This window comes from Equus caballus, chromosome 3, assembly GCF_041296265.1.
Source record: "Equus caballus isolate H_3958 breed thoroughbred chromosome 3, TB-T2T, whole genome shotgun sequence".
Classification (NCBI taxonomy): domain Eukaryota; kingdom Metazoa; phylum Chordata; class Mammalia; order Perissodactyla; family Equidae; genus Equus; species Equus caballus.
Window position 1 is genome coordinate 17,900,269 of NC_091686.1, and position 220,165 is coordinate 18,120,433.

The 220,165-nt window shown below is 49.3% G+C and overlaps 11 protein-coding genes and 1 long non-coding RNA gene across 66 annotated transcripts; 6 read left to right on the forward strand and 6 right to left on the reverse strand.

Moving 5' to 3' along the window:
* The first annotated feature begins 502 nt into the window (after nucleotides 1-502).
* HSD11B2 (hydroxysteroid 11-beta dehydrogenase 2) lies at nucleotides 503-6,301 on the forward strand. Its single transcript, NM_001081926.2, is given in 5 exon segments — nucleotides 503-767; nucleotides 4,401-4,613; nucleotides 4,734-4,919; nucleotides 5,029-5,166; nucleotides 5,351-6,301. Coding segments are annotated over 5 exon segments (1,218 nt in total). The 3' UTR covers nucleotides 5,767-6,301.
* A 499-nt stretch (nucleotides 6,302-6,800) lies between these two features.
* Nucleotides 6,801-43,190, reverse strand: ATP6V0D1 (ATPase H+ transporting V0 subunit d1). 2 transcript variants are annotated; one of them, XM_001497669.5, is made up of 8 exons: nucleotides 42,824-43,190; nucleotides 21,400-21,571; nucleotides 12,882-13,060; nucleotides 11,427-11,506; nucleotides 8,018-8,095; nucleotides 7,716-7,892; nucleotides 7,529-7,606; nucleotides 6,801-7,434 (listed from the first exon to the last, which is right to left on the reverse strand). In XM_001497669.5, exons 1-8 carry the CDS (start codon nucleotides 42,951-42,953, stop codon nucleotides 7,273-7,275), a joined length of 1,056 nt encoding a protein of 351 aa, XP_001497719.1. In that variant the 5' UTR covers nucleotides 42,954-43,190; the 3' UTR covers nucleotides 6,801-7,272. The 2 variants fall into 2 exon arrangements, with proteins under 2 accessions (XP_001497719.1, XP_070118071.1); XM_070261970.1 differs by lacking the exon at nucleotides 8,018-8,095.
* On the forward strand, nucleotides 43,071-96,689 carry RIPOR1 (RHO family interacting cell polarization regulator 1). Of its 37 annotated transcripts, none has more exons than XM_070261932.1 (29): nucleotides 43,071-43,648; nucleotides 48,950-49,213; nucleotides 51,700-51,791; nucleotides 53,289-53,499; nucleotides 55,052-55,166; nucleotides 55,295-55,733; nucleotides 77,521-77,647; nucleotides 77,766-77,918; nucleotides 78,092-78,170; nucleotides 79,096-79,119; nucleotides 79,215-79,268; nucleotides 79,411-79,563; nucleotides 79,651-79,714; nucleotides 79,809-79,852; nucleotides 79,935-80,060; nucleotides 80,461-80,609; nucleotides 80,684-80,813; nucleotides 80,897-82,459; nucleotides 82,544-82,665; nucleotides 83,538-83,670; nucleotides 83,938-84,073; nucleotides 84,197-84,358; nucleotides 84,584-84,742; nucleotides 84,888-85,084; nucleotides 85,175-85,258; nucleotides 85,373-85,463; nucleotides 85,607-85,690; nucleotides 86,675-86,756; nucleotides 88,696-89,020. In XM_070261932.1, exons 6-29 carry the CDS (start codon nucleotides 55,694-55,696, stop codon nucleotides 88,916-88,918), a joined length of 4,179 nt encoding a protein of 1,392 aa, XP_070118033.1. In that variant the 5' UTR covers nucleotides 43,071-43,648; nucleotides 48,950-49,213; nucleotides 51,700-51,791; nucleotides 53,289-53,499; nucleotides 55,052-55,166; nucleotides 55,295-55,693; the 3' UTR covers nucleotides 88,919-89,020. The 37 variants fall into 37 exon arrangements, with proteins under 37 accessions (XP_070118033.1, XP_070118042.1, XP_070118043.1 ...); XM_070261941.1 differs by having other exon boundaries at nucleotides 55,551-55,733; XM_070261942.1 differs by having other exon boundaries at nucleotides 55,578-55,733.
* Nucleotides 43,793-44,896, reverse strand: AGRP (agouti related neuropeptide). Its single transcript, XM_070261971.1, has 4 exons — nucleotides 44,751-44,896; nucleotides 44,499-44,628; nucleotides 44,253-44,338; nucleotides 43,793-44,044 (listed from the first exon to the last, which is right to left on the reverse strand). Exons 1-4 carry the CDS (start codon nucleotides 44,793-44,795, stop codon nucleotides 43,862-43,864), a joined length of 444 nt encoding a protein of 147 aa, XP_070118072.1. The 5' UTR covers nucleotides 44,796-44,896; the 3' UTR covers nucleotides 43,793-43,861.
* LOC111773013 (uncharacterized) lies at nucleotides 95,156-98,871 on the reverse strand. Its single transcript, XR_002807221.2, has 3 exons — nucleotides 98,483-98,871; nucleotides 95,492-96,886; nucleotides 95,156-95,372 (listed from the first exon to the last, which is right to left on the reverse strand). It is a non-coding gene; the product is annotated as an uncharacterized lncRNA (long non-coding RNA).
* CTCF (CCCTC-binding factor) lies at nucleotides 97,541-147,189 on the forward strand. 4 transcript variants are annotated; one of them, XR_011436893.1, is made up of 12 exons: nucleotides 97,541-97,922; nucleotides 102,254-102,370; nucleotides 127,001-127,790; nucleotides 128,138-128,308; nucleotides 131,184-131,317; nucleotides 134,237-134,357; nucleotides 134,946-135,095; nucleotides 139,583-139,743; nucleotides 140,255-140,437; nucleotides 141,012-141,147; nucleotides 141,490-144,543; nucleotides 145,695-147,189. XR_011436893.1 is itself a non-coding variant. In XM_023638657.2 (12 exons), the coding sequence occupies exons 3-12, from the start codon at nucleotides 127,010-127,012 to the stop codon at nucleotides 145,877-145,879; spliced, it is 2,184 nt and encodes a 727-aa protein (XP_023494425.2). In that variant the 5' UTR covers nucleotides 97,541-97,922; nucleotides 102,254-102,370; nucleotides 127,001-127,009; the 3' UTR covers nucleotides 145,880-147,189. The 4 variants fall into 4 exon arrangements, 3 of the variants coding, with proteins under 3 accessions (XP_023494425.2, XP_023494426.2, XP_023494427.2); XM_023638657.2 differs by having other exon boundaries at nucleotides 144,382-144,543; XM_023638658.2 differs by having other exon boundaries at nucleotides 144,382-144,543; nucleotides 145,701-147,189.
* A 3,561-nt stretch (nucleotides 147,190-150,750) lies between these two features.
* Nucleotides 150,751-163,303, forward strand: CARMIL2 (capping protein regulator and myosin 1 linker 2). Of its 2 annotated transcripts, XM_023637152.2 has the most exons (39): nucleotides 150,759-151,182; nucleotides 151,440-151,534; nucleotides 151,629-151,679; nucleotides 151,925-151,987; nucleotides 152,090-152,214; nucleotides 152,350-152,441; nucleotides 152,648-152,718; nucleotides 152,836-152,909; nucleotides 153,053-153,128; nucleotides 153,207-153,295; nucleotides 153,418-153,512; nucleotides 153,590-153,676; nucleotides 153,763-153,875; nucleotides 153,982-154,059; nucleotides 154,197-154,273; nucleotides 154,359-154,463; nucleotides 154,660-154,729; nucleotides 154,878-154,959; nucleotides 155,059-155,155; nucleotides 155,239-155,296; nucleotides 155,435-155,607; nucleotides 155,801-155,963; nucleotides 156,048-156,149; nucleotides 157,190-157,318; nucleotides 157,402-157,515; nucleotides 157,683-157,843; nucleotides 157,924-158,011; nucleotides 158,218-158,373; nucleotides 158,491-158,557; nucleotides 159,021-159,256; nucleotides 160,120-160,220; nucleotides 160,302-160,665; nucleotides 160,748-160,870; nucleotides 161,798-161,834; nucleotides 161,999-162,070; nucleotides 162,185-162,406; nucleotides 162,565-162,645; nucleotides 162,974-163,051; nucleotides 163,139-163,303. In XM_023637152.2, the coding sequence occupies exons 1-39, from the start codon at nucleotides 151,143-151,145 to the stop codon at nucleotides 163,249-163,251; spliced, it is 4,218 nt and encodes a 1,405-aa protein (XP_023492920.1). In that variant the 5' UTR covers nucleotides 150,759-151,142; the 3' UTR covers nucleotides 163,252-163,303. The 2 variants fall into 2 exon arrangements, with proteins under 2 accessions (XP_005608389.1, XP_023492920.1); XM_005608332.4 differs by lacking the exon at nucleotides 162,565-162,645 and having other exon boundaries at nucleotides 150,751-151,182.
* Nucleotides 163,260-166,297, reverse strand: ACD (ACD shelterin complex subunit and telomerase recruitment factor). Its single transcript, XM_014738384.3, has 12 exons — nucleotides 165,899-166,297; nucleotides 165,680-165,816; nucleotides 165,464-165,557; nucleotides 165,301-165,377; nucleotides 165,126-165,170; nucleotides 164,980-165,014; nucleotides 164,677-164,828; nucleotides 164,502-164,598; nucleotides 164,336-164,422; nucleotides 163,768-164,141; nucleotides 163,541-163,632; nucleotides 163,260-163,460 (listed from the first exon to the last, which is right to left on the reverse strand). The coding sequence occupies exons 1-12, from the start codon at nucleotides 165,995-165,997 to the stop codon at nucleotides 163,382-163,384; spliced, it is 1,368 nt and encodes a 455-aa protein (XP_014593870.1). The 5' UTR covers nucleotides 165,998-166,297; the 3' UTR covers nucleotides 163,260-163,381.
* A 225-nt stretch (nucleotides 166,298-166,522) lies between these two features.
* Nucleotides 166,523-168,574, forward strand: PARD6A (par-6 family cell polarity regulator alpha). 2 transcript variants are annotated; one of them, XM_005608335.4, is made up of 3 exons: nucleotides 166,523-166,846; nucleotides 167,231-167,453; nucleotides 167,694-168,574. In XM_005608335.4, the coding sequence occupies exons 1-3, from the start codon at nucleotides 166,784-166,786 to the stop codon at nucleotides 168,443-168,445; spliced, it is 1,038 nt and encodes a 345-aa protein (XP_005608392.1). In that variant the 5' UTR covers nucleotides 166,523-166,783; the 3' UTR covers nucleotides 168,446-168,574. The 2 variants fall into 2 exon arrangements, with proteins under 2 accessions (XP_005608392.1, XP_001498063.1); XM_001498013.5 differs by having other exon boundaries at nucleotides 166,632-166,846; nucleotides 167,691-168,574.
* A 180-nt stretch (nucleotides 168,575-168,754) lies between these two features.
* ENKD1 (enkurin domain containing 1) lies at nucleotides 168,755-172,581 on the reverse strand. 6 transcript variants are annotated; one of them, XM_005608334.4, is made up of 8 exons: nucleotides 172,392-172,581; nucleotides 172,124-172,223; nucleotides 171,832-172,026; nucleotides 171,065-171,237; nucleotides 169,719-169,844; nucleotides 169,454-169,617; nucleotides 169,217-169,353; nucleotides 168,755-168,989 (listed from the first exon to the last, which is right to left on the reverse strand). In XM_005608334.4, exons 2-8 carry the CDS (start codon nucleotides 172,206-172,208, stop codon nucleotides 168,772-168,774), a joined length of 1,098 nt encoding a protein of 365 aa, XP_005608391.1. In that variant the 5' UTR covers nucleotides 172,209-172,223; nucleotides 172,392-172,581; the 3' UTR covers nucleotides 168,755-168,771. The 6 variants fall into 6 exon arrangements, with proteins under 6 accessions (XP_005608391.1, XP_070119144.1, XP_005608390.1 ...); XM_070263043.1 differs by having other exon boundaries at nucleotides 168,755-169,126; nucleotides 172,392-172,528; XM_005608333.4 differs by having other exon boundaries at nucleotides 172,384-172,520.
* Nucleotides 172,564-174,549, forward strand: C3H16orf86 (chromosome 3 C16orf86 homolog). 2 transcript variants are annotated; one of them, XM_005608337.4, is made up of 5 exons: nucleotides 172,564-172,848; nucleotides 173,066-173,295; nucleotides 173,667-173,884; nucleotides 173,988-174,164; nucleotides 174,389-174,549. In XM_005608337.4, exons 1-5 carry the CDS (start codon nucleotides 172,744-172,746, stop codon nucleotides 174,436-174,438), a joined length of 780 nt encoding a protein of 259 aa, XP_005608394.1. In that variant the 5' UTR covers nucleotides 172,564-172,743; the 3' UTR covers nucleotides 174,439-174,549. The 2 variants fall into 2 exon arrangements, with proteins under 2 accessions (XP_005608394.1, XP_005608393.1); XM_005608336.4 differs by having other exon boundaries at nucleotides 172,575-172,848; nucleotides 173,988-174,549.
* Nucleotides 174,550-179,212: 4,663 nt separating this feature from the next.
* On the reverse strand, nucleotides 179,213-219,933 carry GFOD2 (Gfo/Idh/MocA-like oxidoreductase domain containing 2). Of its 7 annotated transcripts, none has more exons than XM_001915947.6 (3): nucleotides 219,660-219,933; nucleotides 190,822-191,167; nucleotides 179,213-180,794 (listed from the first exon to the last, which is right to left on the reverse strand). In XM_001915947.6, exons 2-3 carry the CDS (start codon nucleotides 191,078-191,080, stop codon nucleotides 179,896-179,898), a joined length of 1,158 nt encoding a protein of 385 aa, XP_001915982.2. In that variant the 5' UTR covers nucleotides 191,081-191,167; nucleotides 219,660-219,933; the 3' UTR covers nucleotides 179,213-179,895. The 7 variants fall into 7 exon arrangements, with proteins under 7 accessions (XP_001915982.2, XP_070119140.1, XP_005608396.2 ...); XM_070263039.1 differs by having other exon boundaries at nucleotides 190,877-191,167; nucleotides 219,660-219,896; XM_005608339.4 differs by having other exon boundaries at nucleotides 219,047-219,847.
* Between the last annotated feature and the right edge of the window lie 232 nt (nucleotides 219,934-220,165).

The window sequence follows — 220,165 nt, forward strand, 5'->3', positions numbered from 1 at the left end:
TGTCCCGAGCTAGTGTGAGCTGGATGTGCTCACCTGGGAGCGGCGGCTCAGCGGCCCTGGGCACGTTTGTGGGGCGTAGGGGTGAGCGGACGCAGGGCACAAGGACTAGACCGACCGGCCCTCTCCCGGCGCGGCCCGCGGCGAGGCGGCTCCTCCTTGAGCAGCAACTTTAGGACTTTGTTCCGGCTTCTTCGAAAGCGGATCTGGTAGCTGGGGTGGGGCGGAGGGGGGGGGGGCACCTGCCCTGCGCGGGGTGCACGGAGAGAAGTGGAGGAAAGCCCCGCCCCAACCCCCTCCTCCGCTCCGCCCTCTCCCCGCCCTCGGGGCTCTTTATAAGCTCGGCCCGAGGGCGAACAGAGAAAGCCAGTATCTCTCCCGCCCCTGGCCGGTGTTCTGCTGCACCCCGCGCCTGCCCACCCCTGCCCCGAGTCCTTGTCCTTCTCCCCGCTCCTCAGCCCGGTCCCCGCCCCGCCCCGGTCCAGCCCGGCCCAGCCCGGCCGCCATGGAGCGCTGGCCTTGGCCGTCGGGCGGCGCCTGGCTGCTCGTAGCGGCCCGTGCGCTGCTGCAGCTGCTGCGCGCAGACCTGCGTCTGGGCCGCCCGCTGCTGGCGACACTGGCGCTGCTGGCCGCGCTCGACTGGCTGTGCCAGCGCCTGCTGCCCCCGCCGGCCGCACTCGCCGTGCTGGCCGCCGCCGGCTGGATCGCGTTGTCCCGCCTGGCGCGCTCGCCGCGCCTGCCGGTGGCCACTCGCGCGGTGCTCATCACCGGTGAGTGAGCGGGGCGCCGAAAGCGGGGACTCCAGGCTCGAGGGCGGAGCCAGACACGCAGAGGGCTCCCCATGGGCACGCTAGGGCAAGGTGGGCCCCCCCATCGCAGTGGAGGGAGAGTTCTGTCCCTCCTCTGGGTGCAGAGAGCGAGCCAAGTAGGAAACGCAGGGTACCTTCCCAAGTCCGGGTTAACTACCTGCCGCGGTGAGGAGTGTTGGAGGGAAAATGAGGCACGGAGTGGGCAGGTGCGCAGGGGAAACTAGTGGCTGAGAAAGACGGAGCCTCCTGGAGTTTGGGGTTTATGCTTTTTCCCTCCCCAACAAAGCAGTCTTCCGAAAGGAGAGAGTGTTCAGAGGGACTTTAGAGGATGGTCACCCCTTGAACTCTGCCTAACATTGCCACGTGGGAGGCCCCATCTCCTCTTCTCTGGGGCCAGAAGAAGCCACTTGGGTGGAGAATTGGGACCCCCCCACCCCACCCTCCAATTGGCTGGGAACCTTGGAGTCGAGAAAAGCTTGAGGTCACCATGAAAGGCAGCTGGGCATTCAGCTGCCTCTCAGATCCTGTTACCCACCCCCAAACTGCTGAGGTAGCAACCTAGAGTCTGCACCCAGCACCCCACCCCACATTCCTCCTGGCCCTCCATGCCCAGGAAGGAGGTCTTGGAGAGCTGCTGAGGTGCGTCTGGCCGCCTGCCTGAGCTCCCTTTGTCTGGAGCAGGGAATAAATCTGTCACCAGAATGAGGGAAGGGGAAGGGGGGGCTAAGGCCAAACAGGAAGTGGGGAGGGGGAGAAAGGCCAAGGGGCACTGGCTCCATTGTATGGGGGAAGGGACAGCCTAGACTCTCCCACAACTCCCATAGCTTTGGACAGGTGCTCAGGGCTCTGCCCTTGCATTGGGGCTGGGCTGGGCGCAGCCACCAGACTAGCTTCTTTTTTTTTTTTTTTTTTAATTTTTTTAAAGATTTTATTTTTTCCTTTTTCTCCCCAAAGCCCCCCAGTACATAGTTGTGTATTCTTCGTTGTGGGTTCCTCTAGTTGTGGCATGTGGGACGCTGCCTCAGCGTGCTCTGACGAGCAGTGCCATGTCCGCGCCCAGGATTCGAACCGACGAAACACTGGGCCGCCTGCAGCGGAGCGCGCGAACTTAACCACTCGGCCACGGGGCCAGCCCCCAGACTAGCTTCTTAGAGACCTCGTTCCAGTAGGGGGCCCTGCATGATCAGATGGAGCTGGGAGAAGTTCCCAGAGCAGGCCATCCTTGAGCTGGGCATCAGAGGATGAGTGGAGATAGGTGGGGTGTGGAAGGTGTTTTGGATCAGACAGAGTGTGGGACAAAGGCTTGAGGGAGAATGAACATGGCATGAGTAGGAGACAATGGGTAACCAGTCTGGTTGCTGGGATGTGAGGTTGTTTCCTCAGAAGGGGCCTCGAATGCTAGGCAAGAAGCCAGACTGTGCTGAGGTGGAATAGGAGTCAGGGCGCCATGAGAGCCTTGGGCTTCAGCAAAGAGGAGAGAGATAGGGCAGGGCTCAGGCTGCAGGGAGAAACCTGAGTTCAGAGTGCAGTGCAAAGCCTCAGGGGACCCCAGTTTCAGGGGTTTGAGGAAGGAAAGATGACAGACCCTCCTGGAATGAAGTAGGGACTAGGTTGTGAGCTCTGCTCCCAGGGACAAGGCAGCTCCCCTCTTGCCTTCTAATTTGTGAGCTGCCTCAACAGGACCCAGGCTATCTGCGTGTACTAGTGACCCAGTAGGCGGTCTTTCCTGAAATCTCGCCTCACACATTTTTCTGCTGCTGTTACTTCTCCTAGCTTTGAGCCTGAGAGTGAGGTGAGTGGAAGGACACCTTCTGTAACTTGGGCTCCCCCATCTCTGGTTGCAAAGCCCTGTGATGGGGGAGCTCACCTCATGTAAGCATCAGAAGTGGGTCTTCAAGCTTCCCACTGCCCGAAACTCGGATTTCCTCTCTCACCACCTGACTGCAAGACAAGTAGGTGACCAGGCCCTGCCCCACCTGCCAGGAACATGGTGTCTTGAGCCTGCCAGGGCTGCTACCCACCCCTCCCTGAGAATGCCCTGAAAACCACTGGCCAAGGCTTGTCCTGGAGCTCAGCCCAGGGGTCAGAGTTTGGGCTGAGTGACTGGGTGCCTTGTGTGCACATCTGTGCACTGATGGGTGGCAGCAGTCTCATGAGAGTGAGCCTGTGTGTGAATATGCTGGCAGGTCGGAGGTATGTAGATGAACAAGAGGGTGTAGAAGGTGGGTGAGTGTTGGGACTGCAGAGCTGAGGCTCTGGAGGCCTCAGTTTCCCTGTGAAGGGCCTGTCTGCACTTGGGGGGAGCTTAGGCAAGTGGACACACACTTGTGCTCACTCCCCTCCTGCAGCCAGACTTGCCCAGGAACGACCCCTCAGCCCTGGCTGGCTGGCCACACAATGCCCAGCTCGCAGCCCCCAGCCCAGCTTTGTTCTCTGCCTCAGCAGAGGGGGCGGGGCTGTGATGGGGATGGGGGCAGAGCCTCCTGGAGTGGGGAAGCAGAGTGACTTGCAGCTTCTGCTCAGCAGGACCACCAGAAGGGCAGGCTTCAAAGAGCCTCCTCCCTCACTGGCCTTCCCCATCCCCTCGCTGGCCACCCACAGAGCCAGGATCAGAATGGGAACAATCAAGGAAGCAGGGGCTTATCTGACCCCTACTCTGGCTCTGCCTGGTGGTTCCTCTCTCTACATACCAAAGTCAGGAAATTAAGCCTCCAAGAGTGGTAATTGACCTCAGGTCACACTTGTTGGGTGTGGGAAGGGATTGAAACGCAGGTCTGTTCTCTACTCCATCCATCATCATCCCTGTCCTGAGGGCAAGTGATCTGGGGCTCAGAGAATGCCCTACTGTTGCCACTGATGAAATTCCATGGGTGAGGGTCAGGGGTGACATGCGGATGGGCCTCCAGCTTGCCTAGAGCCTGGAACAACAGTAGGGGGTGTTGAGGTTGGGAAGGGAGGGGGGCGGCTCAGGTTGTGCAGGGCCTAGATAAGCAGAGGGCTTGGGCTTCATCCTAAGGGTTGTGGGAGCTTTGGAAAGGTTTTCAGCAGCAGAGTGATAGTGTCATTTTTGGAGAGATCTCTCTGGCAGCTTAGAGAGAGAATGGATTCAAAGGGGCAAAATGGGACAGGACTAAAAAGCAGGCTGCTTCCAGGTAAGAGGAAGAAGCCTGGGCAAGGGCAGCGAGAAAGGAAGGGAGAGGTTGCTGCTATCTCCCTGATACCGAGCAGGCATAAGGACATCAGAGCTGGGACTGGGTCTCAGGCTGCCCTATGGTAGAGTCCTGACCTTACTTTTTCCTGGCTGAGTGCCTTTGGGAAGCAACAGCATTACTAGGTCTGTTTCCTCATCTCTAAAGTGGGAATCATAAGCTCTGTTTGATCGAGTAGCTATGGGGAGTCAGGGAGGTGACAGCTGTGAAAGAGCTGGTGCTCAGGTGCTCAGCTAGAGGGGCAAAGCCTGCCAGAGACTGGCCTAGGAAAAGAGGGAGGACTGCTGACTGCTGGTAGATTGGGTGTCCAGGGGCCTGGATCCTAGGGTGTCTCAGGCTGGACTAGGCCACAGTGGAAGTTCACTGGCTGTTCTGCCCTGGCCAGGCTGTGACTCTGGTTTTGGCAAGGAGACGGCCAAGAAGCTAGACGCCATGGGCTTCACCGTGCTGGCTACCGTGTTGGAATTGGATAGCCCTGGTGCCCTGGAGTTGCGTGCCTGCTGTTCTCCTCGCCTAAGGCTACTGCAGATGGACCTGACCAAGCCGGCGGACATTAGCCGTGCACTGGAGTTCACAAAGACCCACACCACCAGCACAGGTCAGTGGGTGTGGCTCTACCAGGAGAGGGCATGGCTGCATGGGTGGGTGTGAAGGGGCAGGGATTGGAGGTTTGCTGCTGAGCTGACCTGCAGCTTTTCTCCCCGCTCCATGCCCTCAGGTCTGTGGGGCTTGGTCAACAATGCGGGCCACAACGATGTAGTGGCTGATGTGGAGCTGTCTCCAGTGGCCACATTCCGCAGCTGCATGGAGGTGAACTTCTTTGGCGCGCTTGAGCTCACCAAAGGCCTCTTGCCATTGCTGCGCCGTTCCAAGGGTCGCATTGTGACTGTGGGCAGCCCGGCAGGTGAGTGCCCTCCCCCACTTGAGCAGAAAAGATGCTGCTGAGGTGCAGGGGAAGGGATTCTGGAGCCCCGGGCCCAGGCTGAGCTGCCCGACTCCCAATCCATCCCCAGGAGACATGCCATATCCATGCTTGGCGGCCTATGGGACCTCCAAAGCCGCCATGGCACTGCTCATGGATACATTCAGCTGTGAACTTCTGCCCTGGGGAGTCAAGGTCAGCGTCATCCAGCCTGGCTGCTTCAAGACAGGTAGGGGTTGGGGTTTGGGGCTGGGAAAAGAGGGATGGGTGTGGTCTTATCTGGGGTGGGGTCAGGTTTGAGGATGGGTGTGGCTTTGGCTGGAGGCAGGTCTTGGGTTGTGGGTTAGACAGACCTGGATCTGGCTTTGACTTCCCTAACTGATCCCACTCTCACCTTGCCACTCCTTCCCCAGAGTCAGTGCTAAACGTGGGCAATTGGGAGCGGCGCAAGCAGCTGCTGCTGGCCAACCTGCCCCGAGAGCTGCTGCAGGCCTACGGTGAGGACTATATTGAGCACTTCCATGGGCAGTTCCTGCATTCCCTGCGCTTGGCGCTGCCAGACCTCAGCCCAGTTGTAGATGCCATCACTGATGCACTGCTGGCAGCTCAGCCACAACGCCGCTATTACCCGGGCCATGGCATGGGACTCATGTACTTCATCCACTACTACCTGCCTGAGGGTCTGCGGCGCCGCTTCCTACAGACCTTCTTCATTAGTCCCTGTCTGCCAAGAGCCCTGCGGCCTGGCCAGCCCAGCCCTACCCCCTCCCAAGATGCAGCCCAGGACCCAGACTCAAGCCCAGGCACTTCCCCCATGGCGGCCCGATGAGCAATATGCACATATGGCCTAGCTGCTCCAGCAGAGGAGCTCCCATGAGCTCTTGACTCTCCTCTAGACATTGTGACCCCCAGGTCTGCCCTGGGGCCTGGCCTAAAGGACTCCAGCCCCACCCACTGCTGATGCCCCAGGTCAAGCCTGTTGAGGCTGAGGCTTCCCAGTGAACAGCTAGCCTCTCTCTGCTGCTTCATGAGCCCGATAGACCCTCCTAGGCACAAGGCTCCACCCTGCAGCTTGAAGAACCCAGCTGGATGGGGAGTTTAGTGCAAGACTTAGCTGTAGTTTGACAGGATCCTGCCATAGTTTGCCTCTGCAAACTAAGGAGTGACTGGGTGGGTTGGGGACTCCCTGAGGATTATTTCTCGGTACCAGTGCCTCACTGCTGCAATGCAAAGGGTGAATCCCAGCTGTTTCTTGACTGGCTCAAGAATTGGAGCCCCACCCACCCCAAGCCCCCCAAGCCACACAGAAGCTGAATACCCTACTTGCTTGTCACTTTTTAAATAAAGATAAATTTTATTTCTCCTAGAATGGGGGAGATGCTGTATTTGGAGGGGGTGACGGCTGGGTGACAGGCTGTGGCTGTGTGACAGACTGGGAACCCTGGGGGCTCTGCATGGGCTCTGGGCACAGACTCTTGTTCATATCTACCCTCCTTCATTCACCTTGAGCAGATCATTTATCCATAGGTTTGGGTTTCCTCATTGTGAAATGGGGTTAATGCCCCCGGCCCAGGGAGTTGTGGGACTCAATGATGCAAACAGGGAGGCCTGGGGGCCCTCCAGGGCCAGGACTTGGCTCCACAGGCCTGTCTGAGCCTCCAGCAGAGGAAAGGGCCATCCCTCCAGTGACTTCCCCCACCCTGAAAAATCTAGCTGCATGGGGAGAGGACCAGCCTAGGGCTGCCGACTGGAGAGAGAGAGAGAAGGCTTAGGTGGTGGTGGACTCAGCAAGGGGGGACCCTAGGGAAGTTGGGGGTCTGGGAGAGGTACTAGGGCCCAGAAGAGATAGCAGACAGCCGGGAGTAGAGAGAACAGTTTATTGTCTCAGAGGCAGAGCTGAGGGAGGGGGCTACAGAGCTACTTCCTCCCCGCTCCAAGGACACACACACTTTATCCCCCACCCCAGACCGTGGCTCTGGGGCTGACCCACAGACGGAAGGGGAGGTTCGCCGCTGCCCCCAGGGGTTCTCAGGTCAGGGAGGAACATAAAAGTGACCACATGCTTCTCAGACATGTCAGTGGCTGTAAACATAGGGCTGAGGGAGCCTCCGTGCTCTGGAGTGGGAGGGTGCTGGGGAGGGCTGGTCCATCCTTGCCTGGGGAGGGGAGCAGGTGCCTAGCCCCTTTTCAGGCCCAAGAGTAGTCTCAGAGAGGGTCAGGGAAGCTGGGCGGCTGGGAGGACAATGTGCTACCCCCCAGGGCAGGTAGGTGAGCCGTGGGCTTTGTCACAGCACGCACAGACACACACACTTGTGGGGAGCCCTGGGCCAGGGCACTAGAAGATGGGGATGTAGTTATCGATCTTGGCGCGGTGGCGCTGGGCGATGCACTCAGCAATCCACACAATGTTGCGACACTCCTGTTCCTTGAGCTTCACAAAGGCATAGAAGACACCAAAGTGGAACTGGTTCAGGAAGGCCAACTTGTTCAGTTTCACCTGTGGAAACAGGCGTGGTGTGCAGGTGGCCATGACCGCAGAGTCAGGCCTGAGCCACCAACCCCTCCCTATGACAGGAAGGCCCAGCACTCACCTCGTGCTCAAAGAATCGGTCCTCCAGGGTCTTGTCTCCAGGGTTGCTGCCTGCACCCTCGAAGAGCAGCTTATACTCCTGGTGCAGGGCAGTGGTGTGAAGCATGAGCATGGGGGCACTGTTGGGTGTGGGCTGGGTATGCGGGCACCAATATGCCCACCCACCGTCCCATAGCCAGGACACTCACCGGGTAGTAGTCAGCCACATTCTTGACCTGCTCATAGTCGTCAGCTCGAGCCAGCTGGGCCAGGCCCTCAGGGTAGAGCCGCCCACAGTGCGGAAACAGCTTGGCACGGTCCTCCTTGGTCAGCTCTGTGCCGAAGGAGTTGATGGTGATGATGAAGGCGCGGCGGTCTGCTTCAAACTGGGGCCAGTGCACAGGCAAGGAGAGAGGGAGGGGAAGGGAGGAAGTGGCCAGTCAATTGGCATGGCTCCCCCAAGGCCAGGGCTACCAGGGACCAGGAGGCAGGAGAGTCGGTAGGCACTTACCTCCAGGATGGGGCACATGGCGTCAGCCGTGGTCCCTCCTAGTAAGGTGCAGAACTTGTAGAAGGACTCCAGGTAGGCCTGTGCAGAGCATGGAGCTTGCTCAGCGCAGGTGGGGAGACTCTAGGGGGCTTGCCAGGCCTCCTACTCACAGTTCTCTCCTTCCCTCCTGAGCCCTTTTCATGGTGAGTCCAAACATCACCCCCATGGATTGGCCAGGGCAGCCCCCAAGTCAGACCCCTGAAAACATCCACAAATTCCAACTGCTAATCAGTCAAGCAGTAGTAGCCTGCTGCCTCCCCCACCCCAGGAGTGACAGAGCAATTTCTGGCCAACTGTCTGCTCCATGGTACAGTACTCCCCTGGCCCCCATCCCACAGAGGGCCAGGCTCAGAGAGGGGCTTTGTCTTCCCCTGAGATCTCCCCTCCTCAGCCTTAGAAACCCACGTGTCGATGGACTAGTGAGGGAAGGTTACTCCTGAGAGTCCAGAGACATGGCCTGGACTGGGTGCCCTGGTCCCTCTCAGCACTCCACCTTACAGAACACCTCCTCCTCCTCCTGTCCCCCAGGTAGCTCCTAGCCATCACAAAGCAGGAACCAAACTGTCAGCCCAGTTCCTGCTGAGGGATGGTTATTGCCTGCATGGACATCAGCCCTGCAGTGCAATGGCGGGACACGAGCGCTGCTGGCAGAGAGAGCACTTCCTGCCCAGGCAAATTGGATCTGCTGGGCATGAGGAGAAGACAGGTCAGGCCAGGCCCAGTTCCCTTCCAGCACTCACATAAAACCAGCCAGGCACAAGTTTCTTCCTCATACCACCCTATTCAAGGAAGGGGGCATGGTCTTGCAGCCCCCTGGGGAGTTCCCTTCACTCATATCCTCCTGGGTCCCATTCTGGCATGGTCACAGGGACTCTGGCTCTACAGGCTAGAGACTATTCTTCTAAGTTGGGGATGTGGACTGGGAGGTATAGAAAGCTTTCCGTGCCGAGGTCTTCCCTTCAAGTTGCAGAGACCTTTCTACCCACCACCAGCTGACTTGGGCCACAGGCTCTGCTGCTCCAAGGGAAGGGGTGAGATGAAACCCAGGAGCTCATGAGCCCAGGCCTAGCCTAGCCAGCAGCACTGGGCAAGCTGGACTCAGGGGAAGGCCTGAGATGACCACTGGGGTCACAGGAAACAAAAGTCTAGGGACAGGTCAGGGAGTAAGAAGCCTAAAAGAGAAGAGTGGACCCCAGCCCAATAGCTCCCCAAGAATCAGAGAGCTTGGGTGGCAGAAACAACTGCCAACCCTACCATGGCTTGGTGGTACTGTTTAATCCCTCTAGGACCGTCCTCAGCCACCTCTTCCCTATGGCGGGCCAAGCTGGTTGTGCCCAAATCTCCAGGCCTGCCCTAGTGGGGCCTGCAGATCTTACCTGTAGGGGATGCCACAAGCCTTCACTGAGCTGTACTGATTCCTGGAGAGGCTGACCCCAGGGTCAGGGAGTCTGGTGGGATAGGCCCAGACTCTTTTGCGAGGCTAGGGCAGCAGAAGAAACTGGCAAGACCCCAAAGGATCAGGTACCAAGGTCACCTCCTCATCCTCATTCTGTCCTCTAGAGTCTATTAGCACATGGCTGCTGCACCAGCTGCCTACAGTAACCAACCGCCAGGGAGCTGAGGGGCTGCCTAATCTCCCATCTGTGGCCACTGGGCTGGGACATCGCCTGACGGGCGGGCGGTCCTGGCACAGCGCCCACAGCATTGGATCGGTGTTTACAAGCTGGTGCCAGGGCAGTCCTCGCCAGTGACTCCAGCTAGAACCAGTCAGGCCCAGTGAGGGTGTGGGTGAGGCTGGGGGGACAGTCACACCCCTCACCCTGTCTCAGGGCAGGGAACCTGGCAATGGGCCAGCTGGGCGGGCAGGAGCACTCAACGAGTGCACACACTCTCTCTCTGGCTGGCAGGCCTGCCTCCCTATAAGCGGGGTGAATGAGAGCACTTGCTTTGCAAACAGGCTGAGCCAGGTGTGATCCCCAGTGCTGCCAGTGTCTAGTAAGTGGCTTCAGGCAACCCACCCTAGTTCTCTGAGCCCTCAGTTTCCTCATCTTACAAATGCAGATACTGATGCCTACCTAGCTCCTAGGGCAGACCTGAGGATTAAAGAAGTTGGTAATCTTCCTAGTTCTAGTCTTGTCCCCTCTAATCCATCCTCCACATTGTGGCCAGAGAGGACTTTCTGATGATACTTGCCCTGTTGGAAACCTTCATTGGCAGACTCTGCCCACAGGACAAAGTTCAAACTTCTGGCCTGGCATTCAAGGCCCTGGGTGACTCAAACCTGTGCCTGCCTCTTTTTCCAGATCTCTCTCTTGCTGCCCACCTGGAATCTGCACTTTCGCAACAAACTGCATGCCACTTGGCCCATGCTCCAAGCTTGTTGCTGCACGTGCTATTCCCCTGCCTACACCACTGCTACTTCCAAGCAGGCCCTTCACCTCCACCGGACCCTCCCTGCACTCTGGCCCAGATTCCTGCAGGGAAACTGGAAGGCCTAGGCTCAGGCTGTAGCCCAGTGTTGGCCACCTAGCTCCAACCAGGGCAGGAGAAGACTCAGTGTAAACATCCAACAGAAAGATGTTCTTAGGGTTAGGTCGAGTCCATGGCAAGTGCTATCCTCAGCTCCCCCTCAGGGCCTGCCCACTGCTGACCCATGTTCCTGGCTGCAGCCCTTCAGGGGTCCTGGCATCATAGCTCAGTACCTCACCATGGCCGGAGACCAGTCTGTTCCAAATGTCCCTCACTGGACCCTGGTCAGCCCCCTTCCTTGGCTCCCAGCCCTGCTCCTATCCTCTTTGGGACAGGGCAGTGCTGACCCAGGAATCTCAAGCCCACTCTATCTGCAGGGGTCACCAGCCTGTGCCACAGCCTGGTGGGAAGCAGGCGGTACATGGGAGATGAGGATGGTCAGACGTGGCACTGGCTGTAGGCCTAGGAATCTGAGAGGGACACGGGGACCTGGCTATGCCTGGCTGGGTCCTTTTTCCACCTATAACTGAGCACAGTTACCTCTGCTCAAGTGCCTGTCCTTGCTGGCAACAGTTCAGGTGGGGTGAGCCTGAGAGCTATGGCCTGAGTGGTGGCCCGTGACCCTCCTGGAAGCAGTCATCCAGGAGCCAGCTCTGACAGGCAATGCAATGGAGCACCATCCACTCCTGCCGATCTTATCTGGGCCTGCCTCGGGCACCTAGGGATGGAGAACCTGTTTCATGCAGCCTTGCGCCCATCACGGGAGCCAGAAAGTGAGCAGATAAGCCCCTGGGATAGGAGCCCAGTGCAGCTGTGTCATGTCCCACCACCCCACCACGCCCATGGCCCTCTTCTGCCTACAGGCTAATCGGCCACTGCTCTGGGGGGAGGGGAGTACTACCTTGTAGAGCGTGTTGCGGATGATCTCAATGTTCATCTCGTCGAGGTCCTGCTCTGAGATGCAGTCCTGGAAAAAAGCCGCTGGGGAGGAAAAACATGGGTGTGAGGGGTGGGCAAGTAGACTTAGGCTAGACAAGAATCCTGTTGGAGTTCAACCACACCTGCAGGACACAGAGGGCCCCCGCCACAAGGACCATCTGGCTGGGTATTGGGGGACCCCCCCAAACCTGCCCTGGGCTATTGCTTTGGAAGTGGCAGAAGCAATACTCCAGGCCATGTGTACTGACCTGAGCTTCTCCAGCCTTCTCTCTCCTAAAATTGATTTATAAAAGAGGCGGCCAGCCACAACATGATCTAATCGCCTCTGGGGCAGACCCAAGCTCAGACCATGCCAAAGACAGGCTTGCATAAGAGCCTGTGACATCCTCCCTTCTTGAGGGGCAGCTGTGGATTTGGGGCCTGACGCCCACTTCCCTGTATCCCCCAGGAGGGCCTGGGGCCTACATGTGGAAAGCCAACTTCCTTCTCCTTAGGTTCAGAAGTGAGTCTAACAGCTGGATGGGCATGGACCAGTGACCCAAGGGGCCACTGTCAGGCTGGAAGTAGAGGCCAAAGCAGCATAGAGCTCCCTTACCCCCAGGGGGGCCCACAGACTCTCTGGTCTGTCTTTTCTATACAGATGGAGAAACTGAAAAAGCCACAAACAGCCCAGAACTAGCTCAGGGTTACTGGGTGAGTCTATGTCAGATAAGGCCAGCAGGTAGGGCTCAGGCCTCTTAATGCAGGACCAAGTGCAGCTCAGAGCCCAGCGATTCAACCATGGTGGCCTCCTGGAAGTGGTGTCCTGGGAACTAGAACTCTGGCTGTGAGGGCCCTAGCTGGTGACAGCCTTAGTGCTTTCTCCCCAGCTTCCAAGGAAGGCAGGAGCCAGAGCCGCCTAGGCGGGGTCCTGTGGGAAGCTCTCTGTTCCCCTTCCTTCCTTGGCCTCTGACATGGACCCTGCATCCTGCTGGACAGTGCCTGACCTGGCCCCTGGGACCTGCTCAGTGGAGGCAAGTGAAACTATTTGCTTCCCTCTTCTGCCTCACAGGCAGCCAGCCACTCCGGCCCAGCTTGGGGCCACAGTCTGTCAGAGCTCCCAAAACTCCAAGGGATCAGGCCTGTCTCTCCATTCTCCATGAGCTCAGCCCTCCTCTGCGTTCTGAGAAATCAGCCAGTTTCACAAAGTTAGATGGTCCGAGTCAGGCCCTGTGGGTAGCCTGCCTGGCCCAGCAAAAGCAACAGAAAAGGAGCTGAAGGTAGGGTAAGGAGGAGAGAAAGGGAAGGCAAGATAAAGGGAAGCAGCAGGCCTTGCTTTCTGGCTCAGGGTTGCCCCCAAGAGTCCACAAACCCCACCATGAGGCACTGACATTGATGCCACTGCCCACCTCCTCCCTCATTCACCACAGCAGCTCACCCAGAGGTGTGTCTACCAGAATGGCGTTGTAGAGTTCGGCAGGGGTCTGTGCGATGTTCACAGCCTCCATCTGCTCAAAGCTGCCTAGTGGGTGGCACTTGGGCACAAGCTCAGCAATAGAGCGCTGGTGCAGTGTGCCCGTGATGAGCAGGATGACGTTGTCAATCATGTAGCTGTAACTGTGGGAGGCACACAACAGCAGGGCAGCCCGTCAGGGAGGGTTTGAAAGCCCTGGCACAACACCACACCCTTGCCCCCACCCTCTAGAGGCCACCAACCCCTCAACGAGTGCTGCCTCAAGGGTGCTGCAGACAAACGCCATTGGCATGTCTCCCTGCCCAAGTGTGCCCCCTACTCCAGCACCAGGAGCACAGGACAGACAGGGCCCCTCCCTTGGTGGGAGAGGACAGCGGAATCCATGTCCCATGAGTGACTGGAAAACAGGTAACTGTCCCACAGGGTGAACAGTGTTCTGGCAGGACATGGGAACCAGGGGCGCATGGAGGTGAGGCACACAGGCCAGCCTAGGGGATGAAAGAACTAGGAGATGAAAGTGTTCTGAGAAGAGGGAACAGTGTGTGCAGAGGCCCAGAGGCATTCAGTGAGTGACAGATGCATTCGAGGAACTAAGCACAGTCAGTGTTTCCAAAGGGAAAGGAACCAGGGCAGTGCTGCCTGGAGGCTGGTCCTGCAGGCCAAGCTGAGAGTCCTGCCTTCATTTTGAGCACTAAGGATCTATGAGCAGGATGTAAGCAGGGAGTACTACAGTCCAGTTAGGGTCACTCTGGCTGCTGGGTGGGGAGAGAGAGGGAGGGGGAGACAGCAAGGGGAGGAAGGGCTCAGGAATGGGATGGAGAGAAGCTTCTCTAAGAAAGGCTAGAGAGGAGCCAGTGGGAGGGCCCCTCTGGAGTCATGCCCCAGGTCAGGCAGAGACAGAGCAGGCAGACAGCTGCCCTGTGCAGCCCCACTCCAAAGCCAGAGCACTGCCTCCTCCTTGAGGGCCTGAGGCCAGGGTCAGACATCTACCTAGGATTGCCTGGAGGAGACCCAGAGACCTGGACAGGAGGCTGAGCTCAGGTCAGTCCCAGGCTGAGGCTGCCCCCGCCAGGCTCTCTGCTCCAGATAGTACATGGGCAGCAGAGGGGCTATGGAGATGAGGAGGGGTGAGGCTGCCCAGTTCAGACTTGGCAAGAGGCAAGCTCTGACCCCAACCATGAAGACAATGCTACAAAGGGGCTGGGACAGAGAGCTCTGTATATTCACCTATGTGGGGATGGGATGAAGAGGCAGAAGGGCCCCAGGCCACGGTCAGGCTGCAAGAGCCACAGCAGTCCTCCACCCTGTCACCAGTGATGAACCCAGGGTACAAGGGAGCGAGATAAGCCTTTGGGGGAGGGCATCCTACATGGCCAGAGTGGGGCTCCCATTGAAGGGTGAAAGCTGGGATGGAAGCTGCTGCCCTGAATTGGGCACTAAGCACAAGCTCTGCCCTAGCTTTTGGCTGGGCCACGGCTAGGCCCCTGTCCTGTGACAATATCTTGAGCACCCAATGCTAAGGCCGTCCAAGGAAGATCCCTGGTGGGAAGTGGCCCTCAATAGCAAGAGAAGAGAGGGAAGGAGGTAAGGGCCCAGGCTTTAGCACAGGGGGCTGGCAGTGAGGGAGCTTCCACAGGGCCCTCCAGGAAGGCGGCAGGAGAAAGAAGCCATAGCTCCTGTCCTGGCCTGACCCCCACACCCCCTGCTTGCTCCATACTTCCCCACCTCCCAACCGGCCCAGCGCCCTGCCATGACCTCTGCTCTCCTGGGCTTGGGGCCAGGCAGCTGCCCTCTCTCCGCCCCCAGTCCAGCTGGGTCAGCTACAGGATGTGTGCTGAGAAGAGACAGGCCCCCCTTCTCAAACTGAGGGCTTCAGGCAGGGCCCATTTGCAGCTGCAAGCCAAGAAGCCCAAATGGTCATCCTTCTACCCCTGACCTGAAAGAACTGGCAGAGTGGAGGGACCTCAGAGAGAGCCCATCAGAACTTTGTGCCTTGGTCTCCAGCCCCAGCCTGCATCTTCTCTACCCTGGACAGCACATCCCTCCTGCTCCTGACGCCTCCAGAATCTCATGTACCCCAGGACCCAGGCTATACTTCACCTCTCACAACACTCAACCTGCACACTATCCAGCCCCACTCAAGCCATCATGTTCCCTGAGACAGTCACAGAGACCCCCACTCCTGAACCTAAGGATGTTCTTTTATGCTCTCACAACCCTTTGGACAGGGAAGGGGAGAACAGTTTACCTCTTAGACCTGTACTATCTAATTGATCCCACAACCACCAGCGTCACCAGCCCCACTGTCAGAGGAAATAAGGCACAGAGAGTAAAGGCTCCAGGCCTTGTCACACTATAAGTTAGAGGAGCTCTATGACCCTACAGCCAGTGTCCACGCACCTCTACCCATGCCCTGGGGCTCTACACTCCCCATCTAGCCTTGTCTTCTCAGAGGCCAGTTTCCTTTTTCTAAACCTCCCCACTCCTTGCGCCCACAACTCAGGGTATCTGTTTATGATAGGGGTGGGGCTGGGGTTAGGGCCCAAGGGAGGTAAGACTCTACTGCCTGGCTTTGCTGCTATCCCTCCAGTGAAGTGGAACAGGCCAGCTATGATTCACTTTTCAGCCCTGACAGCAGATTTAGGGGCTGGTGGTAGCCCCCTGGCTACCCCCAGCTTCTCCTGCTAGAAGTTCTACCTAGGCACCAAGAAAAATGCTGAATCAAGTAAGGGTCATTTAGAATCATACACCCCAGCCCCTTCCAAGGCCCCCTAACCTAGGCGAGGCCAGCCTTGGATGATTCTGCGCCAGGCCCAGCAGTTCCCTTCCCCTGAGTCAACTACAAGGTCACTGCAACAGCAGCCCCTGCTTTTCTCCCCTGCCCAGTGAGAGCCAGAATCCTCTTTCCTGGGAGAAAGGAGGCAGGGCAGACCTGGCAGAGATGACACTGGTCCAGCTGTCTGCTTCTCCAAGGCCAACACCTCCAGCAGGCAGGGAAATCCTCCTCCTCCTTGCCTGGCTTCAGCAGCTGTCTCCCTGCCCCCAGAAAGCCACTCCGCCAGTCCTCCCCTCATTTGGCCTCAATAGGAGAGAATGAGGTTCCAGCTGGTCAGCATCTCCCTCCAGAGGAAGACAGCTGGGGAGTGGACAGGCGGCTGCCCGCCAGGCCAAAGAGGCCTTCATAGGGTGGGAGTCGGGCAGTACGTATTCTTCTGCCCAGAGGCCGTCCCTCACCCTGTGCCTTGGAGATTCAGCTTGGGCCCACAGAAGTCTCTGGTTGGAGTTTAGGAAGACACTTCCTCCAAGAAGTCTTCAGAGCCCCTAGCCAAGCCATGTCCTTCTGCTGTGCCCTTTGGCGCCACCTGCTGGAGCAACATGACTTGCTTCCACATTCTCACCATCTTGGCCCTAGGGGCCACCTGGTGCTGCTGAGGCGGCCATAAGGACTAGGTAACCCTGCCAGCCTGTCCATCCACAGCTCCCAGCAGGGATTGCTAATAACAGTATCTGTGCTCAATCACATCTGAGTCCTGCAGAGCCCTGCCCAGGGTAGAAAGTGGACACAGATAAGCTATGGTCTCAGCACACTACCTGTCAAGCCTCAGTTTCCCCCCATACAATCAGAATGACTGAAATGTGGTCCACAGCAGGGCTTATAAGGCCCGGACTTTCTCCTCATTAAAATCCTGCCCCTCTCCAGAGGCCCAGCTGGGTCTATTGACCCAATGACTTGACCTGAGCTTTCTGGGCCTTGAAGAGCTCCTATGTGCTCTCCCTCAGGCTCAGGGGAACAGTACTGGTGCTGGCTCTCCCTCAAGGCAGAAGCCAGGTCTAGCCCAGATACCAGAAACCACAGCAGGCCTAGAGCCCCAGCCGATAGAAACAGTAGTTGTGGATAGAGGGTGCTGGAGGGCCAGGATAGGGAGGCCAAAAGAAACTTGATGCCCTCTGTGACCCAGCAGGGCCCCAGGTTGAAGCAATGTGTCCTAGGGAGAATGGCAGGTATGCTAATAGGCCCACTGGGCACTTGAGGCCACTGTCCTGGGACAAAGCCTCCTTGCAGCTGCCCACTCCAGGCTGGTAGCACTGAAGCCTATGGTACAGGAGAAAGATGGGACCTTACCTTCCCCAGATGATACAGGTTACTCTGCTCCAGCTCTGCCAGTGGGTACCAGGGCCACAGGCAGATGCTGCACATTGGGGATGGCCCCCTCCAGGGAGGCTCGCTCATCTAACGACAAAGGACTTTGTGACCCACCTGCAAATCCCCAGAGACCAGACTCACTTCTCCCACAAGCAACTCTCCTAGCTCCCCTTTGGGGCCTACTCTCCTACGGGAAGCCATCATGGAATGGCCCAGGTCAAGATCCTCTCCAAAGCCAAAAAACCCTAATAGAGGCTCTATCTCAAGTCACACAGCAAGCTGGGCCTGGAAGGAGCCCTTGGTATAGGGGCATATTACATATTATTGCTGTGAAATTGAGCTGAATCATTTCAAGACCACATGACTGGTAACCGTCTACTTCAGGGGGAACTCTCTCACTCAGGGCCTGTCTGCCCCATGCCAGGCAGCTGCCTCCACTCTGACCACGTACTCTCCCGAGTGACCTCTCTAACCCTACCTGATCCTGGAGTCCTGTCAATGCCAGCAAGCCTCATGTGACCCAGGGCTCCACTTGTAGCAGCTGCCCACAGGCCTTTCCTGGAGCTGTTGACACCACCACTGGCACTCATCCCATTACATCCATACATCTCCCTCCCTCCTAGCATTGGGCCTGGCCCAGAGCTGACACTGGTCATGTGTGTTGGCTGAAGGCTGGCTAGGATCTACAAAACCATTGGACACTGTCTCTCACCACGGGAAGGCCTTGACTAGCTTCCGTTTGCACACCTTCAGTGACAAGGAACTCATCACCTCCTGCAGAAGCCTGTTCCAGCCATCCTGGGGCAGCTCTGAAGGTAACTAAGAGACTCTGAGGGATGGAGCTAAGGTGACCTCTGTAGTGGTCCCAACCTCTGCCCAGCTGGGCCAGTTTTCTCTGTGGGTAGCAATGGCATTGTTTCAAGTCTTCACACCCAGATGGAGCCTCTAACTAATGCTTTCACCAACTTGGGGGACCACATTCTCTTCTCTGGCTACATTCCTCTGGACATCTCTAAGATATGAGGCTCCATGCTCTAGCTGCTCAGGACATGTATGGTTCCCTCAGTCTAGAACATCCCTCCCCCAATTCTTCCTTTAAATACCCTTCCTCTCAGCCAAACAGTCACTTCCTCAGGGAAGCCAGTTGTGAGTTCCCAGCCTGGGGGAGATCTCCTGGACTGGTCCCTACAGAAGGGTTCACCTCTTTCTGCAACACTCCTCACTCCTGGAATGACCCAGAGTGGAGGAAGTGGAGGAGGAGATAGGGAAAGAACAGTCAGGGAGGCAGGAGTTAAATCAGAGAAACACCACAAGAGGCAGGAGACTGCTGGGAGGAGGTGAGTGGAGGGTGGCTTCTGATCAGGCCTGGAGACCTTGACCACACGAAGGTCAGCAGTGACCTTAGCCAGAGCCTCGCGGTGGAGTGATGGGACTGCACAGACTGGAGGCTTGAAGGATGAGGGATGGTGAGAGAACAGAGAGTGAATGTAAAAGTTTAGTCCCCATGAGACAAGATTTTAATGATGTGAGAGATCTGAGCTTGTTTAGATGCTAATGGGATTAATGCGGAAGGGAAGGTGGCTGTAGATGAGTGGCCACTCAGGGTCCGGGAGTGGGGACTCAGGACATTAGGGGAAGGAGGACCCAAGAGAAAAGGAGAGCACCTCTGACATTGGAACAGGGTTGTGTTGGTGGGGGGGGGCAGGTACAGATGCAGAGATGAGAGGCAAATTGGCTTTTATCGCCTCTGTGGAGGAAGAGGTAGGCCATCTGCACAGAGAAGGTTGGGGGCAGGAGAGGGACGGTATTAAAGATGAGGAAGTGGTCCTCCCATCCTTGGTGGGGGGCTGCAAGGTGCTGTGGGGAGAGGAAGCAGGCGGCTGGGTAGAGACAAGCTGAAGCCAGCTGAGCTGGTGAGCGTGCATTTCTGGCAGCAGGGATCATCCGCCCAATGTCAGCTTCCCCAGCTTTGCTCCCGGCAGCAGAGGCAGGGGAGAGCGCCTCCAGGCTGGAGGCTGCTGGGACTCCTCCAGGGCTGGGGGGCTGCCAGCCGGGCGGGACCATGAGACAGGCAGCCAAAAGAGCTGCGGATGTTGGCAGAAGAGTGCGTGAATGATAGACCAGGGAACTTCAGCTGGGGAGGGAGGAAAATCAAGACAGAAGGGGCAGCAGGGGAGGAAGCTAGGCCCAGAGTCCTGCTGTGTCCGGAACCCACGTCCCACAAGGGACTGAGACTGGGCTGGAAGAACTGAGGGTTGTGGGTAGAGAGGGGGTGCCTGACTCAGCAATTTCATGGGTGGAGCAGTTCCAAGTGGTGACATTGCCTTGGGCAGTTATCGATGGAGGTGGCTGAAGTGAAGAGCAGAGGAGTGGGTCACTGGAGATGACAAGGTCATGAAATGAGCAGCCACAGGCTCAGATGGGCTAACACCTGGCTGGTGAGCTCTTCCTGAGTGAGGGCAGGAGTGAGGGGATGGAAGCCTCTAAGCCACAATCACCTATGAATGGAAGGGGCGGAGAAGTGACAGCCTGCCACAGGACAGCGCTTGGCTGCTTTAAGCACGCTTGGTGCTTACAGCCAACCTCCAGCAAAGAGCTGGCGGCTGTGCAGCCTCAGTCACGCTCAGAGCCCTCTCCAGTTTCATGGCCTGGCAGGCTGAGACTAAGCCTCTGAGGGCACTAACACAGGCCAGGGCCTAGCTGCACAGGCAGGTGGCCAAGTGGGCAGCAGGATGGATGACATCTGCCCTCCGGCCACTGGCATGGGGCCAGGCCTCCTCTGGCCAACCTAGCTGGCAAGGCCAGAACATTCACCAGGAAGCCAAAGGAGCCTTGTGCAAACAAGGTGAAGGCCAGGCTCTGCTTCCTGGTACATCCTTGACTCTGGCCTTGGGGCAAGGGACACACAGGCCCAGGCCAGGGGATGACTGACAGATGGGGTGCTGTGGTGTGACCCCCAATGCAGCAGCACAAGACACACCCTATCTCTGGCCTCCTGGCCCAGTAGGACCACGTTGGTTGTACCTTGACCGGGGCCAGGGCAGTGTGATTATGGGCAAAGCAAGCACAGCAGGAAGGCCCCTGGGGAAGGAGGCCCCCAGGGAAGGAGGCCCCCAGGAGAGAGCCTGCTTCCCAGCCTGGGCAGGTTCCCTGAGCCCTTCAGGTATTCCAGCCTGCGGTCCTCACTCGAGAATGGAGCCGTTCTGGCTGCAGCACCCACTTGAGCAAGTGGATCTTGAGAAAGTGGCTGCTCCTTGCTGGGGGTGGGAATCAGGTCAGGCAGCAGGCATCCAGCATGTCCCTGCAGGGACAAGCAGAGCAGGTGTGCCAGGTCTCAAGAAGGAGGGTGGGGGCACCGTCATCAGGGAATGGCAGAAGCTAGACATTACCTGGAAGAGTGCCTGGAAATACTTCCCCGTAACACATACTCACACTCCACCAGCACAGAGCACACTCACATAAACCAGTCACCGATCATGCCTCTGCTCACCACCTGTGTGGGGCAGCTACTTGGATAGGGGCTGTCTCTTCATCCACTGGGCCCTGGCTCATGGCTCCCGGGCATCCCTGCAGAGGGGGCCTCTCTACCTCCCTGTTTCCACAAGCACACCTGGCAGGTAGAGGCTGCCTCATCCAGGAGCCCTCCCCGCCACCTGCAGGTCCTAGGGTCCTTTCCTCTGCTCAGCACCTCCAGGAGCTTAGTGGAGGCAGGGCTGCACCCAAGGGTTATATGATAGGGAAGCTGGGCAGCCAAGGGTCTTAAGCGTGGGGGCCTGGGCAACATAGACTAGGAAAGACAGCCAGGTGTTCCACTCCCCCACCCCCAACCCCTTCTCCCCGAGACCCAGGGCCATGGTCAGACAAGATAGAGAATGGGCCTCAGTCCAGACAGGGCCAAAGAACCTGAATGGTCCACCCCAAGAACCTGACTCTTCAGAGCTCTGTCATCCCCTGACGCCTGACCCTGGCACAGGGGGTGGGTGCCCAGTGAGTGTTCAGTATGAGTGCTGTAGAGGGAGTGAAGAAAAGGGCTCCCATCATGCCTGGTCTCCCCATCCCAATCTCTGTAACACCAGGCATGCAGGGAAAGGGGCTTCATCTGGCACTACAGCATGGGATACTCTTGCCTGCCCACCAGATTCCCGGCCAGCAGTGAAGGAGCTGATGACCCCACTTTATGGGTGGTGGCCTGTAGGTCCAGGGTTGTTGATTAACCAGCCCAGCCATACAGTCCGGGAGGACTCTGCAGGCAGCAGGCCTGAGCCTATGCTGAGCCAACTCTGGCAGGTGTAGCTGTCCAGCCCAGTGGGAGGGGAGGGCACCAAAAGGCACACTCACGTAATGAAGTCCAGGAAACTGGCGAGTGGCTCATAGGCATGGTTCCTCATGTGGCGGAACTCCACCACCATCTTCTCCTTGAGCCGGTCATCGATGACTGACACTGTCAGTGGTGATGCCTCGTTGGCCAGGAAGTTGCCATAGTCAGTGCTCTGCAGGTGCAGCTTCAGGTCTAAAACCCAAAGGTGGGAGGTGAGGGCTGGCCCTCCCCAGTGCCCCAAGTCTCCATCCCCAATCTTACGCTGAGCCCCAGTCTCTCCCCGGCAGTTGTGTCCTGCTGCTACCCTGCACTCCTGTCCCTGTTCCACTTCCCTGCTGGCTCAGGGCCTACTCCAGGGCAGTCAGGCCAAGGCCCTGGAGATGCTCCCAGACCCTTGGGCCACAAGCCAACATACTGGGCCCCAGAGTCCAAGCACAAGTAGAACCATTGTTCCCCCAGATGGCAAGGAGGCCTGGGAAACCTCAACCCAAGGTGCCATTCACAACTCACAGCCTTTGAGGCCCTTCTGCATGGTGGACTCTAGGATGGCCCTAACCTAGAGCAGAATAAAACATGGGCCTGCCCTCAAGGGTCACAGGGTTAGGGGAGCAAGCCAACATACCTCCAGGCAGAAATAATGTAGATGAAATAAAGGAGATACCACAAGCCCTGGGAATAAAGTGGAGAGGACACAGAGACAGGACTGAGAGGATGAGAGGGTATGCCGGCCTGGCTCAGAGCAGAGGACAGGGACAGGAAAATACAAAGGAAATAGCTAACAGGATGGTGTGAGTGACAAGTGGCCTGGAGAGCGAATGAGTGGTATGAGGGAGGGATGAGGCTGGGAGGAAAGGTTGGCCTTGCCCTAGGAGTGGCTGGAGGCAGCCTGGCCAATCCTATGGGCTCTCCTGAGCTCTTAAGAACAGGGGTAAGGGAAAAGGGAGAGGACAGAGCAGAAGGGCCCTGGGGAGGCAGGACAGGTGAGACCCAGAGGGATTGTGGCAACAACCTGACAGTCTCCCAGCTTTTGCCCTTGCCTCTCACCCCTCAGTCTGTCCTCCACACAGCAGCCACAGCAATCTTCTCAAGACACAAAGCAGACCACGTCACTCATCTGCACCTTGTCACCTCAAGGCCTTTCCCTGTCCCCTTGCCTGGAAAGTGACAATCTCTCCTCAAACATCCCCTCTTCAGAGGCCTCTCCCGAGTAGCCCCATCACTCTGTCCTTTCACTTGTGCTACTTTTCTTTGTAACACTTATCCCACCTGGCATAGGACACATAAGCTCCACAATGGCAGGGACTTTGGGTCACCACAGTATCCTAGAGCCTAGGATAGAGCATGTTCTTGTGTGTTTTCATGCTCAGTAAATAAGTGTGGAATGAATGAAACACTGGGAAGAGAGCTGGTGAAGACAGCAGGAGGGTTTACTCCTGAATTTTGAAACGGGGGACACTGTGGTAGTGATGTCAACACCAAGGAGAGCTGTTGAGAAGGGACCTGTGCGTGTGTGCGTGCGTGTGTGCATGTGTGTGTGTGTGTGTATGAATGCCCAACAGCCGAGGTTGGCCTCTACTGACTGGGGACTGTATGCTTTCCGTCCCCTGGGGAGGCTACCGAGAGGATGACAGAAAGGGTCACACTTGCAAACATTTCCGCAAGCTCCCAATTAAGGCCTCCTTGTGTATCCATGGGCCTAGAAGGACATGCTATCCTGAGCTGTTGAGACAGGAAGGGAGCGTGAGGCACATGATCCCTCCACAGGCTTAGGAGATTCCTGTGATGCCCCTCCTCCCATGCCCCATCAAGAGAAGACTGATCTCAGCATGGAGTCAGATGTGTAAAGGAGAGATGGAAGAGTATGTGGGAGGGAGGGGTATGCACACCGCTGGAGTGGATGCCTTCCACTTGCATCTCTGGGTGGCAGCCTGATGGCAGGAAGCACTTAAGTCCTCTGTGGCTCCTGGCACTCACAGAGTGGACTTTAACCTCATGAGGCTTGCAGGAGGCCTTCACCATCTGCTGCCTTCACCATCACTCTACCCTTCACACCTACTTTTCTCCCATGGCCACCCTAAAGGAGGACAGAACAGAGGGCAAGGTGGGGCAAGGAGAAGCCACCAGGGCCCTGTTCTGTGCCATGAACGCTGCTGTCTTTTCGCCCAGGAAGTGTGTACACTTCAATGTCCTCACCCCAAGCTGTCTGCCATGAGCCCTGGCCCTGGGCTCTATTCCTCTCCATCCTCACCACAGTCTGGCCAAGGCCCACCTATGTCTGGAACAAGGCATGGATGAGAAAAGGTGCTGTGCTCAGTAATACTTGAGTTGCTGCATTATCTGATTATCCATTTGGTTGTTAACTGTAATTGATGGCTGTTGCCGTAACAGTATATCACCTGCATTTCTACCTTTAGTAATGGACTTTATGCCTAGGTTTTAATATCCTTGACTCTGGACAAGTGCACAACTCTTTTTAAAAGAAACATGGTTTACATGTACAAAACCGATCAGTTTTGAGAGATCGTTAATGACCTTGGAGTGGTTGTTGTGGGTGTGAAATAAATGGTGAGAATATGAACTGGCCCCTCTGATTACAGCATTGAAAGTAAGTCTAAGTAATTTTTCGAGTCATACTCATGCCCTGACTTTATATACTTGTATCTCTCAATGAACATTGTGATACTTGAAAAAAAAAAAAGGGGGCAGGGGGTTCTGGTCCGGGCACAGCAGGTGCTCCGATCTCCACTAGGGGAAGCTGCGGAGCAGACAGCAGCTGAAAGCCCGGCCCAGAATGTGGTGTTCTGGGTCAGACTGTGTGGTGCAGCAGCTGCCAGCCCAAACCTGTCCGTTTATCCACTCAGCCACCGCAGCCAATCGAGAGCCCTTCTCAGGCGATGAGACGCCTTCCTCTCCAGCTCACAGCTGGGCCTGAGGGCTAGGCCAGATGCACAGAGAGGGCCCCAGGGCAAAACCCAGTCCTCTTGTCAGGGCCCCTCATGCCAGGGGCCCCACTATTCTCTGGGACAGCAAGTCCAGGCCCTGGACCCCAACCCAGCCTCCTGATTCCCACCCTCCAAAGCATCCAAGGGCCAGGCCTCCCCCAGGCATCCATGTTGCTGGAAAGCTTCCCTGGGTGCTGTCACCTCCCACTTTAGCCTCTCAAGCGCTCTAGCAGTGTGCAACTTCCTCTGCCCTAGCCTCTGCCTTTGCTCCATATGGCTTCTCTCCCTGGGAAGGCTCACTCCCCACCACCAAGTACCCTCTCCTCCTCCAGCCCCTACTGACTCCATCCAACACCTGGCACTCATCAAGTGGGAGTCAGCACCCCAACACAAGGGGGCAAACAAGACCCACTCTAACTAGAAACAGATGGGGCCCTGCTGAGTACTCAGCCCCATGCCAGAAGCACCCTGTGTGCTAGACTTCCCAGCCATGCCCATTTCACAGACTCAAAGAGAAATGAGAGGGAACATGAAACTTGTCCAGAGTCCCATAGTCAGGCATAGAGTGGCTGAGATGTGGATCACGCCTGATAGATTCTGTCCATTTCCAGCTCTGGTCTCCTCTCCTCCTCCACCCTTGACATCCCTGATCACACTCTCCCACAGCCCTTGGCCCAGGATGGGCCTTTCAGATATGGACCCAGCTGCCTACCCAGACTTTAGTCCCAGAAAAGGCAGGTGGCAGAGGGGTGAGAGAGGCCAGAGCATGCCCCCTCCACAACCTTGGGAGTAGCCTGGACACTCATTGCCACCTGACAATGGCCCTGGACTGCCATGACTCATGGACAAGTCCCTCTGGCATCACTTGTGGAGTCAGCCATTCCTAGAGAAGCTAGAAGGGTGTGCATGTGAATGAAAGGGGCACAGCTGAGGGCTAGGCTCTCCTTTGCATGCCTCTCCACCCTGGGGGTTTAGCACGGGCCCTAAAGCAAACACCCCGTGCCTTGGTTGCTGCGTTCTGCTGACGCTGCATCTGGGGAAGCCATGGCTCCCAGCACTGCTGGAACGCAGAAGGCCGGGTGGTTTCTGCTGGCGTGTGTCGGATCAGAGCAAACTCGGGAGACTCTACTGAGAATCCTGCCCAAGGTCTGAAGAGTCTTCCTTACCAGGAAACTCATTTTTAAAACCCCCAGGGACGATGTCAAGGGGCCATTCCAGACCACTTTCGCTAGCCAAGCTCTGAGTTTCCCTGTGACCCAGGGAGAGGGGACAGCCTGCCAGCTAAGAAGGCAAGCTGGAGGCAGGCAGGCGACCTGATCCCTCAGCTTGGACCACACAGGCTTCTGAACCAGCTGTGACCCTGTCTGAGAAATCCTGCACTCAGGCCCAGGGGCTGGCAGCCCCAGGCACTTCAGACAGTCCTCAGGGCTGAAGAGGCCATTAGAAATCTCCCCCCACCAGCTTCCTGCTCTGACGGATGTGGATGCAGAGGAGGGGGTGTTACTGGGGGTGGGATCTGAGCACAGGAGGAGAGGCCTGGAACTTGTTGAGAGCTTCGTGGGAGACCGAGCCACCCAGCCCTGGCCCACCCCGAAGGGCAGCCGAGGACGCCAGGGGCTCTGGGAAGGCAGGGGCTAGTTCTGCTCTGTGCCCTGGGCTTAGCAGCCTGACAGCTTCGGTGACAGCCCCTAAGAGGCCGAGACGTGCCTGGGCTGAGGCATGAGCAGTGTTCTGCTTAGCACAGACTCGGGGGACCACTCTGGTCTACCCACAAGCCCAGCTGTCTACCCCAAATCCTCCCCTCCGTGGCCCAGCACCAGGAATGTCTGGCCAGTCTGGGATCTCTCATAGCAAAAGACTTCCTCAGAGGCTGATTTCTCATGTCCAAGAAGATGCTGCTGCTATCAGGAAGTTCCCTGTGAAGTCTGACCTAAACCCCTCTTCAGAGGAAGCTGTCCAACTGTTTCCCAGTGCCTCCAGCCTTCCCTGAGGGCCTTGGGCCTACTTCTCAGCACCCCTCACCCCACCCAAGACGTTCTCACAGCTCTTCTGCTTCCTAGTATCACCTGTCCCCAGTGTTCTGGTACATCTCTCCCCAACTCCATCTCCAGGCCTCCTCACGGCCACAGTGCCCTTTTGCTGGCCTCCTGCCCCATATCTTGGCTCCCTGCTCCCAAGTCCACTCTTGACACTGTCAGGAGAGTGAAGTCCTCCAATGCCAATGTGTCATTGTCACCTTTACCCAGTGGCCCCTGTGGCCTAAGAGCTAGTGCCCTGCCTCTTCCCCACAGCCTGGGAGGCCCTACACTTTCAGCCCTAGCACTGCCTTAGCCTCAACCCTTGACTCTGCTCTACCAGTGCTATTTTCCAGCTAGAGTGACCCCTGCTATGATCTCTGCCCCAAGAAAGACCTCCAGGGAAGTCTACAGGATGCACTAGAGAAAAGCCCTTGAAGTATAGAAGACAGGGCTGCTTCCCCAGGCCCAGCCAGAGAAGCTGGGTTGGGAGGGCACTCCTCCAGCCTAGAAAGTGAGAGGTCCTGCCCACCCTCCTCCACAGGGCACCACTCACCACCTTGAGGTTGCCTGTGTCAAAGGCCACTGCCCCAGCTCCAGCAGTGTCCAGCTGAGCTCTCTGAAGGCTCCTGGGCAGGCTGCAGCCCAACACCCACCTGGTGCGGCTGTTCCTCACATAGCTCCTAGGGTCGCACCAGACTCAAGCTGGCCCCATAGCTTCCACCTGTCCCTTCACCTCCCGGTTTCCCTCAACCCAGGTCTCCTGGCCCAGGACCCTTCAGCAGCAGAGCTCTGACCCTAGCTGGCACCCCTGATTACCACCCCAGCCCAGCTGGCAGGGCATGAGGACTCCTAGTCTGACCAGCACTTTCTCCTCTCTGTGGGACAAAGTGTGGGCTTGGCAGCCAGCCCCAACCAGACCTTGAGAGGTGGCAGCTGGGTAGCCCTGCCCCCAGCCACTTCCTGAAACGTTTCCCATGTCCTGCCAGCCCTGACAGTGATATTTCAGCCCCTCCAGAGCTCCCAAGGGCAGGCAGCATGTGGCCTCTCCAGTCCTCCTCAAGGGCCCTGGGGAGGCAGGAAGGGAATGTCTTGGACCATGCCACACTGCCCCTGGAGCCAGCAGGCATAGAGGCAGCCCCTGGCACAGTACACTATACAGGGCAGCCCCCTGCTCTAGACTCACCCATGGCTGCATGGCCCATAGAGGGGCCCTGCTGGCCAGCTGGCCATGGCAAAGTGTGAGAGGACAGTGTGTTCCCAGACTTCACTTCTGCTTTTCCAGAGGTCACTCAACGATGCTCTCCTGGGGAGCTCAGGGGTTTTCAGGAATTGCGGCCTGCTGAGTGAAACCAGATGTGCAAATATGCTCCCTAGAGCCTAGTGTACCTACTCCCCACGAGGGCAGCAGGGCCTTGGAGCCTGTTCCACCATTCCCCACTGGGCCTAGGTAAGGGTCCGCTTTCAAGGGACCAGACCTGGGCTCCACTTGCAGAGCTCGTTCTGCCCCAGAGGCTCTCCAATGTTGTAACTTCCAGGGGCTCAAAGCAGAGAAACTCAGATGGATGGACAGATGTGGACAGACAGTCCAGCTGGTGGTCCAACAAAGCCATAGCCCCTCATTGGCAAATGTGCTATGCCTGTCTCCTCTCTAGGCTTTGCAGGTGAGTGAGACCTCTTCTTCGTATCAGTTCCAAGGCAGGTGTGTGCACTGGCTGGCTGGCTCTGCAGGGTCAGAGCACCACATCTGCAACTCCCAGTGTAAGAGCCATAGCATGGAAACCATTAACCCTGGGGTTACACAGGACATGCAGCACAGACTAAGCATCTTCTTTGCCCTCAGGCCTCTGCCAGGGCTTATCACAGGTCCCCTGCAAACCTCACATAATACCAACTGACTAACCCTGAGTTCCAACTCTTCCTATCAAATGCTAGTTCTTCTTCCCCTCCCTGAGGTCCCACCTGCCATTCCCCAGCCAGAGCCTTGACACTGCCCTCCCCTCAACTGTAGTGTCCAGGACCCCTTGCCATGGCAAGTGCAGGACCACTCATCATCCATCAGCTGGTCCATGCCACAGCCCCAGCTCACCTCTGCAGCCCCATTTTGTCAGATCATTGGTTTCAGGACACTCCTTAGGTGGCCGAGTGGCTCTCAGGGGAGAGAGAACCTGGGTTTTGGAGCCACAGAGACCTGAGTTCGAATCCTGTTCCACAGCTTGGCCCCAAGCAGCTTGAGGAATCTATCTGGACCCAGGTTCCTGGCCAGTCACCTGGTGAAAGGCCGTGCAAGGCCAGCATCTCAGGGCACCCGCCACAGACACTGAACAGAGGCAGTGGTATACAGAGAAAACTGAGCACAGCACACCACAATCCATTTCTTCTGGCAGAGAGAATCCTACCCAGAGCTTCCCAACTAAGACCCTCAGCCCCAGTCATGTAGTCTGTGTTCTCGACTCTAGGTTGTTGCTGAGGCTGTCCTACTCAGTGCTCCATAGAAGGCTCCTGCCCTTCCTTCCCATGGCCTGTCCCGATCCTTCCTCTGGGGCTCTGGCACATCCTTCTCCCCTTCATAAAGGCTGTAGGGGCCCTTGTACAGCACAGGCATGCAAACACACAGGCCCCACTTTGCTATCTCCTGGAGAAGGAGAGCTGGCTCAAAATCTGAGACTCCTATCCCCAAGCCCATGTCTCACCTCACCTACCAGCAAGATCATATAAAGCTCTGGGCAGCCCCAGGGACCTGGACAGAGGCTAGGACCCAACTCTGCACCACCCACCACACCCTGAGCTGCTGCCCTGGGGGCCTTAGGACGAGGAAGGAGATGGTGCAGCCAAGGGCAGCTCTTGCTCTATGGGAAGCCCCTGGGCTGGCGGGCCAGCAGCCTTGGGAAGAACCTGGAGTCTACTGCTGGCACAGCCACATGCAAGCTACTGGGTTTCAGTTGGCATAAGGCAGAGCTCCTACAGGGAAAGGACTGTGAGTTCTCCTTCCTTAGTCCCTAGACCGGCACCCCTGCTGCGGGCCTTTTAGTGAGGTGAGCATTCGCAGGAGGGGGATGGGACTGATCTGCAGAGGTAGCCCAGCTGACACCACAGGCCAGTGGCACCACCCACCAGCAATATCAGATACAAGGATCAAAAGGGAGTGTCACTCCCCAGGTCAAGGAGGCAGCAGGATGTTTGACCCAGGTTCGCCACCCTTCTCCCGGCTCCGAGACAGGTGGTAGGTGGTGGTGGCAGAGCCACATTTAATTACCCTCATGCTCTCAGGAACACCTCGTCCCTGCAGCTGGGAGAATAAAGTATCTCTCACATCCTATGAGGAAGTCAATCCATTCGACAGTCAGGAGGGTGCCAGGCAGGCGACAGTCCCATGTGCCAAAGGGAGGGGCAGAACCGGTTACTGCTGCACCCAGGGCAAGTTCCAAGAAGCTCTCCTCTGACTGAGTAGAGATCCACATGGACAACCCCTCATCAGGACACCCCCACCCAGGTCCTAGGGCTCCACGGGACTGGCATGTCCCGAGAGACACAGGGCTTGGAGGGCAGCTTCCTTATGTTCCCCTGCCATAGCCCAGCCTAAGAATCTAGCAACCCTGGCCATTGAGACAGGGGCCATACCCGCCTCTGCTGCTTCCCTGCACTTTGACCTTGAGCAAGCTCTTCCTTCTCCAGGCTTGCCACTGCAGTTATAAAACCTGAAGGTTGGAGTGGATCTGGGGCTGCGAGAAAGAGCTTCTTTTCATTTTCCCAAAGATGTAAGTCTGCCGGAGTGTGAGTGAGAGAGATAAAGTGATCCGGTCTGGCCAGGTGTCAGGCAGCCCAGGGAAGGTCAGCTGTGGCAGTGAGCTTGTTGAGAAGCTGGCCCAAGCCCATGTCTGGCTCCCAGGTGCACTGGCCACACTGCCTGAGCGATCCTGTCAGCTCGTGATGGTGGACTTCTGTTCTACATGCAAAGACTCTGGAGGAAGGACACTAAGGAAAGCTAGAACTCACGTGGTTGGGGGAAGACGGTTCTAGGGCCTCCAGACTGCTGTTCACAGTAGATTAAGCCAGGTCAGGCTGGATCCTGCCAGCTCCACAGTGCCTAGAGTCAAAGCTATGGAAATACTCACTTTGCTTAGACTTAGGCCTTATAGATGGGCTCACAGAATCAAGCCTCTTTTGGGGCTGTAAGCCATGCTACTCTCAGCATGAAGTGTCATTCCCTGCAGCTCATAGAAACTGGACAGAGCAGCCTGGGCCAGGAACAGAGTTAATCCATTCCATACCCATGCCCAGCAGAGCCAAGAGGCTTGGGCCAGGCAGGAAGTGGCAGGAGCAGTAACCACGCAGGCTGGTCCTGTATAGCACTCCCAGGCCCCCTTACTCACTCTCAAGGGCCTGGCAGGACATGTGCAGGAAGAGCAGTAACATGCCAGACTGAGCATGATCAGCATGTGGACCTGGGCTGGCCCCTGGGAGGCAAGTTGTCCCTTGCTCAGGGAGCCTCAGAGCAGAAGCTAGGTCCAAACTACGGAAGCCAGTGGAGAGATGGGGGTGATAGGAAGGCATGGAGCCTGGGCCAGGCCTGAAGGATCGATAACACTCCAGGACCCTCATTTCCCCCAGGCCCTGACATATGGTATCTGGCTTGTAGCTTAAAAGGCTGAAGATGGGGGGAAATGGGTGAGCTACAACCCATGACCTGGCAGCCTCAAGCCCTGTGTGCTGGGTCATGGTTGTAGTTCACCCATACTCCTTGATCTCCAACCCTTTAACCTCCAAGATAGATAGCACGTGGCAAGGCCTGGTGGAACAGTGAGGGCTCCAGAAGCAGGGCTTCTTTCACCTGACCACCCTTTCCTAAGTTGGGGGCCGGGCACACAGAGCCACAGTCCAGGCATCCTTGAGTGAACAAATGAAAGAACAAATGAAGGAAAGAATCAAAGAAGGTAGAGTGATTGAACAGGAGGAGCCAAGACGGATGTCAGGAGACCAAAAGTAAGCCCTTGGGCCTCATCTGGGAGTAACTTTCCCAGTAAAATAAAAGGGTTGGATAAGATTACCTCCAGAAGCCTGGTCAACTCTGACACTCTTTACCCTAGTCAGGCCCGACTGCACTGACTCTCTGCAACCCCAGCCCCTGAGGGCCACTCGATCTCAGGGTAAGCCCAGAGGCCTGAATACCCATAGAGCAGCCTTGGCAGAACTGACAGCAGGTGCAGGGGAGGCCCAGGGCTGTGGAGCCTCTGAGCAGCTATCAGAGCAGGGGCAGGGGCAGGCAGGAAAGGCCAAGTTGCAGCATCAAGGACACCACAGATGACTCCTCAGAGGGGAAAGCCCCATCCGCCAGCCAAATATGAAGCCTCAGCTGAGGTCAAGGCCTGAAAACCATTGCCTGAGTGGCTGGGGGGGACAAGGTCTGGGCAAGTATCCAGGACTAGGCCAGAGTTGGCCAGGAAAGTAGTGCCCAGCAACCAGTCAGGGCTGTTCCTCCACACATCCCTTCCTACCCCACCCCCCAACCCCCCACCTCTCCCCGCCACAAGTCTGCCTGCTGCTCCTCAGGACCACCCACATACATGCAGGGGGCTGCCCCAGCCCAGCCCCTTGAGCTGCAGGGCAGTGGATACAGACAGGCAGAGCAGGCATCAATCAGGTTACGTGACAGCAGCCTAGCTGACTAACTGGCCCTTCAAAGCCTTGATTTTCCTGCCTCTACAAGAAGAGAAAGGCCAATATTCCAGGACAGATTTTTTAAAAGTTAGCCAAGGAGTAAGTGTTGAATGAGACAGAAGCCAGGGAGGCCAATGGAAAGGCCCCTTAAACTGGGGTGTAGGGTAAGGGAAGAGAGTTGTCAATCACCTGATAATAACCCCACTCCTAGCATGACTGAGCGTACCTACAGTGCCTACAGAAAGTTTGGGGTGCCTGGTTTGGGTCTCTCCCAGAGTCACTCTATACATATGTACCTTTATGTGCCACATGTACTCCTATGTGTCTTCCAAAATGCTGAAGGAGGTTAGGAGGAGAAGAGTCGGTCCTCCTGGAGGGAACAGGGTCGCAGGACAAGAATGGAGGCTACTTGAGGAAAGGCAATGCTTCTGGGAGCCTGGGAAGTGTGGCCCTGACCCCTGGTCAGCCTCAACCTCCTACTTGGAGCCCCCAAGACCCCTGGTCCATGGCCGTCACACTGTGCGGTAGCTGCTGCTCCAACTCTGAGAGCTGCCAGCATGACCTGGGGTAAATGAAGACAGCATGGTAGTCAAGACTGGAGCAGCCTGCACTGGGCACCAAGGCGGAGAGCATCAGGGCATGTCCCCTGGCCTTTCCCTTCCTAAACCAGGAAGCTGGGGCACAGGCTGGTGAGGGAAAGAAGAGATGGATAGACAGAAGACACTGAGACACAAGCCCTACTTAATCTGAGAAGGCCAACCGGGACTTGGTTGAGGGAAGTAGGGCCCAAGGCAGAGTCCCAAGAGACAGCCACCAGAGCAAGTGCTATGCAAAGGAGAGGAGACACAGCTTGGCTGACTCACTGGTCCAGCCACACCCCCTTCCCCAGGCTCTCTGGCAGCCAAACGGTCCTGGTGTACCCCCTTGTGGCGAAAGGGAGGATGGCACTGTCAACAGCGAGGGGTTGCGCTCCAGCTCCCTTTCAACACACTCCTCCAATTTAATCACAGCCTCATACTCCTGGTCCATATCTCCCCCAGCCAGCCATCCCTGGGGGAGTAGGCTGCAGGCACCCGCAGAGCCATGCAGGAATGTGTCATAAAGAACAGGGAATACACTGGAGGTGGACATGAGTCTGGGAAAGCCAGAATGGAGACAAGGTAGGCTTGAACCTGGTCATTAAGGACTGGTCTGTCTTGCATCTGTGAAGACAGAGCCTTCTGAGGGGCAAGACTGAAGAGGACATAGAGGAAGCTTGGGCATCCTTAGCCCTCTACATTCATTCTCAAGCTTGGGCAAAGCTCCTCCCTCCTGACTCCAGTCTCCAGATCCCTTTATTCAGGTCCCTATCCCCTGTCTCTACTGCCTAATGCTGTATCTAAAAAAAAACAAGTGCTCAATAACTCAGAAACAAAACAATCTATGATACGGTGCACCCTTTCAGGATAGGGGCCTTAGCTTCTCCTCCCCTATATCCCAAAGCCTAGTACCCTTCCAGTAGCAATAAAGAGCTGCCACTCATCTAATCATACTAACATCTATTGAGCATCCACTCTCGCTAGGCACTGTGCTGTTGAATCCTAACAACCTGCCAGTGATTTGTTTCATTTTACAAGTGGGTAGATAAGCTTCGAGGCATTAAATCACAAGCTCAGCACCACACAGCTGGCCAAAAAGGCAGCGATGGTCTGCCCGATGCCTGGCCTCACAAAGAACTCAAGAAAGGTCCTGGTGACCCAGTGAGGCCCTAAGGTCCTGACCCTGAGCAGGTGCAGAGGATTTATAAGAAAGACTGTTACATCATGTCCTTGCACCTGTTCATTCTTGATGCAGACCTTCCTAACAAGAAGGAGTGTGTCTGACAGCTGAGCCCAAAGCACAAGAATAGCTACAAGTTAGAAATGGGGTCTGGGGTGCTGTAGCAGGCACTCTGATCACAGTGGGAAGGGTGAGTGGGTAGCCTGACAGCAGCCCAAGGACAAAACTTGGAGGCAGACCTGGGCCCTCACGGACGGCAGTTCTGTTCCATCTTATTTCCAAGTCTCACAGCCCTAACACAGGAGAAGCTCTGCTATGTTCAGTGTGTACTGCTAAGAAAGTGGGAAAGTGAGACTGATACATTCCAGAAGGGTTTTATGCAAAATGTTTAAACTGCCATCCAGAAACTCTGGTCACCTAGAAAGCCTATCTTCACGGGCCCTAGATGGCTGACGCCTACCTATGCTGAGGCTACCTCAAAAGGCCCTTGGCATGGTTTCAGCACTGACTCCACCTCAGAAACCAGGCCCTTATGGAACTTCATGCTTTTGAGTACTTGTATATTATTCCATTGAAAGGATAGATCATGGTTACTTAACTATACCCCTGTCAGTGAATGTCCTGTTGGTTCTAACAGATTTCTGTTACCAACAAGGCTGGTGTGAACACCTCTATACGCCATCCTGTGCTAATCTAGGGATACAATCCTATAAGTGGGGCTACAGGGTGACACAGTATCTATAGACAATCAATGTTTTAACAAGGTGGTGAAAACTTGTCCCTCAAAAGGTCCATGCTGAGTCACTCTTCCACCAACTTTACTTTTGGAATTAAAAAAAAAAATTATGTTTAGTTAAAAAGAAAATAAAAAACTACCGTGCCCAGTCATGCAGGAGGAGGCACGGCAGGGATGCGAAGAGGAATCCCTGGCTGTTGCTCTCCCTGCACTGCCTGCCAAATTAGGCTCCATGCCAGACGTCCTCGTCAGACCACTCTTGTGTCCACTTGGCCTGCCATTAAGGCTGCTCTCCAGCCTCCTGGCAGGACTCAGGGCAGAACTCGGCTTTCAAGAGAGGCTTGCCCTGGCTGCAAGCCAACAGATGGCCAAGTGTGGGCTGAACTGCTGCCAGCCAGTGTACTGATGACTTCCAGATTGGTATCTTTAGTGCTACTTCCCCTGAGCTCCAGATCCACACAGCCATCTCCCTCAGACACTCGGACCCAGCACATCTGAGACAGAATACCTCCTCTTCCACCACCCCATCCATGCCCATCCATCTCTTCCTCTGGTGGTCCCCATCTCAGAAGCAGCTCCAACGCCCACCTAAGTCACTTATGAAGTCAGAAGTCTGACTTCTAACTCCTCTCACTCCTATACCTAATGAAAACTGGCCCAACCTTGTGGGTCTCATCCTCTAAGCTGGTCTCTGACCCAGTCCTTCATCTTTCCTCATGCCACTCCTGCCCTAGTTCAGCCCATGCTCTCTCATGTGGAGAGCTGGAATAGCTGCCTGCCTCCAGCCTGGCTCCTCCTAAATCCACGCTTCAGAGCCCCAGATCAAGTTTCTAATTGTATCATACCACCAATCCCCACCCCCTTCACAATTTCCCCCTTCTTCATCTACTGAGGGATCAAATCTGAGCTGGGGGGGGCCGGTCCCATGGCCGAGTGGTTGGGTTCACATGCTGTGCTGTGGCGGCCCAGGGTTTCGCCGGTTCAAATCCTGGGTGCGGACAGGGCACTGCTCATCAGGCCACGCTGAGGTAGCGTCCCACATGCCACAACCAGAAGGACCCACAACTAAAAATACATAACTATGTACCGGGGGGCTTTGGGAGAAAAAGGAAAAATAAAATCTTTATTAAAAAAAAAAAATCTGAGCTGGCTCATGACAGCAAGACCTCCCTTCTGCCTATCCTTAGCCTCTACCCTAACTCTGGGGCCAGCATCCTCTTGGGCAGCAGCAGCAGGCTGCCATGGTCACCACCAATGATCCATGCCAGCTCATTAATCTCTGGGTATCTGGGCTCTCTTCATGCAGTGATGCCACTCCCCAGGGCAGTCGGGACAGCATGGATCTTCAAGTACTTAGGGAAAAACTTTACATGTGTGTGGGACCCAGGCTCGCAGAGGTCAGAAGTTCAAAGTGCTTGGTCCAAGCACTCCAAGGTGCAAACTCTCCCAGGTTATCTTCTGCACACCCTTCTTCCAATGCCCGCTCAGCTCCTCTCTCTTGCTTGTGGTCAGTGGATTGTCAGGATTGTGTTATTTCCCCTTTGGATCACACCTGACTCTGAGGAATTTGGGATTGAGCTAAGCCCATCCTCCTGTTCAAGCCACAGCCATCATCTAATTTCACCAATTCAATATAGTCTCCTTTAACAAACAAAATGGAACATACAAAGTCTTTCCAGGCAAGAATATAAACAGAAATTCTTAGACATTTCCCACACATTGACCTTGACCTAACCTAAGAATCTCTCCCGTCACTTTTATTTATTTATTTGTTTTACCATAACCCTCATCCCTCCTGAGCTGCACGTACTTCCAAAGCACCCAAGGCCTTTCATGAGCCAGCCCAATGCAGCTATCCTCACTCAGCCCCTGCACATCCCTGACACGTGTTCTACTCTCTTTTCCCCAATTCCCGAAGCTCCCCTGACACTCCATGCAGTTTCATGTTTCTGAGATTGCTAATACCATTCCTTCTTCCTACCTGCTTGGTCCAGCTAATTTTTTTTTCTAACATCTTTACTGAGATATACTTCATACACCATACAATTTGCCCATTTTAAGTGTACAATTCAATAGTTTTTAGTATGTTCACAGAGTTGTGCAACCATCACCACAACCAATTTTAGAACACTTTCACCACCCCAAAAAGAAACCCTGTACCCTTTAACTGCCACTCCCACCATGATCCCACCCTCCAAAATGCACCCTGTGCCTACTGTACATTCAATGCTGTTTTGATGTCTACCAGTCTGTCCATTAGATAGAAACACTTGCCCCCATGAAGGCCTTGTGTGACATGTTTTCATTACTCACTCGAGGCCCAACATAGCACCTGCCTCCTAGCAGTGACAGGAGGGAATAATCATAACCATGGTGGGAACAGCTGGCTTCTGAGTGCTCACTTGGTGCCAGACTCTGTGCTTACACTTCACAGACATCTTGGAGAGATGCTATTAATATTCCCATCGTACAGCTGAGGATAAACGACTTTCCCAAGTTAACAAAGCCAGTAAATGGCTGAGATGGGATAAGTTAATCAGTAAGCTCTGCTCTGTCTACACGTTGTCTCTGCCCAACCACTCCATGCACTGCCACAAACTTCTAGTCCCAGTCTCCTCTGTTCTCATTACGGTAATGACCTCTGAATGGCAAAACCAAATGGAAGACTGTCTGACTTTGTTTCAGTCTCTTGGCCACGTTTGGAATTCACCACCTTGTTGTTTTTCAGGTTCTCCATTGGGGCTACCTCCATCTCAGGGGATGCCCTTGGCCTTTTTGACAGGATCATCTCCCCCACCTCTCCTGATCTTGCTTAATTGAAGCCTTTCCTAGGGGAGACTCTCATCTTGGGCCTCTACTCTTCTGACTCTATACTCTCTCATTCATTGGCCAAACTTTTATCTCAATTCCCCAAACTGTATCCTAAGCTCAGACCTTACACCTGAGCACCAAAAAGAGCCTCTACATCTCCACTCAAATGGCTCACAGATCCCTCGATCTCATCTTCTCACTCTTTCTCCAACCTGTTCCTTCTAAATTCCACCATCATTTCACTCTGCCACCTACACAGTTGCCTAAGTCAGAGATGAGGACATCATCCTTGACTCTTCATTCTTCCTCAGCCTCCTTATCTAACCCTCAAGTCCTATCAATTCCTCTTCCTAAAATTCCCCCACAATGGGTGCTCGCCAATGCCTGAATACAAGCTGTCATCATCTCTGCCCTGGATTACTTATAAGAGTCTGCAAACTGTTCTTCCAACCTCTGGTGTTGCCCCCACCTCCAATTTACTTTTCAAACTGCAGGTACATTCAAACACACAAGTCCAGCATGTGTGCGTGTGTGTGTGTGTGTGAGGAAGAGTGGCCCTGAGCTAACATTTGTTGCCAATCTTCCTCTTATTGCTTAAGGAAGACTGTCACTGAGCTAACACCTGTGCCAATCTTCCTCTATTTTATATGGGATGCCGCCACAGCATGGCTTGATGAGCAGTGCTAGGCCCACACCTGGGATCCGAACCTGCAAACCCGGGGCTGGCTCCTTAAGTCCAGTAGTTTTACCCTCCCATCCTCTGCACTCAGGACAAAGCACTTCCCATGGCTTTTGCAATCCTCCAAAAGCTGATCTCTGTCTAATTTTCCAGCCATATGCTTGGCCACACGACAGTCAGTGCTGAATGACTTGCCACTCCTGGAAGACACCATCTACATTTGCATCTGTAGTTTCATGTGATGGGTAAATGGCCAAGCCCAGCCTGGAGTCTTTTTTTTTCTTCCCGTATGAGACTGTCTCTTGTGAAATAATGTTGAAATGCAGAAGATGATGTTGTAATGAATAGAAGACAAGCAACTCAGGACAGAGAGAAATAAAGTGTTCTGGAAGACAACCAGCATATCATATATGTGAGCTCTTTGACCATGTTCCCTGAGCATCTAACTCACTGGCTCTCCTCCTCCTGAATGTTAATTATATTTCTTTACAACAGGAAGGTGATGCCCTGACTGGCTCAAGTGTCAGGTAGAGCCTCCACTCTAAATCAGGAAACTGGCATCTGGTACCCATGAGCAGAGTTGCAGCTGCATAATCCAGCAAGCCATATGCTTTTGTATATTTTCCAAGTTTCTGAGTAAGAATTCATAGGAAAATCCTAGAAACACTGAGCAACCCAGTAGCAATGAGAACCCCCTGAACTCACATTATGGTCTCTAAATATCATTTTCCAATTAAAAAAATCAGGTCTCCTAAGAGAAATGAAGACTCTAGGTCTGGGTCAGGAAACGCACAAGATAAGATTAGAACATATTGTTATCTCAGAAATAAGGAAGCTCTCAAAGGCTACAGGATTATGTCAAAAAGACTTCACAGCCTATTGAATAAGCTCCCACTAGCCAAGGGAAAATTTGAGTATCAATAAAGTTAAAAGATTGAAGCACAATAAACATATTAAAATCCATAAGTCCAATATGATAATAAACAAAAAGAAGAACAAACAAACCTCATTAGTCATCTTTGGAGGATGTTGGAGAACCAACTCATTATTTTGAGAGCTGATAAGTAAATATGGGAAAGAATCAAGCATTTATCCTGCCTCTCCTATACAAACTGTATTTCAGGGTAACCAGGTAGTTGATTACTGGAAGTTTTCATGCATAGAAGTATTAAAAACTAGCAACTGTAGAAGGAAACATGGAATTAGAATATCACCATTTTTCAACCCCTAATGAAATAACAGTTCTAGGCAATAAATGTCAATGATTCCTTATGTTACAAAAAGAGAAACAACTAGATATCACGTGCCTCCCAATGGAAGCACAAACACTACCTATTAAATATTCTTTAAAAAAAAAAAATCAGGGGCTGGCCCCGTTAAGTTCACGTGCTCCGCTGCAGGCGGCCCAGTGTTTCGTTGGTTCGAATCCTGGGCGCGGACATGGCACTGCTCATCAAACCACGCTGAGGCAGCATCCCACATGCCACAACTAGAAGGACCCACAACGAAGAATATACAACTATGTACCGGGGGGCTTTGGGGAGAAAAAGGAAAAAAAAAATCTGAAAAAAAGTAAAATAAAATAGATTGGCAACAGTTGTTAGCTCAGGTGCCAATCTTTAAAAAAAAAAAAATGAAACCAGAATCTAATTAGGCCTCTAGTTCTAACTAGCAAGTTACAGGAAAAACAAGGGACAGAGGAACACATGAAACTATATATAATAGGAATGTAATCAGCAAAACTGAAATGGAGGGAAAATGCATAAATGAAATAACCCAGCTTCTCCAATAAATAAAAGGAAAAATAACAGGGACAGAGAACCTAAAAATTGAAAAGACTTGAGATAGCATCAACCAATTGAAACGTATGGATCATATTTGGATCCTAATTAAAGCAAACCATATCAAAAAAACATTTGAGACAATCAGAGAAATCTGAACACTAAATGGATATTTGATGAAATTAACAAATTACTGTTGTTTCTTCTTCTTTTTTTTTTTTTTTTTAGGAAGATTAGCCCTAAGCTAACATCCACTGCCAATCCTCCTCTTTTTGCTGAGGAAAACTGGCCCTGAGCTCACATCCATGCCCATCTTCCTCTGCTTAATTCATGGGACACCTGCCATAGCACGGCTTGTCAAGCAGTGCCATGTCCGCACCCAGGATCTGAACCAGTGAACCCCAGGCCAGCGAAGCAGAAAGTGCAGCGCACTTAACTGCTGCACCACTGGGCCGGCCCCTAAGAGGCTGAGTTCTAAGAGAAGAGTCAGTAGCAGATGCCCTGCTGGAGTGGAATCCAGGGAGGAAGGCTAGGGTGTGGTCAAGGGTCTATACTTGTCCTATCTTGCAGAACAAATAAACACCCTCTGCCCAATGTCCTGAGCCTTCTGGGAACTTTCCAACACCTGAAACATGTTATCTGAAAACCTCATCACTTCAGGACACACCTACAGATCTCATTAGGGAACACAGGCTTCCTTGGTCTCCCCTTCCCACCTCTCTCTCCCGGTTCCCTCTTCTCTCTTCCCCTAGAGATGGGGAGGTAAAAACAACCAGCAACAAAGGCCTGGAGGCCAGGCCTCTGGTATCACCTTGAGAAGAAAAGAAGGCCTTTCTGTAGAGGACAACTGGGGTTTCTGGTCATTCCTTCCTGCTTCTTCCTGGTTATCCCCAGCCCCTAAAAGTCCTGAGCATCTCCAGCATACGGGGTCCCAAGAATCCCAAATTCGATGTCAAGAAACTTCTAGGAAAGAAACACAAACATCACAGGAGCTGTAATTGGACGGAGGGAACAACATTCTAGCCTAGCACGGCCACAAAGAGGTTCTAAGATGGGGTGGGGGGGGCGGGGCTGGGCCTTGAAGGGTGGGAATCATTGAGCTTTATGGGGATGAGAAGGAAGCAGAGGGAACAGCAGGTGCAAATAATATTGAAAACAAGAGCTAACACTTACCTAGCACTTACTCTGTGCTTTGTACTGGGCTAAGTGTTTTACACATAATAAACTTGTTGACATCTCACAACTTTATGAGATGGTGCTGTTAATATACCAGATGAAGAACACAAGGCTTAGAGGTGTTAAATAACTTGTCTCCGGTAGTCCAGTAATTGACAGGGTTGGGAGTCAAACTCAGATTTGTCTAACTCCAAAGCCCGCAGCACTATGTATATCAAGAGCTGGGGCGATGGCTTGTGTCAGGGAAAAGAGTATGTGTGAAAGAGCAACGGAATCCCTGAATGCCACACTAAAGGTCTGGATAATGATCCACAAGGGGGGCATGTGCTCAGCAACGCTGTAGGAAGAATGGCCTAACATGTTTATGGAGGAGGATGGAAGGTCTGTCGGGAAGATGGAAACCCTGTGCCCCCAGAAGCTCTACAGGAGGAGGGGGTGGGGGGTAGACAGCAGCAGGCGTGAAGAAAGCCTAGAATAAAAACAAATTTACCAAATGCCAGTTGGTAATCAAGAGTTCACCTTCAGATTTAAGCAAATTAAGATCTTCCACCAGTCCCAGTCAGTCCACAAAACACATTAAGTGCCAACTGTGTGTGAAGTCCTGCCCCAGGCAGCCTCCCTGTTTTTCCTCCTTTTCCCACAATGAGGACAATCAGGTTGCTGGCAGGCTCCTACAACTCAGCATCCTCAAGTGCTCTCCTCTCCTTCCCCACCTCCACTCTCATAAGGGAGGTGAACAACTTTCTTTCCACGCTTATGTCAAAATCATAAAGTCCACAAGCGTATTTTAACTTCAGTAAGTTTTAAAATTTAAAGGCATTTATTTTCACTTTACTAGTCTAGTTTGCAAGGTAAACAATAACTGATTTTTACATTGAGCTCATTTTTAACCTCAGTAAGTTTCTGATGAGGAAAATTTTCTCCACGGGGTGAATCATCTGGCCATCTTCCCCCTCCAGCTACCAACGATGAGGCTAGCTCAAGGGTATCACTTGGGGGTCAGGGAAGCAAACTCATTCTAGCCACTGTGCCCTTCGATACCACCTGGGAGAGGGGGAGGAGGCAAAGACTGGAATCAGGGACATCTCTAATTCAGTAAATCTGATGCAGTTGTGTCTCAGAAAGTCAATCCCACTTTGAAGTTGTGTGTGCTGAGAAGAAAGGGGAACTCAGCTTCTCACCATTCTTGCGCTAAGAAGCTCTGTCCCAACAGGCATCCTTCTCGCTGAGGGGGTGGAACTTACTGGCCAAATACGTGTGTATGAACTTCCAGACTTTTAGGGCTACCCCTTACTCTCCCAAACACTGCCTCTGCTCAGCCACGGGTCAGGCGATGGGAGGAAACTCTCACTAAGCTGGCTCAGCAATTTCCCAGGAAGGCTCACTCCGCCGCCCAGCGCGAAGACACAATGATCCCAAAGGCCCTGATGTACGTGTTAGGGGGAAGTGGACACTTTTCCGCTTAGCTTCCCTCTTCCCCTAAGCGCTGCCATAGGACAGCTCTCTAGCTGCGTTAGGGTAAAGAGACTTATACGGGCACATCTCACACCGACTAACCACTCCCGAGGAACTCTCCCTTCCAAACTACACGGCGGGCATAACGGGGGAAAAGGCGGCCCCAGCAGAGGCGAACCACCGCGGTTCTTACAGCCTTATTTGCGTCTGGGCCCCGCTCCGAGCTGCAGCTGGAGGTAGATCCCCTTCCAGCGCGCCCTCCATCAGCCCCTGATTCCCAGCGAGGCCTTGAGCTCAGGCCCGGCTCCTCGAATTCTTAGGTCCTTCGAGAACCCCCGCCTCCGGCTTCCACGCCCAGACCTCGGAACCCTTAGGCCCGGGCCAGCCTTCGAGCCGGCCTTTCAAGGCCTGGCGGCCCGGTCCCGCGGCTCACCCTCGAGCGTCTCGCACTGCACCAGGTTGAGGTAGTCCGCCTGGCTGAGCACCCCGGCCTTCAGGCCGCGCACCAGTCCCTCCAGGTAGCCATTGTCCACGTTGAAGTAAAGCTCCGGGAAGAACGACATGGCTACGGCGGGACCAGAGAACCCCGACCGGCCGGCACGCAGTACGGCTCCCAGATCAGCTGACGCGGCGCCCGCAGCGGGTTGTCAAGCACGTCAGGTGACGCTCAAGCGCCTCACGTGACCACAACGGGGCGGGGCTCTGAGCAGCTCCGGGTTTCCGGGTGGTTCCTTGCGGAAGCGCAGGTGCGGCCTGAGGGCAGCCGTCTGGCGCCTGCGCGCTGAGGGGAGGAGCGCCCCCGGCGTCCTAGCTTGAGCGGCTTGGAGTGTCGTAGGCCAGCCGCGTGGTGGCGCCCGTGGCAGCTGGGGCTCCATTGGGCCCTCTCTCTAGTTTTCCCGGTCCTGGTGCACCTGGCACTGTGGGGACCGAGGGAGTAAAGATGGGAGTGGGCCGTGCTGCTCCTGCTTGGAAATATTCCAGACTGTTGAGTCAGCCTTCTCCCGAGGGGAACTGAGAACCAGTGAGGGGCGGGCTTTTACGGGGCGCGGCGGGGGGGGGTGGGGGGGGCTGTCACACGTCGAGTTAGCTGCAAGCAGGTCCTGGAGCCTAATGCTTGATCGCCAGCCAGGAGTTACAGCCCCTGTGCCGCGCTGCGCCCTCCACTTGCCCGCGTTAATTGGACAAGATTCTCGACGGCTGGAGTGCCGCGCGTTCCTCTGCTTCCCCCAATGGCGCCTGGCGCCCTAAGAGCATGCATGTAAGTAACTCAGATGATGGGGTAGCCCAGGCCCTGGGATAGGGGTGTTTGTGTGTTTTCTTGGGTTGGTGGCACCCCTACCCCTGCTGTGACCTCCCCCCAACCCCGCCCTCCGACGGCCACGTTCAAAATAACGCCACAGCCTTGAGGTTGGTCCCATCCTTTATTCGCGCCCCCTGTCCCTGTCCCAGCCCCGACCCCGACGTCGGCCAGCTAGGTGCGGCTGCAAGGGTTCATGGCAGTACCCAGCTTGCGGCAGTAGCAGAAGGCGTTGAAGAAACGGCAGTAGCACGTGGCGCATGGGTCACAGCACGGTACCTGGTGTCCCAGACAGGACTCATGCAGACGTACACAGCGACGCGGGGAGCGCTGCTCGCGGCCTTCCAAGTCTAGTACCTACAGGAGTGGGGGAGCAGGAACGTAGGCATGGGCCTCGGAAGGCAGGACCTCACCTGCCTGAGTGCAGGCAGGATGGTAGTAGAGCATGAGGAGAGATGGTCTGCAGTGTTGCAGTAGGTGAGGGGGTCATGAAGTGGAGAGAGAGGATGATGCCTAATGCCCCCTCCCAAGGCCTGTGGCCTGGCTCCTTTCCCTGAGCAGTTACCTCTGCCAAGGCCTTGGCCTCCTGCTTCAGAGCCTCTTCTGCCTGTTCAGCAGTTGTCTTCTTCAGTAGGGGCCGGATGCCCAGGCCTGGGACAGATGATGTGAGGGCAGAACCCCCCCCATGCACAAAACACCCACCTCGCGGGCCTGGGATTGGGAAGGGGGAAGGAGGACTCGTACCAGGCAGTATAGTTTGTGGCCAGAGGGTGTCTGAACCCCACCCAGCCCCACCCATGCCCACACTGACCTGGCAGCTCTGGGATCAGGGCCTGGTCAGTCCTGATGCCCTCCAGGGGGACCAAGCCCATCTGGGCACCCTGCATGGCAGGCAGTGTCAGCAGCAGGGCACAGCTCAGCAGCACTGCGGTCAGCATGGCCTGGCTCAGCAGTAAGACCCACCATTTAGTCCCTCCTCATCCTTGGAGCAGCCTTTAGGTGCCCTACCCCAGTGAGAGGCCCCCCCAGAGAGTAAGAGTCTCTGCCCAACCTGAGGACTTACCTCTGCTTGCTGGATCCTTGCCTCGAGAGTTCTTGGCCACCCCATGCCCTTGGCTTATATGGCAGGGTCTAATAAAGGGCACACACGTGACTGCTCCCTGCAGCCAGAGCATGAGGGGCCCCAGAGGGTGGGGTACAGTTTAGGCCTCTCTCCATGTAACTTGGGCTTTTGGGTGCTGTACAAGAGGGTGCCCATCTCCAATTTTGGGTGAGGTCTCCAGGAGCCAATCAAAATTTGGGAACAAGATGGGGTCCCCAGAGTCCCCAAATTTCTTCAGGGTGGGGAGTTTCTGGGAGGTGGGCAAGCTGGAGCTATTAGCAATAACAAGGCTGGCGGCCCTGAGAGCTTAATTTAATTTGTGGCCCCGGAGATGCTCACTCAGACCCCACGTGGCATGTTGTTTGCTTTGCTTCCAGGAACTTGGGTCAGGGGCATTGAAGGGGGTGATGGGCCAATAGCCAGAGTGGGGTGGGGGTGGCATGCAGACCTAGACCCTGGGATTTTGGGGGAGAAAAGGGAAGGGGAGAAGCCCACCTAGCCAAAACTAGGCCCTCCTGCCTCCATCCTCAGCCCTGCCTCCCCTCCCCCTCCTCCATCCAGGCTTCTCCAAGACCCTCACCCCTCCTCCTGCCCCTAAACCCCTCTCTGCCTGGGGTTCCTGGAAGCCAAGGAGGCAGAACAGACTGTTCTCTGGGTGGGCGAGCAGCTTCAAAGTAAAAAGCTTTCAGGCCGCCTGCCTCATTAGTGCTAATGGCTGCTCCCTTCCGCCCTGTGTTGTTAGGCCTCTGCCCACGCCTAGTCTCATCAGCACGAGGCCAGGGTAAGGACTACCCTTCTGTGGAGATGGTAGGACACACAGGATCCCACCTGTCCCTGCCTTCCCTCACCCCTCAGGAGGGCTATTTATCACACACTTGCCCACTGGGGAAAGAGATGTAGGCTGAATCAGCTTCAAGGCCTCAATGTACAAACTGGGCTGTCCCAAGGTGGTGGGAAGAAGATGAAGAGGCTGATGGGTTTGTGGCCCAAGTTCACAGAGGCTATTCTGACTATGAGGAGGCCTGAAGAAGTCCTCCCAGCAGCAAATGGAAACCATGGGTTGTCACCTGGCAGCCTTTGGCCTGGTGTCAGCACCAACAATTGTGTGGGGAGGAGGTGCTCTGCACAAGGTGGGCCTGTGGCAGCTTCTTCCACAGATAGGCACTCATGTCTGTTCTTGGATCAGGCTGGCCTTGGGCTCACTAGTAGTTGGCTCAGTAACAATCCTAAGAGCTCGTAGGGTTACATCCTACTGCCCGGGGAAGAGGGGATGGGAGGAGTCAGGGGAGTCAGGGAAAGCCTCTTTGAAGAGGTGGTCCCTGAATAATCCAGCAAGGAGCCAGTCCTCATTTCTCCCCCAAGAATGGTACTGGCTGTTTTGGTGACTCTGTCACAAAGCAGACCTAGTATCAAGGCCTTTCTGGCAGTTGACATTGACCTTTCTCTCCCAGAGGCTATAGCTGGGCCCAATGGTCTACCGCACGGCTTTCTCTTCTCAGAGTGGTGCAGGGTGATGGTGTCAGGCACTGAGGTGTTCCCCCATCATGGCTGGGCCACTTGGGGCTCAGGAAGGGCAATATATCAAATGTTCCCCAAATCATCGTGCCCTGGCCCCATCCTTGGAGATTCTGGCTGAAGAGATGGTGGTGTGGAGCAGGAACTGCATGTAGATTTTGGGAAAGTGCCCTAGGTGAGTTAAAGTGGGGGCTCTGGGCACCTGAGTGGGCCTGGTCAGCACCCATGCTAAGGACAGCTCTTCATATTCTGTTGATGGGGGCTTCCTCCCACCCAGGCACTCAGTGTCTTTGCTCACCTTTAGAGCAGTGGCTGTCTTCACCTGGGTGTTTGCACAAAGGTGTATGAGCCGCATGAACAGTGATAAACAAAGGCTGAGGCACTCACAGTCCCTGGTCAGGTGCAGTGGGGGAGACAGTCAAGAAAACCAACCATCAAAACACAGTTGGATGGGGCTGACTTGGTCACGTAATGGTTAAGTTCATGAGTTCCGCTTCTGTGGTGTGCGGTTCGCAGGTTCAGATCCCGGGCGCAGACCTACACACCTCTCACCAAGCCATGCTGTGGTGGTCCCACATACAAAGTAGAGCAAGATTGGCACAGATGTTAGCTCTGGGCCAATATTCCTCACCAAAAAAACCAAAAAACCACACACGCACAACAGGATGATCAGAGAAATATAAGCATTGGGTATTTGATGGCATTAAGGAATGCTTGTTAACTTTTTTAGTTGTGGTAATGGTATTGTGGCTATGCTTTTTTTAAAAAACAAAGAGCACTCATCTTTTAGAGAAACATAATGAAATATTTACTGATAAAATGATATGAAGTCTGGTATTTGCTTCAAAATAATCCGAGATAGGGGGAATAGCAGGAGGTGATATAGATGAAACAAAATTGTTCATGAGTTGGTAATTGTTGAAACTAGGTGATGAGTACATGAGCTTCATTATGCTATTCCAGCTACTTCTGTATATGTTCTAAATTTTACATAATAAAAATTAAAAACAAAATAAAATTTTTAAAATGCAGTGGGATAAGTATTTTGATAGAAGAATGCCCCGGGAGCATGTAGGACCAGGATGGGCACCTACCCCAGCTGAGGGAGGGGACAGGAAGTTGGCTAGGGAAGGCTTCCCGGGGGAGGAAACATTTACTCAGTCATGAAGCTTGAATCGGAGTTAGGCAGATGCCAGGCAGGGGACAGTGTAAGTTCCCTGGACCCATAAGTGTCACACGGTTTCCCAAGCTGCCTAGTTATACAGCTTAACCCTGGCACAGGCTCTGCTCCAACCCTAGTTCCTGCCTGAAGGACCCCAGCCTGGTAAACAGTCAGTAGACTCTTTTCGCTCACCTGGGATCCAGGAGTCAGCTGTCCCTAGAGTTGATTCAGTCAGTGAGTCGGTCAGCAAATATCTGTAGCCACCTTCACGTTGTACAACTGTGAGTGTGCACTGGCTCAGACCATAGCCACAGGAGCCCAGCAGCACTCATGCCACCCATAAACCCAAGTGGAGTCCAGAGGAAGAAATCAACATTTGTTTATGCCCTTTCCCACCCCTTCCTCCTTCTGCCCTCCAGTGCCGTGTCCCTCAGCCCCCCTCCCACCACTACTGAATTGGCCTGGAACATGGCCTGTGGGTTTCCTGTTACACCTCCCTCTCTATATACCTATATCTAAAGAGAACTTTCCATTGGTTTATCAAATTTTATAAGTTTTTGCAAATAACCAATCTTTGGCTTGATTTATCAAATTTTGTTACAATTAAGTTCCTGTCATCCTATCATTTTCCATTTTCCTTGGGTTTGTCGATCCTTATGTTTCTCCTTCCTCCAGATGAACACAGTTGCCTACATCTAGTAGACTATAAAGCCCCCTCAGGAGCCTGTGTAATCTGCTGAGGAGTACAGATGTTGTATGGATGATTTTACTGGTCAGAAGCTGGCATGATGTTCCCAGGACAATGCTTGTTGGCAACAGTGGAAATGCGTGTCCTCACCCCCAAGGGTGCTGTTCCTGATTTTTCCAGCAGGGGGCAGCAGAGCCACAAGCACTAACTGGCTCTTCCAGTCCAGCTTCATTCTGAAACCCAAATCCCCACCTAGGGCAGTGTCCCTGCCCCTATGGCTCATGGGTAGGACTTCCAAAAGGCAGAAAGTGCCCTGGTTGCCTGGAGAGGTGTGGTCCCTCTCAGTCATCTGAGGAGGGGAGCAGGATGGATCGGGGTTATTTCAGGCTGGTGTCTTGAGCCCTCAGCTGTAGGGGTCTCATTGTGATCAGGAGCTTCTAGATGGGAGAGTCATATTTGTTGCATGAATGCCAGTGCTTGCCATTCTCCCATTCATTCAGGAACTATTTATTGAGTGCATGCTACATGACCAGCACTATGCCAAGGCATCTAGACTATAAGGCTAGGTCAGAGGCCATGGTGACATGAAACTCCTGATTCTGGGGTCAGCCAAGCTTCGTGGGCTTGCCTATTGCCAATGAGAGGGTAGCATAGAGTCAAGCCAGGGTGTGGGGTGAAGTGCAGGGCCAGCTGGTGGATGGAACACCTCTTCCCCAGACTGTAAGGGGGCTCAGGCCCAGAGACACCCCTTCCACTCAGGCCTTGCTGTAGCTCTCTCTTCCCCTCCCTCCACAGACCTCCCCTTCAATGCTGGAAGTGTGCCCTTTATTGAGGTCCCCAGAACAGCTGAGCTGTGGCTGAAGAGCTCAGATGAAGCTTCACTAAAGGCCCAGGGATGACAAAGACAAAAAGGCCCAGCCAATCTGACTCATGAGATGTGCTTGCAGTCTGGACACATGGGCCCCTCCAAGGTGGCAAAGGCCATCCTACACTCCTCTCCCAGCCGCTTCTGAAGACATCCACAACCCAGAATATCCAAATCCCCAGACACCTGGAGAGGTAACCAGTCTTTCCTCCCACCTGCCAGATCCCACTTTTCTGTGTGAAATCTTCTGTTTCTGGGGGTGTTGCAGCACCCCAACTTCTGCCTTAGGGTGAGCCCTCACCTTCAACATGTTCAAAACAGGGCATCAGCCCCCATACTCACAGGAATCCCACACACAAAGTGGTGAGGAGTTTGTCCCATTCTAGGTGATGAGAGGACCCCTGAATATAACAGGCTTTCTGGGGAAGTACAATTTGTGTCCCCAGCAACCCTCCACAGAGGCTTGGCACTGTTGGGCTAGGGAGGGAGCACCCGGGTGTCCTCTGCACTGTCCCTAATCCATCTCCATAGAAGGAGAAACCCTATTCCCTGAGGATGTTCAGCGGCTCAGCTAGAACCCCAGGAACACAGATGTTTCCCAGCAGGAATCACTGGACTACCTGGAAATGAGTCTTTTTTTTTTTAAAGATTGGCGCTGAGCTAACATCTGTTGCCAATCTTTTTTTTTTTCTTCTTCTCCCTAAAGCCCCCCAGTACATAGTTGTATATTCTAGTTGTAGGTCCTTCTAGTTCAGCATGGCTTGATGAGCGGTGCTAGGTCCACACCCAGGATCCGAACCCACAAAACCCTGGGCTGCCAAAGTGGAGCACGTGAACTTAACCACTCGGCCACGGGGCCGGCCCCTGGAAATGAGTCTTAACCTAGAAATTGCTCTTTCTGGTAGAGACCCGGGAGCTCTCCAACCTGTTCACCCCTGCTACTCAAGTTCTGTGTGGGTAAAAACAGAGGCTGCAGGAACTCTGGACATAAGCAGGAAAATGCTGCCTGGGGTGCTTGGCACGGGAGTGAGATGGTGCCTAACTCGACAGGTTCAAGTGAGCCCAGGGTTAGCTCAAGAAAGCGGAGAGAGCTACAGTGGCTCCCGCTGGACTCACTCCTTTCTGCTTTTACTCCTTCCCACCCTCTGTGCCTCCAGCAGCAAAGAAGGCCTTATGGGGTGGAGGTATGGGAACTGGGAAGAGGTTGAGTCCTGTGGGGGAGTGGTCTTCTGGGAGAATTGGGTAGAAAGGATAACCTTTCTACTTAAACCAGTCCCTCTGGGGCACAGCTGTCACCCAGGCACCAAGCCCCAGCCCAGAATGGGAGGAGGAGTTCACAGTGTGCTCGTTCCCCAGAGGCCCCACTGGCCACTTCCCAATTTTGCCCCTGTAGGCCCTGCATAAACTGTCTCCATGAAGACCCCTGGGATTTGCAGATTTTGCATTGTGGTGCTACTTCTTTTTTTTTGTTTGTAGGTTATTTCACCAGGGGAAAAGGCAATAATTTCCTAAAATCCATACAAATGTGAAGAAAAGCAGAATAGTACTGGTTGTTGTTTTTTAAAAGTGCAAAGTAAAAATAGTAAGGGGAAAAAAAACCCAGACAGTACCAGTGAGATGACATCTGTTGTAATTAACAGAAAGCTTGATGCAAACTGTCTTAAATTATAAAAATAATTTATTGGCTATATAACTGAAAAATCCAGAGGTAGGGCTGGTTTCAGATGAGGTTTGATACAATGCCTCTTGATTTTATAAGGACTTGGTATGGCAGACACAGCTGGTTGCCTTCCTCATACCCATTCCTCCTTCCTCCAAAAGGAAGCCCACTTTTGTTTGGGGCAGGGCCTAGTTAAACAGACTAACTTCCTCAGATTCCCTAAGAGTTTGTGGTATCCCTGGGATACATTGTGACCCATGAGACTTATGCTAATGGCTTCTGGGAAAGTTGCTTCCCTGGCAGAGGTACCTCCTTTTCTTCTTTTCCCTTCAACTTCCTGCCTGGAATGTGAATATAATGCTTAGAGCTGTAGTAGCCAACTTATGACCATGAGGCAGCAGCCTTGAGGATGGACTAACTTGCTAAAGATGGCAGACAAGAAATGTAGACAGTGCCTTCAAGGTGTTGTAAAGCAGGAGCACCAACCACAGTCTGCCAACCTCCTGACAGCTTATTGCATGAGACAAACATGAAACACGGGGCTGGCCCTGTGGCCAAGTGGTTAAGTTTGTGCGCTTCACTTCTGCGGCTTGGGGTTCACCAGTTCGGATCCTGGGCGCGGACCTACACACTGCTCATCAGGCCATGGTGTGTGCTGTGGCGGCATCCCACGTAAAAGAACTAGAATGACTTATAAATAGGATATACAACTATGTACTGGGGCTTTGGGGTGGAAAAAAAAAAGGAAGACTGGGAACAGATGTTAGCTCAGGGCCAAACTTCCTCAAAAAAAAAAAAAAAAACCCCAAAGAACATGAAACAAATATTTTTTTAAGCTACTGTTAGATTTTCTCTTTCTTGCAGCTAAACGCATTTCCAGCTGATATCTTTAGTTTCCTTACATCTCATGTCCACACTTTTTGTGGTAAATGTTTCATTCTGAAGCTTGTTTCCTTTGTAAACCCAAACTGTCTTCCTGTAGCCTCTGAGGCCTCCTGCTTCTTTGTTCCCATCCTACAGGAGAGAGTCACCTTTGTCCTAGAATTCTCTGGTTTTCATTTTGGAAATCCTGCTAGCATCTACTGCTGAAGGCTGTGGCTGGAGAACTCATGGTAAGTTTCTCTGATCTGGGCAGGGCCTAATGGTCCTCCCTTGACCTTAGCTGAGCCCTTACAGGCCCTGAGCATCCCCAAGGTCAGCCTGTGACTTTCACAAAAGTCCTGACCTCCAGACGCCTTGCCCCTGCCGTGGCCTTGGGGGTAGCATGGGTAACATGGGCCAGCACCCTCTGCCAACGTCAGGGCCAAAAATCTGCCTTGGGAGCCAGGTTTGGGTTTTGGCTTGGGCAGGTGTTGAATTTGGGAAAATTTCCAGCCCAGAAAAAATGATTTTGAGTGTGGGGTCTTATTCTTCCTCAGCAGACCCTTGAAAGTCATGGGTTCAAGGTGTTTTGTTGCTAGGATAGCAGTAGGGCTGTATTTGAGGAGCTGAAAGAGGGTTTAAACTGCAGAGACATCTGGGTATTGTCACAGTCTTGTCTCAGGTCACATAGCTTGTAAGTGGTGGAGCCAAGAGTCAAACCGAGGAGTCTGTCACTCCACCAACTCCCCCAACCACAATGCTAAGACCCAATGACACTTGTGACCATATATTTTTTTTAACACAGACCCCTTTGATCACATTAGAAGAACACAGGAATGTTCTTCAGTTCCACAAAGAAATATGCTTTCTCCTATTTTCCCTAAAGCACATGGCCCTTTGACCTCTGTTTTATTGTCACACTTTTTTTGGAGACACAGGTACAGAAAATTAGTTCTCCATTTCACCATTGGCAGTGGTGCAGGAGCAAGACTAAAAGCCATACTTGGACTCAGTACTGGGGAGATGTGGAATGCATGCGTGGTCTGAAAGGGGAGGCCATCACACCAAGCAGAGATGTAGGCCCACTGTTGGCAGAGCTTCAGATTTTTCAAGAAAAACCGGAAAACTGAGTTGTCGGGGTTTTTTTAAGATCTTATTTTTCCTTTTTCTCCCCAAAGTCCCCCGGTATATAGTTGTATATTTTTAGTTGTGGGTCCTTCTAGCTGTGGCATGTGGGACGCTGCCTCAGCATGGCTTGACAAGCAGTGCCATGTCCACGCCCAGGATCCAAACAGGTGAAACCCTAGGCTGCTGAAGTGGAATGCACAAACTTAACCACTTGGCCACAGGGCCAGCCCTGAAAACTGAATTTTTATATGCTGTTTCAATGTTGGCTCAAAAAAGCATTATGCAGGTTGTCAGGTTCCCACTTCCAACATAATGGGATAGAATTTCTGTCCTCGCCTAAAGTAATGTGAGAACAGGCAGGAAGATGTCCTTTTTCCTGCAATACTGGTAGGTTTCCTGGAGGGGGTGGTACTTAAAGGAGGTTCCTAAAGGTGGAGGGAGCTTCCTGAAAAGAGGAGGGTAGGGAGTGACCTCCAGTACAGCTTTTGCACAGTAGTTCATGACAGGAATGCTCATGGGCCCTGCGGTTTCCTAGCCCCCGCTGGCCCACACCTGCAGCTTCCTGGTTCCAGGATTGAGGGACTCGGCCCACTTCTATCCTCCAGTTTTCTTCTTCCTAGGAACAAAGCAATAGCTGAAGAAGTCCCAGAAGTCCTCCCAGCCAACCTGGGCTAGAGCCTACTCCCTGAAGTTGCCAAAGGGAACCCTCAGCTCTTGGGGCCTTCCCCTTGACCCTGGAAGGTGGGGCAGCAAAGAGAAGGGAGGAGAGCTGGAGGATTCCCCATTGGGTGAGAGTCATCCTCCCCAGGCTACCCCTACTTTTCAGAAAGGGTAAGCCATCTGGGGCAGCTACCTAGACACCACCCTTGGGTGGGTAGAGCATGGGAGGCTGTACCTTACTTCTGTCTTCTGAACTACATTATCATTCCATTTCAACATCATAAATAGCACAGCAACCTCATATTATGGGCCTCCCAATGTGATGCAGTTATCACCAATGTAGGATTCTTGACAAAAATGTTTAACATAAATCTAATCTTGGGGCTGGCCCCGTGGCCGAGTGGTTAAGTTTGTGCGCTCTGCTTTGGCAGCCCAGGGTTTCGCCAGTTGGGATCCTGGGCGCGGACATAGCACCGCTCATCAGGCCATGCTGAGGTGGCATCCCATGTGCCACAACTAGAAGGACCCACAACTAAAATATGCAACTATGTACCAGGAGGCTTTGGAGAGAAGAAGGAAAAATTTTATAAAAAAATTAAAATGAAAAAGTTGGTATTACTGTATTAAAAAAAACTAATTTTGAGGAAGCAATTAGATAAATCCAGAATATGGTGCTATAAAATTGGCCTGAGCTAGTAAAAAAAAACCAGTGACACAAAAAACAAACAAAAAGGCTGAATGTGGAGCAGAGAATACTCTTCTATATTAAAAGAAACTAAAAAGACCTAACAAGCAAATGCAAGATGTGAATCTTGCCTCCTGAGCTAAAATAAAAATGCTAAAAAGACATTCTTAAGACAAGTGAGGACGATACTGCTGAATTACTGTTGATTTCATTAGATGGGATGATGGTGCTGTAATTGTGTAGAGCTGAGTATTAATACTGTTGACATTGGGGGTGGGGAGCAGGGCCAGATAATTCTCCTGGGATTTTTGCCGCATTTCTCGCCTCTGCCACTAGATGTCAGGAGCACCATACCCCTTCACTTGCAACAAGCAACAATGTCTGAAAAAATGCTTCAGGATTAAATAATAATGATGGTTGCATCACATCATAAATATACTAAACACACTGGACAGATGCAAATATGGCAAAATGTTAACCATTGGTGAAACTAGGTGACAGATGTGTGGGTTGTTCATTTTACTATTCCGTCAGCTTAGATTTAAAAATTTTCAAAACTGGCGCCTGAAGTTTCACCGGTTTGGATCCTGGGCACGGACATGGCACCACTCATTGGGCCATGCTGAGGTGGTGTTCCACATGCCACGACTAGAAGAACCCACAACTGAAAGTACACAACTATGTACCGGGGGGCTTTGGGGAGAAAAGGGAAAAATAAAATCTTAAAAAAAAAATTTCAAAACCAAAGGAAAATAATTCAATTTCAGAATTTCTGTTTACAGCATCCCAAAGGACCTATGACAGGTGCCAGTTGTGCAGCCTCCTTTCAGATGGGATTGTCATAAGTGCCTACATTGGTTGAGTTGCTTGGGTGCTTCATCCTTCAAGGAAAGACTCATATCTCCTCCTCACACCTCTCTCTTTGTTTCTCTCTCTCCCTCTCTCTCTCTCTCTCTGTGTCTCTCCTTCTGTGTCTGTCTGTCTGTTTCTCCTTCCCCCCCCCTTCCCCCACCCTCTCCTGCCTTATCCACTCCAAAGCTGCCATGAACATACTGGTCCCGTGCTACCCACTGACCTGTGGAGAGAAAGGCATCCTATGGACTGTCATCCAACAGTCTGGGTACAGATGATGGACTGTGTCAGTTTCTTTGTGGTGAGTATATTCCCCTGTGGTGGCTTTAAAACATAATCAGAAAATTCTTTAGCGCTTGTCCCGTTAAGAGATGGGGTCATGGGGCCGGCCTGGTGGCGCAGCCGTTAAGTGTGCATGTTTGGCTTCAGCGGCCGGGGGTTCACCAGTTCGGATCCTGGGTGAAGACATGGCACCGCTTGGCAAGCCATGCTGTGGTAGGCGTCCAACATATAAAGTAGAGGAAGATGCGCACGGATGTTAGCTCAGGGCCAGTCTTCCTCAGCAAAAAGAAGAGGATTGGCAGCAGATGTTAACTCAGGGCTAATCTTCCTCAAAAAAAAAAAAAGTGATGGAGTCTATGTCCTGTCTCCTTGAATATGGACTCTGCAACTGCTTAACCAATAGAATATTGTGGAAGTGACACTGTACCAGTTTCCAGATCCAGGCCTTAAAAGACTAGCATCTGCCATGTCCTCTTTTGAGATACTTGCTCTTGGAACCCAGCTGCCATGCTCTGAGGAAGCCCAAGCCACCCTGTGGAGAGGCACATGTGGAGAGAAGCAGCATCCAACACCAACTTGAAAGCATGTGAGTGAGTCATCCTGGAAGTGGATCCTCCAATCCAAGCTGATGCTGTGTGGGGCAGAGACAAGCTGTCCTTGCTGAGCTTTGCCCATTTTGCAGATTTGTGAGCAAACTACATGATTACTCTTGTTTTAAGTTAGTAACTTTTGCAGTAGTTTGTTTGCAGTGATGATAACTGATGCATCCCCTGTCCCCCAAAGTGGGGGCCCCAGGCTTACAAGGCAGGAAGTGGGCCAGCTCTTTATCCCTGAGTGAGGACCTAGGTTAGCACTCATTCCTTCAACAAGTATTTATTGAGTGGCCACCAAGTGCTAGACACTATACCAGGGGCTGAGGAGTTAGCAGTGAATGAGATAGACCCAGCCTGTCTGGTGGTCACAACTCTGGCACACTAATGAGAGGGCTGTAGCCTCAGTGTGAGGAAGGGGGAGGGAGAACGCCTAGGGGAGATTATTTCTAAGCTGAGACCTGACTCCGGAAAAGGAGTTAGCCATGCAAAAAAGCAGGGAAAGGGCAGATGGAACACCATGTGCTAGTTCTGGGGAAGACTGCCAGATTTGGCAAATAAAAAATAAAAATTTAACACCTGGGGCCGGCCCCGTGGCCAAGTGATTAAGTTCACGCGTTCTGCTGCGGCGGCCCAGAGTTTCACCGGTTCAAATCCTGGGTGTGGACATGGCACCGCTCATCAGGCCACGCTGAGGAAGCATCCCTCTTGCCACAACTAGAAAGACCCACAACTAAAAATACACAACTGTGTACCGAGGGGCTTTGGGAGAAAAAGGAAAAATAAAATCTTTAGAAAAAAAAATTTAACACCAGTTAAATTTGAACTTCAGATAAACAGTGAATACTCTTTTAGTATATACGTATGTCCCATGCAATGTTGAGGACATACTTATACTAAAAAGTTGTTCATTATTTATCTGAAATTCAAGTTTAACTGGGAGTCCTGCATTTTATCTGGTAACCCTAGTTCTAGGGCAAAAAAGAGAGAAAAACTCATGATTTCAAGGGGACAGTTCAGGAAGCTGGATGAAGCACAGTGGCAAACAGGGCGTAGTAGTATGAGAGATAAACGTGAGCGGGAGCAACCTTGCCGAGGTCCATTTTGAATTTCACCTTGAAGCAATGGGGAGCCATGGGAGGGTCTAGAGCAGAGAAGGGACACAATCAGATTTGTGTTTTATAAGATATTTGGCCTACCACATGGAAGGGGGAGTAGAGAGCCTGTAGACAGGGAAACCAGGAGGAGTCCCCTGGCCTGCAATGCTCATACTCTGCACTGTAACCACAAGGCCATGAGAATGTTGAATGTAATCCCCACTGTACGTTTTTCTTTTCTACAATATGTGTTTTAAGCTATAAATCTTCCTCTAACCACTGCTTTCGTATATCCCACAAGTTTTGATATATTTAGTTTTTATTATCATTCCATTCAGAACGTTCTCTAATTTCCCTTGCAATATGTCTTTGACCTCTGGATTCTTTACACATGTGTTGTATCATTTCCAAATATTTGAGATTTTTCTATCTCAGTGTTGTTTATTTCAATTTCTTTCCATTGTGGTCAGAGAACATACTCTGTACCTTCTTTAAGTTTTATTAACGTTGTTTGAAGGGTGAGCATATGGTCTATCGTGGTGAACGTACCACGCTTGCTGGAAATGAATGTGAGTGCTGCAGCTGTTGCATTTAGTGTCTATAAATGTTAGTTACCGTCAGGGCAGTTGATAATGCTCTTCGGATCTTCTATATATTTCTTTACCATTTAGTCCAGCTATACCATCCACTGGTGGGCATGGGGTGTAAAAATCTTCAGTGATTGTTATGGATTAGTTTAGTTCTTTCCTTTTTGTCGGTTTTTTCCTTCAACTCTTTTGAAGCTCTGTTATTAGATACATACACATGTGTGATTATTATGACTTCCCAATGAACGGGTCCTCTTATCCGCTTGGATTTCGCTCTTTAGCTTGGGTAACACCCTTTCTCTTGAAGTCTACCTTATCTGATATTAATGTAGCCAATGCAGCTTTATTATGCCCCTTGTTAGCTTGGTATATGTTTATCTATCCATTTACTTTCATCTTATTTATGTCTTTATACTTAAAGTGAGTGTTAGTGTAAACAGCATATAGTTGACTCTTGCTTTTTTATTCACTTGAGACTCTCTGCCCTTTCCTTGGCATTTTAGTACATTTACATCTAATTATTGTACAGATTATTGATATGGTTGATTTAGTTCTATGATTTTACTATTTGCTTTCTGTTTTCCCATTTTTTGCCTTTGTTCTTGTTTTGGTTTTGGAGGAGGAATACGACATTTTGGCTGTTCTTATCAATTTATCAGGTGACATGGAAGATTTCTACTTTTGTTATTTCTAGCACAAGAATGAACTTTCCTGCAGGTCCAGGCTGCAGTATGAGCAGTCCTGGCACTTGAGCCAAATGATCAGGCAGATGCCATCATAGAGAAAGATGTGGGATCCTTGGGCAAGTCCCAACAGGAATGTAACAGGGAAGACCTTCAGGTCTGGTTAAGGCCAGGCCATCTATATTAAAAAACTATACAACGTTAGAAGAGTAATTCCTGACCTTGGCATTGACTGAGTTCATGATCTTGGGTTATCAAGTGACCATGTGGCTAGAACTGCCCATCATGACCTGGGTACTGGCAAATCCACAAAATCATTAGGTTGGCCAGGCCAAACAGCAAATCCATCCTTATTTAGATGTGGTATATCCCAGATCAAGCTTGGGCAGGTCCAAATAGTACAAGTAATCTATATAAACAGGTGGTTCAAACACCAATGTCACCTAACACCATTTCACTGATGCTTCTCACTCAGCTCACACCCATGCATTATGTGGGGTGCCTAGCAAACTAACAGAGTGAGGGGAAAGCCCAAATTTGGTATAAGGATGTGTTGTCTTGGTGTGAAGGAGACAAACTGAAAATGACCTGCTCTTGCACTACACCCCCAGCTGTGGGGGGAGGTCTTCTCAATGGACAAAAGTCTGAGCAAGGCACCTAGTGGTTTAGAGGTGAAAGCAGGGCCTGCTTCACAGGCCTGAGAGCTATGTAGTCACACAGGGCTCCCGTTCAAAAGTGTCCCGTGGTTGTTTATTGCTCTGCTGTTGCCGTCTTGAAATTCATAATAGTTTGAACAAGGAGGTTGCATTTTTATTTTGCACTGAATCCCACAGAATATGTCCTGGGTAAAAGGTTCCAAGACCAGGGCAGAGTAGAGGAGCCACAGGATATAGACTGCCTTGACTTGCTTGTGCCATAATACTCAAGTGTGTGTGTGTGTGTGTGTGTACAGTTGTGTCTGGTACATATTAAGTCCTCAAGTATTATGGCTATTGCCACTGTATGTTATTGATGATGGTGACGGTGATAAGAATTATTGGACTCTTCCAGAATTGTTTTTCAAATCACTTAAGCCTGGTTAATTCACTATCTACAAGCCATCCTTCTCCTTTGTTTCGCTGACCCATTTGCAAAGAATTTTTAATTCAAGCAGTGCCTGTGGCATCCCTCAGGAACTTAACACAATACACACCTAGCTTTTTATTTATTTTTATTTTTATTGTTTTTTTTTAAAAATTGACATCTGAGCTAACAACTGTTGCCAATCTTTTTTTTTTTCTTCTCCCCAGATCCTCCAGTATATAGTTGTATATTCTAGTTGTGAGTGCCTCTGGTTGTGCTATGTGGGACGCCGCCTCCACATGGCCTGATGAGCAGTGCCGTGTCCGCACCCAGGATCCAATCCAGCAAAACCTCGGGCTGCCAAAGTGGAGCACACAAACTTAACCACTCGGCCACGGGGCCAACCCCCACACGTAGCCTTTTAAATACCCACTAAAATGTTGCACACCTTCATTCAGATATTACCCCCATTTGTCCAGTTGTATCAGCAGTCCCTAAAAGCTGTGCCCCCCACCAGCTGCCACAGATTCTCTCAGAGTTCACCCAGCCACACATGCTCACACACTCAGGTCATCTGGCTGAGTATGGGTGATGTCTACACAATTCCCTTCCCATTTGATGTGAAAAATTCATACCAAGGACAGCTACTATAAAGGCTGCATATCTGCAGGCTGCAGACTCTATAACTTGCATTTGAAAGTTTTAAAAATTATTGCAAATTAGAAAGTATGTGCGTCATTCCACTTCGGTGGCCCAGGGTTCACTTGGTCAGATCCCGGGTACGGACCGATGCACTGCTTGGCAAGCCATGCTGTGGCAGGCATCCCACATATAAAGTAGAGGAAGATGGGCATGGATGTTAGCTCAGGGCCAGTCTTCCTTAGCAAAAAGAGGAGGATTGGCAGTGGATGTTAGCTCAGGGCTAGTCTTCCTCAAAAAAAAGAAAAAAGAAAGTATGTATGTGTGTAATTTCTCATGGCTAGGAAGAATGAGAAGGCTTGAGATATTGAAAGTGCGTTAGAAATATTCCTATAGTTTTCTGGATTTCCAGGGAGAGCTGGAGGTTGTCATTATATGGAAGCTTAGCCAGGAAAAAAAGAAGATTTTGTGTCCTTGTGGAGTCTGGAGGTTGGGGATCTTCGAAGTGTTGCAGACACCCTGGGGTGAGCCCCTGGTGGTCCAAGGGTCCTGGTTTAATGAGGGCTGCCTATGTCAGAGGGAAAACCAGCAATTTCACTGCCTCTCATGATACAACAAATCTGGGGTTTTAGGTAAGAAAAGCCAGGGCTGAGAGAAGATAGGGGTGAGACATGATGTCACCTGCTCCTGTCACGTTTCCTGCAAGAAAACCCTGTGGAGAAGAGACTCCTGGCTCAGTAAATGAGTCACTGGCTTTATAAGCCAAGAGAGATGGAAAGCAGATTCCAGGAAATAAGCAAGGAGGAATCTTGGGGAAAGTGTTCATCTTTAGTGTGAAATTGTCAAGCCTCTAGGCTCTTGTGGGAACTCGAGGAGAAAAACAACAGTGAGACAGACTAGAGAAATAGCAAGGAACCAGACAGAGCTCCAGTGAGAGCCTGTGCCTTTGGACAATTTGGAATAACCGACTGAGATGGCACCGACTCAGCAAATTATCCTGCCAGCTTCAGACAGCAAGAAAATTTCCCAGTGTTCCAAGGTCAGCAGTTGTTCAAAATCCAACAGATATTTACTGAGCACCCATCGAGTTCCTGTGGTGGGCACTGGGCATGGAATAGTGTAGGCATATGGTCCCTGGCCTACAGAGCTCACAGCCATTGAGCAAGTCATCACACTTGTGCTAAGTGACAAGGAAGAAGGTTTGTGGGTGTGAGGCCACTGTGTGAATCCAAGAAGGCTTCTTGACACCTAGGTTAGGATTGTCCAGACACAAATAAGGACAGGCTAAATTTCAGGCAGAGGCCTGGAACAGAGAGAGCAGGGCTATTTGGAAGAAGGGAAAGGAGAGCAATTTTGGGAACAGAGGTCCAAGAAAAAGACTGGATGGGTCCTTTCTCTTCTCCCATTTTGGGTTATTTGTTTGCTTAGAAAATTTGAGGAGGTGCATCTCCTAAGTGCCAGGCAGCCTGTTTGGCACTTTTTGTTTATTTACAGATCAATTCAACTCACCAGTGTTTACTGAGCTCCCTGAGAAAATGAGCTGGGCCCAGCCATGGAGCAGGCAGAGGGCATAGTAAGAGCAAAGGCCCAGAGGTGGGACCCTACAAAGCAGTCTCAGGAAAGTGCCAGGAGTCCCTCGGGGCTGGAATAGGGTGAGGGAGCTGAGGCCTAAAGGAATACCCAGCTAGCTGATCTTCGGACTTCATCTGGTGAGGAACAGGAGGAGTCCTGGAGAGGTCTGTGCCCTGAGAAGCTGAGGTTGGATGGGGGAGGTCCCACCTCAGCACATTCTCTTCTGTGTGACGTTGGAGATAATTAACCCTGGGACCCTGACAGCTGCCACTGCTACCCTTCAGGAATTTGGACCCTCCCTGCATGATATCTAGGCCATACTCCCGCTGCACAGCTCTGTGGGAGAAAGGAATCTCATTAAATCCTTTCATCAGATGTGCTGGCCTGGGGTCAACTGCACACCAATCCCTTTTCTGGGACAGCCTCTACCAGCACCCTGGGCTCTCAAGAGCCCGGGCTGATGGCTGCCTTCCCCCAAGGCCAGGAGCCTACCAACTCTCTGCCGGTCAAGGTCCTACAGGCCCTTAAGGATCCTGGCTCAGCTCACAATGGCATCTAGGGGAGCAGGGGAGCCCTGGAGGGGAAGGTAAGAGTCTTGGGTCCCATCCCAGCCTGGCTACTAGTTCACTGTGGTGACCCTTGGGCATGGCCCTCCCCTCTCTGCACTGAATAACTTTTGCGATCTAGGACCTCTGAGTCTGAGTGATCAGGCACAGGGTGACTAAGCCTTGGTGTGTGGGGCCCTGGACAGGAGCAGGTGGCCCTTTCGGAAGGGGAAGCAGACAAAGGGTGTGATGGCAAAAGCATAGGGCATTGTAAGAGTGAAAAAAGTTTCCTTACTAGCCTGGGGTCCAGGGAAGGTATCCCAGAGGAAGTGGTGTCTGAGCTGAGACCTAAAGGGTGTACAGGAGTTAGCCAGGTGAAGGAAAGAGGAAAAAGATGCATAAACAGCCTGTGCAAAAACGTGGAAGTGTAGGAAAGCAGGGTATATTCAGGGAGGGAACAAAGAAGTTCACTCTTCATGGAGTGAAGACCTCCTGGGGAAGAACTGGCCAGAGATGAAGGGGAAGTAGGGAAGTGAGAAGGGACAGGGTCCAATATGCAGAGGCCATCCAGCTGCCCTGTGGAGACTGGACCAGGCCAGGTGAAACTGAGTATGCTACGAAGCCAGAAAGGAGGTGCAGGTGTACCCTGGTCAAGGGTGGGGCAGCAGGGGTAGGGAGTATGAGGCAGACTTGATGGCTGATGGGGTGTCAAGGGAAAGATCACCCAGGCTAACATGAGCACTCAAGAGGGGGAACACTTCTGAGGAGAGGACATGGGGTCGGTTTTACACAATGAGTTTGGGGTGCCGAAGGGTCATCCTAAGGGGGGAAATGAAGTGAGAGATGAGGGGCTGAGACTCAAAGCATCACTGTGGGGATGGAAACAAGGCCCTGGAAGTTGTCAGGATGGCCTGGAGAAAAGTATCGAGGATGAAGGAAGGGGGCCCAGCACCCTGGGGAGCCCACCGAAGGACATGAAAAGAGATAGCCAGAGAAGCAGCTAGAAATCCAAAAGGAGCAGTCACAGAAGCCAGAGGGAGTTTCAGAAGAGGGGGAGGATCATCTGTGTCCAACACAACTGGAACAGGTCAAAGGAGGAGAGGACTGAGAAGTGGAGGGTCAGGGAGCACTTACCAAGAGACTTCAGAAGGTAGAGCAGGTTTTAATGGTGGTGGTGGGGTTCCCAGTGACCATGATCTACAACCAGGTCTGAATGTGAGCAGGGCCACTGCATAGGGCTGAACAGGTTGTGCACTGCACACTCCGTGACTATCCATTCACAGAAACACGATTTGGGATAAGGGAGCACCCCCTGGAGTTGGGTGATATTTTGTGAAGCCTATAACTGCAGTGTGGACACTTCCCACACGGTGGCACCAAAGACCAATGCTGTACTTCTTGGGCTTGGCTGGGGAAGGACAGGGGTCAGTTTGGAGATCCTCAGCCCCAAGATCATCGTCTGATGGCTGGAGGGTATTGCCGGATGCCTGCTGGCTAGGACTCTCCCCACCACGAGGCCCTCCAAATCTTTATCAGAACAGTTCTCCCAGAGGTAGGAACTCAAATAAACCACACATTGCAGTTTGTCACGGGGCCAGGCCTGAAAGAGTCCCCGGGGGAGCAGCTCATTCCCATGATCTGGGAAAGGCACAGACGTCCCTCCCACTTGCCCCTTAGGAGAAGGGAGTCAGGAAGGAAGGAAGGACTCCTGGCCCAGCCTGTGGGACAGTCACCCCACCCCAGCACGGTCCTGCTCACAGGTGCCCCTGGAGGCCAAAGCTGAATCAGCGGGGACAATGGTAGAGACAGCTCTACCTGGGGCAGAGTCCCCAGGGAAGTCCCCTGTGGAGCCTGGTGACCCTGTACTAGAAACTTACAGACACCGGGTACAGGGGCTGGCCTGGAAATTCCTCAATAAGTAATGGCCATGTGGTCTTTGAAAACGATGATATGTGCATTGCAAACCATTCTTTGTATAAGTAAATACGAAGAGGAAAATAAAACCAGGTGAAATTACAATGCCCTGAGATGATGACCACTGCTGGTGCAGGGATGAGCCTCCTATCAGCTCTCATGGCCAGTGGATGCAGGTTTGACCTGAGGAGACTCCTGCTACAGGAGATCAGGTGGCTGTTCTGGTGCTTTCCCCACTCCTCCGTGACTTTTGTGTTGAGCACCTTTCCCTATGCACAGACATAAAACTCTCACCCCCTACCCTACCCGACCTGACCCTCCTGCCTCTCGGACTTCCTTTCCCTGGAGGCCTAAGCCCATGTGACTCAAATACAGCAAGCTCATTCCCACCTCCGAGCCATTGCCCCTGCTGTTCCCTCTGCCTGGAACACTTTCTCTGGATCATTCCTTAACTGTTTCCTTCTTGTCATTCAAGTCTCGTCTCCAATGTCACTGTCTCAAAGTGTCCTTCCCTGACCACAGTGGCCCCTTAGCCCCATCACTCCAAATCACATCACCCTACTTTGTTTTCTCCATAGCTCTTCCCTCTCTCTGAAGTCATCTTATTTATGTGTTAACTAGATTATTCTCTGTCTCCTTTGGCTGGAGAGTAAACTCCTTGAGAGCAGAGACCTTTCCCGTCTGGTCTGCCACTGTGTCCCCAGCATTCACAATGATGCCAGGCACATGGTAGGGGTTCAGTCTATGCCCAACACCATTTTCAGTGGCCACACAATATTTCAGCATACATGAACCTCCCTGTGGACTGTGTCATCCCTTTATCCCTGACTAAGCAAGCCAGTAATCAACATCCGCAGGCACAAGTCTTTTCTTGCCTGTACAACTCTTTCTTTGGGATAAGTTTCTTGCAGGGTGAAAGGGGGGGTTAAACCTGACATTGTGAAAAAACTACTCGTAAACACTCAAACCAATTCCCATTTTCTTGAGAGTGTCCACTCACACATCATGTCTATCACCGCCAATCTCACAGGCAAAAAAAGTCTCTTGTTGTTTACATTTGCATTGTCTTGGTTATTAAAGAGATGAGCACCTCTTCAAATTGCAATTTTAATGAGTGAATGGATGGATGCAGTTAAAGCATGAGAAAAGAGAAGTGGCTCCAGGAACTACAAGGTGAGAGTGGTATAGCCAGGATGTGGGGCAGCATCCCTGGCCCTTGCCCTTTGACACTTAACAGTGGAAAGCAGAGTCCAGGCTTGGGCAGGAGGGGGTGTGGAGGTTGGTGGGAGGTACATACATACCCACAAGCCCCATACTTACCCCCTCTCCAGCCTGTGTCTGCCCCACTACTCACTCAAGTGTTCTAGCAGGGTGTGGCACCTTTCATCCTCTCTCACTTGACTTCTTGGTGAGCCAGTTGACCACTGTCCCCTCCAAAAGCTGTCTCCAGCCTAGACTCCATTTTCCTCTAGCCACATGTCCCACTGCCTTCTGGATACCTCCTCCTGGATGAATGGTCCCCAGCATCCTCAGATGCCACCTGCCCAAACTGACCATGTCACCTTCCCCTAACTAGATCCTCCATGACTCCCCACATCATTGAAAACACCACCATCCACCCAATGCCCAGGCCCCAAACCCCAGTATTATCTAGGCTGCCTCCCTTTCCAGACCCCGCATCCCATCAATCACCCAGCCCTCCATTCTGCTTCCTGAACATCTCTTGAATGTCTCCTTCTCTCTATCCCCACTGCCCCGACCCTGGCCCAGGCCACCATGACCTTGGCTGGAAAATAGCATCAGCCGCTTGCTGCCACCACCTCCCCACTCCATGTATTGCTTGAGTGACCTTTGCAAAGCATAGATATGACCACAAAATTCCCCAGCTTAAAGCCCAGTCTCCCCGTCACCCAAGGGTGAAATCCATGCTCTTCAGCCAGTCTCTTAGGCCCCTCGTAACTGGCCCCATCCCCAACACATACACAATTCTCCAGCCACATTAAGCTTTTGCTCCCCACCAGCAAAGGAGGCTGCTCCTCTCTCCTGTGCTTTGAACTCTGCTATGCTCTCTGCCACAGATGTTCCTTCATGGACCTATCCTCTGCCTGCCTAGGGAGCCCCAACAACTTGCCATGATAACGCCCCTTCCCTGCAAAGCCCTTCCTAACGAGCACACACACATTCTCTCTCACATACACGGAAACGTGCACACAGATGTGGTCACACTCATGCACACACACTCTCACATTGGTGACACAGGAGGTGCAGAAACTCAAGGATGTACATGCCCTGATTGACAGTGAGCCCTTATGAGCAGGGACTGGGTGGCCTCACCTCTGGTCCCCCTAATTCTGGTCCCTCCAGGGCCAAGCACACAGCAGGGTCCATGAACACTTGTTGAATATCTGGTGAATGAATGAATGCTGCACACACTGCCTAGGGCCTGTGACCCAGGCACAGTAAAGGACAGGCTTCCATTCTGTCACCTCACAGGAAACTGGGGAGAGCTGTGACCATGGGGGTTATGCAGTGGCCTGAAGGAAGCTTCTATTTTTCTGTGTTTGGAGACTTGAACTGTAATACTTCCAAAAGTGGAACTAGCTGCACCGTATGTGAGGACCCTGGGTTCACTATGGTTCTCACCACTCTGCCGTGTATTAGAGGGATTTTTCTCAGGCCAGAGCCCATCCTTTTAGGAATGTGAACTGCTCGAGGTTAGAAATGGTGATGCTTCCGTGCTCTGTCCCAGCTCCCAGCCCAGCGCCAGGCACAGCATGTGCTCAGGGAATGATGCCTCACTCAGACAGTGCTGAACTGATTAGGACCCAGTGAGTTGAGTGGGAGCTCAGACTCCACCTCTTCCTGACACATGACCATGGAAAGGCTCTGTTTTCCCTGAGCCTCAGGTGGCGCCTCTGTGAAATAGGTTTTAGCTGTGTCCTTCCTTCCCTGACTCACTGGTTGTGGGGAGAGGCCTCCATCACCTCGTGGCCCTCAGATGCTGTCTCTCCCTCAAGGTCCCTGGGCAGGAGGAGAGGGCCAGGTGAAGCCTCAGGTGTCCCATCTGCTCACTACAGCCCCATCCATGCCTGGCCCTGGTGGTCACAGGATGGGGAGCCAGGCCTGGTCACAGACAAGGACAGTCGGCAGTAATGGGTGCTCAGAAGAAGTGAGTGGGAAGCCAGAGGACACAAGTTTCTTGGAGGAGGTGACATTTGAGCTGTTTTCCAAGTGGATACTGGGGAGGAGAATCCCAGGCAGAAGGGAGACTGGGAGAAGAGGCAGCGGCTAGAGAGTGCAGACCATGTCCACAGGCACAGGTAGGTTGGTGTAGTGGAACCAGAACAGCAAAGGCTGGCAGGACAGATGGGAGATTAGGAGGTGAGGTCATCTCAGGCCAGATCTCCTGGGTCTCAGAGGTCCTGCTACAGTCTGGACTTATTCTGAGGGCAATGGGGAACCCATATGAGCTGATTTATGATTTAAAAGACAACTCACGCTGTTGAGTGGAGAACAACTGTAGGGGTCAAAGGTGGAGGCAGGAAGGCCAGAAAAGATGGTGGCACCAGGCTGGGTACCAACTGAGATAATGCAGAGATGTGGCCAGACACAGGACAGAATGACTGATTAGAAAGGGCAAGGGAATCATCCATTAAAAGTTGGAATTTTCTGGAAGTGGAATTCTAGAATTCCATAATGAGACTGAGTTCCTCAGATAGTGGCCCTGGGGAGGCCCTACAATCAGTGCTACCTCATCAGAGCCCTGAGCAATGGCACAAGGACAGCTTTATGCCACTGCCACCCCAGGGGCCAGCATGCTCTCCAGCCCCGAGTGTTCAGTGGGTGTTTGTTGAATGAATTACTAAACGACAGAGTACTGGTAGTGGGAGATGAGGTGTGGGTAGGGAATGAATTTGAAACGTTGAGGAGGTAGAGTCAACAGGACTGGGAGGTTGAATGAAGGTAGGGATAGAGAGGGGGACGTCAGGGTTCATGTGTTTACTCATTCATTCACTGGCTCATTCAACAAATATTTCTTGAACTCCCACTATGAGCGAGGGACAGTGGTGACGAGGACTTCCTTGGCCCTGACCCCACAGAACTTAGAGACCCACAGTGAGGCAAGGTTAGGCATGTGAGCACACATGGGCATACATGCTGCCTGGTGGTGATGAGTGACATGAAGGCAGGAGTCCACAGGACGTGGGGACAGAGAGTAACAAGGAGAGGCTGTCTTCAGAGAAGGTGGTCAGAGGATGCCTTGCTGAGGAGGTTACTTTAGAGGTGGGCAGGGACCAATTGGTGCCAGTTTTGAAAGCTCCAAAGAGGCCCAGCCCCTGGCTTATGTGTGAGCCTGTCTAGACAGTGGTGCTTTGCAGAGATAGGGACAAAGGAAGAAGCGTCCATCCCTGGAAGGTCATGCCATCTGGTGGGTCATCCAGGGGCTCTGGAACAGGAGAGGCACAGAGGAAGGCTTGGGATAGTCAACAGTGGATGGATGGAAGCCCTGAGACTGGATGATATTTTAGGGTGGGGGAAATAAAGAGAAGAACCTAGTCCCTGGAAGTAATCCCCGGGTTTAAGGTCTATAGAGAAAGGGGTGCTGCAAAGGAAGGCAACGAGGAGGGGCTGCAGAGGTGGGAAAACTTGGGGAGGGGGAAGTGTGTCTCTGGTAAGAGCTGGTGAGAGAGATAATGGCAGTGCCCCTGAGGGCCTCCCCACCTAGGCTTTGGGTTGTCAAGGCCTACCCTCAGGAGAAGGGGGCAGATATTCAGGAACCTCTTAAAGTCCCTCAAACTACTCCTGAGTATGTCTGTGTTACCTCTAAAGGTGAAGGACCACAGGAGTGAGGCCTGAAGGGTGAGGGCCCAGAATGTTCAGGGTTGGAGAGTGGTGTCTTTTGGGGGTTCAAGGTTCAGTGGTGTCTTATTGCCGGGAGGGGAGGGGGAGTGGAGCTGGCCCTTTGACCCCATTGTGGGATCAGCTCTCAGCTCCCTTACCCACTTTAGGTGAGAGTCAGTATTCCAACCCCCTCATTGGAAAAGACTGGGCTCTGGCCCTCTTAGCCAACATGTGCCTGCAAGCCCATGTACCCAGACCCTGCCAGGGTCCTCACTCACGCGCGAAGAGCAAGGCCTGGGACGCCCCAGAAGCCATTACCCAGTGAGTGGTGAAGCACGGCCTAGCTAAGAGCCCAGACTTACCGGCCAGACGGTAGCAGAAAGGGCAGCTTGCCCCCACGGCAGGGAAACTGAGGCTGGCCAAGAAGGCAGTGTTGAGGGGCAGCAGTTGGACCCCGAAGGGGTCCGGTGGCTAGGACTCGGGCTTCTCCGTTCTCCTCCCAGAAAATGCCCCTGATCCTTTCCTGCAGCCAATCCAACCCAGCAGTGGCCGCTCCAGGACCTGTTTCAGGCGGTCACAGAGAGAGGAGCCTGAAAGGTCTCTGGAACCCACGGAATCTGAGAAGAGAGCAGGCAAGCGGAGGTCTCCGGCGCACCCGGTTTTGGGGTCTGCAAGGGAAGCAATGGGACTGCCTTTGCGAGCGGTTCCCGGAAAGCCGTCCTATTCCCATGGATCCCCAGCATTGAGAACTCCTACCGCCCTGGCGTCCTCTGGGGTCCCGCCTCCCCGCAAGCTGGTGAACTCCAAGGGCCACCGGCCTGCCCCGTTACCCGAGAGGGCGGAGCGAGCCGTGGGCGCCTCCCGGGGCACCCGAGCTGAGCCGCGGGAGCGCAGGGGGTGGGGCCCAGCGGGCAGGGGGAGGAGCCGAGGAGCTGGGCGGCGGGGCGGCCGGCCGGCGGGGCGGCGGGGAGGAGGGAGGGGCAGGCGCCTGCAGCGGCGACAGCGGCAGCTGCGGCGCGAACAGGCCCGCAGCGACAAGCGCACGGAGAGCGCGAGGTCCGCGCAGCCCAGCCCAGCCATGTGAGTGTCCCCTCCGTTTCCGGGGGCCGCGGGCCCGGCGGGGGGCTGGCGAGGTAGTTCCAGTGCCTCCTCCTCCAGCGCCGCCCGGTCGGTCCCGTATCTGCTTGTGGCCCTGTCTCACATCGCCCCATCCCCGGACCCAGGCCGCGCGCTGTCCTTCCTTCCCTTCCCCCCAGGCGCGGAGGACTCGGCTTCGCCGGACAAAAGCCGCCTCCCCCGGGCCTGCTGCGCCCGGCGCTGCCTCCTTCCTTCCCACAGCAAGGCCTAGGCGGCCGGTGCCCCGGGGTGGGCCAGGCCTCGGGGCGGCACTTGGCGCCAGCCTGGACCCTGGCACGGACGCTCTCCGGGAGCCCCTGTTGCCCTCGCCGCGGGGGAGGCTGAGCCGGGAATGGGGAGGGGGGAACGAGGAGTGTAGGTCGGCCTCCGAGATGAGCTAATCTTCCTGGCCCCACCGGCTGGCCTAAGCCGCTTTGGGGCCCGGCCCGAGGTGGCCGAACCTGGCCTGGAGCCAGGCTCTTAGCCCAAACCTGGCGCGGCAGGGAACAGACCCTATTCCTGGAAATAGAAGGCAAGTGTGGGGTCTCTGCAAGCAGCCAGGCCTGGGCACCCTACAGAACTGGTTTGGGGAAGGGGCTGCTCACCATGGCTAGGTGTCGGCTAAGTCTGGCTTCAGCACCTTCTGTCCTCCTCTCCCCGGTGAGGCCTGAGTCCAGCCTCTGGTACCGACCCTTCCCATCCAGTTCTACTGGATTGCTCCTAATGCGTGTCGAGGCTGGCTAGCTGAGCACCTACTGTGTGCAGTCTAATGTAACAATAACAGTGCCCTGGCCACCCCATCTGTGGGGCCTGCAGCATTCGGTGCTGGCACAGCTTTTGAGGAGGGTTATGACAATCTGGCAGATGCAGAAGCAGGCCCAGAGAGGTTAAGTAATATTCTCAAGGTCACACAGCTGGTTTAGAGAGAGGTGGGAATTAGACCCAGATCTGAATTCTTGCCATTGCAGTATCCACCTCCATGGCATGGAGGGGAGGGGCAGAGGAACATAAGAATTGGAGAGTAAGCTACAAAATACTCCAGTGAGACAAGGAGACCCGGCTTAGCTCCCACGTCAACTCTCCCTGCCCTGGGTCCTGTGGGGCAGCAGCTGGAGAGAGGAGCCTGGGCTTGGGTGTGGGTGAGGGGAGCATGCCGGGCGCCAGGCTAGGTCCTCCCCGGGTGGAAAAGCAGGCGGGGAGTGTGTGGCTGAGTCACCCCGGCCCCCCATTACGGCTTGGCTTGGCCTCGCGCCCCTGCCAGGCCTGGCCCCGGGGAGGCCACTAGGCTTCCAGCGCGAGGCTGGCCGGGGAATGTGACCAGCTGACCAGGGAGGGGGCCGGCAGGAAGTGAGGCCACCGGGCCGCCTCCGCCCGGTTCCGGGGTGGGGGGTCCCAGGCCGCACCGTGCCCCCCTCCCTCCGAGCTCCCACAGCTGCGGCATGACGTCAGCAGCCGGGTTTGGGGTAGTTGCCATGGAGACAGGGGCAGGCTCAGGAGGGACCCTGTTCTCCTGTGCAGCCGCCCCTGGCCCGGGTTATTTTTAGCTTGTGTTTACCTCCTCCCAGCGGCCCTGCGGCGGGGCGGGGCTGGGCGAGGGACTCCCAGCGAGGCGGCTGGCCTGGCATACCACTGAGCTGGGCAGCACAGGTGGCGGGACCTCCTGCCCCACACCAGTGCACCAGTTTTGGCATGTAGAAGTTATTGGGGATTGTGAGATCTGGGGCCTGCAGGTGGCCAGAATTCCATTGCCAGCTGCCCAGAGCTGCGTGTGCTGCAGGCCCCATTCACCTTTCGGGCCTGAGTTCTTTCCCATGTCCAGAACAGACTTCAGGGCTGGCATGAGTCCAGACAGTCCCCTGGCTCTTATCAGCCAGCCCTCACCAGTTGACGTGGACTCTCTCCCTTAGCTCAAGGGGTTCAGCTCTTTCCTTGTCTCCCCCAGCAGGGGAAATGCTGCCTATTAACCTCCTGAAATGATCGCTCAGATGGATATTCTGATGGTCATTTGGGGAGAGTCTGGACCAACAGTTAGACATCCTGGTCCCTATGGGACTAGGGGGTTTGTGGCAGGAGAGCCCCAGTCAGAGAAAGAAAATTGATGGAACAGTCAGCCTACTCTGAGTTTAGCCCATCCATTCAGTTCCAGAATCCCGTGGGACCCCATCCTACCCCATCCCCAGGGAGCAGAACTCCACTTGCTGATATAATCAGAAAGTGGGGAAGGGAAAGGGAAAATTTTATGTGGGGTAGGGGAGTTGGGGTGGACACAGACTTGAAATCTACCCCCCTCCCAGCAGCAGGATCTGCTGTTCCTGTGTCTAGGCAGCCCAGATCAGTCAGCCCTCCTTCATTGCCCTCATGGAGGCCCAGAGGGTACAGCAGTGAGCCAAGCAGACAGGCCCCAGCCTCCAGAGTTCACAGTCTGGTTGGAAGACAGACCCCAAAGAAGAACTGACAACTGAGTTATGTGGCTTCAGGGAGGAAGCTATGTGGTGCCTAAAAGAGGGAACCAACCCAGGGCAGGCTTCCTGGAGGAAGAAGTTGTAGTGTCTGACTTGAAAAAGGAGAGGGAACTGGTCGGGCTGAGAGTAGTGGTAAGGGGGTGTAGGAGCAATGGGGGCTGCTGCTTAAATGCTGAAGAGCCTTGCAGTTATTGAGAAAGGGTTGAAGTAACTAGAACAGAAAGACTATGGGTGGGGGGAGGGGAGCAGGGGACTGTGAGGGGAGGAGTGGTTGAAGGTATATGAGGAAAGGGACAGAGCCTGAAGGGTCTTGTGGGTCATGTTAGAAAGTCTGGACTTTATCCTTGGGGCAGGGGGGTACCCATGGATGTTTCACAAGAGTCGGAATAGAGGGATAGTAAACGTTTAGAGTCCTAGGGTCGGATCACCTGGGTTTGAATCCCGGCCCTGCCCCTTACCAGCTCTGTAATTTTGGGGAGATTAGTAATTGTTAATAACAGCAGTTGCTATTTGTTGTGTGCTTTCAGTGAAGCAGTGTGTCCATCCCAACTTTCCTACCCTACATACAATTCTCCCTTCCCTGAACACTCCCTACAGAGCAAAGTATTTCATTTCATCCTCCCAACAGCCCAGTGAGAGATAGTTGTTTTTATTATTATTGCTATCTTCATTTAAGAGTTGTGTATCTGAAGCCCAAAAAGGTTTAGAAACGTCTTGCCCAAAGTCACACAGCCAGTTAACCTTAGGTTTCTCATCTGTGAAGTGGGACTAGTAGAACTCACCCCATAGGGTTGTTGCCAAAATTAAATGAGATGCTGTTTGTTAATTAAGCACAGTGACTGGCATATAAAAAGCACTTGATAAGGGACAGTTTTTGGCATTGTCAGGTAACTGGAATTTTAGGAAGAGCAGCGTTGTTATTGAATAAAGAATGGATCATTGCAGGTTAGAGTGGAGACAGGGAACTCATGAGGAAGTTGCTGTAGGGTTCTAGGTGAGAGTTGGTGACACCTTGGACCTGAATTCTAGCTATAGAGGTGGAGGTGAGGGGGCAGATTCCAGAGATGGCAGGAGTGGGTGGCTGAGTGGATGTTGGGGGCACCCAAGATGACTCCTAGTTTCTGTCTTGAACAACTGAGTAAATAGATGGTGGGGCTGTCGTGAAGAAGTTAACACTGGCGAGAGTCAGGTTTGAGGAGTAAAGTGGTGAATTCAGTTTGGAGACTTCAAACTCAGCACACCCCTAATAGCCCACTCGAATTGTCACTCAGCTTCCAGGAGGCATCAAGCAGGCAGTTAGATATACAGGCCTGATGCTCAGAAGAGTGGTTTGGGCGAGGAAGAGATAAGGATGCTGGCAACATTTAGATGGCATTAAGCTGTGGGAGATGTACATAGGGCAGGGAGGATGAGGCTCATTTGGGGATAGGGAGAAAGATAGATCCTCTGTGGGAAAATAAGATGGGCAGCCAGAGAGACGTAGAAAACCAGGAGCCTGTTTCCTCTTAAAATTCAGGAAAAGGAAAGCCTCAAGGAAGAGGAAGAGAACTATACAGTGAAAAGCCTCACTGAGATGAAGCAGGATAAGGACTAAACAGTGGACACTGGATTTAGCGACAGGGAGGTCATGGGTGACCTTGTCCAGACCAGTCAGGGGAGTTGTGGACCAGGATGGGAAGAGGAGTGGGTGGGTGTGGAGAGGAAGTGGAGGTAGACATCTCTTCAAGAAACTCAGCTCTGAAAGGGCCAAATAGGGTGAGGGGTGGGGTAGCTAGAAAGAGACTCCGAGTCCACAGAGGAGTTGTTTCTTTTTGGAGTTATTTATTTAAAGTCACCTTTATATTGAAATGTACATACAGAAAGGGCACACGTCCTAAGTGTACAGCTCGATACATTTTCACAAGGGCATACACCCATATGGGATTAGGAAATAGAACCCAAATTAGAAAATATCGTAACCAGCACCTGGAAGCCCCCTTGTGCCTCTTTCCAGTCACTATTCCCCAAGGTAACTACTATTCCGACTTCTATCACCATAGATCAGTTTTGCTTGTTTTTGAACTTCATATCAAGGGAATCATACCTATATCCTCTTTTGTGGTCTTGCTTCTTTCACTCAACATTATGTCTGTAGGATTCATCCATATTTTTGCACGTAGTTGTATATTGTTCATTTTTTTTGTTGTATAGCAGTCCATTATCTACTAATGGGCATTTGGATAGTTCCCAGGGTTGTTTTCATTTTTTATGTGGGAGTGACTTGAGCTTGTTTGAGGCTTGTGGAGAAAGTCTGAAACACTCATCTTCTATGAGAAGGGAGAGACATGACCAGGGCCACACATGAGGATTTCCTGGTTGGGAAATGAGAGCCTGGCTGAGGTTGAGAATTGCTCTGTAGTTCCAACCCAGCTGCTGTGCCAAGACCTCTGGCAGCTCCCGCCAGCCTGTGTGCAGGTGCATAGAAGGCAGGAGTTGGGTTGTCCAGGGTTGGTTTCTGCCAGGTAAGAGAGAAGCCCACAGTGCTGGGGATATTAACAGCAAGCATGATGGAGTGGTGGCTACGGATCCAGGCTGGGGAGAAGGGTGTGCAGGGAAAGGAGGGAAGAGAAGGTAGGAGGGAGCTAGCAGAGGCAGATTCTGAGCTCTGTGTAGGGTGGTGTCTGTGCAATTCCAGGCTGTATCTCCAGTAACTGGCACATGCTTGGCACATGGTTTTCACTCAGTGGATAGCTGAATAAATGAGCTGGAGCTGCAAGAGGTCTCAGGTCGAAGGCAGGTGAGGTGGAGGTGATGGAGAGAGCCTGAAGGTTGGTCAATGCGGTTATAATTTAGGAAAGGGGCATTCTAGACAGGTGATAAGGCTGGGGTATTCTTTTTTTTTTTAAGATTTTATTTTTCCTTTTATTTCCTCCCCAAAGCCCCCCCACCCCCACCCCCGCACCCCGTACACAGTTGTATATTTTTAGCTGTGGGTCCCCCTAGTTGTGGCATGTGGAACGCCACTTCAGCATGGCCCAAGGAGCAGTGCCATGTTTGTGCCCAGGATCAGAACTGGCGAAACCCTGGGCTGCCGAAGTGGAGCGCACGAACTTAACCACTCGGCCATGGGGCTGGCCCCAGGCTGGGGTATTCTTGTGAGGGGTGGCTGCAGGGAGCAGAGAGGCCAGTATTGGGTGGGCAGTCTGTCAGAATGCATAGTTGCCAGTGTAGGATGCACAGTCTTCAAGGAGGAAGGGAAGGATAGCATTTCTCAAACTGGGGTCCTTGGACATCTTGCGTCTGAATCTGTAGCAGGGTGGTGGGCTTGTTGGAACTGCAGACCCCCTGGACCCACCCCAGCCTCATGGGGAGAAAGTAAGCCCAGTGTGGCAGAATTGAACATCAAAGAGCAAGAGTGTTTATGGGGTGGGGGAGCACCCAGCCCCTCCAAGGGGATGGAATGCCCAGTGGACCCTAGGCATGGTGGCCTCTATCTTGGCTGGAGGTGAACAAGGGATATTCAAGGGGGAAATAGTGGGGATGAGAAAGGGCTGACACCAGGGGGATTCAGCCCATGTGAGCTGGGAGCCAGAAGAATGGGGCCTCCACCCTAGGATGCAGCTTCTGATAGAGAGGAGGCCCTGGCTGAGCAGTGGGACCTGATCCTCTTACCTGGGGCCTGGAAGGGAGAGGTAGTGCCCAGACCAAGCACCCCCTCTGTGGGTGTAGGGGTGGGGATGGTACATGGGGCTGTGAGACACCCTGCACCCAGTTCTTCCTCTGCTTCCTTCTCGGGGCAGTGACACATAATATTGGGTTGATCCAGTCCCACACTTTTAGCCCCTCTCTTCTCAGCCTCCCACACCCCTCATGCTCTGCCCTCAATTGGCACAGTCTCTCCACTCAGCACCCCTAGCCCTTCCTTCCACTCTCTCAGCCTCGTTTCTCTAGCCTTCACACACTCAGAACCCCAAATCTCAGCTCTCTGTGTGTTCACCCCTCTCTCAGCACCCCTCAACAGTCACTATGTGAGCCCCCTATGCCAACGGCACCCAATCCAGCCCCCACTCAGAGTCCTCATTCTGTTTATCCCTCCATATTCACCGCCGAGCTCAACTCCCTTTACCCACACTTCTGACCCCAGCCGAGAAGACCTCCGTCAGTCCCCTCCCCGAGGGGAAACCCCAGTCACCCCTCCCAGAAACCGGGCGGGCCAAGGGCTCGGTGCCCCCCTGGTCCGGCCAGTCCCGCCCCATCCCGGCGGGCTGAGTCAGGCGGCAGGAACTGGGCGGGGGGCGGCGCCGGGAGGAGCTGCAGCCCGAGCCAGAGTCGCTGGGAGCGAGCGCGGAGCCCAGCTGGGCCAGCACCGAGTGGCCCTGGACTGGCGGAGACACTGGGAGGGGCAAGCTCACGGGGTAGGGGACAGTTCAGGACCTACCATGAGCGCCAAGAAGAGAGGTAGGACCCCGCCTGGGGCTGCGAAGGCTACGGGGCTGACCCCACAGAGTCCGGGCCGCATTCTGGGGGCCACGGGCGCGCGTTTCGCCGGAGCGCGGTGGGGGTCTGCGGAGGATCCTTCCCACTAAGGGCACGGGCGGAGGCGTCCGTCTGTGACTCAGTTTCCAGGTCGGGACCGCAGGAAAGTGAAGGGGGCGGAGCACTTCTCGGCACTGCCCCCCACTCTGGGAATCCCCCGGCTCTGGGCGCAGGGAGGGCTCTGGCGTCTGGGCACCTAGGAGCCGGTGGGGGCTGGAGGGGAGCAATTTACGCGGGGTGGGCGGGCCGCGGGAGCTAAACCCGCACCGGCCGGGCCAGTGGGGCAGCTCGGCTGGGCTGAGCGCGCGCACCCCGCCCCGCCCCGCGACCTCCTGCGGCCTCGCGGGCCGCCGGCGCGAGAGCTCCTGGTCCACTTGGGGGAGGAGGTCAGGGGCTGGGCTGGAGAGCCCGCCCCGCCCCCGGGTAAACAGGCGCTTCCGCACATTCTTCGCGTGCCCCGCCCCTTTCCTGCCCCTTCCCAGCCCAGAGAGGGTCCCCGCGCGACCCCCCTTCCTGCCCCGCGGCAGGCGGAGCCTGCACCTCTGCAGGAAGTGGGGCAGAGCTGAGGCCACGCTGAGTCCGAGGCCGAGTCGCCCGTGGCCGCCCTGTCATTAGCGCCAGGGCCGGCGGGGCTGTCGGAATCCCGGCGTCAGGCCGTGTCCGGCAGGACTAAGATACAGAGGCTGGGCCGCGGGGTGGAGGCTTCAAGGGCCCTACTGGCGCTGGAAACCCGCCCTCGCCACCCGCAGGGAGCCCCGCACGGACTCGTTCCATGATGTCCCTGTCGGTGCGGCCGCAGCGCCGCCTGCTCAGCGCCCGGGTCAATAGGAGCCAGTCCTTCGCAGGCGTCCTCAGCAGCCACGAGCGGGGGCCCAGGTATGCAGCCGAAGGGGGCTAATGGGGTGCAGAGAGTCTGACGGGGTTGGGACTGGGAGTGCAGTAAGGGTTTGGGGGACTCCTTCTGTCCCCTTTCTGAGTGTAGCTTCTTCTTTAGGAGCTTCCCGGCCTTCAGTCCCCCAGGGCCCCCACGGAAGCCCCCAGCGCTCTCCCGTGTTTCCAGGATGTTTTCCGTGGCGCACCCAGCCACCAAGGTCCCGCAGCCTGAGCGGCTGGATTTGGTGTACGCTGCACTCAAGCGGGGCCTGACGTAAGCAACTCCCTCCTAACATCTTGTCCCAGGATCCCTCCCCAAGCCCCCATCCCTGTTCCCCTAGTAGGAACCTTCCGCAGCCCCACCCACACCCTCTCCCCACTGCTGGTACCCTGGATATCTAAAGGTTGGAAAGATAAGCTAATTCTGGTTGTTACCCCTTTCCCCAGTGCCTACTTGGAAGTGCACCAACAGGAGCAGGAGAAACTCCAGGGGCAGATACGGGAGTCCAAGAGGAATTCTCGCCTGGTGAGTGAAGGGTTGGCAAGGATGCCCTGGACTAATGCCCTTTGCCCTGTGACGGTGGTGGTGGTGGTGGGGGTGCTGGATAGGGCCAGTCCTGGGTGACATCAGGGCTGTTTTCTGGAGTGATTTAGTCCAGGTATGATTAGAAAAGGGTATATCGGGCCGGCCCGGTGGCGCCCATTAAGTTCGCACGTTCCACTCTCTGGCAGCCCGGGGTTCCCCGGTTCGGATCCCGGGTGCGGACATGGCACTGCTTGGCAAAAGCCATGCTGTGCTAGGCACCCCACATATAAAGTAGAGGAAGATTGGCAGTAGTTAGCTCAGGGCTGGTCTTCCTCAAAAAAAGAAAAGGGGATATCAGAAAATACTGGGGAGGTTTCTATGCTCAGCTTCCCCAAGCTGTGCATGCTTTCTGCCTGGGACCCAGTGCGTGTCCATGGGTGCTTCCAGTGGAGTGGCTTGAACCCCTATAGACATGCACAACAGGAGATTATATTGTAGTGGTACTGAGAGACTGGGGAAGTTCTTCCTGGGGAAGAGGTCAGGGCTCCCCAGAGGAGAAAAAACTTCTGCTGAGTCTTGAAGGATAGATAGGAGTTTCCTGGTAGAGAGAACCATGCATGAAGAGGCACAGAGCTCTCTTGCTAGGGGTTTCAGGAAAGAGTGGGCCAGGGGCCAGGGGAGGGATCCCAGGGAAGATGTGGGGGGAGGGGTCTTGGGGACCAGATCTGTGTTACTAGCACCCACCAAAGGCCAGGCATGTGAGAAGGCGGGGTCAGTCCTTGCTTTGATTGGAGTGGCCATGGACTGTGATGTGAGGGGGAGGAGGGCTGTGAACGAGAGGAGCTAGATGGGTCTAGGTGGGCAAGTGCCCCTGCTGGAATACTTCCCATACCTCCTAAGTGCCCCCTCTCATGTCCTTCTGCAGGGCTTCCTGTATGACTTGGACAAGGTGAGTAAATAGAGAATGGTGTTGGAAGAGGTTGGCTCATGGGGAGGGTAAAGGGCCCTGGGCCTCATGCCCCTCCTGATGCACCTCTCCCCCAGCAAGTCAAGTCCATTGAACGCTTCCTGCGACGGCTGGAGTTCCATGCTAGCAAGGTACATGTGCAACACGCATGTGTGCATGCAGAGTGGGGTGGGGGATGAGGTATCATCCGGAAATGGGTGGGGCTAGGCCTTGGGGGAGCAACCCCAGTAGTGGGTCTCAATTCCCTCACTGCCACCCCACTCACCTGCCCAGATTGATGAGCTATATGAAGCATACTGTGTCCAGCGACGTCTCCGGGATGGTGCCTACAACATGGTCCGTGCCTACAGTACTGGGTCCCCAGGGAGCCGCGAGGCCCGAGACAGCCTGGCCGAGGCCACTCGGGGGCATCGAGAGTACACAGAGGTGAGGGCTGGATGGCATAGGGTATGGCAGAGTTGGTGAGAAAGAACTGGTTCTTGATCCCTTCCTGTCCCTGCCCATCCCTGCCAGAGCATGTGTCTGCTGGAGAGTGAGCTGGAGGCACAGCTGGGCGAATTCCATCTCCGCATGAAAGGTACTGAGTTGTGGGGGCAGTCTGGTGGCAGGGAGAGGGAAGTGTGTGCCTGAGACCCCTTAACATGGTTCATCTCCTTCTCCCGCACTCCCAGGGTTGGCCGGCTTCGCCAGGCTGTGTGTGGGCGATCAGTATGAGGTATGAGGATGTGCAGGGAAGGGCTGGGATGGCAGAGTGGCACGGGACACCAAGGACTGCCTCATTGTGTCTGTTCCCCTAGATCTGCATGAAATATGGGCGTCAGCGCTGGAAACTCCGGGGCCGCATTGAGGGTAGTGGAAAGCAGGTGTGGGACAGTGAGGAAACCGTCTTTCTTCCTCTGCTCACGGAATTCCTGTCCATCAAGGTGATGTCTCTGCCCAGAACCAACGGACACCATGATCCTGTGACTCCATGATCCTCTGAACCCCTTATGACCCTGAGAACCTTACCCCTGTAACCCCTGCTTGGCTCCATGGCCCTGTGAATGTGTGACCCCATGACCTTCATGACCCTGTGATTTCCTCATGACCAGACCTTGTAAAATATTTGACCCCCTGAACTCCCCTGAGGTTATGACCCCTAAGACCTCAATGACTTTATAAACTCATACCTTTGTGACCCTCATGCTCCCAGGCTGCTTCAAATCTCCATGGCCCCGTGATCTTGTGACCATCACATAACGTTTATGCAAATTCAGATCTCTGATCTCCCATGATCTCATGACCCCATGCTCTTGTGACCTCATGATGCATTCTTTGCTACAGGTGACAGAGCTGAAGGGCCTGGCCAACCACGTAGTTGTAGGCAGCGTCTCTTGCGAGACCAAGGACCTGTTCGCTGCCCTGCCCCAGGTTGTGGCAGTGGACATCAATGACCTTGGCACCATCAAGCTCAGCCTGGAAGTCACATGGAGGTTGGTGGGACTGAGGGGCTTGGGGACAGGGCCAGGGGCCTATGGCACCTGCTAATAGCCTCTTCTCTCCCCAGCCCCTTCGACAAGGATGACCAGCCCTCGGCTGCTTCTACTGTCAACAAAGCCTCCACAGTCACCAAGCGCTTCTCCACCTATAGCCAGAGCCCACCAGACACGCCCTCACTTCGGGAGCAGGCCTTCTATGTGAGTCACAGCCTCAGCTCAGGCCTCACTATCCCTCAGGAGTTCCCTGGGGTGGTCTTGAAATACCCTTTCCTCTCTCCCAGAATATGCTGAGGCGACAGGAGGAGCTGGAGAATGGGACAGCATGGTCCCTGTCATCTGAATCTTCAGACGACTCATCCAGCCCACAGCTCTCAGGCGCTACCCGCCACTCATCAGCCCCCAGGCCCCTGGTACAGCAGCCTGAGCCTCTGCCCATCCAAGTTGCCTTCCGTAGGCCTGAGACCCCCACCTCTGGACCTGTGGATGAGGAGGGGGCCGTGGCCCCAGTCCTGGCCAATGGGCATGCCCCCTACAGCCGGACTCTGAGCCATATCAGTGAGGCCAGTGTGGATGCTGCCTTGGCTGAGGCTTCAGTGGAGGCTGTGGGTCTAGAAAGCATAGCCCGGGGACCTAGCCTGCCAGCACACCCAGATCCCACCCATGGGGAACACCCTGGTCCTGTCTCTCCTGCCCTGGACCCTGGCAATTCTGCCACAAGTCCCACTCTTAGTACAACAGGCCCTGCCTATATATCTACAGACCCTGCCCCATCTGCACACCTAGACTTGGTTCACAAGACCCCAGACTCTAGCTCTCCTGAACTGCCAGGCCCCACACACACCACTACAAGCTCCACCTATAGTGCCATAAGCCCTACCCACAGTGCTGCAAGCCTTACTCACACTACCACAGGTTCCACCCACAAGCCCATGCTCTCGACGCTCACTATTACAGACCCTACCCCCAGTGCTACAGGCCCAGCCCAGACCACCACAAGTCTTACCCACACTGTCACAAACCTGACACATACTGTCACAAGCCCAACAGACAAGCCCATGCTCTCTACCCTCACTACTACAGGCTCTACCCCCTGTGCCACAGGTCAGGCCCATACTACCACAAGCCCCACCCACAAGCCCATGTTTTCTATCCTCATGACTGCGGGTCCTACCCCCAATACTACAGGCTCAGCCCAGCCCACCACAAGCCCCACCCACAGCACTGCAAGCCCCACCCACACTGCTGCAGGCCCCACCTACACTACTGCAAGCCCTACTGACAAATCCAGGATGTCAACTCACACCTCTACAAGTCCTACCCCTAATGCTAAGGACCCAGTCCAGACTACCAGAAGCCCCACCCATCCTGTCACAAGCCCCACCCTTATAACTGTAAGCCCTTCTACTTCTTTAGACCTCACCACACTCCCCAGCCCCTCTGCCCACACAGACCCCACTCTCCCAGGCACCGACCCCCTGTCCTGTAGCCACCCAGCCTCCACTCCCTGTACTCAGGCAGACCCTATAGCCCCCAGCACCTCCTACCCAGGTCCTACCTGTTCCAGTTGGGAACCCCTCACAAGCCCTTCCCCAGACCCCCAAGAGCCTATCCTTCAGAGCCCAAGCCCTGCTCCCTCATCCCTAGACCCTGTGCCCCAGCATTCAGACTTTAGCCTGACTATGGCTGCCCAGGCCCCAGTTCCAGGGGCAGCTGGAGAGGCTGGGGACAGGAGGCTGGAGGAGGCACTGGGGGCCCTAATGGCTGCCCTTGATGACTATCGTGGCCAGTTCCCTGAGCTGCAGGGCCTGGAGCAGGAGGTGACCCGGCTGGAGAGTCTGCTCATGGTGAGGAGGGCCTGGTTGGGCTGTAGCAGCGCAGGGAGGGCAGCCAGGCAGTGGCAGCAGCTCTGACTCCCTTTACAACCCCAGCAGAGACAGGGCCTGACTCGCAGCCGGGCTTCCAGTCTTAGCATCACTGTGGAGCATGCCCTGGAGAGCTTCAGCTTCCTCAACGAGGATGAAGATGAAGACCATGATGGTCCTAGGGACAGGTGAGGGGGCTAGATGAGATGGGACTACGTGAGGGGGAAGAGGTGAGGTGAGTGCCAGGTGGCGAAAGGTGAGAAAGGGGAACAGGTGAGGTGGGGCCAGGTGGAGCACATGAGAACAGCAAGACTGGAGGTGGGCAGGAGGGGATGGACTTGCTGGTAGGTACATTTGTGTTCACCCCTTCCAAGTACTCCTCATGTCCCCTGATGCCCATGTTTCCAACCCCATCTGTATCCCCAGTGCTTCTGACCACCCTCCTTCTCATCCCTGCAATGTCTGCCTCCCCCACCGGTCCCCATCAGCTCATGAGCCTCCAGTTCCTTCTCTCTCCCTTGGCCTCACCTTGCACCTACTCTATGAACAAAACCTTTCAGTGCCTCCCCATCAACCCTGGGTGCCCCAGTATCAACCCCCTCTATCTCGTCGACCCTGGCTGCCCCAGAGAGCCTGGCCCCTCAGCTCTCTGTCCCAGAGCAGCCTTTGCCCATTCCCTCTTGAGGGTTGTGCCCAGCCCCTCCCCTCTCTGCTGCTGTCCAGGTTACAGCCCTGTGCCCTGCACCCTTTGGGCTACAACCCCTTGCAGTCCACATGGTGTAGACCATCCCGCCTGCAACCCTACTCCCGCCCACCCCAGCCCCGAAGGTCCCGGTGGTCCTAGATGGAGGCAGCACTGGCAGACAGGCTCTGGAGACCCCTGCTACATCTGCTGGTCCCAACCCCTTCCTCCTTGAAGTCCTCTGTGAACCCACCCATTGTCTGTTATCTCAGCATTGTCTGTTCTTCCATTCTGAGATGGGGGGAGCTTAATAAAAATGCACTGGTGACCAGATGGTGATGCATGTTCCTGGGTTGCTTGACCCCATTTTTTTCTCAGGCCCCCAAGCAGCCTGGAGCCTGGGGCTGAGGACAGCCTCGACTCGCTCAGTGCCCGCCCCCTCAGCACGGAGTGTCCAGCTCTGGACACTGCCTTGGTCCAGCACCTGTACCACTGCAGCCGCCTCCTGCTGGTGAGGCTAGTGGTATTCCCCCCACCCTCCTGTTGTAGCCTCTTACCCCAGAGTGCCCTGCACTTCAATCCTGGCCCTCCATGCCTCCCCTACTTCCACTCCCAATGTCCCAGGCCCTGGCATCTGAATCTTACTGAATAGAATACTACCTGCACTCTGGCTACCCCCAACCTGTCCCGATGCATGCTGGGACTTGTAGTGCCCATGTCCCACCCTCCCCAAGCCATACCCTGAGCTCTGAGCTACTTAGCCACCCCTATTCTCCAGAAACTGGGCACATTTGGGCCCCTGCGCTGCCAGGAGGCATGGGCCCTGGAACGGCTGCTGCAGGAGGCTCGAGTAATTGAGGCAGTATGCGAGCTTAGCAGGCGATGGGAAATCCCTGCCACCTCCGCCCAGGAAGGTAAAGGCCCCGTGGGCTCTAGCTCAGTGTCTACCCTGAAGCTCTTCCCTTGCCCTACCCCATCTACACCTGTCTGCCCATCTGTCTGCTCTGTTGCCAATGGTTTCCTACGTTTCCTCACAGTGGTGCAGTTCTCAGCCTCTCGGCCCGGCTTCCTGACCTTCTGGGACCAGTGTACGGAGGGACTTAGCCCCTTCATCTGCTCCGTGGAGCGGGTGCTCCTCACCTTCTGCAATCAGTACAGTGCCCGTCTCTCCCTGCGCCAGCCAGGCTTAGCAGAGGCTGGTGAGTGGGCTGCCTACCTGCCCCCTCTGCCTTCCTTTCTCGGATCCCCACACAGACATGCTGAGCTGAGAAGAAATAGCAAAGGCTCATGCCTTGGTGCAAAAGGACCTGGATGGGTAGGGTTTAGACAGGGGGCCCCTGGACCCGAGCCTGGAGTGGGAGCACTCTTCCCTCTAAGGGCCTGGGTCTATCTAACCCTGAGGCCTGTGGCACTGCCTTCTACAGTATGTGTCAAGTTCCTAGAAGATGCCTTGGGGCGGAAGCTGCCCAGGAGGCCCCAGCCAGGCCCTGGAGAGCAGCTCACCATCTTCCAGTTCTGGAGTTACATTGAAGCCTTGGACAGCCCCTCCATGGAGGCCTATGTGACAGAGACCGCCGAGGAGGGTGAGGCAGTAGCCCTGATCACAAAGTGGCCTGATCCTATGGGTGGGTCTGAAGGTGTGGATGAGGACATGAGTATACAAAAGATCCCACCCCAGGAGGCTCCTTGCCCTGCCCCCTTGTCCCAAGCTCCACTTCCTTCTTTCAGTGTTACTGGTGCGGAATCTGAACTCAGATGACCAGGCTGTTGTGCTGAAGGCCCTTAGGTTGGCGCCTGAGGGGCGGCTACAAAGGGATGGGCTCCGGGCCCTCAGCTCCCTGCTTGTCCATGGCAACAACAAGGTCATGGCTGCTGTCAGCACCCAGCTCCGGAGCCTGTCACTGGGCCCTGCCTTCCGGGAAAGGGTGAGAGTTGGGCAGGGATACCTTGAGGGCAAAGGCTGGGGTCCCAGGCTCCCGGTGTCTGGCTAAGTCTGCGCTCCTACCCTTACCCAGGCCCTACTGTGCTTCCTGGACCAGCTCGAAGATGAGGATGTACAGATGAGAGTAGCTGGCTGCCTCGCCCTGGGCTGCATTAAGGTGACCCACCACGCAACCCACCCACCCTTTCTCTCCCCTCATGGCCTCCTCATCCCTGAGCCCTGGTTCCCACCTGCTCCACTGGGCCTACCTCAATACTCCCTCCCCTGGTAGGCTCCAGAGGGCATTGAGCCCCTTGTGTACCTGTGCCAAACGGACACAGAAGCCGTGAGGGAAGCTGCCCGGCAGAGCCTGCAACAGTGTGGTGAGGCTGGGGGGTGGGAGATATGGGTTAAGTAGAGTTTGGGGACATTTTGGCTGATGGGAGTAGGGGTGAGATGGGGTCAAGGGGTAGAAAGGCCAGGATGGGACTAGAGCCACTCCTTACCCCATTCTCACCCATTACAGGGGAAGAGGGACAATCTGCCCATCGACGGCTGGAGGAGTCACTGGACGCCCTACCCCGCATCTTTGGACCCGGCAGCATGGCCAGTACGGCATTCTAAACTCCCTACTCACCGGCTCCCAGTGCCCCTTCCTCCAACTTTCAGGGCTCACCAGGCACTGGCAGGGAGGGTGAGGGCTGGCTCCAGACACCCCTCCTCCACAGATTCCTATCAATGAAAATCTAATATATTCTTCTGTTGCCCCTGGGGTTGATAGAGTCAGTGCCTGCAGTCAAGTGCCTCCCAGCCTCGGCTCAGCACACTTACCACAAGTCAGTGTCCCGGGCCTGGCCATCCTGCCTCTGCCCCAACACATCCCTTGGTTTTGTATTTTATTTACAGAGTTTTACAGAAAATAAAAAAGCAAGATGCCTTTCCTACATGGCCTGGCCTGGTGCACTCCTGACCCTCTATTCCAGTTGTGGCCCTTCCTGACACTAGTATGTCCACTCTCCAATGGCATGTGCTTCTTGCCCTGGAAATCCAGGTGGAAGAAATCCCAGAGATTGAAACTAGGCTTGGAGAGGAGGGGCAGAGGAAGAGGGTGGTGGGATGTTGCTAAGGAGGCTCAGCCTGCAGCCTGGGCATGCCCTGGGCCTAGAAGCTACAGGCCCAGGCTGGAGCCAAACTGTGGAGTTGGCCTAGAGGAGACCCAAAGCGTGCCAGTCCTGAGAACAGCTCCCCAGCAGCTAGCTCCTGGTGACCGCCCAGAGGCAAAAGGAAGCAGGCAAGAAAAGAAAGTGCAGTGGTGGCTAGAGCTTCTGGCCACCAGGGGGCAGCAGAACCCTGCCAGGGCCAGGCTTCTTGGTGTTCCTTTGCCCAGACAGCTTCCTATAGAGGGGGCTGAGCACGAGGACCTCCTTGAGGGCTGAGTAGTAAGAGGAGATCCTCACAGAGGGGAAGAGCTGGGGCCTGGGAGGCAGGAGACCCGGATGGCTGCCCTGTGACCCTAAACAGCAAGTCTCTCCTCTCCCTGAGCTGCCTCCTCTCTGTAATAACAAACCTGACTGAACCCAGTGGCCTCCCACAGCCAGCCGACCAGCCCGTGCTCTGCTGCTTCAGGAAGCAGGGCTCCAGGGAGAGGGCTCACCTCCCCAAGAGCTGCCTGACACGTGAGTGTGTAAACCCCAGAAGGCTATGAGTTCTATGGGAGGAACTTGAGGGTGGGGTGGGACTTCAGGATAGCAGGCTATTCTAAGGAGGGCCTGAGGGAGGCCCACACCCAAGGCTGGAGAAACAGGTCCTCCACCCTTCCCCTCTCCCTCCAGAGCTTTCATCATCCAGGGGCAAGGGAGCCAGTGCACGGGCAAGGCCTTCCCCACTGCCTGAGCCCACTCTGGTGGCCCAGTGCCTGTGGCGGTAGCACAGCAGCATGACACACTGGGGAGAGTATGTGCGCCTGCACTGAGGAAGAGCCAATGAGGTGCCAACAGTCTCCCCTGGAGGTGGAGGGGGTGCCCTAGATCCCCAGGGAGCCCTGCCCCCCAGTGTTTTAGGGCTGTGTATCAAGAGGTTTGGCTGGGCCCTTAACCACCTGCTGGGGAAGCCAAGCTGAGCAGAAAAAACGGCAACAGGAAGGAGCACAGGAAACACCTGTGTGTGGATGCAGGTGGCTCATTCCAGACTGGTGGGGGTGGGGGCGGGCAGATAGCTCTCAGCACATTGGCACAGCTCTGTCCTCCCTCTGTGACTATGAAGGGTGGCATGGTACGGATGGTGTGCAGGCCAGCCTTTTGGCTGGTCGGGTGGGGTAGCAGGGGGTGGAGAAGGTAAACAAGTGATAGGAAACCAAGCCAGCACCTAAAGCTGGCCACAGCTTGGGCCTGCCCCAAGAGCCCCTTCAGGAGGGTTATAGTCCCAGAACCACCCCTAGGAGCCCTTCTGGCCTGAGGCACCACAAGAGGCCCACTGTAGGCCAAGACTGTCTACTTGCATCCAAAGCATAGCCTGTGTGGCGGGGAAAGAGGAAGTGAACACTGGCTGACCAGGTACTGGGAAAGTGCAAACAGGGGTGACTGGGCCAGCACGAGCTCACAGCTGAAACCACAGGAGAGGACAGTCTGGGCAAGAAATGTAGGATGGAAAAAATATCATCCCAGCTAGAGGTCAACTGGGACTGTCACTGAAGATCTGAGTGGCCCTACATCCCAGCTCTCTAATGCTGGGAAGGGGTGGGGCTCCTAACTTTCTGTTCTCTACAAGGAGGGTCCTGAGGGCAGAGCCTGTTATTCAGCTCTAGCTGAGGGTGAGTGTGAGGGTCAGGGTTGGCACTGTGAGCACAGCCAGGTACAGGTGAAGGACTGTCAAGGCCAAGACAGAAAGAGTCTCAGGCCTTTGCCCTGTCAAGCCTACCTAGCTCAGAGCAGTGTGGATCAACCACAGAATAGCCACTCCACCCGTCTCTCTCAGTGACTTGCAGTCAGGCTCTATGGCCTCCCTACACCCAGGCCCAGGTCCATGTCTTTGAGGTGGTGGAGGGCAGGGAGAGAGCCCTTGTCCTCCCTCCTGTACGCCCTCCCCTCCTCTAACACACATACAGCCTCACAGGTACCTCCCACAGGCCAAAGCTGCTCCCAGCACTACCCCCACCTCCCACCCTACTGTCAGGCAGGTTCAGGGAGGCATTCACTCTTGCTGCCCCAGACCCCAGACAGTCGGGAGCTTGCTGTCCCAGGAGGTTGATGACACCATCAACAGTCAAAGGCAGCGGGGCAGCGAAAGCCTGTGCCCAGCTGTCCTGCAGAGCCTGTGCCAGCTTCTGTGATGGAACCAAGGGAAGTGAGCCTCCAAGGCCTATGACACACTGAGAAGTGCCCCATCAGTCAAGTCCATTGATACCACAGCCATGCCTTGGCCATCATCGTTGGGGCTCTTCCCAGAGGGAACTAATAAGCATGCAATGAAAAGAAGGGACCAGGCTGAGACAGTCCAGGATATGATTTATTGTGTTGGTGGTCACTGGTGGCTCCCCCACTCCCTTCCTTTCCTCTTGCGCTCTTCCAACCTTACCTTTCCTCCTGTCTCCCACTCTTCTTCCTCATGTATTCAAAGCTTCAGAGAACAAAAAAAAAGAAGAAAGAAAAAAGGCATGTTTGTGAAGGCAAAGAAGCAGATGGGTTGGCACGTGGGAAGAGGATTGCTTCTTTGCTTCGCCCACAGAGTGGAGCGGGGGTGCCTTTCTTGTGTGTTTCTATGCATGGTGTGTGGGTACAATTTGCTGAACCCTAGACATATGATATGCTCCCTCCTTTCCCTCCACCGTCCCCCACCCTGAAAGCCTTGGAGTGTCCTATTCATGCCATCCATCCTGTGTGGACAGAAGGCTCTTGGCTTGGCTGCAGAATCCAGCTCATTTAGGCCTGGGTAGTACAAGAGGGTGAGCTTGGGAAGGACTCCAGGTCCCATACAAACTGCTAAGGAAGAACAATCCTATCTTTTAGGAAGTAAGACTGTCATTGGCCTGTAAGAAAGGGGCCTCTTTTTTCAGAAGGTTGCAGTGGAGTGATGGCCACGATTTCAGTTTGATGTCCATGGTCAAGTCTTACTTGTCTCTGAATATATCCAGGGCATATGGACCCTCAATAAATGCTGACATAGAGCAGCTGAATAAACAGATGAATTGCTATGGCAAACACCTACGTTTCTAGCTATTTCCTCTGAATCTCCTTACAACCATCTTCACCTCCTCCTCAAGCATCCTCTTACAAATATCACTCCACAGGATTTCATTCTAGACCCTTTTCTCCTCTCTTGAAACACACTCCCCGAATCACCTCATCTGTTCCTCTGGCTTCCATCTACATGCTGAGGCTATATGCCAATGATTCACATGACTCACTCCTCACCTCCAGACCCCCATATCCAACTGCTGACTAGACACCTCCTTTTGAACAGCATGCTTAAAATTAAACTCAACATCTCAAAACCTGTTTCTCCTCTAGGGCTCTTGGGGTTACCAACTACCCAGGTACCCAAGCCACACAAGTGGGCCTCATCTTTGACTCTCAGAGCTCTGTCTCCTCATCCCAGCCATGAGAATCCTCTCAATTAAGTGCCCTAAATATTTCTAAATTCTCTCCACTTCTCTTTATCCTTATTGGCACCACTCCAGTTCAGGACACATTGACCTCTCACCTAGACACTAAAACTGCCCCCTCACAGGCTTCCTGCCCCTGGTCTTGCCCCTCTTCCATTCATTCTCCATGGTGCAGTCAGAGTGATTTCTCAAACATAAATCTACCACTACAGGCTCTCTTTCTTTTAGGGAAAATTCCAGCCCCCAAACCCTGGCTCACAAAGCCCTTTGAGTCTGTTCCCCTCTTCAGCCTCACTTCTGCCATCTAACTTCTCACTCTGCATTGGAGCCTCACTAAATTGCTTGCAGGGCTTGCTTGCCCCTCCATGGTACACTCTTCCCACTCCTAATCTTGCCTTGCTAATGCCTGTTCACCTGACAGGCTTCAACTAGACATCACAAATTTCTTCAGGAAGCTGCCCCTCCACTACACTCCTGTCACAGGAGCCTGCACTTCAACTAGTATAATACTAATGACACCCCATTGCAATTGCTCATTTACTTTGTAGCCTCCAATATATACATCCATAAGTATTTGCTGACTATTCTACTGGGTAACAGGCACCACCCAAGTCTTGGGAAGACAATTGTTGCCTTCCCTTATAGAGTTTGGTTCAAGTTTTTTGTTTTATTTCTTTTTAAACAGCTTTATTGCGAATTAGTCTACGTATCATGCAATTCACCCATTTAAAGTGTACGGTTCAACGGCTCTTAGTATATTTACAGAGTTGTGCAGTCATCACCAAAATCAGTTTTAGAGCATTTTCATCAACTCCAAAATCTATCATCCCCAGGCCTCCATATCCACCCCAACACTAAAGCAACCACTAATCTACTTTGTCCCTGTATATTTGCCTACTCCAGATATTTCTTATAAAGGAAATCAATTAGGTCTTTCCAACTTACCCAGTTCTAAGATTCACCTAAGAATTTCCCTAGCAATTCAAATTCAGAGGAGTGGGGCCAGGGAATCTGCATTTTTAACATATGCGCCAGGCAATTCTCTATTTAATCATGCTGCATCTGCCTTTACTATCCCCAGCAAACAAGGCCAAATAAACAGTAAGTGATCAAAATTAGATTTAAATGAATATCTCTAAAACTTGTCTCTAGCTCTCGGTTCCCTATATCCAACTCCCTAACTGATGTCTTGGTCTTAAACACAACCTGAAAACATTTTCAGTATGAAAGTACCAAATTTTTAACGTGGAAAAAGCCTGGACACTCGAAACACTCCCCAGAGTCCCCCATGAAGCACAGCTCTTTAGAATGCACTTTCAATTAAGGAACAGAATAGAACCCTGAGCAGGGGACAGTATAGCAAGGGAGAGCTGAGGTCAGACTGGTGGAGGAGGCAAGCAAGCTGAATCCACAGGGGCTAGCTAGAGGGGGTAGCTAGAAACGAGGCTGAAGAGGTGAGCAGGGGCTTGATCATGGGGGATTCCATGGACCACATGGAGTGGTGAGGAGTTTGGAATTTACCCCCAAAGCACTGAGGAGCCATCCATGGGCTTGCGGCAGGGGAATTTTAGGATCACAGCTGTGCTTTAGAAAGGTCAGATGTTGGAGGGCATTTGTGTGGAGGGAAAAGGCAGGAAGCAGTGAGGAGTCTGAAGCTGTGGTCAGGAGAAGTGATAGTGGCCTGGGCCAGGGTGGAGGCAGTGTGGATGGAAAGGAGGTTAGAGTGAATAGATTTTCCAAAGGCAGAATGGACAGGATTTGGTGATTGATGGGATGTGGGAGATGAGAGAATGAAGCCTTGGTTTCTGGCCTGGGTGATGGATGGATGGTGGTATCTTTCACTAAAAAGGGGGAGTCCTAGAGAAGCAGGTTGGGAGGAGAGAGACAAGGCTCATAAGGGTGGCCTGGGAGCCATCCAGGAGGAGATGTCCAGAAAGAAGCCGGATATGTAGATCTGGGGCAAGAAGAGAAGTGTGGAGGCTGCAGGCAGAAGCTTGAGAGTCATCCTTGCTTTACTGTGAAGTCTCTTATGACTACTGCAATATCCAGTGACCAGTCTGTTCCTCCCATACCTGCAGCCCTTACCTTTTACTTGCCTCTCCATCCTTGATTTTTATGTACCAATGCTTATGAGGTTTAGCTTGACCTCTCCAGACTAATGTAAGACAAAGTATAAGACACTCGAGCGCTAGGGACATCATCTATCTCCAGTATTACCTAGCCTCGAGCATAGACCTGGATCTTGAGCAATTATTCAGGACATACTTATAGATTAATAATTCATCACTCCAAATACCTCCTCTATCTGCCTTCCAAGTGCCTGACACTTCCACCATTAAAGCCCTTCCTTTGGGTTAAGGCAGTAATGTCCAACTTTTTTTAGAAAACCTTTTCCCCCCTAAACCACATAAAATTTGGAGAAGTGGGAGAGGATGGGGAAGCAGAGAGGCCCAGAGCCTGCCTGATAGACCTCCCTTCCTGTTCCTCTTCCAAAGCAGCCCCTGAGTTAAAGCATCATCTCCAGAGGATCCCTATAAAGTTGGAAATGTTATCTGACAGAGTGAGGAGCTCTGAGTAGCTAGTGAAAGAACAGAAAGAGAGAAGGTAGGGCTGGAAGATCTGAGTACTCATTCTGGTTTTGCCAGCAAGTTTCTGGATGCATCTGAGCAGGTCACTTCATTTCTTGAGTTTAGGACAAAACTGTCTGTCTTCACATAGAGCTGTGAACCTCAATTGAAAGGTCAGTTATGAAGGTATTTTGCAAAATGAAAAATGTACAGATGGGATGGATTATTAAAGGGCGATCAATGCATGTCTGAAAAATGCAGGTAAGAGCAAAGAGAACGAAAGTAACCTACTTCCCAAATGTGGGATGTGGGTCTAGGTAAAGTCCTTTAGACTTTAGAGAGCAGTAATTTAATCTAAGAGGTAAAAAGTAAATATGGCTTTTACAGGGGTCTGAAGAAAGCAGACATCAATAAGGAAAAAAATTCCTGTGGTCTGGGTAGGAGATGATGTAGAAGGGCAGGTCTTTAAAATGTTAGGAGAAAGTGGCTGGCCTTGGCAGTTGACCTTGAAAGCTTTCCCAAGTATTATAAGGTTTAGCATCACTACTCTACACCCTAGTCCAATGGTGTGGGATGACTTGCTGTCCCCCCTAACTCTTGTGTTTTATGCCTTTGACCATGGCTCTTCACCTTACATTCCTTTGCTTTGCTTGTTAATGCCTTCTGATTCTTTAACACCAAGGTGAAATGAGATAAAGGAGGAAATCATTCTCCAGAAGTATCTATGAGTCCACTTCTTCCCATTATAACAATTATTGCATTAATTGTTTTTTGGTTTTGTTTTGTCTTGTTTTCTAACCAGTCTGACCAGTTAAACTTTGAGTTCTACGGCAAGACACACATCTTGGGGCATCTTTGTATCCCCAGTCCCTAGAACAGGGAGCTGAATACAGCAGGTATTCAATAAATGTTTGCTAAATTGGATTATATCTCACACGTCCTCAAGATATACAGAGGCAACAGTAATATTCAAGTGTAACTACAGGTCTTACCCCCAAAATGGGCAGGAAGATTCTTGCCCATTGTTACTTAGAAAATCAACACATCTCTCTTTCATTTATTGATTCTCTTGCTTAAAGAGTTCCCCAAAACACATAAATGATCATGATCATTGCAAGCTCGACATGGAGCAACAGTGGGAGCCAAGGAAGATCTTAGAAATAGAGTTGTCCTCCTAAGAATTACCAAAAACTGTTTGGGGTGGACGACTGAAGAAAATGCAAAATGCAAAGTACACCTTTCCCAGAAAGGATGACTCCCAGGCCAAGGAAAGCCTAGTCAGTAACTGATTCTATTAATGAATCTAGAAAAAGCATGTCCATCAGAAGTTGGATTTGGAAGTGAGAGTGGGTAACAAGAAGCATAAAAAGAAGAAATAACAATAGTTTACATTTACGGTATGATTACTGGTGCCTAGAACTGTGCCAAAAGCTTTACTTGCATTTTCTCGTTTAATCCTTACCACTGTGTGAAGTACAATTATCATCCTATCTTATAGAGAAGAAACCTACAATTGAGTTGTTAATAATTTACCCAAGATCACATAGCTAATAAGGAGCTAAGACAAGACTTGAATGCTGGACAATCTGAATCCAGCATCCAGAGAGGGTCACATTAAACATTTAAGCTATATAACATCTCTTACACTAATTAACCGCTCACCAGAGCTTTCTAGTAATTTGGCTTCCCAAGACACTCTCCTGTAGGGAGAGAACATGCCTTTTACCAGCACGATAACACTGGTCCACTTGCCAGTTAGTAAAACAGCACTCTGCTTGTCCATCAAGTTCCTGTGAACCTGACGAATCCCCAAGGAAGGAATCCACTCTCGGAATACAGACTACATTTCTGGTCCTGCCTTTGATGCTGAGGGCCAGATCCTAGAATGTGGTGACTTCACCAGTGCCATGTGGTAAGCTGAGAACCTTCTGCTGATAATGCCCTGAACTCCTGTGGACTACAAACCTAAGAGACAGTCCATGGGAAGAACACTTCTTTAAATTACTGAGTACTTTTAAATCACTGCAGTTCTCATTGGTGAGGTAGTCGGGGGTAGTACTGCAGGAAACAAATTCATCTTTATTTTTATCATCCCAACTGTTTCACAGGCTCTCATCATATTACTTTTTCCTCTCAGCTTGTTTCTCTCCAGCCTGGAGCTCCTATCCTTTTGGTTTGGCTTTTCGTTCCTTGGTGTTTGGAGCTGATTCCATGAAGGACACATGATGATTTCCTATAAGGAGAAGAAAACATTTCTTTTTCTTCCTTCCTAGTGGTCCTCAGTATTTTCTCGGGCTGTGTAAGAACAGCACGTGGGATCTTTGTATTCAGAAAGGCTCCAACGCCACTTGGACCCCATTCCTGGCTTCTAACTGATGCCTCAGAGGTCATATACTTGTAAATATAGTTGATATAATATAAATATAGTTGTTGTCTTAGTCCATTCAGGCTTCTATAACAAAATACCACTGACTGGGAGGCTTATAAACAGCAGAAATTTATTGCTCAGTTCTGGAGGCTGGAAAGTCCAAGATCAAGGCACCAACATGGTTGCATTCTGATGAAGGCCCTCTTCCTAGTTGACAGCCTTTGCCTTTTTGCTTTGTCCTCACATGATGGAAGGGGCTAGAGATCTCTATGAAGCCTCTTTTATAAGGCACTTATCCCATTTGAGGGTTTCACTCTCACGACTTAAGCACCTCCCAAAGGCCCCACCTACTAATACCATCACATCTGGCATTAGGACTTCAACATATAAATTTGGAGGGGACACAAATATTCAGACTATAGCAGTTGTAACTATAGTTGTTTTTTTCCATCTAAATACATTGCCTTATATTTGCCCACATTAAAGCCATAGAAGACATTCTTATAGCTTATTCTTAAAGATAAGGAAGATGGTTTGAGGTAAAGTCTTACAGAAAGTGATTTAATCAGTTTATTAAAGGTACTAGGAAGACAAAGAAGCTAAGCACCAGTCAGCTTTATTGTTTCTAGTACATAGTTCCCAAGTATACCAGAAGATGTTTAGGGTAGAGGACTGAAGAAAATGCAAAATGCAAATATTCCAGAGGTATCTGCTTGGTAATTTTCCTCTAAGTTTGCCTCTTCTTTATGCCTGAGTCCTAAGGTGTACATAAAGCACAAATGAGATCATTTGGTTTCTAGAAAAAGGGGTCACATATAAATTTTCCAAATACTTCACACATTTGTAGAATAGTAGCTAATAACATAAGGAAAGTACCTGAGGTTAGGCATCAGAAAACTTGGGTCCTAGTGTTGAGAAACCAAATTATCCTTTTTCTTCATGTGTAGAATAGTAGCTAATCACATAAGGAAAGTACCTGAGATTGGGCATCAGAAAACTTGGGTCCTAGTGTTCAGAAACCAAATTATCCTTTTTCTTCATGTGTGTACTCAAGGAGCTGAACGTTACTGTAGAAAAACCACATACTGGGCCAACTGCTTTAACTTTAGACTCATAATCACAAACTTCAAGTGGGTACCCAGTGCTGCCAAAGCAGTCCTAACTAGCAAAGCTGTAAGCTTGCTTTCCCTCTCCCATGCATCCATTTTCACTTTTGTTACCCTAATCACGGTAGAAGCATCCTATTCCTATCAAAGGTCAATCCTCCACATTTCCTTAAATCCATCCATAGATTTCACTCCTATATGTCAAGCAAGACTTCTTCCTCATGTATCACTCCCAATGGCACATAAACATGCTCTAGAACCCACCATTTTTTAAAACATCTCCTCCCTTGACCCCATATCCTTCTATAGTTATCCCTAAAATTCTTTTCTCCCTCACAGCAAAACTTCTCTCATGTTGCCTATATGTGCTGTCTCTATTTCCTAACCTTCTTATTCACTCTTCAACAGGTTATAGTCCGGTCCACATCTCTGATCTACCAACATGAATCAAGCCAAGGTCACCCATGATATTCTGTAGTGACCTCCAAGGTGACCAACCAAATAGCCATATCTCTGGCCCAAGTTAACCTCTCGCAAGCACCAGAAACAGCTGAGGACTCCCCTTCTACATGAAACTTTCTCTGCCCTTGGATTCCATAACTCAACACTTTGTGGATGAGCCTGCCTTCTGCCTTCCTGGCTGCTCCCTTTCAGTCTCCTTCCCCATTACTCTCTCTCTCTCTAAATGCTGGAGTGCCTAGGATTCGCCCTTGGAACTTCTCTTCACTCTTTCCTCCTAGTCAGAGGTCATTAACTGACAGCCCACACTTGTGGTTTAATCAGCTCATGCAGTTAAAAAATATCTGATTTAGTTGCCAATATCCAAATATCTGGAGATTTTACATTAAAAAACAGATTTCTGATTCCCTTTAAAGCAAAACAAAACAAAACAGAAGATCTGTCACTATCGGGGCAGCATTCTCCTAATGGGAGCAATCAGCTGAATAAAGCAGAAGCTGTCCCCCTGACGCTGGGTCCGTTTGTTGTGCGTGATACCGTCCTGAGTCAGATTCCCAACTCCCGGAGCCACCAGAACATCTTCCAGTCAGTTGTGGATCAACTTTATCGTTGGTTGGGTAGAGTCCGCAGGTGCATCCTGGGGAGGAGGAAGGGCGACCGCACTGTGAGGGGCTGAAGGACTCCGCCTATAGAGAACTTAACAGCTCTCAGGGCCAAGACAAGAAATGCACGTTTTAAAATACAAAATTACACCGCGCCGAAAACAGAAAGTCCTTTTGGCAAAAGACAACTACTCTGGTTGTGTAAAAGCATCGTCTGGTCTTCCAAAGGCCTCTCCGCGCCGAGGTGGCCTGGGGATACCAAGAAGAGGCCTTCGCCCTCTAGTCTCGCACCCGGTTTTAGGAGGCCCTCTTCTAAGGCGGAGAGATGCCCAGAAGCCGCTGGGCAAAGACAGCCCTTTTCGCCGTCGCTCTTGGGCGCTGGATTGTTTCTGAGGAGCTGGGACTGCGCGGGGACCGGCCCAGCCTTACTCGGTGGCAGGCTGCTGTGCGGCGCTCGGTGGGCGGGTCCGGCCGGCTAGGGCGGAGAGTGGGGCGGGGCCCGGCCTAAGAGCCGCCTTAGCCCCACGGCCTAGCCCCGCGCGCGTTTCCTCCAAACACCCTCCTGTCCCCTCTTTACGGGTTCAGGGCGGGAGACTGTGGCTAGGGAACCAGGTCAAGCGGACCCGGGATCTGGACCGCCCAGAAGGCGGAGGCCTCCCCCCAAGGAGCCCCACCCAGCTAGAACCCGGACGTCGCGACGCTCGCAGAGCCCACGCGCGACCCGGCGAGGGCGCGGGAGGGCGCGTGCGGCATGACGAGACTCGCGGCGCGTTCCGTGACGCCATCGCGCCCGCTTTTGAAAGTTGGCGCCCGGGGCCGCCTCCCATGCTGCCCTGCGCCAACCCCTCCCCTCACCTTTCCTCCCCCGCCCTCCACTCGTCGCCCGGCCGGCCCCCCCACCCGTCCCTTCCCTTATCAGCACCCGCGGCCCCGGCAGCGCCGACGCAGGCGCACTGCACCGCGCCGCCGCCATTTTGTGTCCGAGCCTGTGGAGCGATTAAACCGTGCGCGGAGCTGCTTCTTTGGCGGCAGCGACGACGGCGGTAGCCGGAGCGGGTGCGCAGAGCTGGCCGGGGACGCCGGGTGGCCGGAGCGGTGGAGCGGCGGCGGAGCGGGCGCTGCGGGGGGTGTGGCGCGGAGGTAAGGGGGCCCGGGGTGGAGGAGGTTTCGCGGGCCGCCTCTAGGTGTCACGATGGGGCCGCTCCGGTCGGCGCTGGCTGCAGCCCGGCGCCAGCGCCGCCGCCGGGGGGTGTTTGTCTCCCTCTACCGTCCCTGCTGCGGCGCGGCCGCCGCCATTGCCCGTCGCCGCCGCGGCCCGGCCGGCCCCCCCCACCCCACTCCCTACACCCGCCCGCTAGGCCTCCCTCCTGGCGGCACGCTAGGCCTTCGGCGGCGGCGGCGACACAGGCCCGCGCGCCGGCGACTCCATTTTCCTTCCTTTGTCTCTGCCCTCGAGGCCGGCTCTTGGCCCGGCCGATCGCCCGGCCGCGGCCCGCCCTCTGCCCTCCGCCCCTCCCGCAGCGGGTGGCCTCAGCGGAGAGCCTGTCTCCGCGCCCCGGCTTCCGCGTCTGCTTCGCTCAAGGGTTCCGACCCACTGCCGCCGCGCGCGCAGTCGGGTCTGCGTTCAGTATGGGTGTCGGGCCGTGGCCGACGCCTCTCTGGCTGCCCATCCTCCAGCCCGCCCGGTCCCCGGAACCTACCCGGCCGCCCTGCGAGCGTCCCCCGCAGCTTGGCTGCTCGGCGGTCGCTCCCAGTCCGCGCGTCGCCGCCGCTGGTCTCCGTCTCCGCCGAGTGGCGCAGGCGGCGCTGCTGCGGCTGCGAGCAGAGGGACCCCAGAGCTGCCGAGAGCTCCCTCTGCAAGGCTGGCTGAGCTGCTCGCGCCTCAACGCCGCCTGAGCGGGCGGGGGGAAGCGCGCTCGCCACCCCCGCCGGGCCCCGCTGCGCCCCCAAACTTGCACCGGGTCTCCTCGCCCAACCCGACCGGTGCGGCCCCTCACTGGGGGCGGAAAGGACAAGAGTTCAGCACCAAGTAGTTTTTCTCGAGCCAGGGTGGGACTCCCCTTGCAGTGATATCCTGACTTTGTGCGCTAAGAGATCTCAAAGGGATCAAAACTTAATTTACTCTGGTCTCAAGTGACGTGACAAATTCCTGAATTCGGGATTATGGGCTGGCTTAATTGGCTCAGGTGATCCTTGAGTTTCCCTCCCTCTTTAAAATGTCCTGACGCCAACTTAGTACAGTACTTAGTACCTGATGCTAGGCAAAGGCAGTTCTGCCCCAGGATTGTGCAACCCAATCTAAAGCGCCAGTAGGGTAGAATGAATTTATTCTTGACTCCACTGGTAATTTGCCCATACGCTGAAATATGAGGGTTGATGTTGTAATTGAATCCTGGGTTACTAGCTGCAGTTGGTTTATAAATATCTGTGCCTAATGTAACTACTCTTTAGTAGTTGACTTCCTGTAGCCCTGAGTTCAGCATCAAGTAAACATTTTAGCCGTAGTCTTCATGCTTTCTTTGAGTTTATATCGACTAGGAAAGTTAAAATTTCACGTCCCCTATAGGCGGCAAAAGAAGTTAAACGGGGTGTCTATATTAAGTTTACTCTGCCCTTAACTCTTCTTGCATCATTAAAAAGCTTCCTGTTAAGCTGCCAGAGTTTACTCTTTTTGCTTTTTCCTGAAATATTCTAGTACCTTAATTTGGTATCGTGCAGCATTTTAAATAGCAACTTGGGTTGCTTTGGAGAGAAGGTGGTCTTGATTAACTTTTTTTTTCTTTTGGAGAGCTATGTTAAGCTTATGAAGAAATTAAAACAGTCTGGTACTAAGCAGAGTTGTCTGGTCCACTGTGTGTAATCTCAATCTATAGGATTTTGCAGCAGTCTGCCTCTATAGGAGAGTCTTTCAACATCCCTTTTTTGAACCCTACAAAATGTTCTTTCTTCCCCCTCCTCCACAATAAAATTGCACGAAGTAACTAAATGCAGTAGTATTGATGGGAGTGTCAGGTTTGGGAATAAAACCATGTTTAATTGTTAGTCCATTTTGCAATTTTTTGCATTCTTTTGATCTTCAGTTTTATTTTACTTTTGAAATGGTGGGTGGTGGTTGTCACATTTTATTTATTGAAATAAGGTCCACACAGGTTAAAAATTAAAATCCAGCAGATCTGCAACTGAGCCAGGAGTAAAGCTTGTTTTCCCAGGTTATCATTGTGCTTCACAGACCGTATTTTGCTTCTTGATTCAGTTGTGCCGGATGCAGTCATCAGCTTCTTGGTCTCATATATCATTTATGCTGTTTTAATGGTATAGACCATGTCCACATAGTTGTTATCCTTTGAGATTTTCTGTATGCCAGGATTCATACTTTGTTCTTGTTGGAAAACAAAATCTACAGAGAGAATAAATTGAGGATGTAAGGTTACCCAAAGGAACTTATTACTTAAATCAGTAGTATGAGGAAGATTACAACAGGAATGTTTGCCCACACAGGAAAATACTGCTTATTTAAGAGTAGTTGTAAACGTTATCCTTAGGGATCTATTGAACCAACATAGGAAAATTTAGGAGCTATAAAGGTTATCCTTAAGATGCATTAAAATTCTAGGAGCTTCAGGATTTTACTTTAAAGAACACACAACAAAAAAGACACCCACCTAAGACTTTGGGTAGCTTGGGGAGTTCCTTGGGAGTGGCTGAAGCCACCTGTGGCAGACTAGGGCCCTGAGGAGGAGTCCTGTGGCGGGGCCTTGCACACTGGTGCCTGGTGGCAGAAAGTGACCTCTAGAGACTGTTTTTTTGCTTCAGGGATGCTGTTGGCATCTGGTTCACTCCACATCATCTACTTTGTAGGCTCCATTTCATATTTTTAAATCATAAACCTAGTTGACCATCTGTCTACCTTATTTACCTATCTTGGTTCCAGATGACTTTGGGCTCATTTGCTAAAAATTACGTCCCTCTTCAAACAACTAAGATTTATCATAATTTAATACTTTGAGAAAGACCATACAGATTTAGAAAGGACAATAATGGCAAGTAATGTATAACTTTGAAGACCATGGTTCTCAATTAGATGTGTAGATTTGGCATATGATATTTGTTTTGTTTTTTAAAGGTTGGCACCTGAGCTAACAACTGTTGCCAATCTTTTTTTTTCCTTCCTGCTTTTTCTCCCCAAATCCCTCAAGTACCTAGTTGTATATTTTAGTTGTAGGTCCCTCTAGTTGTGGTATGTGGGACACCGCCTCAGCGTGGCCTGATGAGCGGTGCCATGTCCGCGCCGAGGCTCCAAACTGGCAAAACCCTGGGCCTCCAAAGCAGAGCACACGAACTTATCCACTCAGCCACGGGGCTGGCCTCCATATTTGTTTTTTTAAACGTCCCTAAACTTTCTCTAGTCACTATCTTCAGATCTTCCCTGACAGTATCTTTGTGCATTTTCTCCATGTTTAGTATTTGAGTGTAAAGTTGTAGCATTACATCTAGACGCTAACATATACCCCAAGAACAGTGATTTTTTTCACACTTAATCCTCATTTTTAGTCACCCTTAGAATTTTCAAGGGCGTAAAATTTCATTCCATTTGAGGCATGCTAGTGAAAATATATGGACTCCAGTACAAAAGTGTTTTTTGGACTAAATACACTAATCCTCTATTTATGTTGTTATAAATTGCCTCTCAACAGAGAAGACAGCTTCATCTAAAACAGTATTACATCAGCTGAGTTTTGTGGGCTTTAGTTAACTATGGGGTAGATTCCCTCTTAGTTGTACGACATGTGCCAGATTCTTTGGAAACTCTTAATTCAAATTTAGCTCTTCTCACTTGGGAGTTGGTTTTTCCCCGCCTCCTTTGGAGGTAAGTTCCATTCTACCACTGACTGAAGCTTGACAGCTCATTTATTTGTATTTGGGGAGAAAATTGTCAGCTAACAATTTGACTTTAAAAAAGTATTTCATTATTTGACTAAAAAGAGTATTTCATTACTGTACTGCTAGGATTTTCAAAGGCCAGTGAAAGCTCCCCACATAGTTATCTTATTAAACTGAAAAATACGGTCTTGTGGTATAAACTAACTTAAGCAGTAAAACCACAGCTTGCTGAAGATAAGGAAATAAACTGTTAAAGGACTATTACTGCGTCTATAAGAATTAATTTTTGGTGGTTTGAATATACATACATGTGCCATTATTGGTTGTAAGATCACAAAAGGGTGCTATTTTGATAATCACAAATCTTTAGTCCTTTATATATTTATTTAGCAAATGTCTAAAAAATGAGTGTTTGATTACTGGTTTGATAGACATTTATGGAATGGCTCCATTAGTAGGATGACATGTTAACAGGTATATTGTTTTTTTCCCAATTTTATCAGTCTTCATCTTGCCCCCGTTTTGCTTTTCATGCTGTTTATGCACTTGTGTGTTTAGTGTTCATAAAATGATTTGTGCTTCTATTTTAGAATGATCACGGACCTGGGGCCAAGGAACAAGATGCACTAGTGGACAGATTGCTGATCTGGGGCTTGAAAGCTGGGTTCTGTTTTCCCTCCTCAAACTGACTTTGCAGCCACGGAGAGGTAAATGCTATTTCCATTTCTTGGTCTTAAAAATAGAAGTAATAAAACCCTCCTGGAGTTGGAGGATTTGCTGGATCATTCTTGAGTATAGGAGATACAGGATGGTGGGTGATTGAAGGCATACATGCTTTCTAATCAGAGTCCTCAGTTTGAAACTCTGCACTGCCATCTACTAGCTGGGTGACACTGAGCAAGTTACTTAACCTTTCTATTCCTACAGTCCTCATTTGTGAGAGAACACCACCAATTATAGAGGCTATTTTGGGAGTTGATGAGAATGTGTATAAAACATTAGGTATCATTCTGAGCATGTATGTAGAAAGACCTCAGGAAATGGTGGCTGCTTTTCTGTAGAAACCTTTAGAATGTATATTTTGATTCTTGGCAAATGACCTCAAAAGTCCATGGCCTCTGGCAGTTTGTAATTTTGATGAGGAACAGATGGAATCCTGTTCTTGGGGAAGCTGGTATCCTGGATAAAAATTGTCTTAATTAATTTGAGTTTGCCTAGCTGATGATCCGCGTTTGCGTCAGGGTGTTATAGTCATTATCAAATTTTTTTTTTTTAAGCATTTGAGTCACTTAAAATTTACTTTAGTCTACAATTTCTGCTATAAAATATAATGGAAATCATAGGGAACTTGAAACAGGACTCTCATAAATGTTGGGGTCTGCTAAGCTTTGGCATCTCATAAACAACAAAGTAGAGTTGTGGGTCTGAAAGTTATCTCTTTTCAGACGACCAGAAAGCACATTTTTCTTATCCCCTAGAAAATGTGAGAATAGTTTAATTGCGTTTGTGTAACAGCAAAGAGGATTGTAGAGGTTGGAGTTACAAATGCTGAGATTAGATAAATTTATATAAATGAATCATCTAAGTGACTACTAAGATTTTTCTTGCATGCTTTGCCTGGAGCAGATAGAGAAGAAGGGAACAGGAGTAAAAGTTCTGCTATTCTTCAGATCTCTGTTTTCCAAATCAGCAGCTTGATAGTTGATAGATGGGAAGGTCTAGGGGTTAGTGTTCTGTCCCGATCCAGAAATAACTTGTGCCTTGCAGGTTCTTTTGGGAGTGTTGACACAGATTGCATACTAATAAGCCGCTAAAAAGAGAAACAATACTGTTTTGAAAAGCTATTGAGAAAACTAGCCTTAAGAGTTTGGGGAATGGGGTTGTAGGAACACTTAAGTCTTATGGCTAGTTTAATTGCTTAGATCCCTGTTTCTCAAACTAGGATATCAATACCCTTAGGGTACAAAATGGTATGATTCCAGGGTACTTGAAGCCACAAGATAAACATGACCCATCTTTTTGGAGCTTCAGTTGTGCTCATTGAGGGGGCAGTGAGTTAAGTTACTTAACTGTAAATAATTTTAAGTTTTTTCCACTAAAACGTATATTTTAGGGGCAGAATGTGTATTCTCTATGACTGTCTAAGATAGTACAAATCTTCAACAAAATGGGGCGTGAGCGCCTGGGAGTGGGAAACGTTCTTCGTGTAGGCACTACAGTGGAAACATTTGAGAAGCAATACTTTTGAACTATAGAACAGCTCCTTCCTTTGTCCCCTGTAGTATCCTACTGTGGAATATAGAAGTTAAATTGTATTAAATGTGCTTGTTTGGTTGCATGCGTGTTCCTACACATGCTCAACATGCACAAGAGCTCTGCACAGATAGGTAGGTAGTTCTAGGTGGCTGGACCAAGTCAGAAGTATTGTCATCAAGACCATTCCAATGATATAAAAACTATAATTTAAAAGAGGAAGCAGTAAGCAAAATCAGATCCCAAACTGTAAATTTGTAAAACAGAATTTTGAAAACAAATGTCACATTAACTCAAGCATAATTAACAATTTATACTGATTTTTGTTAACCCCTCTGCCCCAATTCAAGTTAAGTAGTCAGCGCTAATAAAATGGCTAAATCCTAAGCTATGGACCTTGTGACTCCTAAGATAATTATTCAGAAGTATCTATTCTTAACTATTTTGTGTGTTTTACAGTTACTAAATATTGTTACTAGTGTATTGCTTTAATGTAAGTGGTGCTTAAGAATTACGTTTTCTATTGATAATGCCTGCTCTTTGAATACAGGTTTTACATTTGAAGCTAATTGGTTCTAGGTATACTGAAGTGTGACTTTCTCTGAAATGATGTGAATTGGATCAATTGGATATTTAGATGTGCTCTAAATATCTGCAGTACTTACTGAACACTTGTAATGTGTTTGTTCTATGCTCTGAACACTTGCCTTTCTACTTTGTGCTAGGCACTGCATTAGGTACTTGGGGATTCAAAGACCAATAAGAAAAGGATCCTTTTCCTAAGGGTCTAAAGTAGAGTATGGGGCAAGAGGTCTGTAAATAAGTCTTGGTGATGCTTTGATAAAAGTGTGTTCAGGGTACAGGTTACAGGAGTTGGTCAAAGATGTTGGGAAGGGCTTTCTGGAGGAGAGCCCCTGATACAGGTATATCAGGAAATAGAAAAGAAGCATAAAATTTGATTTCAGTCCTGTTAGGGCACCAAGGCTTAGCCATGCAGCTTGATGCTATATGGCTTTGGGAAAGTCCATTAGGGGTGACTTCCTTGTGCCTTCCTTTTCTCATTTGTAAAATGATGCATCTACCTTGTTCTAGGCTTATGGCACTTAAATGAAGTATTGTTAGGGGAAAATGTATGTATTTGTAACTGTAACTATAATGTGCTGTCTAGAGGTGAAGCGATGCTCTTTAGACTTTAGCGGCAGTTGGTAATTGTATGTATTTTGCATTAAACTGAACAGTTATGACCACCAGAAAATACAAAAGTTAGTGAACTAAACTGAGATTTATGAATGAAGAAATTAATCAGAAAATCTGTTGACCATTAGAGAAATGGATAAGTAAACAGGGTCACATCCCATGTTGGGAGTGATCTTCAGCAACCACTAAGAAAAGCTGATTGGGAAGATTATTAACCAGCAAAATGCTTATGAGAAGGTATTCTTAAAAATATAGTACAAAAAAATTAATTGTTATGGCATCAAAGTAAAGAAAAACCCAAACCAAGACCCGGCACATAGCAAGAGCTCAGTAAGTAATTGTTTGAATGCCTAGGGAAAAAAGGCTAAACAGACAGACATCAAAACACCAGTCAAAACAAAATAAAAAACTAGTAGCGTGAGGGTGGTTACGTTTGGGGTGACTTCTTGATTTTCTGTAGTTTGTATGACATGGTTTTTTATAATGCAAATAGATTTTTTTCTTTCTTTTTTTTTTTTTAATTAGGTAAAGCAAAATTACCAAAACTAAGAATAACGGTATTCAACAATAGGGGTCTGATTAAATTAGGATACATCTATATAATAGACTGTCATGAAACCATTACCATATGTATAGAAATATACTGAAATGGAGAGATATTTGAGACATACTACATAAAGCAGATTATCAAGTAGTATATACATTATGATCTCTTGTATGAAAGTAAATATGTGGGTATATGGGGAGGGGAGTATGGATATAAACCAAATATAGATATTCTTGCTTATCTGAGTTTTCTCCTATATAATTTGGTTTTCTTGTTTTGGGGAGGGCAAGTTATAGCTGAGAACCAAGAAATACATTATTACCTGAATTAATCTATAAACTTTTAGCTGAATCAATATTATTATTATTATTATTATTATTTTAAAGATTTTATTTTTCCTTTTTCTCCCAAAGCCCGCTGGTACATAGTTGTGTATTTTTAGTTGTGGGTCCTTCTAGTTGTGGCATATGGGATGCTGCCTCAGTATGGCCTGGTGAGCGGTGCCATGTCTTCACCCAGGATTCGAACCTGCGAAACCCTGAGCTGCCAAAGCAGAGTGCATGAACTTAACCACTTGGCCATGGGGCCGGCCCCTGAAGCAATATTATTGAAAGCCTGGATTTCCATCACAGGAGCCACACTTTTTGGGAGAGATTAGGTTTCGTTTTTTCTTTCTTTCTTTCTGTTTTTTGGAGGAGTACAAATTAATTTAGTTGATTAAATAGGGAATACTACATGCAGGGAGGGAAGATCAAATACAAAAGTATACAGAATGTGACCATATAGAAAGAGCTAGACCTTGTTTTCTCTTTTTTCTTTGGCACAGCACAAAGGAAGGGCTTGAGGTATACTTACTTTTCTTTTTGTAAATTTTTATCTCTTTTTTTCACCACTATTCATCATCTTTTTGCCTATTTGCTCAATCCCGTATACATGTATAGTGGTATCAGAATTGTTAACCTGTACTCCCAACTTTATTAAGTACAATACAGTGCTTATGTATAGTTCCTTTAGTCCTTAGTCTTATAGTCTCTACTTATTTCCTAAGTTACTTAGGTAAATTTCACACATACCACCCCCTCCTTCAGTGAAGTTATGTCATACATCTGTAACACAGTTAGATTCTGTGGTGTTTTTTTTTTTTAATAAATTTGTACCTGTTTCTCTCACCCTCCATCCCCTGCCTCTAGCAACCCCCAATCTGTTCTCTTTTTTTTTATTTTTTTTATTTTTTTATTAATGTTATGATAGATTACAAGCTTGTGAGATTTCAGTTGTACATTTTTGTTAGTCATGTTGTGGGTACACCACTTCCCCCTCCGTACCCTCCCCCCACCCCCCCTTTTCCCTGGTAACCACCGATCAGATCTCCTTCTCAATATACTAATTTCCACCTATGAGTGGAGTCATATAGAGATCGTCTTTCTCTGACTGACTTATTTCGCTTAACATAATACCCTCGAGGTCCATCCACGTTGTTGTGAATGGGCCAATTTCGTCTTTTTTTATGGCTGAGTAGTATTCCATTGTGTATATATACCACATCTTCTTTATCCAATCATCAGTTTCTGGGCATGTAGGCTGGTTCCACGTCTTGGCTATTGTAAATAATGCTGCGATGAACATAGGGGTGCAACGGACTCTTGAGATATCTGTTATCAGGTTCTTAGGATAGATACCCAGTAATGGGATGGCTGGGTCATAGGGTATTTCTATTTTTAACTTTTTGAGAAATCTCCATACTGTTTTCCATAGTGGCTGTACCAGTTTGCATTCCCACCAGCAGTGTATGAGGGTTCCTCTTTCTCCACAACCTCTCCAACATTTGTCGTTCTTGGTTTTGGATGTTTTTGCCAATCTAACGGGGGTAAGGTGATATCTTAGTGTAGTTTTGATTTGCATTTCCCTGATGATTAGCGATGATGAACATCTTTTCATGTGTCTATTGGCCATATTCATATCTTCTTTTGAGAAATGTCTGTTCATGTCCTCTGCCCATTTTTTGATCGGGTTGTTTGTTTTTTTGTTGTTAAGCAGTGTGAGTTCTTTGTGTATTATGGAGATTAACCCTTTGTCGGATAAGTGGCTTGTAAATATTTTTTCCCAATTAGTGAGCTGTTTTTTTGTTTCAATTCTGTTTTCCCTTGCCTTGAAGAAGCTCTTTAGTCTGATGAAGTCCCATTTGTTTATTCTTTCTATTGTTTCCCTCAACTGAGGAGTTACAGTGTCTGAAAAGATTCTTTTGAAACTGATGTCAAAGAGTGTACTGCCTATATTCTCTTCCAAAAGACTTATTGTCTCAGGCCTAATCTTTAGGTCTTTGATCCATTTTGAGTTTATTTTGGTGTGTGGTGAAAAAGAATGGTCAATTTTCAATCTTTTGCATGTGGCTGTCCAGTTTTCCCAGCACCATTTGTTGAAGAGACTTTCTTTTCTCCATTGTAGGCCCTCTGCTCCTTTGTCGAAGATTAGCTGTCCATAGATGTGTGGTTTTATCTCTGGGCTTTCAATTCTGTTCCATTGATCTGTGGACCTGTTTTTGTACCAGTACCATGCTGTTTTGATCACTGTAGCTTTGTAGTATGTTTTGAAATCGGGGATTGTGATTCTGCCGGCTTTGTTTTTCTTGCTCAGGATTGCTTTAGCAATTCGCGGTCTTTTGTTCCCCCATATGAATCCAATCTGTTCTCTTATACAGTCTATACTGTGTAATTTTTAAAGGGAAAAAGGAAATCTATACAGTAGGAAGTACTGAAGCTGTCTGAAATATAATGAAATAATAGGAGTTTTTTCCTAGTTTACTCTGGCAGTAAAGTCTATCTAGACTTCTTGAGTGAATTCGAGAGCTGTGCCAGAACTCTGTTGCAGAAGTGCAGGCAGGAGGAGAGGGTACTGGAAGTTATCTATCTGCCCAAGTGTTAGAAGGAGTTGAGGTTGCAGAGGCAATTCTTATAACTTTCCTCATTTGGTCTTAAACTTTTTTGTATGATCTGAATAATGTTTAGTTTCATTCTTTGGAAGCCTACTAATTGTAGAATTATACTAGAACCTAGGAACCCTTTTGCTTTCTTTCCCCAGAGGTAAACACTATTAATAGTTTGATGTGTTCCTTTTTTGTTTTTTTTTTCCTGTGCTTTTATAAATAGGCATGTACATCTAACACAGTTTTAAAAACAAAATGTGACCTCCTTTTCTGAGGAAGATTCACCCTGAGCTAACATCTGTGCCAATCTTCCTGTGTTTTTTTTTTTTTTCAATGTGGGCTCCCATCACAGCATGGCTGCTAACAGAGCAGTGTAGGTCTGCACCCAGGAACTGGACCTGGGCCGCCAAAGTGGAGCGTGCTGAACTTAACCACTAGGCCACCAGGGCTGGCCCAAAATACGATCTTTTTTAAAAACACAAATGGTAGTGTACTGTACACATTTTTCTGGACAGCTGAGTTGTTTTCAATCTTTTGCTGTTAGAAAGATGTTCTAGTAGTTATCCTCCTTGCATACAGCTCTTTGGCCACATGTACTAGTGCATCTGTAGGGTAAATTTATAGAAGTTGAATTGCTTGTGTATTCTAGAAGAGGGAATGGCATGTACAAAGGACCAGAGGCAGGAGAAGAGAAACCTAGAATGTTCTGGCTATTGAAAGCAGTTCATTATGGTTAGAGCAGAGTGTATGAGGCTGAATACAGATCTGCCGATAGGGCCCTGAAGGACCCTGTAGGCCAGGTGAAAGAGTTTAGACTTCAGCCTGAGAATTTTCCTATGGGAGGTTTCAGAAGGGAAGTCTCCTTGCTGATAATGAATTTGCATTTTAAAACTTTGTGGCCACTGTGGAAAAGGGTGGTAAAGGAGGAAGAGGGGGAGGCAGGGAAGCTGGTTAGGAGGCCATTGCACTGGTCCAGGCAAGATGTAATGCCTGCCTGACTTAAGGTAGGGGAATCTCACCAGAATTGCTGTTTGTCTAGTTTTGTTAAACTAAGGTGAAGTCCTATTCTACATCCTCTTTTGTAACTTTTCTTCATGTTCTATGTTATGAACATTTTCCCTGTTAGATCCCCTATAGTTTATTCAGGCTACTAGGAATGTACTTCCTTACTGCTGGATGTTAAGTTTCCTAACCTGTTCCTTTGGGAAGAGCAGTCCCCTTTTGGCCCTAGCTTTTTGCCTCTAATACTTCATCTCTTCTATTCCCCACTGTTTGAATTATCTCTAAAATAGGAGTAAACTGACTTTGAGGGAGAGCCAAGTTAAGTGTAAGTTTGAGTGCATAGATTTTGAGCTGTTTTATCTATTCAGAACTCTTTTTTTCCCCCTGCTTTTTCTCTCTAAACCCCCTGAGTACATAGTTGCATATTTTAATTGTGGGTCCTTCTAGTTTTGGCATGTGGAATGCCACCTCACCATGGCCTGATGAGCGGTGCCATGTCTGCATCCAGAATCCGAACCAGCAAAACCCTGGGCTGCCGAAGTGGAGTGCGCAAACTTAACCACTTGGCCACAGGGCTGGCCCCCAGAATTCTTTTTGATCTTGTTCTTGACTGTTTTCAGTCATGCGCCTCATAATGATTCAGTCGACAGCGGACCGCATATACGACAGTGGTCCCGTAAGGTTAGTACCATATCGGGCTGGCACTGCTCATCGAGCCATGCTGAGGTTGCGTCCCACATAGCACAGCCAGAAGCACAACTAGGATATACAGCTATGTTCTGGGGGGGCTTTGGGGAGAAGAAGAAAAAAAGATTGGCAACAGATGTTAGCTCAGGTGCCAATCTTAAAAAAAAAAATAGAAAAGAAAAGATTAGTACAATATAGCCTACGGGTGTAGTAGGCTATACCATCTAGGTTTGTGTAAGTATACTCCATGATGTTCGAACAACAATGAAATCACCTAATGACACATTTCTCGAAACGTGTCCTGGTTAAGCGATGCATGACTGTATATAGCTATAGCTCTAATCATTTTTCACATTGAAATTAAATCCTCTATTTCTTATTTTGAAAGAGATAGATGATATACTAGCTTTCCCAGCAAGGAAGGAGGAAATAAAGTCCTAATGTCCTAGATGGGTGAGAGTTGTTTGAAGAAAAGAGCAGATATCTTGATCCCCTCTGTGTGTGGTCGGGAGGGAGGGGGGTTATACAAACAGTGATTATACCCTGACTTTGAGCAGCTCTCTAGTTTAAAACATATCCTAATGGAGGGAGGAAAGAGCCAGTCTGGTAGATTGTTTCTTATGTTTGTGGCATTTTTGCCTACCACAGGGATTCCTCTTTAAGTTTCTTAGACCTCAGATGTAAATTCCACTCGGTAAAGTGGTGTGCATTAGCCATCTGCAACTGAATAGGTTTCAGAGACTTCTGCCTGATTTCTGGGTTACAGACAAGGGGCCTGTGAAGCTAGAGAACCACCTTTTGTTCTATCCTTTTGTACAACTTCACTAGATGCAGTTGTTAAAATTTCCTTTCTGATTTTTTTAGCTGGAGAGTGGTGGTACTTGTTCCCCTCTTACTTACTTATAAGGATGAATCTGATTGATAACCCAAAAGAACTGTAGGATGTTAAAGGCAAACGGAATTTTAAGTCATCTGGCAATCCCCTCATTTTGCTGATAAAAAAGCTAAGAGGCAAAACGATTTACCCAAGGCTATAAAGCGCTTCTGTGTTGTTTTATTCTTCCCCAGACAGGCTCTGAATAGTCTCTGGGTTTCATAGAATATCCTTCTGCATTTGGTTCTTCAGCTAATTATTTGATATATATTTGGTTTTTTAGATCTCTATTGACAGAGAAACATACATCAGTGTATATCTTTAGAAAAACAATGTGGAGACTGTACATTACTACTCTAGAGTATAGTATATCTTTGCACTGGTGCACGTTAGATTTTCAGTAGTAATTTGTGAGAATGCTTGTTAGTATTGTCACCAGCTTAAAATTTGTCCATGTGTACAATGCATTACTAGGCTCTGGCAGTCTCTAATACTAAAGCTTGGTCTCTAATATCAGGGCTGTTAGGATTTTGGGCTTATTCATCTCTTTGTATATAACAGGACTTTTTCAGAATCCTTCGATAATTTCTCTGTGATAAGAACACACCATCCTTGGAAGCCAGTGTTGGTTAGCACCTCTATTTTTAGTATAGTCCTGTTGGATTACTGAAAGTTCTAAATTATTTCAGCCCACTACTTTGTATTTATTTAGATAAACTCTGGTATAATGAAATTCTGGTATAGCCTAGTCACTGCCACGTATCATAAAGCAGGTACAAGGTATTTTACATTCACAGAAGTATGATACAGAACTATTACATAATAATAAAGGATACCCTAATTGTTTTTAGTATTTCTTGTGTTTCTGTTTTATTTGTATCTTACAGCTTTCTATTCCTATTTAAAATTTTTTGTTGTCAGTGTATGTTGAACCTATAAAATAATAGTGACTTGGTTTTCTCTTGGGAATCAGTTTATTTCATTGTTTTCTTTCTGGTCCCTTGTCAGATAAGGTCTTTGTTTGCTGCTTCTCCTCTCCTTGTGCCTTTTAGGTATTTATAAATATATAATTCTCCCTCCAATTTCTTGGTTAATCTATTGCTTGTATTTCCTTCTTTCCTATATTTGTTTCCGTATTTCTAAAGAGTAACCAAATTGACAGATTACTTGTTTTCATAATCTAATTTTAGTTCAAAGTAACATTTTGTTTCTTTCATTGTTTAAACTTTTGTATGTCTGTGTCCTTATACGTGTAATATCCTTTTCCTGTTTTTCTTTTTTTTTGAGGAAGATCAGCTCTGAGCTAACATCTGCTGCCAATCCTCCTCTTTTTGCTGAGGAAGACTGGCCCTGAGCTGACGTCCATGCCCATCTTTCTCTACTTTATATGTGGGACGCCTACCACAGCATGGCCTGCCAGGCGGTGCCATGTCCACACCTGGGATCTGAACAGGCGAACCCCAGGCCACCAAAGCGGAACGTGCGCACTTAACCACTGCGCCACCGGGTGGCCCCCCCCTTTTCTGTCTTTCAAGTTTCTTTTGTTCTTTCTATTGAATAACACTTTAACTATTATCCATGTTTTGTGCTATTACGCTATTTACTAAAGATGTCTTACTCTTTTTTTGAATAGAACTATTTCTTGTCTTTGTTCAAAGACATTCTATTGCCATTTTTTACCATTTTTATGCCTTTGGTACAAGTGTGCGTTGTTTAATTTAAGCTGTTAGCTTCTGATTTAACATTGAACTTTTAGGAGATCTTATTACCAAATAAAATTGGTCTTGGTTCTACCAAGTAGCCCTTATGAGTGAGTACTGGGTTACAGAGACCCTAGAGCACTGGCTGTGTGGTCACTGAGACACATTGCAAAACCATGAGCTCACTCTGTTATTTATGTCCATTTCTCTTTTTTTCTCCTTTTTTCTTTTGGTTGTGTGTTGAGCTTGTCCACACCATCTAGAGAAATCTTTTGACATTGATGGTACCCATGATAGAGGTGAAACTTTAAGACTTCCTTCTTGAGTCATACATTCCATTATTGGCTTATATGGGAATCATATTAGTTTTGAGGTAGGCTTTGTAGATATTTATTTAAATAAATAACCAACCAACCAATTCTTTGTGCTAAAGAATGAATAAATTCCTAAACTAGAAAACGATGGGTGTTTGAGTAGCTTGAATTTATGTAGACTTGTATTTAGGGTGAATTTACTGTTGTATTTTAGGTCAGTCATTTCCAAGCCATAGTCAGCAGAGGTTCTATATCAAAATCACTTGGGGACCTTTCGAAAGAAGGTCTTTCCCGCCCCAGACCTACTGAAGCAGAATCTCTGGGATCTATGTATTTTAAAGCTCACCAGGTGATTCTGATACCTGCCTGGAGCAGGGCAAGGAGAGATCTGGTGATCCCTGACAGTCATTCTTGAGAGAACAAGGAGAAGTGAAGCTTTAGGTTGCTGTATGCTAGCAAGAGTGACATTTAGGCTGTAGAAAGCAGAGGGACAGTATGTGCTTGGGAGGCAGTGTACAGTCGCTACTGTGGCACTCGCGTGTTGACTCCCAGATAAGCTTTGTCTTCTGTTTCATGTATAAATGTTTGGTAAGTGAAATAAACAGGCTACCTAATGAGGGGCTAGAACATGGCCTCTGAAACCAGGTCTCAGTAATAAATTTGAGATGGTTTAGTACAGTTTCACTTGGTTATGTTGAATATTTTTGTACAAAATTTGTCTAATTAGATACATATTTAAGTTTTCCCATATGTTTCCTCTGCTAGAATGCTGCTCTGTACTTTAGTTTGCCTAGCAAGGTCCATCTCATCTTTTAAGATCCAGCTTAGCAGTTCCTCTTCTTGAAGCCCTCCTTTACCCACTTAAGCCATCCTTTGAGCAGGGGTTGTGGGAAGCATGTTAACCCTTGTTACAGCGCTCATCACTCTATATAGCTACTGTTTGTTGTTCTGTCTCCCTCCCTGCCAGATGAGGAGCTCCCTGAGAACTCAGCCCTATGCAGTTAGGACTTTGTCTTCAGGTAATTAAAAGGGAAATTCGTCTGTGTGTACCCAGCATCGGGCATCTTTTGATGAAAGAATTATTAGTTTAGCCTTTCTTATTCTTTGTAGCAAAAGAACTCTTTCACCTCCTTCTGTAGTAGTTTCACTGTTGCCATTACAAATATTTTATTAGTTTGTATTTCCTAGTTCAAAGGTCCTTAAATAGATTTTTTTTTCAAGTAGCTGTTAGAATAATTGTTTTGTTTTAACTGGACCTTTTTTTTTTTTAAGATTTTATTTATTTTTCCTTTTTCTCCCCAAAGTCCCCAAGTACGTAGTTGTACATTCTTAGTTGTGGGTCCTTCCAGTTGTGACATGTGGGACACAGCCTCAGCATGGCTTGATGAGCGGTGCCATTTCTGTGCCCAGGATTCGAACCGGAGAAACCCTGGGCGGCTGCAGCGGAGCGCCCAAACTTAGCCACTCAGCCATGGGGCCGGCCCCCTTGACTGTACCTTTTAATATTAACAAATGAGAGGGATTGTTAACAAAAACTGCAGTGCTTTTTGGAATACTACTCAGCCGTAAAAAAGAACAAAATTGTCCCATTTGCAACAACATGGATGGACCTTGAGGGAATTATGTTAAGTGAAATAAGCCAGATACAAAAGGACAATCTCTGTATGAATCCACTCATATGAGGAATTTAAACCTGTAGACAAAGAGAACAGATTAGTGGCTACCAGGGGAAAGGGGAGTTCGGGGGTGGGCACAAAGGGTGAAGGGTTGCACCTACAACACGACTGACAGACAATAATATACAACTGAAATTTCACAAGATTGTAACCTATCATTAACTCAATAAAAAATTTAAAAAAAAAAAACTGCAATGCTTTTAACTTTTTTCTTTTCCTTTTTCTCCCCAAAGCCCCCTGGTACATAGTTGCATATTCTTAGTTGTGGGTCCTTCTAGTTGTGGCATGTGGGTCGCCGCCTCAGCATGGCCTGGTGAGCAGTGCCATGTCCGCCCCCAGGATTCGAACCTGCGAAACCCTGGGCCACCGCAGCAGAGTACACAAACTTAACCACTCAGCCACGGGGCTTGCCCCTGCTTTTAACTTTTTTTTTAACTTAAAGAGATACAATTGTATTTCCCTTTTAATAGTAATAAAATAAAATAAAAGCCTCAACTGCTCTTTTTAAAGTTAGTACCACGGAAAAGGGAAGAGAGGTGTGTACATGTGACTGAGTAGGTGAGTGCTACTTCAGATAAAGGCTGCTTCTGTTTCCTATCACCCTGAAATAAATGGTCACTAATATTTTTCTGCTTCTTAGACTGAGTAATCCTCTCCACCCAGCTCCTCCCCATTCTTTATTATAGTCTGCAACTTGCCTGGTACTGGTTCACAGCTGTTAATGGTCATGATACTTTGCTTTGATGTATCTTAAGCTCTCAGATAAGATGATGGTATATATATTCTCAGGAATAACAGAGTAAAATGGTTATTTTATTTGACTTTTTAAACCTAACTTTTGTTCCAGAAGGGTGAATAATTTTTAATCTTTTGGGCTAATGTCCTGCATCTAATAAAAGTCACTCAGCTTTTCCTTTCATTCTAAGGAGAAACTGACTACTTATTTTTAATTTCTTTCTTTCCCTTGTCACAAGGGCATGTAGTGTTCCCTACAGTCAGAATACTGGACTAGGTTTTTTAGTCTCCTGGGTAAAAACATTCTTCTCATTTAAATATCTGGAAAAGAGAAAGATACGAGGTATCTTCTCTCTTCTCTACCTTCTAATGATATCTGACTGTTTGTTTTGAGGAGTCTGAAGATAAGTTGTTAGGTGACCTTCATGTTAGACTGTTTCGAAATTGCCGTGGCTTATGGAAGTTCATGGGGACTTGGGACTGCTCTTTCTTGCTAACAGTGCAGACGGTGTTCTGATCTGCTCCAGGAAGTGAACTGGGGCTTTTAGTAGTCAGTTGTCCCTTGTAAAGGACGGTAGTATATTAAACAAAAGGTTGTGGTGGTTTTATTTATAAAAGTCTCCTGGAAATTGTCCTTCTCTGCTGTCTTATTCTCGGTACACATGTATTATTCTTAGTATGTGTATGTTTTATAATAACCAATCTTCCCAAATGACTAAACTCTGCAATGGTGAGTATAAAAGGTTATTTTGGTTATTTTCCTTTGGGAAATACCTGGCACATTTGCTATACAGCCATATAATCAGGTGATAAACTATTAAGTCTTAATGTCTTCAGAAATTAGTGTATTCACAGCTAGCTTTTATATTTACGTGGCAGGGTTTTTTTAATCTAACCTGTAATGGTGTTAGGACTTTTTATTTTTCTCTGTTTAAGAAATGACACAAACATAGCAATAAAGGAAATAAATTCATATAGTTAAAGCTTCCACTTAGCATACAAACAGTGTTTTGTTTTTCCATGTTTGCTTTCTGCTCTTGTCATGTGTGGGAACCATTTATACATGTTTCATATAACAATGATGCCAATATTGAGTGTCTACTGTTTTATGTTCATTGGATACATGAATTCATTAGAGAATACTAAAGTGAAAGGCATGATTCTTGCCCTTAACAAGCTAATAGTCTGTTTGGGGAAAAGACAGATATAGAATAGTATACTACAGTGAAAACAAAACAGACAAACTTGAAGTCAGTCTGCACTGGTCAAGATTGAGAAGACTTTGATGTAGGGGATGATTTAAGCCGAGAGGGGACAAGACAGTAGGCACTTGTGTGGAAGATGCCCCAGAGGTGAGGTTGGGGGTAGAAAGGATGGGAACAAATTGTACAGAGCTCTGAGAGTGAAGCTGAGGAGTTTGGAATTGATTCCATAAGCCTCAACCATCATGAGTTTTTGTGCTTCATTTCAGCAAGATTCAGTCTGGCAGCAATATGTTGGTCAGACTAGTAAGAGAATAGCTTGGGAGGCTGTTCTGTTCCTTTTTGGCTCTTTTTCTCTTTCATCGTGGATTTGGTCAGGCACCAGGTTCTGTCAACTGATTGCTACCTTCATCCTACAGAAATTCAGTAGTTTATCAGAGTAGTCATTTTTGGGAGGGAAATTTAAGGCTTGTGAACAGAATTCTAGGAAATTGAAAGGTCATATATTTGTTCAGCTATCATGTGTTCGTTGCCTGCTGGGGTGCCTATAAGGATACAGAGGAGCACAGTAGCTAGGCTCTTTGCATGCATTGCTTTTATTTAATCTTTATGGTAGCCTGTGAAGTGGATGCTGTTATTATCCCTGGTTTGTAGAAAAGGAAACTGAGTCACAGAAGGGTAGCCTGTCTCACTCCAGGTCACATAGCTAGTAAGTAGAAGAACCAGAGTTGGCATGCTCATCTCAAGCTGGAGAGCCTTAGCTCTTAATGACTATTCCATTCTGCTTCTCCTGCTTTTTTTCTTTTTAATATGGAATGAGCATTTTCCTCAAATTATCACTTTTTTTTTTTTTTTTTTTGGCTGAGGAAGATTAGCCCTGGGTTAACATCTGTTGCCAGTCTTCCTCTGCTTTATAGTTGGTCGCCACCACAACATGGCTGACGAATGGTGTAGGTCCATGCCCAGGATCTAAACCCGTGAGCCCAGGTCACTTAAGCAGAATGCGCCAAACTTAACCACTACACCACAGGGCTGGCCCCAAAATATGAGTTTTAATGTCTGCTTAATAATTCTGTTTTGTGTGTATATCGTTATTTGCAAGGTTTAACTATTCCTCTGTGGTTGTACTTTAGGTTGCTTTAATTACTCACTTTGATTAGTAATGTCCTTATAATCTTGGTATTCATCTCTGATTATTTCTGGGCATAAAGTCTGAAATAATTGGATCACAATTTGAATATTTAAAAAATTCTCAATTCATATCACCCGTTACCTTGCTGATTTTATTGCACCATGACAAACATTGGGGATTTTCCTTTTAAATAGCCTTAGCAGTTTGATAGAGGTAAAATGCTATCACGTAATTTTAATTTGCATTTCTTTTGGTGTTAAGGAGATTCGATTTCTTTTCTTTTCTTTTAAAAGATTTTATTTTTCCTTGTTCTCCCAAAGCTCCCCCCCCCGCCCCCGTACATAGTTGTGTATTTTTAGTTGTGGGTCCTTCTAGTTGTGGCATGTGGGATGCCCCCTCAGCATGGCTTGACAAGCAGTGCCATGTCCGTGCCCAGAATTCAAACCAGCAAAACCCTGGGTCACCAAAGCAGAGCGCGCAACTTAACCACTCAACCACTTGGCCACGGGGCCGGCCTCCGCGATATTTTTTCTTATCTGCCATTTGTATTTCTTTGAGTTATCTATTTGTACCCTTTGCCCAGCTTTGTCTTTGGTGTTTATCTTTTTCTTATAAATTTTACAATTACTTATATAATAAGGATGTTAATCCTTTGTGATATATGCTGCAAATACTTTTTTCTTGTTGACCATTTTCTTTTTAATTTTGTTCAAGTTTTTGTTATATGTAAGAATTATTTATTTTTTACTTTAAGGTGGTCAAAATTTTAATAATTTCCTCTGATTTCCCCTGTTATTTATGCATCTAAACACAAAGCCTTCCTCATTCTGAGATCAGATGGCTATTCACATATCTTTTTTCAAGGTTTTTTTTGTTTCGTTTGGTTTGGTGGTTAATGTCTCTTTATCTCACATGACAACAGAGTATATTCCAGGTAGATTAAAGATATAACTCAGTGTTTTCCAAATAGTTACAGTTTTTGGCACCTTTTATGAAATAATCCTCTTTTCCCCACTAATCTAAAATGACAGGTTTTTTATATGCTAAAGGTTGTTTCTGGATTTTCTCTTGTGTTTTAAATTGACTGTGATAGTGACAGTACTACACTACATTTTATAATATGTTAATATTTGGAAACAGGCGGTTACCTTCATTTTTCAGAAATTTTATTGCTGTCCTCAATATCTTGCTTATTTTTCAGACAGATTTTGAAAATTACTTTATATAAAGTAGAAAGATTTAACATCTTTACAATGTGTGGCCTTTGATCATGGGTGTAGATGGTGGTGTCCCTATTTAGTGAGGTCTTTTATGCCTGCTGGAAGAGTTTTGTAATCTTCAGATCTGTACATTTTGAGCTGAGGTTATTTTTATTTTGATATGCTTGTTAAGAAAGATGTAACTTGGGGGCCAGCCTGGTGGCACAGCGGTTAAGTTTGCACGTTCCTCTTCTTGGCGGCCCGGGTTTTGCCAGTTCGGATCCCGGGTGTGGACGTGGGACCATTTGGCAAAAGCCATGCTGTGGTAGGTGTCCCACGTATAAAGTAGAGAAAGATGGGCACAGGTGTTAGCTCAGGGCCAGTCTTCCTCAGCAAAAAGAGGAGAATTGGAAGTAGTTAGCTCAGGGCTAATCTTCCTCAAAAAAAAAGTGTAACTTTCTATATTTCTATATATTTTTTTGTATTTTCTGTTTATTGAATGTATATGTATCTACAATTTCAAGTTTATTTATAGCTCATTTTGTTCTACAAAGAATTTGAAGAACAAAAAAAATCTAATAATAAATAATAGAAAGTTAAAACCTCAGAAGATACAAATTAGAATAGAAAGTTATTACTTAGTTTAAAAGGAAAATAATTGCTCAAGGTGTGGCCAACTAAAAAAGTGGTAACATGACCCTGTTACGTAAGTCTCACAATGAGAAAGATTCTTAGTTGAAGAAAAGCTTTTCTAGTCATGTAACTCCAAATGAAATTTCTCCCACGTAGCCTTTAGTGTAAGCCAAGGGCATAATGCCAAAACAAAACTTGGTGAAAGCAGTTCTGTAGGGGATAAAGCCATGTGACCCAAGTATACCCAGCTTTCTGATGGTCTGGCATAATTCTGGGATAAAGCCTAGAATAGAATGCTGAATTCCACAGAGAGGTCAAGTCAGATAAGGACAGAAAAGTCTGCTTTGGATTTACCAATTAAGGGCCATTGCTGGTCTCAGAGCAGTTCAATAGAATATTGGGGAACAGAAACCAGACTGTTGAACCGAGACATGAAAGAAAGAAAGGAGTAGAGACAGCTAGTTTGGGGTTGAGCATGGAGGAAATACAGAGATGGCAGATGCTAAATTGTTAAGGGGAATTTTAAGATGGAAAAGATTTGAGCAACATAGAGCTGGCAGAGAAGGGGCTGAGGCGAGAGCAGGAGGGCTGAGGCAAGAGCAGGAGGGCTGATCCAGCAGGCTCCCCAAGGAAGCAGACCAGGCTGTTGGTGTAGGACCATGGGCCGGCCTCAGGGGCCTTTGTGTTAGAGGCTAGGCCTCTGCATCCTCCCAGTCAACTAGTCAGCAGGGGCAGGGAGATGCTAAGGTACCAGTTTTCCTCTCTTCCAGCTTCCTCACCCCCATGTGCCAGGATCACCTTGTCTCAGTCTGAGGGAAGCTTCTCCAGGCCTCTCTCTACCCAGAAGTTGGTTGGATGATTTTTTTTTTTTTTTATTAAGATTATCATAGTTAACAACCTTGTGAAATTACAATTATACATCATTATTAGTCATGTTCTAGGTACACCACTTCACCCCTAGTGCCCTCCCCTCACCCCCGCTTGCCCCTGATAACCACCGATCTGTTCTCTTTATCTGTATGTTAACTACCACCTATGAGTGGAGTCATACAGAGTTCGTCTTTCTCTGTCTGGCTTATTTCACTCAACGTAATACCCTCAAGGTCGATCCATGTTGTTGTGAATGGGACGACTTTGTCCTTTTTTATGGCTGAGTAGTATTCCATTGTATATATATACGATATCTTATTTATCCAGTCATCAGTTGCTGGGCACTTAGGTTGGTTCCATGACTTGGCTATTGTGAAGAATGCTGCGATGAACATAGGGGTGCATGGGACTTTGGAATTGCTGATTTCAGGTTCTTAGGATAGATACCCAGCAGGGGGATGGCTGGGTCATAAGGTATTTCTATTTTTAACTTTTTGAAAAATCTCCATACTGCTTTCCGTAGTGGCTGCACCAGTTTGCATTCCCACCAACAGTGTATGAGGGTTCCTTTTTCTGGTTGGATGGTTTTTTTAAAAAAATTCCTAAGCTTCGTTTTCTCACCAAGATTATAGAGAATACAGGAAGGATGCACTTCAGAATTCCATTTTATGTGTGATACTGCAGCTCAGAGGACTAATGCGCTTTGCCAAGCTCATTTGGTTGGTTAGTGATAAATTAGGGGCTCGAGTTCAGGTTTCTTTATTCTTTATCCAGTGCCATTGAGTTGAAGGTGATAGCCAAACATCTACGTAGATATCCTTTAGGCAGTGAAACTGGGAGGTTACGGATGTGGATTTGAGAGACCTCTGTGTAGAGCTGGCTAAAGTGAAAAGGCTAGTGAAAGGAGTGGCTACAGAGAAAAGAACAGGGCCTTGATGTGCTCAGAGGGGCTGGGGAAGGGGCTCTCAGAGACAAGGGAAGAGAGCTGGGAAAGGCAGGAGCCAAGGGAGAAAGAAGCTAATGAAGGAGAAATATGGGTTTCATACTGTCAGAAACTGAAGTTGAGGATGAGGGGAATGCCTTTGGGTTGCCTGGTGTAGTTTGTGGTGAGTGGTGCTTCTGGAAGGAGGGAGTGGAATCTTTTTTAGCAAGGACAGGTTCTTAAGATAGAGCATAGCCATCTACAAGTGTATGCCAATTATATGTGTGATGTGATATCATCCTTATAAAAAATGCATGTCCATCATGTCCATAAGGGGGAAAAACAGAAAACAACAAAGTGCTAGGTGCTTATCTTAGGTATAGGAATTGCAGACAACTTTTAAAAAATCTTTGTGTGCTTCATTTTTCAGATTTCTATAAATAAGCTAATATACTTTGATAATCTGAAAAACAATGGGTCCTGGAAGTAAATGTAAACCCCTTTTTAGTGGTGTTGGGCCACAAAAAGATTTGACAAAACTAGAAAGTGTGGCTGACTCAAGCAAGGAGATAGGCAGAGAAAATGAGAGAGAGTGGGAGGGAGGGAGAGAGTGAGTGTGTGTGTGTGTGGGTGTGGGTGTGTGGGTGTGTCAAATTAAGAAAAAACTGAGTGGAAGCAGGAGGCCAAGCTGAGTCCATAGAGGAACAGAGGAGACAGTGTGACACACCTAGGAGAGCACAGTCCCCAGGGAGTGGGGAGAGAGACCTGGTCCGGCCTTTTATCTTAATTACTGATTCAGAGAAGAGACTCCCTTCTCCTGGAGGAAGTTAGGTAGAAGGATCCACTGCTTGAGGGGATGTACTGAGCTTTCTAAGCAGTATATGGGAGAGGCTGGTGACTTGCTACTTTGTGTCTGATGTTTTTCTGTAAAAATAGAAGCTACTGCTTTTAAGAGTGTGAGTCTGTGCTGATGTTCATGGACCTTACACCATGTGTTTTTTCACAGTGAGAGAATACTCAGTCCTCTCAACTCCCTGGCAACGCAGTTGGTTTCAGTTTGTACTCCTTTGTACTGATTCTTTTTCTACCTGTTTTATAATTCCATGACCTCTTTTAGGTTGGACTTGGTTACTTACAAGCAATTTCTAGCATTTTAATTTCTCAAATTCATGGCAGAGACAAGATGGATTTTTCTGTGTTCTTCAAATTGTGTGCTACCAACCCCCATAGAGCTCAGAGATTAAATGTTTTTCTTCTACCAGTTTTGTTATTGAGGATACCTAAATAGCCTGGGATTATGTAGTGATTCTCTGGCAGGGCCAGCATTAGAGTTTACAGCTTGTGAATTTTTGTTCTTTGTTCTTGGATACTTTTCCCAAGAATGTCATCAAGGTGCATGGGCTTTTTCTCTGTTCCCTAACTCCACCATTTGGAACTGTCATCATCTTTGCTGGGGTACTAATTTGGGGGGGGAGGTGGATCTTCATGTCCTGGAAAACTTTCTTTTAAAAAAAATGTATGAAGATTAGTGGTATAAAGTAGTACTTCTCAAATTTTAATATATGAAACCACATGGGCATCTATTAAGTTGCAAATTCTGATTCTCTGGGTCAAGGGTGGAGCTTGAAGTTCTGTGTTTGTAACAAGTTCCAAGGTTATGCCAATTCTGCTGGTCCTGGGACCATACTTTGAATAAACAAGGTATAAAGCAGTGCTGACAAATACAGTAGCTTCTAGCCACATGTGGCTGTTGAAAATTTACAGTGTGACTAGTTCAAATTTAGGTATACTGCAAGTGTAAAATATATACCAGACTTCAAAGCCTTATGAAAATATAAAATACCTCAGTTTTTTATATTGGGTTGCATCTTGAAATGTTAATCTTTTGGACATATTGGGTTAAATAAAACAGATTACTAAAATTAATTTCACCTGTTTCTTTGTACTTCTAAAATATGGCTACTAGAAAATTTAAAATTATATGTATGTGGCTCACATTTGTTGCTTCCATTATATTTCTGTTGGATAGTGCTAGTATAGAACATTCCTATCCCAAGAATAATCCATCTGAACAATATTGATTATATAAAAGTAATTATAGTTAGGATCATGCTTAAAGTAGTCTTTTACTATCAGAAATATAAATGAGATCTTGTAATAAAAATGCTCGCACAGGGGCCGGCCAGGTGGTGCAGTGGTTAAGTTTGCACGTTCCACTTCACCGGCCCGAGGTTCACCAGTTCGGATCCCAGGTGTGGACATGGCACCGCTCCGCAAGCCATGCTGTGGTAGGCATCCCACATAAAAAAATGGAGGAAGATGGGCACAGATGTTAGCTCAGGGCCAGTCTTCCTCAGCAAAAAGAGGAGGATTGGCAGCAGTTAGCTCAGGGCTAATCTTTCTCAAAAAAAAAAATCGCACATTGATGCTGAGACATTTTTTATTTATAGGCAAATTATAAAGCACTCTACAGATGTCCCTTGACCCTCTCCTTCTGCAATAACATTTTGTTATGTTTGTCCCCACTGTTAATGGAAGAGCTAGTAAGAGGCCTTTGCACTGAGCAGTGTAGTACATTTCTCTTGGTTGTTGAGAACAAGGGACTAATGAAAGTAGATAATAGCAGAACAAATCAGACTGATAGCCCAGCAACCCACAAGATTTTTCATCAGCTTTGGTTTTGTTCCATGCAGATAATAGGGTTTGCTGAATCGGTCCAAAAACATAGGTTGCTTCAGGCCTAGCTTTTGCTCTTAAAGAGCTTTCGTAAGCCAGCTCGGGAAATGGATCATTTTGTGAAAAGCTTAAGTGCAAAATAGTGTGGTTATTTTATCAGCAGACACATTCAGAGAAAAGCGATGTCTAAAGAGCAACAAGTCATAAATCTGAATAGGTTATCTGGGGTCAGATACTGAGGGGCCTTGAAAGCCAGAGGGAGGGGTGTTATATGTATCGTGCATCTCTCCCTTTTGCAAAAATAGACACACACTTTGTTGAGGAAATTAAGCACTATTTTTTGTGAAATGATTAAATCTTAACTTCCCCCACCCAGAAATCATGTCGTTTTCCATTGCCAACCATATGAGTATGGTCTTCATATATTGTCATTCAAGACCATCCAAACTATGGCCACAACCAACACATCTTTCTCCTATCTCTTTCTACCCTTTCCTCTGTCCTTTGCTTTAAGCCAACTTTTTTATTCTTTCTCATAACCAGTTCCCTCATGTATTTGTTCTACAAAAGGATCCAACCCCCTTCCCCTTCAGAATATACACACATATCACTCTGCCTTTGAATGTCCTGCCTATGTTTCAGGGTTCCATTCAGATTCCACATTTATGAAGAATCTTGATTTCACATGTAGTTAGGTAGGGTTCTCCAAACCTACCTACTTTTGCCTTTAACTCTTGTACCTATTCTGTCCCTTATGTTAGACGGTAACTCCTAGAATGCAAGACCAGGCCTGGCCCATCTCCGTATAGTCTTTGTACTGCCTTGCAGGTGGTCCTGGCTTAAGGAGGTTTATCTAAAGCTGCTAAAATGGATACAGTGTTAAGGTGCCTAGACAGAGAATTGGAGAAACGTGCCTCTAATAGAAATAGTAAAAACTTTGTTTGAGACTAGGGCAAGAATACAAAACACCTTAAAATTTAATTTTGAATTAACCTTGTATATGTTTATGGGTTTTGTTAGGTCAGATTATTGCTATGAACTAGATAATTGTTCAGACCCATTTTACTCTTAGATATCCAGATACTCTCAGTACTCACAAGACTTAAGAGCCAGAAATATGAATTGACTGATTTTTTTTTCCTTTTTTTTTTTTTTTTTTTGAGGAAGATTAGCCCTGAGCTAACATCTGCTGCCAATCTTCCTCTCTTTGCTGAGGAAGACTGGCCCTGAACTAACATCCATACCCATCTTCCCCTACTTTTCTTTTCTTTTTTTTTTTTTTGAGGAAGATTACCCCTGAGCTAACATCTGCCACCAATCCTCTTTTTGCTGAGGAAAGCTGGCCCTGAGCTAACATTCGTGCCTTTCTTTCTCTGCTTTGTATGTGGGATGCCTACCATAGCATGGCTTGTCAAGCAGTGCCATGTCTGCACCCGGGATCCAAACCAGCGAACCCCGGGCTGCCGAAGCAGAACGTGTGCACTTAACCGCTGCACCACCGGGCCAGCCCCCTTCCTCTACTTTTTGAATGTGGGATGCCTGCCACAGCATGGCTTGACACGTGGTGCGTAGGTCTGCACCCAGGATCTGAACTGGTGAACCCCGGGCCGCCGAAGAGGAATGTGCGAGCTTAACCACTGCACTACCAGGCTGGCCCCTCTGTTTTCTATTATATATTCAGTTAGCATTTATTGAGTCCTTACCAACCTGGGCAATGTGCTAAAGTGTAAAAACTGCTTGTTAAACATGGTCCCAATCCTCAAGGAACTCAGGGTCTCATAGAGGAGAGAGAGATACATGAATGTCAAGTAGAATGACACAGGAGGTGGTGGTGTGTGGTAGTTACAAGCAGGGCCTTTGGAGTCTGGATTCAAGTTCTTATTCTGAATCCAAAAAACAGAGTGAAAAAACATGACGGTGCATGTTTTCTAAAGTAGAATTTAGCTAAAAACAGCAAGGCCTTCTGCCAGTGTTTTTATAAAGAGGTATAGGAAATGTATAAGCTTTAAACTAGTTTTGTTAATAATTCTTTAATGTTAAATATCAGTCAAAGTTGAGTCTAATTGTTTCGTATCCTATTTTTTTTTAACCATTTATTGGTTTGAATCAGGATCCAAAGATCCATATAGTGTGATCAATTGCTGCATCTCTTAAGTCTTTTATCTATATCAGAGATTCTCAACCTCAGTACTGTTGACATTTGGGGCCCAATAACTTTTTGTGGTGGAGGACTGATCTGTGCATAGCAAGATGTTTAGTAACATCTCTGGCCTCTATCCACTAGATGCTGGTAGCACACCCACCCCGGTAGTGACAACCAAAAAATGTCTCCAGGCCTTGCCAGATGTCCCCTGGAGGCAAAGTCACACCAGGTTGAGAACTGCTGATCTGTAGGTTCTCCCTCTATCTTTCCCATATTTTCTCCTGGTGATTTTTTTGCAGAAGAAACTGGGTAGTTAATCCTGCAGAGATTCCTTCAGTCTGGATTTCACTGATTTCATCCCTATAGTGTAATTTAACATCCTCTGTCACCATTTCCTATTAATTGGTAGTTGGATCTAAAGACTTGATTAGTTTCCAATTTTTTTGTTTTGTTTGACAAGACTGCTTCATAGGTGGCGTTTTGTTCTTCTGTCAGGAGGCACATAGTATCTGTTTTGTCTTTTTATAATATTAACAACTGTTGATACCTTATTTATTCATCAGGAATCTTTTTTATTTTAAAATGTATTTTATATATTTTCATTTAGACAAACTTTATTTAAAATAACAATCTGTGTTCTCCCTTAATAAAGGAAGGGGAAATGGAAGGTGAGGCGGTTGAAGCCATTGTGGAGGAGTCTGAAACTTTCATTAAAGGAAAGGAGAGAAAGACTTACCAGAGACGCCGGGAAGGGGGCCAGGAAGAGGACGCATGCCACCTACCCCAGAACCAGAGTGATGGGGGTGAGGTGGTCCAGGATGTCAATAGCAGTGTACAGATGGTAATGATGGAACAGCTGGATCCTACCCTTCTTCAGATGAAGACTGAAGTAATGGAGGGTACAGTCGCTCCAGAAGCAGAGGCTGCTGTGGACGATACCCAGATCATAACCTTGCAGGTTGTAAATATGGAGGAACAGCCCATAAACATAGGAGAGCTTCAGCTTGTTCAAGTACCCGTTCCTGTGACTGTACCTGTTGCTACCACATCGGTAGAAGAACTTCAGGGGGCTTATGAGAATGAAGTATCTAAAGAGGGCCTTGCAGAAAGCGAACCCATGATATGTCACACCTTACCTTTGCCTGAAGGGTTTCAGGTGGTGAAAGTGGGGGCCAATGGAGAGGTGGAGACACTAGAACAAGGGGAACTTCCGCCTCAGGAAGATCCTAGTTGGCAAAAAGACCCAGACTATCAGCCACCAGCCAAAAAAACAAAGAAAACCAAAAAAAGCAAACTGCGTTACACAGAGGAGGGCAAAGATGTGGATGTGTCTGTCTATGATTTTGAGGAAGAGCAGCAGGAGGGTCTGCTGTCAGAGGTTAATGCAGAGAAAGTGGTTGGTAACATGAAGCCTCCAAAACCAACAAAAATTAAAAAGAAAGGTAAAATGAGTTTATTCATTATAATCTCATAAAACCTCTCTGGGATAAAGTATATAACAGTGCATATGCAGGTTATTTTATATTAAATGGATTTTTTAAAAAGATCAGGATGTGGGTTCCAGTCTTTTTAGCCAGTCTGAAAGAGGTTTTTCCAGATTGAGTACTTTTTAAGCCCTGAAGAGAAAGAAGTAAATCTATAAGTGGCATGAGATAATTATGACTTAATATGACTTAGGTTAAGTTTAGTTATAAAAGGCTAATGAAATATATTTGTACAAATTTAAGATTAAGATTAATCTTAACACTTTAAAACCCTGCAACAAGTAAGTGTTTTATTTTGCATATAGGTGTAAAGAAGACATTCCAGTGTGAGCTTTGCAGTTACACGTGTCCACGGCGTTCAAATTTGGATCGTCACATGAAAAGTCACACTGATGAGAGACCACACAAGTGCCATCTTTGTGGCAGGGCATTCAGAACAGTCACCCTCCTGAGGAATCACCTTAACACACACACAGGTGCTGGATAAGAATGTTGGGGGCTACAGCATAGCAAAGATTGTAGCTTGGGTTTTAAGTATCATCCAAGCTGGTTCCAGTGGGAAGTTAAAGAAGGAAGATTTTTATTCTTTTTTATCGTGCCCTTTTTGTAATCTTGATTTATCGTAAACACATGGACTTAGTTATAAGCAAATGTAAAGAAAATTTTATGGAAAATGATTATGTAAGGATGATGATCCAGAAAAAGATTATCTATGGCAGTTAATCTATAATACTTCCTGAAGACATCACCATTGTGGTGCTGAGATTTTAGCAACGACGAAAAATGACCCACAAAATTCCCAGGCAACAATTGCTAGGCACTATGAGAAAGAACATTAGAAGCAGAAGTGAAGGGTCAGCCCTGGTGGCCTAATGGTTAAGTTCGGCGCACTCTGCTTTAGTGGTCCAGGTTCAGTTCCTGGACGCGGACCTACACTGCTCTGTTAGTGGCCATGCTGTGCTCGCGGCCCACATACTAAAAAATAGAGGAAGATTGGCACAAATGTTAGTTCAGGGCGAATCTTCCTCAGCAAAAAGAAATAAAGAAATAGAAGTGAAATGCTACCTTTGTAAAAACCATGGTTTCTGGTTGTTTCGCCTCAAGGAAAATAAGTAATTTGTAATCTCAGAATGGAAAGTTTAAGGTACCATTTTAGCAGTTTTCAAACATTTAATTATTCACACTCCATACATACTTTAATATTCTAATATTAGCTTCATCTTGACTGTGGTCAGGTCCAAGGGGTCACTGAAGTAGAGAGACTGTGCACTGGAGCTTTCTTTAGGCTCTCTCCTGGGCTCTTTGCACTCTCAGTGTTGGCACTTGACTGCAAGTGCTAATAGAAGCTTCTCTCACCCAGTTCCTCATGCAGAATAGCTTTCCTCTATCCAGATTCTCCAACTCATTTTATAAGATGACTTTCGTTTTTGATTTGATATGCTGGTTGTCCAATGAGCATGATCAAGCGGGGGTTGACCTTTAAGCAGTATGCTGTGCTTTAGTATATTCTTACTAATGCGCCTTAGTCACTTTTCACCATCTCCCTAGTCTCTACTCAGACACTTGATGATATATTTTATTTAGTTGTTTGAAGGTACTATGAAAGGGGCATATGACTAGATAAAAGCAGTTAGCCCTATCAAAGGACTTCCCAAGATGGGAGTGCCTTGACGTGGGCAGTGTATGTCATGGTCTAGTTCTCAGCTTTGAAAATAAGTTCAGTCTGTTCAGTTACTTAGAGCTGATTTGGCAGGTATAAGTCATGCTGACCACACCCTCAAGGGTCAGGTGCGTATCAGAAAATCAGTTTATGGTGAGGAAAACACCTTTTTATTTTCTAGATCCAGTTGTATTGCATTCTAGGGGGCACCCTTGCCTATGTTGAAATGCTGTAGCAATTGAAAGGTGACTTGTTCAGCATGAACCTTGAGCAGAGGGACATAGGCGGTCATGTGGTGCAATCCTGTCCCACAGCAGTGTCTACTTCTTTCTTAATTGCCATGAGTATGTCTACCAGAGGCAGGCCTCTTTCTCTCCCCTAGATAGTACTAGGTAAACATTGGAAATTCTTGGTTTTCAGCTTACCTTGTCCTAACAGAAATGGATGCTGCTTTCCTTCTCTTGTTCATTGTTTTACTTACCTATCTCTACCACCAGACTATGCCTTTTTCACAGATAAGAACTCTCCTTCACTCCTCCATCCTCGGTGGTACTAAAGAAGCAAACTGAGCAAATGAACATTCCTTGGAATTTCTTAGTTGCTGTCATACTCCAATCATATTTCCCTCTCCAAGGTTCTCTCAGTCTCTGGGGGAATCATCTCTGCAGGTGGCTGGTCCCATTGATTATATTGTGACTCTTCCTAATTCCCTTCTCAGAGGTAGCATTCCTTTGGTTTTGGTGTTTGGGATTACCTTGCTGTCACCCTTTCCCTGAGGCCACAATTACAGACAGTCCCTAGTTTCTGAGTAATAGTGTATGAAAACAGCACTGTGTTCTGCTGTCAGCTTTATTTCCTTATTGTCGTTATTACCTGGGGATGATATTTTCAATGTAGTATTCAGACTATAAAGTGACTGGAGAAGCTCCACTAAAGTAGTCAGTTCTGTTATGGGGCTACTATGTGAAGACATATTAAAAACAGTAAGATTCTTTCAGTGAAAGAAAAACAACAAGAAATGTGGAGAATATATTATTAGTTCATAAAAATGTTTATGCCATGAATTGACATTCAGATCAGAGCATAGTAGACATGGATGTTTGAAAGTGTTGTTTAAGTCAGTAAAAAGCTTTACTTTGTAACCTTGTACTTGTTTCTGTACTTTGAAAACAAGCTATCATATTTGTATTTTTAAAAAAAGACAAAGTGTCAGAATCTGGATGGGCCAATGGCCCCATATATATAGTTGTAATACAGTAAGATTTGATGTGCAAAAGGATCTCAAGTCAAATGACTATTAATTCTGTGACCTGTACTTGATAAAACATTAAGGTTTAAAAGATGTTCTTCATTTTTTATCAAGAGTTGAAACAGAATGATGTTTCTACTAACTGTTAATCCATAGCAACCAGAATATTCACAAAATAGGGATAAAAAGAATTTTGTATTCAAAGGCAGCAGACTCAAATAAGTAATTAAGAGAAACTAAGTGTTTGGCCCATTTTTCTGATATTCTGATGTTAGTGTTGTAAAGTCAGCTGGGCCCTCTCATAGCTTTTGGAGTTACTCAGACTAATGCAGGGTTGATGAGATGACTAGGGTCCAGCCTCATGCAGCAGTTCTCTGTCACACATTGAACTCATTGACTGTGCCCTTGATCTTGTCTTCCTGTTGTACCCTCTTTTCTCTAGGTACTCGTCCTCACAAGTGCCCAGACTGCGACATGGCCTTTGTGACTAGTGGAGAGTTGGTGCGGCATCGTCGTTACAAACACACCCATGAGAAGCCATTTAAGTGTTCCATGTGCGATTATGCCAGCGTAGAAGTAAGTGTTCAGCTCCTTGTTGGTTTCTCTCTTAAGAAGACCATGATTCCAGTATGAGGATATAAACTACCAAGGCTAATAACTTAAGATGAGATAGAAAATCTTACTAGAGTAACACTCCTAGTCCTCCCCACCACCAAAAATATTGAGTGTGAAAGATTTACTCATTAAAAAAAGGGAACCATTTCTACATGTTGTTATAGGGAGGTTCTACCAAACTTGAAAGAAAGAAATAGCTGTACCCAGAGCATTTTAAAATGGGAGATTTATCACCTTTGTTATTTGAGGCTACCCTGTTACCAAAACGGGATAAGGATACTATCAAAAAGAAAACTATGTTATTCTCATAGAGAAGCAAAAATTCTAAATAAAGTTACTAAACTATATTTAGTAAAATATTTTAAAAGATAAGCGATTACTAAATAGAGTATCTAAAATGCAAGGATAGTTCAACATTAGGAAATTATTGGTGTGTACTGCATTGAGAGATTAAAGAAAAACTTTATGATCATTCTTAGATTACTGAAAAACTATAAAATTCAGTATCATTACTGCTTAAAGTCCTAGCAAGAGTGAAAGAGGGGCCGGCCCGCTGGCACAGTGGTTAAGTGCGCACGTTCTGCTTCTCGGCGGCCCAGGGTTCACCGGTTCGGATCCCAGGTGTGGACATGGCACCACTTGGCAAAAGCCATGCTGTGGTAGGCATCCCATGTATAAAGTAGAGGAAGATGGGCATGAATGTTAGCTCAGGGCCAGTCTTCCTCAGCAAAAAGAGGAGGATTAGCAGTAGTTAGCTCAGGGCTAATCTTCCTCAAAAAAAAGAGTAAAAGAAAATGTCTTTACTAGAACGAGAATATACTAGAAACCTCTAGTAAACCTATCCTAATTAACTCTGAAACATTGCAAGTATTCCCATTAAAATTTGGTACAAGGGGGCCAGCCCCATGGCCGAGTGGTTAAGTTCGAGCACTCCGCTTTGGTGGCCCAGGGTTTTGCCAGTTCGGGTCCTGGGCACAGACCTAGCACTGCTCGTCAGGCCATGCTGAGGCAGCATTCCACATAGCTCAACTAGAAGGACCTACACCTAGAATACACAACTATGTATGGGGCGCTTTGGGGAGAAGAACAAAAAGAAAAGGAAAAAAAATTAGGGGGAGCAAAACAAGATTCCATTCTTACTGTTTTCAACGTTGTCTTGGAAATCCTAGCTAATAAAATAAAGTAAGAAATGAATTTTAATTGGAAAAAGGAAACTTGTTTCTTGCTGACTTATTTGTTTACATGGAAAATCCAAGAGAATCAGCTAAAGAACTTTGAGCTGTAAGCTAAGTTTAGTTGGGTGATTAGATAAAATAGGTACACAGAAATCAGTAACTTACTTAACACTATCAATGGTAGGAAACAGATTCAAATTCTAATAGCAATAAAATGACTTAGGGATAAACTGAACAACAACAAACATTTGATGGTGTGAAGAAAACTTGACAAACTTTTCCAAAGGACATGAATAAATGAAGAGACATTACACGTTGATTGTAAATTTCAACTGGAAGAGTAAACATGAATGACTAAGAAAAATTTGAGACAAGAATGAGGGGTTTGTGCAGTTGATGTGGTGAAACTCCTTAGTAAATGAAGACAGCGTGATATCGGAGCAAGAATAAGTAGCTCATTGGAACAGAATTTCATATATAAGTGCATATAGGAATTTAATGTATGATAAGTAGGCGAATCTTGCAAAGAGAATTAGTAATGCTGCTGACACCATTGTTTAACCATTACAGTGTGTGAAAACTTGCTGTGTAGCACTCATAAGTACAGGAGGGTTTTCTTATTGTTAAAATTGGAACTTTAAAAGAAATTTTCAGGGGCTGGCCCCATGGCCAAGTGGTTAAGTTCGCGCGCTCTGCTGCAGGCAGCCCAGTGTTTCGTTGGTTCGAATCCTGGGCGTGGACATGGCACTGCTCATCAAACCACGCTGAGGCAGCGTCCCACATGCCACAACTAGAAGGACCCACAGCGAAGAATATTACAACTACGTACCAGGGGGCTTTGGGGAGAAAAAGGAAAAAATAAAATCTTTAAAAAAAAAAAAAAAATTTTCAGGGCCGGCCCTGTGGTGCAGTGGTTAAGTGTGCACATTCCACTTCTTGGCGGCCCGGGGTTCACAGGTTTGGATCCCAGGTGCAGACATGGCACCGCTTGGCAAAAGCCATGCTGTGGCAGGCGTCCCACGTATACAGTAGAGGAAGATAGGCATGGATGTTAGCTCAGGGCCAGTCTTCCTCAGCAAAAAGAGGAGGATTGGCAGTAGTTAGCTCAGGGCTAATCTTCCTCAAAAAAAAAAATAAATAATTTTTCAAATCAAACAGTAGTGCGTATTCAAAGCATTTCTTAACATCGAGTTAGAAAGTCACCATTTTGTTGGAAAGGTACGCAGCAGGATACAAAAAACATAGTCATTAGTGAGGAAGGTAAATGAGAGGCCCTTGTGAAGCCTGGCCAGTCTGGGAAGTGCTAATGATAGGAAGATGAATTAAAATAGGTGCTTATTAACTCAGATTCAAAATTTGGAATAAAATTGACCTATAAGTAAGCATAGATTATTTAAAAACTGTTATGGAAAACTTTAAACATTTATAGGAGTAGAGGGAATAGTATTAACCAACTTAGACAGTTATTAATAATGACCAATATTGACTTATCTATTCTCCTATTCATTTACCCTCTTCCTTTGGATTATGTTATGGATTTAAGAAACAAAGATTATAAATAACAAAGAGGAGAAATATTATCTTTCGGACTTTTTCTGTATTCTGAACTTCAGTGCCCAAAAACAAGCTTTTGTGCTTAACCCACAGCACTCACGTTACATTCTGTGTCAACAAAGTATGCTATTGGGTTGCTTTCGTGTTTCAGGTCAGCAAATTAAAACGTCACATTCGCTCTCATACTGGAGAGCGTCCGTTCCAGTGCAGCTTGTGCAGTTATGCCAGCAGGGACACATACAAGCTGAAAAGGCACATGAGAACCCATTCAGGTAGGACTTCTCGCCTCCTTCTTGTATTAATGAGCTCCTTTTCAGTGGATCCCATGGGACCCTGTGAACCACCACGAGCCCTATTGCTTACCTGAATGGAAACTAGAATGAAAGTAGTATATAATTGACAAATGCTTCTCTGGCATATCTTCTGAATTCATTGTTCTGAATATACGTTGGAGAATAGACAGTTTGTACTGTTAGAAGAAGTCTGAGTAGATTAACCCAACTTGTTCAGTTTTCCTAAGTACTGTCTTGTCCTAAAAAGAAAAACTGGTAGGTCCTCCTGTCATCCCATCTACTCTCCCCCGGAAGTAAGCATTGCTGTAGGAACTGCTTTTTCCAATGTGAAAGGACTCCATGGCGAAGCTGGGCAGGGCAGAGCAGAGGTGGTGGCATCAGATCAGGGCTTGTTTGCCATCTCTGAAGATTGGCATGAGCCAAGCAGTGGGCTTGAGCCTCAGCCTTCCTAAGTAATACCTGTAAATTCTCTGCAGCATAGCATACCTGCCACCTGAATACCCCTCCAATTAAATGATAGTATTTAGTCATTTCATCTAATTTGTTCATTCTGTATTTCCTTTTAAGGAGAAAAACCTTATGAATGTTATATTTGTCACGCTCGGTTCACCCAAAGTGGTACCATGAAGATGCACATTTTACAGAAGCACACAGAAAATGTGGCCAAATTTCACTGTCCCCACTGTGACACTGTCATAGCCCGAAAAAGTGATTTGGGTAAGTAAATAAGTGGCAAATGAAAAAAATATCTTCAAGGATTTTTGAAAAAATGAAGATGATGAATAACTTCCTTTTCTAACCCATTTTGTGTATGTGAATGGCCTGCCACTTAATAAAAGCCATTGATTAGCTGCTATTTTTTTCTGTCTCTTCTTTCGCCTACTACAGTCAGGCCACAAGATTCTTTCCTGAATATAGCTCATCTATAAATTAACAGGAGCTGTAATGAGAGGAAACAGAGTATACCTTTAATTAGTAGCCTTCATGGGTAATGTTAAATAGGGAAGTGACATAGTATGATCCAAACTAAGGTCAGTCTACTTCAGTTTTTTCAGAACATTTGTCCTTTCTCTAGGTAATTGGACTGTTTCATTGGTTTGGTGATAATTATATTTCTGTGTGTAATTAAGCTAGAGTTTATATAGAGGCAAAGTTTAGCATTAGAAATTTTAATATGATCCATACTTAAAGATAGGTCACCTGAATTTCTCCCCTTGTTTTTCTTATTTAAAAGAGATAAAAATATTGCCCTAGTCTGTTCTCTGTCCAAAATGCATTTCTCCTTGAGTATTATTTTTTTGAACATTTTTACATTTGGATGAATTTTTGTACTTTACAAATTGTCTTTCACTTTTCTTTTACTCTTTTACTCATTTGATCTTCTCAACAACCATATGAAGTCATCAAGGCATATGCAGTATGTATTCTAGCTTTATAGGTGATGAACCTAAGGCTCACACAGGTGTCTTGTCCAAAGCTGCACAGCACAGCTTTTGAGTGGCAAAGCTGGGCTTGAGTCCTCTTGAGTCCCCACAGGTGTTTCTTACACTGAGGAATATGTGAGTACTCAGGTCATATCAGCAATCTCGCAAGCCACAGCATAAACGTGGCCTGTGTTTCTGCAGCATTGGTTTTACCCAAAAGTTGTTTGGTTTTTTTTGTGGTTTTTTTTGTTTTTTGTTTTTTGTTTTTGAGGAAGATTAGCCCTGAGCTAACTGCTGCCAATCCTTCTCTTTTCACTGAGGAAGACTGGCCCTGAGCTAACATCCGTGCCCATCCTTCTCTACTTTTTTTTTATATGTGGGACACCTACCACAGCATGGCATGCCAAGCAGTACCATGTCCACACCTGGGATCTGAACCAGTGAACCCTGGGCCACCAAAGCAGAACAGGCGCACTTAACCGCTGCACCACCGGGCCGGCCCCTACCCAAAAGGTTTTGAGTAAAATTATACAATTTAACTGGTGTCTTAAAACATTTTTATATTAATATGACTATATTGAGCAAAGTGCAGACTGACATATATTTTTAAGATGAAACCGTGAGTTTGAAGCAGAGGACTTTGGGCTCCACATAAGACCCATGGGTCATGTGTTCATCCTACTCTGCTGTTAAGAGGACTTCGTTAGAAAGATTTAAGAGGCACTGTCCTCAGGTAAATGAAAGAGTTTTACTCTTCTCATCATATAGAAACTAAAATCTAAACCAATAACATCTCATTGAAATGTGTGTGAGCTATTAGGTTATTGTCTGGATTGTTCAAATTTTTGTCTTTGCTGAGGAAGGTTAGCCCTGAGTTAACATCTGTTACCAATCTGTCTCTTTTCTTTTTTTTTTTTTTTCTTTTTTGGCTTGAGGAAGATTAGCGCTGAGCTAACATCTGTGCCAGTCTTCCTCCACTTTATATGTGGGTCTCCACCACAGTGTGGCTGAGGTACACCCCTGAGATCTGAACCCACAAACCTGGACCACCAAAGTGGAGCGTACCGAACTTAACCACTACACCACAGGGCCAGCCCCTCAATTTTTTTTAGTTATTCACTTTTATGATATGTTTATGATATAAACAACACCCTGGGTATTTTATACTTGCGTGATCACTCTTAGACCTTATATAATAAGGTCTTTATGAGACACTTAATTGCCTAGGAGCTGTCAAGTAATAATCTCCCAAAAGCAGTCCTAAAGAAGTTTGTGTTCCTCTTTAAAGCAGGCCCGATTCACTCTGATACGCAGTAATTAAAATTCATCGCTTCGTTACACTTCAGTTAAAAAAAAATTACTACTTTGTGACACAGGAAAGCATGGGCTTTGGAGACAGACCTGCTGGAGTGAAGGCTGACCTCTGAATACTTACTGCTCTAAGCTTCTTTTTCTTTTTGTCCTCAACTGATATATTGGAATAATACCTACCTTACAGGATTGTTTTTACAAGTATTTAATAAGAACATATGAAAGAAAAAGTCTTTTATATTACTGTTAGTTTGGTCTCTATCAGAGGACCAGAATGGGAAAGTTGAGGTTTAAAAATTATTTGAAATAATATATGCACATATAAAGGTCTTCATTTAATGAAGGTGTGTAGAGAGTGAGAAGTCAGAGCCATCCCTTTGGCTGTCCTCGTCTCCAGTCTTCAGAACCGGCCCTCTTGAAGTGGTGTGATAGTGCTAGTACCGTGACTGAAGCAGATTGGCAGCACCGTAAATTCATGATCCCAAATGCAGCTGGGCTCTTGTTGCTCCTGCACAGTCCAGCTGTTTGGCCTTGTCAGGTGTGCTCCCATTTTCCACAGTGACTTTGTTTGTTCATTCGTTCCATAAGTGTTTGGGTGCCTGCTATGTGAGAGGTGCCATGACAGATTTGGGTAAATCACTCTTAACTTTCTTTAAACCTCTGCTGTTCATCCCCTTTACTCTCTGCCTCCCTGGTCTCAGTAAGTGACTTCTTTTTCTACTTCAGAAAAAAAAAAGGCAACAGATCAAAACTCCATATTTCCTGTTACCAAACCTACAAACCTACTTGCCTCTGTATTCATCCTCTCTTTCCCCACCTGGTACTAGAGAGTTGATATCACTCATTTTGTCCATGGCCTGTCCCTTTGCCTTTCCCTTGATCCCACTCTCCTGTTGTCTTGGCAGCCTTTACATGGTCAAGTATTGTCTCTTTACCTTCATCTTCACCTTCTCACTCTTTGATCTTTCCCCTCAACTCTAAACATGCTTACTTCTTTCCTGTCTTTAAAAATAATCTTCCCTGGGGCCGCTCTGGTGGCACAGCGGTTAAGTGTGCACATTCCACTTTTCCAGCCGGGGGTTCGCAGGTTCGGATCCCTGGTGCGGACATGGCACCGCTTGGGAAACCATGCTGTGGTAGGTGTCCCACATAGAAAGTAGAGGAAATAAATAATCTTCCCCTCTAGGTTTAGCTCTTCTTCCCAGCCAACCCTCATGAAGTTATATCCCTCACAGGCCTCCCTTCCTCAGCTCCTGATTCTCTCCCATCTGGCTTATACCCCATCACTCTATAAAGTGACTCTTAGTAAGATCACTAATGACCCCACATTGCTGAATGTAGGGAACATTCCACTTCCCATCACTCTTAATGTCTTAGCAGCGTTCTTCATAGTGGCCTTTGCCCTCCTCCTGAAAACACTTTCTTACCTTGACCTCCGTGGCACTACATCGTGTTGGCTTGCTTATTTCTCCCTCTGTTCCTTCTCAGACTTCTCTTGTTGTAATCCTTCCTTTCACTGGCCTTAACTGTTAGATTTCTTAAAGTGTGACCCATACTCTTCTTTTTCTTTTTCTTTTTTTTTTTTTTTAAAGATTTTATTTTTTCCTTTTTCTCCCCAAAGCCCCCCAGTACATAGTTGTATATTCTTCGTTGTGGGTCCTTCTAGTTGTGGCACGTGGGACGCTGCCTCAGCGTGGTCTGATGAGCAGTGCCATGTCTGCACCCAGGATTCGAACCAAGGAAACACTGGGCCACCTGCAGTGGAGCACGCAAACTTAACCGCTCGGCCACGGGGCCAGCCCCTACTCTTCCTTTTCATACTTTACTTTTGCCTTAAGTGATTTCATCAGCTCCCATGGTCTCACTCAAATCCTAACAACTCCTAAATGTATGTTCCTACTCCTGATCTTTCTTTTGAGTTAGGCTTATATAACTATCTATCCTTTGCCGTCTCTCTCCTTGCTTTGATATCATTGGCATTTCAAATTCAGCATGTCCAAAACTGAAAGTCTGAAACCTCTTTGCCCCGCGTCCTAACAACAAACACGCACAACTTGGGCTTCAGCCTTCTTCCACTGTTCCTTGTCTCGGTAACTGGCCCCACTGTCTTCTCAGTTTTCCAAGCCAGAAATCTGGAGGACATCTCTGACACCCACACCTTCCTCCTTCTTACTCTGTATTCAGTCATTAAATCCTGGTGATTCAACTTCCTAGATCTCTCATCGGTTCTCTCCCTTCCTTCCATATCCATTGCTATCACCGTTGTCCAGGCCACCATGTTCTCTCACCTATCCTGTTTCAAAACCTTCACTGGTCTCCCCACATCTGTTGCTATTCCTCCTTGTAATTCATTTCCGTATAGCAGCCAGAGTAATTATTTTAAGAAACAGAAAGAAATGTATTATTAACTTGTTGAAATGCTTGTTTGTGTTTTCACAACTTAGACTGGGCTTTGTATTTTGCTTTCAGGTGTCCACTTGAGAAAGCAGCATTCCTATATTGAGCAAGGCAAGAAATGCCGATACTGCGATGCTGTTTTTCATGAGCGTTATGCCCTCATCCAGCATCAGAAGTCACACAAGAACGAGAAGCGCTTTAAGTGTGACCAGTGTGATTATGCTTGCAGACAGGTAGAGATCTTCATAGTTAGAAACTAGTTGATGTCAGGTTTTATCAGAGGTTTTTTTATATACCTTGTATGGTGGCTGTTTTTAAGGTTAGGATTTTCAAACTGATTTATGAGGAATGTCACGAAGGTCCTACTCCTAGATTGTATTATCTCAGTCTCCAGCTGATGTTTTATTTAGTCACAGCTTACCCCCTACCCACCCAGGCAGACTACTGGCTTCTTTCTCAAAACTGGAAATTAAGTCCAGGACTTGAGAAAAGGGAAGAATCTGATCCTGGGGCTTGATGCTTGGGAGTGATCTAGAGAAGCAGCCCAACAGGAGTGAGCAGATGTGCACTAGGATTTATGGAAGCACTTTTGCACCCCAGTAAAGATAACATTATCTCGATGAGCAGTTTTGAGCCTAGATCCTTGGGAGAGAAAGGCTTGTCATCCACATGTACACAGCTGGTGTCTGAGGTAGCAGCCCTGTAACAGGCTCTGAGGCCTCTTCCCACCCTGCTCTTTTTCAGGAGAGGCACATGATAATGCACAAGCGCACTCACACTGGGGAGAAGCCTTATGCCTGCAGCCACTGCGACAAGACCTTCCGCCAGAAACAGCTCCTCGACATGCACTTCAAACGCTATCATGACCCCAACTTTGTTCCTGCGGCCTTCGTCTGTTCTAAGTGTGGGAAAACATTTACACGCCGGGTAAGAGTCAGGACTTTACTTCTCCTATTATAGTTCTTAATATCGTATTCTTGATCTTCTACTGCAAAGCAGGGCACTTTTTTCCCACTGAAGTTATAACCATAGAGATGCCCTCTGCTTGGAAAGGGCCAGTCATCCCCACCTTGAGGTTTTCTATCCATGTGTGAACCCTTCTGCTGATGAGGTACTCCCTATCTTTGAATGGGTCTGTCCTGGACCTTCCCTTGGGGCCAAGTTAGTCACGAGATAAGGAACTGATCTGATCTTCCCCTGCTCCTCCTGCCTGCAGGCTGCTAGGCTGCTGAGCCCTTGCTCAGAGGACCCAGCCTTATCTTCTAAGGGATTCTCTCCTCTCCTTCCCTCCCTCCTCTCTCTTCCTCTCTTCTCTCCCTCTCCCCTCCTCCAGATGGAGACCACTTCCCATGACTAAGGAGAGCATGCAGGACTTCCTTAGCAGATACTAAGATGCTAGGATATTCAGACTTAGTATGGATACCCCATATAAATAAAGAGAACTTCCACTTCTGAGCTTATCTTTTTAAATAATGTGAAAGGGTTTTGTTTCTTTTGTTAGAATACCATGGCAAGACATGCTGATAATTGTGCTGGTCCAGATGGTGTAGAAGGGGAAAATGGAGGAGAAACAAAGAAAAGTAAACGTGGAAGAAAAAGAAAGATGCGATCTAAAAAAGAAGATTCCTCTGACAGTGGTAGGTGACTTGTTTCTTAGTTTAGTTACACGTGGCAGATTTTGCTACCCAGTTTCCAGTATATTTATGTGTGTATACGCTGGGGTATGGAGAGAGGCCAGTCACTCTTGCTTCCCTTAAACCTCTAATCCTCCTAACGTGTGTATATATTTACAAGGGCAATTAGTTTGTTCCTGGGGCAAATTTTTTTTTTTTCCTCATGGCATTTCATTGCTTAATAATATCTTATTTGTTTTGTTCAGTTAAAGCCAAAGCAAAATTATCTTTACTCAGTTTACTCAGATTAGTGATATTCTGAGGCCAGCGGAGTTTCTTTTCTATGTTCATAACTTTTACATTTAGGAAGATGCTCTAGATTTGAGCAATGAATCTAATGGACATGAAGAAGGTTGCTTAAGCATCCTGACCAACTTCTGGTTTGACTGCCTGTGTCAGCCTAGCCTTGAGATGTGTTGATCAAATCCATGAAGGTCAGCCTTTCTCTTCCTATCTTAATCGCTCCATTTATAATATAAAACTTTGCCTGTTTTCCTCTCCTTGATGCTCTTTGGGGTGTTTTTGCCTTTCTAGTCATGAAATCCAGGCAGAAGGTATGCTTTGAGGTGCTAGACTCATGAAGAGGGAGGGACAGCAACGACTGTTGGTTGTGTAGGAGTCACATTTGATTATACAAACTTGTTCCAAAGTGTTAGGTTCTATAATGTGGACACTTGGGCTGCTGGCACCCAGTTGAGAAGGCACATTTGTGACTAAAGATTTAAGCTTTTTGTGGATATAGAGGGGTTTTGTGTTGGGGAATAAACTTCCCCAGAAGCAGCATCAGACTAGAGAGACGTAGATGGTGCCTACTGTATTTCTAGGGATTCCTTGTTTTGTTTTCTGCACTGCTTGTTAGTAGAAATAGTGGGGAGGGAATGACATTTTTGAAAATTGGATGTATTAGAGAATTTGAGTCACTTTACTGGTTTTATTGTAAGACTTGCTCATGAAAATACTAGATGTTTTATATTTAGATCTGTGAAAAGGTCCCTTTAGTTTTTGTATATTTTAACAAGTCCTTCACTTTTTTATTCATTTCTTGGGAGAATATTCATACAGTAAGCATAAGAGTAGTTTATTTTTTGCTGCCTTTTTTAGTGGAAGATCTGTTTTAAGCAGTGTCTTCATTCTCTGGCTTTTAAGTGAATGCCTCCTTTAAAATGTCAGTTTCCTTGATTTTTATAAAAGCACACCACTCTACTGAGAGACTTTCTGGAATCCCTTAGTTTCACTAAGAAATTAACGACTGGTCTGTTGGGAGTTGCCAAGGAATGTCAGAAGGCCCCACATGTTACCAGAGATCAACAGATAACCTTGAGCTGGAGGATCCCTGTAGTTGCTCTTAGTTGCAGAGCCTCATGCCAGAGACGGTGTCCCGTACCGTTTTTTCCCATGGTACTGCCTTGTTCACTTCTGTGGTTCATCCCCCAACAAGACCAGCTTCACTCCCTAATTCTACTTCACCAGAAGCATTTCAGCTGAAGTGTTCATTGACAATTTCCTAATACATTTCTACAATCCCTCCTTTTGTCTTCACTACTGGTTTGTAGAGCACAGTTTGGTTTTGGTTCTGGGCCTCATACCCACCGTCTCTTTATCACCCTGGAAAGTCTGGGCTTTCCATCACACTGCTTACGAAGGCCATGCAGTCATATTTGTCCCCTCCCAAATTTTCTGCCTGTTGGCCATCTGCCGAGGTTGACCAGCAGAGTCTACTGCTATTTTCAAGGCTTTTTGCCAAAATGTCTCCAAGTCAATAATCCTTTGACCCTATTAACCTTCTTTGTGTGCTTTTTCCCCCCAACTCTGACTAAATTTGTTTAGTTTTCTAGGCATTGGGCCAACTTAGGCAATAGGGAGGGGGCTTGAATAAGTTCAACAGGGAACCATGTCGTTCTTGACACACTGCCACGTACCAGTATGTTCCCCACATTTTCACTTAGAATTTCAGTTGCTTGACAAATAAGGCATTTTGTCCTCAAGATCAGGCATTTACCCAAAGATTTCTAAATTTAAACATTTGGTTCCAGAGAAAGAGAATGTGCTTGTAACCTGTGCTCTTGGAGACAGGCGAGCAGGGTACATTTCGTGCCATGGCACTGGGGGAGGGATAACAAGCTCTTTGGCTGCCTGCAGGTGTGGGCAGCAGAACAGCCCCAAACGGAGGTCAGAGATTTGAATTCCACTAGCTGTGGCTTAGCTTGTGCTTTACAAATTACTTAGCTTCTCACTTTTTCTATAAAATGAGTCTAACACCTCTTATTAAATGAAGTAATGAAGCCTAAATGGAATAATGGAGAATTTTTAAATTGTGATATACAGTGTAAATAACAGCTATGTTTGTGTAATAGAGTGTAGGTTACAGAGCATGATTACGCGTGTTATCTCAGTGCTTTTGATCCTCGATCACTAGTAAGTAGGTTGAGAGTGCTTTAGTGATTTCACAAGGAAACTGAAGTTCAGTGAGGTCATTGTCCTAGGTCACACACCTACCTACTGAGAGATCTGAGACTCCAAGCCACATTATCATCAGGCTCCTCATCAGTATTCTTCTTACAATAATTCTGTCTCCTTTTATGTGATTATGATATTAGGGAGAAGGTAAGGGAGTTAAGAATGACCCATTGGGTCTGGTACAGCTGGGAAAAAATTAAGACCAAAAATTTGACCTTAGAAAAAACTCATCAATAATAGTCTTAAAAGAACTCTTGCTTCTTATCCTAGTAAATAGGAGCTCCCAATGCATAAGAACTTCTGTCTTGCTCCCTGACAAATAGACACACACACCCCTTCCACTCACTTAGAAATAAGCAGGACCACATCTTCAGGGGTCCATTTCAGGGGTTCCTCTCAGGCTTAATGTCCTGTTTTATCCTTGTATAAAAGGTGGAGGGAATGACTTATTTTATTTTCAGCTTAAATCCTTGGTGGTTTTATAAAGAAAAAAATAGTATCTAATCCACGTAAAATATGAATAATAGTATTCAAGTTGATTTGCTTATTCTGCCACAATATGAGTTTACTCTGTTAATTTTGATAGCAGAAATTTCAGGAAAAGCATTTTTAAGATGGGCTTTTAATAATGAAAATAAATATATCACTAGACTTTACAGAATATGTGATTATTTGTGTTGTTTTTTGTTCCACCGCTCTTCTCCTTGCCCCACCACCTGTTCTTCCTGTTTTTATGAGAAGAAAATGCTGAGCCAGACCTGGATGACAATGAGGATGAGGAGGAGCCTGCCGTGGAAATTGAACCTGAGCCAGAGCCTCAGCCTGTTACCCCAGCCCCACCACCCGCCAAGAAGCGGAGAGGACGCCCCCCTGGCAGAACCAACCAGCCCAAACAGACCCAGCGTAAGTTACTTGTCTCAGCTCAGTAGGCTGGTATCCTCTCCCAGCACATAGGGGAGCCAAACCTGTCTTTGCTCTTTGCGGAGATGGGAACTAAGCCCTGAGAACAAGTAAAGGTCTCGCCAGGAGCAAACTCTCAGGAAGTAATTTTTTTAGTTTTTACTGGGGAACATCTGAGGAAGTCTCCAGGGGCCTCTTAACATTTTGGTGAGAAAAACTCCAGAGTAGAAGGGTACTTATGTTCTGCAAGATGGGTACTGTGACTGTGGGAGGGTTTTGCAAACAAACCAAAGTCACTGTCAGCACTGATATGGTAATGAATGGAAAAGAGCCGTATTTTAAAGGGTGGAGGGGTAAAGCAATCTCTGTGCTGAGATTAGCCCTCCTCAGAAGTCCAGGCCGGTGGATTCAATTGCTGGCCTTCTGATTTTGGAGAGGACATAAAGGAAGGTGTTGGTCCTCCACCTCACACTCCTGTAGTGGACGTGGCCTTTGTGACAGCAGGCTCTGGGGGACTACTCATGCCTCACTCCAGATCCTCTAAAAGCTAGCAGTTTGTTTTGTTTTTGTTTTTCTTTAACAAATGCAGGATTTAATCTTTTTTTTTTAATTCATTCCCTGAACCCCACGTATAGATGTCTCTCACAGAGGACTGGTTAACTATCGATCCTGGGAACCATTTCACCTACACACACTTGAGTGAACAAACTGCTGGGAGGGCCCTGGGTGTGGGAGAGCTTCAGAATCAAAAATGTCAGGTTCTTACAATGGGTGGGGTCACCTCTAAAATGGACCTACATCACACACTCGGTGACGTACTTCTAGTCACACAGTGTCCGCATCTTTTGGCTGTCTCACACTAGTGTAAAGCCCACACTTATGACATAGGGAAAATTAAGGCTCTTAATATGTAATTTGGGAGGCATATGAAGATGGAATGTCAGCATTTTGTTCTTTGATAGTTTCTAGAATATTGGAGCTTTATGTATAGCCGCATTTTAGGTCATTAAGTCTTTTTTTATTAACTTTCTCTGTATCACTACTAACGCTTTCCTGTATTGCTGACATCCATTTAGCGTCAAGTCTGAGAAGACCCGTGCAATGCTTGGGGGCTTTAATAGAATGTTTGTTTTCTTCCTGCTCCTCTTTGCCAGCAACAGCCATCATTCAGGTTGAAGACCAGAATACAGGTGCAATTGAGAACATTATAGTTGAAGTCAAAAAAGAGCCAGATGCAGAGCCCGTGGAGGGGGAAGAAGAGGAGGCCCAGCCAGCTGCCACAGACGCCCCCAATGGAGACCTCACACCCGAGATGATCCTCAGCATGATGGACCGGTGATGGCGGGGCCCCGCTCATCGCCAGGACTTCTCTGGGCTGTGTTTAAACGGCCCACATCTTAAATTTTCTCCCTCCTTTCTTCTTTTGGCTTTGGGAAAAGCATCATTTTACACCATTTTACCAAACATACTGAGAACTAAAACTTCAAGGATGATGTTAGAAAAATGTGATTTAACTAGAACTTGCTGTTTGATGTTAGCAAATCATGGAATGTTCTGAGTCTCTGAGGGTTTACTGTGAAGTGCTGAGGACAGTGTTGACGCCTAACTGGTTTTCTTAGGAGACAGAGACATTGAACCCTCTCTCTTGCTATGGTAAACCACTCCAGAATGGCCGCCAGGTTTCCCAGAGTTCTATGGTCTTCTTCCCAGGAGAGTTTTTAATTGTAAATGCAGGCTTGGGAAGGACTTAGACTTTTAAACTGGTTTTTGCTTTTGCTTTTCCCTGGCTCCCTTTGCTTTGGAGTCAGCTGCACACCAGTAGTATGGCATGCTACGATCGGTTTCTGTCTGAAGGCTTTGCCTCTTTCTTGGCAAAGTTTCTGGTATGGTCAAGCTTGTAAATAACCTTTTTTTACATTTTAATCTTTTCCATTAATTAAGAGGTTGAAAAGAAGTGCAGTGTAAGAAAACCCAGCATTTTAATTACTTGCAAATTAAGTTACCACAGACTCTGTAGTGTGTCAGTGTTGACAAGAAATTGGATCACAATCATGTAGCAGAACGGCACCCAGACTGCTGCCGCTGGGGATGGACCCCACACGGGAGATCGTGAATTCCAGCCCGCGGAGCCAGCATTTGAACCTTGTACAATTAACTTTCAGTTATGATTTCCCATCGACATTTTCTTTGCTCTGTTTGTAGCTGAATTGTTTGTGTTCTGTAAATCCTCTGTTAAAGCAGAAGGGTGATTATGAGCGGGTCACAGCAGCCCTTAAAAGCTGGGCCAGGAAATTCACTAGGTCAGTAATTTAAACTTTGGATCTTCAAAAAAAAATAATAATGTGAAGCAAAACCAACTAAAAAGTGATTCTTGCACATGAACTGTCACACGTTTAAAATGTGTTTTTTAGAGAGCCTCAGTCTTGCTGATTTCAAACACTTTTTTCTTCTGTGTATTGCTTTTAAGAGAGCCATCAGTTAGCTATCAGACTCTAGGTTGATGCATTTTGTACTTAGCTGTACTGTGTGATATTTTTCATTATTTTAGGATGCCAACAAGAGACCTGTAATAAAATATGTGATGGGGTTGAGAGCTGGGGAGGAGGATCTACTGCTGTACAGCTAATAAATCATACGGATTAACAAGTGCTCCACGCGCTGCCGCGTGATTCCTGCCTGATGAGGAGCCCAGGGCACTCCGCACCCATGCCTCGGGGGTGCAGGCCTCCTCCTTTCCCTCAGATGGCCACTTACTCTCTAGCTATGGGAGATGATCTTGGCAGATGATGGGATATTGAGTGCATCCTGCTATAAGTTTTAACTCCCTGAAAGTATGAGTTGAGAGGTGAGTGGATGACAGCTGCCAGCCTCCATGGTCCATCTTTGGAGTGGGTTCCCCGTGGCAGAGGGGGTTGGGCCACAGAGCTTCAGGTAGAAAGGGCTGATGGGAAGCTGTGTCCTCACGATCGCAGCTGAAAGAGGGCTGGGATCAGTACCTCAAGCTTTGCCAAGTACAGGGGAAAAGAGGGAAGTGGGCCCAGTCTGCCTTAGAGAAGTTCATTTGAGAGGCGAGACACGTACAACCACCAGGTGTGGAGAGAGACGCCTGTATAGCGGAGTTGCTTGCTAGCACCACAGGAACAGGATGGAAAGAGTCAGTGGGAAGTTTATGCATTAATGAAACATCATCCTGCTGCTGCTGGCCATTTCTGGGGCAGATTGCTTTGGCAAACTCATTTTAGGTGAAAGTTTCAGCCACTAATTACAGGGTTTTTTAACCAGAATTCCAACTTACCAGTTTTCAGTGAGAAGTAACAAAGGACAAGATGTATGTAGCCTTTGGCTAGCTTGTACTGTCCATGCAGTCAGGTCTCCCAGGAAGACATCATCTGAGCCTCAGGACTGTGGAACCAGGCAGTCAGCTTCTTGGACTGAATATTAGTGGCCTGAGGCTGTTGGAGCGTTGTTTCCGTCCCATCCATGGGCTGGCCCCCCACAGGGGCCAGAGTACTCTCTTAGCAGAAACTGGGCATGTAACTTTTATAAACTATAATAGAAAATCTCTTTGCAGCACAGTGAGCATTTATATCTTAAGCATAGCTTTTCATTTCTCATTATATACATTCAAATTGAAAGTTTAAAAGTGGGTTTGTTTTGGATGGGGAGAGGGGTAAGAAAAGTGACAGTCTGATGGGAGTTAAGGCTGAAAAAGGATCTCCCATTGCCTAGCCGGAGATACATCCTGTGTGACTCTATTAAATATAAAGCCTTTGGCAGGAGCCGGTTCTCACTCTTCCTCCGCGCCAGAGAACTGATGGGGAAGTTAACTGACCCGTCTGCAGCACTCTTCCCCACTGCTAAGCCGTAGTAGGAACGGGAGTAAAATGATCTATTCCCTTTCCACACCTGGGCTGGCATCGCCCCATCTGCTGCTGCCCAGCTCAGCAAGCACAGAGCCCTCTCTTGCTTTTGGTCAGGATCTTGTCTTTTAAAAACTGAGAGGAGCCTTGTGGCAGCACTGGGAGGTGCAGCCTGGCAGGTCCTCATCCTGTGCTACTGGAGCAGGCGGGGCTTATTCCTCATTATGAGCTTTTAGCATTTCCTGAGCGCCCATGGAGTGTCATGCTGTCTGGAGCACAGAGACAGGCTTGAACAAACGGAAGGCCTCTCCCCCTCTCATTGAGTCACTGTCACTTGTAGGAGCTGAGTCCCTTGTGTTCACTTGGTCTCTGACAGCAATTATGTTTGTTTTGTCACTGCTGCCCTGACCAAAAGCAGTTAAGAAGGTATGTGGCTATCCCGGCACTCCTATCCTGCTCGCCATGCTCCTCCTGGTGTCCTCCTCCACAGCCCCTTGCTTGTCCCCCCCAGCACTCACCAGACATGGACTGATGCCGCGAGCGTGGCTGCTGGCTTCAAGAGTCCCTCCACCTGAGGAGCAGCTCGAGCCCTTTGGCAGTCGTTTCCTCTTGTGTTTCTCATCCTTGTTCTAAAAAGAAAAGTCCCAGTGAGATAGGTTTTCTATTGTTCTGTTTTGGAGTCCTGGGGTTGCCATGGTAGACTTGGCAAATGTGAGCGTTCACTGAGCGCCAGGCACTGTTGTGAGCACTTTTAATAAACACTTAATCCTGGGCCAGTCTGGTGGCGCAGCGGTTAAGTGCGCACATTCCGCCTTGGCGGCCCGGGGTTTGTCAGTTCGGATCCCGGGTGCGGTCATACACACTGCTTGGCACGCCATGCTGTGGTAGGCATCCCACATATAAAGTAGAGGAAGATGGGCACGGATGTTAGCTCAGGGCCAGTCTTTCTCAGCAAAAAGAGGAGGACTGGCAGCAGATGTTAGCTCAGGGCTAATCTTGATAAAAAAAAAAACAAAGAAACGCTTTATCCTTATAGTAACACTTAGAGATAAGTTAATGGCTCCAGCTTATAAAAACAGGAACTGGAAGCCCAAAAAGGTTAAGTAACTTAATCAGTGTCAAACAGCTGGTAAGAAGTGGAGTCAAGACTTGAATTCAGGAGTCTGCCTTCAGAACCTGAATTCTTGACCACTTGGCCATGCCGTAAGTACGTGAGTACGTAAGTACGTGAGACCTATTGAGTTCTCACTCTAAAAGCAGTTCATGGGTTCCATGTGGTCTTACAACAAGTCTTAGATCTTAACCCAAACTCCCTCCTGTCAAACTGGGAGGCAGGAGAGCAGGCCCTCCTCTTTCCGCTGTTGGCAGGAACTCAGCTTGCTCTCCAGCTGAGTCTGCCCCTGTCAGCCCTCATGGGCCTGTTGGTTGAGGAGAGGGAGTGGCTTCCCCCAAGTTCTAACTATTCAGCTTCTGCTTTCCACTTTGTCCTAGTCTTTAGTGGACCTCAGCAAGGGGAGATGAGATTTGGAGGGGGTGGAGGTCAGATGACTGGAGGATGGTCCCCCTGTCTGCAAGCCCCATGATGGGGAGGAGTAGCTAGGGGTTGGGAGAGAAACCAGTATCTCTCACCTGCTCTCCCGGTTATTTAACCTCTGCCTGGCTGAGCCGTGGGCAGGGCAGAGGGCTGTTCCTTATCCCACAAGTGGAGTTTAATTAGATTGTAATGGAAGAAAGAGATTTAATCCCCTCCTGTGAACCCTCCAGAATCTAGGTCCCCAGTCTTCTATAAGGCAGCATGCTCGGCTGACACGCCCGGCCTCCATGACCTTCTGATCCCTCCCAGCCCTGAAGACAGTAGCTTCCCTCTCTCCTTAGTAGTTCCCCCTCCCCAGACTCTGTTCTGCTACACACAGGAGGGCCCTCCTGTACCTGGCCTTTGCTCATGAGTCACTCCACCCTTCCCTGAAGCCCTTGGGGCTCAGGCTTTAGCCCGAAGCTGCCCCCTGAGGGCATACCCCCACCTTCTGGCCCTGTTCCAGCCTGAATCTGATAAAAGCTGAGGAACCTCTGCCTCAGAGAAGGGCGTCTGGGCCTATCGGGTGTTTTTTCCCCACCCTTTCAAGAGTTCGTGGATCCCCGATGGGGTCACAGACTCCAGGTTAGGAGTCTCTTGCCCTGCCCAGGGTGTCAGACCTTCGCTCAACCCAGGTTAGGACCCTGGTGTTGGGAAAGATCCGACGCTCCTTGATGGAGAGATGCCCCTTCCGTCCCACCCCCTGTCCACCTCCCTCGCTGGGCTTTGGAGGGGACGAACCCGAGTGGGCCACAGGGATCCCCGAGCGGGCAGCGCCCCCTGGTGCTCGCAGCAGGGACTGCGGTGAGGCGTGGAAGTAGGGGGCTAGGAACCGCGGAGGGTGCGCGACACGCGCGACCCTTCGGCCATACCATTCCCACCCCCTGTCTGCCCTTACAGAGTAGCTCTTGTGCGACAGGACAAGCGGGCAGCTGGGATTCTGCCCCCTCCCACACCCCCGAACCCGGGCGACTGCTCCCGGCCCGCAGAGGCCGGGCGGGGAGGAGCCGGGCCGGGGGCGGCCTGGCAGGAAGCAGCGCGTACTTTCCGCTGCAGAAGGAGCAGGTGGCTGCAGTGCGGGCCGGGGCCCCAGGCTTCCTGTGCGCGCCCGCCCGCTGCTGTTTCTCGTCGGAGCTCCTTGGGCCGCCCTGGCCGCCCGGCCTGGCCGCATGGCCCAGACCTCCGACGGCATATCCTCTGAGCTGCGAGGTAAGCGCTGCCCCTTCTCCCTTTCTTGGCTGGGAGGAAGCAGCGCGGCCCCCAAACCAGAGGCCCACTCAGAGGCCCGGGACGCTGGGCAAGCGGTTCTCTTTGCTCCTCCGGATGGCTTGATGGCCCCGAGATCCACTCCACTCCTTCCTTGCTGGCCCATAGATGAGCTCAGGCCCCTAGCCTGGTACAGACTGTGGGCATGAATTGACCTCCATGAGAGAACCAAAGTTACCCAGCAGGCTTCCCTTCCACAGGGGAGATCACCAGGTTCCTGTGGCCCAAGGAGGCGGAGTTGCTGCTGAAAACCTGGCTACCAGAGCGGGAGGGTGCTGATCGATGTCACGTCCTGGTATGGCAGGGGGCAGAGACTAGGAGGGCCTCTGCGGCCCGGACAGAAAGGGCCTCTTGTCTTGCCTGGGGTTTCAGACCCTCTCTCCCCCCAGGCACTGCTACGATGGAGAGCCTACCTGCTCCACACCTGCCTCCCCCTGAGAGTAAGTCCCAGGGCCTGGCTGCCACTCTTCTTGCCCTCCAGCAGCTTCCTGGATGAGAGCTGCATTTGCAGCATTGTCTGTCTTGTCCTTGAGGGCTCTGCCCTTCCAACAGCACTGGGGTCCCAGCAGCAAGCAAGACTGGAGTCTAGGCAGGTCTGGCTCTCAGCTCCAGGCTGCACAAAGGACTGGGCTCCTAGGAGGGTGGGACTTGGACCTTGGTCCCAGCTGATCCAGGTGCTCCATAGGTGGACTGCACATTCAGCTACCTGGAGGTACAGGCCATGGCGCTGCAGGAGACACCGCCTCAGGTGAGACCCCTAGTACCCCACTAGGGCCTGCAGCCTGGTCTTCACTTCCCCCTCCACCTGCCCCTACACATGGAGCCCAGCTCAGCTGCCCTCCCTCTCCAGGTCACTTTTGAGCTGGAGTCCCTACCTGAGCTGGTCCTGGAGTTTCCTGGCGTGGCTGCCCTGGAACAGCTGGCCCAGCATGTTGCTGTGGCTATCAAGAAGGTCTTCCCTCGCTCGACGCTTGGGTGAGGACTGGCAACTGCAGGGGGCTGGCAGGGAAGGAGGGCAGTGCAGGGATGCTCTGGATGACACAGCTGGGCTGCCTCCCATCCTAGGGGCTAGAAGTCCTTTGCCCCCTTCACCTTTATCTCCCTCCCCAGGAAACTATTCCGGAGGCCCACACCCTCCTCCATGCTGGCTCGGCTGGAGAGAAGCAGCCCCTCAGAGGCCACCTCACCCAGCAGCCCCTGTGGTAAGGGCTAAGGCAGGGCCACACAGGGCTTTCAGGCTACCCCCTCCTGTAGCCCCAGAGCCCTGGATTTGGAGATCTCCCAAACTGAACAGAGCCACTCAAGGCACAGCTACCACCCAGCTTGGGTCTGATCTTCCTCTATCTCTGACCTTTTGTCTCTCTCCTCCCCACACCCTCACCCTGTCATACCCCTGGCACCTCCCCAGGTGGCTTCTTGGAGACATACGAGGCTCTGTGTGACTACAATGGCTTCCCTTTCCGAGAGGAGATTCAGTGGGTGAGGGTAGGGCCCTCTCTGGAGGGCTCCGTAGACATCTGATCCCCCATGTACATTGAGTCCCTCCCTACCTCTTGTGGCCCCCAAGCCAGTTGGAGACTCTTTCTTCCCGTCCAGGATGTGGACACCATCTACCATCGTCAAGGCTGCCGCCATTTCAGCCTAGGAGACTTTGGTCATCTAGGCAGTCGGTAGGTGGCCTGCTAGGCCAAAGAAGGGAGGAAGATGCTGTGACCCACATTCCTAGGCCTCAGCCTCTCCATGGAGGGGCATGCTGGGCCTAGGACCTGGCTGGAGAGCCCTGAGCTCTGCCCCTGCCCCTTCTCCCGCCCAGGGACCTAGCCTTGAGTGTGGCTGCCCTGTCCTACAACCTGTGGTTCCGGTGCCTCTCCTGTGTGGATATGAAGCTGGTGAGAGTGTAGGGGCAGGGAGGGGCCAAGGTTTCGGGGTCCAGGTGCAGCCCACTGAGCCTCCACTCTGGTTCCCAGAGCCTTGAGGTCTCGGAACAGATTCTGCACATGATGAGTCAGTCGTCCCACCTGGAGGAGCTGGTGCTGGAGACCTGTGGCCTGAGGGGGTAAGGGGGCCAGGGTAGGGCTTGGGGGGAAGAGGCTAGGGGCTTGAGATTGGGAGCCTTGTGGCCTGGGGAGGAGTTAGGAATCCATAGTCAGAGTCTCATGCCTGGGGTCTGGTCCCCAGAGACTTTGTCCGGCGACTGGCCCAGGCACTGGCAGGGCACTCCAGCTCTGGGCTGCGGGAGCTCAGCCTAGCCGGGAATCTGCTGGATGACAGAGGTATGGCTGAGCTTGGGGAACTCCCGGGGGCTGGCACTGGAGATAGTGAGACCCACATGGCTGCCCCCATCCTCCAGGCGTGGCTGCCCTCAGCAGACACCTAGAACAACGTCCTGGAGCCCTGAGGAGACTCAACCTAGCGCAGACGGGGTTGACGCCCCGAGGTAGGCGGGGCCAAGGTGGGGTGGGGTGGGTGGAGCGGGAGGATGGGTCTGCCTAATTGCTGAGCCTCTCCCTCCTCCACCACCAGGAATGAGGGCTCTGGGCCGGGCACTGGCTTCCAATGCGGCCTTTGACTCTGTCCTGACCCACCTGGACCTTTCCGGAAACCCCGGGGCGCTGGGGGCCTCAGAGGACAATGGGGTGAGTGGCTGTCTTTAGGGGCAGTGATTGGGGGCGCCGCAGGCAGTGGAAGCTCTTGGTGAGGCGATCCCTGACTCCGGCCCTCCCACCTCCATCCTCCCGCCAGGGCCTCTATAGTTTCCTGAGCCGTCCTAATGTTCTGACGTTCTTGAATGTCGCAGGCACCGACACCGCCCTGGACACTGTGAGGGGGTGGTCAGTGGGGGGATGATTTGTAGGGCTGGTGTCCCGGCCTGAGGTCTAAGGGTAGACTGGAGGGTGGGGCGGGGCAAGGAGGGGCTCAGTCCTCTGGCCGGTGGAGCCCATACCCTCCTCCTGCAGCTCTTTGCAGCGCTGTCCCTTGGCTGCTGCGCCAGTCTCACCCACCTCGACGCTTCGAGGAACGTCTTCTCCCGCACGTAAGGAGGCGGGTCGGGGCAGGGGGAGACGCGGGAGCCGTCTCCCTGCTCCTGGAAGCCCACTTCTCCCGCTCCCCCACCCCAGGAAGTCCCGGGCTGCGCCCGCCGCGCTGCAACTCTTCCTCAGCCGTGCAGGGACGCTTCGGCACCTGGGCCTGGCGGGCTGCAAGCTGCCGGCCGACGCGCTCAGGTCAGTGTAGCTGTCCACAGCCACGCCCCTGCCTGTGCGGCTACATCCCAGGCCCTTCACCTCACCTTCAGCATCTCGCTCCGCTCCTATTTTACCCACAATCTCCCCGGCATATTGCCCCTTCTTCTTGGCGTTCGTTGGCGCCCTGGGGCCCCCTTTCCAAGCTCCTGCCACTCCCTGTGACATCCCCTCCCAGGGCCCTTTTGGAAGGCCTCGCGCTCAACACGCACATGGGTGACCTGCACCTGGACCTCAGCGCTTGTGAAGTGAGTACCCCAGCCCAGAAACATAGCAGCCAGTGGGCCCACACGTTGGGAGTGGGGCTCGAGGCGGGAGCGCAGGCTGCTTGCTGGGAGCCTGATCCTCCCCACCTGTGGCCTGTTGGCCTGAGCGTGCCCCACCTTCCACCTTCAGCTGCGCTCAGCGGGCGCTCAGGTGATACAAGACTTAGTGTGCGATGCTGGCGCAGTGAGCTCCCTGGACCTGGCGGATAACGGTGAGGCCACCGGAAAACCCATCCTCCCTCCATCCACCCAATTCCCATCCCACCCCATCCTCGCAGCCTCGCCTTTTATGTGACCCGAACTACCCCCAGGCTTCGGCTCAGACATGGTGACTCTGGTGCTAGCCATTGGGAGGAGTCGGTCCCTGAGACACGTGGCGCTTGGAAGGAACTTCAACGTCCGGTGCAAGTGAGCCCTCATCCCACTCCCAGGAGTCCCAGACAGCACCCCACCACCTGGGTCCCCCCTCCAACTGCGACCCCTGCCCACAGGGAGACCCTGGACGACGTCCTGCACCGGATTGTCCAGCTTATGCAGGATGACGACTGTGTGAGTTCACGGGACTATGCGGGATCCCCAGGCAATGGACCCCTGTGACCCCTCTGACTCCTGCTCTCTCAGACCCTGTGACCTGACGTCCTTGCTGACCCCTGACTCGAACCACAAATGGCTTTCTCTTAACCTCAGCCCCTGCAGTCTCTGTCCGTGGCTGAGTCGCGGCTGAAGCTGGGTGCTAGCGTCTTGCTCCGGGCCCTGGGCACCAATCCAAACCTGATGGCGCTGGATATCAGCGGCAACGCCATGGGGGACACGGGAGCCAAGATGCTGGCCAAGGCACTTCGGGTCAACACAAGACTCCGGTGGGCGGGGTCAGAGGGGTGGGACCAATGGGGGAGGAGGGCGTGGCATAGAGGGGCTTACTGGGCTAAGAGGCGGGGCTGAATGAGAAGGAGCAAATGGAATGGATCGGTGCACGGGGTAAATAGACAAGGCTAGTGGGTTGGGTGGGGCCTCTCGGAGCTCCGCCCCCGACTGAAGCCCGGCCCGGCCCAGGTCTGTAGTCTGGGACCGGAACCATACCTCTGCTCTGGGCCTGCTCGACGTGGCTCAGGCCCTAGAGCAGAACCGCAGCCTGAAGACCATGCCTCTGCCACTGAACGACGTGGCCCAGGCACAGCGCAGCCGCCCGGAACTGACAGCACGTGCAGTGCATCAGGTGGGGATCCCCTCTCCCCTCCCTTGCCCTGCCACATGCTGTGGCCCCCGCGCCCCCCCCCTTCTCAATATCTCTTGTTCCCAGATCCAAGCCTGTCTCTTGAGGAACAACCGCGCAGACCACGCCTCTCCTGACCGCACCTCCCGCCCACAGCCTCTAGGTCTTGTCTCGGACCCCTCTGAGCAGGTCAGTGGTACCTCCCTCAAGACAGAGCAGGGGGAGAGCTGTGGCATCTAGGAGCCTCCATGAATCTGAGAGTCTGACTTTCCTAGGGCCAGGGTGCCTGAATCCTGCTGTCCCAGACAAGTCCCTCTCCTTGGTCTGGAGAAGAGCCAACCCCTCCTGAAATAGCTCTCCCAAATAATACCCCTGGCTGCCTTTTTAAAGTATTTAAATAGTCTCTCCTGTTAAAGATGGAAGGTGTTTAAAAGTCCTCCCTCAATTTCCCCCCGTGATTGTAGCTCCATCTGTGTCTTCCCATTCACAAGGCTCCCCTCCCCTCTCCACTGACCGCTGTTGTGGCCCAACCCAGCAACTCTTTTTCTGGCTTCATCTCCCTCCACCACCTTGCCTTTGTGAGATGTTCCATCTCTCCATTCCCAAATCTCACTTCTCTCCCAGGCTCCAGAGCCCAGGCATCTCGACCCAGACATCCTGCAGGGGCTTCACATTCTATACATCTTCAAGTGATTTCGTCATCTCCCACAAACTCTTCTCTCTACCCTGGAGCTCAGTCTCACTGGTGCCCACACCCACCAAGTGCTGTGGAGAGTTTCAGGCCAGGTCTCTTGTGACCACACTGGAGCCCCCACAGTCCTCCTTGGTCCTGCCTTTGGACCACTTCTCAAACACACCATTCCTCACCTCCACCCCCACTATCCCTTGCTCCCCTGGTTTTTACTCCACGGCTCCTCACTCCCATTTCTCCCCACCCCTCAGTCTATCCTCTAGGGGGATGGTGAAAGGACTGAGCTAAAATACAGACATGACTAACAGCTCCTTTCCCTCCTATTCTGAACACTTAGAAAGTATATATAAAGTCCCTACAATAAAGCAAAGGAGACACTGCTTTCCCTCCTTGAACAGATAGGGTTCCTAAGTGGCTGGCCTGATCATATCAGCTTCAGGCCCTCACCCACTCAGTTGGAGACCCTGGGAAGGAGGCAGTAGGGTCTGGGGGTATTGGAAAGGGACCAGGCTGGGACTGATTCCTGATGCCCCCCCAGGAAGTGAACGAACTGTGTCAGTCGGTGCAGGAGCATGTGGAGCTGCTGGGCTGTGGGGCTGGACCCCAGGGTGAAGCTGCTGTGCACCAGGCCGAGGATGCCATCCAAAACGCCAACTTCTCTCTCAGTGTGAGCACCCCCTCCTGCTACAAAGACCCTTCCTCTCTTCCTCAGGTGTCAACTTACAACTCCTTTTCTTCCTTGGCCTCTAGATTCTCCCCATTCTCTATGAGGCTGGGAGCTCCCCAAGCCATCAATGGCAGCTGCGGCAGAAGCTGGAGGGCCTCCTGGGACAGGTGGGCGAGGTCTGCCGCCAGGACATTCAGGTGAGATGGTATCCTTGACCCAGCCCCACCTCCATATGCAGGTTTGACCCCTATCCCGTAGGCTTGACTGTCATATCCCATGAATCAATGTTCTGTGGGGGTAAGAGCCTCAAGCCAATCTATCTAGGCCCTAGCCACACTCTTACTATGCTCTGACCTCTGCCCAGGACTTTACTCAGGCCACACTGGACACAACAAGGAGCCTCTGCCCACAGATGCTGCAGGGACCTAGATGGAGGGAGCAGCTGGAGGGGGTCCTAGTGGGCTCAAGGGGCCTCCCAGAGCTTCTCCCAGAACACCTGCTGCAAGATGCCTTCACTAGGCTCAGGTAGGCCGGATGGGGCTGGGCTGGGCTAGACAGGACTGGGCAGAGACAGCACACTAACGTTTGCCCTCTCTTGCCCTCAGGGACATGCGGCTGTCAGTCACAGGGACCTTGGCAGAAAGCATTGTGGCTCAGGCTCTGGCGGGTCTGAGTGCAGCCCGGGATCGGCTGGTGAGGGGGAACTGTGCACTTGCACACTTGCATGCATGCACATGCACACACACACACGCACAGACAGAGTGACCTGGCTACTGCCTTGCAGGGGTTCTGTAATGTCTTCTGGGGTCATGTAGCCAGCTATTTCAGGGTTCCCTTAGGACCAATGGGACTATGGCTGAGGCCCTACCTGCCCATCTTTGGGGTGCCTGGTATTGCAGGTGGAGAGTCTGGCTCAGCAGGCAACAGTGGCAATGCCCCCTGCCATACCAGCACTGGATGGAGGTGAGCCCAGCCCCCTTGGGCCTGGGGAATTGGAAGGTCTTTTTTTCCCTGAGGAAGAGAAGGAAAAGGAGGAGGATAAAGAGGAGCAGAAGGTAGGTGGCCCCAGAAGTCTGGACCTAGAACCCTAGATCTTCCCATCTTGTTCTGGAGTATGGAAGGTGGAGAGGCAGCTCCCCTATCCCAAGCTGAGTTTGTGCCCTCCCCACCAGGACGCCAGCCCTCTACAGAAATGGCCTGAGTCCAGCCACTGCCTTCACCTGGTCTCATCCACTCACAGTGAGTCAGGGTCTCGGGGAAAGGGAGTTACTCAGGTTGGGCTGAGGCTCCATTAGACCTGGGAACCTGGACACATTCATTCAGCCCTGTACTGGGAACTCCCTTGACCCTTGACCTGGCCAGACCAGGACCCCCGTGCAACCTGCAAGGTTGGAGTCTGCTGTAGTCAATCAGCACGGAGCAGGACCTGAGCAGGGCTGGAACACTGTCTCCACTCGCTTCCCCCCGCCCCCTTCTCTACCCCCAGGACGCGCATGCTTGGCGGAGGTGCGGAGCCGCGCGTTGCTCGGGGCCGCGCTCAGCACCACGGACAGCGGCGGCGGGGGAGGGGCGGGCGGAGGGGCGGGCGGTGTAGCCGGGCCCCTCCCCGCGCCCTGGGCGGGTCCCCCGCCGCCCTAACGCCACCGCTGCCACCACCTCCTCGGGCTCGGCGCTTGGTGCTCTTCTGGTGCTCTTCCCTCAGGTGCTGCTGAGGAACCGGAGCCGGAGCCCGAGCTGGCGGCTCCGGGGGAAGATGCGGAGCCTCAGGCGGGGCCGTCCGCGCGCGGCTCTCCAAGCCCCGCCGCCCCAGGGCCCCCAGCCGGCCCGCTGCCTCGTATGGACCTTCCACCAGCTGGGCAGCCCCTGCGCCATCCGACCCGGGCCCGACCGCGACCGCGGCGCCAGCATCACCACCGCCCACCGCCGGGGGGCCCCCAGGTGAGCACCCTCCCCCTATTCTAGAGCTCGTGGAACTGGTGGTCGCAGGTGGCTCATTCGCTCCTCTTGGGAGATGGCAGCCAAGGAGGTGGGTTGTGGTGTCCCAAGACCTGGTGGTGCGGCCACGTCCTGGCCACCCCTACCCCAAGCCATGCCTACGCAGGGTCAAGGGTGTGTGGGTTCCATTGGGGGTGCGTCTGGGTAGGACTCTGTCTTGGGTTGGCCCGCCCGCTGCATGAGTGGATGTGTGAGAGAGGGTGTCCGTCTTATCCTCTGTCTCCCAGGGTTACTGAAAGATGCTGGGCCCCCTGGACTGCAGGGACAATCCTGCGTCTATTGCATGTGCCGCGGGTGTATATGTGGGGAGATGTATGTGTGGGCTGGGTAGTGGAGGGGGCAGCGGACACAGGGCGGAAGGGGGGGGTGGAGCTGGCTCGAGGCCCCCCAGAGGGTCTGACGCAGCAGCCGACGCTGCTGAGCCGGCAGCAGGCCGGGTGGGGTGGGGGTGGGGGGCACTGCAGGGAACTGTTTGGAGCAGAGGGGGTGACAAATGGGAACGTGTGACCCACGGGGCGCGTGGGTTCTACCCTGTTACATGACCAAGTGGTTCAGGGTGTGTAGGATACTCTGTGGGACAAGAATGAGTGTGGGCTGGGTGTGTGTGTCCAGGACCAACTTCAGGTGAGGGGGTATGTGAAATCAGCATCTCTGCCCACCAGCTGGACAGGGGAGAGCTTGTGTCAGCAGCCCCCTAGGGTCACCTCAGCTCCCAGGTCCTGAAGTTGCCCAGGCCAGGCTGCTGGACAAGGGAGGTGGAAAGAAGTCACGGTTACACTCAGCCCTGACCCTGTGGTGTCCCCCAGGTGCCCCCAGCCCTGCCGCAGGAAGGGAATGGGCTCAGTGCCCGCGTGGACGAGGGCGTGGAGGAATTCTTCTCCAAAAGGCTGATCCAGCAGGATCGCCTGTGAGTGAGGGGCAGTTGCAGGGGTGGGAGAGGGTGGGATGCTTCATGGGTCTTCCCACTCACTGCTGGCTATTCTCACAGCTGGGCCCCCGAGGAGGACCCAGCCACTGAGGGGGGTACCATCCCTGTCCCCCGTACACTGCGAAAGAAGCTGGGTACCCTCTTCGCCTTCAAGAAGCCTCGTTCAACTCGGGGGCCACGGCCTGATCTAGAGACCAGCCCTGGGGCAGCTCCCCGCACTCGAAAAACCACACTTGGGGACCTGCTGCGGCCACCAGCCCGTCCTGGCCGTGGTGAGGAGTCTGGTGGAGCCGAGGGGGGCACCAGCAGCCCTGACCCTGCCCGCAGGAGCCGGCCTCGCTACACTCGGGAAAGCAAGGCTTACTCGATGATACTGCTACCTGCTGAGGAGGAGGAGGCTACATTGGGTGCCAGATCTGACAAGGTGAGAACTGGTGACTGGGTGAGGGCTCTGCTGGAACTGAGGGCAGTGGGCTCTCTCCCCACTCAGGCATCTCTGTCCCCAGCGGCGGCCCCTGGAGCGGGGAGACACAGAGCTGGCCCCATCCTTTGAACAGCGGGTACAAGTGATGCTGCAGAGGATCGGCATGAGCAGAGGCAGCGGGAGTGCTGAAGGCAAGAGGAAGCAAGTGAGTTGGGAGGGACACAAGTGCAAAGTGAGGGGGCAGGTGACATGTGGTTTGTGGCAGTCTGTGGGTGACATATGTGACCAGGAGGAGACTCGTGACTTACAGACAAGTCTGTCAGTTCCACCCCTTCCCCCCACAGAGTCATCAGATTCAATCTTTCTTCCCTCTTGGCTTCTGTCCTGGCCCAGGCCACTGATATCTTGTCTTCAGAGCCGGAATGGTTCTTTCTCTGCAGATCTAACAGAAATCTGACCTTGTCACCTGCATTTGAAACAGCAAGTCCTCCAGGGGCTTCCTCTCCCGACATTGCCCTGACTCCTAACCCTGTTTCAAGGCCCTGTGGGGTCTCAGCCTGTCACTGCTTTCATCTTACTGCTCTCCACCCCTGGTGGCATCTCAGAGCCTCCACACATGTTCTTCTGTCTGGAGCTCCTCCCTGCCCCACATGCAGCCTCGCATCACCACCTGTGGATTACACTGGGTTCTTCCTCATCCATCCCTACATTTCCCTGTGGGCCTTCCCTGACTCTCTTCCGTGGCCACCCTGCTAATGCCACTCTCTGATCACAGTACCTAATGAGAACCACAGCCCTATGTACTATCCATTTAATAACTTTTCAGGAAAATAAGAAACACATATGAAGTGAACCTGAGCTTGAATTTAGAAACATTGAAGTGTAGAAAATGAATCAAAGAATTAAGAAATCACATTATCTGTGTGACATGCATGCATATAGATGTTTCTGTGTGTTAACTATTCACCATCCCAGACTGTGAGCTGTAAGAGGGCCAGGACTAGGTTTGCCATGTTCTTGTCTAGCCCACAGGGGGCACTTAGTGACAGTTATAAGAAAAAGAACGAACAAAAAGAAAAGGCTAGGGTGAGGGCAGGGCAGGACTGAGCTTGACATCCCTGTTTTCCTACAGAGCAAAGATGGAGAGATCAAGAAGGCCGGCTCAGATGGTAAGTGGGACCCCGGGATAGGGCAGTACATTTTTGGGGAGGGGGATGTCCTTAGAAATAATCCCCAAGGCACTTGCTTTCCTAGGGGTGGAGGGGGAGAGGCCGGGTTTTTCTTCCCCGCACCCCCAAGGTCTAGTGCCTGAGCCCCCAGCCCCACCTTGCAGGTGACATTATGGACAGTTCCACGGAGACCCCACCCATCTCAATCAAGTCCCGCACCCACTCTGTGTCTGCTGGTAAGCGAGGGCCACTGTGTGTGTTGGGGAACAAGCAGGAGAGGGGTCAGATCATTGGACAGGCTCACCTCCTACGTCTGGCCCAGGTCTTGGTTGACACCCTTCTCCCTGCAGACCCATCGTGCAGACCTGGTCCAGGAGGCCAGGGGCCTGAGTCTGCCACTTGGAAGACACTAGGGCAGCAGCTGAATGCAGAGCTCAGAGGCCGTGATTGGGGCCAACAGGATGGTCCAGGCCCCCCTTCCCCTTGTCCCAGTCCAAGACCCCGAAGAGCCAGCCCTTCCCCAGACAGCCTGGGCCTTCCAGAAGATCCTTGCTTGGGCCCCAGGAATGAAGGTAAGCAGGCACCATAGGCCCCCACTCTAATACTGGGCTGGGGACTAGAGGAGTCCCTGCTGGGAACTCAGCTCCTCTGGGGACCCTGAAGGTGGGAGGCAAGGGCTGGAGAGGGGGCAGCTGCTGGGATCATACCCTGATACCCTGGCCTCCCCCAGATGGCCAGCTGAGGCCGAGGCCTCACTCAGCAGGGCGGCGAGCAGTGTCTGTGCATGAGGACCAGCTCCAGGCCCCTGTTGGTGAGGGGAGACTCCTCCATTGTGTGCTTGAGTGGAGGAGAAGATGGGGGAGGGAGGGCTCCAGGGCTTCCTTCGTGGTTCTGGTCCTTGTAGCGGGTCACCAGTGATGTGAGGAGTCAAAAAACCAGGGAGCCAGAAGGCCAGGAGCAAGGGTCTGACAAGCCCTTTCTACTAGCCCTGGCTCCATCTCCAAAAAAGCAACCCCTGTCGGGTGGGAGGATGCAGGGGAAGAGGGATGCTCTAAAGCCAATAGTGTGAGGTGGGGGGAGGGCATTGGGGACAGGCAGCAAGCCCTTAGCAACCCACCCCATCTTTCTGTGTCTCTCAGAACGGCCCCTGCGGCTGCAGCGCTCCCCTGTCCTCAAGCGCAGGCCAAAGCTTGAGGCACCCCCATCTCCAAGCCTAGGTAAGAGGAGGCTGGGGCCAAGTGAGAGGGTGGCAGGACTGCTCAGTCCAGTCCTGACCCTTCCCGACTCCCCTTCTCCCTTTGCAGGATCTGGGCTTGGAGCTGAGCTTCTGCCCCAACAGCCTACAGAGCCCTCCAGCCCTGAGCAGAGCCCACCCTCCCCAGCCACAGACCAAAGAGGCGGCGGCCCCAAACCCTGACCCTCTCCTTTCCTGCCGCATGAGATTATTTTATTAAAAAACTCAAAGGAAACAGAGTGTGGAGCACTGTTTGTCCAACCCTAGGCATGAACCTGTGTGCACATATCCTCCCACGTACTCGCAGGACCCGTCACATCTGGGTTAGCTCAGACTCTGGCTGTGGCTCCATCAGAAAGTTCAAGGCCCAGGCAACGAGCTGTGGAAGGAGCCTGGGAAGAGAACCATGGCTGTAGGTCAATGGAGACTGGGACTGGTGACCAAGAGAGTGGGGGCAGCCCCAGGCACTCACCTGGCAGCTTGGACCTGGCTACAGAGGGAGGCGCAGGGTGGTTCGTACTCATATTGGAAGGCAGAACCATCACGATGCCTCTTTGGGGGATCCTAAAGGGGGGGTGTGGTGTCTGGACAGGGGCCAACAAAGACCCCTAACCCCAGCCAAGGCTACCTCAGTCCCACTCGCAGCTCCACCAAGGCCCACCCCATTCTACTCTCCAATTGTAGGGGGGCTATGCTCACCCAGGCAGCGCTGGACTCCAGGGCTCGCTTCGTGGTTCTTGTCCTTGGAGAGTGCTGCCAGTTCTTAGAGGGCAACCCTACCTCCTTGAACTCCAGGCTAGGTTTCTGGGCCCTGGTCACATGGGCCTGGTGTGGACTGTGGACATGGCCAAGGGGTGACAGACTTGGGGTACAGCTCAGGAGGGGGGAGTTGTGTACACGGCTGGGGTGTGGGGAATTGGGGGGCAGGGGGCCAGGGACTGAGCAGATGGCTGGTAGGGGCTGGGAGCTGCCCTTCTGTACTGGGTCTGGAGAAGCCAAGGACAGGGCAGGCAGAAGGCTGATGCTGGCACCACTCTCCTCTGAAAGCATGTGGACGGGTAAGGCAGGGATTCCTGGGGAGAAAGGGACTCACTGTGGGCAGAGCTCTCTCAGCTCAGACCAGCTGAATGGCCTGTGAGCTTAGGCAGGCCTGCAGGGACTGTGTTTACCACCCACCCGCCTGTGCATCCTTTCACAGCATCCTGCACAGCCTGGGCACCTAACTGATAGACAGCAGTGAGTGCTTGTGGCCTGAGAACCATCTTACCTGAGGAACTGGGTGAGGAAGAAGGAGAAGAAATCAGAGTCAGCGATAGGTCCTGCAGAGCTGGGTCTTGTGGGGGCAGCTCAGGGCCTGGGATTCAGGGCAGGCTTATCAGCATTGTAGGTGCTGGGCCCCCAGGTACTCCCCTCTTAGCCTCTCCAGTCCTTACCCTGTGCCCTTTCATCTGGGTCCAGAGAGCTCAGAATTCGCTGGTCATTCTCAGAAATGTGCAGCCATAGGCTGGGGACAGTGTACACAGCTTCTCCCTGTGGGACATGAACACTCAGCTTGGCCCTGGTCCAACTCCTCACCCAGATATTTCCCAAGGGAAGCCCCAGACTAACCATTGCCCTGCGGCGTGAGGTGGCCCAACGGGTGAGTGGGGGTGCTGTGCAAGGGCCTGCCAGCATCAGACAGCTCTCAGCCAGGCGCACTAGTGCCCCCTGATGCTCCTGGTCCTCCTGCACCTCATCCAGAAGTTGCGACAGTGAAAGGCCTGAGGACAGGGGACCAGGGGATGGGCCGAAGCTTAAAGAGGAAGAAGGGTAGTACAGGTGTGGAGGAGGGCTTATTAAGGAAGAAGGAGGTGATGGCTGGAGAGGTCGCTCTACAGGGAGTTAGGAACACTGGCCAACCCATAGAAGTACCTGCATTGGGGGAGGTGGACTCTGAAAGGTGCTCCCTACAGAAACAGAGGGGACAGGTCTGAGGAACAATCCTGAGGCCTGTCTACACAGACTTGCCATCCCCTGACCGAGCCACTCTTGGCCCCAGAGCCCAACCCCAGACTCACGCCAGGCAGTCATAGAGCTTTTTCTGCACATCCGGGTCCTGGTTGCTGGGAAAAAGAGGAAGGTAGTAGGCAGTCCGTGTTACTAAGGGCCCAAGCTCTCCCACCCAAAAGGCCTATGCCAACGCCAGCCAGGCACGGGTGAGGAGAACAGCTGGAGGGTGGAATCATCACTTACCAACCAGTCACCCGTTCCCGGGGCTGCTCCGTGGGAAGCAGGCTGAAGCGGTCCACCTGAAGGTAGAACTCCGCAGGCTGGAGAGTGAGTTCAGGGACGGGTCTCAGGAGTAGCGACGAAGAGTCAGGCCCAGTAACCCGCCCAAGCCAGCCTTACCACTCACCGCGCCGCCTTCGGCGACTTGGACTCTGACGTCGCAGTCCTGCAGCAGCAGCAGCCGACCTTCTGACCCTCGGAAGCCGAACTCCTTATCCTCCCTGCAGCGAGTGCCACCGTCACTGTCTAGCCTGCCTGAACACAGCCCCGCCCACCTTGGGCTCAGGCCTTGCGCCCTCCCGCTGGACTCCGAGCTCCCCGGGCCCCGGAGGACCTCTCTCACCAGTCCGAGGTGTTCACGGCTTCCCGCGTCACTAGGCATCGGACACTGTAGGTCCCGTCGGACACAAGCAGTGCGGCCCCCACGTCAGGGGTGTCAGGGGCGCGGGACGGGCCCGGGCCCTCGTCGTCCTGCAGAACCTGACAGCGGCGACCCGCGTCAATCCCACCGCCCTGGGGCCCCGCCCTGGTCTCCGGGCCCTGAAGCGGGTAGGCGGCTCACCTCGAGCAGTTGCCCCGCCCGCGGACTTGAGAGTGCCTCTGACCCCAGGACCAGCTCTCGAATCCAGGGCCGCAGAACAAGGGTCCCCAAACTTGCCATTCCCGCGGTAGCACCCAGCGGCGCACCACCGGCCCGGGTTTCCCGCGGTCGCCGCGGCCGCACCTCTCGTCGGAAGAGGAAGCGCAGGACGGCTGGGCGGGGCCTGAGGTTTGAGGCCCCGCCCCTGTACGTGCCCGCGCGTGCGCACGAGCGCGTCTAGTTCGAGAACTTGTGTGCCGGCTCCTGTTGTCTCGACTGGATGCTGGCCTTCTTACTCTTACCGGGGCATCTGTCCGAGCAGCGGCCTGGCGTTTGGGCTGTACGTCAAGACTCCCGGCAACGGCAGGAAGGGGCCAAGAGCTGGCTCGGATGGAGAGGGGAGGATGTGGGGCCTGAGGCTGCGGCTAAGGCTGGTCCGAGCGAGTTGGCTTGAAGCCAGTTCAATACCGTGTGACCCCGAGGGGTTCAGCAAATATTTATTATGACTCATCTACAATATGCGCGGTCTTGTAAGGCCGGTAGAAGTAACGGTACACAGCACTCAGTGTCACTTCCCTCACTCTCCTTTCGGATTGGCCGAGCCCCTCCCCCACACTCCGCGGCGCGCGGATCGTAGCGTAATGACGAAAGAGCACGAGAAGCCGTCCACCCCCATCTCCGTTTCCTAGGAAACGTGGACTCCGTGTTCCACTCTCCGTCGCTACCCACTTGACGTCATGGTCTGGATGGGAGGGCGGGGCAAGCGCTATCGCTAGGGGCGGGGCGGCGTGGGCCGGCCGGCCGGGCTGTGCACCTGCACCTCGGCGGGCCGCCTGGGGCACCGTCCCCGGCCCGCCCGGCCCCGCCATGGCCAGGCCACAGAGGACCCCAGCGCGCAGTCCCGACAGCATCGTCGAGGTGAAGAGCAAAGTAAGGGCCCCTCCGACCCCGGCTCCGTCCTCGACCCTAGGCGCTTCCAATTCCTTCATTCTCCCCTTCCTGGCTCCTTGGTCGCCACTACCTTTTTCTCTTCTCCATCCTCCACGTCCCATTCTCCAGCTTTTCTTCTCGCTTTCCCCTATCCATCCTCCTCCCTTCCACTGCCGGCCTCCAGAGTCCCTCTGTGGCCTGGGTACCTGGAGGGCGGGAGAAGACCTTGGACAGCGTCCCTTGTTCTGGTGCTGAGGTCTGGGCGTAAGGCTGCAGCTGTTGCAGCAGCCCTATCTTTCCTACGCCTGCCACCCGCAGACCTGTGGTGAGAAAGGGCGCGGGCTCCGTCCTAACCCCTCCGCTCCCCTCACCCCCTGCCTCCAGTTTGACGCCGAGTTCCGACGCTTCGCGCTGCCCCGCGCTTCGGTGAGCGGCTTCCAAGAGTTCTCGCGGTTGCTGCGTGCGGTGCACCAGATCCCGGGCCTGGACGTGCTGCTTGGCTATACGGATGCTCACGGCGACCTACTGCCCCTCACCAACGACGACAGCCTGCACCGTGCCCTGGCCAGCGGGCCCCCGCCGCTGCGCCTGCTAGTGCAGAAGCGGGGTGAGGAGGATGGGGTACAGTGGGCAGCCTCTGTGGGGTAGGGTGACAGAGCAGGTCTACGAGGGTTAGTCCATTCCCAGGGCGCCTAGGCTTTACCCTCTGCAGTCCTTGCCCTTGGCCTGACCTCCAAGTGGTAGGAAATAGCTAGAGTGCCCCTTTCCTCAGGCCTGGACCTGATGGAAAAGGGCCTAAGTGGGAGAGCAGGGTTTCTGATCTCAGCGCCCCCCTCTCCTGCAGCAGAAGCTGACTCCAGCGGCCTGGCCTTTGCCTCCAACTCTCTGCAGCGGCGAAAGAAAGGGCTCCTACTTCGACCAGTGGCACCCCTGCGCACCCGGCCTCCCCTGCTAATCAGCCTGCCCCAAGATTTCCGCCAGGTTTCTTCAGTGATTGATGTGGACCTACTGCCTGAGACCCACCGACGGGTGCGGCTACACAAGCATGGTTCTGACCGCCCCCTGGGTTTCTACATCCGAGATGGCATGAGTGTGCGTGTAGCTCCCCAGGGCCTGGAACGGGTTCCAGGCATATTCATCTCCCGCCTTGTACGAGGGGGCCTGGCTGAGAGTACAGGGCTGCTGGCGGTCAGTGATGAAATCCTCGAGGTCAATGGCATTGAGGTGGCTGGGAAGACTTTGGACCAAGTGACAGACATGATGGTTGCCAACAGCCACAACCTCATCGTCACTGTCAAGCCAGCTAATCAGCGCAATAATGTGATGCGTGGGGCATCTGGGCGTCTGACAGGGCCTTCCTCTGCTGGGTCTGGGCCTGCTGAGGCTGATAGTGATGATGACAGCAGTGATCTTGTCATTGAGAACCGCCAGCCTTCCTGTTCCAATGGGCTGTCTCAGGGGCCTCCATGCTGGGACCTGCGCCCAGGCCGCCTATTTCCTGGTGCCCGCAGCTCTCTGCCCTCCCTGGATGATCAGGAGCAGGCCAGCTCTGGCTGGGGGAGTAGCATGCGAGGAGATGGTAGTGGCTTCAGCCTCTGACAGGCAAGGATGCAGCTCCTTACCACTCTAGGCTTCTGGGACATGGCAGGGACTTCCCTAGTGGGGGTTTTTAGTTTGCTTACAGGGCCCTCTCAGTCTGGCGAACATTAAAGGTTTTCTACAAATGCAGTCATGGTCCTTCTGTGTCCCAGCCCTAGCCTCCTCCCTGATCCCACAATCTTGCTTTCTGCCCTGGATGTGAGGCAAGAGTGATAAAGGCAGCAGGGAGACCTTCCTGCAGTCAAGCAGCAGGAGGGCCACCAGGCTTGGCATTTCTAGGATAAGAAAAGCTCTTATGGAAACAAACCCCACTGTGTACAAAAGTTTTAATTTTGACAAAGGGGTAAAGAGGCTGGGATGGCCCTTCTACAACCACCAGTGTCTGGAAAGAGTGCTCTGGGGATACTGCCCGCTCCACTGCTCCTGTCTTCGGACTCCACTCTGTGATGCGGCCCAACCCTCTTTGCAACCATGTGGCGATCCTCAGTGAGGATCTCCATCACTGTTCCCATAAAAGGGCTCAGGCATCCATCTTCACAAAGACCTTGGGGCGGGAAAAGATCTTGATGGCCTCTTCTACCTCCACCAGCTTCCGGTCCAGCTCAGCACGGTGGCCTTGAGCCCTCAGTGAGTCTGCACCAGCAGGCAGCAACACCAGCTCACGCAGCAGCTGGCGCTGGCCTACAGGGCACCCAGGAACAGTGAGTGCTGGGCAGAGGTGCATGGTCCCCAGTGGGCTCCCCATCCAGCTCCCCTTGCCCGTGTACTCACTCTGGAGTAGATTGTTCAGTGTTTCTAGCCGCTGGTTCTCAGGCATGCGAGTGTGGCCAGGGGGCATGGCAGGGTCCGGCTGGCTATGCTGGCGGGCCTCTGCCTCCTGCCGCCACAGATCCTTGCGCTCCAACAAGCTGCAGATGCACAGGGTCAGGATTGATGATCCCAGGCAAGATGTTGGCTCCCACCCTCCACAAGTACCCCTCACCCTGGGTGTTGGGCAGTGGAACTTACTAATGGGGCACATGGCCCTTCTGTGTGGCATTGTAGTGTTCCTGGGCTTGCCTTTGCTGCTCCAGCACCTGTGCCAGGACCTGCAGTGAGCGGGAATGCCGCCGGGGGGCCCTCTTGGCAGTGCGGGCATTGTGGCTAATGAAGTCCACACCCAGGCCTGGTCCCTGCAGGACATGGCAAGCATGATGGGGCAGACAGCACTGTATTGTGGCCTGAAACCCCCAGGCTCCTTGCCCCACCTCCCAGGCCCCACACATCCTCTCACCTTAGCATTGGGACCTGATGGGGTTAGCTGGGGACTGGGAACACGGGGTGGTGGGAGCCCAGGGCCGCAGCGGGAATGCGCCCGTAGGAAGTGGGCAGGCTCTGTCCCAGAGACAGGGCTGGGCTCCTGGAGGGCAAGGCATAGCAGAGGTATTAGTTAGGTGGAGGTCAGGGTCTCAAGCCATAAGACCAAGTCTCTGTCCTTCCTGCCTCTCAAGATCTTTCTCTATGCCCAGCCCTATGGGCCTCCTCCCTCTTGAAGGAGCACTTCTCCTCATCAGCATTTCAACATGTGTCTTTCACATCTTTAAGAAAACAACAGGGGCCAGCCCCGTGGCCAAGGGGTTAAGTTCACGCACTCCACTTTGGTGGCCCAGGGTTTTGCTGGTTCAGATCCTGGGTGTGGACATGGCATCACTTGTTAGGCCATGCTGAGGCAGCATCCCACATGCCACAACTAGAAGGATCCACAACTAAAATATACAACTATGTACTGGGGGGACTTGGGGAGAAAAAGCAGAAAAAAAGAAAACAACAAACTACCCCTTTTTCTACCTCCATTCCTGGCTCCAGCTGCCGTTCTCTTTTTCTCTCCTTCCTAGCCAAGTTTCCTGACTCTGTCCCCACCAAGGTCACTGATGGCTGGCCTCCAAGCCCTCAAATCCAGGGTCACTTCCTTGGTCTCATCATCCTCAGCCTGATCCTCAGTAACACGTGGATTTCACTCCTGAGATCCAGACCTGACTCTCCATCTGCTTCCTGGACACACTCCTACCCCCTGGGAGTCCCACAAATGCTTCAGCTTCAACACAACAACATACCACCTTATTGTTTTTTCTCTCAATCCTGCTCCTTTTTATGAGACCACTGGGTAAAGAAATGGTGCCACTATCTATCCAAGACAGAATCCCACCACCATTTCCCTGTCCCTGCCCTTCCCACTGCCCTGAAAAATAAAGGTTGAAAAATGGATTATATGGTCCTTTATGATGTGGTCCAGCTGACTTCTTAGCCCAACCTGGTGCTCTTCTCCCCTCACAGTGAATTGTACACAGTATCCCCACTGCCCACACTCCCTCTGGACTTAGGACTTCTATCTGTGAGATTCCAAATCTATAGAATGTTCTCTTCCATTCTCTCCTTGCCTAATTCATACTTGACCCTCACCCAGCCATCACCACTTCTGAGAAAGCCCTCAGCACCACCCTACAACAGAACCAGCTATCTCTTAGTCCCCTGTTACCTAAGTCCCCCATGATTCTCCTCTCTCCCCATAACTCAGATCAGGGTATAATTGTCTGTTGGCTAACAAGATAGACAATACTTCTGAATCGCTGAGGCAGGTACCTGCAGCTGGGCCTTGACACGAGACTCCACTTTGTCATATTTGGGAGAGCGCCACAGAGCCTTCAGGGGCCTGGGCTGGCCCTGCTCCCGGCTGCGCTCCTGCTCACGGAAGCGCTTCTGGATCTCTCTGATCCTCCTCAGGTTCTCCTTCTCATGGTCTTTAGGGTCCTTTCCTGCAGAAAAGATGTTGCCAGGATCTGCCCTAATACAGCCCATGCAATCCATCTCACACCAGTTCACACACAGGCCCATACCCTGCCTCCTACAGAAAGATCTCTCTGACCTCTCCATCTAAGTTAGACCCTATTCACATACTCCACCTCATCACCTTGTTCCCTTCCTGATATAGTAATCTTCTTTTATCCTTGATTGTTTTCTACATTTTTATTGTGAAGTGTACCATTAATCATTTGGTATATCATATTCATCTCTTCACTTGTTTATTGTCTCCCACATTGACTCCATGGTGGCCCATGCTTGTCTTCAACCTTGTCTAGCACCTCTAGGGCCTGGCACATAGTAGGCACTCAGCACACAACGCTTCACTGTTGTTTGAATCCATGAAGCTGATCTAGGGTTTCCCGGGACTATCTCATTCAGTCCTCTCCTGTGAGGAGGTAATGCACTTTCCCCTTCTTTTATAGTTGGAGAAACTAAGACTCAGAGAGGCAAAGCCTGAGGCCAGGTCCAGAAAGGAGGAGCAGCCGCTTTTGATCTTAGCTTTTGACCTCAGACCCACCTCTCTGGCCGTTCTGCCCGCAACTTACTCTTGGGAGAGGCCCCTGGGCCTAGAGAGATATCCCCGAGTTGCAGCAACACGCCCCCCACGCCATGCCGGCCACTCTCCAGGATCTCTCGGGCTCCGGGACCGATGCGGGGGCCGCGGGGAGGGGTGGCGTCCTGGTCCAGGTCCAATGTCAACAGGTTCAGCTTCGGCGCGTTTCCCTCAAGGCGCCCTTGAGCTGAGGGGCCGGACGGGGCGGAGTGCGGGGCTCAGTGGTGAAGCGGGGCGGGAACCTCGCTCAGGCCTCGCCGGGGCGGCGGCACCTCCCCACTCACCCGAGGCCGATCGCCGGTAGTAGTCAGGACAGAGCGTAGGGTCTGGGGGGATGGGTCCCGAGATGCGGGACGGGCCCTCGCACATGCCGCCGTCGTCGCCCTGCAACAGTAGACCGAGGCCTGCAGGGCTGAGTTATCTCCGGCCCCGGAACCCTGTCCTCAGCCCGGTACCCCGTTCCTGCCTCCAGACCCTGATCCCGACTGTGCCCTCCATTCCCTCCCGGCCCCCGCCCCGCCTCCCGACCCCGGCCTGCACTCACTGCTTCACCTCCTAGCTCACTTCCCTGCCGGGTTCGCGGCCCCTCCCCTGCAACACCTGCGCAGGGGGTTCACCCGAGCCGTTTTGCCACCCGGGGCTGCAACCCGCCGGGTTTGCTGTTGCCAGGCAACAATAGTTTCCGTCCCTGAGGTCAGGGGGCCAATGCCTCTGGCGCAAAGCCCTCTGGGGCTTGTAGTTCCTGCTGAGAGTGGGGGCAAAGCAGCCGCTAGTAGCCGTTCCCACCCCAGCCCTCGCCTCCCAGCTTGTCTCCACGACCAGCGCAGGGTCTACCAGTCCGGCCCCTCGGGGTCCGTCCATCCCCACCAAGCAACTGTTGAGGATGCTCTGACCGCGTGCAGCCATGGCCTCAGCAGGGGCCGAGAAGCGGCCAGGCACACAGGAGGAGACGGCCGTGGGGCCAGCACAGCTTGCGGAGGCGCTGGGTGGCTGCGCTCGGAGCTCTGAGGTGACCATCAGGCTGTCTAGCCTTCAAACACTTGGCCGCAGTGCTCTACGAGGCAGAACTCTGTGCGATGACCCCCTAACTGCCAGGGCAGGCTCCATAGGCGGGGAGGGGCATAGGCTGGTGCCCTTCACCCGCATTTGGTGTCTGATGTCAGGTGTCTAATGACGGATCCCTGTTGCCTGGCCATGATAATTAGTTACCTATGTGTCACCTCTAGTGTCCAGTGATGGGAGAACAGTGCCTGGTGCCAGCCCATGGGGCCTGCCAGACCCAGAGTGCAGACAAGTGTCCAGCAGGATCAGTCTCAGAGCCATTGCTCCAGCAAGAACGACTCAAGCTGGAGGAAGAGAGGCTCAAGCCAGAGGTGGAGGCACTAGAGGAGAGAGGCCCCAGGGCTATGGGCTCTACTGTGAGGCCCAGTCATGGTCCGAAGAGGAAGCTGGTCAAGTGAGGGGGCTTTCAGAGGGAAGGAGCTGCAGAGCTGGGGGTGGGGGGGATGGACTTACACCCCAGTAGGATTCCTAAATCCATCCTGTACTCCTGTAGGGTGCATCCTTATTCCCTGCCACCACCATCACTCCTCACCCCTTCTGTCCCTCAAGAGCCCTGGTGTAGGGAATATCCAGAGAGTGAGTCTCAAGGCCTTGAAGGGAACTGAGCTCACATGAGTTCTCAGCCCCTGACCAGCCTGGGGCCTCACTGACCAGAAAAGGGACAAGAATCTGGGCCCAGGGTGGTGGGCAGGCAGGGATATTCCCTAGGTTCAGGACAAAGGAGCCAAGGCTGAAGGCTGGGTCCTCAGGCCTCCTGTCCCCCAGCCTCCCAGGACCTAGTCACCAAGCCCATCCTAGGGCTGAAGCTGAGCTGCTACAGGGGCTGCCGCTGCAGAGGGAGGAACCAGAGAGTAGCCAGAGTGAGCCATCACCGTCTGCCAAACAGCACAAAAAAGCCAAGAAGCGCAAGAGTCTGGGGGCCCCAGTGCTCCCAGCTATGGCCAGCACAGTGTCTGCACCCTCAGAGACCATGGGGCTGGAGAGTGAGTGGCAGTGCCTGGGCCTTCCCGTTTCCCCCTGCCTGCTGGACCCTTGACAGGGCACAGCATGGCACTCTAGCCCCTGCCCTGCCCCGGGTCCTTTCAGGAAAGGCCCAGCGCCTGAGGCCCCTGTACCAGTACATCAACTATTGCAACCCGGAGTTGAACCAGGCAGGGGAGGGGGACAGGGAGGCAGAGGCCGAGGTGGACCCTGAGTTGGAGCTGACCCTGGTTCCTGAGGAGGCAGGTGTGGAGCAACTGCAGGCCTTGCTGCACGTGGCAGGTGAGCTGGGCTCAGGCCTCACTTTGCCCTGCCCCAATACATTCGTGTTCCCCACCCATGCTCTAGTTCCCCTGGGAAAGGAGGCTGGAGAGAAGCCTAGGGGTTTGCTCAGCTTGGGGGTCAGCGGCTGCCTCAAGGCTGAGGTGGATAAGTCAACTCAAGTGGACATTGACAAGATGCTAAGTGTCTGCATGGCTTCACTTGTACCCCCACTCTCTCCTCAGTACAAGTGACTGTCCCGCCCCACTCGTGGCTCCCCTCCACCCAAGCCTGAATCACAGCAGCAGCCTATGGGCCTAGGCCCTCAGGTGGAAGGGGGAATTTGGCCTTTGCCCCAACTTGGGACCTTGGACTTGCTGAAAATAAATGTTTTCCTTTTCTCAGACTGTGATTCCCCAAATAAGCTGCCTGAAGAGGAAGAGGCTGGGAAGAAGGGTGGAGGACTCCCCAGTGCAGGGTTTGAAGCCTGACTGGTCATCTGGATTGCCCAGGAATTTGACAAAAATATAGATTTCTGGGCACTATCTCACACTTAACGGAATCAGAATTTACAGGCGTGGGGCCTTGTTCTATGTATTTAAAGGCTCCTCAGATGAACCTGAAGGTCTGATAGGAGAACAGTGGGGATGGAGAGGGAGGTGATAAGGAGGAACTTGGGGCAGAGAAAGGAAAGGGACTGTCAGGTCATGGGAAACAGGTACTTGGTCTTGCTCCATCTCCCAGGGAAGGGGCCTGCATTTGGTCTGACCTCGAGGGGGCCAACACTTGGGATTCCTACTCTAGGGTGGCACAGTTGACTTATCAGTGCCAAGAGTGGCAGCTTTGAAATGCTTTCCACTTATTGCTAGACCACAACTGAACCAGACTTTGCCCCCAGAGTGGCCCCTGGTGAGAGAGGCATTGGTCCCTTTTTCCCGGCAGGCAGGGGATGATGAATGACTGCTGCTTCTTGCCCTCAGGGGTCTCCGGGAGGAGGCAGCCAGTGTTATTTTGGAAACCCTCATATCCTGCTGCCTCCTGATCTTCCTACATGTCCCTGAGACACCTTCAACACAGGGAATTCCAAATTAAATGAATAATTTCTCCCCCCTCCAACCTGCTTTCCCTCCTGTATCTCATCTACACAAATGTTCAAGCCAAAATCCTGAGTGTCACCCTAGACCTCAGACCTTATCCTGCTCATTGACTCCTACAAGCTAATCAGGTATCAAGGCTGGTAAATCTACCCTCTCAGACTGAGACCCTCTTGGACCCCATGGTCAGCACCCTTGCCTGGGACACTGTCATCTCTGGGCAAGAGCTCACTAGTCTCCCTGCCTGTGGTCCCTTGCCCCAGCAATCCTGCTACATACCCCTGAATCCCTGATGGTGTTGCTTCCCCTCTAGCACCCTGCTCCTCTTGCCCCAGCTGCCTGTAATTCCCTGACCAGCCACACCTTTTCTTACCTTCACTCTGCACGTGGGGCTTCTCCTGTCTGAAATGCCTTTATTCTCTCATCCCTCCACCCAGCTAGTGCACACGTACCCTCGAAGACTCCAGGCATCTTGCTTCCTGCTGAGTTAGGCAGCACCCAGTATTGCCCTGCATTGTAGCATCTACATATACTATCACTGTGGGTTATAATTGTCTCCAGGACTAGACTGTGAACTCCCAAGGGCACACATCACCACATTACATCACCAAGCAGAGGGCCCCCATAAAGGCATCAAGATCAGGAGACCAAGGTGGGGAGCTGAGGAAGCTGCAGAGGGACAGGTCAGGATCTGAAAGGCTGAGGCCATCCAAAGTCCAGAACCATGTGTGGGAACCCTGGAATAATGGCCTGGTAAGGTCATCAGAAGGGATGGGGTGGGCAGGCCCAGATGGAAGATGTAGGAAGAAAATGGGGACCGTCCTAGGCTGCTGCCTCCTTTAGGGGTCACTTAGATGCTCACCAGCTCCATGGCAAAGCCACAGGGCAAGCCATGGGATGAGGATATTTCTTCTTTCCGCCTACATTTTTCCCTGGGGAGTGATTTTACCACCCCAGGAGATACTGTCTATAGGGATGAACATGGATTCTCTGGGATTTTTCAGAGGTAGAGGGCTCTTCAGATAAATGAGCTTGACCTCCTCACTATGGCTGAGGAAGCAGAGGCCTGGAGAGAAGTGGCCTTGCATGAGACCACACCCTGGGCCCCAGGGAGGCCCTGCCCTTTCCAGAGCTCTGCAGATCTGTGGACCTGGGAGCTCTCTGGCTAAGGCCTGACCCAAGAAGGCCAAGCAGATGCTTTCTCTGTATGGTCTCCAGGGATAGAGGTGTGGGCCAGGTCAGCACTGATAAGGAAGCACTGTTCTTATCTTTCAACAGGTGATACAGAAAATAGTAACCATATTAGAAAGAACCAGTCTACATTTCCTGAGGCCGATTACCTGACAGGCTTGTCTAAGGAGGGTGGGAGATAGGAGTCACAGAAAGGTACAAGTCACCACTACTGCTCCTAGAAGCTCACTCTCAGGGGGAAATGCTGAGACAGCATGATATAGGGAGACAGGTGCCATGGAAGAGCTAAGGACCAAGGCCATGGGACCACAGGTGATGGGGGTGACTGACACTTTGCCTAGGGGAGAAGTGGTGAAGAGGTAGCCCTCCAGCTGACTCCTGGAGAGAGTTGGGTGGCCTTCCAGGCAGAGGCTATGGCAGGGATGAAGCCTTGCTAGTGTGAAAGATGTTGGCCTCATGCAGGAGGGCCACATAGGGTGGCTGAAGCAGAGGCATGGCCATCAGGAGACCAGGTTGGGTGAGTCTGGGAGTGATCAGAGGGGTGAAGGCAAGGAGGGATCTTGGCCTGACATTTTGGAAGAGGTCGTTTGGGCAGCAGTGTGAAGGGCAGAACGAGGGAGACTGGGGACAGGCAGGAGACTGCTGCCATTGTCTGGGTGAGTATGAGGCCTAGATTTGGTTGGGGGTTGGAAAATAAGCAACAGGTATTTTGGAGTTCTTTTCTAGTTGCTCTATCAGAGAGGTAAAGCTAACTGCATTTTCACTGGTTTGGAAAAACTTATATTTATTTTTGACCCAAGGAAGATCCTGAGATTTGGGAAATAGGCCATGGGAGGTGATGCTGCCTACCTCCAGGAGGGGGCACTGCAGGACAAGCCTGGAACCAGTTGGGCTCAGTCGCCCCTGGGGACAAGCACCCTGCTGGCTTCCTTAGCCACAGGCATCTGGGCCACTTCAAGATACATCTCCTCTCCCGGACCAACCCAAGACACATACAAAGGCAAAGATGTCTGAGAGACGGCCATGGGTCTGGCTCTGGGGAGTGCCAACAGAGGACCTGGGGTCCTCAATAAGCCCACTGCAGTCTGCCCCAGGACTTCTAGGAATCCATCTTTGTAAACAAGAGGTTTGCTGCAGAGTCCTGAAAAACCTAAGAAGTTCCACTGTGGGTCTGCAAGATGGCCCTTTCTTAAGGAACATCTGAGTCAAACACAATGGATGCATGTGCCTTCTTGGTCAATTCCCAAATTTAGGAGGGATTTAAACATCCTAGTACAGGGCCGGCCCCACAGCAGGGTGGTTAAGTTGGCGCACTTCACTTTGGTGGCCCAGGGTTTTGCCAGTTCAGATCCTGGGTGTGGACATGGCACCGCTCATCAGGTCATGCTGAGGTGGCATCCCACATGCCACAACTAGAATACACAACTATGTACTGGGGGACTCTGGGGAGAAGAAGGAAAAAAGAATTAAAAAAATTTACAAACTCCCCCCACAAATGTCCTAGTAACACACACAGGGACTGATCTGGAGCTGAGCTGATTGTCCCCAGGAGGAAGGGGGCAGCTTCTCCTTCAACTCTACCAGTGTCTGGTCTGGTGGAGCTCTCTCTCTACAGTCTGCCTCCTAGGTCAGATCAGGCTGAGATTCCTGTTGCAGAGAAGGCAGTAAATTGGATGGGGACCAGAGCAGAGAGGTGAAATGCCTGGGCACTCAGAGGCTGAGAAGCCATAAGTGCTGGGGAAAAAGTAGTTCAAGGTCAGGCTCTGTAGTCAGATAACCCTGACCAGGCTCCTGGCACCATCACTTATAACTCACAAAAGGCAGGTAACTTTGTTTCTCTCTGCCTCAGTTTTCTGATGTGAAGAATGACAATATTAATAGTAGTACCTCATATTGTACTTTGGATATTAAATGAATAATACACATGAAGTATCTACCCCAGGGGGCCCAGCATGCAATAAGCATACTCCAACACCAGCCATTGTTATTTTGTCTCACAAGGACAAGGTCTGAAACCAGAACAATACAGGAAAACAGGCCTGGTGACTTCGATAAAGGGTGCCAAGAGGAAGAGGGAGCCCTCTCTGGGCCTTTCTCTTTCTGGCAAGGAGCCCAAGAGAGGGCAGAGAAAGGGAAGTGTAGAGAAGGGAAAGAGTTTGGTTAATCCTTGCAGGCTGGCAGAAGAAACAAAGGGGGTGGATGTGTCCTTTCCCACCACTCGACTCCACCTGAGGGACATGGTTAAAAGGCTATCCCTGTGTAGAACACAAGAAAAGCACAGCTGGTGTGGTTGGTTGGACCAGGAAGTGTTCGGCTATATGCACCCCAAGGGGCAGCGTGTGAGGCCTTCCTCCTCAAGTTCATGCCATCCAGCCTTCCTGGGACCACTCCTCACCTCCCCTCTCCCAGGGGTCCCCTGGAGCCAACTCCATCGTTTCAGGAACGGAATCAGCTCAAGGAGGCCCCAAACTCTCCCACTATCTCACTGAAATGGCAGGCCCAACAGGCCCCCATCAGGAAGTCTTGAGTCCTTGACTTCCCTGAGGAAGGATTTTTCTTTGGAGGGCTCCTGGAATTTGGCCATGAGGGAATAAGCTGGGAGACAAGTGTGGGCAGTGGCAGGAGCCTATATGGTCTACTAGACTGTGATGGAGCCAGAGCAGGTCAAAGCTGCTGTGGAGTCAAGAGGAAAGAGAAAAATATAAACAATCTATAACAATAAACAAGTCTTCTATTATTAAAGAAACCCAACCTATCAACCAACCAACCAACAACCACATGTCATAGTGTCAGACTTTCTCCTTTATTTATTAACATTTGTCAGATGTTCCAGAGCTCTCCCTTGTCTCCTCTCCACCAAATCAGGGGCCCTATGCCCTAGGTCAACAGCCCCTGAGAGCTCACCTAATGAAGAACCCCCCTCTCCCTGCCAGGGGAGGGACAGCCTGGAGCAGGAAGGGCCTGGCTGCATGGGAAGGAGGGCAGATGCGGATCCCTGAGGGATGACTTACTGTCCTGACCATTCCTGAAATGCCCTAGCCCAGGAAGGACATGGAAACACAGCTCTTGTCATTTTTCCTCAGGCCTGAGGAATCCGCCAAGCTGGCTCCTTGCTGTGCTTTCTCATCTAGTTAGGACCACAAATAGGTTGAAGCCGCCGCCAAGTCAAGCTTTTGCTGGCCCTGCTCACCAGCCTAACTATGCAGAGACCTGGTGGCAGCTCCACTCCATGCACATTGTGCTAGCCCTCTCAGCCATGGAAACCGGAAGGTCACTGCCCTGCAAATCTGAGGAGTAAATGAGCACTGGAGGGGGCGTTTCCCCAGGTTACCTTTGGCCTCACCTGGACCCTGCCCAAGTTGACTCATTAAATGAAAGATACTCTGTGCTATAGCCAAACCCTCCCATCATGGCTCCTGGTTTCTCCCTGGCCCCTTTGCCCTGTGGCAGGGAGCCCATGTGCAGGGTCACAGGTTATTCCGCTGGAGTGCTTCACACAGGTTCTGGTTGGTGTCGGGTTCCTCTGTCAGCACCTCCACAGCCTCCCACTCCCCAGATCGGCTTGACCTTTTGATGGCATCCACCACACTCTGCATATACAGCCCATCCTCAAATGAAGCAGCCATGGAGACGGGGGTGTGGTCCCATGTGCGGCGGTCCCCCTGCCCCTGGAAGGACTGGCGCAGGGCCTGCACCATGTAGACCATGCCCTTCAGGTAGAGCAGTGGGACGTCCTGGAGCCCCTGCTCAGGCAGTCCTGCACCCACAGCCAGAGAGTCCCTCAGTAGCAGCTCCTCCTGTGTGGCAGAGTTCTTTTGCCCATAGAGGTCAGCTCCCCGGGCCACAAGGCGTCCCGCAGAGCCCACCACCATGACCTCGTGCACAAAGGCACCTGGCATGTTGAAGTTAAGTGTTACTGTGCTGCACACCCCCCCACCCATGAGCATCTGGAAGAAGCAGAAGTCATCACTGGTGACATGCCGGATGCCACGGATGGCTGCATTCTGCCTCACGAAGGTCTTGAGCAGCCCATGCACCTTCTCAGCTCTCCGGCCAGTCAGGTGGGTCAGCAGGTCCACAATGTAGGTACCCATGGTGTGAAGGCCCCCACCGCCCATGAGCTCGTCGCAGATCCAGCCATAATTGGCGCTGAGCAGACTTCCCGAGTAGATGCGGGCGTCGCAGATCATCACTGCGCCCACATAGTGCTCTGCAATCAGCTGCTTCATGCGCACAAAAGCAGGCAGGAAGCGCAGCACGTTCCCCACCAGGCTCATCAGCTGTGGGTAGTAGCGTGAGGCTGTCACCATCCGAAAGGCATCCACTGAGGTTGCTGCCTTTTCACAAACCACATTTTTCCCAATACCTGAAAATAAAACACAACAGAAAATCTCAAAGTTCCAAGACATTTACACTGGGGGTAAAAACCCCCAACTCACTTCTTGAAGGCAGACAGATTCAGGAAAGCCTCCTATGAGACCAGACGGTAGCCTGGGACAAGAGGAAAGGTGACTCACTTCAGATGAAAACGGTACCCAGTGACTGGGGCTGGAGAAAGAGTATGGGCTGGAGGCAGCAGCGTTAAGTTCTTAAGGGAAAATGAAAGCAGTAGAGGCAGAAGGCGCAAACCAGGAATGGGAAGTAAAAAGAGATGGTATTGATGGTTAATTTTATGTATCAACTGTCCAGGCTACAATGCCCATCAAACATCAGTCTAGATATTGCTAGGAAGGATTTTTTTTTTCAGATGTGATTAACATTTAAACCAGTAGACTTTGAATAAAGCAGATTACCCTCCATAATGTGGGTGGGCCTCACCTAATTAGTTGAAAGCCTTAAGAAAAAAGACAGGTTTCCCAAAGAGGAAGGAATTCTGGCTCCAGATGCAAGTCTACAACATCAACTCTTGCTGAAATTTCCATCCTGTTGCCCCACCTTGCAGATTTCAGACATCAGCTCCTACAATCACATGAGCCAATTCCTTAAAATAAATCTCTATCTCTCTCTTTCTATATATATCCTATTGGTTCTGTTTCTCTGGAGAACACTGTCGAATACAAGTGGGCTGGAGAGGTGGACATGCTTCTTGGACATGCCTATATACTTTTATGTATTTATTAGATCACTAGCTTGAGGCAAGAAAATCTAATCTATATTCCAGGGGATGGGCTTTGCACTCTCAGTTGTAACTGCAGAAAGGGCTCTAAGATTCCCTGCAGATCATTCTCTGAAAACACTGCTCCAACAAAGTTAGTGTAATCAAAAGGCCAGAATGGGGCTGGCCTGGTGGTGCAGGGGTTAAGTTCACACGTTCTGCTTCTCGGCGGCCCGGGGCTCACCAGTTTGGATTCCAGGTGCAGATGTCGCACCGCTTGGCAAGCCATGCTGTGGCAGGCGTCCCATGTATAAAGTAGAGGAAGATGAGCATGGATGTTAGCTCAGGGCCAGTCTTCCTCAGCAAAAAGAGAAGGATTGACAGCAGTTAGCTCAGGGCTAATCTTCTTAAAAAAAAAAAAAAAAAAGACCAGAAAACTAGAGCCAAAAGGGAGTGAAACCATCTTTTCTATCCTCATACCCATTCTGACTACACTGCAGCTAGGAGGCACTCAGAGAGCAAACCAAAGCTAGACAAAGCCCTGAAGAGAGAGAGCTAGAGGACTGAGCAGCTTCTATATGAGTAAAATAAAAAGATGAATACTCCTCCATGTTTTAAGAAGAAAGCTCATGCAGGTACAAGCAGCCATAAGACACCAACACCTGGGGTATTCCTGTGAGCTTGGGGTGGTTCAAGTAGAAGGAAGCCCTATGCTAATACCTTCAATGGAAAACTTTCAAAGCCCAAAAAGCAGTATGGACTAGACACACACAGGTTTATTGGTGATGGAAAGCTGGGGAAAGGTGAAAACATCCAGTTATTCCATTACTCGCTGTACAGACACTGCCCATGGTAGGCTACTCAAACCCCACTACCCCAATTCCCCCCAAGAAGTCATGGGCTTCTTGAGGGAATAAACTCAAGGTCTGGTGAGAATACCGAGCAATTCTCCCTGCAGATGGCAGGATCAGGGAAGGCTTCATAGGGGAGTGACACTGGGTTATCTTAAAGGGAGCAGATGTTCCAGGGAGCATAAGGGAGAAAGGGCATCCAGACAGAGGGAACTACATGTGCAAAGGCACTCAGGTAGGAAAGGGCCAAGAGTTGGAATTCCTGAAGTCCTGGGTACACGCTAGGAAATGGGCTGGAGTGGTTACATAGCACCTATAAGCAATGTGGGAAACTGGACAGATGGTTGGTAGTATCACTCACAAAGATATTCAAGGGGGGGTGGGGGGGGGGGGACGGGGGTGGAATCCAAAACTGAGCTCTTTTTTGATACTCCCCTCCCCAAATCTTCCCCATCTCAGTCAACGGCAACTCCATTCTCCCGGTTTCTCAAGTCAAAATCACTGGAGTCACTTCTCACATCCCACTTTCAATCATCAGTAAATCCTGTTGGCTTAGCCTTCAAACTATATCCAGAATCTAACAAGTTCTCACTACTACCACTGCCACCTTCCTCATCCAAGCTGCCACTCTCTTTTTGCCTGGATTATTGCAACAGTAACTTAACTGGTCTCCCTCAGTCTCTTCTCAACACAGCAGCCAAGGCAATTCTGTTGAAACTTAAGATGGATCACAGCATAACTCTGCTTTGCATAAAACCCTCTCATGGCCTCTCACCTCATTCAGAATAAAAAGCCAAAGTCCTTACAGTGGCCTACCCACAGGACATACATGGTCTGCGCACCACCCCAAAATTTTCTTTTTGATCTCTTTGCCTACTACGGTTCCCACCTTTCCTCACTCTGCTGTAGCCACTGAATGTGAGAAGGGGGCTGTTGTGCACAAGGGCCTGGTGATCATGGAGAGGCAACAACAGCTAAACAGAGGACTGACAGGCAGGGCCAGGCCTCAGTGTCTTGGGCTGGACTACCTTGTGTGCTTTACTCTTCCAGCTAAAGACCATCTTGGACAAGGTGCACAGTTAGGCTTCTCCTCCAATGGCATCCTGGGCTCTACTCTCACACTCCACAGGCACTTCCAGTTGGAGGGGCAGCCTCCAAGCCTGGATGCCCATATCTCCAGGCAACCAGGTCAATACTGTGCCTTTTCTGGGTATGTGCATCTCCAATAACCCTGGTGTTCATCCCCTTGGTCCCCTGAAAGTTTTCTGAGTGCTTTCAGATGGGGCAATGGCTGGGACACAGATAATTTCTGGTAGCCCAATGCAGGTTGCAGCTTCCTCTGATGGACATGGATTCTGATCATACAGGCTCAGGGGGGGAACTCATCTGGCCACCTTGCAGCAGAAACCATGGTAACCATAGGCAGTAACTCTTGCAACAAAAAATAAGAAAACTATACAAATGACTGATGTCCCACATGATGGATAAGCCCCATGACAATTGACTCCCAGGAAGGGCCACTTATTGGTCATGAACTCAAGCTTTGGAGCCAGACATTTCTGTGTTCAAATACTGGTTCTCTCACTTCACTGCTGAATGACCTGGGATATTTCTTCTTCTTTTTTTTTTATTGTAAAGATTGGCACCTGAGCTAATAACTGTTGCCAATCTTTTTTTTCTGCTTTATTTCCCCATATCCCCCGGTACATAGTTGTATATCTTAGTCGCAGGTCCTTCTATTTGTGGCACGTGGGACGCCGCCTCAATGTGGGCTAACGAGCAATGCCATGTCCGCGCCAGGATCCAAACCAGTGAAACCCTGGGCAGCCGCAGAGGAGCACACGACTTAACCACTTGGCCATGGGGCTGGCCCCAAGACCTGGAAATTCCTAAATCTCTCTGGGCGTGGGTTTACTACACTGTAAAATGGGAGTCATATTCACCTGCAGGGTAGAAGAGAAGACTAAGTCAAATGAGGCAATATATGTAAAGTGCCTGGCCCAGTACAACTCTGTCAACGGTACATTTTATTACCATCACCATGGGAGAGACCCAGCAGACATCATAAATACAGAAAAAAATGGCCCACTGTGACTTATATTTTAAGACTCACATGAAAGCTATGTTTTCTAGGCCAATAATTTTGACGTTCAGTATTTTAAAAATTTGATTTTTAAAAAAGAAGTTTTAAAATCAACACGAACATGCATGAGTTTTCTTACTATATGTATTGTTTATCAGGTCTCTCACAGAGATAGGCCCAGCCCAGCCCTTTGGAATCACATTCTGAAAAAGTCCATCAGAGATACTGTGGTACTTTTGGCCAATCCTTCCAAGCTCCTCTCACTTCCTCTCCCCTCCCCAGCTACCCTGACCCTCAAGAACCCCACAAGCATTTGCCATTTGCACATATGGGATTCTCAGACATGAACTCCCAGTGTCATGAACCTCAGTCCTATAGCCAGGAGGAACACGTGGATCAGTAGCCTATGATATAATTCAATCTCTTCACTTTACAAAACTCTTAAATTTCCTGCTCTTCTTTAAATAACAACAAAAGCTTTACAACAGATGCTGGCAGGACAAAAGGAGAATGGTTAGCCAAATGTCACATGACCAGGGAAGGGAGCAGTGTGGATAGGTCAGGGGGCCAAGGCAAGGGGAGAGGCCCTCACACCGGGGTCCAGCAGGAGGGCGCCCTGCAGGGAAAGTAGCCCTGATTGCTATCACTGTCTGCTCTTGGAGAGTCTCCAATGCTTCCCCATACCTGTGGGATTTTAGGATTGGGGACAGAAGAATCACAATACTGGGTGAGAATTTTGCCACTTGGCTGTGGAACGCATATGGCTGACCAGGGAAATAATGAGGAAAATAGGTTCTCAGACACAAATACCCCATCTGAGAGTTGCAGCTCTGGTCAACCCAGAGGTTTCATGCTGTAACTACTCACTGCAGGGGTGGGGGTGAACATTGCAGTGCGGGGTGGAGAGCAGGTAGGCTGGGAGGAAAAGGACTTTTGTGGCCACTGGGAGTTTGGTGGTATTAAAACTAGGATAAGCAATCTCTGCTTCATGCCATGAGAGGTCAGGGAAGGGGGAGAGACCTCCTTTCTTGAGCCCGAACAACAGGAGAGCTTTTGAACTTAGGACTCAGTAGTATTATCAATGAGGGAGCTAAAGCCTATCTTGAGTTAAACAGGTTCCTGTAGGCCAGGTGTACAGGGTCTTCACCTTTAGGAAGACTTGGGTTGCTGTGAAAGACATATTTATGTAAGTTTATCTAGCTTTCTTGCTAGGAAGTCAAAGGAGAAATTAAAGAAACTGAAAACTGCTTTTTGTCTTCAGGGAATGGAGAAAACACGGATGCTAAGTGCTTATTAGTTCAGATTTTCTGGAGTGTGAACAAGTTTCAAGCTGCAAGCCTCTCTCCAGTTCATACTCCCCAGACTACCTAGGAGTGAAGTGCCCTTGAGCACAAGAAGCCCGAGAAGCTGCCTCAGACTACCTCTTTGTTCCCTAGTAACACATCACAGATTGACAGCTCTGGGTCCAGGACACCATTTCCTTATCTAGAGGCCTGGGACTAGATAAATGATTTTAAACAGCAGGGTAGAGAAGCAGCCCAGGAAAACCATCACTATTATGTTTTATAAAATTCAAGGATTCTACCTTTTTTTTTTTTTAACAAAAAATGTTCCGCTATCAGAAAAATAAGTTTGAAAACCACCAGACTGAATCATTCTTGCCCACGGCCCATTCTCTACTCTTTCCTGGATTGCAGGCCCGTATTAGTCCCCAGGCTGAAACAAGCAGACTGGACTTGCATGGGTAGAATTTGTGAATGCCTTCATTCAACCAGTGTGCCAGGCCCTGTGCCAAGCACTGGGGATACAACATCTGGCATGGTTTCTACCTTCAGACAGCTTACAGTTTAGTGAGAGAGACTGCCATTAATCAAATTATCATATAACTACATGTAGAACTAGACTTGTGATAAATCCAGTGAAGACGATATAAACGGTAATAATATAAGAGCATATAGCAGGGGCTTGACCCAGACTGAGGGTCAGAGAAGGCATCCCAAGGGACTGGTGTTCTTGGGATTAAATTATCTGGTCACGTTGCTTGAGGAATGATCTCTTGTTATTTCAAGAACCCATGGGAAAGGGTTGGCAAACTCAGTGTTTTTCTAATGAAGCACACAAGTGCCAAGAACTGGGTACAGAAACTCACCTTTCAGTGACAGATTTAAGAAAACATTCAACTGTGGCAAAGATGCTGGCACACCTCGCACATTGAAAAATATTTTTCTAAACCACTTCTGAACTGAGACATAAAACATATTAGGGTTCCTCTCTCTCTTCTAAGGAATTCATGGGAAAGCTTTAAGAATGAAATCTGAGGTGGAAGGAAAAAAAAAGGTCAAACAAAAGTAGAAAATAAGATGCTATAGAAAGAGTTGTGATACGAGAAGTATACCTCTGGAGGGTAAGTCCAAGAATTAATTTTAGGAAAAAATCAGAATGAGGGCAAGAAACAATCTTTATGGCCTCAGAGATGGGGTAAAAATATAATGATCTAACAAGCTGAGGAAAAAGCAATTTTGCCTATAGCGCTAACACATCGTGAGACATAACCTTAACGTTCCTGGGCCTCAGTTTCTGTTACTGAAAATGAATACATTGGATTGATCAGTGGTTCTCAATCTTGTGCATCAGAATCAGAATCACCCGGAAGGCTTGTTCAAACACAGGTTGCTAGGCCTCCCCCCAGAGATTCAGAAGGTCTGTGATGGGGCCTGAGAGTTTGGATTTATAACAAGTTCCCAGGTGATGCTGATGCTGCTGGTCCAGGGACCTTACTCTGAGAACCTCTGGACTAGACACTCTCTCCACAACCCCTACAGGCCTGACATTTCTCTGATTTTATGCCTATGAATTCCAGAAAAAGAAAACACAGTAATACTGACTGGTATGAAAAGTTTTAGAAGAATCTATGTCATACACGTCCTTATACCTGCAAATCTGTTATCAGTGCTGTATGCCTCACATTATTGCCTCTCAGTTTCTGTGACTTATCTTTTATGATGCGTAGCATAGCACAATGCAAGAAGGATCCTTCACTAAATAGAGGCTTCAGATCATTGCGATAACTTCTCACCGGTTCAAGATGTGGAAGAGCTGATCTAAAATTAGAGTACTTCCACAGCTGTAGAGCTAAGTAATTATGACTTTTTTTCAGCTCTAAAAAGATCAAGAATCTAAAGCTTATATCCTTAATGAAAAAAAGAGACACAGACCCAATAACAGAAAAAAGAAAAAAAAAACGGAGAGACCTATGTGGGAAGAAAAACACAGGAAAAAATGTTCTCATGCCTATATAGAGATTTACACATGGGAATACATGGTCACGTGGAATGGCACTGAAGGTCTTTTGGGATATTGACTCTCAGGACTTTTATTTATTTTTTTTGAGGAAGATTAGCCCTGAGCTAACTACTGCCAATCCTCCGCTTTTTGCTGAGGAAGATTGGCCCTGAGCTAACATCCATGCCCATCTTCCTCTACTTATACGTGGGATGCCTACCACAGCATGGCTTTTGCCAAGTGGTGCCAGGTCTGCACCCGGGATCTGAACCAGCGAACCCTGGGCCACTGAGAAGCAGAACGTGTGAACTTAACCACTATGCCACCGGGCTGGCCCAATGAGGACTTTTATTTTTATTTATTTATTTTTGCTGAGGAAGATTGGCCCTGAGCTAACATCTGTTGCCAATCTTCCTCTTTTTGTATGTGAGCTGCTGCAACAGCATGGCCACTGACAGACAAGTGGAGTAGGTCCATGCCCAGGAAGTGAACCCAGGTCACTAAAGCAGAGTGCACCGAACTTAACCACTAGGCCACTGGGGCTGGCCCTGAGGACTTTTAAAAACCTTGCATTTTTGCAATTATCATTTCATGTGCCTGTCCTGTTCCTCATCTAAACTGTGTACAAGAATCAGACACTGTCAGAGCTTTACAGTGGAAAGAATGGGTCCCGCTTTCAAGGTATTAATTTAAACATGTTCCACTAACCCACAGAAAAGTTTTTCACATCTGAGATGACTTTGAATGGTTAGTTTCATTTCTAGGCTACATTCAACTCAGTCAACCTTTTCCTAATGAATATCCAGAGGAGAATCCTATTTACTTTTAAAATGAATTTACCTTAAATAAACCTGCTCTTCCACTTGGGACAACAGGAAAACCTGGCTTTCCCTTGTAATGTGATGCCACTGTCTTTCTTGCAGCACTTGGAGGCAGTCATATATCATGCTGGAAAGGCTGGATGATATCTCCATTTCACGGGGGCCCATAGAGGTTGAGAGGGACAGAAATAGGACTAGAAGTGGGGTCGGATGTCAAGGTCAGTTTGGTGCTCTGCTTACAGCAATTCATGCACTCATGCTTAGTCCTTTGGGAAAACTGGAGGAGCTTTCCTGGCTTCTTCCATATGTGCTAAAGTCAAGCCAGAATTCTGACACAAAAAAAGTGAGAGCACACAGGGAATGAACTTTATGGTCACAACAGGCTCAGTGACTCCATTGGGGCCCGAGTGGGCAGTGCCTAAGGGCAGGTCCAGCTGACAGGAGCTCTTCCAGCCCCACCAACTGGGCCCTGGGATCATGTACCTGCAAGAACAGATCAAGGACCCTCATTCACACCCTCCTCCTCCTAACAACAGAGATGCGGAGAGAAGGCTGACACCCCTGCTTCACTGAGGGTGGGGACACAAGATCCCAGAAGCCTCTGTTCATCCCTGTCCTTCCTGTTTATATTAAATGGCCCAAAATGTAGCGTTTTCCTGTCCCAGGAACCAGAAAACAGCAGGTTTATGGCCAAAGAACTCTGAGGTTTCCTCTATGTTTCTACACGGCTTGGAAATGGTCTCTAGCAGAGAATTTAACATTCAAGAAGACCGAGAGCCTCTAAAACTCTGCCTCTGGACACACCTGGCCTCACTAACCTGCATTCATGCCACAAGAGATGGCAAGAAGTCAAGTGACAATGGTAGCTTGATTCCCCTTGAAACTAGCCCTCTGTTAAAGTGTCAGCTTAGGTCTACTTAGTTCTAAACTCAATCTAGGAGCCATTATCTGCCCTCCTAAGAATCCAGGGCCAATGAATAATAGCTCCAATGTCACACATGCTCAGAGAGAGCTCTCTGGAAAAGACAAACCATCTATAATTTTTTGGCTAAAACTTACATGCCCCAAATCAACAATCAGATAGACTCACATTCTTGCTCACTTCAACGAACATTTATCCTTCCCAACCCATTAGGCCAGAGGTGACAGACATCCTCTCATCCTCTGAACCAGGGAGAGACAAGTAGCAGATCTCCACCATGATAGTGGCCAGGAGTGATGGTCAGCTTCATGGTATATCAGTTCCTGGACCCAGAGATCTCTCGCTGCATCAGAGAGACACTTGGTTCCTATCACCTTACATAAAACAATTACTCTGTCAATTAATTACATGATACCTGAATTGTTACTTAAGTCTTTTCTCATTTACCTTGTAGTGTGTGTTATTTCTAGTCTCTTCAATGGGGCTGTGAAAGCAGGGAGAGCTCTGATCCAACCCTCCTTTGAATGTCCAGAATGACATCAGGACAGTGTCTAGCAAACAGGAGGCATTACAAAAAATAATTGCTGGATGAATGTTTACTGGTTTTACTTCCTATTAAATTTAGATTCTGATTTATATAAGACAAAGAGAAGAATTTACCTACAGTTGCCAGGAAAGAGAAGCCCAACAGGAACTGAAGGAGAATAGCTCAACAAACCAGGCCTACCAGGGGTAGGAGGTTGCTGAGCCAACTGCTTCCCAAGGGAGCAGAGATGTGAGCAGGCTGTCCCGTGGATCCTGTCAGGGAAGCCTAGGACGGTCAGAGAGCCTTCCTACCCTCTGGCATACAAGATCTCAAAGTTTGGCAGGAAGGGTGTGCACTCAATCTAATCAAGGACTGACAAAACATGGAAAATGGTAGGCTGTGACACACCCTCCTCTCCTTCCTGTGGTGCTGCACGCCACAAAAATGGAAGAACAAATGCATCAATCACAACTAATTTCCCAGTGCCCAGGTCTTTGAAACTCTGACTTCACAGAGGCAAACTTTACATTGCCTGAAACGTAATAATCTCCAGCCCCAGTGACAGGCCAACTCTTAAGGTATTTGTCTAATTTTTGCTCAGGGATTTACTTATGGGAAGTGGTGAAGGCTGCATCTTTCCCAGCCACTGGAGCACTTCCTCTGACAGCTGTAAGACCCCCTCAATGTGCCCTCCCCAGCACTGCTCCAGGAGTAAGTGCTATCCCAGAGTACTACTACCTGCAGGCCCAAGTGCAAGAAGGACCACCCAGAGGGAGATACAATCTGCCCTTGCTATGGCCTGACTGTCCGTACCTAGAGCCTTCACAGATATTTGCCGGGTGAGTGGAGGGGGGATGTTGATGCACACCAGATCCACATCTTGATGCAGCAAGACGTCATCAGTCCGACTGGTGTAGAAGGTGATGTTCATCTCCTCAGCAAGCTGCTTCGCCTCCTCCTCAGTCTTCCCCCACAGGGCCTCCACAGTGAACCCTTCTGCCCTCAGCAGCGGGACCAGAACCCGGGCGGAGCTGCCGGTCCCAAACACGCCCACTCCTGGGAGCATCTTCATGCCAACTTCTCTGTTCACCAACTCATCTCCTCACAAGAGCCTCCAGCATGAACACGAGCTTCCCACAGTCCTGGTCAAACATGGCTCCTGGAACAGCAAAGCAGCACCCTGGTCATTAGTGAAGGGCACACTCTGCTAAGGCTACTTTCTGGGCAACGAGTTCTCTGCCACAAAAGCACAAACGACTTAGTGCTCCATAAAAAGCTGCAGAAGCTTCTTGCATGGAGACTTCAGAATATTAGCAATATGCATCTACTGGAAGGAGGAAAAATGAAAAGACGAGTAAAGTTGCGTTCAAATCTTTGTTCTGTTACTTAATTTTCTGCGTGACTCTGATCAAATCACTTAACCTTTAGGACCTTACCTGTAAAAGTTCATGATTCTCTGATATTACATTACAGAAAGAAAAAGAAGAGTGGGAAACAAAACCCAGGAAAAGACGAAAGAGAACTACCTAGGCGCTACACAGATTATAATTTAAAAGCTAATGACAGCAAGCATAGGAAAATGTTCACTAGAAAAAAAAAATATCAAAAAAAATTTTTCAGGGCCGGCCCGGTGGCACAGCAGTTAAGTGTGCATGTTCCACTTTGGTGGTCCAAGGGTTCACCGGTTCAGATCCCGGGGCAAGCCATGCTGTGGTAGGCATCTCACATATAAAGTAGAGGAAGATAGGCATGGATGTTAGCTCAGGGCTGATGTGCCTCAAAATAAATAAACAAATAAATAAGATGGAAACAAAAGTATTCAACTAAAAAATAAGCATGAATTTTAAAAAAAGTTTTTCAACTACCAAACCAGAAACAACAAGAAGGATGTTTAAAATTATATTTTTTCTATAAAGATATTCAAGCCAACATTGACTATGATTGTGAAAAACTGGGAAACAATCCAGATGTTCAATAATAGTAATAGGTTACATAAATAACACTATGGAGCCACTGAAAACCAAGAGGTAGAAGGCCCTCAATGACCTGAAACACACTGCCATATATTCATTAAAAAGGGGGAAAACAAAACAATATGTGAAGTATGACATCAACTTTGTTAAAAAAAAAGTGCAAAAGTATATATGTATAAGAATATACAAGGATTTCTATAATATATCTATAAACATATTTCACATATAACAGTAGAAGGACCAGAATATCCCTGAATTTATAAATTTTTTTTTTTTTTTAAGATTTTATTTTTCCTTTTTCTCCCCAAAGCCCCCCGGTACATAGTTGTATATTCTTCGTTGTGGGTCCTTCCAGTTGTGGCACGTGGGACGCTGCCTCAGCATGGTTTGATGAGCAGCACCATGTCCGCGCCCAGGATTCGAACCAACAAAACACTGGGCCGCCTGCAGCGGAGTGCGCGAACTTAACCACTCGGCCACGGGGCCAGCCTCAGAATATCCCTGAATTTAATAATGGTTACTCCCATTGATGGGATTATGATTTCTGTTTTTTGGACTTTGCCAAATTTTCTACAATGAATATGTCTTACTTATTGTGGAGGTTTCCCTTCTGATAAAATGAAATTAAAACCAAACCAAAGCAAAGTCTGTTTGGAAACGAAGAGAGGTTTAGCTGTGCTCAGAGTACCAGGTTTCCCCATATGGCACCCTCTCAGCTAAACCAGTGGTCCCCACTCTGGCTGCGTATTAGGGTCACTGGTGACCCCAGTCCCACTGAATCAGACTGGGGGATGAGGCTGTGTCATCATCATTTTCTTTCTTTTTTTTTTTGGTTTTTATTTTTTTTGTGGTAAAATACACATAAAATATACCATCTCAACCATTTGTAAGTGTACAGTTCAGTGGTATTAAGTACATGCATATTGTTGTGCAACCATCACCACTATCCAACTCTAAAACTCTTTCCATCTTGCAAAACTGAAACTCTGTACCCATTAGACAATAACTCCTCATTTCAACCCCTCTCCCCCAGCCCCTGTCAACAACCATTTTATTTTCTGTCTCTATGAATCTCTATTTCATTCCCCAACTGTGAACACTAGGGATATATATCTCTTCACTCCCCATCCATGACATCCTCCTACATTTTTGGTTATTTCTGGGTCCCACTTTCTGAGTACTCACTTATATGAGTATCTCACATAAAGTGAAACCATCCAGTAATTGTTTTTTTTGTGATGGGATTATTTCACTTAGCAAGTCCTCAAGGTTCATCCATGTTGTAGCATGTCAGAATTTCCTCTGTTTTTAAGGTTGAATAATATTCCATAGCATGTATACACCATATTTTGTTTCTCCATTCATCTGTCCATGGACATTTGGGTTATTTTCATGTTTTAGCTACTGTGACTAACGCTGCTATGAACATGTGTGTACAAATATCTCTGAGACGCTGCTTTCAATTCTTTTGGGTATATACCCAGAAGTAAAAGTGCTGGCTCATACGGTAATTCTATTTTTAATTTTTTTAGGAACTGTTATACTGTTTTCCACAGGGGCTGTACCACTTTAGACAATTTTTTTTTTTTAAGATTGGCACCTGAGCTAACATCTGTTGCCAATCTTCTTCTTTTTTCCCTTCTTCTTCTTCTCCCCAAAGTCCCCCAGTACATAGTTGCATTTCCTAGTTGCGAGTGCCTCAGGTTGTGCTATGTGGGATGCTCGCCTCAGCATGGTTTGATGAGTAGTGCCATGTCCGCGCCCAGGATCCAAACCTGCAAAATCCCTGGGCCGCCAAAGTGGAGCACGCAAACTTAACCACTTGGCCATGGGGCTGGCCCCCTATTTTAAATAATTTTATAAACACTTTACAGTCACTTAGTCTAGCAATTATCTTAAAAAATCTGACTACTTCTGATCTTGGTCACTGCAAATCACAAGTTTTAAAAAGTTTTATCCAAACGTATGATTTTGCTGTTCTACTTTTATCCACATAACATTGCTTCACTTGCATCTCCTCACATATCACAGTCAACCTATTTGTCAGTTTAATGGAGACATGGCATTTCTTTTGTAAATGCATCATAATTAACTCTTTTATTCCCCAACTGTGAGCACTAGGGATATATATATATATCTCCCTTCACTCCCCATCCATGACATCCTCCTACATTTTTTGTCATTTCTGAGTGCCACTTTCAGGCTCCCTTGGCTCTTGCCCCCAGCTCCTTCAACACTAAGGTCTCTTGAGGTTCTGCCAGGGGTGCCCTCTTCTCTTCTTGCTTCACATGCTCTCTTTACTACTCATGTCCAGGGCTTTAATTTGTATACTGGTGACTTCCAAATCGGCAGCACAAGCCCAGCTTTCTCTCCAGAGCTTCACACCCATATATTCTACTCTCGAATATACAGTGATGTTCTTCAAGCTCCGCAAAACCCACATGACCAAATCGGAACAGAAGCAGTAAAGCGAGATGGTGAGAGCACATGAAGTGAAGGCATCAGAGATATGTGGGTTCAAATCCTGGCTTCACCACTTCTTAGCTGAGTGCAGTTTTCTTCACAGGGAAAACAGCTGTAATGCTATTTAGCTCTCGGAGTCTTTTGAAGATTAAAGGAGGTCCAGTTTTATGTGCCTAGCAAGTGTCTGGTATATAGTCAGCATTTAATAATTATCATAAACCCTCTCTCAAACATTTTCTTCCTATATTCTCTGTCTCATGGAATGTCACTAGCATCAACTCAGTTCCCCAACCCAGAAAGCTGGCCAGCAAGCTCAACTTTTCTATTCCTTTACCTCTACAGGTAACTCGTCAAGTCTTGTTGATCCTACCCTCTTGTTATTTGTCTCTCTCTTTTTTTAAAGATTTTATTTTTTCCTTTTTCTCCCCAAAGCCCCCTGGTACATAGTTGTATATTCTTCGTTGTGGGTCCTTCTAGTTGTGGCATGTGGGACGCTGCCTCAGCTTGGTTTGATGAGCAGTGCCATGTCCACGCCCAGGATTCGAACCAACGAAACACTGGGCCGCCTGCAGCGGAGTACGCGAACTTAACTGCTCGGCCATGGGGCCAGACCCTGTCTCTCTTTTTTTAAAGATTGGCCCTGAGCTAATACCTGCTGCCAATCTTTTTTTTTTTTTTCCTTCTTCTCCTCAAAGCCCCCCAGTACATAGTTGTATATTCTAGTTCTAGGTCCTTCTGGCTTTGCTATGTGGAATGCCGCCTCAGCATGGTTTGACAAGTGGTACTAAGTCTGCACCCAGGATATGAACCAGAGACACCCTGGGCCTCCAAAGTGGAGCGTGTGCACTTAACCACTCTGCCATGGGGCTGGTCCCTCGTTACCTCTTAAATCCAATCCTTCTTCGCCATTCCTTTTGCCATCGCTCTAGTCTAGCCCCCAGCACCATGCACCTGGATAATTGCAACAACATTCTACTTATATCTCTGGTTTCCATCTTTTCCTTCCATCATCCATTCCTCAAATTGCAAAGAGATCTTTCTAAAATGCAAATGGAATCACATCACTCCTTTCCTTTTTAAACCCTTCAGTGACTTCCCATTGGACTCACTACGAAGTCCAGATTCTTTAGTATGACTTTCAAGGCCCTGCATGATTCAGAAATCTCAAGACAGGTCTAGTTTTTTGCAGGGTTACTTTCAACGGTTATCTCCAAGAGAGATGAGTTTCAAAACACAAACTAAGATAACCCAGTAAGAAGAATGCTCTGTGAAATTATTAGCTATAAACCAGTTAAAAGTTGGGGACAATTACTCAAAATGATGACAACAGCTTCAGAGTAACTGATGATGAGCATTTATTCTTTCCTGGAGAACTGTTTCTTGAGACCCTTTTACATTATATTAACACCATATCATCTCACAAAAATCTGTACATGAATGTTCACAGAATTATCGTAATAGCCAAAAAGTGGAAACAATCCAAATGTCCATCAACTGCTAAACAAGTAAACAATACAATATAGTATTCTCCAGCCACAAAAACTAATGAAGTATTTGATGCAAGCTACAACAAGGATGAACCTTGAAAATACTATGCTAAGTGAAAGAAGCTAGTCACAGAAGGCTTATATTGGATGAGTCCGTTTATATAAAAGGTTCATAATAGGCAAATCCACAGACACAGAAAGTACATTAGTGGCGGGGATGGGGGGAGGGAGGAATTGGGAGGTACAGGGGTCCAACTTTATTCTTCTGCATGTGGTTATTCAGTTGTTCCAGCACCACTTGTTGAAGAGACTATTCTTTCCCCTAGAATGACCTTAGCACCTGTGCTGAAAATCAGTTGATCATAAACGTATGTGTTTATTTATGGACTATCAATTTTATTCCATTGATCTATAACTATCCTTATGCCAATACCACCCTGTCTTGATTACTTTAGCTTTATACTAAGTACTGAAATCAGTGAGTTTTCCAACTTTGTTCTTTTTAAATATTTTGGCTATTATGGGTCCCTTGCATTTTACTATGAATTTTAGAATCAGTTTGTCAATCTGGGATTTTTTTTTTTTTGGAAGATTAGCCCTGAACTAACATCTGCCACCAATCCTCCTCTTTTTGTTGAAGAAGACTGGCCCTGAGCTAACATCCGTGCCCATCTTCCGCTGCTTTATATGTGGGATGTCTACCACAGCATGGCTTGCCAAGCAGTGCCATGTCCGCACCTGGGATCTGAACCGGTGAACCCCAGGCCACCAAAGCAGAACATGTGAACTTAACTGGTGCACCATTGGGCTGGCCCCTCAATCTGGGATTTTGACAGAGATTGCTCTGAGTTGGTAGATCAATTTGGGGAATACTGTCATCTTAACAATATTAAGTTTTCTGATGCATGAACATGGGATATCTTGCCATTTATTTAGGTTGTCTTTAATTTCTTTCAACGTTTTATAGTTTCCAGAGTACAAGTTACACGCTTTTTGTTACACTTATTTCTAAGTATTTTATTTTGTTTGATGCTATTGTAAATGGAATTATTTTCTTAATTTTATTTTCATATCCAGCATCTCTTTTGCTTCTACTGTAAATACAAGTGTACTGTGCAAAGTACATCTCTGTGTTAGAGGATGGCTTACCAGTATAGCCCAATACAGCATCCTGTACGGCTGGACCCTATCTGAAGGACAGCTGTGCCTTTGTGAACCACTGAAATAAGCATAACTTGGGCTGCCTTAGCTCCAGACCCTTGTCAGTTTCCTGCCTTCCTGTATCTACTCTCTGGGGCTGTGGAACTTGGCATGCACCCTGCACTCTATCATTAGGTGTTATCTTAAACATCTTTCTTTCTGATGATGATGAATGATGCCTGTGGCCTTTCAGCCACTTCTCTTTCCTCTTTGCTGATAATTCTTCTGCCCTTACACACGTCCCTTCTGGTTGGAAAACAGATCAGTCACATAGTATCTTCTATAATTTTCATGTCCTGGACTCGCTTCAGCTATTTTGGTCACTTTCTGCATTTACAGGGTATTTTTTTGGTTACCTACAGGTCACGGATATTCTGGGTGCTTGAGAGAGTCAAATTTGTAGCATTAGATAAGATTCTTCTTAAGTTTTGTGGGTTATTAATTACGAACAGCTATAATGGCCAAGGAGTGAGATACAGCCGCCATAAGCAAGGATGTCCATGTCCTCTCTAAATTCATGCCCAGGGCACACTTCCTCCTCTCTGGCACCTCATTCCTTCACGCTCTAGTTCTATTTGGGTGTATGTGTGCATCAGTAACTTAACACAACAGAATGGGTTAAAAGAAATTTTAATAACCTGTTTTACTGACACTGACTCAAAGGGCAGCTTCATCAACACCCATAAAGGGGCATGAGCTGGCCTCTGAGGAAGCCAGATGGCATGAAGCTAGGCAGGCTTGATGACTAGGTATTTCCTACTCAAGTGGGCAGAACTGGTTTTCCTCATTTATTTCAGTGACTATCCCATCTCACCCCCAAAATTTCCCTACTCCTTGCCCCTAACATCCCTGTACACACCTTTCACATGCCTCCAAAGATCTCCAGAAACCCAGACCTCCCTAGTTCACATACATTTCAGTCACCACCTGCTGGTCAGGAATGAAGGGTGCAAAGTGCTGTGAGAGGACTCGCTATACATACAGTACTTTGACAAGGCTACAGGTTATCGGGAAGGTAGCACAGAAGTTAGAGGCATGGAATCTGCAGTCACCTTGCTTGGGCTCAAATCCTGGCTCTATCACTTACCAGCTAGGGTGATTGAAGATAAGTTTCTTAACCAGTCTGTGCTTCTGTTTCCTCATCTGTAAAGTGGGGATAATTGTATCCACCTCATAAGAAGGAGTTAAGGATTAAATGAGTTAATATTTGTAAGGCATTTATAACAGGGCCTTGCCCATAGTAAGTCACTGCATAGGTCATTTTAAAAAACATTTCTAGGGACCGGCCCTGAGACTGAGTGGTTAAGTTCGCGTGCTCTGCTTTGACGTCTCAGGGTTTCGCCGGTTTGGATCCTGGGCGTGGACATGGCACCACTCATCAGGCCATGCTGAGGCGGCGTCCCACATAGCACAACCAGAGGCACTCACAAGTAGAATATACAAATATGTACTGGGGGGCTTTGGGGGCACAAATAAAAAGAAAAAAAGCTTGGCAACAGATGTTAGCTCGGGTGCCAATCTTTAAAAAAAAAGATTTCCAGAGGTCGGTCCAGTGGTGCAGTGGTTGGGTTCAGCACATTCCACTTTGGTGGCCCAGGTTCACAGGTTTGAATCCTGGGCACAGACCTATACCACTTGTCAGTCAGGCTGTGGCAGCAACCTACATACAAAATAGAGGAAGACTAGCACAGATGTTAGCTTAGGATGAATATTCCTCAGCAAAACAAAACAAAACAAAGATTTCTATGACTGACTTAGACGTCTCCTCTTCAAAAGTCATGTAGGAATATGAAGATAATATTCTGAGCTAATATGCACTGAGTGCAATTGGCCAGTGTTTAGTGTAATATAAACAGCACATCTAAGTCCAAGCAACCCTGTTTTACAGATGAGGAAGCAGAAGCTCAGAGAGGCTAGATAACTTTTCCAGGGTTCCACAGCTGGCTGTGTATGACAGACCTATCACAACCAGCTGTGAAACCTTGGGCAGGTTACTTAGCTTCTCTGAGCCTCTATGAAAAGAGAGGCTTGTATGTGTGGAAGAACTCTTCTTTTATCCTTAGTGATGAGTGTGAGCCAGGAAAGTTCATTCTGCTCTCCGGGTTGGCAACTACTTGCCTCAGATCTACCACTCAAACCAACAATGATTTGTTCATATATCACATCTTTACTGAGGGCCGAATAGGGAGGCTGTGGGAGATAAAGAGATGAAGACAGTCCAAATTTCAAAGGCAACAAATCAGAAAGGCAAGTAGGAGCCAGAGCTGGCACTGAGTGCTAATCTAAGGAGTTTGGACTTTGATAGGTGGGTGTGCTTGGTACCCTTGGTGTGCCCCACTTATCCCCTCTCTGCCCTGCTCTGTCTCTCGGGAGTCAGAAGTCCAATATCTAAGGACTACATCACCTGGCCTCCAGGCCCTCTAGATTTCATCTGGGTTCAGCCAATGGGAAGCAGGAGGAGGAGATGAGAGAGCAAGAAGAGAGATGGATAGATGGATGAACAGATGGATGTATTTATTTACTTATTCTCTGCCCTCTCTCCCTACCCGGATGTGGTTCTGGCAGGGGCTGTATTCCTTGACCAGCGTCAGTGCCTATCGAGGACTGCTCTCCCATGGTCATAGCTTTTGCTGGGTTCCAGTTACCCCTCCCCTCTCCCCATTGTGCCTAGGGTGGTAACACTCACTACCAGCTGTAACCAGTCCCTGGGTGCTCCACCATCCCATGAGAGCTTCTCTTACTGCTCACACCACTGTAAATAATCCCTTCATTAAAGGCTTTTCAGTTAACCCTTTGAGTGTGCTGGCTGTTTCCTGCCTGCACCCTGACTAATATAGTTAGCAATGAGAACCACTGAATTTTTTTAAATTTGATGTGGGTGGAATAGAGTTTAGGAGACACTAGACACAGACAAACAGGATATCAAGTAAGAGAAAAGGCCGGTTTGATGGAAGGAATAAAATGGAGCAGACAGCTATCAAAAGGATTTGGGATTAAGAAGGGAGAGGGAAGAGCCAAAAATGACACTGAACTATAGACCAACATCCTTCATGAACAGGGGCACAAAATCCTCAACAAAATATTAGAAAACTGAATCTAGCAATGTGTTAAAAGGACAACACATCATGACTAAGAGGGTTTAATCCCAGGAATATAAGCCTGGTTCAACATTCTAAAATCAATTACTATGATTCACCAAATCAATAATTATTAGATTAGTTACTAAACTGCATTAATTACAAATGCAAATTAAAACTTATTTAATACAACTACACACCTATTAGAATGTCTGAAATTCAGAAAACCTGGTATCAAATACTGGCAAGGCCATAAAGCAACTGTTCGTTGCTGGAGAAAATGAAAAATGGTACAGCCACTTTGGAAAACAGTTTGACATCTTAGGAAGTTAAGTATACACTTATCATACAACCTAGCAATCCCTCCTCTAGGTATGTACCAAGATAAATTAAAATTTAATTTTCACACAAAAATGCGCATGTGAATGTCTACTTTCTAATGTCTAATGTGAGCTTTATTTGTAATTGCCAACTTGTAATTGTAAACTTGGAACCAACACAAATGTCCTTCAACTGGTGAATGGATAAACAAAGTATTCCAATGCAGTGGAAGACGACTCAGCAATCAAAAACACAGACAAGCAACCAATGCATGCAAGGACATGAATGAATCTCAAATGCATTATGCCAACTGAAAGATGCCAGACTCAAAAGGCTCCATACGGTGTGATTCCATTTACATGACATAATGGAAAAGGCAAACTACAGGGACAGGAAATAGTGGTTGCCAAGGGTTGGAACTGGGGGCATGGCTTGACTACAATGGGCTACAGGGAATTTAGGGGGTGGGCGGGTGAGGGAACTGTTCTGTATCTTGAATCTGGCGGTAGTTACATGACTGCGTGCATTTGTCAAAACTCCTAAAACTGTACTGGCATGTAAATTATATTTCAATGTGATTCCCCCCCCCGCGCCAATGACACTGAGGTTCTAAGCCTAATTGACAGAGAATATGTAGTGTCATTAAGAGAAACGGGGAACTCAAAAGGCCTGATTGTTGAGACTTGTGCAGAAGCTTGGATTTGTGGATTCTGTTCATCCCAGACTGACTGAACATCATCTTATCTTCTGTATGTCTAGCCCATGGAGCCACAGCTTCCGCAAAACCAAAGGACGAGACCCACTCCCCAGCGCAGGGGTGGGTCAAATCCAACCTGACACCCGTTTTCATAAATAAACTTTTACTGGAACTCAGTCACACCTATTCCTTTATCTACGACTGCTTTTGTACCGCAACAGGCAAGTGCAACAGGGACCATATGGCCCACAAAGCTGAAAATATTTACCATCTGGCCCTTTACAGAAAAGGTTTGCTGACCTCTGCCCTACCCCATGGGATATAAGGCTAGGAGCTTCAAGTGACAGAACATAGCCATGAAGGTAGTGATTAAGACCAAAAGAAAAAAAAAAAGACCCTATCTCATTGTGTGTGTGAGGAGTCAGAGATTCTGGGAATTATGGCATTAGTGCACAACTTCAGAGAGGTCACTCAGTCATTAGGCAGCTCGAGCGGAGGTCAGACCCAGGGCAGAAGGTGCCTATGAATCCTCTCCTACCAGATGCAATGTGCAGAGTTAAAACCTGTATTTCCTAGCCTCTCTTGCAAAGAGGTGTGTCTAAGAAGATAAATATAGGAAGGAGGTACAGTTTGGTAGAGCTTCCGGAAACGTTCTTTAAAGGAGGCAATCTCAACAGACGGGTACTCTTTTTTCCCATTTCTCCTTTTTCTGCCTGAAATGCAGATTCTACGGCTGGAGTTGCCACAGCAATCTGACCGCCAGGAGGCAACCTGAGGATGGAACACAATTTCTTGCAGATATTGACACTGAGATGGTGAATCAGATGTCAGCCATGACCTCAAGGAACTCCATTTCATGGACAAGACAGCCAAGTAAACAAATTTGTTATTCAGTATGACAGGTAGAGCAACAGAAACCTGTGTGACACAGAGAACAGTACCATTAACTACAGGAGCCACAGGTGGTGTGCAAGCAGGAAAGGCTTCCTGGAAGAGATGATGTAACAGGTCCAAGTTGGTCAGAAAGACAGGAGGTCGCATAGCCTCTCCAACACAATCGATGACAAGGCCCTCCTTTTACTGGTGGCCTATTTCTGTTCTTCTGGGGCCATTTTAGTCAGAAAGTTCTTTAGATGGACTTGAAGTCCTCAGTCTTACTTCTACATTGTGGAACTACCTGTGATGTTTCTAATGAAACTCTCAAGTTTCCTCTAAACTTCCTAGGTTATGGTAGGTTGTTTGCAAAATGACCACAATAATTCCCTTCCTTGTTTTCATGCCACTGGATAGTCAATCACCTCCCATAATGACTCTGGACTTAGCCATGTCACTTGCTCTGGCCAATGGGACATCAGCAACATGACACAAAGAGGTTTGAAAAGTACTTATGTATTAAGGCTTGCTCTCTTGCTACTCTTGGGATCTCTGGGACCATCAGCATGTGAATGAGCCTAGGCCATCCTGCTGGGTCATGAGAGACATGCGACCAAGTCATCTCCACTGCCCCTGCTGACACTGAGCCAACTGCCAGTTGTGTGAATGAGACCATCCCAGGTCATCCAGTTCCAGCTGAGCTGACCAAGACCAGAACAATCACACAGGTCATCCAAAGAATCACGGGAAAGTCAAATCAACATGTTGTAAACACCTTAAATTTACACAATTTATATGTCAATTATATCTCAATAAAGCTAGGGAAAAAAAGAATCGTGAGAAATGTTTGTCTTAAGATAATGAATTTTGAGGTTGTCTGTTATTTAGCAAAAGCAACTGATACACTCCTTTACAGACCAAACTCCCCTATTCCCTCAGGCTTTCCTCTTACTCTCCACCCCACTGCCCAAGACTGCTCTGGTTTGCCAACATCCTCCTGAAATGGGGTCCCCAGAACTGAACATCACCTCCTGAGCATACGCTGGCCTTCTTTCTCTGGACACTACACTCCTACTAAGCAGCTTACATTCATTTTAGAATTTAGATAGCCATGTCATCCTAACACACAGTAGGATTTTTCACATCCTAATAAATATTCCGTACTTGTATAGTTAGGTTTTCATTTTAATAGTAAAATACACATAACATAAAATCTACCATCTTAACCATTTTTAAGTGTACAGTTCAGTGGCATTAAGTACATTCACATTGTTGTGCAACCATCACCACCACCCATCTACAGAACTCTTTTTACCTTGGAAAACTGAAACTCTATATCCATTATACAATAGCTCTATTCACCCTTCGCTCTAGTCCCTGGCAACCACCATTCTACTTTCTCTCTCTCTGAGTTTGACTACTCTAGGTACCTCATGTAAGTGGAATCATATAATACTCCTGTTTTTGTGACTGGCTTATTTCACTTAGCATAATGTCCTCAAGGTTCACCCATGCTGTAGCATGTGTTAGAATTTCTTTCCTTTCTAAGGCTGAATAATACTCTACCGGATGTATATATTACGTTTTGCTTATTCATTCATCTGTCCATGAGCACTTGAGTTTCTTCCACGTTTTAGCTACTGCGAATAATGCTGCTATGAACACGGGTGTGCAAATTATAGTATTTTTGAACCAAAGTTCAGTACTTCTAATTTTTCCTCTAATAAACTTCATTTAGTTTAATTTGGGTGGTTGTTTACCAGTTGAGATCTTTTTGAATATTTATTCACTATCCCTAACAGCTTTGTATCAGTTACAAATTTGATCAGCAGGCTATGTCTTCAACTCAAGCCAAAACAATAACATTTTTTTTTGAGTATATACCATGTGTCAAGTGCTTTACAGGCATCACCTTATTCACAAATATCAAAATATCCCGGAGCAGGTACCATTGTTATCTTCCTTTACAGATGAGGAAACCAAGGCCTCCATCATTTTTTGGATTAGGTATTTCAAGTAATTACAATTTCACTAACTATACTAGTTCTCCTTTTGCCCAGTGGGATGAAAGGCTACATAAAATGCACAGCTGACATCTAAATACAATCATGCGTCACTTAATGACAGGGATACATTCTCAGAAATGCATCGTTAGGCGATTTCATTGTTGTGTAAACATCAGAGTGTACTTATACAAACCTTGTTGGTATAGCCTACTATACACCTAGGCTATATGGTACTAATTTTATGGGACCACCAACGTATACGTGGTCTGTTGTTGACTGAAACGTCGTTCAGCAGCACATGTCTGTAAATGATATTTATATGTGACGCTCTCCTGGATCAACCAATCCAGTAAACATACCAAGAAAGATTATATTGTTACTAAACACACACACACGGTCAGAACTGACCATAATTTCCTCAAGGCCAGTGACCAGCTGTTTGTAGCTTAGGCACCTGGCATAGAGTTAGCCCTTGATAAATGTCTATTAGATGATGATGTCCTTTATAAACCCATACACCTTGCAGTGTTCACCAGTTCTCTAAGTGTTCAGAGGTCATTTGTTTATAAAATATGTTAGTGTTTTTCTGAGGAATCATCAGCATCAGGCTCAAACACCTACAGCTGGTGTTTCTTTTCCCACCCTTTGAAAACTGGGACAAATGTTACATTATCATCCATCTTCTGGCATCTCCCTCTGCTCCACAATGCCTCAAAGTTTATTGACAGTACATAGGGGTATAGCAATGTCACCTGGTAGTTTTCTCAGACTCTTGGGATGTAATTCAAATGGACCGGGGAACAAAACTCATTGAGAACTGGGTATTCTACCATCCCCACGCCTGCTCTTTCCAGCTAGGTCTTCAATAAGAGGAAAAATATAATAGAGGAATTGAGTAGCTATGTTATCCTTTGTTTATTCTAATGTACCTCTCAGTACAGTCATGTGCCACATAATGACGTTTTGGTCAACAACAGACCGCATATATGATGGTGGCCCCATAAGATTAGTACATCTGGCCTAGGTGTGTAGTAGGCTATACCATCTAGGTTTGTGTAAGTACACTCTACAATGTTGGCACCGTGACAAGATTGTCTAATGACGCATTGTTCAGAATGTATCCTTGTCCTTAAGTAATGCACGACTGTATATCTTTAAGAATGCTTTTGATTGACTGCCGGCTTTTTCAAGTGTCATTACGTGTTGTGCAATTGTGTCTCCCTGATCCTATTAAAAGCATTCAGCTCTTCAGAAGCTTACAGATGGATGAAACCAGAGTGGTTCTATCCAAGCTATTTAAAAATGTATCTATAGGGCCGGCCCAGTGGCGCAGCAGTTAAGTGCGCACATTCTGCTTCTCAGTGGCCCGGGGCTCGTCAGTTCGGATCCCAGGTGTGGACATGGCACTGCTTGGCACGACAGGCTGTGGTAGGCGTCCTACACATACAGCAGAGGAAGATGGGCACAGATGTTAGCTCAGGGCCAGTCTTCCTCAGCAAAAAGAGGAGGATTGGCAGTAGTTAGCTCAGGGCTAATCTTCCTCAAAAAAAAAAAAAGTGTCTAAAATAGTTTGCCCTTTAACTATACTTTTTAAAAAATTACAAATTATGCTTTGTATTTTTCAGTGCCAGGCTCCAAAAAGAACCATTAGGGATTTCAATAGACAAAGTTATTGCCTTGTAATACTGTCTTCACTCTGCGCCACACAAACACAATCAACTGATTTTCAGTCAAAGTATTAAATCAATTCAATAGGGAAAGGAAACTCAAAGAAATGGTGCTAGAACAATCAGATATCCATATGGCAAACAAAGAACCTTCACCCCTTTCTCTCACTGAGTACACAAAAATTAGAGATGGATCAAAGAGCTAAATGTAAAAGCCAGAACCACAAAGCTTCTAGAAAAGCATATCAGAGAATATTTTCAAGACCACAGGATAGGTAAAGATTTCTTGGACAGGATACAAACAGCACTAACCCATTGATAAACTGGATTTCAAAATTTAAAAGAATTTCTGCTCATTAAAAGACATCATCAAAAAAATGGATAAGCCACAGACTAGGAAAAAATATTTGCTAAACATGTATGTAACAAAGGACTTGTGTGCAGAAGAACTCCTATAAATCGACAATTAAAAAGTGAACAACCCGATTTTTAGAAATGTCAAAAGACTTAGTCACTTCACCCCAAAGATATAGGAATGGCCAATAAGCATATGAAAAGGTGCTCGATATCATTAGTCATCAACGACATGCAAATCAAAACCACACTGAGATACCAACTAGAATGGCAAAAATAAAAAAAAAAGAAGATTGACAACCCAAAGTTTGGAGAGAATACCGAGCAAATGGAACTCAAATTGTTGGTGGGAGTTTAAACTGGAACAATCACTTTGGAAAACGGACCGTTTCTTTAAAGTTAAACCTATGTCAACCCAATGACACAGTAACTCTATTTGTAGATATTTACCAAGAAAGTGAAAACATGTCCACAAAAAAACTCATATAAAATGTTCAGGGGCTGGCCTGTGGCCGAGTGGTTAAGTTCGCGAGCTCCGCTACAGGCGGCCCAGTGTTTCGCTGGTTCGAATCCTGGGCACGGACATGGCACTGCTCATCAAACCACGCTGAGGCGGCATCCCACATGCCACAACTAGAAGGACCCACAACAAAGAATATACAACTATGTATTGGGGGGCTTTGGGAAGAAAAAGGAAAAAAATAAAAAAAAAATCTTTAAAAAAAAAAAAACTCATATAAAATGTTCATAGTAGCCTTATTCATCATAGCCCCAATTAGGAAACAAACCCAAATGTTCATCAACAGGTGAATGGAAAAGCAAATTATGGTATAGTCATACAATGGAATACAGTAAAGCAGTAAAAATGAATGAACTATGAATATACGCAATAACATGTATGAATCCTAAAAACATTATGTTGAGTGAAAGATGCCAGGCACACATACCAGAAAAACTCCATACTGTAGGATCCATTTATTTGAAGTATAGGAACAGGAAAACCTTATTTATAGTGGCCATAGTCAGAAGTTGTTAGTAGTGGTGGTTGGGTGGGTGGGGGAGATTCACTGGAAAGGGGCATAAGGAAACATTCTAGAATGATAGAAATGTTCTATATTTTGTGTTGCATTGTGTTTACATCATGATACAACTGTCACAACTCATCAAATTGAATACTTAAGATCTGCGCATTAATTGTATGTAAATTATACCTTTTTTTTTTTAAAGATTGTCACCTGAGTTAACAACTGTTGCCAGTTTTTTTTCCCCTCCCCAAAACCCCCCCAGGACATAGTTGTGTACTTTAGTTGTGAATGCCTCTGGTTGTGCTATGTGGGACACCGCCTCAGCACGGCCTGATGAACGGTGACATGTCCACACCCAGGATCTGAACCAGCGAAACCTTGGGCCACCGAAGCGGAGCACTTGAACTTAACCATTCGGCCAGGAGGCCTGCCTCCAAAAACCTCAATTTTTAATCACCATAAGTTGTTGTGTCTAAGGGCACAGAACACAGAACCTGTTTGCACCATGCAAACTCAGGTCTATAATCAAACTAAATGGAAATGCATGAATTAAAGTCTCTGCCATTTAAAACTAAACAAAACCTGTAAGCTTACTTTTGGGGATATCACCAGTATAGAGACAATGGCTGGAGCCAGGAGAGTAAGTTTTCTGAGGAATTAACGTTAAGCTAAGGCCCAATAATTTAATCAGTCTCGGCACTTGCTGACAGTATCTGAGGATGGCACTTTTCCCTAACCAAGGTCAAACTGGGAAAGCTGAGCCGTAGGTGTTAGGAAAGTCCTCACTGCTCATAAACAACTCTTACTAAGGAAAGGAGGGTTCAGAAAGATGTTCTTCTCTGTATTGCTTTAGGCAAGCCAAGTTAATGATGGCTATAAGCGAGAAATGATGTGTAACAGTTTGTGGTTATAACTGTACAGGTTGGGCAATAAGGCTTGGCACACCACAAGGATGGGAAGCCTTCACTCAGTGCCCACCCTCCAATATACCCCAGAACCAGCCCCACAGCTGGAGTTCCCAGGCAGGAGCAGCCTTGCAGAGCTGTGCACCCTTAGGGCACCCCTCCCTCCTCCGAGGAGGCTCCACAAACTGCCACAGACCTCTGACCTCAGACATTCCAAAGGGCCAGGATCAAGGGGCTTGATTGGCAATTAGATTTTTCTATGGACGAATTTTTTTCTGTAATTGTATCCCAATATAAAATACACTAAAAGAAAGCACTGTGGCCAGAGGTCAGTCCAGGACTCTAGTTATTAAGTGAGATGGGCCCTCAACCTAATTTTAAAACAGATTGTGACATTAGCTGAGCCAATCATAGTCTGTGTTTTAGGTATTTATGTATAAAATGACATCTGTAACTTATGCAAATTAATTCATTAATAAATACTTGTTAAGTACCTACGTATGGGCCAGGCCTAGGCAAAGCACAGGCTACAACGGCGAGCAAAACAGATAGTTTCTGCCTGCATGGAGTTTACAGCCTAGCAGGAGAGATAAGACAACCAAATCATTAGGATTTGAATTAACCTTATTTAAAGGAGTGTTAAATGACATATCTGTAACATACTTTGAGTTCCATGTGAAAAACGCACTACCCACACTCTAGGATTGAATTATGATAAAAATACTGACATATTGGTAGTTCAGTAAAGAAAAGAAGACAGCAGTCCAAGGGCATAAAAAGCCAGTTTGAGGGGGCTGGCCCCATGGCCAAGTGGTTAAGTTTGCACACTCTGCTTTGGCAGCCCAGGGTTTCACCAGTTCAGATCCTGCGTGCAGAGGTAGCAACGCTCATCAAGCCACGCTGAGGCAGCGTCCCACAGAGCAGAGCCACAAGGACCTACAACTAGAACACACAACTATATACTAGGGGGATTTGGGAAGAAGAAGAAGAAGAAAAAAAAAGCCAGTTTGTGACTGGCAGGAACTCCCTTTCCCCAGAGCAGTTTTCAAGCCTCATCTATTGGCATTTTTTCAGTATAAAATGGGTCTAAAGGAAGTAGGGGGAAAGAGCAAAATGTTCAGAACATCAAACTGCACTTATGCAACTACCTTATGATGCAGTATTCAAGGCATCATGACTGACAACACTAGATAATTGGTCATAAGTACTTCAGTTACCTCTCAAATACAATTATTTGAGAAGCTTCAGCTACCCGATATCTGTCAAATAAATTAAAATGTTGCAAAATCCAATGGTCAATTCTCATCCTCATCCCACTTTGATGCAGACAGCAGCAGCGTCTGATATCGTAGGTTCCACTCTCTTTGTAACACACTTTGGTAACCATGGCTCACTTTATGATGATCCTATTTAGTCTCATGGCTTTAAACACTATCTATTCTCTGACGACTCCCAGAGTTATCAGCCAGGTCCTCTTCCTTGAGCACCAAACCACTATAAACAACTGCCTATTTGATATCTCTACTTGGATGTTTAATAGGTGTCCCAAACTTAAAATGTCCATGACTAAACTGGTATTTCCCCAAGCACCAAACTCACTCTTCCCACAATGGCTTCACGTCAGAAACTGGTAACACAAATTTTCCAGCTGCTAAAGTCAAAACCTTAAAGTAATCCTTGATTCTTCTTTTTCTCTCACTCTTCACATTTGATCCATTAACAAGTCTTGCTGGCTCTCTACGTTTAAAATATATCCTGAATCCAACCACTTCTCATTTCTCCTATTGCTACCACCTTAGTTCAAGTCACCATCACACCTCTCTTCTACATTATTCCAATAGTTGAACTGGTCTCCCAGATTCTACCCTGCTCCTCTCCCCCATTGAGGTGCACCTGTACCCTCAATCTATTCTCAGCATAGCACTGAGAGTGACTCAATTAAAATGTAAGTCAGAGCAAGTCACTTCTCTGCCCAAACCCTCCACAGGCTTCACATCTCTCTTGGAATAAAAACCAAGGTTCTTACACTGACCTACAGGGCCCTATGTGGTTCATCTGCATCCCCTTCCTCCTTTCATCTTTCTGACCTTATGTCCTACTTCTCTTCCCTTGCTCACTCTGCTCCAGCCACAGTGGTTCACTGCTGTATGTATCTCAGACATGCCAGGTATGCTCCCATCTCCAGGCCTTTGCACTTGCAGTTCCCTCTTCTGTAGAAATATCTACTTAGCTTACTCTCTCACTGCCTTCAGGTCTCTACTCAAATGTTATCTTACCAAAAAGAAGTGTATTTCCTTATTGTTTGTCTCCCCCTATCATCCCTGCTAGAATGTATACTCCTTGAGGACAGGGAATTTTTTGTCTGTCTTATTCACTGCTGGATACCCAGTGCCTAGAACAAGGCCTGGTATATTGCTGAAAAAATGAAAGATTTCAGACATCGTTCCTGCAGAGTTAATCAATAAACCAAGATGTATAACTGAACTCATAAAAACTGTATATATGTAATTCAGTAGGGTCTTTGGATATGTTCAAAAATGTAACAGAGAGATTACTCATGTCGCTAATCTAAGTAGTTTGGAGCAGAATCTGGTTTTAATGGTTCAGGAAAGAAAACGACCATTATCTATTAACAGAATAGCTCTGCCTGCCACTTGGGATTAGGAGAATGAGCTGCTGCTCTCAGTCTTAAACTACAACTTGACCTGCCAAGAAGGTGCCCTCACCCAGAACTGTCTCTCCAACTACCATCCCTCCTCATGACTCATACTTATCAGTTAGCTCAGTCCCCTTGCAGTCACATTTCCTCCCTCTTAACAGAGAACTATACAGGATGTCAAGCCTTACAGGACCAAAATGACCTAGCACTTAGGGACTATGTTCAGTCAAATGCCAACAAACAATGGTAAAGGGAAGGCAAGTGATAGTGGACTCAAACAAGTGGTAGTGATTCAAACCTAACCAGTTCATAAGGAACCACTCTGGCTGCAGTGAAGCCTTCCTGCCCCCACAACCAGTGCATCACCACATCTCATTAATTGGACCCTAATGCCCCTTGAATTCAACCACTGCTCTCTGGTTCCCTGAACAGACACCCAACAGTTCTCCTGGTCCTGACCATTTCCTTCCCCAGCCTTTAAGTGTCCCTAGGATAAAGCCCAAATTCCTTGATGGGACTCACAAAGCATCTCCCCAGTGTAAGCTGGACCCTTCCCCACCTCTCCACTTTACCCTTACACTGCACTAAACATGCTAGCAGCTACCATGTCTCACTCACTCCTTCAGTCCTGCTCTGAGATTTTGGTCCAAGCTGTTTGCTCTGCCTGAAACAATCTTTTCTTACTTCCTCAGGCTAAGTCCTTCTCAGAAGATGTACTGGATATCCACTCAAACACCACTTCTTCAGGGAGGCTGTGCCTAGGCTGAGTTAAGCAATTCTGCTTATGGTTCCCAAGCAGCCTGGGCTTTGGCTTTCACAATGCCCATCACACCTCACTGGAATCACCTACACAGCGTCTGTCATGATGGTAGGACGTTGCTTATCTCACACATTGCTGTCACCAGGACAGAGCACAGCACCTGACACCCAGGAGGTGCTATGTGATGAATGAGGAATGAACTTACGAATAAGTGCAACAGTGAATGAATCAAGAAGTCAGGTTAAAGCCAGTATGGATGCTGCACTGACTAGAAGGCAACAGCTTTTCCTGCCTAATTCCTTCTTTCTGATTTTAAATATTTTAAAATCTTAAAGAGTTTAAGCTACTTTGAATGATGTCCCAGAACTGATACCATGCAACATCACACTAGGAGAGGGGTGTCATGACTTAACATCTAGTTGCAAAGGGACCTATAACGTGAGAACCTAATTCTTGAACACGGTACAGGAGACAAAAGTGTAAAAGCCAGTTTTAAGTTTAATCTTTGTTTTGCAAAAACCAGGACCTGTTAGAGAAATAAATAGGAATGCCTTCCATGTGGCCTTCAACATTTGTCATGTACCAATAATTAATTAGGAAGGTGTGGCTAATTGTCCCTCAGCCTTCCTTTAGGCCCCTGCTGACACCTGGAATTGAGTCAGTGTGGCAGATAGGCTATCAGTGCCTCGACAGAAGAGCTGGACCCAAAGAGGAAAGACAAGCACACCTCATCATCAGAGCCCAAGCAGGAGTAAGTGGCAAGTATGCAGCTTAAGTTCTAAACTGCATCTTCATAGCAGAGGGACTGTCTACAGTACAGTTATAGCTCCCTACTAACCAGCTTGTACTTAAGTCTTTGAAATGGTAACATGATTCTTTTCAGCAGGAATGCTTTCAGACAGATGTGAAAATGTTTCTTTACCTGCACTTATGTTTCCATTGAAAAATAAAAGCCAAACTAAAGAAACAGGTATTGAGTTTTACAAATTAGTTACGATAAAGGCTTTGGTCTCTAGGTTTCAAAGATCCAGAGGCTCTATGGAGAAGGTTTAGTTTTCCTATGACTTGTTTGTTTATTTGAACAGTGCCTACACTGACTCAATGACATGGTCGCAGATTCCTCCCTCCTCATTGAGAGCAGAAACACAAACAGGACAAAGGAAAGAAATGCTATTCCTCCAGCTCCACAAGCTGACATGGCTATAAACTGTTAAGCAGCTACCGTGGAATGAGAGAGTTTATCTAGCCCTGGCCAAGGATGTCAGTTCCCCAGCCCCCAGGCCCCTCCACACAGTGTCCTAGGAGGGACACTAATCAAAGGCCTAATGACCTGTCCAATGAGGTGTAACTACCCAAAGTACAAAAGGATGAGCTAAATTGGGTCATAAAGAAGTAAATTTAACACCCAAAGAGGTATCTGGATCACTATTAGGTCTAAAAGTTAGCCTCAGCTGATTATTACAGTAGGAAAAAGTACTTATCTATGAGCTATATTAATTCTTTATTAAAATCTAGCAATAACAAGATTATTTTTTTTCTAAGTTTGCCTTAACAGTGACTTCCAGACTGACATCAATCTGAAAATTCCATCCTCAGCCCTACTCTCTCCTGGAACAATTGTGTCTAATCTTTCAATTTCACTATGACTTTTACGTAAACCTTAACTTCTAATTTCCAGCCTTGACAACTTGTTCCGGCTCTGGCTCTATACTTCTAAGTGTCTACTGGAAATCCTTGGAGTGATCTACCAGCTTCTCCCAACCGAAATTCATCTTTCCTCTCAAACTTGAACCTCCTCCTGTGCTCCCCTACCCCTTCCTGTCACCAGAGCACTTTCCTCCTTTAGTCCCCAATATTTGTAAGCACAATGAGTCAGGCATTACGCCAGGAGTTGGGACACACAGCAGCGATCCAGACAGGCCACATCCCTAGAGCCTAGTTTCCATTTCTTGCTACACGCACAGCTGAATACCAGGGACTGATAAGACACAGGAACATAAGGGGTGTTCAAAGATCTTTCCTTGTGGGGGGCACGTGAACAGAGAGTCTGCCTTTCCCTTTAAATCACTGAGGTAAAGCCCATTTGGCCGTGATGCATGTGAAGTAACCAAGCCCAGAGAGGTGCATTACATAATTTTGTTTTACCTGTGGTCCTAAGAAGAGGGTGTGTTTTTAATTATAATGATGTATGTTTTTCAATGTGCAAACTTAATTTACTGACATTTTCTTAGTGTTTTCCACCTTTTATGTGGATACAAGTACTCTGCTCCTGGGAAAACCATTTTTTTTTTTTTTGAGGAAGATTAGCCCTGAGCTAACTGCTGCCAATCCTCTTCTTTCTGCTGAGGAAGACTGGCCCTCAGCTAACATCCGTGCCCATCTTTCTCTACTTTATATGTGGGATGCCTACCACAGTATGGCGTGCCAAGCGCTGCCATGTCCGCACCTGGGATCCGAACTGGCGAACCGCAGGCTGCCCAAGTAGAACATGCGTACTTAATCGCTGAGCCACTGGGCCGGCCCCTATTTCTTTTTTTTTTTTTAAAGATTTAATTTTTCCTTTCTCTCCCCAAAGCCCCCCGGTACATAGTTGTGTACTTTTAGTTGTGGGTCCTTCTAGTCGTGGCACGTGGGATGCCACCTCAGCATGAGTTGACGAGCGGTGTCATGTCCCTGCCCAGGATTCGAACCGGCAAAACCCTAGGCCACCAAAGCGCAGCGTGCGAACTTAACCACTCGGCCACAGGGGTGGCCCCAAAACTAGCATTTCTATGGCAGCAAAAAACACTCCAGAGAGTTACCCACCTGCCTTCCTTCTGGATTTCGGGTATGGGACACTCTTAGGGCGCCCTGGAGCACAGCAACCCTGACAGGTGTTCTTTGTTACATTGGCCCCTGCTCACCAGGAAGGTTAAGTAGTTCTCCACTGCCTGCAAGTGCTCAGTGCCCTTCACAAGTATTTCTTACTTGTATGCAGAAAACTGTTTACCAACTAGGCCATGACCACACTCAGCTGTGATCTAACAATCTTTTAGTTGTTAAATGTGAGGTGTAAAATACTCTAATTTCAGGACAGTCTTTGCTACACCACCCCTTTTCTTCTTTTTCTTTGTTTTGGTTAATGAGTAATGAAGGAGGCTGGTTATAAAATACAGGATATATATGGGATACGCCTTCCTGAAAACAGCCATTTATTTTAGTATTTTAGAATTTTCTGATTATTGTTTAAATGATGCCCAACGTCTTGCCTCACTATTGAGACTCTAAGCTATTTCAGGACCAAGACTGGGTTTATATGGTATTAAGGAGATAACAGGTTCCTGAAATTTCACACTTCTAGGTATTTTGGTAACATTCCTATAATACTTGGAAATTACTTAAAGGCATTTAAATGTTCTCTGCACAACAATCTTAGTATATCAGGTATATTAAGCATTGAAGGAAGGAGAAACAAAGACAATAATTTTATTTTATTTATTTATTATTTTTTTTTGGTGAGGGAGATTGGCCCTGAGCTAAGATCTGTGCCCATCTTCCTCTACTTTGTATGTGGGATGCCACCACAGCATGGCTTGATGAGCGGTGTGTAGATCCATACCTGGGATCCAAACCTTAGAACCACCAGCCACGGAAACGGAGTGTGCAAACTTAACTGCTACACCACTGGCCGCCCCAAAAACAATAATTTTAAAAGAATAACCACCGTGACCAGGAGGAAGCCCAGGGCTGGGGGAATCAAAACAGCCTTTTACAACACAATGATTTAATTTTGAAAATAACATCAGATAAGGAATACTATATTTGATCACTTCGCCCATTGCTCTAAAATACAAGCTATGTTCCCCTAGCCCCTGGCACAGGAATATCAACGCAAAAGGCTGATAAGTAACAGGAAGTATGGCTGATCTCTCTACCATCCCCCATCTCCCTGACAATCACAGGATGCCTGACATGACAAACACACCATCTCACATGCTCCCAGAGCCACCCCCCGGAGAGGGCCCTCAGAGATGATAACCATTTCCTAGCAGAAACCACCATCAGGCTGCAGAAACCATTAACCAGATGGAACATCCTATAATATGCTTTGGGATGCTGTGCTACAAAACCATCCATCAACAAGCACCAAAGAGACCCTAAGGGTCAAAGCTATCTGTTAGCAAGCACCAAAGAAATAGCAGTCTTAGAAAGCAGCATAAGATCTGTACAGTCACCTTTCAATTACACACATGAATTCATTACCTATGTGACTGCATTACTGTTTGGTTCACTGACACCTCAGATAGGAAACATCGGTGCTGCCTAGACCCTGCCATCTTTTTCCCTCCAGCACTTTTAATAGTCATAGAGCGAGAAAGGGCAAAGGCCCACAGAGAGAAAACCAGCTCACTATCCTCTGCACTAGCAAGAAACTTTTAGGAGGGTTTGTTATTTAAAATATATGCTCATTACAGAAAATTATTGTGTGTTCTTCTCATATTTTTTTTTCGCTAAGTTTTTACATTTGTTCAATGTTCTTGTGATCAAACTGTATTCACAATTTTGTATCCTGATTTTTTTCATATACTATTTTGACATAAGCATTTTTCATGTTATAACAGACAGCTTTTAAGGGTTACATATTTCACTGACTACAAGAACCAGCTTTTCACTTCTTTAGTCATTTTCAATTTGTTTTCTGTTATAAACTATACAGGTTAAGAAATTATGGTCCAGAAGTTATACGACTTGCCCAACGTTATCATTCTGAGCAAAACATAACTGTGAACGTAAATAATAAAGATTTTGAGGTTGTAAAGTGATATGGTAAATCTCAAAGCCAGGGAGACGTGTTTCTGGTTCTATTTTGGGGTCATCTATTCTCATGAGAAATTGAGAGCTGACAGTTTGAGAGTAGCAGTTATCCCAGGCCAGAAAGGAAGACTACACTGTGTTCGGTACTCAGTTCCCACTCCTCACAGCCTTCATTCCTAATCCTTCATGGTAGAGGATGAATACAAATCCTCACAGAAGAAACTTTTGGGAATGGCTCTGAGAGGTGGTGGGGAGAGTGAACTATCCCTCTAGTAATTCCCCGCTATCCTGGGTCCCAAAGAGTATGGCATTTTGTCATTGGCTACCTTGAGAACTGCTAGGACAAAGGCACTACTTGCAATGCCCCTCTAAGAGCAGGAAATAAAGAATAAGTACTTAAAGATAGGGTTTGAGTGTATTTAGGTAATGCAGGAATATTCATCTCTTCCTTCTTAATGTTTAATCCCTATTTTCTAAGTGTTCATTCCCATCACCACGAGACAAATATTTACTCCATTTTTACTTTCTTGGTTTAAAGAGCTGGTACTTTAGTAAGCTCATACCTAACCTATGGCTAATTCATAAGTGAGTGTTTGAGTGTAGGAAAGTCTTACTGCTTTCATGTTTTTCTCAGTATCTCTTAAACTTTCTGACTTTCATGAGCCCAAGCTTATTTCAAGTATCTTTCATTCCACACTTTTTAAAACACCTGACACCTAAATTTTTAGACTCTCTTGAAGTTTACTAATACAAAGATATTACTTTCGTAGGTTAAGTGTTCCATTATTATACTGTATACGAATTCTCAAAAATAGCAGAATCTCCAATTTTTTTCCTAGATGCTGTGCAATTCCAATAGTGGATTTATCTTAGAATTGGACCTCCTACTATAAATACGCATAAGTGACTTGTCAGGCATCAGAAAGGCTCTTCTACTTCTAAGTTAGGGGTCTCTATCTGAATCCTGTGTTTTCTGAATACCAACATATGTATTACAACTTCTTACAACAGATGGTAGTGCATCCTCATTTCATTTCTCCTCTTAACCATATAACTAGAAAATCAGTTCAGTGAAAGTAGATCCTGTTAGCATTACTGGTTTATCTGCTCTGTTGGCCTGTTAAATACTGTTGATTACTTTATTACAGGCCAGATTTGATAACTGCCCTCAGCTGCCCCAGAAAATGGAGTGGATGTTAAGTAATTATTTGTCAAAGGTATCACTGCTATAGCAATGAAGAAACACTTTCAGGATCTGTAAGTCCATCTTTCTCCTCTGAAGACAAGTGTTTTTCTGATTATAGGAGCTCAAAAAATGCACACAAATCAATGGGGCACACTCACCACATTTAAGCAGTATTTTCTCCAACTGCTCATTCAAGGAAGTATTTGCACTTACACTGGAAGCACCCTCAAAGCTCCAAAGACGGTAATTGTTCCCTTCCATTTTACCCTGATTTTGGCCTACTTGTCTCTCTTCTATCCGGGCCAACGCTGAAGTAACGAGGGTTTCTACACAGAATAGAATGATTTTCATAAAGTTTTCTGACAGGATTTGGCTAACTGTGCCAATTTTCCCCACAGATTACATATTCTTCTGATAATACCCCATTATATCGCTCAAGGTACTTACACAAAATACTTCCACAGATGCAAGAAAAGTGAGTAATAGACACAGCCACAATACCCATGGTTATGGTCTGGCATTGATTTATGAACCTAAGACAAAGCCCTCTTCCTTAAACAAATCTGACCTATTAACATCATCATACTTTCAATGTATCTTCTCTTATCACTCTGACAAAAAAATCAGCAAAGTCTAAGATACACTGAAAATTAGTTTTATCAAGCTGGCAACAAATTGACTTTGATGATTAGAATCAGTGACCATCTTTAGAAATCACACTCTTTTTCCCATATTACAAATCTTTGTCTTTTTTGGGTGGGAGGAGCTTCTTTTTCTTCGCTAATCCTACTACTAGCGGGTTTTAGTATTACTATAGAAGTCATATATCTGAATTTTCCTAGTAAATAAAAATAACAACTGATCAGACTCAGACCAATCATTCCATAGGAAAAGTAGGAAAACCAGATGTAAGGAGAAAGCCTTTCACAACAGAATCTTAACCTGTAAAATGGGGAGTCCACTAACAATTACTGAAAATTTTCACCTCTTGGTTCAGACAGATTCTCTAAACTTCTAGTCCAAAAGTAGTAAATCTTTCACATTTTCTATAAAACGGATGGCCTTAAAACTCTTTTGTTCCCTGGTGTAGCTTTTCAGAAGGAAATAGGGTTCCTTATCAAGAATGAATCTAGTTCTAAAAGACAATCATCTTCTCCATCTCTCTCCATATCACGATAATATATTAAACGCCTTTTCTAATTTCAACAGTTTTTCCCTTTAACTGAAAGGTCACACACTAAGGGCCCTTCCTTCGGAGACCTTTGTGCCCCAAAGCTTACAAAGGTCCTCTGGGCGGTGCCGGGTGCCGGTTCTGGATACTCAAAGGGCACCAACTTTTTCTTCCTCCTGTGTTTTGCCCTCAACATGACACTGTGAGAACAATGAACACAAATAAGGTGGGGTTATAACCTTCGTTGGTGTCTATCCTACGCAGTTTTAAACTTTTCTATTCCTGTCCTGTTCTTTAGATTCTGCCGTGGTTTGGGAGGTAAACTTTTTACACAGCCATTCACAAGTCCTGATCTCTCCGCCCCCTCTTCCTTCCTCACCATTCATGTGATAACGCATTGACGGGAACACCTTACCTCACCTTTTGTCTCCGCAACTCCATCTGCTTCCTTCCTGAGCTTCAAAGGTAACCCAGGGCCATCGAGACGTGGCCAGTGGGCACTTGGGGACTGGTAGAGCCACCTGCACCTTCTGGAGGGTCCCTTCTCCCACCTGCCACCTGAACACTCTTTCCTTTAATAAAGATTTACCCCCGAAAAGTCCCATCTCGCTCTGAAAGACGATGGACCAGCTATCCCAAGAGCCCTTTGTCTGAGGCTTTCACATCTCACATCCTTCGCCACAAAGCGTTGGTCCTCACACAGGTATGGGGTCTGTTCGGCACCGGACGGGGGAGCCTGGGTTTCTGCGTCCAGTAAAGGGATGGGTTATGGCCAAGCTCCTTCCAGAAGCCAAAATGCTACAATTCTACGACCCAACTCGCAAGTCCTATTTCTGAGGTGGAGAGGGCGAACTCCGGGGCGATCCCCGAAGTCCGCGCGGGCGCTGGCAGTTAGAACGGCCCCCTCCAGCCCAGGCTCTGCGTTATCTCCGCCTCCAACCTCGGGTGGCTGGCCGCGGAGGAGGCCCGGCCCACCCCGCTCGCAGCCGCGCCATGCCCTCCATCCTCACCCGCGCCGCGGACCGCCCCTCACCTGGCACGCTGGCATCGCCCACCCCGCTGTGCACCCGGAGACCACGGATCCGGACCAGTCTCGGCGGCCACCAGCTCTCCGTGAGAGAGGCTGGCGAGGACACGCGGGCCCGGGAGTCTAGCGCGCCGCCACCCGGAACGCGCCGCCTGGTTTCTAAGGAACCGGGGGCTCTGGAAAGGGAGGGGCACGACGGCGGGGGGCGGGGGGGGGGAAAACGACGACTCTGCGCATGCTCCCTGACGGGAGTGGACACGCGCGGGGAGGGGCCGTGACTGGGAGCTGCGCATGCCCGCTCGTCGGGGGCGGAGGTTGAGTAGCCTGGCTGGGGGCCCTGGTCATTCATTTCCGGCGTTGCAGGCGGCGGTATGAGCTGTGTTCCAGTCTCGGCTTCTTTCCGGTCCGCCGCCCGGCCTCAAGAGCAGGGAGGTTCTGGGAACTGTGGTGGGCCTCTGTTGTCTTGTGGTGAAGGAAGATCTGCTGTTGGGCAAAGACCTATCCTGGCGGAA

Excerpts from the sequence above, each read along its gene's own strand:
- ACD (XM_014738384.3), bottom strand. The coding sequence starts at position 165,997 with ATGGCAAGTTTGGGGACCCTTGTTCTGCGGCCCTGGATTCGAGAGCTG. Across the intron at positions 165,817-165,898 it reads GGGCGGGGCAACTGCTCGAG|GTTCTGCAGGACGACGAGGG; the intron begins GTGAGCCGCCTA and ends CGCCGCTGTCAG. Across the intron at positions 165,378-165,463 it reads AAGTCGCCGAAGGCGGCGCG|CCTGCGGAGTTCTACCTTCA; the intron begins GTGAGTGGTAAG and ends CTCACTCTCCAG.
- ENKD1 (XM_005608334.4), bottom strand. The coding sequence starts at position 172,208 with ATGTGCGAGGGCCCGTCCCGCATCTCGGGACCCATCCCCCCAGACCCT. Across the intron at positions 169,618-169,718 it reads CATCAGGTCCCAATGCTAAG|GGACCAGGCCTGGGTGTGGA; the intron begins GTGAGAGGATGT and ends CATGTCCTGCAG. Across the intron at positions 168,990-169,216 it reads ACTGAACAATCTACTCCAGA|GTCTTTGTGAAGATGGATGC; the intron begins GTGAGTACACGG and ends TCCCGCCCCAAG.
- AGRP (XM_070261971.1), bottom strand. The coding sequence starts at position 44,795 with ATGGGGTGGCCAAGAACTCTCGAGGCAAGGATCCAGCAAGCAGAG. Across the intron at positions 44,629-44,750 it reads CAAGGATCCAGCAAGCAGAG|GCCATGCTGACCGCAGTGCT; the intron begins GTAAGTCCTCAG and ends CTGCTGAGCCAG. Across the intron at positions 44,045-44,252 it reads AGGCCAAGGCCTTGGCAGAG|GTACTAGACTTGGAAGGCCG; the intron begins GTAACTGCTCAG and ends CCACTCCTGTAG.
- CARMIL2 (XM_023637152.2), top strand. The coding sequence starts at position 151,143 with ATGGCCCAGACCTCCGACGGCATATCCTCTGAGCTGCGAG. Across the intron at positions 152,719-152,835 it reads TCCGAGAGGAGATTCAGTGG|GATGTGGACACCATCTACCA; the intron begins GTGAGGGTAGGG and ends CTTCCCGTCCAG. Across the intron at positions 157,844-157,923 it reads GATGCCTTCACTAGGCTCAG|GGACATGCGGCTGTCAGTCA; the intron begins GTAGGCCGGATG and ends TCTTGCCCTCAG.
- GFOD2 (XM_001915947.6), bottom strand. The coding sequence starts at position 191,080 with ATGAAGATGCTCCCAGGAGTGGGCGTGTTTGGGACCGGCAGCTCCGCC. Across the intron at positions 180,795-190,821 it reads AATATCTGTGAAGGCTCTAG|GTATTGGGAAAAATGTGGTT; the intron begins GTACGGACAGTC and ends TTTTATTTTCAG.
- PARD6A (XM_001498013.5), top strand. The coding sequence starts at position 166,784 with ATGGCCAGGCCACAGAGGACCCCAGCGCGCAGTCCCGACAGCATCGTC. Across the intron at positions 166,847-167,230 it reads TCGTCGAGGTGAAGAGCAAA|TTTGACGCCGAGTTCCGACG; the intron begins GTAAGGGCCCCT and ends CCCTGCCTCCAG. Across the intron at positions 167,454-167,690 it reads CCTGCTAGTGCAGAAGCGGG|CAGAAGCTGACTCCAGCGGC; the intron begins GTGAGGAGGATG and ends CCTCTCCTGCAG.
- CTCF (XM_023638657.2), top strand. The coding sequence starts at position 127,010 with ATGGAAGGTGAGGCGGTTGAAGCCATTGTGGAGGAGTCTGAAACTTTC. Across the intron at positions 127,791-128,137 it reads AACAAAAATTAAAAAGAAAG|GTGTAAAGAAGACATTCCAG; the intron begins GTAAAATGAGTT and ends TTTTGCATATAG. Across the intron at positions 131,318-134,236 it reads GCGATTATGCCAGCGTAGAA|GTCAGCAAATTAAAACGTCA; the intron begins GTAAGTGTTCAG and ends TTCGTGTTTCAG.
- ATP6V0D1 (XM_001497669.5), bottom strand. The coding sequence starts at position 42,953 with ATGTCGTTCTTCCCGGAGCTTTACTTCAACGTGGACAATGGCTACCTG. Across the intron at positions 7,607-7,715 it reads ATGTGGCTGACTACTACCCG|GAGTATAAGCTGCTCTTCGA; the intron begins GTGAGTGTCCTG and ends GCCCTGCACCAG. Across the intron at positions 7,435-7,528 it reads ACCGATTCTTTGAGCACGAG|GTGAAACTGAACAAGTTGGC; the intron begins GTGAGTGCTGGG and ends CTGTTTCCACAG.
- C3H16orf86 (XM_005608336.4), top strand. The coding sequence starts at position 172,744 with ATGGCCTCAGCAGGGGCCGAGAAGCGGCCAGGCACACAGGAGGAGACG. Across the intron at positions 172,849-173,065 it reads GCTGCGCTCGGAGCTCTGAG|TGTCCAGTGATGGGAGAACA; the intron begins GTGACCATCAGG and ends TGTCACCTCTAG. Across the intron at positions 173,296-173,666 it reads CCGAAGAGGAAGCTGGTCAA|CCTCCCAGGACCTAGTCACC; the intron begins GTGAGGGGGCTT and ends CCTGTCCCCCAG.
- RIPOR1 (XM_070261932.1), top strand. The coding sequence starts at position 55,694 with ATGTGGAGAGAAGCAGCATCCAACACCAACTTGAAAGCAT. Across the intron at positions 79,120-79,214 it reads TCCTGTATGACTTGGACAAG|CAAGTCAAGTCCATTGAACG; the intron begins GTGAGTAAATAG and ends CCTCTCCCCCAG. Across the intron at positions 82,666-83,537 it reads CATGATGGTCCTAGGGACAG|GCCCCCAAGCAGCCTGGAGC; the intron begins GTGAGGGGGCTA and ends TTTTTTTCTCAG.